At 49.2% G+C, this 285,738-nt stretch overlaps 2 protein-coding genes across 5 annotated transcripts; one reads left to right on the top strand and one right to left on the bottom strand.

Moving 5' to 3' along the window:
• Positions 1 to 51,880: 51,880 nt before the first annotated feature.
• On the top strand, positions 51,881 to 172,832 carry GADL1 (glutamate decarboxylase like 1). 3 transcript variants are annotated; one of them, XM_064169623.1, is made up of 15 exons: positions 51,881 to 52,170; positions 71,287 to 71,456; positions 72,255 to 72,381; positions 76,074 to 76,164; positions 79,234 to 79,340; positions 81,344 to 81,459; positions 94,858 to 94,937; positions 95,054 to 95,108; positions 98,252 to 98,368; positions 112,096 to 112,160; positions 113,657 to 113,738; positions 120,345 to 120,544; positions 122,857 to 122,908; positions 126,448 to 126,537; positions 170,187 to 172,832. In XM_064169623.1, the coding sequence occupies exons 1-15, from the start codon at positions 52,164 to 52,166 to the stop codon at positions 170,358 to 170,360; spliced, it is 1,533 nt and encodes a 510-aa protein (XP_064025693.1). In that variant the 5' UTR covers positions 51,881 to 52,163; the 3' UTR covers positions 170,361 to 172,832. The 3 variants fall into 3 exon arrangements, with proteins under 3 accessions (XP_064025693.1, XP_064025695.1, XP_064025694.1); XM_064169625.1 differs by lacking the exon at positions 170,187 to 172,832 and adding an exon at positions 162,472 to 162,917; XM_064169624.1 differs by lacking the exon at positions 51,881 to 52,170 and adding an exon at positions 52,446 to 52,526.
• A 20,958-nt stretch (positions 172,833 to 193,790) lies between these two features.
• Positions 193,791 to 284,118, bottom strand: TGFBR2 (transforming growth factor beta receptor 2). 2 transcript variants are annotated; one of them, XM_064169753.1, is made up of 7 exons: positions 283,934 to 284,118; positions 242,310 to 242,481; positions 237,407 to 237,597; positions 218,164 to 218,963; positions 214,028 to 214,169; positions 203,405 to 203,532; positions 193,791 to 196,657 (listed from the first exon to the last, which is right to left on the bottom strand). In XM_064169753.1, the coding sequence occupies exons 1-7, from the start codon at positions 284,025 to 284,027 to the stop codon at positions 196,478 to 196,480; spliced, it is 1,707 nt and encodes a 568-aa protein (XP_064025823.1). In that variant the 5' UTR covers positions 284,028 to 284,118; the 3' UTR covers positions 193,791 to 196,477. The 2 variants fall into 2 exon arrangements, with proteins under 2 accessions (XP_064025823.1, XP_064025824.1); XM_064169754.1 differs by lacking the exon at positions 283,934 to 284,118 and adding an exon at positions 282,836 to 282,952.
• Between the last annotated feature and the right edge of the window lie 1,620 nt (positions 284,119 to 285,738).

Genomic DNA, 285,738 nt, shown 5'->3' with positions numbered 1-285,738 from the left:
AAAACTGCTGAAGCTGCTTTACATTTGAGAAGGTTTGTGGAAGTGATGATAACGTTTTGTGGAACGAGCCTGCAATTTATTAGGTGTAAAGGCAGATTGACTTGAAGAGGATACAAGGAAGTGCACTGATTTTTAGGAGAGTGATGTGTCCCCTTATTTTCTGATTCTGTGGGCAGTAGTTTTCCAGCACTGTGCCCTCTCTGGCTTCCCACTTGTCCTTTTTCTCCAACATATTTATGTTTAATTTCTTACCTTAGTCTGGATTTTGTGGACTTTAAAAGACTGTAGCATATGTTAGGAGAAGACATGGCAAAGGAAAAGATTGGAAGGAGAGGGCATTTCAACTAGGCAAAATTGCACAGGAAGCAAGCATGATGAGACAAGGAAATGAAGGTTTACAGCATTTCTTCATAGAATCATAGAACCAACCAGGTTGGAAGAGACCTCCAAGCTCATCCAGCCCAACCTAGCACCCAGCCCTATCCAGTCAACCAGACCATGGCACTAAGTGCCTCATCCAGGCTTTGCTTCAACACCTCCAGGGACAGTGACTCCACCACCTCCCTGGGCAGCCCATTCCAATGCTAATCACTCTCTCTGCCAACAACTTCCTCCTAACATCCAGCCTGAACCTGCCCTGGCACAACTTCACACTGTGTCCCCTTGTTCTGTTGCTGGTTGTCTGGCGGAAGAGGCCACCCCCCACCTGGCTACAGCCTCCCTTCAGGTAGCTGTAGACAGTCATAAGATCACCCCTGAGCCTCCTCTTCTCCAGGCTGCACACCCCCAGCTCCCTCAGCCTCTCCTCATAGGTTTTATGCTCCAGGCCCTTCACCAGCCTTGCTGCCCTTCTCTGGACACCTTCCAGCAACTCAACATCTCTCTTGAATTGAGGGGCCCAGAACTGGACACAGCACTCAAGGTGTGGCCTGAGCAGTGCTGAGTACAGGGGCAGAATAACCTCCCTTGTCCTACTGGCCACACTGTTGCTGATGCAGGCCAGGATGCCATTGGCTCTCTTAGCCACCTGGGCACACTGCTGCCTCATCTTCAGCTACTATCTATCAGTACCCCCAGGTCCCTTTCCTCCTGGCTGCTCTCCAGCCACTCTGTCCCCAGCCTGTAGTGCTACTTGGGGTTGTTGTGGCCAAAGTGCAGAACCCTGCACTTGGCCTTGTTAAATCTCATCCCATTGGCCTCTTCCCACCCATCCAGCCTGGCCAGGTCCCTCTGCAGGGCTCTCCTACCTTCCAACAGATCAACACCTGCCCCCAGCTTAGTGTCATCTGCAGACTTACTGATGCTGGACTCAATCCCCTCGTCCAGGTCATCAATAAAGATATTGAACAGGACTAGGCCCAGCACTGATCCCTGGGGAACACCACTAGTGACAGCTGCCAACTGGATGTGGCACCATTCACCCATTCTCACTCCTTTCTGGCTTAGGCTTCCGACATTCACCCTGCTCCTTCAGTCCTCTTCAGCAGTGTTGTCGATGTCCTTGATGTTTAGCCAACAAGCAAAAGAAATATCTCACCAGTCTTCAGTCCTCTCCATTCCTCATGTGGATGCATGCATACACACTCAGCAGGTGTTGCAGAGTTTGCTGCATGCTTGCCTGTGGGAAACGTGGTCAAGGCCCCACAGCTCAGTGTGATCAAGGCGATGCCACATGGACTCCAGACGAGTCAATGTGAATTATGCCAGAGACATTTATTGATCATTCTGCTCTCAATAAGTACCCTCAGGGCCACAAGGCACACACCTACACATTAGCATAATTAGTCAAGGGCAGCCCACTCCATCAGCATAAACCATGCCTTGTTTTCCTCATTAACGAGGTGTCTGTTATCTATCTCTTCTGAGATAAGGTAGCCAGCAGCTGGTGGGAACCAAGGTCAGCATCCACCTGTTATTATCCTTCTTCACTCTGTTCCCACATCTCTCTTCACTTTGCATTCCCACAAGCATGTGTATGGCTTTGAACTTGTAGCTTCTCTGGCTGGTATGATAATTGTGTAGCCACTGTATTTTCCTTTCCTAACAAGCAGGCTTACACAACCTCTCTGTTTCCCCCAAATCCCACAGTTGCCTGCAGTTGAAAGACACATTTTTTTGACTGCAAGTTGCAATCTCTGCATAGACACTGCATAGAATGCATCAGGATTAATCTTTTCCCACGTTCTAACTGTGCTAGTTTGAGGCAAATTGGAATATTTTAATGAGGGAAATTAGATTTTTGGCTGCAAAAAGAAAACAATGCTGCTGCACTCATAGGCTTGCTGAGATGGATAAAAACAAGAACACAAATATAAGTAAGACACAATGTCTCTGTCTGTCAGAGTGTGTGTTTCTCTTTCTGCTTGGATCTGTGTAACCCAGCTAATCCTTCTCTGTCTAATCCCTCTTGCTGATGCTCCAACCTCACCTTCGCATGTAAGGCTGACTCTGGGATAAGGCAGAGGGGTGGGAAGGAGGTGGAAGGGTGGTTGGGAGCCCCTCCTGGGCAGTCTGGTTTCTGGCAGGGCTGTTGTGTTTCTGTGTTACCTTTACCTTGTCTATCTCTGTCTGTAGCTGTAATTGTTGTAGCTCTCTGCTTGTATCTTGTGCTGAGCTGTGAATATAAAGCTTCATTCCTTAACTCCCAGCTGGCTGAGTCTAATCTGGGTGATTTCATAAGAGTGGGGGGGACAGGGAACACCCAAATCATCACATCTTTATTTTGGTGCCCAGCATGGGGCAAATTAAATTGTATTTATTGCTAACTGAGCCTGGCAGTTAAAATGAAGCTATTTTGCTCACTTTGAGCTCTTGCATGACCAGTTTTTGCACTTTAGCCATTGGTTGACAGTAGAAATTGTTTCCTTGCTATTTGATATGATGTGGGGAAAGATCCAATCAACATTCCTGGACTTTGGGGATTATGTTTTTGGCAGGATCAGCTTTAATATTACTGAAATTGTTGCCAACTCCACTTTCAATAAGTCAAGAAATATTATAACTCCTCTTTCTCCTCCCAAAGCTTTAATGATGTCATCTGACCAATATCCCATCTGGGGTGGAACAATCCTCACTAACAGTGCAGGCTAGAGGAGGAGGTGTTAGAGGGCAGCCCTGTGGAAAGAAACTTGGGGGTGCTGGTGGATGAGAAGCTGGCCATGAGCAGACAGTGTGAGCTTGCAGCACAGAAGGCAAATCACATCCTGGGCTGCATCGAAAGAAGCGTGGCCAGCAGAGCCAGAGAGGGGATTCTGCCACGTTGCTGTGGTAAGACCTCACCTGGAGTGCTATGTGGCCTCACCTGGAGTACTATGACTAGTTCTGGAGCCCTCATTGTAGGAAGGACATGGACCTGATAGAGCAGGTCCAGAAGAGGGTCAGGAAAATGATCAGTGGGTTGGAGCATTGCTGCTGTGAGGCCAGGCTGAGTGAGCTGGGGATATTCAGTCTGGAGAGATGGAGGCTCTGGGGGGACCTAAGAGCAGCCTGCCAGTACCTGAAGGGGGCCTACAGGAAGGATGGAGAGAAGCTGTTTACAAAGGCCTGCAGTGACAGGAGGAGGGGCAATGGACCCAAGCTTGAGAAGAGCAGATTTAGATTGGATGTTAGGAACAAGTTCTCTACTATGAGGGTGGTGGAGCACTGCAACAGATTGCCCGGGGGGGTGGTTGAGGCCCCTTCCCTGGAGACATTCAAGGTGAGGCTTCATGGGGCCCTGGGTGACCTGAGCTAGTAGGTATGTCCCTGTAGGAGACAGGGGGGCAGGACTGGATGACCACTAGAGGTTCCTCCTGTCCTGGACCATTCCACAGTTCTACGATGCTATGGTTGGCATTATTACACCAGGAAGCTTAGAGCTATGCTCATCTCTACAGTGAATATGTGATACTATGCACAAAACACAGACTGCTTTTCTTCTGGAGAAGAGGAGGCTCAGGGCAGAGCTCATTGCTGTCTATAACTACCTGGAGGGAGGCTGTAGCCAGGTGGGGTTGGGCTCTGCTGCCAGGCAAGCAGCAACAGGACAAGGGGACACAGTCTCAAGTTGTGCCAGGGCAGGTCTAGGCTGGATGTTAGGAGGAAGTTGTTGGCAGAGAGAGTGATTGGCATTGGAATGGGCTGCCCAGGGAGGTGGTGGAGTCACTGTCCCTGGAGGTGTTGAAGCCAAGGCTGGCTGGGGCACTTAGTGCCATGGTCTGGTTGATTGGCCAGGGCTGGGTGCTAGGTTGGGCTGGATGAGCTTGGAGCTCTCTTCCAACCTGGTTGATTCTCTGATTATCCTTATATTTCTCCATTTTTTGGAAGAAAAGTAAATGAAAGGCAAAGAACATCCTTTGGAAGGCCTAAGATGCTCCTCTTCTATAGGGAAAAGGACTTAAAGCAGCCAGATAACATAAAAACACAGAGCTGCAAACATTTCAAGAATCTTTTCTGAAATAATGATAATAACAGCACATTGTTTTTACTGCTAACAAACTCTTTAAGTCAAATTTGTTATGCAAAGTTATATATTGTTACCACTGTGCTGAAGAGACTCTTAATTGATTCTCTTACAAGACTGACAGTTGCTAATTCTGCATTCACAGTATATGACTGTTTTCATCAGCAATTATTTCATGGCATATTTTAACTGTGAAAGGACAGGCTAACTGCCTATCTTGCAAAAGATGCTGCTGCTGGACAAGAAGCTCAACAGGAGCCAGCAGTGTGCACTTGCAGCCCAGAAAGCCAAGCAGAGCCTGGGCTGCAGCAGCAGAAGTGTGGCCAGCAGGGCCGGGGAGGGGGTTCTTCCCCTCTGCTGTGCTCTGCTGAGACCCCACCTGGAGTACTGCATCCAGCTCTGGAGCCCCTGGGACAAGAGGGATGTGGAGATGCTGGAGAGTGTCCAGAGCAGGGCCAGGAGGATGCTCAGAGGCTGCAGCAGCTCTGCTGTGAGCACAGACTGAAAGAGTTGGGGCTGTGCAGGCCGGAGCAGAGGAGGCTCCCAGGTGACCTTCTTGTGGCCTTCCAGGATCTGAAGGGGCCTACAGAAAAGCTGGGGAAGGATATCAGGGAGTGCCAGGACTGGGGGGAATGGAGCAAAGCTGGAGATGGGGAGAGTCAGAGTGGAGTTGAGGAGGAAGTTGTTGAGCAGGAGAGTGGTGAGAGGCTGGAATGGGCTGCCCAGGGAGGTGGTTGAGGCCCCATGGCTGGAGGTGTTTGAGGCCAGGCTGGATGAAGCTGTGTGCAGCCTGCTCTAGGGTAGGGTGTCCCTGAGCATGGCAGGGGGGTTGGAACTGGCTGCTCTTTGTGGCCCCTTCCAACCCTGACTGATTCTATGATTCTATGATTCTATGAAAACCCCCACTGTGGAAATACATCATGTTAATTTGTGGAGATCTCTGATTCTTGTCTCCTGCAGTCTGTTAGCCAAGTAAATGTGATTTGGATCTCATGATGTTAATCCTCTGTTACAAAGCTAGTCTGCCCGGTGCTGCAGAGCTACTGTTATCATAGAATCATAGAATGCCAGGGCTTGGGAGGGACCTTGAAAGATCATCTGGTCCAGCCCCCCTGCCAGAGCAGGATCACCTAGACCAGATCACACCAGAACACATCCAGAGGGTTCTTGAATATCTCCAGAGAGGGAGACTCCAGAACCCTCCTGGGCACAACTCCAGGCTGGGCAGCCTGTTCCAGGGCTCTGTCACCCTCACAGGGAAAAAAAATCCTCCTCAGGTTCACATAGAACCTCCTCTGCCTCAGCTTCCACCCACTGCCCCTTGTCCTGTCCCTGGGCATCACCAAGAAGAGGCTGCCTCCATTCTCCTGGCACTCACCCCTTACATATTTATAAACATTAATCTTAGATGGGATTATCTCATCAGGCAACGTTACATTTTTGGCAGCAAGTCAAAGGTTTGGGGCACACTGGCAAATGAAACACAAGGGCAGTTCATGGCACTGCTATCAATTCTCTCTCCAGCAACTTCCAAAAGCAGAGGTCAGAGTAATTATCTTCTTGTCACTTTGGGGGTCTTTGCAGCAAATGAGGTAATCAAACTGTGCTATGGAAGAGCATTATAATGTTTGGGTAAGCTTCAGCACAAAGCAAAACTCCTTTGCAAGGTCCCATGGCTCACAGAGCAAGCTCCTGGCAGAAGATGTAAGCGGTTAGAAGGGACCCAAGGAGATCACTGAGTCCAACCCCCCTGCCAGAGCAGGACCACACAATGGAGCTCAGGGCACACAGGAACACATCCAGACAGGCCTTAAAACTCTCCATAGAAGGAGACCTCACAACCTCCCTGGGCAGACTGTTCCAGTGCTCCGGGACCCTTCCACTAAAGAAGTTCCACCTTGTGTTGAGCTGGAACCTCCTGTGCTGCAGCTTCCATCCATTGCTCCTTGTCCTATCCCAGGGAGCAGTGAGCAGAGCCTGTCCCCCCACTCTTGGCCAGCCCTCAAATATTTATAAACATTTATCAAATCCCTTCTAAGTCTTCTCCAGACTAAAAAGTCCCAGGTCCCTCAGCCTCTCCTCATAAGCCATGCCCTCCAGTCCCCTCATCATCCTCATAGCTCTCCACTGGAGCCTCTCCAGCAGATCCCTGTTCCTCTTCAACTGGGGAGCCCAAAACTGAACACAGTATTCAAGATGAGGTCTCAGCAGGGCAGAGTAGAGGGGAAGGAGAACCTCCCTTGATCTGCTGGACACACTCTGCTAAATGCACCCCAGGATGCCATTGGCCTTCTTGGCCACAAGGGCACATTGCTGTGCCATGGGTAACTTGTTAGCCACCAGGACAACAACGATCTCAGCTTGCACAGAAACTGCCCAACAGTCAGCAAACCTGGCTCCTCTCTCTCACCTTTTTTCAAAGTGGGAAGTATTTTATGTGCTTCCTTGCCAAATCCTTTCAGGTGGGTGTCTGAGGAGACTAAAGCACCAGATATGAGCACCCAGACCTTGCGCAGCTTTAGCGCTTTAAGCAGAAGAGTAACTGAGAGATGTCGTGTGGGTAAAATTTAACTGCTAATGTACACACGAATGTTTGGATGAGGGAAAAGGCAATGTGAGCACCTAATTATTGCAACAAGTATCTTGTAAAATTATGACTATACTGAGCCTATTTCAAGTGACTAATATGCAGATTTCATTTTGGAGACATTAATTTGTGCTGCAAACCCTTAAGCTATATAATTTTCTCTGATTGAAGAGGCAGTACAAAACGTGGCATTGACAGCTGTGGGATGCAGCTTTGCTCTGAATCTGTTCTCTGAATATGCTTAGGTAAAGCACAAAGCAGCCCTTGTTCTAAACAGTTAAATACTCTAATCTCTGGATTTGTCTTGCACCCATGTTTTGTTCCATTGATCTAATCTACAAGTCCTGTGGCTGTAGAATCATAGAACGGTTTAGGTTGGAAGGGACCTCAAAGTTCAGCCAGTTCCAACCCCCTGCCATAGGCAGGGACACCTCCCACTAGAACAGGTCACTCAAGGCCTCATCCAACCTGGCCTAGAACACCTCCAGGGAGGTTGTGGAAGATCACATTGGGTGATTCTGTGTTCCACAACCTCCCTGGGCAACCTGTGCCAGTGTCTCACCACCCTCACTGCAAACAACTTCTTCCTAACATCCAGTTTCAATATCCCCTCTGCCACTTTAAACTCATTCCTCCTCATCCTGTCATTACAAGACCTTGTCAATAGTCCCTCCCCAGCTCTTCTGTAGCTCCCATCAGATACTGGAAGGCCACTCCAAGGTCTCCTCAAAGCCTTCTCTTCTCTAGGCTGCAGAGCCCCAACTCTCTCAGCTTGTCCTCAGAGCAGAGCTGCTGCAGCCCTCTCAGCAACTTGGTGGCCTCCTCTGCACTGGCTCCAACACTTCCATGTCCTGCTTGTGCTGGGGGCTCCAGAACAGCACGCAGTAATCCAGGTGGGTCTGAGAAGAGCCAAGGGGCTCCCTTGCCCTGCTGCCCACACTGCTCTTGCTGCAGCCCAGGACACAGCAGCCAGTTCACAGTGTCACAGTATCACAGTATTATTAGGATTGGAAGAGACCTCACAGATCAAGTCCAACCCTTTACCACAGAGCTCAAGGCCAGACCATGGCACCAAGTGCCACATCCAATCTTGCCTTGAACACCTCCAGGGACGGCGACTCCACCACCTCCCCGGGCAGCCCATTCCAGTGTCCAATGACTCTCTCAGGGAAGAACTTTCTCCTCACCTCCAGCCTAAATCTCCCCTGGCACAGCCTGAGGCTGTGTCCTCTTGTTCTGGTGCTGGCCACCTGAGAGAAGAGAGCAACCTCCTCCTGGCCACAACCACCCCTCAGGTAGTTGCAGACAGCAATAAGGTCTGCCCTGAGCCTCCTCTTCTCCAGGCTAACCAATCCCAGCTCCCAGTTCTGTGATGAAACCAAGCACACTCCAGATTCAGCTGCTGAGGTCTGCGTGGGGGCCTTTTGGCAGGATCGGGCAGGGTGCTTGTCAAAAAGCACCTGGTCTTTTCTGTTTAATATTCAACACCACTATTTTCTCCACAAACTCAATGGTCACCATGGGCCACGTATCTGGGCACCCCACCAGGTGCTGTGAATAATTCACTGACCCTCCTCTCACCCCAGAACAGAGGAAGTACACTTTGTGCATCACGCTGGCCCCAGCAAGTCCTGTATTTCGTACTTGCTGAGACAATGTGTCCCTTCACTCTTGTGAAATCACCCAGACTAGACTCCACCATCTGGAAGTTAGGGAATGAAGCTTTATGTGGGAGAATTTCTCCCGCAGCGGGGCACGAGCTGTAAACATGAGAACTTGTGATGGGAGATGTCCTTGGAGCGCCAGCCGGCCCCAAGGAAGCTAGGCTGTTAGGCTGAGCAACCCACGCACACCTGATAGGGGATGGAATCTGCCAGCCCCTGGGGTGTACACAGCCTCAGGGGGTGACCCTACCAGCCCCCTGAGGTGGAACCATGGGCTGTTTGGATAAGGGAACCTATCTGCACCCTGCACGTGGCTTTGGGCCAATCTGTACTGCCCACTTCTGCCAGCCCCAGGCTGGCTGGGCACTATATAAGACACTGGCTGTAGGTGAGGAGAAAGTTCTTCCCTGAGAGAGTCATTGGACACTGGAATGGGCTGCCCGGGGAGGTGGTGGAGTCGCCGTCCCTAGAGCTGTTCAAGGCAGGACTGGACGTGGCACTTGGTGCCATGGTCTGGCCTTGAGCTCTGTGGTAAAGGGTTGGACTTGATGATCTGTGAGGTCTCTTCCAACCTTGGTGATACTGTGATACTGTAACGAGGCCAATGTAAACATTGTTAAATACTTTATTAATTACACAAAGAAAATTTCCCCAAACTCATTTACAATTGACACAGGAAAATTCTATGATGGGGTTGGTAAAACTGTTTTGCAGAATGTATCTGTACAGTCAGATTAGATGAGTTAGGAATGTCTTGGTTCTAGTTTAAATTTCCCAGAGACTCAAGCAGTTGATAGAACCAAGAACAATTCTGGGCCCCCCAGTTTAGGAGGGACATTGAGATGCTTGAGCGTGTCCAGAGAAGGGCAACGAGGCTGGGGAGAGGCCTTGAGCACAGCCCTACGAGGAGAGGCTGAGGGAGCTGGGATTGGTTAGCCTGGAGAAGAGGAGGCTCAGGGCAGACCTTATTGCTGTCTGCAACTACCTGAGGGGTGGTTGTGGCCAGGAGGAGGTTGCTCTCTTCTCTCAGGTGGCCAGCACCAGAACAAGAGGACACAGCCTCAGGCTGTGCCAGGGGAGATTTAGGCTGGAGGTGAGGAGAAAGTTCTTCCCTGAGAGAGTCATTGGACACTGGAATGGGCTGCCCGGGGAGGTGGTGGAGTCGCCGTCCCTGGAGCTGTTCAAGGCAGGATTGGATGTGGCACTTGGTGCCATGGTCTGGCCTTGAGCTCTGTGGTAAAGGGTTGGACTTGATGATCTGTGAGGTCTCTTCCAACCCTGATGATACTGGGATACTGTGATACTGTGTAATCTATATGATGCCTTTCCTTCTTCTCCCTTTTTTTCCCAAAGAAAAGGAATTAGATGGAGAGAAAGGAAAGGTAAAGCAGGCCCAAATAAATCATCTTACTGGGATTTTGGAAGTTAAAAGAAGAGAAGTTTAACAATAAATTAAAGGTATATGAGGTAGGGAAGTTACAAAGATATAGGGAAGGGAAAAACAAGATACAAAACACATAAATATGCAACCAGATTTGATGGCAATGGGTTTTGTCTGCCTCGTGGGTGATGGCCACGTGGTGAAACAAAGAGCAGCGGGAAATAGGATGATGATGATTGCTGGCAAGCAGGAGGCAGCGAGGAGAGAGAGAATAGGAAGTCCCCCTGCTTTTATGGATCTTAGACAGGAAGTGGGAGTGGGCTAAACCACCACACCTGGTAGTGTTCAGACCCTGAGGAGGGTTCAAGACCAGCTGGGGTCAGGTTCAAGACCACTCCCCCAGGTGGGTTAACCCTGCATGAGGAAAAGGCTTTGGAAAATGTTTATAACTGGAGAGCCTTGCAGCACAAACTGCAGCTTAGAGGTTAGGCATAAACTTGTTCAAACATGAGTAAGGAGAATTAGGTCACTCACTGGTTAAGAGTCTCAGTATTTGTTATCCAAAGGCATAAACAGGACAATATATAGCCCCAGCAGGGTGGTGGACTTCAGGTGGTGATGATGCGAGGTGGCTGCGCTGCTTGTTCAGTCCAGATGGAGCAGGCTGTCTGAGAATGGTTCATGGGCATAAGAGAGGTCTTCCCTGGCTCTCAGGGAGTCAATGGGTGGTCAGCAGCCACCTGGGCACAGCAGGGTGCAGGCTTGCAGGCTGGAGCAGTCTGATGGGGTGCTGTGTGTAGCAAGGAGTCAGCCCTGGGGCTGGCACAGCAGGCTGCAGCGGCAGGCTGGCAAGTCCTGGTGCTGCAACTCATTGCTAGGGCATTGCTGTGTTGTTACCTGCACTGGGGCTCGTCTGAGCTCAAGTGGGCAGCTGCATCCCAGCCCAAGGGCAAACTGTATCACAGTATCCCAGTATCCCAGTATCACCAAGGCTGGAAGAGACCTCACAGATCATCCAGTCCAACCCTTTACCACAGAGCTCAAGGCCAGACCATGGCACCAAGTGCCACGTCCAGTCCTGCCTTGAACAGCTCCAGGGACGGTGACTCCACCACCTCCCCGGGCAGCCCATTCCAGTGTCCAAACTGGTTTCAGTGCAGACAGGGTCAGGGCTGCCAGTGGCAGGCAAGTGCCCAGTTGGGCACGGTGCAGAGTGGTGGCTCCCAGAGGCAGTAAGGCAAACGGGCACGAACGGAACAGCAGCAGCAGCAAACAAGCAGTTTGCCAGGGCTTGAGGCGTTCTGACCAGCGTCTGTGACCAGCAGCAACAGACAGAACCAGCCCTAGAGCCAGGCCTGAGCTGTGTCTCCAGAGAAGGAAGCTGCACAGGCCTAGGATGTGTCCTGCCTTTATCACAAAGCAAAGCAGGCTGCAAAACAAGGCCAAACCTGGGGGCTGTGAGTGACTGAGAGGAGCCAAAGCTTTTGTCTGCATTTCTACTTCTTCCACCCAGGAAGAAGCAGCAGAAAGGGGGGGCCAAGGTGGGTATCTAGGCAGGTGTTTAGGGCATGGGATGGATATGGGCTCTAGACACAATTTGGGCCTTCCACCACAAATAAACAAGCAGGCATTTACAGCATTTACAGCTGTAGATAGAAGCAGACAAGTTAAAGGTAATACAGAAACACAACAGCCCTGCCAGAAACCAGAGTACCCAGGAGAGGCTCCCAACCACTCTTCCACCTTCTTTCCACCCCTCTACCTTATCCCAGAGCCTGCCTTATGTGCAAAGTGAGTTTGGAGGATTGGCAAGGGGGGTTAGAAGCAGAATGATTTGGGTTACACAGCAAAAGGGAGAGAAGCACAAGCACCAACTCCAACAAAGGCTCTCACACTCTGTCTTATCTGTGTTTGTGTTCTTGTTTTTATACATCCCAGCAAGCCTATGAGTGAGGCAGACATCAGCAATGTTTTCTTTTCACAGCCTAAAATCTGATTTGTCTCAGATTTTAGGCTGTGAAAAGAGCTTCAAACCAGCACATAAGGGAAGCTGCATTGACAATGAAACAGCTAGGCCTGGAACACAAACCCTATGAGGAGAGGCTGAGAGAGCTGGGGTTGTTTAGCCTGGAGAAGAGGAGGTTCAGGGCAGAGCTCATTGCTGTCTATAACTGCCTGAAGGGAGGCTGTAGCCAGGTGAGGTTGGCCTCTTCTCCCAGGCAAGCAGCAACAGAACTAGGGGACACAGTGTGAAGTTGTGCCAGGGGAGGTCTAGGCTGGATGTTAGGAGGAAGTTGTTGGCAGAGAGAGTGATTGGCATTGGAATGGGCTGCCCAGGGAGGTGGTGGAGTCTCTGTCCCTGGAGGTGTTGAAGCCAAGTCTGGCTGGGGCACTTAGAGCCATGGTCTGGTTGCTTGGCCAGGGCTGGGTGCTAGGTTGGGCTGGGTGAGCTTGGAGCTCTCTTCCAACCTACTTGATTCTATGATTCTATGATTCAAACAAATTCAGATCAAAAGTCAGCCTTAAACTGTTATTTACCATTTAATATAATAAAATAGTTTTAAATGACAATGTAATCTCCTCCTATGTTGAAAATATCTGTCTGTATTATAGACCCCAATAAATCTTCCAGAGCTGACTGCCAAAACACTCAGATAGCCACTTTCAATAGCATTATCTCCATCTTCATTTAGAACACATTTCTGTTCACTTACAAAGCAGGCTACAGAAGAGAACCGAATTGGGAAAGAAGCATTGGAGCTTTAATTACTGTCTGGACTCAGACTGGAAGAGGAGGCCAGGGAGGTGATTCTCTCCCTCTACTCTGCTCTGCTGAGACCCCACCTGGAGTACTGCATCCAGTTCTGGAGCCCCCATTACAAGAAGGATGTGGAGATGCTGGAGAGTGTCCAGAGCAGGGCCAGGAGGGTGCCCAGAGGCTGCAGCAGCTCTGCTGTGAGCACAGACTGAAAGAGTTGGGGCTGTGCAGGCTGGAGCAGAGGAGGCTCCCAGGTGACCTTCTTGTGGCCTTCCAGGATCTGAAGGGGGCTACAGAAAATCTGGGGAGGGACTTTTTAGACTCTCAGGGAGTGCCAGGACTGGGGGGAATGGAGCAAAGCTGGAGGTGGGGAGAGTCAGAGTGGAGGTGAGGAGGAAGTTGTTGAGCAGGAGAGTGGTGAGAGGCTGGAATGGGTTGCCCAGGGAGGTGGTTGAGGCCCCATGGCTGGAGGTGTTTGAGGCCAGGCTGGCTGAGGCTGTGTGCAGCCTGCTCTAGGGTAGGGTGTCCCTGGGCATGGCAGGGGGGTTGGAACTGGCTGCTCCTTGTGGTACCTTCCAGCCCTGACTGATTCTATGATTCTATGACTCTATGAATCATCTGTCTTTAGGAGAAAAACAACTTCAGAACCCCAAAAGACTCCTGCTTAGATTTTAGCTGCTTTAGCCAGATAAAACAACTGTAGCTTTTACAGTGATATGTCTGGTCAGAGCATCCCAATCTCCAGTATTGTACTTTCAGCTTCTGAAAAGAAGGTCTGTACCACCTCCACAGGGTCACTGAGGCCAACTTTTTGCTTGCTTTGATTATTCAGGAGATCATCTTTGAGGCTTGAAGACATAGGCTGTTTGAGAAAAACCCTGCTCAGAGCAAGGGAAATGCATGAGAGGCTGAACTGCACCGGGGAGGTTTGCTTTGGAGGATGAAAATGGAAGCTGATCAGACAATGGCCTCATAGCTTGTGCTCCTGTGCTGTCACTGCTTCAAGCAAAGATCACCAGGGTACCTTAAACCTCTCCCTGAGGAGTATCTGCCAGTGTCCCTATCAACCCAGTGTGTTCAGTTACCTGTGAACAGCTCATTAGGAGTCACCACTGCCTGCTTCCCGTTGTGGGAGTGCTCCAGCTCAAGTGCCTGCCCAGCTGCTACCCTGCAAAGACTCTGTCCACAAAACGTTTGTGCTCATTTCATGCTTCAGCACAAGACCTACTTGTGATGCATTGACTGTAGCAAAGCACAGAGCCATAATTTCCTGTTACTGAGCTCACTCTGGGTAGCCATCACTGCAGAAATGCACATGGTCTTCTTACTCTTAGTGACAGGCTGAATGCCACAACTCTGCTGGCAGAGGCAGCAAAGCAGACATTTATAATGGCAAGAGGAGCACTCCTTTAATGCCTCTGTTAGCTCCATGCAGTTTGGCCTTTTGGACACAGCTTCTAGAGAATCACAGAATCATCCAGGTTGGAAGAGACCTCCAAGCTCAGCCAGGCCAACCTAGCACCCAGCCCTGGCCAAGCAACCAGACCATGGCACTAAGTGCCCCAGCCAGGCTTGGCTTCAACACCTCCAGGCACAGCGACTCCACCACCTCCCTGGGCAGCCCATTCCAATGCCAATCACTCTCTCTGCCAACAACTTCCTCCTAAAATCCACTCTAGACCTGCCCTGGCACAGCTCCAGGCTGTGTCCCCTTGTTCTTTTGCTGCTTGCCTGCGAGAAGAGCCCAGCCCCACCTGGCTACAGCCTCCCTTCAGGTAGTTACAGACAGCAATGAGCTCTGCCCTGAGCCTCCTCTTCTGCAGGCTGCACACCCCCAGCTCCCTCAGCCTCTCCTCACAGGGCTGTGCTCCAGGCCCCTCACCAGCTTTGTTGCCCTTCTCTTGGCACCTGCCAGCACCTCAACATATCTCTTGAACTGGGGAGCCCAGAACTGGACACAGCACTCGAAGTGTGTAACACAGATCCAGCTGTGACTCTGGACATTCAGAACTGCACTCCTCTCTAGTTGTTTTTGTCTATTTTACAGTCTGTGCTCCCATACCATGGTGACTGTCACTCAAGAACTGCCTCCAGGTGGATCTCCCCAAAGGCCTCAGCATGGTGTCAATGGGAGCAGTGCTTTAGAAAACATCAGCTTGAACAAATACGGGAAAGGACAATAAGCATCAGAATTCTGCTGCTTCTAATCACTGTTCAACACACTCGGGGGGTAGGGGGGAGGAGGAGAGAAGGGGGAAGTACATTTTCTGAATTTTAGTTTATTATTTGTAATTGCTGATCAAGAAAAATCTGGACTGTTTTGTTCTCTAAGGGGCCACCAGATGTCAGCACACATCTAGGCTGGCACAGCTGGAGAAGCAACCTTCTGGTAGTGAAAAATTCCTTCTGCCCTGCAATGAGTTTAATCTGCAGTCACTGGTTAAAATTGTGCTGTTTGACTTTATAAAGGTTTCAAGTACCCAAACTAGCAGTGACAGTTGCATCCCTCAAACTAAAAAGAGCTTAGCAGTTGCTGCAGCAAGAGCAGTGTGGGCAGCAGGGCAAGGGAGGGGATTCTGCCCCTTGGCTCTGCTCTCCTCAGACCCCATCTGCAGTCCTGGGGGCAGCTCTGCAGCCCCCAACACAAGCAGGACATGGAAGTGTTGGAGCCAGTGCAGAGGAGGCCACCAAGATGCTGAGAGGGCTGCAGCAGCTCTGCTGTGAGGACAGGCTGAGAGAGTTGGGGCTCTGCAGCCTGGAGAAGAGAAGGCTTTGAGGAGACCTTGGAGTGGCCTTGCAGTGTCTGAAGGGGGCTACAGGAAGGCTGAGGAGGGACTACTGACAAGGTCTTGTAATGACAGGATGAGGAGGAATGGGTTTGAACTGGCAGAGGGGAGATTCAAAGTAGAAGCTAGGAAGAAGTTGTTTGTAGTGAGGGTGGTGAGAGACTGGCACAGGTTGCCCAGGGAGGCTGTGGAGCACAGAATTACCCAATCTGATCCAGGATCACATTGGGTGTTTCTGTGCTCCACAGCCTCCCTGGAGGTGTTCCAGGCCGGGCTGGATGAGGCCTTGAGCAACCTGTTCTAGTGGGGGGTGTCCCTGCCTATGGCACAAGGGGGTTGGAACTGGCTGAGCTCTCAGGTGCCTTCCAGCCTAACCCATTCTGTGGTTCTATGATTTGCACTTAGCACATTTTGCCTCCCTTGTCCCAGCAGACACCAAGGTGGGCACTGTAGTTTCAGTACAGCAGAGCACTCAGCAGACTGCCAGGCTTAAAGAGAATTTCAATAACCAGCCTCTCCCACCATGGTTCTGTTGACAAGAGCATCATCCTGCATGAGGAGGTGCTCCATCCTTATTGCATTTCAAAACAGCCAAGCAAGTAAAGGAAGGGAGACATGCAGATGGAAGAGAAACCTGGAGTCCAGAAGGATATCAAGTCTGCTATCAAATTCTGCTCACAGAAAATATACCCCAGTTGGGCTTTTTCTTTCACTTAGGATGAGAGGAAATGGTCTTAAGCTGCACCAGGGAAGATTTAGACTGCATATTAGAAGAAACTTCTTCACCGAAAGGGTTCCCAAACACTGGCGTAGACTCTTCAGTAGACTCAAATAAAATTAGCCCCACGTTGGGCGCCAATTAAAAGATGTGATAGTTTGGGCATTAACCCACTTTTGAATTTACCCCAGCTAACTCAGACGGCCTCTGGGAATACAAATGAAGCTATTTATTTTACAGCAACAAATATACAAGCAGCTATTTACAATATATACAGTTATAGACAGAAATATACAAAGGATAAACAATACAGAAGCACAACTTCCCTCCCAGAAACCTGAGTCCCCAGGAGGGGCTCTCAAACCACCCCAACACCTCCCCTTGCCCTCTCAACCTTACCCCAGTTCTCAGAAAGAAGAAAGGTGCAGCCAAGAGGTTAGGGAGTGAGGTTAGTGGGAGCAGGGTTAAGGAGATGTGACCAGGTCTGAAGGCAAAGGCAGAATGAAAAGACAAAATGGAGAATGTTTACTTCTTCTTCCCAGAGTTCTCAGCATGACTGTGAGAGAAGTTGACACAATTGTTTTTCATTTCACTGCCTGTTATCTAGTTCTTTTACCAAAACATTCCAGCTTGCTTCAAACTAGCACAGGGAGGTAGCTGAATCATCATCCCTGGAGGTGGGTAAGAGATTCATAAATGTTAGATTATTGGATTTATTAGGGTTGGAAAAGACCTTTAAGTCATCAGATCCAACTATTAACCCAGCACTGTCAGGTCTGTTGGGAAACGTCCGGTGGAGCGCTATGGGAAGATGACTCTTTGGTCACCACTATGGTTAGATGGTCAAATCCACTTCATTTCTGTGATATAATGACTTATATGCACTTCTAGCAAGAGGCTGCTCCACCAAGATTGGTTACAGTCAGAAGGTCCAGAGTTACTTGTAAGGCATCAATAGGTCAGCATACCATAACATTCTAAGGGTCAGCCTCCATCACCACCCACTCCAGCCCCTTTGGTTATCCAGTCTCTGCCCACTGCAGCTGTGTGTGGGGTGCTCAGCTGTTTACAGCTCGATTTCCTGGGCTAGCTGGGATCCAAGGACGTTCCCAGCATGGGTTGCTCATGTTTATCAATTCTTGTGTGCTGTGCTAACAAGAATTTCTCCAACAGGGGTCCACACCAAACTATGCCCATCAGCACCACATCTACACAACTTCTAGCCACTTCCAGGAATGGTGACTCCACCACTTCCCTCGGTAGCCTGTCCAACTGTTTCGGTGAAAAACATTGCCTGATGTCCATCCTAAACCTCCCCTCCCCAGCATCATTGCCCTTCTCTGGACACCTTCCAGCACCTCAACATCTCTCCTGAATTGAGGAGCTCAGAACTGGACACAGCACTCAAGGTGTGACCTGAACAGTGTTGAGTATGGGGCAGAAGAACCTCCCTTGTCCTGCTGGCCTCACTGCTCCTGAGCCAGCCCAGGATGCCATTGGCTCTGCTGCCCACCTGGGCACTGCTGCCTCATCTTCAGTTCCTCTCTCCCAGCACCCCCAGGTCCCTCTCTGCCTGGCTGCTCTCAGCCACTCTGTCCCCAGCCTGCAGTGCTGCTTGGATCATGAGATGGTGGAGTTCAAGATCTTGAGTGGTAGGAAGAGAGTATCTACAGGATCACAACTTGGCTAACCTCATACTGTGTTTAAAGCAGGTTGCCTAGCAGCAGAGATCTTAGCACGACTTATCCACAATACTTTGCTGTCCCTGTCTCATCTGTTAGTGAAATTCAGATGCATAGAAATTTCAAAGGCAAAGGTGGAAGACGCAAGGTACAGGCCCTCTGGACCCCATACTAGCAAAACAATGCACACCCAGACAGCCTGGCTCTCTTCTTCCTGGAAAATGAAGAGTATTTGGGTTGCACAGACCACTTCATCTCTTTCTAAAGGGAAATAAAGGCCCTGCTCTGCTGTAGGGTTTTTTTTCAGACAGATTGATATAAAATCTGTGTATTTGAGCAGAGTAAATGATAGTGAAAAGTGGGAAGGAGCTGAGGGGGTGTAATGCTTGCTTTAGAAGTAAATTGCACTGTGGCTGCTTTCTGTGTTCCCAACCATGTAAGTACCTGAGAAATCTGCCAGGAAACAGGCAGAATAAATGCGAATGTTGGAGTCTGTTAGAAATACTTTGGCAGCTTGAGACAAAATCAATTATTTGTCTAATCAGCTTGATTTGGCACCCTGGTCTATATGGCTCCTGTTTCTCATTACAGCTCTGTCCCCTGGCCCAAAGAACAGGCTGACTGTAAGCAGTGCTAACGAAGAAAGGACAGTATCTCTTCAGGTGGCCATAGAGCAAGAAGACATTCAGCAGAGAGAGAATGTTGATGTATTCCTATTCTATGGAACACCCCACCTGGAGTACTGCATCCAGTTCTGGAGCCCCCATTACAAGGATGTGGAGGTGCTGGAGGGTGTCCAGAGCAGGGCCAGGAGGATGCTCAGAGGGCTGCAGCAGCTCTGCTGTGAGCACAGACTGAAAGAGTTGGGGCTGTGCAGGCTGCAGAAGAGGAGGCTCCCAGGTGACCTTCTTGTGGCCTTCCAGGATCTGAAGGGGGCTACGAAAAATCTGGGGAGGGACTTTTTAGACTCTCAGGCTTTGAGTCACCTGTTCTAGTGGGAGATGTCCCTGCCTATGGCAGGGGGTTGGATCTGGCTGAGCTTTGAGCTCCATTTCAACCTAAACCATGATCCTACGATTTTTAGCAAGAGGAAAGAAGGCCAGAGAGCTGTATTGCCAAGGTATAATGCATGGCAGAGAGCTGTATTGCCATGGTATAATGCATGGCAGAGAGCTGTATTGCCATGGTATAATGCATGGCAGAGAGCTGTATTGCCATGGTATAATGCATGGCAGAGAGCTGTATTGCCAAGGTATAATGCATGGCAGAGAGCTGTATTGCCATGGTATAATGCATGGCAGAGAGCTGTATTGCCATGGTATAATGCACGGCAGAGAGCTGTATTGCCATGGTATAATGCATGGCAGAGAGCTGTATTGCCAGGGTATAATGCATGGCAGAGAGCTGTATTGCCAAGGTATAGTGCATGGCAGAGAGCTGCGTTGTCAGGATATAATGCATGGCAGAGAGCTGTATTGCCAGGATATAATGCATGGCAGAGAGCTGTATTGCCAGGATATAATGCATGGCAGAGAGCTGTGTTGCCAGGATATAATGCATGGCAGAGAGCTGTGTTGCCAGGATATAATGCATGGCAGAGTGCTGTGTTGCCAAGGTATAATGCATGGCAGAGAGCTGTGTTGCCAGGATATAATGCATGGCAGAGAGCTGTGTTGCCAGGATATAATGCATGGCAGAGAGCTGTATTGCCAAGGTATAATGCATGGCAGAGAGCAGTGTTGCCAGGATATAATGCATGGCAGAGAGCAGTGTTGCCAGGATATAATGCATACCAGAGAGCAGTGTTGCCAAGACATACTGCATGCAATATCCACTTCTTCCTGAACAAATTCTCAGTTTCTGAAACTGCTGCAGGTTTTGGGTGCTGCTGTGACTGAAAAAGAGGGCTTTGTAATGCTAACCTCATGACATGCAGGTTCTAGTCACAGCTTTTACTACAAATGAACTCCAGTGGTGCTGAGCCTCCCCACTGCCCCAGGAGTGGCTTTCAGACTGCTCTGCCCTCTTCTCAAACGGCTACCCAAAGCAGACCCAAGTGCTTGGCAAGGCTCCTAGAAACAGCCACTTTTCCCTTAGCTGCTGTGAAACCCAAGGGAGATAAGTATGGTAGCTGCATTTCCTAAGGCCTCCACTTGCTGTCTAGTAAGATGGATGCCAGCATGTGAAAGGAGCAAGAAGCAGAAGCCTTCTGTGACAGCAGCTGGGGAAATTTCTGGATTCACAGCCAAGTGTCAAAGCCTGCTTTCACCAAGGGCTTCATTCTCCTCTGTGTGTTTTACTCAGCAAGGAGATTGCATCCCTGTGGTGCATACATAAACAATGACAGAGCTGCTGGGGGTTGTTTAAAAGAGCCCAGATCTGATTTCAAAGTTGCAGTACAGATTATTCTGTGCACTGGTGGAAGGAAAAGAAGCCAGAGAGCTGTGGTCAGTGGGATGGAGTACAGCTGGAGACCTGTGACCAGTGGAGTCCCACAGAGGTCAGTCCTGGGACCAGTTCTGTTCAATACATTCATCAGTGACCTGGCTGAGGGCACAGAGTACACTGCCAGCAGGTTTGCTGCTGGCACCAAAGTGGGTGCAGAGGCTGCCACAGCAGAGGCTGTGCTGCCATTCAGCCAGACTGGGACAGGCTGCAGGGGTGGGCAGGGAGACATGGAATGAAATTCAACGAGGGCAAGTGCAGAGTCTGGCACCTGGGAAAGAACAACCCCAGGGAGCAGGATAGGCTGGGGACTGAGCTGTTGGAAGGCAGCAAAGGGGAAAAGGATCTGAGGGTCCCAGTGGATGGGAGGTTGACCATGAGCCAGCAATGTGCTCTGGTGGCCAGGAGGGGCAATGCCATTCTGGGGTGGATTAGAAGGGTTGCAATTAGTAGGTCAAGAGAGGTTCTCCTGATGCTCTGCTCTACCCTGGTGAGGCCACATCTGCAGTCCTGTGTCCAGTTTTGAGGCCCTCCCAGTTTAAGAAGGACCACAGGGAACTGCTTGAGAGAGTCCAGCACAGAGCCACAAAGATGCTGAAGGGAATCTCCTCCTGAAGGAGGAGAGCCTGAGGGAGCTGGGGCTGTGCTGCTGGGAGAAGAGGAGCCTGAGAGGTGACCTCAGCAGTGGTTATCAATATGTGAAGGTGAGTGCCAGGAGGCTGGAGCCAGGCTCTGCTGGGTGATGCCCAGTGCCAGGCCAAGGGGCATTGGGTGGAAGCTGAGGCAGAGGAAGTGTCATGTAAACATGAGGAGGAATTTTTTCCCTGTGAGGGTGACAGAGCCCTGGCACAGGCTGCCCAGGGGGGTTGTGGAGTCTCCCTCTCTGGAGATATTCAAAACCCTCCTGGATGTGTTCCTGTGTGATCTGGTCTAGGAGATCCTGCTCTGTCATGGACGTTGGACTGGACAAGCTTTGGAGGTCCCTTCCAGCCCCTGAGATTCTGTGATTCTGTGGTTCTCTGATCTCTTGAAGGCTGAATGCAGAATGTGTAATGTGGAGAAATGGGAACTGCTGTGCAGCAAACATGAGCTGGTGAATGTGCTGCCAGTGCAAGCTGGAGTTTTCACTACGTTGCTAAAAACCAGGCTCTGGGAGGGGAAGCCCTCAAGAAATCACACTGACAGTGTGTGAGATATCCTGCACCATCAAGGCAAGGTGCTAAAGCAGTGAGCAAGCTGATATTATGCCAGCTGCTTGTGCTGCTTGCCAGTGCCTGCTGGAATGTGTCAGCTGCCCAAATGTGTGTGGCCCCAATGGGAGGAATGGCCTTTGCCTTGCAAATATTTCTCTGGCACTCTTGCTACCCCTCAGCAGTAATGGTTGGCTTTTTACAGAACACTGTCTGAGTCATCAGCAACCTTTAGGTGTTTTATTGATTTAGCATTTCTTCAGAGACACAGGCAAGTTTATGGCCCATGGACAATCTGAGTTTTTGAAAGCTGCTGCTGATGTCAGGGCTCTGTTGCCTGGTTCCAGCTCTGCTGTCTCTGGTGTTCATTAGAACTCTCAGTGCCAGAAGGCAGGAATCTTAGAATGATAGCATCAGTCAGAGTTGGAAGGGACCACAAGGATCATCCAGCTCCAACTGCCCTGCCATGGGCAGGGACACCCTACCCTAGAGCAGTCTGCCCATAGCCTCAGCCAGCCTGGAGGGAGGTTGTGACCAGGAGGAGGTTGCTCTCTTCTCTCAGGTGGCCAGCACCAGGATGAGAGGACACAGCCTCAGGCTGTGCCAGGGGAAATTTAGGCTGGAGGTGAGGAGAAAGTTCTTCCCTGAGAGAGTCATTGGACACTGGAATGGGCTGCCTGGGGAGGTGGTGGAGTCGCCGTCCCTGGAGCTGTTCAAGGCAGGACTGGACGTGGCACTTGGTGCCATGGTCTGGCCTTGAGCTCTGTGGTAAAGGGTTGGACTTGATGATCTGTGAGGTCTCTTCCAACCTTGGTGATACTGGGATACTGTGACACCTCCAGGGATGGGGCCTCCACCACCTCCCTGGGCAAGCCATTGCAGGCTCTCACCACTCTCATGCTGAAGCTGCTTTAAAACCTGTTCCTACTCTGTTAGTGAACCTCCTTTACTTTTGCACCGTTGGTATGGGTGCTGTCTTGCACTGCCTTCACTGTGTATGTCAAACCCTGTGATGAATTGGGGTGTCATGGTGCAGTAAGAGAATCTAAGAGGCTGGGACACTCTGGATTTGTACATCAAAACCACAAGGAGTAAGGAACCAGCTGGGAAAACTTTCAGAATCCATTTTATTTACTACTTAAAAAGCAGTGAGGCAAAATGTAGTCGGTTGTGCCCTCTGGATGTTAATCTCCTGGCAACTGAAATCAGAGTGCAAGGTGATAACAAGCTTTTAACTAATTGTGTGTGGCTCATCTGAACATAAGGCTCGTTGGCAGGATACTGACTCAGAAGGGAGTGAGCAGGCAGGGCTGAGATTTGGTGTGTGATGGAAGTCGATTCACCCCGCGAGGGTGCCAGAAATAGAAGCGCAGACCTGAAGAGCCAAGCTTGTGCTGAGCCACCAGAGGGCTCACCGAAAGCTCCTGAGCATGCAGCAGCCACCACTGATCATTTGATGCCAGCGTCTAAATGTAGCTCTGCCTCTATGTTTCTATTTCGGAAACCCTGTCCCAAGTCTTCAGGGGTGTCCAGATTGTGCTGCAGAGGACGAAGCATGCAGCAGAACTGAGATAGTGCTATTACAGTATCCCAGTATCATCAGGGTTGGAAGAGACCTCACAGACCATCAATTCCAACCCTTTACCATTCACTCTCCTTTGGCAGATGCTGTGCAATACTGGCATCCTTCAGCTGATGTTCCTGCACATCTGAGCACATCAAAAGAAAATGTGATTGGAGGAGGCTGTACTTTCTCCCTCCCCTTCCTCACGCTTTATTTCTCCATGCATCTCCACAGATGCTAATACTGAAGGTGCTGCTGGTTAGCCAGTATCACAGCACAGCCTCTTCTAGAGATGGAGCAAGAAGACACTTGAAAAGTTGCTCCTAGTCCACTGAAATCCTAAGCCACAAATCAGCGTGCCTGGGTTTGGTGACACAGAGAGCAGCTGTTGCTGCTGCATCTGGTTAGCAAGATGTGGTTGGTAACAGCCCCACGCAGAAGCAGATAGGGCAGCTTCATGCTGGAGGCAGCAGCAGTGTCCTGCAGACTGTAAGCAGCTGGCCAGTGCACCTCTGCAAGTCCTGGTGCAAGCTGTAAATCACAAGGCTCCCTCTTGCATAAGCAGACCAACTGTAACCTACATGGCTCGTCTCCAAGGGCCTCTAAATAGCTGGGGCTGGAATAGCTCCTGTGCCACTCCAGGTTTCTGCTGATGCCTGATACAGTTACATGGAAATGCCATGGGGAACCTGAGTGGAGCACAGCCGAGCATGACTTCTGCATGCTTGCTTAAAACCAGGGGAGAACTGGCTCTACAGAAGCAGCACAGTCTAAGGGAAGCCTTCCTTAAGCTGCTCTCTGCAGTGGCCAACTCCTGCAGGCTGTATGCCCTCAATAGCTGGACAGGCTTGGCTGGAACAGGCAAGTGTGGGCTCTACCCAGCCCCTCCGTGTGGCCAGCAAACGTAAGGCATGTGAAAGGCATTACACAGCCTTTAAAGTGTCTCAGAAGTTGTCTGAGGCTTTCTTCTGCAGGCACCCTCCTCTTTCTCTCTAACAAGCCCTGTGTGCTAGTTTGAAGCTAGCTAGAATGTTTTGGTGAGAAGAACTGGATTACAGGCTGTGGAAGGGAAACAGTGGTGATGTCTGCCTCACTCATAGGCTTGCTGAGAGGTATAAGAATAAGAATCAAAACACAGATAAAGGCATAACACACTATTCCTGCTGGGGAGCTCCGAGCTGCATCTCTCTCTTGCCTCTTTGACTAATCCACTTTGCTTCCTACCCCCCTGGCCAAACCTCCATTCTTCCTTGGGACTGGGGTAAGGTTGAGAAGGGTGGGGGGAAGGTGAAGGGGCAGTTGGGAGCTCAGGTTTCTGGGAGGGGAGTTGTGTTTCTGTATTGCCTTTTGCCTTGTCTATTTCTGTCTATAACTGTATCTACTGTAACTCTCTGCTTGTACATTGTGCCAGCTGTAAATATAAGCTTCATTCAATTTCCAGAGCTGGCTGAGTCTAGTCTGGGTGATTTGCAAAGTGTGGGGAGGCAGGGAACACCCAAACCATCACATCCTTCCTGAGGAAACCAACACCTCTACCTGAGTTCTTCAGTTCGAGATGCTTGAGCATGTCCAGAGAAGGGCGACGAGGCTGGGGAGAGGCCTTGAGCACAGCCCTACGAGGAGAGGCTGAGGGAGCTGGGATTGGTTAGCCTGGAGAAGAGGAGGCTCAGGGCAGACCTTATTGCTGTCTGCAACTACCTGAGGGGTGGTTGTGGCCAGGAGGAGGTTGCTCTCTTCTCTCAGGTGGCCAGCACCAGAACGAGAGGACACAGCCTCAGGCTGCACCAGGGGAGATTTAGGCTGGAGGTGAGGAGAAAGTTCTTCCCTGAGAGAGTCATTGGACACTGGAATGGGCTGCCCGGGGAGGTGGTGGAGTCGCCGTCCCTGGAGCTGTTCAAGGCAGGACTGGACGTGGCACTTGGTGCCATGGTCTGGCCTTGAGCTCTGTGCTAAAGGGTTGGACTTGATGATCTGTGAGGTCTCTTCCAAAACTGATGATACTGGCCACCTGAGAGAAGAGAGCAACCTCCTCCTGGCCACAACCACCCCTCAGGTAGTTGCAGACAGCAATAAGGTCTGCCCTGAGCCTCCTCTTCTCCAGGCTAACCAATCCCAGCTCCCTCAGCCTCTCCTCGTAGGGCTGTGCTCAAGGCCTCTCCCCAGCCTCGTAGCCCTTCTCTGGACACGCTCAAGCATCTCAATGTCCCTCCTAAACTGGGGGGCCTAGAACTGAACACAGTACTCAAGGTGTGGTCTAACCAGTGCAGAGTACAGGGGCAGAATGACCTCCCTGCTCCTGCTGACCACACCATTCCTTCTGCTTTCCTTTCAAAGCCACTCACGTTTTCTTGCAGGCATTTCATCACCTCAGCAGTCCTACAAATGCTTTACAGCTTCTGCACTCTACTGGTAAGTGTCCACTCGGTGGTGGTTTGTTCTGGAGCAGTTTGCTTGCTACCTGATGTGTGCTGGCAGGTGAGGTGATCTTCTTCAGAGAGAGGTGTAGGAGCACTGCTATCCTTGCACACAGAGGTTAGCAATGTCCTTACCACTGAAGCAGTGACTCAGTGCTCCTTCATTTCCTGCTCCAGGGTAGGGTGTCCCTGCCCATGGCAGGGGGGTTGGAACTGGACGATCATTGTGGTGCCTTCCAACCCTGACTGATTCTATCATTCTGAGATTCCTGCCTTCTGAGGGTTCAGCTGATTGTGTGCATTCAGAGAGGTCTAGGGAGGACATAACAAAGTCCTGGTGCCTTGGAAGCTGCTGCTTTTAAGACACTGACTCTGTTAGATAGGCATAGACTGGTTATATAAAGAAAATGAATTAGGAGGTACTTTGAGAATACAGCATTGTAGAAGAGACTCCATTTCATTGGAACATCACCCAGGATCTTCAAGGCAGAGCAGAAGGGCAATGTATTTCTTTTTCTCTTATCTTCATATTATTTTCCCTTCCATTGGTTCCTGCTGCAACAGACTGAAAACCTTTGTGCACAGCACAATTCTGCTCTCATCAGATTACTCAGTCTCAAGCAAAACTGAGTTCTAATGGGAACGTGTTGTTGGGTTGGAAGAATATTATTCTGTGCTGCTCCCTGACAACATTATTTTCACTTTCAAACCCTTGACAACAGTGTCCTTTCATGCTGGCTGGTGAAAAGCAGGAGGCCCTGCTGCCATTCAGCCAGACTGGGACAGGCTGCAGGGGTGGGCAGGGAGAAATGGAATGAAATTCAACAAGGGCAAGTGCAGAGTCTGGCACCTGGGAAAGAACAACCCCAGGGAGCAGGATAGGTTGGGGACTGACCTGTTGGAAGGGGAAAAGGATCTGAGGGTCCCAGTGGATGGGAGGTTGAGCATGAGCCAGCAATGTGCTCTGGTGGCCAGGAGGGGCAATGCCATTCTGGGGTGGATTAGAAGGGTTGCAATTAGTACGTCGAGAGAGGTTCTCCTGATGCTCTGCTCTACCCTGGTGAGGCCACATCTGCAGTCCTGTGTCCAGTTTTGAGGCCCTCCCAGTTTAAGAAGGACCACAGGGAACTGCTTGAGAGAGTCCAGCACAGAGCCACAAAGATGCTGAAGGGAATGGAACAGCTCTGTTAGGAGGACAGACTGAGGCAGCTGGGGCTGTGCTGCTGGGAGAAGAGGAGCCTGAGAGGTGACCTCAGCAGTGGTTATCAATATGTGCAGGTGAGTGCCAGGAGGCTGCAGCCAGGCTCTGCTCGGGGATGCCCAGTGCCAGCACAAGGGGCACTGGGTGGAAGCTGAGGCAGAGGAAGTTTCATTGAAACATGAGGAGGAATTAATTTTTTCCCTGTGAGGGTGACAGAGCCCTGGCACAGGCTGCCCAGGGGGGTTGTGGAGTCTCCCTCTCCAGAGATATTCAAAACCTTCCTGGATGTTTTCCTGTGTGATCTGGTCTAGGAGGTCCTGCTGTGGCAGGGGGTTGGACTGGATGAGCTTTGGAGGTCCCTTCCAGCCCCTGACAATCTGTGAGAAACTGGGTCTGACTTTTGGAGGACCTGTGACTCTCCAAGGATGCTGGTTCTGTGCCCAGCAAAGTTCGCAACCATCCTCAAACTAGAACAAGATCTCTCTTGAGCTACATTCACCTGAGGGAGCCCAGCTAAACCCAGGCATGTGATGCTTCTTGGACAGTGTATCTCTGCTTTGTTCCACCTCAGCAGTCAAATGGAATCAAAAGGAAAGTCACCTGGAGCAAGTACAAACAGCCCCCACAGGACAGTGCCTAGCGAGGAGCGAAGAGGCGCAGCGAGAACACATTCTCAGAGAGGTTCCTGCACGCTGAGGGCATTGCTGCAAGCGCACAGGCTTCAGAGCAGCTCACAGCTCCCCTCTCTTTCAAAGCCTTCACTTCAGCAAAGACTCTTCAGCTTGCCCATGCTGTTCTTCAAAAGTGTATTCCTGTTTATCCTAACCCCTTGTGAGGAAACTCAGCTCCATTCAAGAGCCAGGAAAAGGTATGGGGCAACTAATTACACCTCGCTCAAAGCTTTATTTTGAAGGCTTAAGTGCAGTCTTCTGCATGGAGATGAATGTTGTTCCCCAGCAGCTCTAAGTATGCTGTTAAAATTGCCCATATGTCACACTGAAGGGACAGCTCATCTCACAGCCTCTCTGATGTTCCTTCAACTCTTTAATATATACTGCATGTATAAAATGCCTTTTCCCGGAGTACAGAATCATAGAATCAGTCAGGGTTGGAAGGGACCACAAGGAGCAGCCAGTTCCAGCCCCCCTGCCATGCCCAGGGACACCCTACCCTAGAGCAGGTTGCCCACAGCCTCAGCCAGCCAGCCTTAAACGCCTGAACATGAGCCAGCAGTGTGCCCAGGTGGCCAAGAGAGCCAGTGGCATCCTGGCCTGCATCAGGAATGGTGTGGCCAGCAGGAGCAGGGAGGTCATTCTGCCCTTGTACTCTGCACTGCTTAGACCTCACCTTGAGTCCTGTGTTCAGTTCTGGGCCCCCCAGTTTAGGAGGGACATTGAGATGCTTGAGCGTGTCCAGAGAAGGGCAACGAGGCTGGGGAGAGGCCTTGAGCACAGCCCTACGAGGAGAGGCTGAGGGAGCTGGGATTGGTTAGCCTGGAGAAGAGGAGGCTCAGGGCAGACCTTATTGCTGTCTACAACTACCTGAGGGGAGGTTGTGGCCAGGAGGAGGTTGCTCTCTTCTCTCAGGTGGCCAGCACCAGAACAAGAGGACACAGCCTCAGGCTGCACCAGGGGAGATTTAGGCTGGAGGTGAGGAGAAAGTTCTTCCCTGAGAGAGTCATTGGACACTGGAATGGGCTGCCTGGGGAGGTGGTGGAGTCGCCGTCCCTGGAGCTGTTCAAGGCAGGACTGGATGTGGCACTTGGTGCCATGGTCTGGCCTTGAGCTCTGTGGTAAAGGGTTGGACTTGATGATCTGTGAGGTCTCTTCCAACCCTGATGATACTGGGATACTGTGATACCTCCAGCCCTGGGGCCTCAACCACCTCCCTGGGCAACCCATTCCAGCCTCTCACCACTCTCATGCTCAACAACTTCCTCCTCACACCCAGGCTGAACCTACCCACCTCCAGCTTTGCTCCATTCATAGAATCACAGAATCAAGCAGGTTGGAAGAGACCTCCAAGCTCATCCAGTCCAACCTAGCACCCAGCCCTAGCCAGTCACCTAGACCATGGCACTAAGTGCCTCATCCAGTCTGTCACTCCCTGATATCCTGAAAAGTCCTTCCTCAGCTTTTTTGTACAATTGCATCTTGCTTGCTTCCAGAACTGCATCTTGCTTGCTTCCTACCTGCCACCCTGTGATGCTTTGGGTGTTACTCACCCCCCCTCCACTTTGGGAATCACCCAGACTAGACTCAGTGGCTCTGGAAATTTGAATGAAGCTTATATTTACACCTGTGGCAGCGGGGTTGGACTGCCTGATCTCTTTGGGCCTGTGATGGTTTGGGTGTTACCTCTCCCCCCACACACACTTAAGAAAATCACCCAGACTAGACTCAGCCAAGATGGAAGTTAAAAGAAATGAAGCTATATTCACAGCTCAGCACAAGATACAAGCAGAGAGTTACAACAGTTACAGCTATAGACAGCAATAGACAAGTGAAAGGTAATCCAGAAACACAACAGCCCTGCCAGAAACCAGAGTGCCCAGGAGGGACTCCCAACCACTCTGCCACCTTCTCCCACTCCTCTACCTTACCCCAGATGTTGCCTTGTGCCCCAAGGAAGAATGGAGGTCAGCCAGGGGGGTTAGGAAGCAAAGTGGATTAACCAGAGAGACAGAAGGTGAGGTTAGAGAGAAATGTAGCCCAGAGCTCAGGCAGTGCCTGAAGTGCAAATACCTTATCTATGTTCATACTCTTGTTCTTATACCTCTCAGCAAGCCTATGAGTGAAGTAGACATCAGCCTTTTTTCCCTTTCACAGCCTGTGATCTAATCCTTCTCAGCAAAACATTCTAGTTAGGCTCAAACTAGCACACATCCATATTTTCTTCTACAGACAAAACTCACATTGCCTCATAATTCTGACATAAGAAAATGATGTGAATCCTTTTAAAAGCCTTTAACATGATCTAAATCATTTTAAAGTGAGTGGCTGGAGAGCAGCCCTGAGGAGAGGGACTTGGGGCTGCTGCTGGAGGAGAAGCTCAGCAGGAGCCAGCAGTGTGCACTTGCAGCCCAGAAAGCCAAGCAAAGCCTGGGCTGCAGCAGCAGCAGTGTGGCCAGCAGGGCCAGGGAGGTGATTCTCCACCTCTGCTCTGCTCTGCTCTGTCCCAGCCTGGAGCACTGAATCCAGTTTTGAAGCCCCCATTACAAGAGGGATGTGGAGGTGCTGGAGAGTGTCCAGAGAAGGGCCATGAGGATGCTCAGAGGGCTGCAGCATCTCTGCTGTGAGCACAGACTGGAAGAATTGGGACTGTGCAGTCTGGAGAAGAGGATCTTTGACCACATTGGTTGATTCTGTGCTCCACAACCTCCCTGGGCAACCTGTGACAGTGTCTCACCACCCTCACTGGAAATAACTTCTTCCTAACATCTACTTTGAATCTCTCCTCTCCCACTCTAACCCATTCCCCCTTGTCCTGTCATTCCAAGACCTTGTCAGTAGTCCCTCTCCAGCTCTCCTGTAGCCCCCTTCAGATACTGCAAGGCCACTCCAAGGTCCCCTGGAAGCCTTCTCTTCTCCAGGCTGCACAGCCCCAACTCTCTCAGCCTGTGCTCAGAGCAGAGCTGCTGCAGCCCTCTCAGCATCTTGGTGGCCTCCTCTGCACTGGCTCCAACACTTCCATGCCCTGCTCGTGTTGGGGGCTCCAGAACTGCCCCCAGGACTGCAGGTGGGGTCTGAGGAGAGCAGAGCCAAGGGGCAGAATCCCCTCCCTTGCCCTGCTGCCCACACTGCTCTGGCTGTAGCCCAGCACAGGGTTGTGTCTGGGCTGCACTCACACTGCAGGCTCACGCTGAGCTGTTCACCAATCCAATCTAGTTTCTCATTAATCTCTTCCAGTGCTGCATGTTTTTCAGCTGGCTTCCTATTTACTACCTCCAACAAAAAACAGGCAGTGTTGCCATTGCCATGCTTGCTGTGATCCACTGCCCTGAATAATCAACATGATTATTTTTTGTCTTAATTAGAAATCAAAATATTTGCTACCCCTGTGGAAAGCCACATCCTAAATCCCACACAAGGAAGCTGACTAAATGAAAGGCAGCAAACAGAAGATCTAAAGCCTGTCCTGTTACTTTGATCCAGATCTCATTAATTAATTTGTCTTTAACAATAGCTGTAGGGTGTTAAGATGCTGTTTAGAAGAGCAGGAGCCCTGTGAGCTGCATCCTTTTGCCTTGATACCTTCCTGGCAGAGATCCCTTTGAGATGAGAGGAATAAGGAGTTTGGCATTCACTTAAGAGACGTAAGCATCAGCTCAGTCAAACCCACAGCTAAAGAATGAGAGAGCCCTGCAGAGGGACCTGGCCAGGCTGGATGGGTGGGCAGAGGCCAATGGGATGAGATTGAACAAGGCCAAGTGCAGGGTTCTGCACTTTGGCCACAACAACCTCAAGCAGCACTACAGGCTGGGGACTGAGTGGCTGAGAGCAGCCAGAAGGAAAGGGACCTGGGGCTACTGATAGAGAGTAGCTGAAGATGAGCCAGCAGTGTGCCCAGGTGGGCAGCAGAGCCAATGGCATCCTGGGCTGGCTCAGGAGCAGTGTGGGCAGCAGGATAAGGGAGGTTCTTCTGCCCCTGTACTCAGCACTGCTCAGGCCACACTTTGAGTGCTGTGTCCAGTTCTGGGCCCCTCAATTCAAGAGAGATTTTGAGGTGCTGGAACATGTCCAGAGAAGGGCAACAAAGCTGGGGAGGGGCCTGGAGCACAGCCCTGTGAGGAGAGGCTGAGGGAGCTGGGGGTGTGCAGCCTGCAGCAGAGGAGGCTCAGGGCAGAGCTCATTGCTGTCTGCAGCTCCCTGAAGGGAGGCTGTAGCCAGGTGGGGTTGGGCTCTTCTGCCAGGCAACCAGCAACAGAACAAGGGGACACAGTCTGAAGTTGTGCCAGGGCAGGTCTAGGCTGGATGTTAGGAGGAAGTTGTTGTCAGAGAGAGTGATTGACATTGGAATGGGCTGCCCAGGGAGGTGGTGGAGTTGCTGTCCCTGGAGGTGTTGAAGCCAAGCCTGGATGAGGCACTTAGTGCCATGGTCTGGTTGACTGGATAGGGCTGGGTGCTAGGTTAGCCTGGATGATCTTGGAGGTCTCTTCCAACCTGGTTGATTCTTTGATTCTATGATTCTATGAATGCTCTTCTGCTGTGCCAAACTATAAGACACAGGTAGCACATCAGGCTTACTAGCTGCTGACAGGTAGATTGGCAGGCCAGGCAAGGTGCTTGCCTGTATAGCAAACAAGCAATAACATGGTTTTCTTCTCAAATGAAGAAGTGATTTTTGGGGTAACAGAGGATACTCCCCCTCCAAGCCAGGACAAATATCTACCCTAGCAGGACAGGAACGAGAATTAGGCTTGAGGCAACATCTCGAGTGTTGTGTTCAGTTTTGGGCACTGCAATACAGGAGAGATGTGGAGGTGCTGGAGCAGATCCAGAGGAGGGCAACAAAGCTGGGAAAGGCCCGGAGAATAAATCATTATGAGGGAGCTGGGGATGGTTAGTGTGAAACAGAGGAGGCTGAGGGCAGACCTCATTGCTGTCTACAGCTACCTGAAGGGACATTGTGGAGAGGCTGCTGCTGGGCTCTGCTCACAGGTAGCTGGAGACAGAACAAGGGGGAATGGCCTCAAGCTGAGGCTGGGGAGGTTTAGACTGGATAGTAGGAAAAAGTTTTTCATGGAGCCAGGGAGTGGAATGAGCTGCCCAGGGAGGTGGTGCAGTGACCCAGGCCAGCTGTGTTTAAGGATGGTTTGGATGTGGTGCTTAGGGCTGTGGTTTAAGGTGAATCTTGCAGAGTAGGGTTCTAGGTGATGCTGAGGGGCTTTGCCAGCCTGCATGTTTCTGGGATTCTGTGGAATTCCCTACTGAAGGGAAGGGTAGTCACTGCCCACAGCCATTACAGCAGTTCTACTGTTGAGGTGGTTGGGGTGTGGGTAGCCAAGTCTGGTTTTCAGCTGCAGGAGAAGAGCAGACTCTCCTGATCCCCAGCATTGCTCTGTACTGTGTGACAGCTTTCCAAAGTGGCTTTCATTGGAGTTCAGAGATGCTTGCAGCTTATTTCAGTATAAGCTCAGCCACTGTCATTGTCCTGTTTTGAAAAGAGACTGATTTTGATAATGGACTCTTTATTGGAGTTGCTCTTGTCTAACTTTCTCCACAGACTTTGTGCAGCACTCACTGAAAACAACTTCACTGGCATGATTATTTCAGTCAGCACTCACTGATTCATCTTCCTCTGGCTATAATGGGACTTAAGGAGCATTTAATGTTTCCTGCCATGCACTGAGCAGTTATTTGGCCAACAGAATGATAAGCATCTTACTATAGATAGAGACACCAGGCTGATGGGAGGGATTGCAACATGCACATCTCTTATTTGAGGGAGCAAACAATGAATACTGCCCTTTCAAGACCAGAAGTCCTGCATGGGAAAAACGAGGCCACACTGCTTTTTCACATGGCAAAAATATCAGAGGAGATGGAAAACATTGCTACAGCTTTATAGAGCATGCAGCAGCTAAATTGCTGCCCCTTGCTGATCACTCTAAGCCTTTTAATGAGGCTAGGTAAGCAGAAAGGAGGCTGTAATGATGCTGATGACTCAGAGATTCCTGGTTGTGAAAGAAAACAAGCTCAAGATGGGTGTCTAAGCAGTACAGCACAGTGACTCCCCACCTGTACTTTTCACCTGTTCAATGGTTCCTGGATGGCAAGCTAACCAAAACCATGGGCTTCCAGTGTCCCTGGCCAGGGCTAGAATACAAATCAGTATGTTTTAAGAGTGTGAATTTTGTTATGCTCTGACCACCCTTTGGCTTACAGCCTGCATTTTTATCAAGCTGGGATTTGTGTTAGGTCATAGAATCATAGAATCAACCAGGTTGGAAAAGGGCTCCAAGATCATCCAGCCCAACCTAGCACCCAGCCCTATCCAGTCAACCAGACCATGGCACTAAGTGCCCCAGCCAGGCTTGGCTTCAACACCTCCAGGCACAGCAACTCCACCACCTCCCTGGGCAGCCCATTCCAATGCCAATCACTCTCTCTGACAGGAACTTCCTCCTCACATCCAGCCTAGACCTGCCCTGGCACAACTTCAGACTGTGTCCCCTTGTTCTGTTGCTGGTTGCCTGGCAGCAGAGCCCAACCCCACCTGGCTACAGCCTCCCTACAGGTAGTTGTAGACAGCAATGAGCTCTGCCCTGAGCCTCCTCTGCTGCAGGCTGCACACCCCCAGCTCCCTCAGCCTCTCCTCATAGGGTTTGTGTTCCTTTGTGGTCCTTTTTAACAAAAGAATTATGCAGCAGCAGAGCAGCTCAAAGACTATGATCAGCTTACAAAGGCATTGAGGCATTTTCTTTTGCTCTGATGGTTCTTCAAACTGTCCTGATCTGGGGATTGGGAACTTCTTCACTGGAAAGGTCCCAGAGCACTGGCACAGGCTCCCCAGGGAGGTAGTGAAGTCTCCTTCTCTGGAGCCTTTCAAGGCCTGTCTGGATGTGTTCCTGTGTGATCTGTGCTAGATTGTGTGGTCCTGCTGTGGCAGGGGGGCTGGACTGGATGATCTCCTTGGGTCCCTTCCAACCCCTCCATCCTGTGAGTCTGTGGTATTTCTTTTACCCTCCTCATTCTGGTTTTGGTTTGTTGGGGTTTTTTTTTTTTTTGTTTCTTTCTAAAATAATAAAACATTTGAGAGGTAGACTTTGTATGCAGTGATTCCCTCCTGGAAATTCCTGCCACCCCATCCCTTAATCACTGCAGGTTTCACTGGTGCAATCTTTCACAGTATCACAGTATCCCAGTATCACCAAGGTTGGAAGAGACCTCACAGATCATCAAGTCCAACCCTTTACCACAGTGCCCAAGGCTAGACCATGGCACCAAGTGCCACATCCAACCTTGCCTTGAACAGCCCCAGGGATGACGACTCCACCACCTCCCCGGGCAGCCCATTCCAGTGTCCAATGACTCTCTCAGGGAAGAACTTTCTCCTCACCTCCAGCCTAAATTTCCCCTGGCACAGCCTGAGGCTATGTCCTCTTGTTCTGGTGCTGGCCACCTGAGAGAAGAGAGCAACCTCCTCCTGGCCACAACCACCCTTCAGGTAGTTGTAGACAGCAATAAGGTCTCCCCTGAGCCTCCTCTTCTCCAGGCTAACCAATCCCAGCTCCCTCAGCCTCTCCTCGTAGGGCTGTGCTCAAGGCCTCTCCCCAGCCTCGTTGCCCTTCTCTGGACACGCTCAAGCATCTCAATGTCCCTCCTAAACTGGGGGGCCCAGAACTGAACACAGGACTCAAGGTGTGGTCTAAGCAGTGCAGAGTACAGGGGCAGAATGACCTCCCTGCTCCTGCTGGCCACACCATTCCTGATGCAGGCCAGGATGCCACTGGCTCTCTGCAAAACCTGTGGTCACTCATACTGACCAGGGACTGTGCACTCCCCGAGAAGAATTCTGGCCACTGGGTGACAGAGTCAGGTCACTTCCCTTCAGCCAATGAGCTTACACATTTTAATGCAAGGTGAAGTAGACTCAGCTAGAGAGATGGTAGAATCCTGCACCATAAACCAGCCAAACACCCGTGGCAAGTGCAGGGTGGGTTTCTTTGAAGAGGCCAGTGTGTTTTCTGCTACCACTTGCTGAATTTACCACTAGACCAAGGCTGCAAAAGTGGACCAGTAGTTCTGTTAGCTGTGCTTCAGCAGGCAGAAGTGATGCTCTGGCTTTGGATGTGCTAACAGACCACCAGCTGGATCACCCTCCCACTGAAACACCAAGTGATGGCACCCAGCAGTGCCTTTGCAAGTGATGTTGAGTATCTCTGCACAGGACCAGAAGTACTTCAGATGCCTGGGGAACGCCCACGCTTACACTCCCTTGGCAGGCTGCAAGATTCATGTGCCAACTGAAGTGAGAGGCAGTCAACAGGATTAAGTATCTTAGCTTCAGGTCTGACTGATAAATAGAGAGACAAGAGAGCTGTAGGTGACCCCCTCTTTTTGTGCATCTGCTACTCAGCAGCTTTAGCACTTGCAGAGCGTGGACTTCTGCCACTGTAACCTCATGCCAAGAGAAGCACAGTAATCTGTATTGCATAGAATCACAGAATCAACCAGGTTGGAAGAGAGCTCCAAGCTCATCCAGCCCAACCTAGCACCCAGCCCTGGCCAATCCACCAGACCATGGCACTAAGTCCCCATCCAGGCTTGGCTTCAACATCTCCAGGGAAGGCAACTCCACCACCTCCCTGGGCAGCTCATTCCAATGCCAATCACTCTCTCTGCCAACAACTTCCTCCTAACATCCAGCCTTGACCTCCCCTGGCATTCACCAGGCAGGTAATCTGATCATAAAAGGAGATCAGATTAGTTAGGCAGGACCTGCCCTTCCTAAACCCATGATGGCTGGGCCTGAATCTCTTACCCACCCTGTAGGTGCTGAGTGATGCCACTCAAGATGACCTGTTCCATGACCTTGCCTGGCACTGAGGTCAGACTGACAGGTCTGTAATTTCCTGGTTCCTCCTTAGAATCGTAGAATCAATCAGGTTGGAAGAGACCTCCAAGCTTATCCAGTCCAACCTAGCACCCAGCCCTATCCAAACAAGTTCCTATCCAGTCCTGGGCTCCTCAATTCAAGAGAGATGTTGAGGAGGTGGAAGGTGTCCAGAGAAGGGCAACAAAACTGGTGAGAGGCCTGGAACACAGCCCTATGAGGAGAGGCTGAGGGAGCTGGGGGTGTGCAGCCTGCAGCAGAGGAGGCTCAGGGCAGAGCTCATTGCTGTCTGCAGCTACCTGAAGGGAGGCTGTAGCCAGGTGGGGTTGGGCTCTGCTGCCAGGCAAGCAGCAAGAGAACAAGGGGACACAGTCTCAAGCTGTGCCAGGGCAGGTCTAGGCTGGATGTGAGGAGGAAGTTCCTGTCAGAGAGAGTGATTGGCATTGGAATGGGCTGCCCAGGGGGGTGGTGGAGTCGCCGTGGCTGGAGGTGTTGAAGCCAAGCCTGGCTGGGGCACTTAGTGCCATGGTCTGGTTGATTGGCCAGGGCTGGCCTGGATGATCTTGGAGGTCTTTTCTAGCCTGGTTGATCCTATTATTCTATGAGTCTATCCCTCATCTCTTCCATCTACCATCCATTTGCCCTCTTGGTTGTCTAATGCTTGCTGGAGCTTTTCAGCCCCTCTGTGTGCAGCAGATTTAAAGTACAAGCCAATTCGATTGTGAATTATTGACAGGATGAGTTTGGAAAGATCTGCTCAGGTAACACTTCTGATGCTGGAGAAATCTGATAGGATTCTTTCCATCATGGAAGCCTCTTGTCCTGTTTTCCTCTCTTTGTATACTTCATTGTGAGTCTCTCCTGCTTAGCAAGTGATCCGAGAAACTGAGAGCTGGACCCTACAGCGCTCATAGCTCTGGACAGCTGAGAGCTACAGTCAAGTTTAGGCAGCTCAGGCTGACTGAGTTTGTTGGTGTCCATGTCTGGCTCTGTGGACACTATCAGAAATTTCCTCCCTGCAGGCTAGGATGGGGACACTCAGTGAGTGCTTTCTGAAACGTGCCCAAGAGAGCCCAAAGAACAGTGTTCAGGGTGGTTGGATATCATTAATTACAACCCTAAGTGAATTTCCTTAGCTAAGCCCAGGAGCAATCTTTTGCCCTTTTGGCTATTGTAGTTATTAGGACTGTTGTTAGGATATTACTGGGATGACTGTCATCAGGACTAAGAGGCCTTTTCCTTCTAAAAGGAACTGGATGATCCTTGAGGTCCCTTTCAACCTAAACCATTCCATGATTCTATAATGTAAGTTACTTGAATCTTTACTGCACCAGAACAAATGCTCCTGTGCAAACCACAAGAATGAAATCAAAGACAGCTGCCTTCATTAAGGTATAAATGAAAACATTTACTATACTTAAAAGACATCTCCAGTCTGCTTTTGGCTTAGAAAGTGTCTTTTTACAGCCTATCTTGGCACTCACATCTCCTTCATCCTGTTATGAATGCCTTGGGGTGCACAAGTAAGCAATAATTCCAGCTGCTCCTGACAGAAGAAGACAATGCTCCACTGCATTCTTGCTGATGGATACATCTTCCCAGTACCCCCCAAACAGGCTCTGCATCAGCAGCATCTGCAACAACAAGCATTTTTAAAGTGGGTCAGGTATATTGACAGATGGAAGAGGAAGACTGAATGAAGGATGGGGTGCGTGAGCACAGGTAGAAATAGGGACCTGCTTTTAGCTCTGTGTTCTCCTCCTTGCTAATTGATCCCACCAGTAAAGGCTGGGAGGTGATCTGCTGGAGAGCAGCCCTGGGGAGAGGGAGCTGGGGGTCCTGGTTAAAAGTTACCCATGGCACAGCAATGTGCCCTTGTGGCCAAGAAGGCCAATGGGATCCTGGGGTGCATTAAGCAGAGTGTGTCCAGCAGATCAAGGGAGGTTCTCCTGCCTCTCTAATCTGCCCTGCTGAGACCTCATCTTGAGCACTGCCTTCAGTTTTGGGCTCCCCAGTTGAAGAGGGACAGGGATCTGCTGGAGAGGGTCCAGCGGAGGGCTGTGAGGATGATGAGGGGACTGGAGCACTGCCTGATGAGGAGAGGCTGAGGGACCTGGGGCTGTTTAGTCTGGAGAAGAGAAGACTGAGAGGGAATTTAATCAATGTTTGTAAGTATCTGAGGGCTGGCCAGGATGGGGGGGACAGGCTCTGCTCACTGCTCCCTGGGATAGGACAAGCAGCAATGGCTGGAAGCTGCAGCACAGGAGGTTCCAGCTCAACACAAGGGGGAACTTCTTTCCTGTAAGGTTCCCAGAGCACTGGCACAGGCTGCCCAGAGAGGCTGTGGAGTCTCCTTCTCTGGAGCCTTTCCAGGCCTGTCTGGATGTGTTCCTGTGTGATCTGTGTTAGATAGGACTGTCCTGCTGTGGCAGGGGGGTTGGACTGGATGATCTCCTTGGGTCCCTTCCAACCCCTGACATCCTGTGAGCTGTGATCCTGTGGTCCTGCGATTCAGGTCCCTCTGACAGCAGCCACGGAGGGAGCTTTTTTGCATAAAGTGCTTTCCCTGGAGATTCAGTCTCCGTGGCTGAAAAGTCTGATTCTTGTTACAGTTAACAGTAATGAACTCTCTCAACTCGTCTGTGGATAGCCTTTCCCCTGCTCGCTCCGAGGCTAGCTCAGGGCAGGATCCGGGTAGCACATTGGTTATGCTATTGGTGCGCAGCATCACTCTTTACTGCTGGCTCTGGAATTGTCTCTGTGGCAATGACAGTAAATTACTTGAGGTGAAAAATTATCTACATCCAAATGAAAAACTTCAGGAGGAAAAAGATTAAAATCTGCAGACCAAGGATTGCAGCCAGCTGGAGAAAGAGGCAGGTGGAAAACCTGTATTATTCTGAGTCTGCTGTTAATATATCAGGCAGTCAGGAGGGAGGAGACATCATGGAAACATCTGCAGTGCAGTTTGATTCCCTGGGGTGAGGAAGGAGGTGGTGGAAGTAGCAGCACCAGCTGCGGTCAGACCGAGAGACCTCTGCTTGGAGTGGTTAACAGCAGTATTGAGCTCATGTTGTGCCCATGGCTCTGGAGACTGTCTAGATTTCACTGGGTGGGCAGGGCAGGTTTGGAGCATGTGTTTTGGGAGTTGCCCATTAAGTTGGTTAATGCATAAGCTGGAAGGGCCACCTAGATGGAACAGTCCTTTGCAGCAGCAGTCAGCCCTGTGATAAATGCTTAGTGCAGATCAGTCAACAGAAATTCTTCTCTGTGCATAGCCCAGGAGCCACAGAACACTTCCCCTAAAGCAGTTAACAACAGAGCAGTCCATAATGAAGAGGGGAGAACCACTAAAGCACACCACATCACAAGAGAAAGACTGGAGCGTTACAAATGTCTTCAGACTCTAAAGTATCAGAAGAATCATAGAATCACAGAATCAACCAGATTGGAAGAGACCTCCAAGCTCACCCAGCCCAATCTAGCACCCAGCCCTGGCCAGTCAACCAGACCATGGCACTAAGTGCATCATCCAGGCTTTGCTTCAACAACTCCAGGGACAGCAACTCCACCACCTCCCTGGGCAGCCCATTCCAGTGCCAATCACTCTCTCTGCCAACAACTTCCTCCTAACATCCAGCCTAGACCTCCCCTGGCACAACTTGAGACTGTCTCCTCTCATTCTGTTGCTGGTTGCCTGGCAGAAGAGCCCAACCCCACCTGGCTACAGCCTCCCTTCAGGTAGATGTAGACAGCAATGAGGTCAGCCCTGAGCCTCCTCTTCTGCAGGCTGCACACCCCCAGCTCCATCAGCCTCTCCTCATAGCACTGTGCTCCAGGAATCTGTCCCATGAAGAAGGTACTAAAAAATAAACAATTCATCACACTACTGATAGAGGCCAAAACTTTGCAACCCTTCCCTGCCAATCTGTTCAAAGAATTTTTTGGCACCCAACCTGGTGTCCAGCTTCACATCCGACGCCCGAGCAGGCTGCATCACGATGCGTGCAGCTGCTGATCCTCCTCGTTATTCTCACTGACATCTACCTTCCCAGATGGCTAATAAGGCTCTTTGCCAGTATCAGTTACAGATGTAGTGAGGCACAACAGAAGCTGGCTGGACTCAGCCTTTCATACCTTCACTCACCATTACAGAGATCCCTGGAAGTCCTTTTAAAACCTCTTTGCTTGCATTCCTGTTAGACCTGTTGCGTGGTGAAGGAGAAGGGGCTTGTTAGAGACTACCACAGGCATCTGGCTTGCTTGCTCTCCTGTGTTGCCACCATATGCATCTATCCTCTTCACTGTTGCTATTTCCAGGACCAAGGATCAGATAGAAAATCTGGGTTTTCCTCTGCATTTTCATAACTTCAACTTGTCTAGGTGAAACTGCTGTCAAGCTAGGCTAACTTTCACGTAGGTTCCTTATCACAATGGCTCTTAGAATGGCTCTATGTGGTCTCAAGGCCACTAAGGGTCAGATGTTTTAGCCCTTAGACAAAACAGAAGAAAGCAGATGTGTGGATGTTGTAAATGAGAAATCAAGTGGAAGCTTCAGCCTATTCTTTATGCCAAGAGCTTGTACCTAACACCATCTTTGCCAACGGGTGGCAGACAGCAGAGGTGCCTGAGGGCTGGAGCAGAGCCAATGGTACTGCAGGCTTCAAAAAGGGCAAGAAAGAGGTTCCAGGGAACTATAGAGCAGGCAGCCTCACCTCCATCCCTGGAAAAATGTTGGAGTGGATTCTTCTGCAGGGCATCTCAAGGCACTGGAAAGAGAAGAAGGTTATCAGGAGCAGTCAGCATGGATTTACCAAGGGGAGGTCATGCATCACTAACCTGACAGCATCCTGTGATGACATAACTGAACAGGTAGATGCAGGGAGAGCAGCGGATGTAGTCTACCTTGACCTTAGCAAGGCCTTTGACACCATCTCCTATGACATCCTGGTGAGCAAGCTCAGGAAGTGTGGGATGGAAGAGCAGGCAGTGAGGAGGATTAGGAACTGGTTACAAGACAGAGCTCAAAGAGTGGTGATCAATCTCCAGCTGGAGAGCTGTAACCAGTGGAGTCCCCCAGGGATCAGTGCTGGGTCCAGTCCTGTTCAACATCTTCATCAATGACATTGATGAGGGCACAGACAGACAGAGTCTGCTCAGCAAGTTTGCTGATGACACCAAGCTGGAAGGCTTGGCTGATACAGCTGCAGGCTGTGCTGCCATCCAGAGAGACCTGGACAGACAGAGCTGGGCACAGAGGAACCAAATGAGGTTCACAAGGACAAGTGCAGAGTCCTGCACCTGGGGAGGAATAATAAACTGCAGCAGGACAGGCTGGGAGGTGACTGCTGGAGAGCAGCCCTGGGGAGAGGGACCTGGGAGTGCTGGTGGAGAACATCCATGGCACAGCAATGTACTCTGGGGGTCAAGAGGCCAATGGGATTCTGGGGGCCATTGAGCAGAGTGTGTCCAGCAGACAAAGGGAGGTTCTCCTGCCCCTCTACTCTGCCCTGCTGAGACCTCATCTTGAGCACTGCCTTCAGTTTTGGCAACTGGCAACAATCCCCCAGTTGAAGAGGGACAGGGATCTGCTAGAGAGGGTCCAGCAGAGGGCTATGAGGATGATGAGGGGACTGGAGCACTGCCTGATGAGGAGAGGCTGAGGGACCTGGGGCTGCTTAGTCTGGAGAAAAGAAGCCTGAGAGGGGATTTAATCAGTGTTTACAAACATCTGAGGGCTGGGGGTCAGGAGGGGGGGACAGGCTCTGCTCACTGATCCCTGGGATAGGACAAGGAGCACTGGATGGAAGCTGCAGCACAGGAGGTTCCAGCTCAATGCAAGGGGGAACTTCTTTCCTGTAAGGGTCCCAGAGCACTGGCACAGGCTGCCCAGAGAGGTGGTAGAGTCTCCTCCTCTGGAGCCTTTCAACACCTGTCTGGATGTGCTCCTGTGTGACCTGAGCTCGATTGTGTGGTCCTGCTCTGGCAGAGGGGTTGGACTGGATGATCTCTTTGAGTCCCTTCCAACCTCTGACATCCTGTGAGCTGAGATCTTGAGAAACCAGCAATAGCCCAAGACACCTCATTTTGCTGGAGTGGGTCAGTTTCTGTTAGGTGTTACTGGAATTGCATTGAGGTTTCTAAGCTGTAGGGACTGACCTTGGAAGAGAAATCACAGAGCTGCAGGTGCCAGCAGAACTCTCTGTAAGGAGCCCTACTTTACAAGGCACTACACTCACCTGAGCTGCTGATGCAGCACTCCTAAGTACTGGTGGGAACAGGACCTGTTTCAGTGGTTGTGTTACTCTGTGCTGTGCCTGAACTGCTACACTGACACTAAATCCATGCAGACAGACTTTCAGAAATGGGCTGCTTATGTGCAGGACACAGCACAGATAATGTCCATAATCCAATGGAATGTTATCCCTAAATCTGTTAGGTACTGCTGTGGAGGTCTGGGGCATTAATTGGCCAAGGCAGGAGTTAGAATCATTCTTATTTTCCTGAAAACCCTGCCCCCAGACTAGACAGAACTAGCTTAGGTTTATTTACAGGCTCTAATTTGGTCCAGAATTCTCCACAACATAGCATGTCCAGAGAAGGGCCATGAGGGTGAGCAGAGGGCTGGAGCACCTCTGCTATGAGGAGAGACTGAGGGAGCTGGGGCTGTTCAGTCTGGAGAGCAGACGGCTCCAAGGTGACCTTATTGTGGCCTTTCAGTATCTCAAGGGGGCTACAAGAAAGCTGGAGAGGGACTTTTTAAGATATCAGGTAGTGATAGGACTGGGGGGAATGCAAAAAACCTTGAAATGGGGAGATTCAGACTGGATGTTAGGAAGTTTTTCACCATAAGGGTGTCAAGAGTCTGGAATGGGTTGCCCAGGGAATCATAGAATCACAGAATCAGTCAGAGTTGGAAGGGACCGCAAGGAGCAGACAGTTCCAACTCCCCTGCCATGCCCAGGGACACCCTACCCTAGAGCAGGCTGCACACAGCCTCAGCCAGCCTGGCCTTAAACACCTCCAGCCATGGGGCCTCAACCACCTCCCTGGGCAACCCAGTCCAGCCTCTCACCACTCTCATGCTCAACAGCTTCCTCGTCATGTCCAGGCTGAATCTCCCCATCTCCAGATTTGCTCCATTCCCCCCAGTCCTGTCACTCCCTGACAGCCTAAAAAGTCCCTCCCCAGCTTTTCTGTAGGTTCCCTTCAGATGCTGGAAGGCCACAAGAAGGTCACCTGGGAGCCTCCTCTTCTGCAGACTGCACAGCCCCAACTCTTTCAGTCTGTGCTCACAGCAGAGCTGCTGCAGCCTCTGAGCATCCTCCTGGCCCTGCTCTGGACACTCTCCAGCATCTCCACATTCCTCTTGTAATGGAGGCTCCAGAACTGGATGCAGTACTCCAGGTGGGGTCTCAGCAGAGCAGAGCAGAGGGGGAGAATCACCTCCCTGGCCCTGCTGGCCACACTTCTCCTGCTGCAGCCCAGGCTCTGCTTGGCTTTCTGGGCTGCAAGTGCACACTGCTGGCTCCTGTTGAGCTTCTCCTCCACCAGCATCCCCAAGTCCCTCTCCTCAGGGCTGCTCTCCAGCCACTCACTGCCCAGCCTGGGTTTGTGCTTGGGATTGCCCCGACCTAGATGCAGGACACTGCACTTGGGAGGTGGTGGAAGCCTCATCCCTGGAGGTGTTGAAGGTCAGTCTGGATGAGGCTCAGGCCAGCCTTATCCAGTGTAAGGTGTCCCTGTCCATGGCAGGGGGGCTGGAACTAGATGATCCTTGTGGTCCCTTCCAACCCTGACTGATTCCATGGTTCTATATTTGAAGAAATTATTGAATGCCTCTGAGCTGCAGAAGGGTCAAGTGACTTACAAAAGTTGAGGTAGGAGATTGGTTAAGAAGGATTTTATCGTGAGGGCCTTTCTTAGAGCACATGTCTAGCCCAGGAAAATATCTGTGTAACACATAATGGGTCTAACAGTATGCTGACTCCCACATCCTTCTAGGTTGTTCTTCCAAAATCAGCATCAGAGAGAGAATATGACATCAGCTGATTTGCAAACATTGATTAAAGGAGAATGTACAAGACATAGCAGGTCTTTAAGTGGAGTATTAGAGTTCAAACATCTTGGGTAGTCTACTGTTTAATAAGGTGCTTTGCAAGGCTTCTTTTATTAAACATCAGAATGATAACAGTTAGGTCTGGCATTGTAATTATTGATTGAATCAACAGAAGTCAGCACTGAAAGGATGCATGGTCAAGGTTGAGGTGCTGGAAGGTGTCCAGAGAAGGGTGACAAAGCTGGGGAGGGGCCTGGAGCACAGCCCTGTGAGGAGAGGCTGAGGGAGCTGGGGGTGTGTAGCCAAGAGAAGAGGAGGCTCAGGGCAGAGCTCATTGCTGTCTGTAACTACCTGCAGGGAGGCTGTAGCCAGGTGGGGTTGGGCTCTGCTGCCAGGCAAGCAGCAACAGAAGAAGGGGACACAGTCTCAAGTTGTGCCAGGGGAGGTCTAGGCTGGATGTTGTTAGGAAGTTGTTGTCAGAGAGAGTGATTGGCATTGGAATGGGCTGCCCAGGGAGGTGGTGGAGTTGCTGTGCCTGGAGGTGTTGAAGCCAAGCCTGGCTGGGGCACTTAGTGATGGCTGGACAGGGCTGGGTGCTAGGTTGGGCTGGATGAGCTTGGAGGTCTCTTCCAACCTGGTTGATTCTGTGATTGATTCTATGATTCTCAGGGTTGTAAATAGCTCTACTTGGATTAATCTTTTTTTCTTTACCAGAGATGTGATTTGCTGGATTCAAATACACAACATGGCTACCTAACTGGGCTCTGTGGAACCACGAAAGGCTTGCCAGCAATTTGAGTGACATTCTGTTTGAGCAGCAAGAAGGAAATAAAGGCACCAACACGAGGTTGCCCCAGGGCTGAGCTGAATGTTCAGCCTAGGTCAGCACTGGAGCAGTGGGATGTCCTCTCAGTGCCTCTGACTCTTTTAGGCTGCTGTTGTCTCCTGCTCATCCTGCCCCTGGCCCCACCAGCAGAGACAGCACTGAGTTCTGATATTTGATCTGGGGTCCTCGCCCTGTCTCCTAAGGTTGCAGAGGCTTTTGCTATTCGTGAACTGCTCCCTGTGCATTCTTCCACCTGAACTCTTCATAGTATGCATGACCTTTGCATCTCTGAAGATGTGCTGTCTAAAAGCAGACCTCCCTATGTGTGTCTGAAGGGAATGACATCTAACCACCTACTCCAGGAACATACTTTGCTGCTTAAATCCAGTATTCCTTCAGCTGGCTTTGGCTTCTTGGTTTTGTTGATACTCTAACCCTAACCCAGGCCCTCACCTACTGATGTTTTGTTCTTTTGAGCCTTGGTCTTCTGAAAATGTGTTTTGCCAGCCAGCTGATGTACTATTGTTACCTTGAAGGCATCAGATGCTGCAACCTGAGAGCCTAACTACTTCTTCACTTTACTGTATAGAGTGATCAGTCTTCACCTCTGGTTGGCCATCAGTACAGCAACATTATTCCACTAGGTATTGAAAAGGTAATGGATGCCCTTCAACTTCTTAATGCCTTTTCCTCCCTGCACCAGGCTACTGATGCTTGAGTTCCAAAGGTGATGTTAATATCTATAGAGGTAATGATGGCACAACTATTGATGCTCCAGGATCTGATTTTCACAAGTGCAGGGATCCTGCAAGCTTTGTTGACTCCACTGGGAGTTGTGAATGCTAAAATGGAGCCCATGGATTCCCCTGGGTAAATACAAACCAAGACTCTATGAACCACTCAGGGTAGATTTGCCAAAGTGTATGGTAAATTTGAAAGCTTCAAAAACCACCTGGAAAAGGGCTTGGCATTTTTCTACATGACTTCTAGAAGTCAGGACCATTCTCAGAGTGCAAGGGTTTGCACACCACAAGGAAGCAGTTCAAAACCTTTGAGTGTCTTTTGGATTGTTTCCATGTTTGCATTGTTCCCTGGTTTGGATTGTTCCCTGGTTTGCAGAGTACTCCTTTATTCTGGAGTACTGCAACTGGAAAAAACTTTACATGCCAACACCAAAAGGAACTCTCCCCCTGCAACTTTCTTGTCTCTTCTTTGGAAAGAAATGTGGTTACTCTACTGTTTAACTACTTGCTTGTGGACATTGGGTTTCTGCACAGTTTAGAGAAGGTTCCTTACTTGTACAGAAGGTTGTCTTCAGGTAAGAAATTTCAGGGAGGGAGGCAGGCAGATGATGAGAACAGAAAGGTTACTGAGGTGAATATTGCCATATTCTCCCTCTCTACTCTGCCCTGCTGAGACCTCATCTTGAGCACTGCCTTCAGTTTGGGGCTCCTCAGGTTAAGAGGGACAGGGATCTGCTGGAGATGATCCAGCAGAGGGCTATGAGGATGAAGAGGGGAGTGGAGCACTGTCTGATGAGGAGAGGCTGAGGGACCTGGGGCTGCTTAGTCTGGAGAAGAGAAGACTGAGAGGGGATTTAATCAATGTTTGTAAGTATCTGAGGGCTGGGGGTTAAGGACAAGGGGAAAGGCTCTGCTCACTGCTCCCTGCGATAGGACAAGGAGCAATGGATGGAAGCTGCAGCACAGGAGGTTCCAGCTCAACACAAGGGGGAACTTCTTGCCTGGAAGGGTCCCAGAGCACTGGCACAGACTGCCTAGAGAGGCTGTGGAGTCTCCTTCTCTGGAGCCTTTCAAGTCGTGTCTGGATGTGTTCCTGTGTGACCTGAGCTAGATTGTGTGGTCCTGCTCTGGCAGGAGGGTTGGACTGGATGATCTCTTTGGGTCCCTTCCAACCCATGGCATCCTGTGAGCCTGTGAAATCAACTTTGCAAGCAGAAAAGAGAAGATGAAAGTTCACATCCTGGTAAACACAACATTTTAAGAAGAATGTTAGCTCATTAATGTTTAAATGCAGCTCTCAATACTTTATGGGCAACACAATTCAGTTGTGTGGTCCTGGCTGCTGCAGAGGTAGGTATTAGCTGTCAGTGCCAAACCTTTTAGTCCTCACTGCATACCACAGCTCATTATGGGGGATCGTATTGTCAGGTGAGGTAACTTGACTCATTTATGCACAAGTGGACTGAGAAATCCATCAATATTTAAAACCTGTGTATATATTTACTGCTATAATACTGCATGCAGGATTAGCTGACTGCTTTGTCAGCTCAGGGTTTGCAGCTATCACCTAAGTCCAATGGCCACTGCTTTTAATCGATACACGCTTCTGCCTTTTCCTTCAGCTTCTCCTTAGGCTCTTCTGAGCTTCTTGTGACCCAGATGAATGGAAAGCTTGTCAGCTTAGTGCACTGACAAATGAAAATAGGTGACTAATGTTGATTGTCTTCTGTTATTTCATACTCTTCTTGCCAAGGATGTCTCGTGTACAGCCATCGCTTTAAATCCTACACACTCAGAGTAGTTGTGTTTTTCACAGAGACTGACTGCACTCAGATGGCAAAGAATATTCTCCTGAGCAGATGCTCAGCAGTAGCTACCCCTTCTTATATTCCCTCAGTACAACAAGAAATAATGAATTGATACCACAAAGAACTATTATTTCTATGGTCTGACCCCTGTCATTTAATGCCATGCATGTAAGATCAGTGAGGACAGTAATTTGCATTTGGCTGAAATCATAGAATCATAGAATCACAGGTTCAAGTTGGAAGAGACCTCCAAGATCATCCAGCCAAACCCAGAACCCAGCCCTTGCTAATCAACCAGACCATGGCACTAAGTGCCCCAGCCAGGCTTGGCTTCAACACCTCCAGGCACGGCCACTCCACCACCTCCCTGGGCAGCCCATTCCAATGCCAATCACTCTCTCTGACAACAACTTCCTAACAACATCCAGCCTGGACCTCCCCTGGCACAACTTGAGGCTGTGTCCCCTTGTGCTGCTGATGGTTGCCTGCAAGAAGAGATCAACCCCACCTGGCTACAGCCTTCCTTCAGGTAGCTGCAGACAGCAATGAGCTCTGCCCTGAGCCTCCTCTGCTGCAGGCTGCACACCCCCAGCTCCCTCAGCCTCTCCTCACAGGGCTGTGCTCCAGGCCCCTCCCCAGCCTTGCTGCCCTTCTCCAAACACCTTCCAGCACCTCAACATCTCTCTGCAATGGAGGAGCCCAGAACTGGACACAGTACTCAAGGTGTGGCCTGAGCAGTGCTGAGCACAGGGGCAGAAGAACCTCCCTTGTCCTCCTGCCCACACTGCTCCTGAGCCAGCCCAGGATGCCATTGGCTCTGCTGCCCACCTGGGCACATTGTTGCCTGCCTCCTCTTCAGCTCCTCTCTCCCAGCATCCCCAGGTCCCTCTCTGCCTGGCTGCTCTCAGCCACTCTGTCCCCAGCCTGTAGTGCTGCTTGGGGTTGCTGTGGCCAAAGTGTAGAACCCTGCACTTGGCCTTGTTCAGTCTCATCCCATTGGCCTCTGCCCACCCATCCATCTTGTCCTGGCTGGGGCACATACACCCATTATAAATTCCTTGATACCTATGCTACCTTGTTCTAGTGATGCATTGCCACCTTAAGAGAAAAACCTGTGTTCTCCATGTGAATTTGTCTGACTCCAGTTTCCAGCACATCCTCACGTGCTGCCATTCCCCTCTAGACTGAAGAGCCCTTCAGAACTCCGTGGGTATTTTTCTCCGCAGCGGTACTTACACGCTGCAATCAAGTCGATCATTTTGATGTGATAAACAGATTGAGCTCTTTAAGTCTCACTTAGCAGCATTTTTCTTCAGTTCTCAAATCACATTTTCAGCTCTCAATCTGCCCCCTCTCCAAGGTTTCAACATTTTTTTCCTTTTCCCCCCCCAAGCATAGGCAGGAACACAGCCTCATCAGCAACAAATTCAGAGATGAAACTTCTCCCCTAATGCAGATTAATCTCTCCTGGTACCAGAGTCAGAACAAGTGTTTGAGACAAGTTGGTGAATACAACCCATAAATCTTTTTCAGCAAGTGCCATCTCCCTCTCAGCACACAGCACTTGCAATCCTTCCAGCTTGTTACAGGGATTTAGTTACAGTAAATGCATTTTGTCTGACAAGGCACAGTTTGCCATTCAACCCAGAGCACTTCATGTGCTTGCTTGGCCTGTATTACCTTTACCAGGTCTTTCTTTTTCATGTCAGGAAAATGACATCTCTTTTGTGTTGGGAGGGGCTGGGGACAGGCTCTGCTCACTGCTCCCTGGGATAGGACAAGCAGCAATGGAGGGAAGTTGCAGCACAGGAGGTTCCAGCTCAACACAACAGGGAACTCTTTGACTGTAAGGGTGCCAGAGCACTGGCACAGGCTGCCCAGAGAGGCTGTGGAGTCTCCTCCTCTGGAGCCTCTCAAGGCCTGTCTGGATGTGTTGCTGTGTGACCTGAGCTTGATTGTATGATCCTGCTGTGGCAGGGGGGTTGGACTGCATGATCTCATGATCTCTTTGGGCCTGTGATGGTTTGGGTGTTACCTCCCCCCCCACCACTTAAGAAAATCACCCAGACTAGACTCAGCCAAGATGGAAGTTAAAAGAAATGAAGCTATATTCACAGCTCAGCACAAGATACAAGCAGAGAGTTACAACAGTTAACAGCTATAGACAGCAATAGACAAGTGAAAGGTAATCCAGAAACACAACAGCCCTGCCAGAAACCAGAGTGCCCAGGAGGGGCTCCCAACCACCCTTCCACCTTCTCCCACCCCTCTACCTTATCCCAGAGTTTGCCTTATGTTCAAGGTGAGTTTGGACAACTGGCCAGGGGGAATTAGGAAGCAGAGGGATTAGTTACATAGACAAGAGGTTAGAGTGAGAGAAGTGCAGCCCAAAGCCAGAGAGCAACTCCACTTATCTATATTTATGTTCTCGTTCTTATCCATCTCAGCAAGCCTATGAGTGTGCTGGGTTAGGAACTGGCTGGAGGGCTGAGCCCAGAGAGTGGTGGTGAATGGTGCCACATCCAGCTGGCAGCTGTCACTAGTGGTGTCCCTCAGGGATCTGTGCTGGGCCCCATCCTCTTTAACAGCTTCATAGATGATCTGGATGAGAGCATGGAGTCAGTCATCAGCAAGTTTGCAGATGACACCAAGCTGGGGGCAGATGTGGCTGGGTTGGAGGGCAGAAGGGCTCTGCAGCAGGACCTTGACCGCCTGGACAGATGGGCAGAGTCCAAGGGGATGGCATTCAATAGCTCCAAGTGCAGAGTGCTCAAGCATCTCAGTGTCCCTCCTAAACTGGGGGGCCCAGAACTGAACACAGGACTCAAGGTGTGGTCTAAGCAGTGCAGAGTACAGGGGCAGAATGACCTCCCTGCTCCTGCTGACCACACCATTCCTGATGCAGGCCAGGATGCCACTGGCTCTCTTGGCCACCTGGGCACACTGCTGGCTCATGTTCAGGCAGGTATCAATCAGCACCCCCAGATCCCTCTCTGTCTGGCTGCTCTCCAGCCACTCTGACCCCAGCCTGTATCTCTGCATGGGGTTGTTGTGGCCAAAGTGCAGCACCCTGCACTGGGAGCTATTGAATGCCATCCCCTTGGACTCTGCCCATCTGTCCCCAGGGAGCAGTGCCCTTCTGCCCTCCAACCCAGCCACATCTCCCCCCAGCTTGGTGTCATCTGCACACTTGCTGATGACTGACTCCATGCCCTCATCCAGATCATCTATGAAGATGTCAAAGAGGATGGGGCCCAGCACTGATCCCTGAGGGACACCACTAGTGCCAGCTGCCAGCTGGATGTGGCACCATTCACCACCACTCTCTTATCTCTCGCAGGGACAGAGTGTCTTGCAGGGTATCTTCTGAGTTAGGAGAGTTATTTCTGCAAGCTGTAGAAGTCTGCAGCTGAAGCTAGCAAAGGGCTACACCTGCTTCCTCACAGAGGAGGCACGGCAGAAGCCAGTAAGCTCAGGTAACACACGAACATTCCTCCAGCTCCCTAAACCCTTCGGCAAACTTTAACGGGCTTTTGGATGTGAATGGAAAATGCAAGGGGCTAGGCCTTCGGTAGTTAATGTCGAGAGGTTTTCACGGGAATCTGTGACCAGAGCACTAACCCCCTCTGTCGAAAGGGCTTTGTTTGCTGGTTTGGACTCTTTTTAAGGAGGTAGCACCTGCGAGGAAATGAAGGCATGGTACTTAAGGCGGTCAGTGGCGCACGGAACGGGGCTGGTGTCCTGGACTGAGCAGGGGAGCGGCAACTCGTTGGAGGGCCTTTAAAAGAGCCCTTCAGCGTCGGCAGCTCGCTGCTGGTGGGGCACAGCGCGGCTGCCTTCGCCGGCTCCCTGCCCGGCTCTCTGCCCGGCTCCAGCGCGCCAGGGCAGGCGTTCTCAGCCTCTGTCACAAGCAGCAACAGCAAGGCGCCCCTCGCTGCGAAGCGAGGGTAGCTCCTGGGTGTTAAGGATCCCTCCTTATTTAACACAGCCTCGCCGCCGCCGTCCCGTCGCACTTGGGGCAGTCGGTCAAGGAAGCCCTGCGGGCGGCACGGCTCGGCTCGGCTCGGCTCGGCTCCCCGGCGCGCCCGGCCATGACCTGTCCGTCACTCGCCGCCTCCCGCGTCGGAGGAGGCGGCTGGCGGCGAGCCAGCAGCGCCGAGGGTATTAATAAGCAGCCCAGAAGCAGCGGCCTGGGCACCTGCCGGTGTGCGAGGCGCAGGCTGCGGGCTCGGCTCGGGCACGGCGCGGCTTGGCTCAGGAGCAGCCAGGGCCACGCCTGGGAGGTGCCTCCTCTGCTCTCCTCTCCAGCCCGCACCCGGCTTCCACCGCGAGGGCGGCATGGAGGGTAAACGCAGCTGGCGCCAGAGCCGCCTTCTCTCCTCTCCTCTCCCCGCTTCTCTTGCTCCTGCTCTCTCCGCCGCGCTGCGGGCTGTGGCCTCTCGGAGCCGAGCTGCGCCCCCCGGGCCGTGCGGAGGCGCTCGGGCAGCTGGCCGCTGCTGCCGTCTCTGCCCCGCTCGGCGCTCGTTGCTCTTCCTGCCGGCCTGCGTGGGCTGCCGGAGCCTCCCCGCCATGGCTGCCCCTGGGCACAGGAGCGGCACCTCGGGGCAGAGGAGGGAGGCAGGGTCGGTTTGCAGCCGGGGCGCGGCAGTGGTGGCAACGAGGGGTCTGCCGGGTCCGAAACCCCCCCGGCGGCGTGGGGAGGTGAGCGCCGACCGCTGCCCGTTCCACGTCTGTCTGTAGCCTCGTTTCGTTGGAGCGCGGCACTAAGGCAGCCCGAACGGTTTGTGAAGGCACAGACTTGAGCGCAGGTATTGCAGACCCAGTGCAGTGGTTTTCGTTGTTGAAGTGGCTGGCGTTGAGAGAGTCAGGTCCTGTAACGGTGATGTGTGCTTTCTGTAGGAACCAAACCAAAACAGGTAAGGCTTTCACAGTTGCTTTGCTTTGGAACATGATGTCTCCGGATGGGAGAGATGAACCCAGTTTCATGAATACGTTGTTAGGTTGGCTTATTTACCTGCGTTAGTAGGAGACCCTGGCATCTATAGAAGTAAAAAGTACTAATTGAGTAAAAAAGTGGACCCTATGCCTTAGCTGCGAGTGTGGAAGACCTGTGGCCAGTAGACTGCTGGAATTTCTGGACGAGCTTAGGGGATGCTTAGGCTTTAGGTATGTCATGAATGGCAAGGCTGAGAGCTGAGCAGTTCCTGCTGGGTGCTGCGTCAGCAAATAGAAACGTTTGCAGGTGGCTGAGCCCTTTCCCACTTGATCGATATTCGTGATAGGGATTTTGCTACCTACCGCAAAACTGGGAATCTCCCGTGAAAATGGTCGACGTGTTTTGCCATCTAGAAGGCTTCTTTTAGTTTCTCTCTGAGCATGGTTGCGAGACTGAGATGGTTTTGCTCCCAGGTTAAGTTTTAGAGCTTGTCTCTCAGTTGTGCCTGGCGTTCAGGGCTGACCCATGTCCTTAGCGCTCTCTTAGTGGCCAATCTCAAAATGGTTGAAAGAAAAGGCAAGAAGTGAGGTTATTTTAGGATCAGTGATTCCCTTTCACTTGATGTGAATGAGCCTTGTGATGCTAATTAGCTTGTGCAGGTAAGACAGAATGTGTCTGGTGACAGCTATGATCCTCACTCGGGTTCCCGCAGGCTTTTCAGCCTCCCTACCTTATGAGTAACATCTGTAATTGCTGTATATTATATCTGTCATGAGTCCTTTCTCTCCATATCTTTTTTTTCCACTTAGGATTAGTGAGTATTTTTTTGGTGTTTTCTGCTAGGTTCCATCTGGTGAATGAACTTCATGTAAGTGGGGATGGTGAAGGAAGTTTGAGCTGTGTTGTAGCCTTCTCTGTGGGTGTTGGTTGTTAATAAATGTGGGTGATCTGGGAAAAGATTTTGCTCCCATTCCCATAAGCTGTTGGAGGCAACCAGTTGGAGTTTGTTGGGGTTTACAACATCTGTGAGACAAAACAGACCCCACATTATTTCCTCAGGTTTTGCCATCTCGCAGTAAAAACATGATGAAAGACTGAGATACATCATGGCTCAATGGATGTATCAGTCAGAGATAAATGCACAGAACCAGACATAATCAGTCACAGAATGAGGGGACACAGTCTCAAGTTGTGCCAGGGCAAGTCTAGGCTGGATGTTGGTGTTCATGCCAGAGAGAGTGATTGGCATTGGAATGGGCTGCCCAAGAAGGTGGTGGAGTCACCATCCCTGGAGGTGTTGAAGCCAAGCCTGGCTGGGGCACTTAGCGCCATGGTCTGGTTGCTTGGCCAGGGCTGGGTGCTAGGTTGGTCTGGCTGAGCTTGGAGGTCTCTTCCAACCTGGTTGATTCTGTCAAAGAGAGCTCTTTGGTTTGTGAGATGGGTGGACTGACTGGGAGCACTCATACTGGTGACACTGTTGGGTTTTTGTTTTTGTTAAGCACTGCTAATGAATTTGAAAGTGAGCATTGGTGAGGTTCATCTTGCTGCTGCTGGAGCCTGATTTCTCTGAGACATCATCACCACTGTCCACGAGGGCAGCCTTAATGACTGCGCAAGGATGAGTCAAGAGGCTGTGCTTCCACTAGCACAACAGATGGCAAAATCCTGTTAATCACAGGGGGGCAAGTTGTAGTTTCCTACTGCTAGTTGCAGAAATGGGTCCTGACTTTGGATTTTGACTTCATGTGGTGTTAGGGTAGCTTTCCGAGGCTATGTTGATATGGAGAAAGGCTCGAGAACCATGGAGGGAGGGGAAGAAAAAAACAAGGTGTTCCCTTGTGGGGCATAAAGGCTGAGTCTGTTGTGCATGCTCAAGCAAATTACTAGCTGCTCAAATGAGCCAGCAGTATGCCCAGGTGGCCGAGAGAGCAAATGGCATCCTGGCCTGCATCAGGAGCAGTGTGTCCAGTAGGACAAGGGAGGTTATTCTTCCTCTGTACTCAGCACTGGTCAGGCCACACCTTGAGTACTGTGTCCAGTTCTGGGCCCCTCAATTCAAGAAAGATGTTGAGGTGCTGGAACGTGTCCAGAGAAGGGCAACAAAGCTGGTGAGGGGCCTGGAGCACAAATCCTATGAGGAGAGGTTGAGGGAGCTGGGCCTGTTTAGCCTGGAGAAGAGGAGGCTCAGGGGTGATCTTATTACTGTCTACAACTACCTGAAGGGGCATTGTAGCCAGGTGGGGGGTGGCCTCTTCTCCCAGGCAACCAGCAATAGAACAAGGGGACACAGTCTCAAGTTGTGCCAGGGTAGGTATAGGCTGGATGTTAGGAAGAAGTTCTTCACAGAGAGAGTGATTGGCATTGGAATGGGCTGCCCAGGGAGGTGGTGGAGGCACCGTCCCTGGGGGTCTTCAAGAAAAGACTGGATGAGGCACTTAGTGCCATGGTCTGATTGATTGGTTAGGGCTGGGTGCTAGGTTGGACTGGATGAGCTTGGAGCTCTCTTCCAACCTGGTGGAAAAAAAAAAGAGTAGGAGCTGGAAACCACGAGAGGAAGGGAGCTGCTGGCACTTATACCGTATGCTGTTGGCTAGCTTGTGAGTTGCTGGCTGCTCGGTGTGCATCTTGTGTGTTTAGGGTGTTAAGTGGCTTGGGTGGGCCAGGAGACTGGGGAGATGAGTCAGCAAACATGTAAGATGTTACCGTGGTGTTAGCTCAAACAGATGTAATGTGCAGCATCATAAAACATACTGGGAGTTAGGTTCAAGGGATATTAGGGGCGGAAGGGACCCAAAGAGATCATCCAGTCCAACCTCCCTGACAGAGCAGGACCACACAATGTAGCTCAGGTCACACAGGAACACATCCAGACAGGCCTTGAAAGGCTCTGGTGAAGGAGACTGCACAACCTCTCTGGGCAGCCTGTGCCAGTGCTCTGGGACCCTTCCATGCAAGAAGTTCCCCCTTGTGTTGAGCTGGAACCTCTTTTGCTGCAGCTTCCATCCATTGCTCCTTGTCCTACCACAGGGATCAGTGAGCAGAGCCTGCCCCTCCTCCTGACCTCCAGCACTCAAATGTTTATAAGCATTGATTAAATCCCCTCTCAGTCTTTTCCAGACTAAGCAGCCCCAGGTCCCTCAGCCTCTCCTCACCAGGCAGTGCTCCACTCCCCTCATCATACTCAGCCCTCTGCTGAGCACTCTCGACCAGATCCCTGTCTCTTTTAAACTGGGGAGCCCAGTTGAGTTTAAAGCTCTGGTAATGTAACACCTGGGTTAGTATTTTGAGCAGAGGGACAGCATCTCTCCTGTCTGTTAAGATCTGATCTGACAAAAAGATAGTGGGGTCTTTGCTACTATCACTTCATCAGAGGAAGGGAGATAGGTGTGCAAGAAATTGAGTGTGCATCAGGTGAGGCCATTCTGTGTGAGTGTATTAGTTGTGTTTTAATACAGATTTTCTTGGCAGTTAATGAACAGTTAGTGAAGAGGCTTAGTTTGACATTGGAGAAGTTCAATAAATAATTATTCTTTCTTGATTAAGAGATCTTTTAAGCTGTCACTTATACAGCTAAGAATTGTTGCCTTCTAATGCATTGAGGAATTTTATTGCATACTTGATTCAGCTGTTACTACCTAATAAACAGTTTAGTGTTTATGTGGCTTAGTTTTTCTGCCTTAGATTATTTTAAGCTGCTTGCTTATTTAAAGACCATGTATATTTCTGCAAGCATGTGTTATGTGTGCCAGGTGGAAATGATGGATGCATTGAAAGGTGTTTCATACAGTCACAGAATCAGTCTGTATTCTGTGGGACCACGAGAATCAGCCAGTTCCAACCCCCCTGCCATGCCCAGGGACACCCTACCCTAGAGCAGGCTGCACACAGCCTCAGCCAGCCTGGCCTCAAACACCTCCAGCCATGGGGCCTCAACCACCTCCCTGGGCAACCCATTCCAGCCTCTCACCACTCTCATGCTCAACAACTTCTTCCTCACCTCCAGCCTGACTCTCCCCATCTCCAGCTTTGCTCCCTTCCCCCCAGTCCTGGCACTCCCTGAGAGCCTAAAAAGTCCCTCCCCAGCTTTTCTGTAGGCCCCCTTATAGATACTGGAAGGTCACCTGGGAGCCTCCTCTTCCCCATACTGAACAGCCCCAACTCTTTCAGTCTGTTCCTCATAGGAGAGTTTCTCCATCCCTCTGGTCAACCCAGTGGCCTTTCTCTGGACACACTCCAGCATCTCTACATGCCTCTTGTAACGGGGGCTCCAGAACTGGATGCAGTACTCCAGGTGGGGTCTCAGCAGAGCAGAGGGGGAGAATCACCTCCCTGGCCCTGCTGGCCACACTTCTCCTGCTGCAGCCCAGGCTCTGCTTGGCTTTCTGGACTGCAAGTGCACACTGCTGGCTCCTGTTGAGCTTCTCAGCCACCAGCACCCCCAAGTCCCTCTCCTCAGAGCTGCTCTCCAGCCACTCTCTGCCCAGCCTGGAGTTGTGCTTGGCATTGCCCTGACCCAGCTGCAGGACCTTGCACTTGGTCTTATTGAACCTCCTGAGCTTGGCTTGTGCCCACCTCTGCAGCCTGCCAAGGCCCCTCTGGATGGATCCCTTCATCATTACTTTCTTTTCGCAACCAGTGGTCCAACTTCTCTCATTAATGTGTTCCAGTTAGCATCAAACCAGCAGAGAGCAGTTTCTCAAAACCACTTAAGAAATGAAGGCAGGTGTGATGTGGGTGATGGGCCCATAGCTATGCTGAGTCCCTCATCTTTGTGGTTGGTCTTTGCTGATCTCACCAGCAGCATTGTAATGGCCTGTTCCAGGCAGCTTGCTCCATTTTGAAAGTGGATATTTTGCTGTATCTAATATGCTACTAGGTTATGAATGGCTATGTAGGAGCTAGTTCAGAGCAGCGAGTAGGCTGGACAGTTACATCCTGATCTGCTGTGCTTTAGGTTCTCCTTGGAGTCTTGGGTGCAGTTCTGGAGCCCCCATCACAAGCAGGACATGGAAGTGTTGGAGCCAGTGCAGAGAAGGCCACCAGGATGCTGAGAGGGCTGCAGCAGCTCTGCTTTGAGGACAGGCTGAGGGATTTGGGGCTGTGCAGCCTGGAGAAGAGAAGGCTTGGAGGAGACCTTGGAGTGGCCTTCCAATGTCTGAAGGGGGCTACAGGAGGGCTGAGGAGGGACTATTGACAAGGTCTTGTCATGACAGGATGAGGAGGTAATGGGTTTAAAGTGGCAGAGGGGAGATTGAAACTAGATGCTAGGAAGAATTTGTTTGCAGTGAGGGTGGTGAGACACTGGCACAGGTTGCCCAGGGAGGTTGTGGAGCACAGAATCACTCAGTGTGATCTTTGATCACATTGGGTGATTCTGTGCTCCACAACCTCCCTGGAGGTGTTCAAGGCCAGGTTGGATGAGTCCTTGAGCAACCTCTTGTAGTGGGAGATGTCCCTGCCCATGGCAGGGGATTGGAACTGGCTGAGCTTTGAGGTCCCTTCCAACCTCAACCATTCTCTGTTGGTAAATAAGAGCTTACCTCAGAGCCGTGCTGTAGACATAAATCAGCAAGTTGTAAACTGGAAATCTCTGGAGAAGACACAAAATGTGGTAGTGTTTATGATGGTGACAAAAAGTGTGTGTGTGGGGAAAAAGTTCTGACTCTGACTTGATCATAGACATGAACCTCTCTAAACTGCAAATTTGACACTTGCCTAATTTTACATTTTTTTACTTACATTGAATCACAGAAAAGTAACTTCTACTAAATTACTGCCTTCTTAGCTCAGTCTGACTGGAGTTAAAATGTGTATTTATGTTGTGACTTAAATTAGAGCTCTTGCATGAAGGAATATTTCGTTGTGGGCTCTTTTCAGCTGCACAACTTCCGCTTGGTGGACAAAAAATAAACCACAGTTGCATTTACAGCCCAGTGAAATCTCTTACTATTTTATGAGTCACACGTGGATCAGGTCTGTCTGATAATGGAGCAGTTATCCTCAGTGCTGTGCTTGGCCATATCAAGGACAAGAATCACAGAATCAAGCAAGTTGGAAGAGAGCTCCAAGCTCATCCAGCCCAGCCTAGCACCCAGCCCTGGCCAATCAACCAGACCATGGCACTAAGTGCCCCAACCAGGCTTGGCTTCAACACCTCCAGGCACAGCAACTCCACCACCTCCCTGGGCAGCCCATTCCAATGCCAATCACTCTCTCTGACAACAACTTCCTCCTAACACCCAGCCTGAACCTGCCCTGCCACAGCTTGAGACTGTATCCCCTTGTTCTGTTGCTGCTTGCCTGGCAGCAGAGCCCAACCCCACCTGACTACAACCTCCCTTTACGTAGTTGTAGACAGCAATGAGGTCTGCCCTGAGCCTCCTCTGCTGCAGGCTGCACACCCCCAGCTCCCTCAGCCTCTCCTCACAGGGCTGTACTCCAGGCCCCTCCCCAGCCTTGCTGCCCTTCTCTGGACACCTTCCAGCACCTCAACATCTCTCTTGAATTGAGGAGCACAGAGCTGGACACAGCACTCAAGGTGTATAGTGATTAGATGTTGTGCTGAGGGATTTGGTTTAGTCAAGGACTTGTCAGTGTGAAGCTACTCATTGGACTCAAGGAGCTTGGAGGTCTTTTCCAGTCCAAGGAATTCTGTGCTTCTGTGATGTTGCAAACGTTTCCAGTTTCCCACAGGAAAGGGAATGTGTATCCAATGTCCATCACCAGTGTGCAGCTCACAGTGGCTTTTATTTTTCAGTTCTCAGCTACTTCCTACACTGTTGGCAGATGATGAAAGTTAGAACATGTGAGCTGGGAGGATCTCACTGGGGCTCAGGGAGTTGGGGTTTCAGTTTCAGGGTTGACATCTGCTGTTTCTCAGTTTTACATCGAGGTGAATTTAGTTCTCCACAGCCTTTCTTCCTAATTGGAAATGTTAGAGCCTGAATCATCCCTGCAGTTAGCTACTGAGGACACCAAGAGGGTACTCAATATTAACATCAATTCTGGAGGTTTGGCTGCATAAAAATTCCTAACTCTTGTTGTTTAGCTGCTTCTCTCTGTTCATATTTGTGTGGTTTTTGTTTAGCCTATCCTGCCTGCTCCTCTCTTCTCTAGCAAGTGTTTGGCATGTGCTAAAGGGGCACAACATCTCATGAGCAGGACTCTGGAAATATCTGAAAGCAGAGCTTCTCTCTTGCATTCTCTGTCAGATACTCATTGCTAGGGTTACTCTCCAGGTTTTTCTCTCTCTCCCCAACGTTTTCTGTCACAGTGAGAAATTCAGGCATGGGAAGGAGAATCAGACCTGTTTGTTGTACTGCTCAGTGCTAACAGTGTGCTCAGTCTGTTGAGGGGGCCTTTGAGTCTGGACATAAGCACTTTTGTTTTCCTCTGTTCCTGCTCTAGAACAAAGAGCAGGTCTGCAGTTTCAGCTGGGGGGGATTTCTGTGTTGAAGAGTAGAGAGCAGAGCTCTTGAAGACCTTCTGAAGGGAAGCAGCTGCTTGTGTATAGGGGAGGGGGGTACAGCAGTGTCTGGGTAGAGTGGTATAGCAATGTATGGGGAGCGGGTATAGCAGTGTATAGGAGGTATAGCAGTGCATAGGAGGTATAGCTGTGTATGGAGGAGGGGGTATAGCAGTGTATAGGAGGTATAGCAGTGTATAGGAGGTATAGCAGTGTATGGAGGAGGGGGTATAGCATTGTATAGGAGGTACAGGGGCGTATAGGGGAGGGGGTACAGCAGTATATAGGAGGTATAGCAGTGTATGGGGAAGGGATATAGCAGTGTACAGGGGAAGGGTGTATAGCAGTGTATGGGGAGAGGGGTATAGCTGTATATAGGAGGTACAGCAGTGTATGGGGAGAGGGGTATAGCAGTGTATGGGGAGGGGGTATAGCAGGTTATGGGGAGAGGGGTATGGCAGTATATAGGAGGTATAGCAGTGTATAGGGGAAGGGTGTATAGCAGTGTATGGGGAGAGGGGTATAGCAGTGTATAGGGGAAGGGTGTATAGCAGTGTATGGGGAGAGGGGTATAGCAGTGTATAGGTATAGCAGTGTGTGGGGAGAGTGGTATAGCAGTATGTAGTAGGTATAGCAGTGTATAGGGGAAGGGTGTATAGCAGTGTATGGGGAGAGGGGTATAGCAGTGTATAGGTATAGCAGTGTGTGGGGAGAGTGGTATAGCAGTATGTAGTAGGTATAGCAGTGTATAGGGGAAGGATGTATAGCAGTGTATGAGGAGAGGGGTATAGCAGTATGTAGGTACAGCAGTGTGTAGGGGTTATAGCAGTGTATGGGGAGAGGGTACAGCAGTGTATAGGGGCATATAGCTGTGTATGGGGAGAGGGTATAGCAGTGTATAGGGGTTATAGCAGCATATGGGGAGGGGTTATAGCAGTGTATGGGGAAGGGATGTAGCTGTGTATAGGGGCATATAGCAGTGTATGGGGAAGGGGTATAGCTGTGTGTGGGGGGCATTGTGACGGATTATGCAGATTGATAACCTGTATCAATGTTGCTGTCCAGGTGATGATTGTTAATGACTATGGAAACTGATAACATTCAAACTCGCCAGGAAACTTACTCACAGGTTCAAACATGCACAGGCTGGAAATTTATACAGGCAGGGCACAGGCACAACTGGAGCACTTATTTCTTACAGTGGCAAACACAAACATTACACTGGAAGAGGCATTTAAGTGTTTGCTCACAAAGTATAAATCAGCACCCAAAGAATGTGGGAGGGTTGCTATTGGAGCTTCCCAGGCTCTTCCTCAGGCAGCTGTGGGTCTAGAGCATAGTCTCCGACCTGGCTTCTCTGCACGATCTGTGTATCTCCAGTCTTGGCAGGAGACTGTCAGGTGCAGGCAGGATACAATGTGCTGTGTGGTCTCAGCACCATGTCATGCTGACTGTGCAGCTGATCACATGCAGGCATTTGGAGCCTGCTCCTGGTAAGCTCTCCAGGCAAATTCAGGATGCAAAATGAGGCAGTAGCAGCCCTGTGCTACCTGCTTATCCCTTTTATCCAGCCTGAGACTAACGGGGCATTGGCCATGGATTAGCCAATTGGAATAGCACTTTGCCAGGCCTCACCATCTTGGGCAAAGCCAGGGCTTGCGCCCTCCCTTCCCACGGTTGCCTCCGCCAGCACAGAAGGAGGAGCAGGGGAACATGTCTGAGCAAAGCAGGGCATGGATAACCCCACGTTTGCCCTATCAGGCTTACCACCACAGGTTTAGATTACTAAGTCAACTTACATACTGAATTCTAGGCAACCTTCATCTCCTCTACATGGCAACAAGATAGGTTGGACTGGATGACCTTGGAGGTCTCTGCCAACCTGATTGGCTCTATGATGTGATATTCTATGACAAGTCTGTGCAATCAATTCACTGAAAAACAACACTTTCTGCCTTGAGTGGCTTTACTATGGTCATTGACATACAGGAAAGAGGGACTAAAGAAACAGAAGTACCTTTAAAGGTGATGTATGGCAAAGGACTCAAATAGCTGCCTAACGTGGGGCAGGTTTCTGTGTAGCGCTTTGATGCGCAGCATGGCAGCACAGTGGTGGTGCATGGTCTTGACACGGAGGTTGCCCTTGGACGCGGAGGTTCCCTTTCAACACAGAGGTTCACCTTGGACTCAGAGGTTCCCCTTGGACGTGGAGGTTCACCTTTTTTTTCTACTGGACATGCTGAAGGAAAATGCTGAGGATGAGAAATTAAAGATTCGTTTCTGGTTGGTGCTGCCAATTATCACAGTATCCCAGTATCATCAGAGTTGGAAGAGACCTCACAGATCATCAAGTCCAACCCTTTACCACAGAGCTCAAGGCCAGACCATGGCACCAAGTGCCACGTCCAATCCTGCCTTGAACAGCTCCAGGGACGGCGACTCCACCACCTCCCCGGGCAGCCCATTCCAGTGTCCAGTGACTCTCTCAGTGAAGAACTTTCTCCTCACCTCCAGCCTAAATCTCCGCTGGCGCAGCCTGAGGCTGAGAGCAAACCACACAAAATAGGCTGGCTTTGAACAAAGGCTGATTTCTTTTGCCTTGGCTTGAGTAGTTGGTGGCGCTAGGACAGAGTAAGCTGGACAGGATTTGGCTCAGGCATTCAAGCACATGATACTCTTTCATAAACACCCCCTTCAGTTTGTGCCGTGTCTTTGTGAGCGGTAAATCTTCCTGGGTGTTTGTTTCTCACAAGCGTTGCCAGCACGTGGCGAGTACCAGGCTCCAGTGTCTTTGTGGTGTGAGAATTTAGCAGTGGAAGTGTCTGTGTGTTTATGGGAACACAGCTGCAGCTTTTAAACCTCCTGGTAGTGCATATGTGTTGGGAAACGCGTTCGGTGGAGCGCTATGGGAAGATGACTCTTTGGTCACCAATATGGTTAGATGGTCAAATCCACTTCATTTCTGTGATACAGTGACTTATATGCATCCTAGCAAGAGGCGTGCTCAGCTTAAGATTGGTTACAGTCAGAGGGTCCAGAGTTACATGTAAGGTGCGCATAGGTTAACTTATCACAACATTCTAAGGGTCAGCCTTCCAGACCACCCACTCCAGCCCCCTTGGTTATCTAGTCTCTGCCCACTGCAGCTGTGTGTGGGGTGCTCAGTTGTTTACATCTCGATTTCCTGGCCTCGCTGGGAACCAAGGACATTCTCAGCACCAGTTACCCATGTTTATGACTTTATGTCCTCGACTGGTGAGAAATTCTTCCACACATATGTAAAGATACAGACACATCTGGGAAACAAACCAACGTTCATCTCTCTGTACATTATTTCAGCTCAGATTAATGTATGTCTGCAGCAGGAGAAGTGTGGCCAGCAGGACCGGGGAGGTGATTCTCCCCCTCTGCTCTGCTCTGCTGAGACCCCACCTGGAGTACTGCATCCAGTTCTGGAGCTCCCATTACGAGGATGTGGAGGTGCTGGGCTGTGTCCAGAGCAGGGCCAGGAGGATGCTCAGAGGGCTGCAGCAGCTCTGCTGTGAGCACAGACTGAAAGAGTTGGGGCTGTGCAGGCTGGAGCAGAGGAGGCTCCCAGGTGACCTTCTTGTGGCCTGCCAGGATCTGAAGGGGCCTACAAAAAGGCTGGGGAAGGACTTTTGAGGCTGTCACGGAGTGCCAGGACTGGGGGGAATGGAGCAAAGCTGGAGGTGAGGAGGAAGTTGTTGAGCAGGAGAGTGGTGAGAGGCTGGACTGGGTTGCCCAGGGAGGTAGTTGAGGCCCCATGGCTGGAGGTGTTTAAGGCCAGGCTGTGTGCAGCCTGCTCTAGGGTAGGGTGTCCCTGGGCATGGCAGGGAGGGGTGGAACTAGATGATCCTTGTGGTCCCTTCCAACCTGACTGATTCTGTGATTCAGTCACTGGCTTCAGAAACAGCAAAATCCAGACTGTAATTCTGGTATTTCACATTGAATGAAATGTTCAACCACAGAAGCCTGAGGTTTGCCAAACTGCATTTCATTTGTTATGATCAATATTATTTTCCAAGCAGAAAACACAGAATCACAGAATCAGTCAGGGTTGGAAGGGACCACAAGGATCATCTTGTTCCAAACCTCCCAGCCATGGGCAGAGACACCTTCCACTAGATCAAGTTGCCCAGAGCCAGGTCCAGTCTGGCCTTAAAATACAGGGATGGAGCTTCCACCGCCTCTCTGGGCAACCTGTTCCAGTGTCTCACCATCCTTACACTGAGGAACTTCTTCCTGACATCTAATCTAAATCTCTCCTCTGCCTTGGATCCATTCCCCCTTGTCCTGTTGCTGCCTGACACCCTAAAAACTCCACCCTCAGCTTTCTTGCAGGCCCTTTTCAGATATTGGAAGGCCACAATAAGGTCTCCTCAGAGCCTTCTCCTCTCCAATCTGAACAGCCCAGCTCTCCCAGCCTGTCGTCATGGGAGCAAAGCTCCAGCCCTCTGATCATCCTTGTGGCCCTTCTCTGGACACCTGCCAGCACGTCCAGATCTTCTTTGCTGTAAGGGTTCCAGAGCTGGCTGCAGTACTCCAAGTGGGGTCTCAGAAGAGCAGTGTAGAGGGTTGCCTGGTTGCCTTCCATGGGAGCAGGATCAGGTTTTCTCTCGCTGAAGGCTATCTTGAACGAGCAGTAGTTCTTAATCTCTGATTTAAAGTGCTTCCATTTGGTGACGCTTCAGTTCTCTTTCAAGCCTGGAGCCATTTGGCTGCAGTTGCATTGGATGCACTTTCTGGAAGTCTCTTTTTTGGGTGCTTAGCAGTCTGGTTTTGTTTGCTTAAATAGAAAGGCCTGTGGTTACTGCAGCCACATTTCTAGATGGCTTGCATGCCATAGCTTTCTTTAAGAGGTTGATGTGACAAGATCCCTGAGGGTGCTTAAGAGGAGGCTGGAGGAGGCACTTAGTGCCATGGGTTAGTTAATTAGAAGGGATAGAATCATAGAATCAAGCAGGTTGGAAGAGACCTCCAAGATCATCCAGGCCAACCTAGCACCCAGCCCTATCCAGTCAACCAGACCATGGCACTAAGTGCCTCATCCAGGCTTTTCTTGAAGACCACCAGGGACGGTGCCTCCACCACCTCCCTGGGCAGCCCATTCCAATGCCAATCACTCTCTCTGCCAACAACTTCCTCCTAACATCCAGCCTAGACCTGCCCTGGCACAGCTTGAGACTGTGTCCCCTTGTTCTGTTGCTGGTTGCCTGGCAGCAGAGCCCAACCCCACCTGGCTACAGCCTCCCTGCAGGCAGCTGCAGACAGCAATGAGCTCTGCCCTGAGCCTCCTCTTCTCTTGGCTAAACAGCCCCAGCTCCCTCAGCCTCTCCTCATAGGGTTTATGCTCCAGACCCCTCACCAGCCTTGCTGCCCTTCTCCAAACACCTTCCAGCACCTCAACATCTCTCTTGAATAGAGGAGCCCAGAACTGGACATAGCACTCAAGGTGTGGCCTGACCAGTGTTGAGTACAGGATAGGTGATAGGTGGGACTGGATGATCCTAGAGGTCTTTTCCAGCCTGGTTAATTCTGTCACAAGATGCTGTTACTACCAAGTGAGCTTCATATTGGATGTGTTCCTTCTGTGCAGTCAGGCACGTTTAAGGCAGATGTGTTGTGCTAGTTTGAGGCTAATGGGAATATTTCAGTGGGGAAAATTAGATTACAAGCTGTGAAAAGGAAACAGTGGTGATGGCTGCTTCACTCATAGGCTTGCTGAGAGGGCTAAGAACAAGAACACAAATCATACATGAGACAGTGGGAGACAGAGAGACACACACACTGTGTCTTACCTATGTTTTGTGTTCTTCTTATCCCTCTCAGCAAGCCTGTGAGTGCAGTAGACATCAGCATTGTTTCCTTTACACAGCCTAGCATCTAATTTATCCCATTAAAATATTCCCATTAGCCTCAAACTAGCACATAGAATCATAGAATGGTCTAGGTTGGAAGGGACCTCAAGGCTCAGCCAGCTCCAACCCCCTGCCATAGGCAGGGGCATCTCCCACTAGAGCAGGTTGCTTAAGGCCTCATCCAACCTGGCCTTGAACACCTCCAGGGAGGAACATCTTCATAAACCATTTTTATAGTTATTAACAATCTTTGCTGGCATATAAAGCTTAATATTGATTATTAGTTTTGCACAATTAGTAACAATCTCCCATGTCGTATTCTTGGATGCTGTCTACTTTGCCACAAAAACAAACCATCTCTGGCACACTTGGAGATGGTAGCATCTGCAGGTGATGTTGAGGCTGATAGTCCTTTTTTTTAAGTACAGCTAAGCTTCAGTGACTGGTTAAGGCAGCTATTTGTGCATCAAATAGGTAAGTCTCAGTTCAAAACCGTTTTGTCCTGTCTGTGCAAGATGTGATGTCTTCTGATCACAGAATCAGCCAGATTAGAAAGAGGCTCATCCAGTCCAACCTAGCACCCAGCCCTGGCCAATCAACCAGACCATGGCACTAAGTGCCCCAGCCAGACTTTGCTTTACCATCCCCAGGCATGGTGACTCCACCACCTCCCTGGGCAGCCCATTCCAATGCCAATCACTCTCTCTGCCAACAACTTCCTCCTAACACCCAGCCTGAACCTGCCCTGGCACAGCTTGAGACTGTGTCCCCTTGTTCTGTTGCTGCTTGCCTGCAAGAAGAGCCCAACCCCACCTGGCTACAACCTCCCTGCAGGTAGCTGCAGACAGCAATGAGCTCTGCCCTGAGCCTCCTCTTCTGCAGGCTGCACACCCCCAGCTCCCTCAGCCTCTCCTCACAGGGCTGTGCTCCAGGCCTTTCACCAGCCTTGCTGCCCTTCTCTGGACACCTTCCAGCACCTCAACATCTCTCTTGAATTGAGTGACCGAGAACTAGACACAGCACTCAAGGGGTGGCCTGAGCAGTGCTGAGCACAGGGGCAGAAGAACCTCCCTTGTCCTGCTGGCCACACTGTTCCTGATGCAGCCCAGGATGCCATTGGCTCTCTTGGCCACCTGGGCACTGCTGCCTCCTCTTCAGCTCCTCTCTCCCAGCACCCCCAGCTCCCTCTCTGCCTGGCTGCTCTCAGCCACTCTGTCCCCAGCCTGTAGTGCTGCTTGGGGTTGTTGTGGCCAAAGTGTAGGACCCTGCACTAATTCCTTGCTGATACCCAGTGTTTTGTGTCTTGTAAAGCTGACCTCTTAGCTTCTGTGTTCAGAGAGAAACTTTTCCAAAGCTGCAGTTTCTGTGCAGTGCCTCTGCTGTGGTGTGCTGGAGAGCATGATGAGAATTGATGATTTTGACATCTGTGATTTGTTTGCTTGTTTGTTTTCCTCTCTCTTTGCCTGTTGAAGATGTAAAATCGTTTACCTGCTTGTTCTGTACCTGTTCCAAAAGAACATTGATGCCTTTCCTAGAGGATATGTGCCAAGGCTACCCTGTTTAACAAAATTTTGTGTATTGCCCATTTGATTTAAAAACAGAAGTCATTTCAGAAATAGGGGATGGGAGTCACATTTTTGTCATCAGTGTGATATGAAGCCTGAGATTCCATCTCATGTTGGAATCCTATCTTGTTTCTAATATCTGTCTTGATAAGAGAAAGTGACCTGAATAGCTTAAGTCATTGGTAAATAAAACCTCGTGGGACTGACAGGGTTTCTGGGTCACTGGAGCCTGAATCCATGCACCTTCTAGGCAGCATTGTTCTTCTATAGCCTTTTGCTCATGAGAAAGGGCAGTTCTGATAAGCATGATGAATGTGCCAGCCTGCACTGTCTGACAGTCTTCTGGAAATTCAGTTGTATTAGACCTGTGCAAAAGCTACCTTATTCTCTGCTCTGCCACTGGAAACGTGGAGCAGAGTCACAGAGTGTCAGGGGCTGGAAGGGACCTCCAAAGCTCATCCAGTCCAACCTCCTGCCAGAGCAGGATCTCCTAGACCAGATCACACAGGAACACACCCAGGTGGGTTTTGAATATCTCCAGAGAGGGAAACTCCACAACCCCCCTGGGCAGCCTGTTCCAGGCTCTGTCACCCTCACAGGGAAAAAAATTCCTCCTCATGTGTAAATGAAACTTCCTCTGCCTCAGCTTCCACCCAGTGCCCCTTGTGCTGGCACTGGCATCACCCAGCAGAGCCTGGCTCCAGCCTCCTGGCACTCACCTTTACATATTGATAACCACTGCTGAGGTGGTCTCAGCCTTCTTCCAGCAGCACAGCCCCAGCTTGATCAGTCTCTCCTCGTAATAGAACTGTTCCATTCCCTTCAGCATCTTTGTGGCTCTGTGCTGGACTCTCTCAAACAGTTCCATGTCCCTCTTGAACTGGGGGGCCCAGAACTGGACACAGTACTCCAGATGTGGCCTCAGCAGGGTGCAGTAGAGGGGCAGGGAACCTCTCTTGACCTACTATGGAGCAAAGCTGGAGATGGGGAGAGTCAGGCTGGACACGAGGAGGAAGTTGTTGAGCATGAGAGTGGTGAGAGGCTGGAATGGGTTGCCCAGGGAGGTGGTTGAGGCCCCATGGCTGGAGGTGTTTGAGGCCAGGCTGGCTGAGGCTGTGTGCAGCCTGCTCTAGGGTAGGGTGTCCCTGGGCATGGCAGGGGGGTTGGAACTGTCTGCTCCTTGTGGTCCCTTCCAACCCTGACTGATTATGTGATTCTATGACTACCCACAGCCTTTCTAATCCACCCCAGAATGGCATTGCCCCTCCTTGCCAGCAGAGCACATTGCTGGCTCATGGTCACCCTCCCATCCACTAAGAACCCCAAATCCTTTTCCCCTTCACTGCTTTCCAAAGGTCAGTCCCCAACCTATCCTGCTCCCTGGGGTTATTCCTGAAGATAAAATTGTTTTGAGTATAGAACATTTTCTTTCATATATTTTTACCCTTCCACCATCCTTAACTGTGAATTCAGAGAGTTCTTAAGGGCAATGCTGCCTGGCTTCATAGGTCAACTGTTCTGAGGTGAGACAGTGGCCAGATAGTGTCTGTAACCCAGGTAATTTGGATATAGTAGTGTCCAGTTTTCCCAGTGCTCTGCTGTTACAAATATTGGTTCCCTTGGTATCTCCAAATGTCTCACTTTCATCTTTATCCTCACACTGATTCCAGTAGAAGCCCTGATCTTGGCATATGAAATCTATACATGAATTAGATACGTTGCTGCTGCTACTGGCCACTCTCACTGAAGCATCTCAGATGTGCTTCCAAGAGGTAACATAAAGGAGAGAGTAGCAATGTGTGTATGGAGCACAGCAGGGGACTCTGTCTCTTAGATAAAGGTGAGGGATAGGAGAGACATCATCATTGGAGAAGTGAATAAAGATAAACTGCACAGCAAATGACTTAGTGAGTGGTGGCACTTAGACTGAGGGCAAACAGAGGAGGAACACTGAGATGTGATATTGATAGAATCGTGGAATGGTTTAGGTTGGAAGGGACCTCAAAGCTCAGCCAGTTCCACCCCCAGCCATGGGCAGGGACACCTCCCACTAGAACAGGTTGCTCAAGGACTCATCCAACCTGGCCTTGAACACCTCCAGGGAGGGAGCAGCCACAACCTCCATGGGCAGCCTGTGCCAGTGTCTCATCACCCTCACTGCAAAGAACTTCTTACTAACATCCAGTTTGAATCTCCCCTCTGCCAGTTTAAACCCATTCCTCCTTGTCCTGTCTTTATAAGGTCTTGCCAATAGTTCCTCCCCAGTCCTCCTGCAGCCCACTTCAGATAGTGGAAAGCCACTCCAAGGTCTCCTGGAAGCCTTCTCTTCTCCAGTCTGCAGAACCCCAACTCTTGCAGCACTGACCCCTGGGGCACACCACTAGTGACAGCTGCCAACTGGATGTGGCACCATTCACCACCACTCTCTGGGCTCTGCCATCCAGCCAGTTCTTGACCCAGCAGAGAGTGAATCTGTCCAAGCCATGAGCTGCCAGCTGTGCCAGGAGCTTGTTGGGGCAGACAGTGTCAAAGGCTCTGCTGCAGTCCAGGCAGACTCCATCCACAGCCTGCCCCACATGCACCAGGCAGGAACCTGATAGTAAAAGGGGGATTTTGGTGAGACAGACTTGTCCTTCCTAAACCCATGCTGGCTGGGCCTGATCCCTTGGCCATCCTGTAGGTGCTGTGTGATGGCACTCAGGATGACCTGTTCCATGCCCTTGCCTGGAACTGAGGTCAGGCTGACAGGTCTGGAATTTCCTGGTTCCTCCTTACGACCCTTCTTGTGGATGAGATCACATTGGCAGCTTCCAGCCCCTGGGGACCTCTCCAGTGAGCCAGGACTGCTGATGAATGATGGAGAGTGGCTTGGCCAGCTCAGCTGCCAGCTCCCTCAGCACCCTAGGATGGATATCATCTGGATATCCCATGGACTTGTGAGGATCCAAGTGGCTCAGCAGGTCCCTTACTTCTTCCTCCTGGATTACAGGGGGACTATAGTGGTCCCTGACTCCATCTGCCAGCTCAGGAGTCCAGCTGTCCTGGAGACAACCTGTCCCACTATTGAAGATTGAGGCAAAGAAGGTGTTAAGCACCTCTGTCTTTTCCTCATCCTTTGTCACTATATTCTCCTCTCCATCTAATAAGGACTGGAGGTTATCCTTGCGCCTTCTCTTGCCATTAATATACTTATAGAAACATCTTTTACTCTCCTTGATAGCAGTGGCAGCCTAAGTTCTATTTCTGCATCATCTTCTAGGAAAGAATTGTATTTTCCTGCTGGAAGGTGCCTCAGATGCTTTTGTGTGCTACAGAAAGCAGTAGGTAGCACACATCAGGCTGTTATTACCTGTACCAGCCTAAGTTTGAACTAACACATCAGGTTGGGTGTTTGCAAACACCAACAAAGTCTAGGATTTCTCTACATGTGAAAGCTTCATCTGCATTTTTTCCCTTGAGCTAACCAAATCTTCAGCAATGAAGGAGCCTATTATTTTACTTCTTTATTTGTTTCAGTTTATGGGTTGGTTTACCAGGTCCTACTCTAATGATGAGTTATTTGTCTTACAGTTAGTTTTCCAGGTCTTACTCTAATGATGAGTTATTTGTCTTACAGTTGGTACTTGCAAGCAGGAGATACTCCAGAAGAAGAGTGCTGTTCTGGTGGATGGCATCATCTTAAACGGCCCAATAATGGACTCAAAGGCAGGAGAGAAGTTTGTGGAAGAGGCCTGTAAGATTATAATGGAAGAAGTAATCCAGAAAGCTGATGATGTAACAGAAAAGGTAAAGCCACAGAGCATTCTTGAGGACTTGTGAGAGATGATGAGGGGAGAATCAGTCTTTTTCTAAGGCATATTTTATTGCACTGTAGCCTCAAAATTGCTTCTGGTTTGTGCCTGGCTCTGACATAAAAAGGCAGCATTACAAATTAGCAAAGGTCACGTTATGCAATGCTTTCAGTGGCATCATTAGCATGCATATTTACCAGAAAAGAATGGGGTTTTTCATCTCGGACTACAATGCTCACTTTCTTTGGGCTGACAAATGGGTGTAGTGTTTTCCTTGTTTGGGGTGGGGGAAGTTATTTGTTTGCTCCTGAGGGGTGGTGTTACTGGAGAAGGAGGAACAGTAGATGGGGTACCACTGTGAAAAGGAAACCTTATGAAATTGCTCTGGCTTTGGCAGAGCCCCTGCTTAAGCATCTGTATGGGAAAAGAGGAGCTGCAAATGAATTCTGCTTGCATTTGGACAGGTGCGCTGATTGCTCCCACTCCTTGGTGCAGCAGCATCTGAAAATGCTGTGATTGTGAATCTTTAGCTGAAGGTGGAATTTGCCCTGCAGACCTCATGCTCTTCTAAGCCTTCCAACATTCCTCACTCTTCTATGGTCAAGCAGTGCCCAGGACTCACTAAAGCCAAGAACCCATGAGACCCATTTCCTGAAGGTGTTTGCTGATGGCTGCCTGCAGCGGGCAGCTCTGCGAAGCCAGCGCTGGCTGTGGTGCTTCCCTTGTGCCCTTATGACCTCTTCCTCCTGCCAAAGCCGTTCATTCCGGTGTCCTTCTTCATCCTTGTCTCTAGGTGTGTGAGTGGCGAGCCCCTGAGGCACTGAAGCAGATTCTTGACCTGGAAATCAGGGATGATGGAGAGTCTCATCCGAAGCTCCTGCAGCTCTGCCGGGATGTTATACAATACAGTGTCAAAACCAGTAGGAATGCAGTTTCTTGTGGGGTTATTTTGGATGCTAGTTTAGGAAGACAGGATGATGTTTACAGTTCTGTCACCCTTCAGGAGACTCTGGCTGTCTGTTTGTTTTCTGCCTGCCTCTACAAGTGTGCAGACATTTGGCCCAGCTTCTGTTGTTGGACTTGAATGCTGTTCACTGTAGGTTTGACTAACGTGTGTGAGCCCCTGGTACAAGAGGGATATGGATGTGCTGGAAGGTGTCCAGAGAAGGGCCACGAAGATGAGCAGGGGCTGGAGCTGCTCTGCTATGGAGGAGAGACTGAGAGAGTTGGGGCTGTTCAGTCTGGAGAGGAAAAGGCTCCAAGGTGACCTTACTTTGGCCATTCAGTATCTGAAGTGGGCTGCAGGAAAGCTGAGGAGGGACTTTTTAGGATAGTGATAGGACTGGGGCAATGGAACGAAGCTAGGAATGGATAGATTCAGATGGATGTCAGGAAGTTCTTCAGCATGAGGGTGGTGAGAGCCTGGAACAGGTTGCCCGGGGAGGTGCTGGAAGCCTGGTAGTGTTTAAGGCCAGACTGGATGAGGCTCTGGCCAGCCTGATCTAGTGTGAGGTGTCCCTGGGCATGGCAGGGGGGTTGGAACTAGATGATCCTTGTGGTGCCTTCCAACCCTGACTGATTCCATGATAATTCCTGTAATGCCATTGACATTATGTCAGTCTATCATCTTGAAGTCTGATGAAAGTCACCTAGAGAGGTATGGTGCAACAGTCTAGCAAAACAGGCAGGAGAGAGGATCTCGAAGTGAGATTTTCTGCTGAGTGAATCATTGCCTTTGTCATGCATTCCTAGTGATGATTACCCCACAATCACTACTGCTCTTTGTGAGCAATTGTCTTATAGGGCATTAGTTTGCTGTTAAGCAGCAATTCTTGCCCTAGACACTGTGAGAAGAGAGCCTGTTGTGTTTCTGAGACAGTACACCACATGTCTGCATGATTAGTTCTCTACAGCTAACCTTTCTGTGTAGTTCAACTCTGTTTTAGTGAAAAAGGATGAACAGCATCTGTTTGGGATGTAGCCCTGAGGATCAGTGACTCAGGATTTCAGATGTGCCATGGTTTAGGCTTTGATTCCACAAGTGAGAAGGATGCTTGGCATAGTGGCCAAGCTACTGCTGCAGTCACCACTGCTGCAAAGTAAAACTAAAATCATTTTGAAAATCAATGGATGCCTCTTGAAAATCACAGAAAAGCTTCAGGAGTCATCTAGAAAGGGCATCTTCTAACATAGAATCAGACAGGTTGGAAGAGAGCTCCAGGCTCAGCCAGTCCAACCTAGCACCCAGCCCTTACCAATCAACCAGACCATGGCACTAAGTGCCCCAGCCAGGCTTGGCTTCAACACCTCCAGCCACACAGACTCTACCACCTCCCTGGGCAGCCCATTCCAATGCCAATCACTCTCTCTGACAACAACTTCCTCCTGACATCCAGCCTAGACCTGGCACAACTTGAGACTGTGCCCCCTTGTTCTGTTGCTGCTTGCCTGGCAGAAGAGTCCAACCTCAGCTGGCTACAGCCTCCCTTCAGGCAGCTGCAGACAGCAATGAGCTCTGCCCTGAGCCTCCTCTTCTGCAGGCTGCACACCCCCAGCTCCCTCAGCCTCTCCTCACAGGGCTGTGCTCCAGACACCTCCCCAGCCTTGCTACCCTTCTCTGGACACCTTCCAGCACCTCAGCATCTCTCTTGAATTGAGGAGCCCAGAACTGGACATACACAGATAGGCTTGCTGAGCTACTGGAAGGTGTTCTCTTTGCAAAGTGCCTGTAGATTTTAATGTGTTACCCTGTCACCTCAGGAAGGGGGTTTCTGTCTATGTATAAAAAAGATAAATGTATATAAAAATGCATTGTGAAAAAGAGTCTTTGATCTAAGTATTAACATTTACTGAAGCCCTATCCATAATAGAATGGAGACATATAATATACCAGGGTTTGCACATAGCTCTTACTGTGCTGTGTGTTAAAACTTAGGTGGTGATCCTGCAGCTGAACTGACTTGTGTTTTACAGTCAGCGATAGCATAGAGTTATAGCTTAGTGTTTCAAGGCAGGTAAACAAATTCTCTTGTCATTTTAAGTCTGCAGCAAATTTTTCCCCAGCAGTTTAACTGCCCTCCTCTCTCAGATCTGAGCCTGCGGGTGAGCACAGGCACAGCTACCTAGGATCAGCACATTCCTGCATTCTGCAAAGTAGGATTATTTGTGGCTGTGCTGGTCTCATACAATCACAGAATCAAGCACGTTGGAAGAGAGCTCCAAGCTTATCCAGTCCAACCTAGCACCCAGCTCTGGCCAATCAACCAGACCATGACACTGAGTGCCCCAGCCAGGCTTGGCTTCAACACCTCCAGGCACAGTGACTCCACCACCTCCCTGGGCAGCCCATTCCAATGCCAATCACTCTCTCTGACAACAACTTCCTCCTAACATCCAGCCTAGACCCGCCCTGGCACAACTTGAGACTCTGTCCCCTTATTCTGTTGCTGCTTGCCTGGGAGAAGAGTCCAAGCTCAGCTGGCTACAGCCTCCCTTCAGGCAGCTGCAGACAGCAATGAGCTCTGCCCTGAGCCTCCTCTTCTCCAGGCTGCACACCCCCTGCTCCCTCAGCCTCTCCTCCCAGGGCTGTGCTCCAGGCCCCTCCCCAGCCTTGCTGCCCTTCTCTGGACACCTTCCAATACCTCAACATCTCTCTTGAATTGAGGAGCTGAGAGATTTGAGGCTCATTGGAGTATTTTACTGAGAGAAATTAAATCCTTAACTGTGAGAAGAAAGAAAAAAACCAACAGTAGCCTATATCCCTCATTCTTCTGCTGAGAAGTGCTTTCTGCAGTCAAAAGATAGATAAGGCACTCACTGCTCACACACTGCTCAGTGAGCTCTCACTTCTGGCTGTGCCTTCTTTTGGTCTGGTCTGTGTGGCCGTCTCTGCCTTAACTCTAATCTGACCTAACCCTTTTTCCTCCAACCTCCTTGTTGTCTTTGACATCTCACCTCAGATCTCCAGATTTATCATGTGAGGTATATGTGGATTGATCTGGTTATTTCTGCAGGGAGGGAAAGAGAGAGGGGGAAGGGGGCTTGGGTCGGGAGCCCTCCTGGGGACTCTGTTTTCTGGGAGAGGTACTGTGGTTCTGTTTTGCTTTTAACTTGTCTATAACTGTATGTATCTGTGTATATCTGCTTGTAATTGTGCTAAGCTGTAAACGTAGCTTCATTCCTTAGCTTCCAGCTGGCTGAGTCTAGTCTGGGTGATTTTCCCTAAGTGTGGCAGGGATGACTAACACCCAAACCATCACAGTAGCCACTGTGGCCTCTCAAGTCCACTGTTAAAAGCCACTGTATAAACTCAAAAAGAGTTTCATTAGTTGCTTTGGTTTTGTTTGGACTTTGTTTGTAGAACTTGTGAAAAACCCACATTCATGATGTGTGCTGCTTGCATCTCTCAAAGCTTCTTTTGGCACCTGAAGGTGCTGATTAAATTTGCTTTCAAAGGATTGCCTAACCCATAAAGAGTACAGAGAGCCCAGAAAATACTGAATGATGGAGTGAATTGTGGCTTGCAGTGATCACTGCTCACCTGAGAGGGCTTGCAATGCATTTTCTTTTCATGTGTATTTTGTCACTGCCTGCCTTTCATCTGTATTTTCAGGTCATCCCAGATTTTTTAATCAGCTGTATGCTGGAACAGATTATTACTCCTTAGTGGCTCGATTCATTACAGAAGCGCTGAACCCAAGTCTGTAAGTGTACTTCTTTGTCTTCTTGGTGATGAATTAGCATGCTCTTGGCAATAACATGCTTGTGGTTGTGCCTTTCTTTTTGTGATGTCTTTTGGTGTCTTTCATTGTTGTCGTGTGATTGTGTGGGGTGTTTTGGTGTCTTTTGTTGTTGTGTGGGGTGTTTTGGTGTCTTTCATTGTTGTGGGGTGTTTTGGTGTCTTTCATTGTTGTGGTCTGGTTGTGTGGGGTGTTTTGGTGTCTTTCATTGTTGTGTGGTGTGTTTTGGTGTCTTTCATTGTTGTGTGGGGTGTTTTAGTGTCTTTCATTGTTGTTGTGGGGTGTGTTTTGGTGTCTTTCATTGTTGTGGTGTGGTTGTGTGGGGTGTTTTGGTGTCTTTTGTTGTTGTGTGGTGTGTTTTGGTGTCTTTCATTGTTGTGTGGGGTGTTTTAGTGTCTTTCATTGTTGTTGTGTGGTGTGTTTTGGTGTCTTTCATTGTTGTGGTGTGGTTGTGTGGGGTGTTTTGGTGTCTTTTGTTGTTGTGTGGGGTGTTTTGGTGTCTTTCATTGTTGTGGGGTGTTTTGGTGTCTTTCATTGTTGTGGTCTGGTTGTGTGGGGTGTTTTGGTGTCTTTCATTGTTGTGTGGTGTGTTTTGGTGTCTTTCATTGTTGTGTGGGGTGTTTTAGTGTCTTTCATTGTTGTTGTGTGGTGTGTTTTGGTGTCTTTCATTGTTGTGGTGTGGTTGTGTGGGGTGTTTTGGTGTCTTTTGTTGTTGTGTGGGGTGTTTTGGTGTCTTTTGTTGTTGTGTGGGGTGTTTTGGTGTCTTTTGTTGTTGTGTGGTGTGTTTTGGTGTCTTTTGTTGTTGTGTGGGGTGTTTTGGTGTCTTTTGTTGTTGTGTGGGGTGTTTTGGTGTCTTTTGTTGTTGTGTGGTGTGTTTTGGTGTCTTTTGTTGTTGTGTGGTGTGTTTTGGTGTCTTTTGTTGTTGTGGTGTGGTTGTGTGGTGTGTTTTGGTGTCTTTTGTTGTTGTGTGGGGTGTTTTGGTGTCTTTTGTTGTTGTGTGGTGTGTTTTGGTGTCTTTTGTTGTTGTGTGGGGTGTTTTGGTGTCTTTTGTTGTTGTGTGGGGTGTTTTGGTGTCTTCTGTTGTTGTGTGGGGTGTTTTGGTGTCTTCTGTTGTTGTGTGGGGTGTTTTGGTGTCTTTTGTTGTTGTGTGGTGTGTTTTGGTGTCTTGTGGTTGTGTGGTGTATTTTGGTGTCTTGTGGTTGTGTGGTGTGTTTTGGTGTCTTGTGGTTGTGTGGTGTGTTTTGGTGTCTTTCGTTGTTGTGTGGTGTGTTTTGGTGTCTTGTGGTTGTGTGGTGTGTTTTGGTGTCTTTCGTTGTTGTGTGGTGTGTTTTGGTGTCTTGTGGTTGTGTGGTGTGTTTTGGTGTCTTGTGGTTGTGTGGTGTGTTTTGGTGTCTTTTGTTGTTGTGTGGTGTGTTTTGGTGTCTTGTGGTTGTGTGGTGTGTTTTGGTGTCTTGTGGTTGTGTGGTGTGTTTTGGTGTCTTGTGGTTGTGTGGTGTGTTTTGGTGTCTTGTGGTTGTGTGGTGTGTTTTGGTGTCTTTTGTTGTCGTGTGGTGTGTTTTGGTGTCTTCTGTTGTCGTGTGGTGTGTTTTGGTGTCTTTTGTTGTCGTGTGGTGTGTTTTGGTGTCTTCTGTTGTCGTGTGGTGTGTTTTGGTGTCTTCTGTTGTCGTGTGGTGTGTTTTGGTGTCTTCTGTTGTCGTGTGGTGTGTTTTGGTGTCTTCTGTTGTCGTGTGGTGTGTTTTGGTGTCGTTCGTTGTCGTGTGGTGTGTTTTGGTGTCGTTCGTTGTCGTGTGGTGTGTTTTGGTGTCGTTCGTTGTTGTGGTGTGGTTGTGTGGGGCGGTTTGGTGGTGGTGTGTGGTTGCATGGGGTGTTTTGGTGTCTTTCATTGGTGTGTGGTGTGTTTAAGTGTCTTCCACTGTTGTCGTGTGGTTGAGTGGGGTGTTGTGGTGGTGGTGTTGTCTGTTTGCGTGGTGTTTTGGTGTCTTTCACTGTTGTTGTGTGGTTGCGTGGGATGAGACTGAACAAGGCTAAGTGCAGGGTTCTACGCTTTGACCACAATAACCCCAAGCAGCACTACAGGCTGCGGACAGAGTGGCTGAGAGCAGCCAGGCAGAGAGGGACCTGGGGGTGCTTGTAGAAAGTGGCTGAAGATGAGGCAGCAGTGCCCAGGTGGGCAGCAGAGCCAATGGCATCCTGGGCTGGCTCAGGAGCAGTGTGGGCAGCAGGACCAGGGAGGTTCTTCTGCCCCTGTACTCAGCACTGCTCAGGCCACCCCTTGAGTGCTGTGTCCAGTCCTGGGCTCCTCAATTCAAGAGAGATATTGAGGTGCTGGAAGGTGTCCAGAGAAGGGCAATGAAACTGGTAAAGGGCCTGGAACATAGCCCTGAGAGGAGCTGGGGGTGCGCAGCCTGGAGAGGAGGAGGCTCAGGGCAGAGCTCATTGCTGTCTACAACTACCTGAAGGGAGGCTGTAGCCAGGTGGGGTTGGGCTTTTCTGCCAGGCAAGCAGCATCAGAACAAGGGGACACAGTCTCAAGTTGTGCCAGGGCAGGTTCAGGCTGAATGTTAGGAGGAAGTTGTTGGCAGAGAGAGTGATTGGCATTGGAATGGGCTGCCCAGGGAGGTGGTGGAGTCACTATGCCTGGAGGTGTTGAAGCCAAGCCTGGCTGGGGCACTTAGTGCCATGGTCTGGTTGATTGGCCAGGGCTGGGTGCTAGGTTGGGCTGGGTGGGCTTGGAGCTCTTTTCCAACCTGCTTGATTCGGTGATTACAGCTGAAATCTAAGCATGTGATCTACTTTAAAAGCAAACTCTGATGTATGACCTGGAGGGTGGAAGAGTCACTGCCACTGTCAGGAACTAGGCAGTTGTCCTGCTGGGTCAGGTGTGTAACGTTTTGTTGCTTAGAGTTCTGCTGGTCGTGATCACCTTCTGAGAGATTAGAGAAAGGTGCAAGAGACTTACCTAGCTTGAGCAGTGTTCTGTGGTATGAGTTCTGTAGTCTTAACACCAACCATGATGCTTTTATTTTCGTTTAGGTACACGTATGAAGTATCTCCTGTGTTTCTGTTGGTGGAAGAAGCAGTCATCAAGAAAATGATTGAGTTCATAGGCTGGGAAGAAGGCGATGGGATATTTAATCCAGGTAGGACCCGTGCAGATTGCAAGATAAGTCGTTACAAACCAGCTGATAACCAGGAATTGCATGAACTCTATTTGCACAGAACGTGTGAGAGTGCATGCAAAACCCAGTGATACACACACACAACATTTCAGCCAGGTTTGTGGTATGCTCCTAGTGGTAATTCTGTGAATCTAACTGGCAAATGACTGAAACCTCTTCTGCAGTAAGTATCATGAATTGGAAATTACTTGTTCGTACCAGCAGCTTTTCCTGCTGTTATTAACTATACCGACAGCCTCAGTGGGGTGAGTCACATTGGTTAGCAGGCAGGGAGCTGTTTTTTGCCTGCTGGATACCAACAGTGGTGCCTGAATTGGTCAGCAGGCAGGGAGCTGGTTTTTGCCTGCTGGATACCAACAGTGGTGCCTGAATTGGTCAGCAGGCAGGGAGCTGGTTTTTGCCTGCTGGATACCAACAGTGGTGCCTGAATTGGTTAGCAGGCAGGGAGCTGGTTTTTTCCTGCTGGATACCAACAGTGGTGCCTGAATTAGTTAGCAGGCAGGGAGCTGGTTTTTTCCTGCTGGATACCAACAGTGGTGCCTGAATTAGTTAGCAGGCAGGGAGCTGGCTTTTTCCTGCTGGATACCAACAGTGGTGCCTGAATTAGTTAGCAGGCAGGGAGCTGGCTTTTTCCTGCTGGATACCAACAGTGGTGCCTGAATTAGCAGGCAGGGAGATGGCTTTTTCCTGCTGGATACCAACAGTGGTGCCTGAATTAGTTAGCAGGCAGGGAGCTGGCTTTTTCCTGCTGGATACCAACAGTGGTGCCTGAATTAGTTAGCAGGCAGGGAGCTGGCTTTTTCCTGCTGGATACCAACAGTGGTGCCTGAATTAGCAGGCAGGGAGCTGGCTTTTTCCTGCTGGATACCAACAGTGGTGCCTGAATTGGTCAGCAGGCAGGGAGCTGGCTTTTTCCTGCTGGATACCAACAGTGGTGCCTGAATTGGTCAGCAGGCAGGGAGCTGGCTTTTTCCTGCTGGATAACAGCAGTGGTGCCTGGGAGTGCTGATCTCTGTATCCTGCCTATCAGCTGTGGAGGCCAGAGTTTATCCTAGTGTGAGTGTCATGAGCTTAATTCCTCTAAGTTTGAGTATTTTTTTATAATGTTCTGCTAGAGCTGGCCAAGTATTTCTGAGCTTGATAAGCTGTGCTTTTCAAACCTTCTGTAAAGCATCCTCCCAGCCCCGCTGCCTTGAATCATAGAATTGTACAATGGTTTAGGTTGGAAGGGAGCTCAAAGCTCAGCCTTGCCATAGGCAGGGACACCTCCCACTAAAACAGGTCACTCAAGGCCTCATCCAACCTGGCCTTGAACACCTCCAGGGAGGGAGCAGCCACAACCTCCCTGGGCAGCCTGTGCCAGTGCCTCACCACCCTCACTGTAAAGAACTTCTTACTAACATCCAGTTTGAATCTCCCCTCTGCCAGTTCAAACCCATTACCCCTTGTCCTGTCATTACAAGACCTTGTTAATAGTCCCTCCCCAGCCTTCCTGTGGCCCTCTTCAGATACTGGAAAGCTACTCCAAGGTCTTCTCGAATCCTTCTCTTCTCCAGGCTGCAGAGCCTCAACTCCTTTTGCTTCTAACCCACCTTGCTGATCCTCCAAACTCACCTTGCATGTAAGGCATAGTCTGGGATAAGGTAGAGGGGAGAGAAGAAGGTGGAAGGGTGGTTGGGAGCCCCTCCTGGGCACTCTGGTTTCTGGCAGGGCTGCTGTGTTTCTGTGTTACCTTTAACTTGCCTATTTCTGTCTGTAGCTGTATCTGTTGTAACTCTCTGCTTGTATCTTGTGCTGAGCTGTGAGTATAAAGCTTCATTCCTTAACTCCCAGCTGGCTGAGTCTATTCTAGGTGATTTCATTGGGGGGGAGGGGGGTGGTCAGGGAACTCCCAAACCATCACACATACAGGTATGGGAGAGGTGCTGGACTGTGTCTAACCTGATGTTTGCGTCTTTGTGCAGGTGGCTCTGTTTCTAACATGTATGCTATGAACCTGGCAAGATACAAGTTCTGCCCTGAGATAAAGGAGAAAGGGCTCTCAGGTTTGCCACGGCTCGTCCTGTTCGCTTCAGAGGAGGTAAAAACAAAGCAAAGCTTTTTGAACTTCATTGTTCTCAATGTCTGCAAGATCATAATTTTCATGTCTGTTGAGTACTGTGTTCAGCTCTGGGCCCCCCAGTTTAGGAGGGACACTGAGATGCTTGAGCTTGTCCAGAGAAGGGCAACGAGGCTGGGGAGAGGCCTTGAGCACAGCCCTACGAGGAGAGGCTGAGGGAGCTGGGATTGGTTAGCCTGGAGAAGAGGAGGCTCAGGGCAGACCTTATTGCTGTCTACAGCTACCTGAGGGGAGGTTGTGTCCAGGAGGAGGTTGCTCTCTTCTCTCAGGTGGCCAGCACCAGAACAAGAGGACACAGCCTCAAGCTGCGCCAGGGGAAATTTAGGCTGGAGGTGAGGAGAAAGTTCTTCCCTGAGAGAGTCATTGGACACTGGAATGGGCTGCCCGGGGAGGTGGTGGAGTCGCCGTCCCTGGAGCTGTTCAAGGCAGGACTGGACGTGGCACTTGGTGCCATGGTCTGGCCTTGAGCTCTGTGGTAAAGGGTTGGACTTGATGATCTGTGAGGTCTCTTCCAACCTTGGTGATACTGTGATACTGGCACTGTAAATGGGTCATCAGTGTTTGATGTGCTATGCTGGGGCAAGTCGTGCAAGATGCATGTCCTGGCTTGCCCAGGCGTGATCCCATCATCACCATCGCTCGGCTGGATGGGGGAAGCGGAGCGCAGGGAGAAGACAGGACCTGCCCAGACCTGTTCTTCCCAAATGAGGGAGAGCAAGCTCCTGACTTCACTGATATGGTCAGGTTTGGGAGAGTGCTGTTCTGATTGGTGAGGCTCTGTGACCAAGGGGGCTGTTACATTCGGGCAAACAATCAACAGGCTTTAGCCACATGACTGCTTGGCTTTTGCTTTCGCCTGCTCTGCACTGCTGCCTTACGCTCTGCTTTGCCTGCAGCGGCTTGCAGGACACCAACAGAGCTCTCCTCAAGTGTTTTGGTACTCTCTGATACTATTTTGTGAGTAATTATTCATAAGCCTCTCTATAACTGAATTCTGTTATGCCTTCTGACTTGGCAGAGGGGAGCCTCTCGGGTCTCCCTCGGGGATGAGCGATGTGTTGGCCACAAGATTCTCTTTCCTAAAGAGTTAATATTTGCTGTATTGTTGCTGGTTGTCTCTTAAGTGTTCTAGAGTCCATTTCCCTCTATGTGACACTTTCCATAATCATGCAAAGAACCTATTAGTATTAAAAATCATAATCTTGTGATCCTGTGGTGAGATTGGTAAATATCAAAATTAATAAACCATATTAATTTTGGGATAAATCCTACCCCTACCTTTACAATGGCTGATGGTAAATACTCATGCAGAAACCTCCTTGTTTTCAGAAAGCAAACTTTCATGTTTCTGCTCTTGGAAATTGCTGGAACAATTTACATGGAACACACCTGCAGTGGAGTGGATGTAGTTTCTGTCACGGAGGGGATTTCTCTTGTTCCTCCTCTGTTAGGGGGAGGTGAGAGATTAATTTGAGGTGGTATTCAATTTTTATAAAATTATTTATTAAAATTAATATTTACAAATCTGTACCACCCCCAACCACTCTGTAATCAAGTTCTTTGTGCAAGGTTATGAAAACAGCTGGGATATATTTACAGGGATTGGATTATTAAATGGAAATATCAAATTATCAACAACTATAGACAGAGAGAAAGATTCCCTTAGGCTTAATGCCTCTTAACAACTATGCTGTCTGCCCAGCAGGGGCTGAAACTGTGTCTGCTCTTAAGACAGAGGTAACTTATTTTCCAAAGGAATTAAAGCTTGCTTAGATGTGTTGCTCTTAAGTATTAATCATTAATCACCCTCCCGGGATTGTGTCACAGCAGTGCCCAGTATTTGGGTCTTGGTGAAGCTGGAATCTGTCCCAGGTTGCAGGGGAATGATAAGGTGTTCCCAGTCTCTGGGGTAAACAGGATTTCTCTGACCTTCTCTCCTGGTGTGGTCTCTGCCTCAGTGCTGCTGCTGCTTCTGGATGCCGTGTCCAGGGATGATCAGCTGGCAGGGTTTCCAGGTGCAGGAGCAGGATTTGTCCATGCAGTCTCTGGCACAGTTGTCTCACAGCTAGCAGGCTGTGTTTGTAGGTTAGCAGACAGTCTGGAAGGTCTGCTGAGCCTGGATTCTCCAGGCTTACAGGGCAGCTGGCAAGCAGTGTGCCAGGCTGCAGGGAGGCTTGAGCTCCATAGATGAATGCAGGATAGCAAAGCCAGTGTGTGTGGCTGCTCTAGGCTTAGGCAGGGGCTCTCAGCTCCCCATACATGTACCAAGTGCAGGTGTGCAGGTGCTCTGCTGCTCAAAGGCTTTGCAGACAGCTTAACTGTGCCTTGAGATCAATGCAAGAGGGCTGAGCCTCAGTAATGCTTGCAAGTGAGTAAGGGCCTGATGCTGTGTCTAGGCCATGCAAGCAGATCTGGACTGCTATGTGGATCAGAGAGCTGAGCTCGATCCTCTGAACACTCTGAGTTGTCTGAACATGTGGTGCTTCTTTGTACTCCTCTTTATAGACTCTGAGCCAAGATTCGTGGCTCTTTTGGCCATCTAAAGTGACCAATCAGGCTGGCAGTAAGCCAAACCTTACCTTAATAGGCAGGAGCTGTTTGCCTGGACCCTCCCAATAGGGGATTACCTGGGCAGACCCCAGGGGTACACGGGCTGGGGGTGTGTGTGTTACACAACCTGTTTTCTGCCATAGGTCCTGGCAGAAGAACAGCTCCAGGCATGTAGAGGCATAGGGAGGCCTCAGTTTTGGGGCTGCTGCCCCTCCACCACAGTTTCCTCTGGAAGCCTGCAGCACTTGATTTCCCCACAGCAAAAAGTCTGGCAGGAAGCACAGGTAGGGTTTGGATGGCAAAGTCATTTTCTGCAGGTTTAATTTCTACTAAGCTGAGCACCTGTGGACTTGTGAAATGGCTCTCTGCAGCTTCCACTGCTGTATGTCTGAATCCATCTTAGTGGTGGTTGTGCAGAACCAAACCCGCTCTGAAGCATTTCACTAAAGCCAGCTGGGTCTTTAGACAGCTCTTTAAAATGAGTGACACTGTCAGTTATTGAGTAGTGTCTGCTTAAACCACCAGTGGGAAATTGAGTTTCAATCATAGAATCAGCCAGGTTGGAAGAGACCTCCAAGCTCATCCAGTCCAACCTAGCACCCAGCCCTACCAAATCAACCAGACCATGGCACTAAGTGCCCCAGCCAGGCTTGGCTTCAACACCTCCAGGGACGGCAACTCCACCACCTCCCTGGGCAGCCCATTCCAATGCCAATCACTCTCTCTACCAAGAATTTCCTTTTAATATCCAGCCTAGACCTGTCCTGGCACAACTTGAGACTGTGTCCCCTTGCTCTGTTGCTGGTTGCCTGGGAGAAGAGCCCAACCCCACCTGGCTACAGCCTCCCTTCAGGTAGTTGTAGGCAGCAGTGAGGTCACCCCTGAGCCTCCTCTGCTGCAGGCTGCACCCCCCCAGCTCCCTCAGCCTCTCCTCACAGGGTTTGTGCTCCAGGCCCCTCATCAGCTTCGTTGCCCTTCTCTGGACACCTTCCGGCACCTCAACATCTCCCTTCTATCCTTCTATTGAGGGGCCCACAACTGGACACAGCACTCAAGCTGTGGCCTGAGCAGTGCTGAGCACAGGTAGGGCTGTAGTGCTGCTTGGGGTTGTTGTGGCCAAAGTGCAGAACCCTGTCCTTGGCCTTGTTCAGTCTCATCCCATTGGCCTCTGCCCACCCATCCAGCCTGGCCAGGTCCCTCTGCAGGGCTCTCCTACCCTCCAGCAGCTCCACAGCTGCTCCTAGCTTGGTGTCATCTGCAAACTCACTGATGCTGGACTCAATCCCCTGGTCCAGATCATCAATAAAGATATTGAACAGGACTGTGCCCAGCACTGATCCCTGGGGCACACCACTAGTTCCAGCTGGCAACTGGATGTGGCACCATTCACCACCACTCTCTGGGCCCAGGCCTCCAGCCAGTTCTTGACCCATTTCAGAGTGCATCTGTCCAAGCCATGAGCTGCCAGCTTGGCCAGGAGCTTGTTGTGGCAGACAGTGTCAAAGGCTTTGCTGATGTCCAGGTAGACTCCATCCACAGCCTGCCCTGCATGCACCAGGCAGGAACCTGATCAGAAAAGGAGATCAGGAGATCAGACTCACTCTGAAGATAATTTTTTGATGTTTCTTTCCTTTCACTTGTCCTCAAGTTTTAGGAGTTTATAGTTTGATTGGACAGAGGTTTTACTGATTCTGGCTCCACTATATCAGGGCTGCAGTGGAAGTGAGAATCTCATTGTACTAAGAAGTTACTAGAACAATTTTAGCTCTTAAGTTAATGCCCTGCACAGTTTGCAGTGTGAATAGAAGAAAGTTTTCTTTTGAAGAGACTTAAGGGATGAAAACATTGCATAACTTGTCCAAGATGGCAGATGTGATCCAGAATGAATCCAAATGTCCTAAATAAAGAGCTTTATTATTATTATTATTTCTTTTCCCCAGGCAAGTATATCTATTTCCCTCCTGAAGAGTGTGTATTTGAAGTGACAGGCTAATTCATACTTAATTCATTGCATTGCCTCTCTTAGAAAGTTGAAGGGAACAAATGATTGAAGCAGTCTGTTAATGCTTTTGAAGTGAAGCATATCAAATTTTTCTCATGAAGTAACATTCCATTGCTAGATTTAACTAAAATGCAGAGTCTCATACTCCAAAACAAGCATTTGATTTCATGACAAAGGAAATCTTATTTGGCCCCCCGAGTAATTTTACTTTGGTGGCTTTTTGCTTCACCAGAAAGACCAAAACTGTAAAACACAGAAGTGATGAGGAAAAAATAATGTGCTAAATGGTTTCTGAGGCAGAGAGCTTTATCTCTCATATCTGGCTTGATTCACACAACCATGCTCTCTTTAGTGCTTCATAATCACTTCACAGAATCATAGAATCAACCAGCTTGGCCTCTAAGCTCATCCAGGCCAACCTAGTACCCAGCCCTGGCCAATCAACCAGACCATGGCACTAAGTGCCCTAGCCAGGCTTGGCTGCAACACCTCCAGGCACAGCAACTCCACCACCTCCCTGGGCAGCCCATTCTAATGCCAATCACTCTCTCTGCCAACAACTTCCTAACAACATCCAGCCTGAACTTCCCCTGGCACAACTTGAGACTGTGTCCCCTTGTTCTATTGCTGCTTGCCTGGCAGAAGAGCCCAACCCCACCTGGCTACAGCCTCCCTGCAGGTAGTTGTAGACAGCAATGAGGTCTGCCCTGAGCCTCCTCTTCTGCAGGCTGCACACCCCCAGCTCCCTCAGCCTCTCCTTCATCACCTTCTCTGGACACCTTCCAGCACTTCAACATCTCTCTTGAATTGAGTGGCCCAGAACTGGACACAGCACTCAAGGTGTGGCCTGAGCAGTGCTGAGCACAGGGGCAGAAGAACCTCCCTTGTCCTGCTGCCCACACTGCTCCTGAGCCAGCCCAGGATGCCATTGGCTCTGCTGCCCACCTGGGCACACTGCTGCCTCAGCTTCAGCCTACTATCTATCCACTGCCCTAGGTCCCTCTCTGCCTGACTGCTCTCAGCCACTCTGTCCCCAGCCTGTAGTGCTGCTTGGGGTTGTTGTGACCAAAGTGTAGAACCCTGCATTTAGCCTTGCTTTACTTGCTGTAAAACTGCCACTTTCAGTCGATAGACAGCCTGGCTATGGTCTAAGATCTCTAGTGTGTATTTATGGCTGAGAGTGAGGGAGGAGATGTACATATTCATCACACACTTGTTTTAGGTTGACTGGTGCTGTTTCTGAGTTATGATACAATTTGTGAGTTCCTGAGTACCTTCTTTAAAGTTTGTTTTTTTCAGATCTGTCATGTTGTCAATATATGTAATAAATACTGAAGGTTAAGTCCAGAAGTATTTGTCACACAGCTGTAATTCTGTGCCTTTTTACTTTTGAGGACATATTTGAAGAGGCAAAGGATGAAAACAAAATATAAAAAGCCATGAGGCTGTAAGTAACTCAGAGGTGGGGTTGGTCTCTTCTCCCAGGCAACCTGCTGAACCTAGTAGATAAAAACCAGTGATGGAGGCAATTTGTGTTTTAAGTGATTCACTGCTCAGTTGAAAACACCTCTGCACTTCAACTGAACAACAGCCAACCACTCTGCAACTATCACAATCATAGAATCAGAGAGTCAAGCAAGTTGGAAGAGACGTCCAACATCATCCAGTCCAACCTAGCACCCAGCCCTGTCCAGTCAACCAGACTATGGCACTAAGTGCCTCATCCAGGCTTTGCTTCAACACCTCCAGGGACAGTGACTCCACCACCTCCCTGGGCAGCCCATTCCAATGCCAATCACTCTCTTTGCCAACAACTTCCTCCTAACATCCAGCCTAGACCTGCCCTGGCACAACTTGAGACTGTGTCCCCTTGTTCTGTTGCTGGTTGCCTGGCAGCAGAGCCCAACCCCACCTGGCTACAGCCTCCCTTCAGGTAGCTGCAGACAGCAATGAGGTCTGCCCTGAGCCTCCTCTGCTGCAGGCTGCACACCCCCAGCTCCCTCAGCCTCTCCTCATAATATTTTAATACCCTTATGGATGTAATTTGATATAATGTAAGACTAATTCTCCACCTCTGTATGTTGTTTGTCTTGTAATAACCTGCATGAGCCCTAAGGTCTTTGTGGATGTGTCCTGTCATGAAATTTGAGCTTGCCTAAAATTACCTGACAGTATCAGATCCTGTCTTTCATAGAATCAACCAGGTTGGAAGAGACCTCCAAGATCATCCAGTCCAACATATCTCCTTTGCATGCCTCTATTTACAAAGTGGCTGATGGTGTGGGAAACTTCTTTGTCAACAATGAAAAAGAGCCCTTTGAGATGATCCCTCTCACCCAAATAAGCCTGCCAGGCTTTAATGCCTTTCATGGATTCATGGCCACACAGTCAAATGCCATACGTTTTTCATGCTAATGTCCTGCAGTAACTGCATTTGTATGAACTCTCTTGAAGCAAACCAATTTACCACCTGGCTTCACCTCCTGTGTAGGAAGTAGCAATTTTAGATGTGTTCATAGTTGCTGGAGTATGTGATGTTTCAACTCTTTAGTACTGAGAGTACTGCCCTTCAGCCAGACTGGGACAGGCTGCAGGGGTGGGCAGGGAGAAATGGAATGAAATTCAACAAGGGCAAGTGCAGAGTCTGGCACCTGGGGAAGAACAACCCCAGGGAGCAGGATAGGCTGGGGACTGAGCTGTTGGAGAGCAGTGAAGGGGAGAAGGATCTGAGGGTCTTAATGGATGGAAGATTGGCCATGAGCCAGCAATGTGCTCTGGTGGCCAGGAGGGACAATGCCATTCTGGGGTGGATTAGAAGGGCTGTGGTTAGTAGGTCAAGAGATGTGTCCTGCTGAGGCCACATCTGGAGTACTGTGTCCAGTTCTGGGCCCCCGAGTTCAAGAGGGACATAGAACTGCTTGAGAGAGTCCAGCACAGAGCCACAAAGATGCTGAAGGGAATGGAACAGCTCTGTTAGGAGGAGAGCCTGAGGGAGCTGGGGCTGTGCTGTTTGAGGAAGAGGAGCCTGAGAGGTGACCTGAGCAATGGTTATCAATATGTGCAGGTGAGTGCCAGGAGGCTGGAGCCAGGCTCTGCTGGGTGATGCCAGTGACAGCACAAGGGGCACTGGGTGGAAACTGAGGCAGAGGAAGTTTGATTCAAACATGAGGAGGAATTTTTTCCCTGTGAGGATGACTGAGCACTGGCACAGGCTGCCCAGGGGAGTTGTGGAGTCTCCCTCTCTGGAGATATTCAAGAGCTGCCTGGATGTGTTCCTGTGTGATCTGGTCTAGGAGGTCCTGCTCTGGCAGGGGTTGGACTGGAAGAGCTTTGGAGGTCCCTTCCAGCCCCTGACAATCTGTGGTTCTGTGATTCTATGATGATGTGAAAAAGAAGCAGTGTTTAGTTTTTGAGATGAGCAGTGCTAATTCAAGGATTGGATGATTTTGCTTGTGAGAACTGTGCAGTTCTGTGGATTGCTGCATATTCCAGAGTCTGACCTTATGAGAGGATAAGCATTCGGAATGCTGCAGGTTGAGCAGAGTGGTTTTGACATCCAAAAATCTATTCAAAGTAAGACTACTTATATTGAATTTCCAGGTTTATCTTGAGTGTGGATTAAGCCAAGACCAGCATACTGTTGTTCTGGAATTAAGACAAAGTGCCCTAGTGCTGGGATAACAGATTACAGCAGAGCAGGTCCTTAATAGAGCTGACTGTTGGAAACACGGTAAAATATACCCTGGGATGTTTGCTTACCATAAAGCTTTTATCAGTTATGAAATAGACTGGGCTTGAGTATCCTGAGTTGGAAGGCAGAAGGGCTCTGCAGTGGGACCTTGACCGCCTGGACAGATGGGCAGAGTCCAAGGGGATGGAGTTCAATAGCTCCAAGTGCAGGGTGCTGCACTTTGGCCACAACAACCCCATGCAGAGGTACAGGCTGGGGTCGGAGTGGCTGGAGAGCAGCCAGACAGAGAAGGATCTGGGGGTGCTGATTGATACCCACCTGAACATGAGCCAGCAGTGTGCCCAGGTGGCCAAGAGAGCCAGTGGCATCCTGGCTTGCATCAGGAATGGTGTGGCCAGCAGGAGCAGGGAGGTCATTCTGCCCCTGTACTCTGCACTGGTTAGACCTCACCTTGAGTACTGTGTTCAGTTCTGGACCCCCCAGTTTAGAAGGGACATTGAGATGCTTGAGCGTGTCCAGAGAAGGGCAACGAGGCTGGGGAGAGGCCTTGAGCACAGCCCTACGAGGAGAGGCTGAGGGAGCTGGGATTGGTTAGCCTGGAGAAGAGGAGGCTCAGGGGAGACCTTATTGCTGTCTACAACTACCTGAGGGGTGGTTGTAGCCAGGAGGAGGTTGCTTTCTTCTCTCAGGTGGCCAGCACCAGAACAAGAGGACACAGCCTCAGGCTGTGCCAGGGGAGATTTAGGCTGGAGGTGAGGAGAAAGTTCTTCCCTGAGAGAGTCATTGGACACTGGAATGGGCTGCCCGGGGAGGTGGTGGAGTCGCCGTCCCTGGAGCTGTTCAAGGCAGGACTGGACGTGGCACTTGGTGCCATGGTCTGGCCTTGAGCTCTGTGGTAAAGGGTTGGACTTGATGATCTGTGAGGTCTCTTCCAACCCTGATGATACTGGGATACTGTGATACTGTGATCCTTCTTATTAGAGCCATTTTACCACGTTCTGATTGATTCAATACCCATTTCTAACATCCTTTGAGCAGGTGAGGGGCCTCTTTTACCCTCTCTTCATGGCTTCATACACTGATACCCTGTGTTCAGCGCAAAGGTGGCTGTGTGGACTCATTCAAAGATATCCCTCAAATTCTTTGCTGTGAAATAGTGGCTTCATTTTCCGAGAAACGCAGGCAGATCCATGTGGGAATGCAGTGTGGGAAGGAACAAGCAGGCTGAGCATTCCAACCTTGGTTCCCACAGCTGCAGGATACCTTATCTGGGCAAGAAAGACTAGATGAGGCACTTAGTGCCATGGTCTGGTTGATTGGTTAGGGCTGGGTGCTAGGTTGGGCTGGATGAGCTTGGAGGTCTCTTCCAACCTGGTTGATTCTATGATTCTGTGATTCTAAGAAGAGATAGTGGACATCTGGTTAATGAGAAAAACAAGCCATGATGTATATAAAAGACTGAGTTGTGCTTGCCTTGGTTGTGCCAATGTGTAGGTGTGTGCTCTATGCTCAAGACTGTATAAATGGAGTCAGAACAAGCAATAAAGGTCTCTGGTAGGATTCAATTTGAAACATGTGGAGTCCATGTGGCATCGCTCTGATCATATTGGACTGTGTGGCATTGTCCATTGACCTCTGGCAACAGCAACAGATCCAGACTGAAGCCTTTTGCAAAATCCCTGTTTCTGCATGCTCTGAGCCCTGCCTAAGGCCTGCTGGCTTTCAAGGCTGCTAAGAGTCACGTTCATGTGAACAATGTTCACAGCACTGTGATTTTCAGGTCTTTTTTTTCAGAGCTAAGACTTTGAAAGCCTTGAAAGTACCAAATGCAGCACATCTAAAGGCTTTGGTAAGTCCTGGGACTTGAGCTCCTTGAAGTTGTGAGCAGAGCTGCTGGACCAGGCCAAGGGTCAGTTTAGCATAGTGTCCTGTCTGTGGCAGTGGCCAGCAGCAGACAGTTTAGCATAGTGTCCTGTCTGTGGCAGTGGCCAGCAGCAGACAGTTTAGCATAGTGTCCTGTCTGTGGCAGTGGCCAGCAGCAGACAGTTTAGCATAGTGTCCTGTCTGTGGCAGTGGCCAGCAGCAGACAGTTTAGCATAGTGTCCTGTCTGTGGCAGTGGCCAGCAGCAGACATATGGAATAATCAGCAGAATGAAGTGGTATGTGGTATGAATTTGCCCCAGCTAACTCAGACGGCCTCTGGGAATATAAATGAAGCTATTTATTTTACAGCAGCAAATATACAGGCAGCTATTTACAATATATACACTTATATACAGAAATATACAAAGGATAAACAATACAGAAGCACAACTCCCCTCCCAGAAACCTGAGTCCCCAGGAGGGGCTCTCAAACCACCCCAACACCTCCCCTTGCCCTCTCAACCTTACCCCAGTTCTCAGGAAGAAGAGAGGAGCAGCCAAGAGGTTAGGGAGCAAGGTTAGTGGGAGCAGGGTTAATGAGATGCAGCTAGGTCTGAAGGCAAAGGCAGAAATGAAAGACAAAATGGAGAATGTTTTACTTCTTCTTCCCAGAGCTCTCAGTGTGACTGTGAGCAAAGAGAGACAATTGTTTTTCATTTCACTGCCCATTATCTACTTCTTTTACCAAAACATTCTAGCTTGCTTCAAACTAGCACATGGTAGAGGCTCCAGCTGTATCGCAGGATGCAACTGAATGGCAGGCCCAGGTTTTAAGAACTGATGTTTAAAGGCTTTCAGCCCTGTCCTTTGCTTCTTGTCTGTTGACTCTAGTAGCCTTCAGACTCTTCTTCTCATACATTTCATAACTTCCATTTATCAATACCTTTGACTCAGTTCTATTAAAAGCCACGGAAACAATTAACAGCTCTTACCTGATGGCACTTCAGCAACCTCTGCTTCTCATTCTAATGCAGAACTAGCTTAAAAAGAATGGCAGGGAACAGAGAAAGGTGAGAGGCTTTGTACCCCACACTACAAATGGTGCCTTCAGTGTCTGTCATTCTTAGTTACTGTTATGAAGGGGTACTTAGTTTGTGCTAGTTTGAGTGTGCTAGTGTGAGCCTATCTAGAATGTTTTGGTGAGAAGAACTAGATTACAGGCTGTGAAAGGAAAACAATGGTGATGTCTACTTCGCTCATAGGCTTGCTGAGATGTATAAAACCAGGAGTCAAAACATTGATAAGGCACTTTTGCTGGTGAACTCTGAGCTGCATCTCTCTCTGACCTCACCCTCCGTTTCTTTGACTAATCCACTTTGCTTCCTAACTCCCTGGCTGAACCTCCATTCTTCCTTGGGACTGGGGTAAGGTTGAGAGGGGGAGGGGGGAGGTGAAAGGGCAGTTAGGAGCCCCTCCTGGGGACTCAGGTTTCTGGGAGGGCTGTTGTGTTTCTGTATCATCTTTTACCTTGTATATTTCTATATATAACTGTATAGACTGTGACTCTCTGCTTGTATATTGTGCAAACTTGTGAATATAAAGCTTCATTCCTTAACTCCTAGACTGGCTGATTCTAGTCTGTGTGATTTACAGAGTGTGGGAGGGAAGGGAACACCCAAACCATCACCTAATTAATGTGAGATTATTTATTAATGTGAGAGGAGGCTCAGGGCAGACCTCATTGCTGCGTGCAACTACCTGAAGGGAGGCTGTAGCCAGGTGGGGTTGGGCTCTTCTGCCAGGCAACCAGCAACAGAACAAGGGGATGCAGTCTCAAGTTGTGCCAGGGGAGGTCTAGGCTGGATGTGAGGAGGAAGTTGTTGGCGGAGAGAGTGATTGGCATTGGAATGGGCTGCCCAGGGAGGTGATGGAATTGTCATCCCTGGAGGTGTTGAAGCCAAGTCTGGATGAGGCACTTAGTGCCATGGTCTGGTTGATTGGATAGAGCTGGGTGCTAGGTTGGCCTGGATGATCTTGGAGGTCTCTTCCAACCTGGTCGAGTTTATGATTCTATTCTATGATTCTGTAGCTTCCCCAAATTAATGCTGTTTCTTAATTTTGATATTCAGAACTTGCCACCCCCAGCCACTAACTTTAATAATAATGGGTTCTTCACACGGTCATGGCAATGTTATACAGATAATAACCAGATCTAGAAATAACTTGCAAAAATAGATAAACATTACTTGACCTGGAAGAGAAGTTCCTGTGGTCAATACATCAGTTGCCCATGAGATGGACTCAAGGAGGTCCTTTCTGCTTATGGCAGAAGGCAGTGGTGAATTACAAGAGGCTTTTTTACTCACAAAATATTCTCTCCTGACTCATGGGGCTAGCCACAGATTCAGACAGTACCCAAAGGCTTTCAGGGAATTCTGTTACTGTCAGCCTATGAGACTTGATTCTTCCCAGGCTTCAGAGGGCTAGGGAAAGGAGGCAGACAATCTCTGGCCTTATCTTGGTTCCTCTGGATGGTCTGTGTATCTCCAGGACTTCCCATCTTGGCAGGAGGCTTTCAGGAGCAAGCAGGGTGCCTTGAGATGTGCAGTCTCAGCACAATGTCACGCTGGCTGTGCAGGCTGATTGCATGCAGGCGTTTAGAGCCCTGGGAAACTCGAGGCAGGCAGTTTCCAGGCAATTCAGGATGCAGTGAGGCAGTAAGCAACAGCAGCAGGCAACAGCAGGCACGAATACAGTGGCAGAGCACACTGCATTACCTGCTCAATGCTTTTATCAATGTAGCCTGAGACTAATGGACCTTTGGACACAGAACAGCCAATCAGAATGGCAGTTAGCCAAGCTTGACCATATCAGATGAAGACATAGGCTTGCTTTACCCAAATTTGGGGAAATCATAGGCCTTGCACAAGGCAGGCACAAGCTAAGTGTGTGTACCTTGTGTACCACAGGAGCAGAACAAGTCTGGGTGGGCGGGCTGAGTCCTTAGACTCAGTGGCTCCAGGTTCTTTGTCCTCTTTCCTTCGGTTGCTTCTCACCACAACAGAAGGAGGGAGAGCAGAAAAACATGCCTGGGCAAGGCAGGACATATATAAGCCTGGTTTTGGCCTTTCAGGCCTACCATGACAATTACACAATGGTCTTGGTGCTGTGTAGCTTCATCAGTTTGATTTTTGTGTTCGACTATGCTCTTTGCAGTGCACACTCATTTTTTTTCCCATGTCTCTTTGCTTAGTGCCATTACTCCATGAAAAAGGCAGCCTCCTTCCTGGGTATTGGTACAGAGAACGTTTACTTCATCAAAACAGATGCCAGGTAAGCAAGCCAATGTCATGGCTGTGCTCTCTGAGCCTCTTTGACATGCAGTACCGCTGTGCATTGCCAACCTGTTTGAATGTAACTGAACAAAGTTTTAAATCTGTGTCCCTTAGAGGTAAGATGATACCTGAGGAACTGGAGAAACAAGTCCAACGGGCCAGGAAAGAGGTGAGAGGGAGAAAGAGAGCTTGAAGGAGAGAGAAGTGTATGCAGACTGTATGCTTGTGTTTTAGTCTTCCTTTTTTTTTTCCACTCAAAGCAAGCAAAGCTCTTAAAAATAGGGCAGCTCCTGTTACCAAACAGGGCAGCTCCTGTTACCAAACAGGGCAGCTCCTGTTACCAAACAGGGCAGCTCCTGTTACCAAACAGGGCAGCTCCTGTTACCATGCCCTTCTTACAGACCTAATCTGTTTGCTGTAAACTCAGAGACAAAGCCAAGTCTCTTACACTCTTACAAGGGATAAAAATTCCACAGGCTGACATGAAAGTCCTGAGTACATCACTGCTCTGAAGTATTTAGTGCATTTTGTCCAGGATTCCTTCTGTCCTTGATTCTTTCTTAAGTGGGTGTAGTATTTGTTGTACTTAAATGATAGAGGGTGACAGTAGATCCTTAAGTGAACTTGGAGCACTACCTGCTGTAATCACCTTCTGCACTCAGCAAGACCTGTAACCTCTGGCTTAGTCTTCAAAACTGTCACCCAAGGTGCAAGTGTTAAATTGGTGGTTGGAGGCCACACCTCGAGTGTTGTGTTCAGTTTTGAGCATCTCAATGTAAGAGAGATGTGGAGGTGCTGGAGCAGGTCCAGAGGAGGGCAACAAAGCTGGGGAATGGCCTGGAGATTAAATCTTATGAGGAGTGACTGAGAGAGCTGGGGATGGTTAGTGTGAAACAGAAGAGGCTGAGGGCAGACCTCATTGCTGGCTACAGCTACCTGAAGAGACATTGTGGAGAGGCTGCTGCTGGGCTCTGCTCACAGGGAACTAGAGACAGAACAAGGGGGAATGGCCTCAAGCTCAGGCTGGGGAGGTTTGGATTAGATATCAGGAAAGAGTTTTTTGTGGAGAGAGTGGTGAGGGAGTGGAATGAGCTGCCCAGGGAGGTGGTGGAGTCACCCAGCCTGGCTGTGTTTCAGGGTGGTTTGGATGTGGTGCTTAGGGCTATGGTTTAGGGTGAATCTTGTGGAGCAGGGTTCTAGGTTGGACTTGGTGATGCTGAGGAGCTTTGCCAACCTGGATGCCTCTGTGATTCTGTGGGGGGACCTTTGACTCTGTAGCTGTGGGGAAATGGCATAGCTAACAGACTGGGTGCAGAAGAGAGATGTGTGCCTCACTTGCAAGTGTCTTGTACTGGAGCTTCAGGCTGATTTGTAAGCTTGCTTGACTTGTGTGGTAGATTGCACCAGTTATTCTTTGTGAATGCATGGGATAAATCTAAATTCATTCCAAGGCTACTTTTCATTGCTGTAACAGTTCTTACAGACATGTAGAAGTCCTAATAAATCATCATGATACCTTCTAACAATTCTCTGCATCGTGGGGGTAGAAATGTCTCTGTAAACCCTGAATCAAGCTGGTCTCTGTTTTAGAAGTGGTGACACTTTGTTTGCATAGAGCCAGCAGATGTCAGCTGGAGTTACGTGACTCAGGTGTAGAGTTTGATTTTTCAGCTGATATCTGGTCCCAGTGAAGCCTCAATTAGTTACATCAACAGAGAGATTTCCATCATCTGAGAGACTTAATTCACTGCAGATGAATTCTGGGGGTCCCAGGTTGTACAGCTGAATGACTTTGGTAACTGCATTGTTATGCTGTGTGCCTGATGCTGAAGCAAGCATAGAAGTTCCCTCAGCATGTGTTTCCCAGCAAGTGAGACCACACAGTCATTGCTGGGGCTAATACCAGCAGGCTTCATCAGTTCCTTTGTTGTCTCATTCTGTGATCTGCAGTAGGTACAGGCAAGTATATCTGCAGTGGTACGTGGTCTAGCCTGCTATTGCAGTTGCACCCCTGCTATTAACTGAGAGGGGAAGCAATCAGCAAAGCCACTGGAGCAAAGTGGGTGGTTTGTGGTGGTTGTCTGAGGCTGCAGCCTGACAGAAATTTTGCTTATCCCCCCAGTGGTCTCTCTCCTAACACTCAGTTATCTACAAACCTTCCTGTGTTCCAGATGGGTAAAAGCAGAGCAGTGCTTTGCTGTAGATCCATCATGAGGGTCAGGCTGTCCCAGTGGTGGTAGATGCCAGTGCTGCCAGCTGCAGTGTTCCCTAAGAGGAGGCCAAAAAAGGGGCAGTGTAGGGGTGTGATGGTTTGGGTGTTACCTGCTCCTCCACACTTAAAATCATCCAGACTAGACTCAGCTGGCTGGGAGTTAAGGAATGAAGCTTTATACTTGCAGCTTAGCACAAGATGCAAGCAGAGAGTTACAATAATTACAGCTCTGGACAGAAATAGGCAAGTTAAAGGTAGTACAGAAACACAACAGCCCTTCCAGAAACCAGAGTGCCCAGGAGGGGCTCCCAACCACCCTTCCACCTTCTACCCAGCCCTCTACCTTGTCCCAGATTTTGCTTTACATTCAAGGTGAGTTTGGAGACTCAGCCAGGGGGCTTAGGAAGCAGAAGGCTTAGTCAGGCAGGTTACAGAAGTGCCTGCAGCCCAAAAAGCCAGGGAGAGAGACTCTGTTATCTATGTTTGTGTTCTTGTTCTTATACATCTCAGCAAGCCTATGGGTGCAGTAGCCATCAGCATTGTTTCCTTTTCACTTCTCACCCAGATATTCTAGCTAGCTTCAAACCAGCACCAGGGGCAAGGCAGGGGGAAGCCCTAGAGGGAAGAGCTCTTTCCTTGCATGGCCAGCCTGCTAGCTGAGCTACTTGCATCATTTTATTCAGTAAAGATGGCAGTAAAATGCAGGAAACTGAGAAGTGAAGATCAGTGCACCAAGAGAGAGCTGAAACATCATGTGTCTGATACTGACAGAAGTAACAACCTGAAGGCGAAGTTTGCCCTGAGATGATGCTAACTGGGAATGGAAGATGCTTGTGTGCGTGGTGCTGTTAGGTTACAGGCTGGACTTGATGATCTCAGAGGTCTGTTCCAGCCTCAGTGATTCTGTGCCCACTTTTGGTTGTGTCTGTGAGGTTTTTTGTTTGTTTTTCCAAAGCAAGGGTCAGCGTTTTGCATACAGAACCCTCTGCTGGGAAACTGCAGTGTAGGCTGCCGTAGACCTTTCTCACTTTAGCTCTGCAGATACAGTGGAGAAAATGAGCCCTGCGAATGACAGTGTTTTGTTCTGAATGCTCTTGCAGGGGTCAGCACCGTTTCTTGTCTGTGCTACAGCAGGCACAACAGTGCTGGGAGCGTTTGATCCTCTGGATGAAGTCGCCAGCATCTGTGAGCAGCACGGCCTCTGGCTGCACGTCGACGTGAGTTCTCTGCTCCGCGCTTGGGCTTAGCCTGGCTGGCTTTGATGAGTGCTGTCTTGCTTTTGACTCTTGGTGCTTCATGTGGGCCTAAGTTGAGCTTTAATAACTTCTCAGCTTTTTGCCAGAAGTGTTTCTGATGTGTTCCCCGTGGTGAGAAACAGTAAATAATTCATAGAATCAAGCAGGTAGGAAGAGACCTCCAAGATCATCCAGTCCAACCTAGCACCCAGCCCTAGCCAGTCAACCAGACCATGGCACTAAGTGCCTCATCCAGGCTTTTCTTGAACACCTCCAGGGATGGTGACTCCACCACCTCCCTGGGCAGCCCATTCCAATGCCAATCACTCTCTTGGCCAACAACTTCCTCCTGACATCCAGCCTAGACCTGCCCTGGCACAACTTGAGACTGTGTCCCCTTGTTCTATTGCTGGTTACCTGGGAGAAGAGGCCACCCCCCACCTGGCTACAGCCTCCCTTCAGGTAGTTGTAGACAGTAATAAGATCACCCCTGAGCCTCCTCTTCTCCAGGCTAAACACCCCCAGCTCCCTCAACCCCTCCTCATAGGATTTGTGCTCCAGGCCCCTCACCAGCTTTGTTGCCCTTCTCTGGACATGTTCCAGCACCTCAACATCCTTCTTGAATTGAGGGGCCCAGAACTGGACACAGTACTCAAGGTGTGGCCTGACCAGTGCTGAGTACAGGGGAAGAATAACCTCCCTTGTCCTACTGGCCACAGTAGGTGGGTGGTGGCATCCAGTCAAAGCCACTGTGCTGTTTCCCAAGTCCATTTTAAAAACAGCTTCTCCTCCTTTCAACCTCCTAAAAACGTTTGGGGAGTGATTGTATACAAATGAGACTTTGGATTCTGCCAGTGGAGAATGGAAGCTGTAAGATTTTGGTATGTTTCATACAGATTAAAGCAAAGGTGCATTCGTGATGGTTTGGGTGTTCCCCACCACCCCACACCTTGGAAAATCACCCAGGCTAGACTCAACCAGGCTGGAAGTTAAGGAATGAAGCTTTATATTCACAGCTCAGCACAAGATACAAGCAGAGAGTTACAACAGTTACAGCTACAGACAGGGATATACAAGATAAAGGTAATACAGAAACACAACAGCCCTGCCAGAAACCAGAGTGCCCAGGAGGGGCTCCCAACCACCCTTCCACCTTCCCCCCTACCCCTCAACCTTACCCAAGATCTTGCCTTATGTTTAAGGTAGTGTGGAGGGCCAGCCAGGGAGGTTAGGAAGCAGGTGGGTTAATCACAGAGATGGCAGGTTAGGGGAGAGAGAGATGCAGCCCAAAGCCCAGAGAGCAACTGCGTTATCTGTATTTACATTCTTGTTCTTACACATCTCAGCAAGCCTATGAGTGCAGCAGACATCAGCATTTGTTTCCCTTTCACAGCCTGTGACCTTGTTCTTCTCACCAAAACATTCTAGCTAGCTTCACACTAGCACAGCAGTCTTGAAGCAGCCAGTTCTAAATGATTTTGTTTTGTGTTTGCCAGTTTGAGTTTCCTTTGGATTTCTTTGTTTTTCCTCAGCTCTTCAGGGATCTCTCTTATTTCTTCATCATTTTACATCTGCACATTACAACTCCTTCACCTGTTACAATTCACCCACAGTCCTCTCTGGAATACTGCTGTCTTTCTGTCACCTGCAAGCTTGAGCTGTAAAAGTGTTTTTCTGAGACAAGGTTTCTTCCTATTTTCTACAGTTGCATTCTCTTTTTGATTGCAATGCCACAAATCCAGAACAGTTACACTGGAAGCCACGAAGCAGTGAGGGAATCTGGAGCAACAATGAGGGAATCTGGTGTGCCCCAGGGATCACTGCTGGGCCCAGTCCTGTTTAGTATCTTCATTGGTGATCTAGGCAAGGGGATTGAGTCCTCTATCAGTAGATATGCAGATGACACCAAGTTGGGAGCAGGTGTGGAGCTGTTAGAGGGCAGGAGGGCTCTGAAGAGTGACCTGGGCAGGCTGCACAGATGGACACAGTCCAACACCAGAAGTTTTTAACAAGGCCAAGGGCAGGGTTCTACATTTTGGCCACAACAACCCCAGGCAGTGCTACAGGCTGGGGCCAGAATGGCTGAGAGCAGCCAAACAGAGAGGGACCTGGGGGTGCTGGTAGGTAGTAGCTGAACATGAACCAGCCAAGATGGCCAGTGGCATCCTGGGCTCGCTCAGCAGCAGTGTGGGCAGCAGGGCAGGGGAGGTTCTTCTGCCCCTGTGCTCAGCACTGCTCAGGCCACACCTTGAGTGCTGTGTCCAGTTCTGGGCTCCTCAATTCAAGAGAGATGTTGAGGTGCTGGAAGGTGTTGAGAGAAGGGCAACAAGGCTGGGGAGGGGCCTGGAGCACAGCCCTGTGAGGAGAGGCTGAGGGAGCTGGGGGTGTGCAGCCTGCAGAAGAGGAGGCTCAGGGCAGAGCTCATTGCCCTCTACAACTACCTGAAGGGAGGCTGTAGCCAGGTGGGGTTGGGCTCTTCTGCCAGGCAAGCAGCAACAGAACAAGGGGACACAGACTCAAACTGCACCAGGGCAGGTTCAGGCTGGAAGTTAGGAGGAAGTTGTTGTCAGAGAGAGTGATTGGCATTGGAATGGGCTGCCCAGGGAGGTGGTGGAGTCACCGTCCCTGGAGGTGTTGAAGAGGAGGCTGAATGAGGCACTTAGTGCTATGGGTTGGTTAATTAAAAGGGTTAGGTGCTGTGTCCAGCAGATCAAGGGAGGTTCTCAGCTTCCAACACCTGGAATATTGCATCTGTTCCTGGGCACCCCAGTTCAAGAGGGACAGAGATCTACTTGAGAGTCCAGTGGAGAGCTACAGGGATGGCTGAGGAACTGGAGCACTGCCTCATGAGGAAAGGCTGAGAGACCTGAGACTGCTTAGTGTGGAGAGGAGACTGAGTGGGAGCCTAATAAATGTGCATAATAGATGAGGTCTGGGTGTCAAGATGGAAGGGACAGCCTCTGCTCACTTTTGCCTGTGATAGAACAAGGGGCAATGGATGCAAACTGCAGCACACAAAGTTCACCTCAACATGAGGAAGAACTTCTTTCCTGTAGGGGTCACAGGGCACTGGCACAGGCTGCCCAGAGAGGTTGTGGAGCTTCCTTCTCCGGAGGCTTTCAAAACCTGTCTGGATGTGTTCCTGTGCAACCTGTGCTACATTATGTGGTCCTGCTCTGGAGGGGGTGTTGGACTCCATGACCTCCAGAGGTCCCTTCTAATCCCTAACATCCTGTGATTAATAAGTAGTCTCTGTGTGTGCAAGCCAGAAGTTTTCTTACTAACTTGGAGGCAGACACAGCCTTTAGGCTTAGTATTTCAGGTGTCTGCAAAGCCTCCCCCTGGCTGCGTGCAGATGGTCAGAAGTGCAACATGACCATCAGGCACCGACCCCTTCTGTGTCTGTGTAGTCAATGGACACAGAGATGTGTTCAGGACCTCTGCTGCATCTGGAGGAGTTGAGCAGACATGGCTAGAGTCATGTCTAGTGTCTGTAGGAGGGCAAGAAACAGTCTCCTGACATACTCTCTGCAGCTGAATGTATACAGCTCCAGGCTGCACAGTGAGTGGCTGGAGAGCAGCTCTGAGGAGAGGGACTTGGGGGTACTGCTGGAGGAGAAGCTCAACAGGAGCCAGCAGTGTGCACTTGCAGCCCAGAAAGCCAACAAGAGCCTGGGCTGCAGCAGCAGAAGTGTGGCCAGCAGGGCCAGGGAGGGGATTCTCCCCCTCTGCTCTGCTCTGCTGAGACCCCACCTGGAGTACTGCATCCAGTTCTGGAGCCCCCATTACAAGAAGGGTGTGGAGATGCTGGAGTGTGTCCAGAGCAGGGCCAGGAGGATGCTCAGAGGGCTGCAGCAGCTCTGCTGTGAGCACAGCCTGAAAGAGTTGGGGCTGTGCAGTCTGCAGAACAGGAGGCTCTGAGGTGACCTTCTTGTGGCCTTCCAGGATCTGAAGGGGGCCACAAAAAATCTGGGGAGGGACTTTTTAGGCTGTGAGGGAGTGCCAGGACTGGGGGGAATGGAGCAAAGCTGGAGGTGGGGAGAGTCAGGTGGAGGTGAGGAGGAAGTTGTTGAGCATGAGAGTGGTGAGAGGCTGGAATGGGTTGCCCAGGGAGGTGGTTGAGGCCCCATGGCTGGAGGTGTTTAAGGCCAGGCTGGCTGAGGCTGTATGCAGCCTGCTCTAGGGTAGGGTGTCCCTGGGCATGGCAGGGGGATTGGAACTGGCTGATCTTGTGGTCCCTTCCAACCCTGACTGGTTCTATGACTGTATGAGTAACTAAAATGAGGTGGAATGAGCCTGGGCCATATTCCCAACAATATACTTCACGGGAAGTTGATTGTGTGTTGTGGGAATTAACTGCCAGCTTCCAAAGGTGGATCATGTCAGACTGAAGTCTAAAGCTAGTTTTCTGTTTGGGCAGTGGCTCTAGCTGTCAGAAATTGGCTGATTTCCAGTACAAGGAGTTTATGATCTGGAAAACCAGTTCTTCTGTGAAGGTATGATCCATGTTGTGAGCCTCTCGGTGATTCTCAGGAGCTCTCTCAGTATTTTTTCCATCCTTTCTTTCACCCTTTGTGAAGAGTTGAGTGGACAAACTCCTTTCCTGTGTTTAAAATGTCTAGCTGTGTTTGGGAGCAGGGCTGTCCATGTAAGTGACATCATGGGGCTCACAGGTGTATGCAGAGATGCTGTGATAACAGCAACAGACTGCGTTTCATAATGTGACCCTTTTTTCACTCAGCACCACAGCCAGGTGGGGTTGGGCTCTTCTTGCAGGCAAGCAGCAACAGAAGAAGGGGACACAGTCTCAAGCTGTGCTAGGGGAGGTCTAGGCTGGGTGTTAGGAAGAAGCTGTTGGCAGAGAGAGTGATTGGCATTGGAATGGGCTGCCCAGGGAGGTGGTGGAGTCTCTGTGCCTGGAAGTGTTGAAGCAAAGCCTGGCTGGGGCACTTAGTGCCATGGTCTGGTTGATTGGCTAGGGCTGGGTGCTAGGTTGGGCTGTGTGAGCTTGGAGCACTCTTCCAACCTGCTTGATTCTATGAGATATATTTATAGTATGTGAGCAGGTGGAGTGAGAGGGAATTAGAGCTGCTTGAGAGAGTCCAGTGCAGAGCCACACAGATGATGGAGCAGCTCTGTTAGGAGGAGAGGCTGAAGCAGCTGGGGCTGTGCTGCTTGGGGAAGAGGGGACTGAGAAGTGTCCTCATCAGTGTTTATAAATGGGTAAAGGTGAGTGCCAGGAGGCTGGAGCCAGGCTCTGCTGGGTGATGCCCAGGGACAGCACAAGGGGCACTGGGTGGAATCTGAGGCAGAGGAAGTTTCATGTAAACATGAGGAGGAATTTTTCCCTGTGAGGGTGACAGAGCCCTGGCACAGGCTGCCCAGGGGGGTTGTGGAGTCTCTCTCTGTGGAGATATTCAAAACCCACCTGGGTGTGTTCCTGTGTGATCTGGTCTAGGAGATCCTGCTCTGGCAGGGAGGTTGGACTGGACGAGCTTTGGAGGTCCCTTCCAGCCCCTGACATTCTGTGATTCACCTTTCAGCAAGAACCAGAGTAAAGAGTTGGGTTGTGTTTCCTTTGTTTCTCTCAGGCATGCCTCCCTCCAGCTGTAGGGGCAAGTGTTGAGGGTCTCCATTCCTTTGGAAGGTCTGGCTGCTCCTTCCGTGGTTGGTGTGTTACGTAGTCTGAGTTGTAACGAGTGAGTGCTGCCATTTGGGCCTGCTCTAACCTAGCAGGAGGAAAAGATACAGCAGTATTCAACCCAAGATGAAAATACAAGGAAAGTCCTGCCTAATTTAGGACTCCTTTTGTATGATTGGGAATCAGCATTACCTGCTGCAGGGTCTGGAGCTGTTTGTACCTCCTAAGAACGCCAGTGGTGTGGTTTCTGGGTTGGCACTAATGTGTTTCCTTTCAGAGTAGTATCTGATCCCCACACTTGATATGTTTGCCTTTGGGAGCCTCTTTTCATTAAATGGGAAATGATAAAGCTCATGGCTCTCAAAAAGGGCAGAAGAGAATGTCAATATAAAAATCCCTGGGCTTCAGGAAGATAAAGTTCAGTGAAGGCAGGAATAGGAGATAAGGTCTCACATGGAGACAAACCTAGAGAGGAAAAGGGAGTTAAGGAATAAGCCCAAACTGTGTCAGCAGCAAAGCCATTCAATAGTCCAAGTGCAGAGTGTGGTGGAGGGGCAGCAGCCCCAAAACTGAGGCCTCCCTATGCCTCTACATGCCTGGACATGTTCTTCTGCCAGGACCCATGGCAGAAAACAGGTTGTGTAACACACACCCCCAGCCCGTGTACCCCTGGGGTCTGCCCAGGTAACCCCCTATTGGGAGGGTCCAGGCAAACAGCTACTGCCTATTAAGGTAAGGTTTGGCTTACTGCCAGCCTGATTGGTCACTTTAGATGGCCAAAAGAGCCACGAATCTCGGCTCAGGGTCTATAAAGAGGAGTGCAAAGCTGCACCACGTGTTCAGGGAGTTCAGAGTGTCCAGAGGTTCAAGCTCAGCTCTCTGATCCACATAGCACCACCCTGCTACCCTGACCTGCTTGCATGGCCTAGACACAGAGTCAGGCCCTTACTCACTTGCAAGCACTACTGAGGCTCAGCCCTCTTGCATTGATCTCAAGGCACAGTTAAGCTGTCTGCAAACCCTTTGAGCAGCAGAGTGCCTGCACACCTGCACTTGGTACATGTATGGGGAGCTGAGAGCCCCCTGCCTAAGCCTAGAGCAGCCACACACTGGCTGCTATCCTGCATTTATCTATGGAGCTCAAGTCTCCCTGCAGCCTGGCATAGACCCTGCTTGCCAGCTGCCCTGTAAGCCTGGAGAATCCAGGCTCAGCAGACCTGCCAGACTGTCTGCTAACCTACAAACACAGCCTGCTAGCTGTGAGACAACTGTGCCAGAGACTGCATGGACAAATCCTGCTCCTGCACCTGGAAACCCTGCCAGCTGATCATCCCTGGACATGGCATCCAGAAGCAGCAGCAGCACTGAGGCAGAGACCACACCAGGGGAGAAGGTCAGAGAAATCCTGTTTACCCCAGAAACTGGGAACCCTTATCATTCCCTGCAACCTGGGACAGATTCCAGCCTCACCAAGACCCAAATACTGGGCACTGCTGTGACACCATCCTGGGAGGGTGATTAATGATTAATACTTAAGAGCAACAGATCTAAGCAAGCTTTAATTCCTTTGTAATATAAGTTACCTCTGTCTTAAGAGCAGACACAGTTTCAGCCCCTGCTGGGCAGACAGCATAGTTGTTAAGAGGCATTAAGCCTAAGGGAATCTTTCTCTCTGTCTATAGTTGTTGATAATTTGATAATTCCATTTAGTAATCCAATCCCTGTAAATATATCCCAGCTGTTTTCATAACCTTGCACAAAGAACTTGATTACATAGTGGTTGGGGGTGGTACAGATTTGTAAATATTAATTTTAATAAATAATTTAATAAACATTTAATACCACCTCAAATTAATCTCTCACCTCCCCCTAACAGAGGAGGAATAAGAGAAACCCCCTCCACGACAAGAGACTGTAACCAGGCTTGTACTGTGCATACTGTGGCATCCATATGTGCATTCCAGTTGCTTATTGCATTCTACTGTACAACTGCAGTGCCTTTCTTTAGTATTTATTCTGCACCATTAATATGTGCTCAAGCTCCAGCCCTTGGGCCATGTATCATGTTTGTGTAGCTTTAAATACTGTGCATGATTTTTTCTTCTCTGGTGCTCCTTACTTTGACTATTTTGTTTTCCTATGGCTGGACTAGCACAGAAAATCAAGTTTGATCTGTTTTCCTATGCTGATGGAGTTAATCCCTGCAAACACTGTGATTGCCATTGCTCATCCCTAAGCAGCGTGTTGCATGTGCATCAGTTGGTAACAAGCTATGCAAAAGCTACCATAATGCCTAGCACAGAGGTGATAATCGTTGTGTTTGGAGCTATACTGCACTGCTTGGAGCTAGACTAGTTGGAACAGAATGTGGCAGCCTAGTTTGAGCCATCTGTCTTCCTTCTGTAGTCATATGGTTTGATGAGAAGCAGTTGTCTTTACTGTGTGCTTGCAGCACCTCATCAGAGAGAGAAATATGCCAAGGTGTAGGTGTGGTACTGAGTGAAAGCCTGGCAGGGAAATCATACCCAGAGAGCAGATCCAAGTGGTTTGTTGCTGAAAGGGGTGAACATTTTGAGGAAGTTCTATCCTAGGATAGAATTGGTCTGATATTTTCAATCATAACCTGGGTGAAAGAGAGTATGCTGACTAAGCAAAGCCTGGATGGGGCCCTCAGTGCCATGGTCTGGTTGATTGGCCAGGGCTGGGTGCTAGGCTGGACTGGCTGAGCTTGGAGGTCTCTTCCAACCTGCTTAATTCTACGATTCAAATGTAATAATACTAATTACTGCTATTCCTTCCTCCTACTGTACACACAAACTGAAAGGTGGGGGGGAGTAATGATGTCATAATGATTCTGTAAATTGGGTCATTCTTGTAAGAGACAGAGTGAGGAAAAAGGGGCTTTTTGAAGACAAAAGTTTAAAAACCAGACTCCAATAAAGACAGAGCTCCAAGTGTAAGCCATCAGCTGTTGTCAGCTGCACAAACATAGGCAGGGGATTGTTGGCTAGAGAGATCTTCAGAAAAAGGTTTGGGGTTTACAGTAAACCACAAAGGACTGATGGAAAGCACTGATGTTATTTGAACTAGAAGAGGCAATATCACACAGTATCACAGTATCACCAAGGTTGGAAGAGACCTCACAGATCATCAAGTCCAACCCTTTACCACAGTGCCCAAGGCTAGACCATGTGGAATAGTCTACAGATCACAGGATGTCAGGGGTTGGGAGAGACTCAAAATGATCATTGAGTCTGGAGCAGGACCACACAATTTAGCTCAGGTCACACAGGAACACATCCAGACAGGACTTGAAAGGCTCCAGAGAAGGAGACTGCACAACCTCTCTGGGCAGCCTGTGCCAGGGCTCTGGGACCCTTACAGTGAAGAAGTTCCCCCTTGTGCTGAGCTGGAACCTCCTGTGCTGCAGCTTCCATCCATTGTTTCTTGTCTATACCAGAGAGCAGTGAGCAGAGCCTGTCCCCTCTGCTCCTGACCCCCAGCCCTCAGGTGTTTATAAACATTGATTCAATCCCCTCTCAGTCTTCTCCAGACTAAGCAGCCCCAGGTCTCTCAGCCTCTCCTCATCAGGAAGTGCTCCAGTCCCCTCATCATTCTTTCAGCCCTCTGCTGGACCCTCTCCAGCAGATCCATGAGACCACGAGATGAGCACAGAACTGGCTTGATGGCTGCACCCAGAGAGTGGCTGTCAATGGCTCCATGGCCAAGTCCAGGCCAATAGCATGTGGAGTCCCTCAGGGATCAGTCCTGGCACCAGTCTTGTTTGACATCTTTGTGAGTGCCATGGACAGAGGCACTGAGTGCAGCCTCAGCAAATTTGCTGACCACACCAAGCTGTGTGGTGCAGCAGCCAGGCTGGAGGGCAGGATCCATCCAGAAGGACCTGGACAGGCTGCAGAGGTGGGCACAAGCCAAGCTCAGGAGGTTCAACAAGACCAAGTGCAAGGTCCTGCAGCTGGGTCAGGGCAATCCCAAGCACAACTCCAGGCTGGGCAGAGAGTGGCTGGAGAGCAGCCCTGAGGAGAGGGACTTGGGGGTGCTGGTGGAGGAGAAGCTCAACAGGAGGCAGCAGTGTGCACTTGCAGCCCAGAAAGCCAAGCAGAGCCTGGGCTGCATCAGCAGAAGTGTGGCCAGCAGGGCCAGGGAGGTGATTCTCCCCCTCTGCTGTGCTCTGCTGAGACCCCACCTGGAGTACTGCATCCAGTTCTGGAGCCTCCATTACAAGAAGGGTGTGGAGATGCTGGAGTGTGTCCAGAGCAGGGCCAGGAGGATGCTGAGAGGCTGCAGCAGCTCTGCTGTGAGCACAGACTGAAAGAGTTGGGGCTGTGCAGGCTGGAGCAGAGGAGGCTCCCAGGTGACCTTCTTGTGGCCTTCCATTATGTAAAAGAGGCTACAAAAAATCTGGGGAGGGACTTTTTAGGCTATCAGGGTGTGACAGGACTGGGGGGAATGGAGTGAAGCTGGAGATATGGAGAGTCAGGTGGAGGTGAGGAGGAAGTTGTTGAGCAGGAGAGTGGTGAGAGGCTGGAATGGGTTGCCCAGGGAGGTGGTTGAGGCCCCATGGCTGGAGGTGTTTCAGGCCAGGCTGGCTGAGGCTGTGGGCAACCTGCTCTAGGGTAGGGTGTCCCTGGGCATGGCAGAGGAGTTGGAACTGGCTGCTCCTTGTGGTCCCTTCCAACCTGCCTGATTCTATGGTTCTATGATCCCTGCCCTCTTATTCTGTGGAGCCCCAAACTGAAAGCAGTAGTCAAAATGAGGACTCCCCAGGGCAGAGCAGAGTGGGAGGAGAACCACCCTGGATCTGCTGCTTTAAAAGCTGCTGCCAGAAGTAAAGGCAGAGTCTGTTGCTCTGAGCATGGCAGGTGTGACAAGAGCCAGCACCAAACAGTGACAGTTTCAATAAACAGAGCTGTTACCTCTTGAGCACAGACTGAGTGAGTGGTTAAATTGTGCAGCCTCTGTTATTAAAGTTCTTTAAAGCCAGACCAGGCATTCTGAGCCTTCTTAGGTGCCTTTGCTGTTTGATGGTGGGTTTTTTTTTCCTTTTTTTGCCAGCCCTGGGTGCCTAAGAACTTCTGGGTAAAGAAGCATGGAGTGCAAAAATCATTTTTACTACTGCAGTTCAAGGATTTAAAAACACAGGCAGAAAGTAGAATGATAGAATGGTTTAGGCTGGAAGGGACCTCAAAGCTCAGCCAGTTCCAACCCCCTGCCATAGGCAGGGACACCTCCCACTAGAACAGGTTGCTCAAGGCCTCATCCAGCCTGGCCCAGAACACCTCCAGGGAGGTTGTGGAGCACAGAATCACCCAATGTGATCTTTGATCACATTCTGTGATCCTGTGCTCTACAACCTCCCAGGGCAACCTGTGCCAGTGTCTCACCACCCTTGCTGCAAACAACTTCTTCCTAACATCCAGTTTAAATCTCCCCTCTGTCAGTTCAAACCCATTCCCCCTTATCCTGTCATTAGTCAATAGTCCCTCCACAGCCCTCCTGTAGCCCCCTTTCAGACATTGCAAGGCCACTCCAAGGTCTCCCCAAAGCCTTCTCTTCTCCAGGCTGCACAGCCCCAACTCTCTCAGCCTGTGCTCAGAGCAGAGCTGCTGCAGCCCTCTCAGCATCTTGGTGGCCTCCTCTGCACTGGCTCCAACACTTCCATGTCCTGCTTGTGCTGGGGGCTCCAGACCTGCACCCAGGACTGCAGGTGGGGTGTGAGGAGAGCAGAGCCAAGGGGCAGAATCCCCTCCCTTGCCCTGCTGCCCACACTGCTCTTGCTGCAGCCCAGCACAGGGTTGTGTCTGGCTGCACTCACACTGCAGGCTCCTGTGGAGCTTTTCATCAGCCCAGACTCCCAGGTCCTGTTCCTCAGGGCTGCTCTCAGCCATTCCCCACCCAGCCTGGAGCTGTGCTTGGGATTGCACTGACCCAGGTGCAGGACCTTACACTTGGCCTTGTTGAATGCCATGAGGTTGGCCTGGGCACACCTCTGCAGCCTGTCCAGGTCCCTCTGGATGGATTCCTGCTCTCTAGCAAGTGAACTGTGCCACACAGCTTGGTGCCATCTGCAGCCTTGTAGAAGCTAGACTCAGTTCCTCTGTCCATATCACTGACAGAGCTGTTACACAGCACTGGTGCCAGAATTGATTTAGGAGAATTGTCTTCCAGTTACCCAAAATTTGTGTCATAAAAGCTGTTTGTCTGGGTTCCTTCTAGAGTACAGGGAGAGAGACATTGGAGGTCTCTTCCAACCTGCTTGATTCTATGAATAGGTTTTGCCCAAAGACAGACATCTAGAATAGGTGGCACTTGATAAGGAATTTCAGTAGAGAGGTCCTCACTGCAGAGAAAGCCTAAATGACTCCTAGGGCACATGCTGACAGCTTGGTAGATGACCTGAAGGAGATGTGGTAAGTCTTGCTTCACTTTAACATCAGTTGGATTGCTGGTACCAGAAATGCTGCTAGTGAGTGCTCACCATCCCAACTGTGGAAGATCTGGATTTGCAGTTGGTAGGCATTAGAATTCTCCACTGTTTGCCTTGTGAATGTCTCAGAAAGGAAATGGCTGGCAGCAGGAATGTGAGCAAAATGCTCTCACTGGCCTAGGTTTAGGGTGGGGAAAAGAAGCACCTCTGATGCAATATCAGGATTGGGTCTGGTTATGCAAGGACATAACTTGGACATAACAAGGTTCATGCTCTTGCTTGCACAGAAGAGAGTGCAGTTTTTGGCTCTTCTTTTACGCTGCCCCCAAGGCTGCCACCTCTGTTTCAGTAGAATCACAGAATCAAACAGGTTGGAGGAGACCTCCAAGCTCAGCCAGCCCAACCTAGCACCCAGCCCTGGCCAATCAACCAGACCATGGCACTAAATGCCTCATCCAGGCTTGGCTTCAACACCTCCAGGGACAATGACTCCACCACCTCCCTGGGCAGCCCATTCCAATGCCAATCACTTTCTCTGCCAACAACTTCCTCCTAACATCCAGCCCAGACCTCCTCTGGCACAACTTGAGACTGTGTCCCTTGTCCTGTTGCTGCTTACCTGGCAGAAGAGCCCAACCCCACCTGGCTATAGCCTCCCTTTAGGTAGTTGTAGACAGCAATGAGCTCTGCCCTGAGCCTCCTCTTCTGCAGGCTGCACACCCCCAGCTCCCTCAGCCTCTCCTCATAGGGTTTGTGCTCCAGGTCTTTCACCAGTTTCATCACCCTTCTCTGGACACCTTCCAACACCTCAACATCTCTCATGAATTGAGGAGCCCAGAACTGGACACAGCACTCAAGCTGTGGCCTGAGCAGTGCTGAGCACAGGGGCAGAAGAACCTCCCTTGTCCTGCTGGCTGCACTATTGCTGAGCCAGCCCAGGATGCCATTGGCTCTGCTGCCCACCTGGGCACACTGCTGGCTCTTGTTCATCTCCTCTCTCCCAGCACCCCATGTCCCTCTCTGTCTGGCTGCTCTCAGCCACTCAGTCCCCAGCCTGTAGTGCTGCTTGAGGTTGTTGTGGCCAAAGTGCTGAACCCTGCACTTGGCCTTGTTAAATTTCTTCCCATTGGCCTCTGCCCACCCATCCAGCCTGGCCAGGGCCCTCCTGAACTCCAACAGCTCCACACCTGTTCCTAGCTTGGTGTCATCTGCAAACTCACTGATGCTGGACTCAATCCCCTCGTCTAGATCATCAGTAAAGATCTTGAACAGGACTGTGCCCAGCACTGATCCCTGAGGCACACCACCAGTGACAGCTGCCAACTGGATGTGGCACCATTCACCACCACTCTCTGGGCCCAGCCCTTTAGCCAGTTCTTGACCCATATCAGAGTGAATCTGTCCAAGCCAGGAGCTGCCAGCTTGGCCAGGAGCTTGTTGTGGCAGATGGTGTCAAAGGCTTTGCTGCAGTCCAGGTAGACTCCATCCACTGTTACAGGCAAAATTGAGAGCATTGTGTAGTAAACTGAAGTAATAAATGATGAGAAATTCTTAGCTGAAGTACTGTCAAAATGACTTTTATGGAGATGAGACAATAGAATTTGTATAATTTTCCAACAGGCTTCTTGGGGTGGCTCAGCTTTGGTGTCGAGAAAGCATCGCAGGCTTCTCCATGGCATCCACAGGTAAGCCGGTTCATGGGCACGCTCAGCAGGAGCTGAAGTGGAAGCTGTGTGCCTGTTTTGCCTGCAGGAGAGCTGCAGGTTTCCAAATGCATGTTCCTGTTAATTGGAGAGAATTCTGGAGCTATGGGGGGACTGTTCCAGTGAGCTGTGGGAATGCAGGTGCAGAAGAGCTGTGGGAACAGAGCGAGGAAGGATAACAGCGGACAGATCCTGATAACAGCACAGGAATTCTGGCCTTGGTTCCCACCAGCTGCAGGCTGACTTATCTCAGAAGGGGTAGATAGCAGACACCTCGTTAATGAGAATAACAAGGCCTGGTTTATGCTGATGGAGTGGGTTGGCCTTGACTAGTTATGTGCTCTGCTGGCTGAGTGTATTTGTATTTGGGCTGTAACACAATGAACTGTCTCTGCCATATTTCACGTTGAATCATCTGGAGGCCTTTGATCACGCTGGTCTGCAGGCCTTTTGAGCCTGGCACACAAGCAGCACAGTCTGCAGGACCAGGGAACACTCTCACACATGGGTAAGGTACAGTTTCAGTACTTTATTAGAGCTTAAACACTAAAACCACAAGGAGAAAAGTATCCTGGAAGCCACAGTACCTGCGGCTCACATGCTACAGCCACAGGGAGAAACTGCAGTGCTAAATTAGACGTGACAGACAATCCTGAGTGGCTCTATTGATCGAAGGTCAGGCTGCACTCACCCTACCCCACTGGCCAGCATTGCTCCTGAAATGTGCAGAGAGCAGAGCTGGGCAGCTGCTGTCTCAAAAGGCAGGCATCCCCAGCGTGGAGCAGCGCCTGTCACGCTGCTGAGCCTGGTGCCACTCACAGCTCAGCCACCTCCGCGCTCGGTGTCTGTGTTCAGCATTCTGTGACCTGTGGCCAGTACGTCCCAGAAGGCTGAGCCAAGCAGAACCAAGCTCCTCCCTTACTGCACAATCTGTTACAGAACAGCTTCCCTACTGCCCATGCACACTGTTGGCTTTGGTGGTTGTGCAACCCCTTAGCATCATCTTCAGCTCCTGCTGCAGCTGGTTGTCCTCTGCGGAGCCTGTCAAGGTCATTGCTGGCTCCACATGCTGTTTAGCCAACACCACATTCCAGCTCCTGGTTACAGGGATGGTATTGCAGGCTCTGTTTTCCTTAGTTTCATGACTGAAGAGCTTGCAGACCCTGTTCTTGTCTCTGGTAACCTGGCAATGATTTGCCTGTTGCCCTCGAGTCCAATCAGTTGGATACTAATCCTTCCCTCTTACAGGGATGAGTGTAGAAGTAGGAAATCTTGATGTTTTTTTTCCTGCTTGGGTTGTGTCTGGCCATTTTGATTCTCTAGCAGCCATGGACGTGGCACTTGGTGCCATGGTCTAGCCTTGAGCTCTGTGGTAAAGGGTTGGACTTGATGATCTGTGAGGTCTCCTCCAACCCTGATGATACTATGATACTATGATGATGATAGGTGCCCTCTTTCTTCACATGTCAATCTTGCAGGGCTGATTCTGTTGCCTGGAATCCCCATAAAATGCTGCTGGCAGGAATCCAGTGCTGCGCTCTGCTGGTGAAAGACAATTCTGTAAGTCCTGTCTGCTTTTGTCTTTTTTCCCCCTCTTTTTTATGTTTTAAAGCAGTAGGCTGTCATTGCTTCAATATGGAAGTGGAAATAGTTAGAAAACAACTGCAAGCCAGTTTTACTACATAGCAGTGCAAAGGCTGGGTGGGGAATGGCTGAGAGCAGCCCTGAGGAACAGGCCCTGGGGGTCTGGGCTGATGAAAAGCTCCACAGGAGCCTGCAGTGTGAGTGCAGCCCAGACACAACCCTGTGCTGGGTGCAGCCAGAGCAGTGTGGGCACAGGGCAAGGGAGGGGATTCTGCCCCTTGGCTCTGCTCTCCTCAGACCCCACCTGCAGTCCTGGGGGCAGTTCTGGAACCCCCAGCACAAGAAGGAAATGGAAGTGTTGGAGCCAGTCCAGAGGAAGCCACCAAGATGCTGAGAGGGCTGCAGCAGCTCTGCTGTGAGGACAGGCTGAGAGAGTTGGGGCTCTGCAGCCTGGAGAAGAGAAGGCTTCCAGGAGACCTTGGAGTAACCTTCCAGCATCTGAAGGGGACCTACAGGTAGTTTGGGGAGGGACTATTGACAAGGTCTGGTAATGACAGGATGAGGAGGAATGGGTTTGAACTGGCAGAGGGGAGATTTAGAGTAGATGTTAAGAAGAAGTTGTTTGCAATGAGGGTGGTGAGACACTGGCACAGGTTGCCCTGGGAGGTTGTGGAGTGCAGGATCACAGAATGAGATCAAAGATCACATTGGGTGATTCTGTGCTCCACAACCTCCCTGGAGGTGTTCCAGGCCAGGTTGGATGAGGGCTTGAGTGACCTGTTCTAGTGGGAGGTGTCCCTGCCTATGGCAGGGGGTTGGAACTGGCTGAGCTTTGAGGCCCCTTCCAACTAAACCATTCTATCATTCTAAGATGTATTTTCCCCAGAGAAGCAATGCTGGTTGATCCTCTATAAAAGCTCCTTTCAATGGCAGTGGTTCTGTGGTGCTTACAGCGCTCAAGAATTGCTCATCCTGTCTTTTTTATCACTGCTGTACCCTGAGTAACTCTCATCACTTATGCAATAGGATATACTCAAAACCCACTTGCCCAGGTGGCCAAGACAGCCAATGGCATCCTGGTCTGGATCAGGAACAGTTTGGCCAGTAGAATGAGGGAGGTTCTTCTGCCCCTGTGCTCAGCACTGCTCAGGCCACACCTTGAGTGCTGTGTCCAGTTCTGGGCCCCTCCAGTCAAGAGAGATGCTGAGGTGCAGGAAGGTGTTGAGAGAAGGGCAGCAAGGGTGAGGAGGGGCCTGGAGCAGAGCCCTGTGAGGAGAGGCTGAGGGAGCTGAGGGTGTGCAGCCTGCAGAAGAGGAGGCTCAGGGGTGACCTCACTGCTGCCTACAACTACCTGAAGGAAGGCTGTAGCCAGGTGGGGTTGGGCTCTGCTGCCAGGCAACCATCAACAGAACAAGCTGTGCTGGAAGGTCTAAGCTGGATGTCAGGATGAAGTTGTTGGCAGAGAGAGTGATTGGCGTTGGAATGGGCTGCCCAGGGAGGTGGAGTCGTTGTCCCTGGAGGTGTTCAAGAAAAGCCTGGCTAGGACTGGGTGCTCAGTTGGGCTGGCTGAGCTTGGAGGTCTCTTCCAACCTGGCTGATTCTGTGGTTCTCTGATTCACTTGTGTGGCTGCGGCATGTGTTGCAGTGAGTCTGGGAACACAAAACTGCAAGGGCTGATAGTCTCAAATCATGAGTGAGCCAACTTCATGCTGTGTTCTTAAAATGCTCTGTATCAGCCTTATGTTGTACATACTCCCTTCATAGCACAGAGCTGCTCCAGGTTGCCCTTATCCCTATAAAGGTAAAACCAGAACTGCTGCTGATCTCCAGCGCCAAAGTTCCGTCACCCAGTGCGCAGCACGAAATCAGGTAATTAGCTGTCCATTTGAGGTAATGAGCAGGGTTTTCATCTGTCAGTTAAAAATGAAGTCTGAAAGAATGCAGCTGATCTAGTCCCAATTTAGCACAAAACAGAACTGATTGAAGTGGTTGTGGTAGCCATCTAGAGTGAAATCTCTTCCTCATCGTTAGCAGTATTGCAAAGATATCTGCTTCCTCCTTCCTCTCTAGGGCAGCTGCAGGAAATGCTCTCCTCCCTTTGCTGTCTTCTTGGGGGTAGAATCATAGGATCACAGAATGTCAGGGGCTGGAAGGGACCTCAAAAGATCACCTGGTCCAGCCCCTCTCAGAGCAGATCACACTGGAACACATCCAGACAGTCCTTAATCTCCAGAGAGGGAGACTCCACAACCCCCTTGGGCAGCCTGTGCCAGGCTCTGTCACCCTCACAGGGAAAAAATTCTTCCTCAGGTTCCCATGGAACCTCCTGTGCCTCAGCTTCCACCCATGGCCCCTTGTCCTGGCACTGGGCATCACTGAGCAGAGCCCGGCTCCAGCCTCCTGGCACTCACCCTGCACACACTTATAAACACCCATGAGGCCACCCCTTGGTCTCCTCCTCTCCAAGCTAAGAAGCCCCAGCTCCCTCAGCTCTGCTCATGAGGAGGATGTTCATCTTCCTTGGGCTTAGTACAACTGAGAGCTCCTTCTCAGCTCTTGAAGTGAATTACAGGTGTGGCCTTTATCTGCTATACTGCTTTAGAGAATTTTCAAGTATACCATTTAAGAATTGTCCTTATTGCTTCAGATGAGGCAGGTCACAAAAACGTTTGTCTTTGGTGGGGGAAGAAGTTCTCTTAATGAAAGAAGATCTCTTAATGAAACTGAGACTCATTGTTAACTAGCAATGGCAATGGAAAGAAATCAGTATGCTTGCTGCAGGTAAGTGTGTTCAGTGAGCAAAGCATCTGTTATGGAACTGGAGGTCACAGATTTCATAGAATCAGCCTGGTTGGAAGAGACCTCCAAGCTCAGCCAGTCCAACCTAGCACCCAGCCCAGACCAATCAACCAGACCATGGCACTAAGTGCCCCAGCCAGGCTTGGCTTCACCACCTCCAGGCATGGCCACTCCACCACCTCCCTGGGCAGCCCATTCTAATGCCAATCACTCTCTCTGCCAACAACTTCATCCTAACATCCAGCCTATACCTCCCCTGGCACAGCTTGAGACTGTGTCCCCTTGTTCTGTTGCTCCTTGCCTGGCAGAAGAGCCCAACCCCACCTGGCTCCAGCCTCCCTTCAGGTAGTTGTACACAGCAATGAGGTCTCCCCTGAGCCTCCTCTTCTGCAGGCTGCACATGTTTGCAGCTTGCATCAGCTCAGCAGCAGCAATGCAGTTCTTCTCTCCTTCCCTCTGCCTGGAATATTGTGTATTTTCCCCTGGGATCATGATTGTGGGTTTGGAAGCATCTTTCTGCAGGAAGCTTACTCAGGGACCAGAGCACTGTGAGTGCATCTGCTGGAGGTAATGCTAAGGCTCCATTGGCAGAGTTAGAATTTTTCCTCTTTTCACCTTCCTGTTATTCCAGGTTCTGATTGTTCACACTGTTAATTCTGTGTTTAGAACTACCCTCTGAGCAGCTGCTTCCTGGCAACTGAAAATCCAAATAATCTCAGGGAATTCTCCCAAATGTTTGACTATTAATAATAGAAATTAATATGCATATTGAAATTAATATTCATAACTCATAATGGGTCATTCATTCCCCCCACAGTCTGTTGCATGCAGGAGGCTTCCAGTTCAGCTGTCACTTACATGCAAGTGGCAGATCTGAGTCAGCTGCTGTGGCCATGTTTTTAGCCTCCTCTGAATTTCTGCTCTATTACTATTGTGGTTTATTCTTCTTACCTCCCTTTAGTGTTTCTGACAAATCCACAGCCTGTTCTGTCTCCTGCTCTCATCTGCTCTCTTGCAGGCTGTGTTCTCAGAGACCTCTCTTCTCCATAATATTACAGACTATGCCTTCATCATAGAATCATAGAATCGACCAGGTTGGAAGTGTCTTCCAAGCTCATCCAGTCCAACCTAGTACCCATCCCTATCCAGTCAACCAGACCATGGCACTAAGTGCCCCATCCAAGCTTTGCTTCAACATCTCCAGGGACAGTGACTCCACCACCTCCCTGGGCAGCCCATTCCAATGCCAATCACTCTCTCTGACAACAACTTCCTCCTAATATTCAGCCTGAACCTCCCCTGGCACAGCTTGAGACTGTGTCCCCTTATTCTGTTGCTGGTTGCCTGGCAGCAGAGCCCAACCCCACCTGGCTACAGCCTCCCTTCAGGTAGTTGTAGACAGCAATGAGCTCTGCCCTGAGCCTCCTCTGCTGCAGGCTGCACACCCCCAGCTCCCTCAGCCTCTCCTCACAGAGCTGTGCTCCAGGCCCCTCCCCAGCTTTGTTGCCCTTCTCTGGCCATGTTCCAGTATCTCAGCATCTCTCCAGATGTTCCACTCTTCAGTCAGGGGCCAGTTCTATGCCTGTTCTCTTAGTCTGCACCTTTATGCCTGTAGCACTCCCTGTGCTCCCAGCTCTGTGCTTTGCTGACACTTGCTACATCACTCTTTGTTTTCTGGTGCTCATCTCTGCCCAAGCAGCCTATTAGAGGCTGGAGACTGACAGATAAAAATGATGCCATTAACAAACCAGAACTGATGCTAAAGTACCTTCTGTGAGATTTACTTTCTAATATTAAAGCTGCCTGGCCTGTGAAAATAGAGAAAAATTGGGGTTATATCAACTTCCTTGTGGTGTTTCAGCTAAAATGGTCAGGTGGCCCAGGCTAAATTCTCTGTGCCTTTATTTACTGGTAGGTAACAGCTAAATGTTTATTTTGACCTAAAACGTTCCCTATGTGTAACTAACTATTCTTTGGACAAGAAAGAACAGATTAGGCCATTTGTGCATGTGTAGGGCACTCCTCTGGGCTTGTTCTTCCATTTCCACTGCTGGAGCAGTGGATATAGGCAGCTTCTCCTCTCTCTTTCCCACCCATGATATGCCCTTGGGTAACTACTTCTGTGATATTCACTTCTAGAGTTTCTGGAGATGAGATACAGAATTCCACTTAAGTCTGCAATTTTTATGTGACATAATGAATTAAAAAAAACCAACCCCCCAAATCAAAACAAATAATAATAATATAGAACCACAGAATGAACCAGGCTGGAAGAGACCTCCAAGATCATCCAGTCCAACCTAGCACCCAGCCCTAGCCAGCCAACCAGACCATGGCACTAAGTGCCCCAGCCAGGCTTTGCTTCACCACCTCCAGGCACAGCAACTCCACCACCTCCCTGGGCAGCCCATTCCAATGCCAATCACTCTCTCTGACAACAACTTCCTCCTAACACCCAGCCTAGACCTCCCCTGGCACAACTTGAGACTGTGTCCCCTTGTTCTGTTGCTGCTTGCCTGGCAGAAGAGCCCAACCCCACCTGGCTACAGCCTCCCTTCAGGTAGTTGCAGACAGCAATGAGGTCTGCCCTGAGCCTCCTCTGCTGCAGGCTGCACCCCCCCAGCTCCCTCAGCCTCTCCTCACAGGGCTGTGCTCCAGACCCCTCCCCAGCCTTGCTGCCCTTCTCCAAACACCTTCCAGCACCTCAACATCTCTCTTGAATTGAGGTGCCCAGAATTGGACTCAGCACTCAAAGTGTGTCCTGAGCAGTGCTGAGCACAGGGGCAGAAGAACCTCCCTTGTCCTGCTGCCCACACTGCTTCTGAGCCAGCCCAGGATGCCTTTAGTAATAATAAATATTGATAATAATTATTCTTTTTATTACTATTATATATTAACAGTAATTATTATTGATGATAATTGGTTATATTATTATATTATTAAGTATATGAATGTTATTATATAATTAATATGTATTAAGCATTAATAATCAATAGTATTAAATTATTATTTGTCATTGAATACTATTAATATTATTTTATTAAGTTATATTATTTTGTAATCAAAACATGTTTAGTACTGTTAATACGTTGATAATAATAGCATTTCTATCATTAATTATAATCATTAATGATTATTATTTATTTACCATTATTATGTGGTTAATAATTATATATTCTAGATTAGTAGTAGTAAGAATAATCTATTTATACAGGTATATAGTTACATATTTATATGGTAATTAATTGTGATATTATAATAAACTATATAAAATTATAAACAAAAAGGTATGAATAGTCATAAAATGTATTTTAATAACAATTATAACAGTATATATTTTTATATTTCCATAATATAAATATGTAAGATTATTACTGTTGTTGTTATTTAATGCTTACTTCACTGGGTTCAAATGAATTCAAAGTTCTTTAACTACAGCATAAGCTCTGGAAAGTTTCCTGCACATCCAGTTGTGTTTTCTTAGCCAGTTCACAGTATCCCAGTATCATCAGGGTTGGAAGAGACCTCACAGATCATCAAGTCCAACCCTTTACCACAGAGCTCAAGGCCAGACCATGGCACCAAGTGCCACGTCCAGTCCTGCCTTGAACAGCTCCAGGGACGGCGACTCCACCACCTCCCAGGGCAACCCATTCCAGTGTCCAATGACTCTCTCAGTATAGAACTTTCTCCTCACCTCAAGCCTAAGTTGGTACAAAGAGGGAGAAAAAAAGGCTTTGGAAAGCTTCTCAGTAATCCAACTCTCTGCTGTGCTTCCCACAGGGCCTGCTGAAGAAGTGTTACTCTGCCAAGGCTGCATACCTCTTCCAGCAGGACAAGTTCTACGATGTCAGCTACGACACTGGTGACAAGTCTGTGCAGTGCAGCAGGCGTCCAGATGCATTCAAGTTCTGGCTCATGTGGAAAGCACTGGGCACCACAGGCCTTGAGGAGAGAGTTAACAGGGCACTGGCTTTGGCTAGGTACTGCCTCACTGTTTTGAGTATCTCTGGTATGGTTAATTGACTGCAGTGTTTACTCTGATGGTACTCTGTATCGTGGATCAGACCACATCGTTACTCCTCTGCCCCTTCCAGTTTGTGTGTAGAGTAGCAGGAAGGAATAGCAGTATTTAGTATTACTACATTTGAATCATGCAATCATAGAATCAGCCAGGTTGGAAAAGATCTCCAAGCTCATCCAGGCCGACCTAGCACCCAGCCCTGGCCAATCAACCAGACCATGGCACTAAGTGCCCCAGCCAGGCTTGGCTTCAGCACCTCCAGGGACAGCCACTCCACCACCTCCCTGGGCAGCCCATTCCAATGCCAATCACTCTCTCTGACAACAACTTCCTCCTAACATCGAGCCTGGACCTGCCCTGGCACAGCTTGAGACTGTGTCCCCTTCTTCTGTTGCTGCTTGCCTGGCAGAAGAGCCCAACCCCACCTGGCTACAGCCTCCCTTCAGGCAGCTGCAGACAGCAATGAGGTCTGCCCTGAGCCTCCTCTTCTGCAGGCTGCACACCCCCAGCTCCCTCAGCCTCTCCTCACAGGGCTCTGCTCCAGGCCCCTCCCCAGCCTTGCTGCCTTTCTCTGGACACCTTCCAGTACCTCAACATCCCTCTTGAATGGAGGAGCCCAGAACAGATTAGAAATGTATTAAAGGAAGAAGGAACTTCAGAAAAGCTCAGATGAGCTGTGCCCTTTTCCTCTGTCTCTTTCCAATTGCTCGTTGTTTGGCTGGCCAAGTGCTTTTTAATATCTTGTGGTTAAATTCTGCCTTGTTCTGAAGCATTGTGCTGCCTTGTGTCTGTACAGAGTAATTCATCCCAGTATCAGCAGGAGAATTCAACCTTACCAAGGTCACTGGCCAAGGTTGTGTGTTTGAGTATAATGATTAATGCCCCTCCTGGGATCGATATTTCTTTCACCATTAGGATTCAGCTGGTAGCACTCCTGTGCAGTGACTAAGTTGTCTATTTATATATGGTATTTTTTCCTCTCCCCTTTAAGAAGAAATTGAACTCTTAGTCCTTTGATGAAATACATTCTGCACAGTAGCTGTCTCTCTGTCTGGAGTGTGCACGGCCATGGGCACCTTGCAGCTGAGAGGCTGGGTTTACTGGGCACTATGCCAGGCTTCTAACTACTCAGCAGCTGTGACACCCTCTGATTTGTTCCTTGGATGTGGCAGAGAGAGTATTTCACCTTGCTGGACACTGACAGGGATTAATTCTGGGACTAACCCACACACTGTGGAGCTTTAGAGCAAGACTGCTTTTTATTTTTGTACGGCCAGACAAATCTGCAGAGATTTTGAGCTAATTGCAGGCAGGTTTCATAGAGTCATAGAATCAGCTGGGTTGGAAGTGACCTCCAAGCTCATCCAGTCCAACCTAGCACCCAGCCCTGTCCAGTCAACCAGACCATGGCACTAAGTGCCCCAGCCAGGCTTTGCTTCAGTGCCTCCAGGGACAGCCACTCCACCACCTCCCTGGGCAGCCCATTCCAATGCCAATCACTCTCTCTGCCAACAACTTCCTCCTCACATCCAGCCTAGACCTGCCCTGGCACAGCCTGAGACTGTGTTGTTGGAGAAATTCTTGCTAGCAGAGGACACAAAATGATAAACATGAGCAACCTGTGCTGGGAATGTCCTTGAATCCATCTTGGGAGTTTAGATAGCAGGCACAGGTTGGCTTCCCCCCACATGCAGCTGCAGGGGGTGGAGTGCAGCTGCAAGTGGGCAGAGTTTAGCCAGCCCCAGAGGCTGACCCTCAGGTTGTTATGGTATATTGACCTACCCATGCCTCACATGTAACCCTGTACCCTCTGTTTGTAACCAATCTTGGTGGAGCAGCCTCTTGCTAGAATGCATATAAGTCTCTGCATCACGGAAATAAAGCAGAGTATGACCATCTAACCATAGTGGTGACCAAAGAGTCATTGTACCCAGGTGCTCCACCGCTTATGCCAGTACAGTGTCCCCTTCTTCTGTTGCTGGTTGCCTCACATCCATGATGAATCTCCTCACCTCCAGCTTTGCTCCGTTCCTCCCAGTCCTGCCACTCCCTGATAGCCCAAAAAGTCCCTCCCCAGCTTTTTTATGGGCCCACCTCAGATACTGGAAGGCCACAAGAAGGTTACCTGGAAACCTCCTCTTCTGCAGACTGAACAGCCCCAACTCTCAGTCTGTCCTCATAGGAGAGGTGTTCCAGCCCTCTGAGCATCCTTGTATTCTTAGTATGTATTTTCTTGTTCTGTGTTTTAAACCCCTGCCATTTTAATTACAGATATCTAGTGGAGGAAATCAAGAAAAGAGAGGGATTCCAGCTTCTTTTGGAGGTAAGTAAAAGCTGAACTATTATTCACAGATTGCATTGGGTTGGAAGGGACCCTCAAAGATCAGCAGGTGTTGATCTGTTGGAAGGTAGCAGAGCCCTGCAGAGTAACCTAGAGAGGCTGGATAGGTGGGCAGAGGACAATGGGATGAGACTGAACAAGGCCAAGTGCAGGGTTCTACACTTCGGCCACAACAACCCCAAGCAGTGCTACAGGCTGGGGACAGAGAGGCTGAGAGCAGGCAGGAAGAAAGGGACCTGGGGATGCTGGTAGATAATAGCTGAAGATGAAGCAGCAGTGTGCCCAGGTGGGCAGCAGAGCCAATGGCATCCTGGGCTGGCTCAGGAGCAGTGTGGGCAGCAGGACAAGGGAGGTTCTTCTGCCCCTCTGCTCAGCACTGCTCAGGCCACACCTTGAGTACTGTGTGCAGTTCTGGGCTCCTCAATTCAAGAGAGATGTTGAGGTGCTGGAATGTGTCTAGAGAAGGGCAATGAAGCTGGTGAAATGCCTGGAGCACAGCCCTGTGAGGAGAGGCTGAGGGAGCTGGGGGTGTGCAGCCTACAGCAGAGGAGGCTCAGGGCAGAGCTCATTGCTGTCTACAGCTACCTGAAGGGAGGCTGTAGCCAGGTGGGGTTGGGCTCTTCTTGCAGGCAAGCAGCAACAGAAGAAGGGGACACAGTCTCAAGCTGTGCCAGGGGAAGTCTAGGCTGGATATTAAAAGGAAATTCTTGGCAGAGAGAGTGATTGGCATTGGAATGGGCTGCCCAGGGAGGTGGTGGAGTTGCTGTCCCTGGAGGTGTTGAAGCCAAGGCTGGCTGGGGCACTTAGTGCCATGGTCTGGTTGATTGGCCAGGGCTGGGTGCTAGGCTGGACTGGCTGAGCTTGGAGGTCTCTTCCAACATGGCTGATTCTATGTTGCCTACCAAGGGGAGGAAGAGAGCAAAATATGCTGTCCATACAATATAAACCTTTCTCTTTAACTTTGAAAACTGCTGATCTGAAAGTGTGTGCTGAGCAGCTTTTCATGCAGTGAGGAATTTGGGACTGGCAGCACGTGGTTGGGGTACTGAAGTAGCAAGACTGGTTAAAGGTCTCTGTTTTCTGTTGCTGTGGAGTTCAGCATAGAGCCCAGGTCTACTGTAGAGGTGAATCCTGTTGTGAGAGCAGAGGCTGCTGTTTTGTTCCTGCAGGACCAGAACAGCTGAACTAACATGAAGAGTGGAGATAGTGCTGTAGTACAAGCTACAAGAAAGAAGTTGAGCAAGGATTAAGAAAATGTTTTCAGGATTGCAGTGGGTCAAGCAGTGCAAAGTCTAAGACAGTCTGCTGGGAGGCAGCTCAGCTTAGCTGTGTAAGCCTCTGAAAGGAAGTTGGACCTCAGGCAAGAGGTTCAAGAAAATTATCCTCTAATACATGTAGTGAGGAAAGTCCTCTAATGAGAACTGTCCTATGGACTGGAAATGCTGCTTGTGCTTCAGTCAGCTTGAATTCCTCTGTGGTGTAATTGCTTATCCTCTTGGATAAGAGCTGCAGCAGTGAGCCATGTTTGAGGGTAGTTGTTTTTCTAGGATCAGTGGTGTGTTCTGAGGAGGATGAAGTATTTCATATGTGAAAGGCAACTGAGAAGTGCAGAAGGCAATGTAGGCAAAGGCAACAGGCTAATACCTGCCATCTGTGCACTCCTGCCATCTGGCTACAGCTACCTGAAGGGACACTGGAGAGGCTGCTGCTGGGCTCTGCTCACAGGGAACTGGAGACAGACCAAGGGGGATGGCCTCAAGCTGAGGTTGGGGAGGTTTGCGTTAGGTATCAGGAAAAAGTTTTTCAGGGAGAGGTTGGTCAGGGAGTGGAATGAGCTGCCCAGGGAGGTGGTGGAGTCACCCAGCCTGGCTGTGTTTCAGGGAGGTTTGGATGTGGTGCTTAGGGCTGTGGTTTAAGGTGAATCTTGTAGAGTAGGGCTCTAGGTGGGACTTGGTGATGCTGAGGGGCTTTGCCAGCCTGGATGCTTCTGTGATTTTCAGATGGCTTTAAAATAAACCCTGTAAGAGCAAGCTGGTGCTGGTGGTCACAAAGCCACTGCTTTCTCAGGGGCTGTGTTTCCATCTCTGCTCAGTGCATGTTCTTTGGGGGAGGAAATCTGGCGTCAAGAGCTGCTCTTTATTTGTCCAGTCGTAGTATGTGACAGGTTTGCAGCCCTGTTCCTGCTGACAACAATATTCTTCTTGACAGTTAAATTGTGTTTAATGTGTTCTTTGAAGTGAGATGGAAAATGATACAAGCAGCTCCCAGCATCCTTTCTGGAAAGAACACCTCAGCTGGTGGACTCTCCTTCTTCAGGAGACTGCTTGTGGTTGTAACAGCAGCCTCATTCAGAGTGAGCCAAAGAGATGGTGCAACCCAGACACCAAAGCTCCCTTTGAACTTTTCTTTCTTGTTTTTCTTTTCAACCAGTACTAATGAGAATGGTGTTTGGTGGTGGAGACAGATGTGTGAGTGATAATCCATGTTGTAATATTAGTCCTCAGTTAAATCCTGTGACAATAATGATTGGCTGAGTGGCTTTATGGATAGTGCTGGATGGGATTAGAAGGTACACCTATTCCTTGTCCTGTTGCTATCTGTACAGGTGAAAATGAGCAAGAGTTGTAGACAGACCCTGGACTGGTCAGCTGGGAACACTTTCTTAGTTATAAATGAAAGGCAAACCTCATGAGCACAAAATGTCCTACTTTATACCTCATAGTGAACAGCTGTTCTTGTTGGGAGCCTTTGAGTTTGAAGGCAGAAGTTCTTGGAGGGAAGCAGAGATGTGGAGTCTCAGTCTTTGCTCAAAAGGCCTGCTTAGATATTGGACAAGATATATTCAGGATATGTCATGTACTCTACATGGGTCCTATGTTCCTTATGAAGTGAGGAAACTGATACAGGCAGAGATAACTCCAGCAGCATGTAGAACACAGCACTGGCAGGAAAGGTGAGCTTAGAGAAGGACTTTTTAATGAAAAGAATCTAAATTCAGATCCTCTTCCCCAACTCCCCCACACCAAAGAAAAAAAAAAGCTAAACTCTCTGAGCTCTTTAATAACATATTCCTGTCCCATAGAGCCAGGCAGGTTGGAAGAGACCTCCAAGATTATCCATCAAGTCTTTGCTTCAACACCTCCAGGGACAGTGACTCCACCACCTCCCTGGGCAACCCATTCCAATGCAAATCACTCTCTCTGACAACAACTTCCTCCTCACATCCAGCCTAGACCTGCCCTGGCACAACTTGAGACTGTGTCCCCTTGTTCTGGTGCTGCTTGCCTGGCAGAAGAGACCAACCCCACCTGGCTACAGCCTCCCTTCAGGTAGTTGCAGACAGCAATGAGCTCTGCCCTGAGCCTCCTCTTCTGCAGGCTGCACACCCCCAGCTCCCTCAGCCTCTCCTCACAGGGCTGTGCTCCAGGCCCCTCAGCAGCTCCGTTGCCCTTCTCTGGACAGGTTCCAGCATTCCCAGTGTTTGCTACATCTCATAAGGAATCTCTTGTTCTCTTGTTTAGCCAGAGTATGCAAATGTCTGCTTCTGGTACATTCCACCAAGCTTAAGAAAAATGAAGGATGGACCTGAATTTTGGCAGAAGCTACACCAGGTGAGTGTTATGTGAGCAGTTATCAGTAGTGTACTGATTTATCTGTGTGCCAGATAAGAACCTGAAGTAGCCTTTGGCTTTGCTTACCGTTAACCTACCATTATAGAGTGGGGATTTAATCCTTACATAGACCTTGGCAGATTCAAATTTACTCTTTGTTTAGACAATGCCAATTTGTGTTGTTTTTCTTAATGTGAGAGGTGCAGGCACTTATAAGTAGAGAGCTTGCTGCCAAAGCTACTGGCAACTGGCAGAGCTGAGAGAAGAGCAGCAGTGTTGTCTGCATCTCTTGTCTAGATGTGGTATCCATTTCCCATTTTGGGTACTTGGCACTGTCTTTGGAAGTTGTCTTGTATTATCTATGATAAAGCAAGTGATGAAGTGTTTAAGAATACATTTCTGATGTTAGCCTATAAATAACAACAGGAATACAGTGGGGGGAAAACTGTTGGTGAGCATTTTGGTAACTCTGCCATCCTGGTGGAAAATAATGAAAGTCCTGAACAGAAGGCAGTAGTGAAATGTTGAACTTACTGCTAGGGAATCAGCAGTGGAGACTTTAAACTCATAGAAACTGTGGTGTTAGCATTTACTGACTAAGCTGTTCTGTGAGGAGTTGACTTCACCTCCTTGCTCGCTCCTTGCTGTAGCAGCTTTGGTGGTCTGCATTTATTTTGTCAAAGAATTTGCTATTAAAAACTGAAACAAGTGCATGGATGTGTGCCCCATAGGCATGCTTGAGTGTGGTACACGTTCTATACGTACTGTAGAGACAAGTCTCCTCCTTACAGCGTCTGCTCTCCTTTCACAGTATCCCAGTATCATAGCTGATAACTAAGGAAACATGTCTTAAAAATCCCTGGAGCAAATGATTGACTTTATTCAACTGCTTGCTCAGCAGTATTGTTCAGAATAATATTCTGTCTTCTAAGGTTAGTTATGTGAGTTTTAGGACTTGTGAAAGTTGATAAGCAAAAAGCTCTGATCTTAAGTCCTGGAAATTTTGCATTATCCTACAAAAAGCCCTGAAGGTGTTCTGCTGTGCTGGCTCTTCTCCAGCTCTTGTGGCCCACTTTGTCAGGGCTGACTGCATCACAGGGTGATGCCTGATTCTGATACCAGTCTTCTAACAGTCCTGCATGAGCATTGTCTTCTGGAGCTGCTGCTTGCTTTGTTCTGTTGTGGTAGGCTGTTTGCTTTAACATATGGAGCCTTGGGCTTTAGGTGTAGAATTTGCCCTCTTAAGAGTCTCCCAACATAAAGGTGATAGTTATAAGTGGCTTAAAGGATTTGTAGCAGCCAGCAGCTGATCATTTGGCTCATCACCTAAGCAATTTAGGGCAAGGTAAATAGCATGGTGATGGGGAAATAATGAACAGCACAAATGGTACATTCATAGAATCAGAGAATCAGCCAGGTTGGAAGAGACCTCCAAGCTCATCCAGTCCAACCTAGCACCCAGCCTTACCCCTCTGGTTTGATAAACCAGCAAAATCTTTGGAATTATTGGTGTTGTGTTAATGTGCACTGCAATAAAATCCAAACCCAATGTTCCTGTGTGTAAATGAGGCTGAGGGAGCTGGGGGTGTGCAGCCTGCAGAAGAGGAGGCTCAGGGCAGAGCTCATTGCTGTCTGCAGCTAGCTGAAGGGAGGCTGTAGCCAGGTGGGGTTGGTCTTTTCTCTCAGGCAACCAGAAACAGAACAAGGGGACACAGTCCTAAGTTGTGCCAGGGGAGGTCTAGGCTGGATGTTGTTAGGAAGTTGTTGTCAGAGAGAGTGATTGGCATTGGAATGGGCTGCCCAGGGAGGTGGTGGAGTCTCTGTCCTTTGGTAGCTGCTGGAACTGGGAATTCTGTGCGCATCAGCAGCATTACACTTTAGTCTTTTGGGATCACAGCAGGAACTGACTGTTATGAAACAGGTTCAGCAAAGAGTACAACAAATCTTTGAGTGCAGTTCAGTAGTCAAAGACAGTTGAAGCCCTGAAAGTTTTGCAGTATGCTGTGGACATAGGAGATACAAAGGAACCTGCAGTGTAAGGTGTTATTCAGTGTGGGCACAGGGCAAGGGAGGGGATTCTGCCCCTTGGCTCTGCTCTCCTCACACCCCACCTGCAGTCCTGGATGCAGTTCTGGAGCCCCCAACACAAGCAGGACATGGAAGTGTTGGAGCCAGTGCAGAGGAGGCCACCAAGATGCTGAGAGGTCTGCAGCAGCTCTGCTCTGAGGACAGGCTGACAGAGTTGAGGCTGTGCAGCCTGGAGAAGAGAAGGCTTTGAGGAGACCTTGGAGTGGCCTTGCAGTATCTGAAGGGGGCTAGAGGAAGGCTGAGGAGGGACTATTGACAAGGTCTTGTAAGGATGGGACAAGTGGCAATGGGTTTGAACTGGCAGAGGGGAGATTGAAACTGGATGTGAGGAAGAAGTTGTTTGCAGTGAGGGTGGTGAGACACTGGCACAAGTTGCCTAGGGAGGCTGTGGAGTGCAGGATCACAGAATGTGATCAAAGATCTTACTATGTGATTCTGTGCTCCACAACCTTCCTGGAGGTGTCCAAGGTCAGGCTGGATGAGTCCTTGAGTGACCTGTTCTAGTGGGAGGTGTCCCTGCCTATGGCAGGGGGTTGGAACTGGCTGAGCTTTGAGGCCCCTTCCAACCTAAACCATTCTGCAATTCTATGACCTTCCTCAGAAGTGAAGAGAGATTTCTTCTTGTAGAAGACCCATGCAGATGGGCACTCTGGTGCCTGGAGTGCTTGTAAGTGTTGTTGCTTTGCCATGGCAGGCTGGGTCAGTTGTGTGTCACCTGGAGCCTAACCGGCTGCGTGCTGGAGCCGTTGCTGGTGCTCTGCCTGCCCCCTCGTGGTGTTTCTGCTCCTCTTATGGCACGCCAGAGGAGACACTTTCAATGCTGACAGTGAGTATGTCGCAGGGCCACAGTAAGAAAAGCCTCATGGGAAGTTACAAAGCAGATGTGAAAGTCAGGCAGGAAGTCAGAAGCTTAAGCTCAGACCATTCCAATTGGTCTCACCAACCTGAGCTCCTTTTATGATCAGGTTCCTGCCTGGTGCATGTGGTGCAGGCTGTGGATGGAGTCTACCTGGACTGCAGCAAAGCCTTTGACACTGTCTGCCACAACAAGCTCCTAGCCAAGCTGGCAGCTCATGGTTTGGACAGATTCACCCTGTGCTGGGTCAAGAACTGGCTGGATGGCAGAGCCCAGAGAGTGGTGGTGAATGGTGCCACATCCAGTTGGCAGCTGTCACTAGTGGTGTGCCCCAGGGATCAGTGCTGGGCACAGTCCTGTTCAATATCTTTACTGATTATATGGACCAGGAGATTGAGTCCAGCATCAGTAAGTTTGCAGATGACACCAAGCTAGGAGCAGCTGTGGGTCTGTTGCAAGGTAGGAGAGCCCTGCAGAGGGACCTGGCCAGGCTGGATGGGTGGGGAGAGGCCAGTGGGATGAGACTGAACAAGGCCAAGTTTAGGGTTCTACACTTTGGCCACAACAACCCCAAGCAGTGTTCCCAGGTGGCCAAGAGAGCCAGTAGCATCCTGGCCTGTATCAGGAACAGTGTGGCCAGTGGGACAAGGGAGGTTATTCTGCCCCTGTACTCAGCACTGCTCAGGCCACACCTTGAGTGCTGTGTCCAGTTCTGGGCCCCTCAATTGAAGGGAGATGTTGAGGTGCTGGAAGGTGTCCAGAGAAGGGCAACAAAGCTGATGAGGGGCCTGGAACACAAACCCTATGAGGAGAGGCTGAGGGAGCTGGGGGTGTGCAGCCTAGAGAAGAGGAGGCTCAAGGCTGATATCATTGCTGTCTACAGCTACCTGAAGGGAAGTTGTAGCAAGGTGGAGTTTGGTCTCTTCTGCCAGGCAACCACCAGTAGAACAAGGGGACACAGTCTCAAGCTGTGCCAGGGGAGGTCTAGGCTGGATGTGAGGAGGAAGTTGTTGTCAGAGAGAGTGATTGGCATTGGAATGGGCTGCCCAGGGAGGTGGTGGAGTCATCGTGCCTGGAGGTGTTGAAGCCAAGCCTGGCTGGGGCACTTAGTGCCATGGTCTGGTTAATTGGCCAGGGCTGGGTGCTGGGTTGGACTGTATGGGCTTGGAGGTCCCTTCCAGCCTGGTTGATTCTATGGTTCTATGATTCTACTTTGTTCCCCATAGCTACCTATGCACTTCCTTAGATTTTTTTTTTTAAGAGAAGATTATTACAAATTTCTCATTGTATGCTGAAGTATCTCCAGATTATGGAGAATTAGCTGATTGGTATTAAAAATGTCCCTGGAAAACCTCCTGGCAGCACAAAGCATGCTAGGGCACAAGAAAATGTTTTGAGGGATGCACCTGGGACTACTCCCATCCTCTTGCTGACCCCAGCCAGTCAGCCATGCCTTGTGCATTCTCTATTGGTTTGTGGACTGCTCTAACGAAGTGTGGTCTAGGGTGCTAAGATGGAGACACCTAAGTAATCATCTTTAACTGAGCCTTTCACCTTCAGGGGCTGGTCTTTAGAATCATAGAAACAGTCAGGTTTGAAAGGGACCACAAGGATCATCCCTTTCCAACCCCCCTGCCATGCCCAGGGACACCTCACGCTGGATCAGGCTGGCCAGAGCCTCATCCAGCCTGCCCTTAAACACCTCCAGGGATGGGGTTTCATCACCTCTCTGAGAAACCCATTCCAGGCTCTCATCACCCTCATGCTGAAGAACTTCTTCCTAACATCCTGTCTGAATCTATCCATTTCCAGCTTTGCTCCATACCCCCTAGTTCTGTCACTCCCTGAGAGCCTAAAAAGTCCCTCCCCAGCTTTGTTATAGGCCCCTTAAGATCTTGGAAGGCCACATAAGGTCACCTGGGAGCCTTCTGCTCTCCAGACTGAACAGCCCCAGGTCCCTCAGTCGCTCCTCATAGCAGAGCAGCTCCAGCCCTCTGAGCATCCTCATGGCCCTTCTCTGGACTCCTTCCAGCACAACCATATCCCTTTGTTGAAGGATCCTGGAGTGTAGCTGCAAGTAGACTACTGTGTTGAAAACCCTCTTTACTGAGCAGTAAAGTACCACTTTGGACCTCAAAAATTGGTCAGTAGGTTCCTGGTAGGTCTTTTATGCTTTATGAAGCTTTGCCTTGACTGCAGTGATAAAAGCCATATGTTGGAGTATCAAATTTGCACTGGGTCAGTAAAGCTTTCATGCACAGCTGTTAGCTCCAGTTCCTCAATTCCAGCACCTCAGACTTTGTGTGGTGTTTGTGGTTTTCTTTTCTTTTATTTACTTCCTGCATTTTTGTGGGGTTTTGGCCAAACAGAAAAAAAATATTGGCTGCATTAGATGATTCAGGATAAATCTTGTACTTTATAGCTTGGGATGCCAGTTTTGCCCATCTCCTCTCCCCTTCCAGTAAGAGGTAACTTAATTCCTGGCTTTGCCCCCAAGTAAAGGGCAAAATATATCTGTTTGCTCTCTGGAGGTGTATTTGTCAAATAGGCTGTCATACTCACTGGTCTGCTTTTGTATAAATGAGAGCTTTCAAATCAAAGCAGAAACATAAAGGAGGTTGAAGTGCTGTTGCCTTGGCAACCTCTGAATCTTGTGGTCTTTGTGGTATAAATCAAACACTAATCAAGGACCTGATTCAGTATGCAAAATACCTATTGACAGTGGAAAAAGGTTTAAATGGAAAGGGAAAACAAACCCTCTCATTGGTTATACAGGCAATGTTTGCCCTCTGTTTTGGGAGAACAAGTGGAAAAACTCCATAGATTATAACTGAACATGAGCCAGCAGTGTGCCCAGGTGGCCAAGAGAGCCAGTGGCATCCTGGCCTGCATCAGGAATGGTGTGGCCAGCAGGAGCAGGGAGGTCATTCTGCCCCTGTACTCTGCACTGGTTAGACCTCACCTTGAGTGCTGTGTTCAGTTCTGGGCCCCCCAGTTTAGGAGGGACATTGAGATGCTTGAGCGTGTCCAGAGAAGGGCGACGAGGCTGGGGAGAGGCCTTGAGCACAGCCCTACGAGGAGAGGCTGAGGGAGCTGGGATTGGTTAGCCTGGAGAAGAGGAGGCTCAGGGCAGACCTTATTGCTGTCTGCAACTACCTGAGGGGAGGTTGTGGCCAGGAGGAGGTTGCTCTCTTCTCTCAGGTGGCCAGCACCAGAACAAGAGCACACAGCCTCAGGCTGTGCCAGGGGAGATTTAGGCTGGAGGTGAGGAGAAAGTTCTTCCCTGAGAGAGTCATTGGACACTGGAATGGGCTGCCCGGGGAGGTGGTGGAGTCGCCGTCCCTGGAGCTGTTCAAGGCAGGACTGGACGTGGCACTTGGTGCCATGGTCTGGCCTTGAGCTCTGTGCTAAAGGGTTGGACTTGATGATCTGTGAGGTCTCTTCCAACCCTGATGATACTGTGTTTGCCCTTTGGACACAGAACAGCCACTCAAGATGGCAGTTAGCCAAACCATACCATAGTAGGCAGGGTCCACAGGCCTGGCTCCCCCAGACATGGGCAGAGCACAGCCTTGCACCCGGCAGGCCATAAGCTGGGCACGTGGGCTTACACAACAGCGTTACACATCCTGGGCCCTGGGCAGGCTTTGTGGTGCCAGGCCCTTTGTGTCCCTTTGTGTCTGTTTAATAGCTAAAGAGGTATAAGCCTGCTTTGGGCCTGTGGGCCTCCAGGGCAAAGATTGCCAGCATATTGCTGCTCCTGGGATTTGTGTGCCAAATACCCTCATAAAGATGCCAGACATCCTTGTGCAGTGTGCTTCAAGTTTTGTTTACACTTACAAGAACACAATTGAATGATGTCTTAATGTGTGTGTTTGAAGAGTAATGCTGGACACCTGTTTCTGTGAGCTTTGCTTGCAGGAGTGATCCTGTGGCAACAAGTAGCTACTAACTCTGGCATCTGCCTCTGATGAGTTTTTGTGGAGGGACACATCAGATGATGAGAGAATCAGCTGTAAGATTTACACAGAAGTGTGAGAGAGAGGTTGGCCAAACCACTGTGAGTAGCAGAGCTGGAACTGTTTATCAGCCATCTATGAAGATAGTGTGATTATCTAATCTGACCCCATGTGCTTTCCTCTGGCACTGAGGTAATGCAGTCATACATTTGGGAAAAAACAGAAACAAAAAGAATGAGTCCAAGTTTTGGGGGTTTTGTGCCAGCATGGGAGATAGTAGCTGAAGATGAGCCAGCAAGATTCCCATGTGGCCAAGAGAGCCAATGGCATCCTGGGCTGGCTCAGGAGCAGTGTGGGCAGCAGGACCAGGGAGGTTCTTCTGCCCCTATACTCAGCACTGCTCAGGCCACACCTTGAGTGCTGTGTCCAGTTCTGGGCTTCTCAATTCAAGAGAGATGCTGAGGTGCTGGAAGGTGTTTGGAGAAGGGCAGCAAGGCTGGGGAGAGGCCTTGAGCACAGCCCTACGAGGAGAGGCTGAGGGAGCTGGGGTTGTTTAGCCTGGAGAAGAGGAGGCTCAGGGGTGATCTTATTGCTGTCTACAACTACCTGAGGGGTGGTTGTGGCCAGGAGGAGGTTGCTCTCTTCTCTCAGGTGGCCAGCACCAGAACAAGAGGACACAGCCTCAGGCTGCGCCAGGGGAGATTTAGGCTCAAGGTGAGGAGAAAGTTCTTCCCTGAGAGAGTCATTGGACACTGGAATGGGCTGCCCGGGGAGGTGGTGGAGTCGTCGTCCCTGGGGCAGTTCAAGGCAAGGTTGGATGTGGCACTTGGTGCCATGGTCTGGCCTTGGGCACTGTGGTAAAGGGTTGGACTTGATGATCTGTGAGGTCTCTTCCAACCTTGGTGATACTGGGATACTGTGATACTGTGATATTGTAAATAGCTGCCTGTATATTTGCTGCTGTAAAATAAATAGCTTCATTTATATTCCCAGAGGCTGTCTGAGTTAGCTGGGGCAATTCCAAAAGTGGGGGGGAGGGCGGGTAAGAGCCCAAACCATCACACTTTGACAAAAATACAGTGTACACTTGTAGCCTATTTGCAGTCAAAGGTTTTCCAATCTGAGCTATGGCAAATTGCTCTACTCTTGATGCATTTTCTTTGTTTCACCTACTGCATCCAGATTCCTGACTACATAGTACTTGTTTGCCCAAACAGCATATATTTTTCCCTGCTTGAATAGAACTAATTGCTCTTCCTTTCTTTTGCTTCATCTTGGAGTCAGAACATACTGACTAGTATTTTCAGTGTCCTTTCATAGAATCATAGAATAACCAGGTTGGAAGAGACCTCTGAGATCATCCAGTCCAACCTAGCACCAGCCCTGTCCAATCAACCAGACCACGGCACTGAGTCTTTAACACCTCCAGGCACAGCGACTCCACCACCTCCCTGGGCAGCCCATTCCAATGCCAATCACTCTCTCTGCCAACAACTTCCTCCTAACATCCAGCCTAGACCTCCCCTGGCACAGCTTGAGACTGTGCCCCTTGTACTGTTGCTGGTTGCCTGGCAGAAGAGACCAACCTCACCTGGCTACAGCCTCTCTTCAGGTAGTTGTAGACAGCAATGAGCTCTGCCCTGAGCCTCCTCTTCCACCCCCAGCTCCCTCAGCCTCTTCTCACAGGGCTGTGCTCCAGGCCTGCCTGTAAAGGGAACTGCTTTTATTAAGAAAGCAGAATTTGAAGACCCTCAACACACTTCATTATTTCTGGCTGATCCTATTGACGATGTTCTTACAAAGCACCCCTGTGCTTCTGCACATTTGTGTGCTCCCTCATTATGTTGTCTCAGTGCTGTATGTACATTAATAACTGTGGTGGTTTGGGTGTTCCCTGCCCCCTCACACTTTTAGAAATAGCCCACTAGACTCAGCCAGGCTCTGGGAATATAAATGAAGCTATTTATTTACAGCTGGCACAATGTACAAGCAGATAGTTACAGTATATACAGTTATAGACAGAAATATATAGCTGTATATAGAAACATACAAGGTAAAAGGTAATACAGAAGCACAACTCCCCTCCCAGAAACTTGAGTCCCCAGGAGGGGCTCTTAACCACCCCTGCACCTTCCCCCTGCCCCTCTCAACCTTACCCCAGTCCTAAGGAAGAATGGAGGTTCAGCCAAGAGGTTAAGGAGCAAGGTTAGTGGCAGATGAAGTTAGGGAGATGCAGCTCAGCCAGAGCCCAGCCAGAGAGTGCAGACAAAATGGCAAGAGTGTTATCTAATGTTTACATTCTTCTTCAGCAAGACTCTGAGGGAAGGAGGCATCACCACTGTTTTCCTTTCATAGCCTATCATCTAGTTCTTTTCACCAAAACATTCTACCCTGCTTCAAACTAGCACAATAACCAATGATGGGAGGCAAAAAGAGTTTGAGTTCCAAGCTGAACTCTAAACTACAGCTTTCCTCAAAGTGTCATAGATCATTTTTAATAGCCTGTGGATCAAAATGAAACCAATATACATCACAGGAGAACTCAATAACTGAAGCATCCCAGGAATGTCTAAATACTGCAGTCCTGAGGCTACTAGAAACTTCATTCAGTTCTTGTTTTTTTTCCTGAGTAAAAGCTGTCTCCTTCCTCCATCTTTTCATTTTGTAGTAAAATGTAATTGTGTTGTAGTGCACTCACTTATTTTATCTGGCATTTGGGGGGGAACAGTGAACTCCCTTTTTTGCCTTCTGCCTCCTAATTTTATGGGAAATAAGAAAAAAGAGGTATTCAACAGCATTTCACTGTCTCAAGTACACTCAGGTCAGGGCTGTCATAGAATAGAATCATAGAATCAGTCAGAGTTGGAAGGGACCACAAGGATCATCTATTTCCAACCCCCCTGCCATGGGCAGGGACATCCTAGCCTAGATCAGGCTGCACACAGCCTCATCCAGACTGGCCTGAAACATCTCCAGCAATGGGGCCTCAACCACCTCCCTGGGCAGCCCATTCCAGCCTCTCACCACTCTCATGCTCAACAACTTCCTCCTCACATCCACTCTAAATCTCTTCACCTCCAGCACTGCTCCATTCTCCCTAGTCCTGTCACTCCCTGACAGCCTAAAAAGTCCCTCCCCAGATTTTTTGTAGCCCCCTTCAGATGCTGGAAGGCCACAAGAAGGTCACCTGGGAGCCTCCTCTGCTCCAGCCTGCACAGCCCCAACTCTTTCAGTCTCTGCTCACAGCAGAGCTGCTGCAGCCCTCTGAGCATCCTCCTGGCCCTTCTTTGGACACTCTCCAGCATGTCCACATCCCTCTTGTAATAGAGGTTCCAGAACTGGATGCAGTATCCAGGTGGGGTCTCAGCAGAGCAGAGTAGAGGGGGAGAATCACCTCCCTTGACCTGCTGGCCACACTTCTCCTGATGCAGCCTAGCATCTGGTTGGCCCTCTGGGCTGGAAGTGCACATTGCTGGCTCATGTTGACCTTCCTGTCCACCAGCACATGCAAGTCCCCCTCTCCTCAGGGCTGCTCTCCAGCAAGGACAGCTGGCTTGAGTTGTCTCCCAGGTATATCTCATACCTTTAGCATAACACTCAGTACAAAGGAGGAATTTTGCTGAGAGGTGGGGAATTTTCTGCTAGGACTTCTTGCTAGAATACTTTCTCCTGCTGTTGAGGCCTGCCCTTCTGTATGTTGTGAGTGTCTCCTCTCTGTGCTGAGTCTCACAGGACTGTCTCACAGGGGCACTGAGCATGTTCTGTGGGTCTGTGAAGCTGATCTGCACACCAGCTCTGAATTTAACTCTCTTCATATGAGAAGCTCTAGGGCTCTGTGAAGGATCTCTGCTCTCTTGGTGAGTGGAACATAGTAATTTGCCACACTGGGGCTGCATAGGTGGTGTTAGGCAAGTACAGGGAGGATGTATAGTCTTAAAACAGCAGTCACAGAATCACTGAATACATCCATTTGGAAGAGACCTGAAAGATCATCCAGTCCAACAGAGCCACAGAATCATTCAGATTGGAAAAGACCCTTGTGATCATCAAGTCCAACCATTAACCCTACTTTACAGAGGTCACCCTTAAACAATATCCCCAAGCACCACATCTGAATGATCTTTAAACACAGCCCTGCCTCCCTGGGCTGCCCATTCTAATATCTGACTACTCTTTCTGTGGAAAAAAATTGCAATGTCCAGTCTAAACCTGTGCAGTCACAGTTTGAGGCCATTCTCTCTTCTTCTGTTGCCATCCCTGGAGGTGTTGAAACCAAGCCTGGCTGGGGCACTTAGTGCCATGGTCTGGTTGATTGGCTAGGGCTGGGTGCTAGGTTGGACTGGATGAGCTTGGAGATCTCTTCCAACCTGGTTGATTCTATGATTCTATGGACAGGGGATGCAGCTTCTTTCTCTTTTGGCTCTTTTAGGCAGACCAGAGGAGCCAGCTGCAGTAAATCTGGAGATCTGTGGGAAGGCACCAGCTGCCTTTACCTTTTTCCCTTGAAAGTGCACTGTAAGTTGAATTATGTTTGGCAGGCAGGGATGTAGTAGCCTCTGGTTTTGCTGCATGTGACTTAAAAATGAAGGAGTGAACTAATTGACATGTTTGCACCTAGCCATAGGACTGAATCCTGATGGAAAAAGTCTTAAGGAAGTACCTCTGTGTTCTGGGGACTCTTCCCTGGGTAGCCTGATAACTTTTGTGTGTGTCTTCTACACAGCTCTCTATTCTTGACTGGAACATAGCAAAGAATGGGAAAACTACCATTTTTCTTGGCACCTTCTTTCAGTAGTGTGATGGTTTGGGTGTGTGTGTCCCCCCACTTTGGAAATCACCCAGACTAGGCTCAGCTGGCTCTGAAAATTGAATGAAGCTTATATTTACAGCTTAGCACAATATACAAGCAGAGAGTTACAGTATATACAGTTATAGACAGAGATATGCAAGGTAAAAGGTAATACAGAAACACAACAGCCCTGCCAGAAACCTGAGTCCCCAGGAGGGGCTCTCAACCACCCTTCCACTTTCTCCCACCCCTCTCAACCTTACCCCAGTCCCAAGGAAGAATGGAGGTTTGGCCAGGGGGTTAGGAAGCAAAGTGGATTAATCAGAGAGATGGCAGAGAGGCTAAAGAAAGAAATGCAGCTCAGGCAATGCCCCAGGAAGAAGAAGAAGTGCCTTATCTATGTTTGGATTCTTGTTCTTATACCTCTCAGCAAGCCTTTGAGTGAAGTAGACATCAGCACAGTTTCTCTTTCATGGCCTGTGATCTAATCCTTCTCACCAAAACATTCTAGCTAGCTTCAAACTAGCACAAGTAGCTAATTAGCCTTCCTGAACGAGAAGAGATTGATTGAGGAGGTGAACATCTGATCTGTGTGTTGTTTGCCAGTACCTGACTTTCTTCTATTGCATATGGAGATAAAATCACCTCCTTGATGCCTGTGCACTTGTTGATACAAGTGTGGATCATATTAACTGTTTCCTTCTACTGTATTTCTGCCCTTTTGTTTCCCCTGTTGGCTCATGGAGAACAGAATGACACCCCAAATGAACCCCACATCTGGGGACCTGTGGGCAAGAGCAGCTCTGACTATTTTAAAGCATTCATATACATGGCCTAGTTACTAAACTTTGTAGTCTGGCTATTGAACAGAGCTTTCCAAAGCACTGCTGTGGAGTGAAAACAGCCACAGACAAGTCAGGCTCTTGCCAGGAAGGGTTCTTGGTTTCGGATATGTGACCTAGAAGCTTGTGTAGATTTTATTGCTGACTGCTTTTCTTTTCAGAGTCAGTGTTTTCAAGGTAGTCCTCCATGCTCAGCTGTCTGTGGTTTTGGGGTTGTGGGGTTTGGGGTTGTTTGTTTCTTCTCTTTCATGCACAACTTATGTTTGTCTGCATTCAAAAGCTATTGCTAGATTGGGTTGAGCACTTCAGGGCTGTGCAGTGGTTTGTCTTCCTCAGATTTCTCCCTTTGTAAGCATCTCCCTTGCAAATGGCATCAGCTGTTACTTACTGACTTCTAGAAAATAAAAGATGAGGATTAGCATCAAAGCTGATCTTCATCTCTTGAGCTTCACTAGCAGCAACACTTGATCATAGAATCATACCATGTCAGGGGCTGGAAGGGACCTCCAAAGCTCATCCAGTCCAACCCCCCTGCCACAGCAGGATCTCCTAGACCAGATCACACAGGAACACATCCAGGCAAGTTTGGAATATCTGCAGAGAGGGAGACTCCACAACCCCCCTGGGCAGCCTGTTCCAGGGCTCTGTCACCCTCACAGGGAAAAAATCCTCCTCATGTTTCAATGAAACTTCCTCTGCCTCAGCTTCCACCCAGTGCCCCTTGTGCTGTCCCTGGGCATCACCCAGCAGAGCCTGGCTCCAGCCTCCTGGCACTCACCCTGCACATATTGATAACCACTGCTGAGGTCACCTCTCAGGCTCCTCTTCTCCAAGCTAAATGGTTTGCCTTCCTCAGATTTCTCCCTCTGTAAGTATCTCCCTTGCAACTGGCATCAGCTGCTATTTATTGACTTCTAGAAAATAAAAGTTGAGGATTAGCATCAAAGCTGGTCTCCATCTCTTGAGCTTCACTAGCAGCAACACTTGGCTGACACTCTTTACCACACAGAAGACACACTAGTTATTCAGTGCTTTAGTTTTACTGTGTTGCTGTTGTGTGTTTCTAGTTTTTTTGTGCTATTGCTGTCTGAATTGTTCCTCCTATTTTTCATCTAAATGGCTCTCTGAGGCTACTGAGCTAAGTGCATGTAAATCATCAAGAGAATCAGTAATATCAGCAAAGCAAGGAAGGCAGGCTGACCTCCCTCCCCCTAAAAAAAAATAGCCTTTGGCAAAGATGTAAATTGACACAAAAGACTAAGTAAGTTTCTAGCAAATTTTAAATGACTCTTTATTCTGATCATTTCATTCATTATAAAGTAATGAGTGCCTCTGTACTTGTATCACAGTATCACAGTGTCACCAAGGTTGGAAGAGACCTCACAGATCATCAAGTCCAACCCTTTACCACAGAGCTCAAGGCCAGACCATGGCACCAAGTGCCACGTCCAGTCCTGCCTTGAACAGCCCCAGGGACGGCGACTCCACCACCTCCCCGGGCAGCCCGTTCCAGTGTCCAATGACTCTCTCAGGGAAGAACTTTCTCCTCACCTCCAGCCTAAATCTCCCCTGGCACAGCCTGAGGCTGTGTCCTCTCGTTCTGGTGCTGGCCACCTGAGAGAAGAGAGCAACCTCCCCCTGGCCACAACCACCCCTCAGGTAGTTGTAGACAGCAATAAGGTCTGCCCTGAGCCTCCTCTTCTCCAGGCTAACCAATCCCAGCTCCCTCAGCCTCTCCTCGTAGGGCTGTCACAAGCTTTATATTGATTAAGCCTTCTTCCTTCAGTAGGTCTACCTACTTACCTCTTCTGGTGCTTGTCTTCTGAAATGTCCACTGTCATAAATAACAGGCATAAACTGGCATTCGTGCAAGTTAAGGCTTTAATAGAGCTGCAGGAACCAAGCACTGCACAGGCCTGGGTGCGTGGGGAGACTCCGCTCTGCCCTAACGCACCCCTTTTGTTTTCAGTTGTCTCTTTTTATATCCTATTCTATTACAGATTCATTACTAATTCTAAGAACAGGTTGGGTTTTGCTTATCAGTTCTAAGAATGGGAGGTGTCTCTTCCAAGCATGTCTCTTTTTATCCGGTGGTCCCTCTGGTGGTCTTCAGGGATGAAGTAAAGGGTCTTCCTCAAGTGTCCTTCCCGTGAACTCCAAACTAGTCCTCTGTTTGCTCATGCCAAAGGCTGTCTCTTCCACCTGCCTCCCTCCTCCACCAGTCTTTCTAGTTTCTAATTATTTATTGCTGTTCTCTTAAGCCAAGTGTGTGCTTTTGTGATGGTTGTGCAAGGAGGAGTGCAGCTCCATCCAAAGCCCCCTTCCTCCCTGTTTGTGGCCTCTTGGCCTCGAATTGATCGGATCAAACATCTATTTCTCACACACCGTGTGCCTGAAGTACCCAAAGATTCAGTGAGCCTTCTTAAATCTGGGGTACAAGCCATCCAGACCTGTGGATCTAAAAAATAGCCTCAGCAGATCTTTAACACTCTAAAAGCTGCTGAGAGCTCAGAAGGTTCTTTGTCTTTGTGGCAGGAATCCCTCCCTGCAGAACCTCAAAGCTTGTTACTGAACCCTCCTGCTTTGCCTCTGTTTTCAGTGATTAGCTGTGTGCAGAGCTTCACTCGTCCCTAATGTACATACTAAAGTGTTTCTTCTTTCCTTAGTCCTGTCAGTCAAACATTTCTTTTCCTTATGATAGTTCTTTTCCCATGTCACATCTGTATTGATTACTGTTTGATCTGTTTCCCCCTCTCAACTTGTCAGATACTGCCTTGGTATCTTTGCTTTGCCAATAAACGAGAAGGAGCTTTTAGATAGAACTGTCTTCTTCTTTGATTGAAGTATTGCAGCCTTTGGCCATCTGATCCCTACTTAAAGAGCTCACAGAGCTTTCATCTCTCTTTTCCACCTGAAGATTTTTGGAAATTAAGCCTTTTGAAATGCCCTTGGTGACTGAGACCATCCTTTTGCTTTGGCTGCAAGTGGCTATAGTGAGGCTGTCATCAGTTCAGAAGCAAGTGATGATTTATAGACCAATGATTAACTACTCTGTGCTGTTAAATGGCTGGAAATGAAGATGCATCATACTGGGTCCACACCAGTCCTGCTGGTGAGCTGGGAGAATACACTGCTCTACAAAACTGATTATTGCATGAAGTGAAGACTGTCTGGACATGCCAGGTCAGTCAGTGTGTGTGACAACAGGATGAAGAGACTAGGAAAGGCACAGCCAGTGCTGGATAGCCAGTCTGAGCTGCTTCAGTGATACCTCAGTTGGAGCAATAGAATGCAGTTTTCCTCAGAGACTCTGGATGTAGCATCTGTGCTTGTGAAGCAGGTTAGTGTTCACAATCAATGGTAGCTGTGAGGTCGTGTTGACATGGAGGGATCACTTTCCAAGATGCCAAAGTGCTCTCCTGGAAGTAGTTAGGGATGGCTGTTGGGTTGTAGGACCTGTCTGGCATGCCCAACTCTGGGTACCGTGCATGGGAGACCTGTAGTGCTGGTGGCTGTGCCAGGGCTCAGAGCACAGGTCCAGCCAGGTGAAGAGCTACAGGTGTATTTAGGGATTCCATCTGGAGCAGGGCTCTTCCCAGAGGTTTTTAACCCACAGCTGCTAATAAAGGCAGGTGACCACTGAGGGGAACCTAAATGACAGCGATGTGTTGGTTTGGGGATCCTAGTTGCTGGGAGGTTGAGCATGAGCCAGCAGTGTGCTTCTGTGGCCAGGAGGGGCAGTGCCATTCTGGGGTGGATTAGAAAGGCTGTGGTTAGTAGGACAAGGACTGCCTCTCTACTCTGCCCTGCTGAGGCCACATCTGGAGTCCAGTTCTGGGCCCCCCAGTTCAAGAGGGAAATGGAACTGCTTGAAAGAGTCCAGCACAGAGGCGCAAAGATGCTGAGGGAATGGAACAGCTCTGTTAGGAGGAGAGCCTGAGGGAGCTGGGGCTGTGCTGCTGGGAGAAGAGGAGACTGAGAGGTGACCTCAGCAGTGGTTATCAATATGTGCAGGGTGAGTGCCAGGAGGCTGGAGCCAGGCTCTGCTGGGTGATGCCCAGTGCCAGCACAAGGGGCACTGGGTGGAAGCTGAGGCAGAGGAAGTTTCATTTACATATGAGGAAGATATTTTCCCTGTGAGGGTGACAGAGCCCTGGAACAGGCTGCCCAGGGGGATTGTGGAGTCTCCCTCTCTGGAGATATTCAAAACCTGCCTGGATGTGTTCCTGTGTGATCTGGTCTAGGAGATCCTGCTGTGGCAGGGGGCTGGACTGGATGAGCTTTGGAGGTCCCTTCCAGCCCCTGACATTCTGTGATTCTGTGATTCTATGTATTGAAACCACTAATTAGCGCTCAAGTTGTAAATGGCTGTTTGTGAAGTCAGGGGGGGGAAAAAAAGGCCTTTGAGGAGGGGAGGAAATGTCATCCAGTTCTTAAATCAACAAACTTTCCTCAGTAATACTGCCAGCTCTGTTTTGGAAGCGTGAGCTGTTAAAGAATAAACTAGAACAAGCAGAGATTATCTCCCGCTTTGCAGGCAGCTCAAGTGCTGGCTTGCTCTCTTTGATTCCTTCCCCTTTCTTGGTATGGCATTATGTATTGCTTACCAGATTTAGAGTGGAAAGTTAATTTGAGTAAGATATTTCAAGAGATCAGTGTCTAACAAAATATGAAACTGCTTGGAAAGATTTTGCAGTTCTCTGCTTCCTAGGCATTTGTGTGCCTTATGTCATGTCTGAATCCAGCACTGTCTGAGGAGCTAACAGACTGTTCTGATAGCAGTCGAGTGTTGGGGTGTTGTTGTTGAGGCAATGAATTAATGAGGCCGAGTCAGGAAACATGAAAAATGGAATTATTTCATTTTCCTGGAAGCCTGCCCCCAAACTATATACAAGCAGTAGAAATTTGCTTTGTTTAATAGCACATTCAGTTTGATTGAGAGTATCTTACAAAGGATATGATAGATAAATTTGGGTGTGTGGTAAGTCAGGAAATGGGAAAGGTGTTAAGGAGGGATTTGAATCTGGGTTAGGAGTGAATTGTAACGAGGCTGAGGTGGAAACATTGTTAAATAGTTTATTAATATATACAGAGAAAATTTCCCCAAACCTATTTACAGTGAACACAGACAGGTCCTGTGATGTGGTTGGTAAAACTGTTTTGCAGAATGCATCTCTGCAGTCACATTAAATGATGCAGGAAAAGTCTTTAGGAACCGGAGAGCCTGGCAGCACAAACTGCTGCTGAAAGGTTAAGCATAAACCTTTACCAAGGTGAGTAAAGAGAGTTTGGGTACTTGTCGGAGGACAGAGACTGGTGTGGCGAGAGATCGGGGCACTGAGAGTCGACTCTGTGGCTTCTGCGCAGCAGTGCAATTTATTAGGGCGATGCAACGACCTTTATAGCCCCCAAAAGGGGGTGTAGACAACTAAATTAGCTTAAGATTGGTACAAGTGGAAGGTACAGATTGGCTCCAGGTTAAGTGTAAGGCAGAGATAAGTTAGCTTACAGTAAACACCTTAAGGCTCCCACCCAGGGGGGCTGGCCAGAGTCAGCCCCCTGGGCTGTGCCCACCCCAGGGGCCGGCAGATTCCACCCCCTGACAGCTGTGCGTGGGTTGCTCATGGTTCCCAGCTCAGGCCCCTGGGAGCCTCAAGGCTCCAAGGACACTTCTCATCACAGGGTCTGATGTTTACATTTCATGCTTCGCTGCAGGAGAAAGCTTCCCACAGGTACTCACTGGTCACAAGTCTCAATATTTACACTCCAAAAGCATAAACAGGAAAATATACCTAGTGAAAGCCACATGGTGGACTTCAGGTGGTGATGATGCGAGGTGGCTGTGCTGCTTGTTCAGTCCAGATGGAGCAGGCTGTCTGAGAATAGTTCATGGGCACGAGAGAGGTCTTCCCTGGCTCTCAGGGAGTCATTGGGTGGTCAGCAGCCACCTGGGCACAGCAGGGTGCAGGCTTGCGGGCTGGAGCAGTCCGGTTGAGTGCTGTGTATAGCAAGGAGTCGGCCCTCAGGCTGGCATGGCGGGCTGGAGCAGTGGGCCAGCAAGTGCCAGTGTCGAAACTCATTGCTAGGTCATTGCTGGGTCATTACCTATATTCGGTCTTGATCAGGCAGGGTCAGGCTGCTGGTCATAGACAAGTCCCCACTTAGGCGCAATACAAAGTGTGGTGGCTCACAGAGACACATAAAGCAAACAGGTAGCAAACAAAACAGAAGCAGCAGCAAAGAAAGGTAACAGGAGCAGGCAGTGAACAAGCAGGGGGAGGTAGCATCTTGTTTACCTGTGTTCTCCTATTTATCAGATGTGGGCCGAGATTAATGGTCCTTTGGCCACGATATTATCCAATCAGCTTTTGGCAGTCAGCCAAAATACACCAAATTAGGCAGGGTCACAGTATCCCAGTATCATCAGGGTTGGAAGAGACCTCACAGATCAAGTCCAACCCTTTACCACAGAGCTCAAGGCCAGACCATGGCACCAAGTGCCACGTCCAATCCTGCCTTGAACAGCTCCAGGGACGGGGACTCCACCACCTCCCCGGGCAGCCCATTCCAGTGTCCAATAACTCTCTCAGGGAAGAACTTTCTCCTCACCTCCAGCCTAAATCTCCCCTGGCACAGCCTGAGGCTGTGTCCTCTTGTTCTGGCGCTGGCCACCTGAGAGAAGAGAGCAACCTCCTCCTGGCCACAACCTCCCCTCAGGTAGTTGTAGACAGCAATAAGGTCACCCCTGAGCCTCCTCTTCTCCAGGCTAACCAATCCCAGCTCCCTCAGCCTCTCCTCGCAGGGCTGTGCTCAAGGCCTCTCCCCAGCCTCGTTGCCCTTCTCTGGACACGCTCAAGCATCTCAATGTCCCTCCTAAACTGGGGGGCCCAGAACTGAACACAGTACTCAAGGTGTGGTCCACAGGCCTGGCTCCCCCAAACATGGGCAGAGCACAGCCTTGCACCTGGCAGGCCATAAGCTGGGCACGTGGGCTTACACAACAGCTTTACACAACCTGGGCCCTGGGCAGGCCAGGCTTTATGGCGCCAGGCCCTTTGTGTCCCTTTGTGTCCATTTGATAGCTAAACAGGTATAAGCCTGCTTTGGGCTTGTGGGCCCTCCACGACAAAAGGCTAAGCTATAAACACAGCTTTACCCCAATCAGGCTGAGCAGAAGATTAAGGGAAAAACTACTCACGGGTGTGGGATAGGCACTCAGCAAGGATCCCTTGCTGGATTCTTTCTGCAGGAGCAGCCTGTGTCGTTGCCAACAGTACACAATAGCAGAGATCCACGCCACAGAAGTCCAAGACGAGTCACAGAGCTGCCAAACTCAGAACTGCCTTGAGCACTTCTTCCCGAGTGGGATGGTCATGGGACGATGCTGCCCTCACAGTGGCAGGGGAGAGCCAAAAACTGCTAGGGTCCCCAGTCGGGAGGCAGCCAGCAATTAGCTACTGACAGGGTCTGAGAGAGGGTGGTCCAGGTGCTGCCAGCTCTCTCTCTCTCTAAGGACCCGAGGCTTGCTAAGCCTGCCGGCTTGCACAAAAGAGTACAGAGTGGGGAGAGCCATCCAAAGCAGGGACAGGATGAAACCACGAGGGACAGGATGAAACCACGAGGAGCTGTCCAAAGTGAGGCTGGTGCAATCACGGCAGAGCTTGTCCTTCACAGTGGCAGGGGACTCGAGATGGGAACTGTCAAGGCAGGAAGCAGCCCAGAGTGGGAAGCCTTGCTCTATTTCTATCTTTTCTCTAGGCAAAGTGTCCATTTACCATCTACTAGGTGCAAAACCACAGCCAATCACCAGCCCCATTTCAGTGTGGGCATTTACATGGGTCAGTCCACGTGCAGCAAAAGGACCTTTTGCTGCCCCCCTTCAAGCCCACAGGGTGGAGGGGAGTGGAGGGGAACAGGTTTTCACACCTTTCCTCTCCCATTCAAACCATGGAGTGAGAGGAATTTGGGGTATCCAGGACAGGTGTTTTGTTTGTTTGTTTGTTTGTTTTTGGTGGGGTTTTTTGTTTGTTTGTTTGTTTTCTTATTTATCCCTGAGTGATAGTGAATGTGACAGTCTGGATTTTAGATGTGACAGGCTTCCTAAAGACATCTCTTCTGGCAAGTTGCAACAGGTGGATTTTAGTATGGGTAGAGCTAACGTAGTATCTACAGAATTCTGCTTTTGTGCAAGAAAAGTCTGCAATGAAACACAAACAACACCAGGCTGCTGCTAAGTCCTACTGTCAAAGTGTCTTTTCCTGCTCCTTGACCTGGCCTCAGAAGACAGTGGGGGGAAGCAGTATTTTTCCATTTAAAAAGAAGGGTATCCTGTTGTCTGCAGACAAAGGCTTCTTCCAAGTGTCTCCTGAAATGAAGTCTAATGGTATTACTATTTAATAACCAGGCTGGATGGGTGGGCAGAGGCCAGTGGGGTGAGATTGAACAAGGCCAGGTGCAGGGTACTACACTTTGGCCACAACAACCCCAAGCAGCACTACAGGCTGGGGACACAGTGGCTGAGAGCAGCCAGGCAGAGAGGGACCTGGAGGTGCTGGTAGAGAGTAGCTGAGGATGAGCCAGCAGTGTGTCCAATGGCATCCTGGCCTGTATCAGGAGCAGTGTAGGCAGCAGGACAAGGGAGGTTCTTCTGCCCCTAGACTCCGCACTGGTCAGGCCACCACCTTGAGTGCTGTGTCCAGTTCTGGGCTCCTCCATTGCAGAGAGATGCTGAGGTGCTGGAAGGTGTCCAGAGAAGAGCAGCAAGGCTGGGGAGGGGCCTGGAGCACAGCCCTGTGAGGAGAGGCTGAGGGAGCTGGGGGTGTGCAGCCTGCAGCAGAGGAGGCTCAGGGCAGAGCTCATTGCTGTCTGCAGCTACCTGAAGGGAGGCTGTAGCCAGGTGGGGTTTGTCTCTTCTGCCAGGCAACCATCAGCAGCACAAGGGGACACAGTCTCAAGCTGTGCCAGGGGAAGCATTGGCTGTCTTGGCCACCTGGGCAAGTGGGTTTTGAGTATATCCTATTGCATAAGTGATGAGAGTTACTCAGGGTACAGCAGTGATAAAAAAGACAGGATGAGCAATTCTTGAGCACTTTAAGCACCACAGAACTACTGCCATTGAAACAAGCTTTTATAGAGGATCAACCAGCATTGCTTCTCTGGGGAAAATACATCTTAGAATGATAGAATGGTTTAGTTGGAAGGGGCCTCAAAGCTCAGCCAGTTCCAACCCCTGCCATAGGCTGGGACACCTCCCACTAGAACAGGTCACTCAAGGCCTCATCCAACCTGGCCTTGAACACCTCCAGGGAAGTTGTGGAGCACAGAATCACCCAATGTGATCTTTGATCACATTCTGTGATCCTGCACTCCACAGCCTCCCTGGGCAACCTGTGCCAGTGTCTCACCACCCTCACTGCAAACAACTTCTTCCTAACATCTACTTTGAATATCCTCTCTGCCAGTTCAAACCCATTCCTCTTCATCCTGTCATTACAAGACCTTGTCAGTAGTCCCTCTCCAGCCCTCCTGTAGCCCACTTCAGATCTTGGAAGGCCACTCCAAGGTCTCCTCAAAGCCTTCTCTTCTCCAGGCTGCACAGCCCCAACTCTCTCAGCCTGTCCTCACAGCAGAGCTGCTGCAGCCCTCTCAGCATCTTGGTGGCCTCCTCTGCACTGGCTCCAACACTTCCATGTCCTGCTTGTGTTGGGGGCTCCAGGACTGCACCCAGGACTGCAGGAGGGGTCTGAGGAGAGCAGAGCCAAGGGGCAGAATGCCCTCCCTTGCCCTGTGCCCACACTGCTCTTGCTGCAGCCCAGCACAGGGTTGTGTCTGGGCTGCACTCACACTGCAGGCTCCTGTGGAGCTTTTCACCAGCCCAGACCCCCAGGTCCTGTTCCTCAGGGCTGCTCTCAGCCATTCCCCACCCAGCTGGAGCTGTGCTTGGGATTGCAGGACCTGCTGGCCAGGCTGCTCTTGCTGCAGCCAAGCACACGGTGGACTGCCAAAAGACAGTGTCATAATGAAGCGTTTGTGTCTCACCAGGCATGTAGGAGCATCTGGAGATCCCTGCCGTCTGTAAGCTCCTAAGCCCGCCCGAGGTCTGTAATTGGTAAGGGTCCCACCTGCATCCTGCCGCCGCGCAGTGCTACGCGGGCAGTCGCTCCTCCCATCCGCGCAGTGCCGCCGTGCATGCACTAGATGGTGATCAAGACCTGCTCAAGCTGAGCGGTCTCCTCTGCTTCCCAAAGTCACAGCCGACAGTGGGAAAGGAAAGCAGGAGGCTGACTGCTCTTTCTGCCAAGCTTTTAGCCTCTATTCATACAATCAACCAGGTTGGAACTCATGACCCTTTCGTCTGTTCAGCAGAATCCTCTTAGAAGGTGGAAGAATTATTTGGCAGTGCTGCTAAATTAATGTTTCCTGCTGGAACTGTGCTTTTTATAGTAAAAAAATGGATAAATACCTAGGAAGTACTTCTGTGTGATCACAAAATACCTCTGGCTGGATGGCAGAGCCCAGAGAGTGGTGGTGAATGGTGCCACATCCAGTTGGCAGCTGTCACTGGTGGTGTTCCCCAAGGATCAGTGCTGGGCCCAGTCCTGTTCAATATCTTTATTGATGATCTGGACGAGGGCATTGAGTCCAGCATCAGTAAGTTTGCAGATGACACCAAGCTAGGAGCAGGTGTTGATCTGTTGGAAGGTAGAAGAGCCCTGCAGAGGGACCTGGCCAGGCTGGATGGGTGGGCAGAGGCCAATGGGATGAGACTGAACAAGGCCAAGTGCAGGGTTCTGTACTTTGGCCACAACAACCCCAAGCAGTGCTATAGGCTGGGGACTGAGTGGCTGAGAGCAGTCAAGAGGAAAGGGACCTGGAGGTACTGATAGATAGTAAGCTGAAGATGAGGCAGCAGTGTGCCCAGGTGGCCAAGAGAGCCAATGGCATCCTGGCCTGCATCAGGAGCAGTGTGGCCAGTAGGACAAGGGAGGTTATTCTTCCCCTGTGCTCAGCACTGGTCAGGCCACACCTTGAGTGCTGTGTCCAGTTCTGGGCCCCTCAATTCAAGAAAGATGTTGAGGTGCTGGAACATGTCCAGAGAAGGGCAACAAAGCTGGTGAGGGGCCTGGAGCACAAATCCTATGAGGAGAGGCTGAGGGAGCTGGGGGTGTGCAGCCTGGAGAAGAGGAGGCTCAGGGGTGATTTTATTACTGTCTACAACTACCTGAAGGGACATTGTAGCCAGGTGGGGGTGGCCTCTTCTCCCAGGTAACCAGCAATAGAACAAGGGGACACAGTCTCAAGTTGTGCCAGGGTAGGTCTAGGCTGGATGTTAGGAAGAAGTTCTTCACAGAGAGAGTGATTGGCATTGGAATGGGCTGCCCAGGGAGGTGGTGGAGGCACCGTCCCTGGGGGTCTTCAAGAAAAGTCTGGATGAGGCACTTAGTGCCATGGTCTGGTTGACTGGCTAGGGCTGGGTGCTAGGTTGGGATGGATGATCTTGGAGGTCTCTTCCAACCTGGTTGATTCTATGATTCTAAAATATGCCATCTCTTCAGGGTGTGTTTAGTGTTACTTCTCCAATACAGAAATGCAGGTAGACCAGTGCTGATAGTTGCTACAGACTGAAACTTGTTCTCTGAAGGTATGAATTGGTTAATATGAGGTCATACTGGGAAAAAAAAGAAGGGAAGAACTACTCTTAAACTGATTTTTATAAGATTGAAAACAAACCAAGGAGGAACCATCTCTGTTCTGCCCACTCTGTACCTTGGGAATACTACTGGCTTCAGTTGGAAAGATTGCAAGATGTATTTTGGATTCTGTAACTGGAAAAATACATTCCACTGGGGGGGAAAAAATGTTCAGAACTATTTCTTTTACTAAAAAATCAGGGATAGTTTTCAGGAATGGAGGCTGATTGATGCATTTAGAAGCATTAAGGAGATGAGGAAATCTGGTGCTGTGTAGAGCTGTGGTAGGTAGAAAATACTAATGATGCAGTTTTTAGGTATTAGAAGGGGAATTTACAACACATGGGGACTGTATGATGCTATTGTGCAACATACTGGCCTGGACTGTAGCCATTGTAGGGCAACAGCACAGCTCAGGTAGTTCGAAACAGAGGAGGCTGAGGGCAGACCTCATTGCTGGCTAAGTGCTACCTGAAGGGATATGTGGAGAGGCTGCTGCTGGGCTCTGCTCACAGGTAACTGGAGACAGAGCAAGGGGGAATGGCCTCAAGCTGAGGCTGGAGAGGTTTAGATTGGACTTTAGGAAAAAGTTTTTCAGTGAGAGAGTGGTCAGGGAGTGGAATGAGCTGCCCAGGGAGGTGGTGGAGTCACCCAGCCTGGCTGTGTTTAAGGGTGGTGCTTAGGGCTGTGGTTTAGGGTGACTCTTGTGGAGTAGGGTTCTAGGTTGGACTTGGTCATCCTGAGGGGCTTTGCCAGCCTGCATGTTTCTGTGATTCTGTATGAAAGAATCATAGAATAGAATCACAGAATCAACCAGGTTGGAAGAGACCTCCAAGATCATCCAGTCCAACCTAGCACCCAGCCCTAGCTAATCAACTAGACCATGGCACTAAATGCCTCAGCCAGTCTTTTATTGAACACCTCCAGGGACGGTGACTCCACCTCCCTGGGCAGCCCATTCCAATGCCAATCACTCTCTCTGGCAACATGGGAAAGAGCTTGCAATTTTAATCAGCAGAACAAGTGAGGTGACTCTCCCCTTCTACTCTGCTCTCTTGAGATCCCATCTGAAGCACTGAGTCCAATTCTGGTGTCCCGACACAAGAAGGATGTGGAACTGTTGGAGTGGGTCCAGAGAAGGCCACAAAGAAGGAGCCTTAATAGCTGGGAGCACTGGAATTTGGGTTTTTTTAGTGGTGGTTGGTGGTGTTTTTTCCCTGCCTACATCTGTACGAAAGGTAGCAGAAGCCTGTCTCAGGACAGGTGTCCAAGCTATTCTCTCGCATGTGTCTTTCCTCTGGCAGGGCTAACTGCTGATGGGACCAACCCTCTTGCCGCTCCCAGTGTGGGAGGAGGTTCCGTGGAGGATGACTGTGGCAAAAGACACAGTGCTGTGGAGCCACCTTTACATGTGGAAAGGCAGAGGAGATCTAAGGGTGTGTTGAGTAATGGCATGGCTTAAATTAGGCTTGAATTGAGAGTCTTCATTTTGTTGCTTCCTGAGAAGAACACACAGAGTCTGTGTGCTGAGCCCTCATTGCTAAGGATGAATGAAGAGATTCCCCCTTGGGCAGTAATCTCAAGTTAAATATTTGTTACTCTTTGTAACTTCTCCAAGGCAGCATAACCACAGAATATTAGTGGTTATGAGGCTGGGTAACAGCAAATAAATATTTGTTCACAGACAATTGTAGGGTTAAAAAAGGCAAAAGGAAATTCAGTGCAGCTGCAGTGTTGTGCAGTGGTGATCTGTGTAACAGTGAGGGAACACAGAGAAAACTGAGATTCCAGACAACTGACTTGATGATATGATTCATACATTGACTTCTTAACTCAGCTTAACTCAGCACTCAGCCCAGTTATAATGAGAATCATCTGAGGGAAAGAAAATAATAGCAGTTTGAAGCCTGTGGGAGGGCAGTAGCCTGTGGCCATGCTAGATGTGAAGAGTCAATTGTTGTGTAGCACATTGGAGAGATGGAGGTTGTGCCACGTACTACATTCTTTCATTGTGGGGGGGTTGGATGGTTGTTTGGGGTTTTTTGGGGGGAGTTCCTAGTAACTCTGGCTTATGCTTTAAATAGCTCCTGTATAGTCACATGCCTGCAATTCACCTGTGTATACATGAGGAATGAATCTTTGCCTGTGCACAGAGCTAGCCTGGCAGCAGTGCACCAAACAGTGCACCAAAGGGATTTGTATACTCTAAGTTTGTAAAAACTGGCTCTGAATGGGAGAGGGGAATATGCAGAGAGAGCTGAGGTGTGCCCTGCCTGTGGTTAAAGGCTTTGGTTAAAGGTGGCTCTTGAACAGAATGGGCTGCCCAGGGATGTGCTGGAGTTCCTGTCTCTGGAGGTGTTGAAGCAAAGCCTGGATGGGGCACTCAGTGCCATGGTCTGGTTGATTGGCCAGGGCTGGGTGCTAGGTTGGACTGGATGAGCTTGGAGGTCTCTTCCAACCTGCTTGATTTGATGATTCTGTGAATATATAGAGCTGAAACATGGGAACTTAGTTTGTGTTGCTGATGTGTGTGGCATAAAGAAGATGGAGCAACCAAGATTAAATTTTCTGTGATCCTCATGTCCTTACTAAGCCTTTACTAAAGGTGTTCATACCTGTGAGCAGCCTTGGGTGTGCACTGTAAGTGCATAGATTGCTAACCACTGAAGGAGCTGACATCTGCACTGCAATGGAGGCACTCTGCATGGAGCCTTAATGCCCAAGTTTGCCTGTGGTTGCTCCAGGAGGAAAGCCACTTTGGCCCGAATGACTGAGTCTTATGTGCATTCTGTGAGAGCTTTTGCAAGATAAAGTTGCACTAAAAATAGCCTGCCCTACTAATGTACTTGAATGCTAGCTTTGCCATGGGAGTCATGATTGAGGTCTTGCTCATTTCCTTCTTGTGTGCCTCAGTTCCTTCCAGAGGTTGAGATGAAGATGATAGCATTTCCTTTTATCTGTGGAGTACCTTGAAATGTGGGATGGAAAGCAATGGAAAATGCTGGAATAGAAGGAGGTCTTCACTTACATACCTAAGAATAGACTCATTTTTCCTTTTTCTGTTCCCTGGCAGTAGCTACTCACTGGTTTGTGTCTCTGCTCCTTACCTGCCCAGTACAGGAATAGTTGAGGGATGTGGCTTGAGGAGTATCAGGTTTTCAAGGCAAATCATAGAATGGCCTGGGTTGGAAGGGACCTCCGAAGGTCATCTAGTCCAGCCCCCTCTGCAGTAAGCACAGGCATCCTCCACTGGATCAGACAGTCCAGAGCCCTCTCAAGCCTCACTTTGAGTATCTCCAGGGACTGGGCCCCACCACCAACCTGGGCAACCTGTTCCAGTGTTCCACCACCCTCATAGTAAAGAACTTGTTCCTGACATCCAATCTAAATCTGCTCTTCTCCATTTTGAAGCCATTGCTCCTTGTCCTATCATCACAGGCCTTTGCAAACAGCCTCTCCTCATCCTTCTTGTAGGCCTCTTTCAGGTACTGGAAGGTCTCCTCCAGGCTGAACACCCCCAGCTCCCTCAGCCTGTCCTCGTAGCCGAGGTGCTCCAACCACCTGGGGAGCCCAAAACTGAAGGCAGTATTCAAGATGAGGTCTCACCAGGGCAGAGTAGAGGGGAAGAATCCTGCTGGACACACTCTTCTTAATGCAGCTCAGAATCCCTTGGCCTTCTTGGCCACCAGGGCACATTGCTGTGCCATGGATGTTCTCCCCCAGCACTCCCAGGTCCCTCTCCCCAGGGCTGCTCTCCAGCAGTCACCTCCCAGCCTGTACTGCTGCAGTTTGTTATTCCTCCCCAGGTGCAGGACTCTGCACTTGTCCTTGTTGAGCCTCATTTGCTTCCTCTGTGCCCAGCTCTGTCTGTTCAGGTCTCTCTGGATGGCCTCACAGCCTGCAGCTGTCTCAGCCAAGCCTCCCAGTTTGGTGTCATCAGCAAACTTGCTGAGCAGACTCTGTCTGTGCCCTCATCAGTGTCATTGATGAAGATGTTGAACAGCAGTGGCCATAGCACTGATCCCTGGGGGACTCCACTGGTTACAGCTCTCCAGCTGGACCTGGCACCATTGATCACCACTCTTTGAGCTCTACAACAATATAGCCATGGGTTCAAAAAATAAAGAGTCTTTCTGTCCCCAGATATTTAATTTTATTGGAAATAATATCATTTAATTATCAAAGCACAGTAATTATGGCCCATACAACGCTAACGACTATAGGCAGTGTGGCTCAGGAGAACAATCTAATTAGCTGTAATGGGGTGGAATTAACAATACATTGGTTTAGCATCTGCTCAAACTAGGATTTATTGTTCTCTGAATAAATATCGACCTCTTGCTCTCAGGTGAATAAATCCTAAACTTATCTCCACTTAAATGAGTATCTTACTTATGTTAGCACTCTTCTGTTTCTCAGCATAAGCTGCAGTAGAAGGAGAGGGGAGCTGCACCTCCCTGCTGCTGCATCAAATGTGTCTGTAACAGAGGCTCAGGGCAGAGCTCATTGCTGTCTGCAACTGCCTGAAGGGAGGCTGGAGCCAGGTGGGGTTGGGCTCTTCTGCCAGGCAAGCAGCACCAGAACAAGGGGACACAGTCTCAAGTTGTGCCAGGGCAGGTCTAGGCTGGCTGTTAGGAGGAAGTTGTTGTCAGAGAGAGTGATTGGCATTGGAATGGGCTGCCCAGGGGAGGTGGTGGAGTCGCTGCCCCTGGAGGTGTTGAAGCCAAGCCTGGCTGGGGCACTTAGTGCCATGGTCTGGTTGATTGGCCAGGGCTGGGTGCTAGGTTGGAGTGGATGAGCCTGGAGCTCTCTTCCAGCCTGGTTGATTCTATGATTAATTTAGTTTATTAACTTTGACATTCAGGAATCTCGCCACAGGCCATGATTTTTAATAATAGTTTCTTTGCATGGTCCTGGAAAGTATTACAGGGAGGGAAAAGAGGGAATCTAGAACGTGTAAGAAATAACTAGCAATAATATGACAAAGATAAATCTACTCTGGAAAGAGAATCTTGTGGCCAAGATGCTGCTGGCCCATGAGGGAGACCAGAGGGGCTCCTTTCTGCTAAGGCAGAAGGCACAATAGAATGCAGTTACAGAGAGGCTTATGAATATTTACTCACTAAATACTATCTCTGGATTCCTGGGACTGACTTATAGTTTCCAGACAGTATCCAGACACTTGAAGGCAGTTCTGTTGGTCTTAATAGCTGTTGAGGCTTCTAGATATTCCCAGGCTCTAACAGGGTGCAGGGAAAGAGGCAGACGGTCTCTGACCTGATCCTGGTTCCTCTTTTGAACTCCAGACTTGGCCTGGAGGTTTGCAGAGGTGTAGGCAGAATGTGTTTCAGATGTGCAGAGAGCATGCTCTTGGTGGCACTTCTTGCCACATTGTGAGGCCTTCTCCTGGTAAACTTGGGATATGACAAGTTTCCAGGTAGTCAAAGCTTGTACATCAAAGCTAAGCTGGTCTGAAGCACACTGAGGCAGAGCAGAGCACCCCGAGGCAGAGCAGAGTACGTTGGCGGAGGAGAGCACACAGAGTCAAAGCAGTGCACACTGTGGCAGAGCAGAGCACACCGAGGCAGGGCAGAGCACACCGAGGCGAGGCAGGGCAGAGCACACCGAGGCAGGGCAGAGCACACCGAGGCAGGGCAGAGCACACCGTGGCAGAGCAGAGCACACCGAGGCAGGGCAGAGCACACCGTGGCAGAGCAGAGCACACCGTGGCAGAGCAGAGCACACCGAGGCAGGGCAGAGCACACCGTGGCAGAGCAGAGCACACCGTGGCAGAGCAGAGCACACCGAGGCAGGGCAGAGCACACCGAGGCAGGGCAGAGCACACCGTGGCAGAGCAGAGCACACCGAGGCAGAGCAGAGCACACCGAGGCAGGGCAGAGCACACCGTGGCAGAGCAGAGCACACCGAGGCAGGGCAGAGCACACAGTGGCAGAGCAGAGCACACCGTGGCAGAGCAGAGCACACCGTGGCAGGGCAGAGCACACCGAGGCAGGGCAGAGCACACCGTGGCAGAGCAGAGCACACAGTGGCAGAGCAGAGCACACCGAGGCAGGGCAGAGCACACCGAGGCAGGGCAGAGCACACCGAGGCAGGGCAGAGCACACCGAGGCAGGGCAGAGCACACCGAGGCAGGGCAGAGCACACCGTGGCAGAGCAGAGCACACCGAGGCAGGGCAGAGCACACCGAGGCAGGGCAGAGCAGAGCACACCGAGGCAGGGCAGAGCAGAGCACACCGAGGCAGGGCAGAGCACACCGAGGCAGAGCAGAGCACACCGAGGCAGGGCAGAGCACACCGAGGCAGGGCAGAGCACACCGAGGCAGGGCAGAGCACGCGGAGGCAGGGCAGAGCACACAGTGGCAGAGCAGAGTACACCGTGGCAGAGCAGAGCACACCGAGGCAGGGCAGAGCACACCGTGGCAGAGCAGAGCACACCGAGGCAGGGCAGAGCACACAGTGGCAGAGCAGAGTACACTGTGGCAGAGCAGAGCACACCGAGGCAGGGCAGAGCACACCGTGGCAGAGCAGAGCACACCGAGGCAGGGCAGAGCACACCGAGGCAGGGCAGAGCAGAGCACACCGAGGCAGGGCAGAGCAGAGCACACCGAGGCAGGGCAGAGCACACCGAGGCAGGGCAGAGCAGAGCACACCGAGGCAGGGCAGAGCACACCGAGGCAGAGCAGAGCACACCGAGGCAGGGCAGAGCACACCGAGGCAGGGCAGAGCACACCGTGGCAGAGCAGAGCACACCGAGGCAGGGCAGAGCACACCGAGGCAGGGCAGAGCACACCGAGGCAGAGCAGAGCACACAGTGGCAGGGCAGAGCACACCGAGGCAGGGCAGAGCACACCGAGGCAGGGCAGAGCACGCGGAGGCAGGGCAGAGCACACAGTGGCAGAGCAGAGCACACCGTGGCAGAGCAGAGCACACCGAGGCAGGGCAGAGCACACAGTGGCAGAGCAGAGTACACCGTGGCAGAGCAGAGCACACCGAGGCAGGGCAGAGCACACAGTGGCAGGGCAGAGCACACCGTGGCAGAGCAGAGCACACCGTGGCAGAGCAGAGCACACAGTGACAGAGCAGAGCACACCGAGGCAGGGCAGGGCAGAGCACACCGAGGCAGGGCAGAGCAGAGCACACCGAGGCAGGGCAGAGCAGAGCACCGAAGCAGGGCAGAGCAGACCGAGGCAGGGCAGAGCAGAGCAGACCGAGGCAGGGCAGAGCAGAGCACCGAGGCAGGGCAGAGCAGAGCACACCGAGGCAGGGCAGAGCAGAGCACACCGAGGCAGGGCAGAGCAGAGCACACCGAGGCAGGGCAGAGCAGAGCACACCGAGGCAGGGCAGAGCAGAGCACACCGAGGCAGGGCAGAGCAGAGCACCGAAGCAGGGCAGAGCAGACCGAGGCAGGGCAGAGCAGAGCAGACCGAGGCAGGGCAGAGCAGAGCACCGAGGCAGGGCAGAGCACACCGAGGCAGGGCAGAGCAGAGCACACCGAGGCAGGGCAGAGCACACTGTTTGCAGTTTAGCACCATTTATATCCTATGCCCAAGTGTAATGTCTCCTTGGCCACCAATCTGAATGGCACTTTGCCAAACAGGCCATATTGGGTGAGAACAGGCCTTGCTTACTCTTATTTAGCAAGACACTCACAAGTGCATGAACACCTGTGTGTACCTGTTTTTCACTTTGTGAGGGGACATAATGGTCCAAGGTTTTGTTTTGCTCCCACCCTTGCTTCCCGCACCAGCAGAAGGCTGGGGCAAGCCAGGAGATCTCATAGGCCTATTGACCAAATAAAAAAAACAAAGGTAATGCCACAGAAAAAGCTTTCAGCATCTGTAGCCTTCTTAGTTTGTGTAATGTTGTCATGGAATCATAGAATCAACCTCTGAGCTCATCCAGTCCAGCCTAGCACCCAGCCCTATCCAATCAACCAGACCATGGCACTAAGTGCCTCATCCAGGCTTGGCTTCAGCACCTTCAGGGACAGAGACTCCACCACCTCCCTGGGCAGCCCATTCCAATGCCAATCACTCTCTCTGACAACAACTTCCTCCTAACATCCAGCCTAGACCTTCCTCTGTCACAGCTTCACACTGTGTCCCCTTGTTCTGTTGCTGCTTGCCTGGCAGAAGAGCCCAACCCCACCTGGCTACAGCCTCCCTTCAGGTAGTTGCAGAGAGCAGTGAGCTCTGCCCTGAGCCTCCTCTTCTGCAGGCTGCACACCCCCAGCTCCCTCAGCCTCTCCTCACAGGGCTGTGCTCCAGGCCCCTCCCCAGCCTTGCTGCCCTTCTCTGGACACCTTCCAGCACCTCAACATCTCTCTTGAGTTGAGGAGCCCAGAACTGGACACAGCACTCAAGGGGTGGCCTGAGCAGTGCTGAGCACAGGGGCAGAAGAACCTCCTGGTCCTGCTGCCCACACTGCTCCTGAGCCAGCCCAGGATGCCATTGGCTCTGCTGCCCACCTGGGCACACTGCTGCCTCATCTACTCTACTACTAGAGCTCCTCTCTCCCAGCACCCCCAGGTCCCTCTCTGCCTGGCTGCTCTCAGCCACTCAGTCCCCAGCCTGCAGTGCTGCTTGGGGTTATTGTGGCCGAAGTGTAGAACCCTGCACTTGGCCTTGTTCAATCTCATCCCATTGGCCTCTGCCCACCCATCCAGCCTGTCCAGGTCCCTCTCAGTCAGTGTGGCCAGAAATATCTACAAGGCTTCCAAAATTTCCTTTAACTGAGAACAATCTAAAAGCACAGAAAGTGCTGGCGATTGGCAGCCATTCAGCTGCTATCTCGACTTCCATTTCAAATCTGATCGAGTTATAAGGCAGCTCTGCTGCAGATTAGTTCAGCTCTAAGTTCACTGTAGTTCCAATGACAGACTGCTATAGGCAGATGTTGATTAATCTTATAGAGAATCTTTAGCAGAGCTATTCACCAGTCAGAGACTTTGTGCATTTCTTTAGAAGATTATTTGTATTTATTGCATTTTGAGGAACCCTTTCACATAAAGGGATGAAAGGGAAATCTGGCAAACTTTAATGAATTGAGTTTTGTGTGGTGGATTGTAACTGTTCTCCAAGATCAGAAGAGTATTGTTCTTTGTTTTCCAATAAAAATATCTATGCTGGTGTGGAAGCCTGACAAAAATGTGCAAGTTTTTCCACCCTGCTATTCCAGAGTGAATATTCCCTGTCAGACTGGAGAAAGAATAAAGTTCTCAAAGATGTCTGGGGTATAATGTTAGAGGATTTGATCTGTGCCTCTGAACTCTGAGCCATGTCTATAGGGGGGATTTTTTGTTCCTTATATACCTTCAGAGGTTACAAATCTCTGCATAGTGGATGCTGAACTTTGAGGCTGCTGTGCCTTTCTCCCTCTAAGTGCACTCTACTCAACACTGGTTGGGCCACACCTTGAGTACTGTGTCCAGTTCTGGGCCCCTCAATTCAAGACAGATGTTGAGGTGCTGGAAGGTGTTGAGAGAATGGTGATGAAGCTGGTGAAAGGCCTGGGACACAAACCCTATGAGGAGAGGCTGAAGGAGCTGGGGTTGTTTAGCCTGGAGAAGAGGAGGCTCAGGGCAGAGCTCATTGCTGTCTACAACCACCTGAAGGGAGGCTGTAGCCAGGTGGGGTTGGGCTCTTCTCCCAGGCAAGCAGCAACAGACCAAGGGGGACACAGTCTCAAGTTGTGCCAGGGCAGATCTAGGCTGGGTGTTAGGAGGAAGTTGTTGTCCGAGAGAGTGATTGGCATTGGAATGGGCTGCCCAGGGAGGTGGTGGAGTCACCATGCCTGGAGGTGTTCTTGCCAAGCCTGGCTGGGACACTTAGTGCCATGATCTGGTTGATTGGCCAGGGCTGGGTGCTAGGTTGGGCTGGCTGAGCTTGGAGCTCTCTTCCACCCTGGTCGATTCTATGATTCTATTCTATTCTATGATTCTAAATGATGTGTGGATTAATTGCAGTCCAGTTCTGTTTAACTAAGGCATCTATTAATCATATTATGTACAACTTGATTGTTTATTTTACAAATACAGGTACAAATAATTTATCCTCCACTTCCCACCCTTTCAGGCCACACAAAAAGGTATGAATTTTGAAACCCTGGGGAATCTGCTTAGCTCTGTCAGTTTCCTGATTGAGCATGCACTTAGGGTTTGTAACATGGTGTATTTAAGTTGGAGATTAAGCAAAATGAAAATGTGCTCACTGGAATGAAAGAGGATGGGTGGAGCACTGCTGGATAAGGAATTGGCACCCAGAGAGTGGTGATCAAGGGCCCAGTGTCCACCTGGAGACCAGTGCCAAGTGGCTCCCTCAGAGGTCAGTGCTGGCACCAGTGCTGTGTAACAGCTTTGTCAGTGCCATGGACAGAGGAATCAGTGCAGCCTCAGCAAGTGTGCAGATGGCACCAAGCTGTGTGGCACAGTCACATGCTAGAGGGCAGGGATCCGTCCAGAGGGACTTGGACAGGCTGCAGAGCTGTGCCCAGGCCAACCTCATGACATTCAACAAGGCCAAGTGGAAGGTCCTGCACCTGGGTGGGTGCAATCCCAAGCACAACTCCAGGCTGGGTGGGGAAAGGCTGAGAGCAGCCCTGAGGAACAGGACCTGGGGGTCTGGGCTGATGAAAAGCTCCACAGGAGCCTGCAGTGTGAGTGCAGCCCAGACACAACCCTGTGCTGGGCTGCAGCCAGAGCAGTGTGGGCACAGGGCAAGGGAGGGGATTCTGCCCCTTGGCTCTGCTCTCCTCAGACCCCACCTGCAGTCCTGGGGGCAGCTCTGGAGCCCCCAGCACAAGCAGGGCATGGAAGTGTTGGAGCCAGTGCAGAGGAGGCCACCAAGATGCTGAGAGGGCTGCAGCAGCTCTGCTGTGAGCACAGGCTGAGAGAGTTGGGGCTCTGCAGCCTGGAGATGAGAGGTTTTGAGGAGACCTTGGAGTGGCCTTGCAGTGTCTGAAGGGGGCTACAGGAGGGCTGGGGAGGGACTATTGACAAGGTCTTGTAATGACAGGAGAGGAGGTAATGGGTTTGAACTGGCAGAGGGGAGATTCAAACTGGATGTCAGGAAAGGGTTGTTTGCAATGAGGGTGGTGAGACACTGGCACAGGTTGCCCAGGGAGGTTGTAGAGCACAGAATCACCCAATGTGATCTTGGTCTTTGATCAAATTGGGTGATTCTGTGCTCCACAACCTCCCTGGAGGTGTTCCATGCCAGGTTGGATGAGGCCTTGAGCAACCTGTTCTAATGGGAGGTGTCCCTGCCTATGGCAGGGGGTTGGAACTGGATGAGCTTTGAGGCCCCTTCCAACCTAAAGCATTCTGTGAGCCTGAAGAAACGTTTCCCTGGGACAGTGGTTTGTAGGAGAAGTGGCAGGATGCAGTGATCTTTATTTCATGACCACACCAGGCAGGAAAAACAATTCTAATAACTGACAGTCGCTGTTCCTATAGTTCACCAAGTAGAGAGGGGGCAGCAGATCATTTTCTTTGCCAGCCTGGGTGATCAGATTAGACACCAGCCTTACTTCTATGGTAGCAATGTGGGTCGTGGTAGACTCCATCCCCTCATTCCCCACAAGAGATTGTAAGCAGCCTCTAAGAAGGTGATTATGAAGTTTTTAAGGGAGGGGGAGGGGGGGAAGACAAAAGAGATCTCTGGTTTTGTTGAAATACTCTTTCTTTTCTTTAGATCAGGTTAAAGAATATGAACAAGGACACATTACTTTAATCCTTACTGTCATGCAAATGCAGATGGTGCTGACTGGTGCAAGTGCTAAATAAGATCTTAGCAATTTGGACTCATCCCAAGTTTCTGAAGCAAGGTTCCTTATTCCTAACCAGAAGTACATCAAGCTTTTCAGTCTGTCCCCGTGTGATGTGATCTCCCTGTTGTAAGGCGCTCCTCCCTGCCCCAGATGTTCACAGTACATGGTGATTTCCTTCTGTCCCCAGTGAAGCAGAACAGAAGCTCATCCTCGTGCTTTCAGAATGACAGCCTACCCTTTCATCCCAAGTGGGGAAAGGGAGCTTGTTTTTGGCAGGGTTGAAAGACTGGACAGTGTAGTTACTCAAAAGAGAACATACGATGTTGTACAGGGGAGCCTCATGTACATGTAATAAAAGCTTTCAAACAGGTATTTGGTTTTCGTCAATCCAGAAGCAGTCAGGACCCTTGCTACTGTTTAAACACATCAAGGTGCTGGATCCAGAGCATCATGTGATGTCATTGGGAGTTTTTTTAATGCCTACACTTGCCATGTGGTTTGTTAGTAAAACCTCAACAATGCACCACAGAAATGACAGAAAAGTAATAGGAAATGCCCACAAATTGTCTCGAAAAGCCATGTGCGTGGACAGAAGGTGACAGGGGACTGTGTGCCTGGAAAGCTCTGTTCAGTAATGCAGGTCTTGGCTGTAAGTAAAAACATGCATAAACATAGAATCACAGAATCAACCAGGTTGCAAGAGACCTTCAAGCTCATCCAGTCCAACCTAGCACCCACCTCCAGGGACAGTGACTCCACCACCTCCCTGCGCAGCCCATTCCAATGCCAATGACTCTCTCTGCCAACAACTTCATCCTAACATCCAGCCTAGACCTCCCCTGGCACAGCTTGGGACTGTGTCCCTTTGTTCTGTTGCTGGCTGCCTGGCAGAAGAGCCCAACCCCAGTTGGCTGCAGCCTCCCTTCAGGTAGTTGTAGACAGCAATGAGGTCTGCCCTGAGCCTCCTCTTCTGCAGGCTGCACACCCCCAGCTCCCTCAGCCTCATCAACAAGTGCCAGCTCTATTGTGCACACTCCTTGTTCTGCCACCTCCTTTTCAGAGGCTAATACCTCTATCTGAAGGCTATTTCTTTTGTTGTGTGAACATCTGGCTCAAGTCATTCAAAGGAACCAAAATCCAGAGCCAGCACACCGTCCTCTATTGGACTGGTCATTTCCAGTGCTTTGCAAGGGTCATTAATGTGTCTTCTAGCAACAAGCAGTGCGTGAGGAGACTACGTGCAAAATACGATAGCATAGACGTGCTGCAGAGCCCTGAGTTGAGGGTGCATGGAGAATATCTGTGTTGGGACAAAAATACAGCAGTATCTGCTCTGCTTTACTATGTTAGTTGCTCCAAAGAATGTGGAAGTGGTTGCTGCTGTCTTGACCAATGGAGTTATTTCTCCTTTGGTTGCTTGGCGTGGCACGGGGGAGCGCTGCTGCAAGAGCGTTCGCTAATAACTTAGTGGTTTAGGGATGTGGGCCCAGAACAAATTCTAGACAAAAGAAAAACATGTTTGGGTATAACAGAGAGCCTTGGCTACAGGAACACAACTGTGATTGGGTGTGCAAACATTTGGTGTTTTGATCGTCCCGGTTGGGTGACAGCTGACAAATGGTCAGGGCTTGGTTTTAATTATCGCCAAAAGGGAAAAAGCCTCTTGTGTTAGAGCCAGGAGCTGATGCTGCAGCACAAGGCAAGAGAAGAGTTTTAATAGTGGAGGTTATGCTTTCTCAGTGTTGCAGTTGTTGAAAGTGTTACTTCTTCTGAATGTTTGGAGTATTTAGTTCTGTGGTTATAAGCAACCCAGGAAGGTATTTTGTTCGCTTGTATCGCATCCAATGATCGATATTAACCATTAGCTACTGTTCTTAATCCCGACTGCTACCACTGATAGCAGAGTTCTGTTCAGCAGTCACACTGGGAAATGCAGCAGACATGCTGTGGTAGATGTTCTTCACAGAGAGAGTGATTGGCATTGGAATGGGCTGCGCAGGGAGGTGGTGGAGTTGTCACCCCTGGAGGTGTTGAAGCAGAGCCTGGCTGGGGCACTTAGTGCCATGGTCTGGTGGATTGGGCAGGGCTGGGTGCTAGGTTGGACTGGCTGAGCTTGTAGGTCTCTTCCAACCTGGTTGATTCTATGATTCCATGATTCTATGTTTGAGACTAATTTGCACTGCAATTATTTAGTATGTATCTTAGTAGCAGACAGAGCACCTCTGAGGTCACAGGGCCGATTCCAACAGATGTGTGAGGGTGTTATGGTTAGGGTATTATGCAAAGTTAATAATCAATGGGATCATGCCTGGGCAAGCCAGGATGTGCATCTTCCACGACACAGGGCACAGAGACCTCACTGCCTGGAAGGGTTCTATGCCTTCTGCAAATGGGGAAAGAAATTTGTTACCAAAGAGAGAGGGAATGATTTGTCCAAACAGCCTCTAGCAGGGTTAGGCACCAGTTTGATTTGTTGAGTCTATATCCAGCATTCCAACCACTGTGCTATCTTTGCAGCAAGGTGAGAAACAATCTTGTCGAGATGTGGTGGCACGAATAGCTCATATGTAAAGCTTAAATCTGCATCTGAATACCCTTTTGGGGTTTTGTTTACCTTTTTGGTGGCAGTTGCTGTGTGACAGTTGCTTCCTTACGGATGTAAGCGAATCTGCAATGGTCATTTGTGCTAGTTTGAAGCAGGCTAGAATGTTCTGGTGAGAAGAACTAGATTACAGGCTGTGGAAAGAAAACAATGGTGATGTCTGCTTCGCTCACAGCCTTGCTGAGATGTATAGGAACAAGAAATAAAAGCATTAGATAATCACTCAGCACCACTCTCACTTGGGCTGCTGGCCGAGCTGCATCTCTCTAACCTCACCCTCCAGTTCTGGGACTAATCCACTTTGCTTCCTAACCCCTGGCCGAACCTCTGTTGTTCCTTGGGACTGGGGTAAGGTCGAGAGGGGTAGGAGGAAGGTGCAGGGGTGGTTGGGAGCCCCTCCTGGGCACTCAGGTTTCTGGGATGGGAGTTGTGATTCTGTATTACCTTTTGCCTTGTTTGTTTCTATCTATAACTGTATCTACTGTAACTCTCTGCTTGTGTATTGTGCCAGCTGTAAATATAAGCTTCATTCCGTTTCCAGAGCTGGCTGAGTCTAGTCTGGGTGATTTCTGAAGTGTGGGGGGGCAGGGAACACCCAAACCATCCCATCGTTTCTAGCGGGAAGCATAACCTGTCAAACTTTGAATGGCCATTAGCTGCTTTTTAAGTGACAGTCATGAATTTCCAACTGAAAGCTTGCCCCATCTTGGGGAAGCCAAGAGAGATTTTTGTGATGAGAGAGACTCTTCTGTGTAGGTCTTGTCTTCCACTGCAGGGGATAATCGAGGGAAGAACACAGAATGTGGTTTCCAGTTTCACAAAGCGACGAGGATGTGACCTTTCCATGTTACAGTATCACAGTATCACAGTGTCACAGTATCATCAGGGTTGGAAGAGACCTCACAGATCATCAAGTCCAACCCTTTACCACAGAGCTCAAGGCCAGACCATGGCACCAAGTGCCACGTCCAATCCTGCCTTGAAGTGCCCCAGGGACGGCGACTCCACCACCTCCCCGGGCAGCCCATTCCAGTGTCCAATGACTCTCTCAGGGAAGAACTTTCTCCTCACCTCCAGCCTAAATCTCCCCTGGCACAGCCTGAGGCTGTGTCCTCTTGTTCTGGTGCTGGCCACCTGAGAGAAGAGAGCAACCTCCTCCTGGCCACAACCTCCCCTCAGGTAGTTGTAGACAGCAATAAGGTCACCCCTGAGCCTCCTCTTCTCCAGGCTAACCAATCCCAGCTCCCTCAGCCTCTCCTCGTAGGGCTGTGCTCAAGGCCTCTCCCCAGCCTCGTTGCCCTTCTCTGGACACGCTCAAGCATCTCAATGTCCCTCCTAAACTGGGGGGCCCAGAACTGAACACAGCACTCAAGGTGTGGTCTAACCAGTGCAGAGTACAGGGGCAGAATGACCTCCCTGCTCCTGCTGGCCACACCATTCCTGATGCAGGCCAGGATGCCACTGGCTCTCTTGGCCACCTGGGCACACTGCTGGCTCATGTTCAGGCAGGTATCAATCAGCACCCCCAGATCCCTCTCTGTCTGGCTGCTCTCCAGCCACTCCGACCCTAGCCTGTATCTCTGCATGTTGTCAGAGGGGTGACCTTTTTTTGTCTTCCAGCTAGAGATCTTTAGCCAATTTCTTGGGCACTATTTGGTACTATTGGAAAGTTTCAACAGGGCTGTGATTGGGGAAGAAAAGTAGATTGAGTTGCTGCTACGCTCCTGTTCCTCCACGACTCTCTAGCCTGTTTTGTGGCTCCCCAGAAAGGTTATTGATTCACTGCATGTGTGGCTGTCTCTAGTCAGAGCTGAAGGCTGGTAGGAAACTGCCACCTGAAGCAGACACACAGGAAGGAAATGTAGGCAGTTGCATTCTGCTTCCATTGAAGTGCCTGATGATTCTGAAATTAATTTCAGGAGGAGCAAAAGGGGGGGGGGGGGGTCTGGTGAGCAGGAGTTGTTGCTGCCAGCAGCTGGAATAGCTTTTCAGCTTTGTCTTGCAGAAATGTTCAGTGGCCTAGGAACTGTCCACAAGGCTTGGAAAAAATGCTTCTGGTAGCAGCTGCCAGTATTAGCACCACTTTCTACAGGCCTTCTGGCTTTGTGGCATTTGCTGGGCTAGCATGGGTAGAGTCATCCACACTACCCAGAGCAGATCAAGTGAGATTCCCAGCCAAGTCTGGCTGATGGAAGAGGGAGTCCTGTGAATTTTCTCATACTTTGTGTCTTTCCTAGGGCTGAAAATTCTACAGATGTTTCAGTCAGGGAACTGTCAGCACTTTTGATCTCACATATTTGTGGTTATACAAATAATGGATTTTTTTGGTTTGGCCATGGAATTCAACTGGAAGTAATTCTTGGGTTAAGGTGACCAGAAAGGTTATTTCCACCCCCCTCCCCAGCAAAACTAAAATGACTCAGTTTGCTTAGTTTTGGCTTTGCCAGTTGTTGTCCATTTGCTGCAATAAAAATGGGTTAATTTCCAGCAGAATTTAAGTTTTAATTGAAAATGATGTTTTGAAAAAATATATTCTAAGCAGTTTTAATGATTTAGAGAACTTTTAGGCTTTTCTGCCTTATTTCTCTGGCCAATGCCACCATTTCACGTGGCCTATCTGTTAAATTCACAATTATTCTTCTTTTTCCTACTGAAACAAAGTGTTTTTGTACATTCATTGTTTAGCAGAATGTATTTACCCAGCATTGTCACCACTCTACAGTGCCTTAGCATTTCACTACAGCATTTGCAGAGTGTTGGTTTTAGAATATGGCTTTCTAGCCTGTAGTTCATAGAATCATTGAATCAAGCAGGTTGGAAGAGACCTCCAGGCTCATCCAGCCCAACCTAGCACCCAGCCCTGGCCAATCAACCAGACCGTGGCACTGAGTGCCCCAGCCAGGCTTGGCTTCAACACCTCCAGGCACAGTGACTCCACCACCTCCCTGGGCAGCCCATTCCAATGCCAATCACTCTCTCTGACAACAACTTCCTCCTAACATCCAGCCTAGACCTGCCCTGGCACAGCTTCACACTGTATCCCCTTCTTCTGTTGCTGGTTGCCTGGCAGAATAGACCAACCCCACCTTACTACAGCCTCCCTTCAGGCAGCTGTAGGCAGCAGTGAGGTCTGCCCTGAGCTTCCTCTTCTGCAGGCTGCACCCCCCCAGCTCCCTCAGCCTCTCCTCACAGGGCTGTGCTCCAGGCCCCTCCCCAGCTTTGTCTGGAAGTTTGGAAAAGCTATTGCAGTATGTCAGCATCTGGTGTGACTAGACAAATGTGACTGGAGTGTGTGAGAATGACAGCAGTATGGGAAGCATTCAGGTAACAGAAGTACAGTGTCAGCAGCACAGAAAATCATTTGTGATGGGACAGCTTGAAAATAGTGGTTTAGGTCTAAATCAAAATCCCCTGCAGATTAAGGGAGGGTATGGAGAAGGAAATCCATGATGAAGGCTGGACATAGTTTTCTGTTTCCAGCAAGATATTCTGCAGTTGAGCTTTCTCATACTTTCAGAATACCTCTTAGTTCTAATTGTCAGAGCCAACATTTGAGCAGAAAAATAAGAGTCTAATTAAAAACAGTAGGTTCTTTATGCAAGAAAACCAGGGTAGCTCTCCTTTGCTGTAAGACAACTTACTTGTCTATCCATACCCAGCAGAATTAGTGTGGTTGAGGCTGAGGGCTAAGTGCATTTACCTCATATGAACAAAAGAGCTACATTGCTGCCTTCTGTCCCATGTCATCAGAATGCATCAGCTGTTTGGGCCAAGTATAGGGCTGGAGCTATAGAGTGGTAATTGTAGGGTGTGTGTTTTAGAAGTTGATGAATTGTGTGGTTGGGAGAAGTCCCCTGATTTGGTTTTGTTTGTTTGTTTGTGTTTGATTTTTTAGTGAGAATAAACTTTTACCAACTGATGCCTATAGTGTTCAACAGGAGGAAGTTCACAGTGAAAGTGTTCCAAAGCATAATACTGGTGTAAGTTTGCAGATGACACCAAGCTGGGGGCAGATGTGGCTGGGTTGGAGGGCAGAAGGGCTCTGCAGCAGGACCTTGACCGCCTGGACAGATGGGCAGAGTCCAAGGGGATGGTGTTCAACAGCTCCAAGTGCAGGGTGCTGCACTTTGGCCACAGCAACCCCATGCAGAGATACAGGCTGGGGTGGGAGTGGCTGAGAGCAGCCAGACAGAGAGGGATCTGGGGGTGCTGATTGATACCCACCTGAACATGAGCCAGCAGTGTGCCCAGGTGGCCAAGAGAGCCAGTGGCATCCTGGCCTGCATCAGGAATGGTGTGGTCAGCAGGAGCAGGGAGGTCATTCTGCCCCTGTACTCTGCCCTGGTTAGACCACACCTTGAGTGCTGTGTTCAGTTCTGGCCCCCCAGTTTAGGAGGGACATTGAGATGCTTGAGTGTGTCCAGAGAAGGGCAACGAGGCTGGGGAGAGGCCTTGAGCACAGCCCTACGAGGAGAGGCTGAGGGAGCTGGGATTGGTTAGCCTGGAGAAGAGGAGGCTCAGGGCAGACCTTATTGCTGTCTGCAACTACCTGAGGGGAGGTTGTGGCCAGGAGGAGGTTGCTCTCTTCTCTGTATCAGCAGCCCCAGGTCCCTCTCTGCCTGGCTGCTCTCAGCCACTCTGTCCCCAGCCTTGTGGCACTGCTTGGGGTTGTTGGAGCCTTATTAAATCTCATCCCCTTGGCCTCTGCCCACCCATGCAGCCTGTCCAGGTCCCTCTGCAGGGCTCTCCTACCCTCCAACAGCTCCACACCTGCTCCTAGCTTGATGTCATCTGCAAACTTGCTGATGCTGGACTCAATTCCGTGGTCCTCGTCCCCTAATATTGCATCACGTTGACTTGTTTGATAGATTAAATTTCAAACATTCAGGTCTGAGCTTTAATATTTCTTTGAGCAGGTGAGAGGTGTAAAAGTCAGACACTTCAAACAGGCTTTACCAGTCACAAAGTGCAGCTCATGCCCAAATCTGTGATATTTCTGACTCTGACATCAACCCTTTTTTTTGTCTCTATATCCAGGTTGCTCCAGTTGTTAAAGAGAGAATGATGAAGAAAGGCAGCATGATGCTTGGGTACCAACCTCACCAGGGCAAAGTCAACTTCTTCCGGCAGGTGGTGATCAGCCCACATGCCACTCGAGAGGACATGGACTTCCTGCTGGATGAAATTGAGCTGCTTGCTGAGGATTTGTAGCTGTAGCTGCACAAGCACCAGCCACTGCTGGTGTGGAATGTGTGCAAGGAGAATGGCAGCAGGATTCTGGGGCTGTTTTGTGAGAGGTAGTAAAAAGCTTAACCTACCTGTTGGGCACTGTGATTCTGGGTGCTGTGGAGAGCTTTGCAGGTGGAACACTTCTTCACAGGGAAGTGTTTGCTGATGGGGGCCGAGACAGTGCTTGCAGCACCACTGCCATTATGGGAAGTGTTTCCTCAAGAAGGGCACACTTCTAAAGGTGGTGTCTGTGTCCCAGGCAGGGCAGCTGTTTTCAGGTGCCTGTGCACAGTGTGCCTCCAACCAGTCATTTATACATGCAGGCAGTGCCCCTCTACTGCTGCTGCTGCTAGAAGTGGACTTACATGCTAATTAATACTCTGTCTACTCGGTTAATGTTTTAGTTTGCTGTGTGTTTAAGGGTAGAGGCCTGGTCCATAATTACACTGGTAAGCTTGGAATTTGCAGACTTAACAGGAAGAGTTCCTCCAGGCCCCTAACTAGATGGAGTGCCCAAATGTTTTGCTATTAACACAGGCAGAGTGCATTTGGACTTGGTGAGGTAGTGTCGCCATCCTGGGAGGTTTACAGGATCTCCTGCACAAAGTCCCAAGCACCCAATATTGACTTTGCTCTGACTAGACTGAAGAAGATGACCTATTAAGATGGCTTCTAAGCTACAGGATTTTGTGATTCTACGAGGTACAGTCATTGGGCCCCACCAGTGTTTGCCAGTGCTGTCTGGCTGCAATATCATCACCGCTGCAGCAGCGCACTTGGAACTTCTGAATCCTCTCTTAGCAGGAGTTACCTACAGTTTCTGAGTGGCTGTTCACCTCCCTCTCTTGTCAAAGTGATAGGATGTATCCAGTAGCTTTCAGATGTACTTTAAAATTATAACAGAAGGAAAAAATATGCTTAGCTGAAAGACAAAGCATTTTGATGCATGGTGGCTATATATGTATTAATCATGTAGCAAAATTACTTGCCATTGTTTGTGTTTCTCTGCAGATTGATGATGGCTCAGTCTTCATGTTACCAGGCTATAATTTGACACTGACATTAAGGTGATAGTGATCATAGGAGGCCTGCTTGTGATTTTAGGAGTTGAGCAGGGTGAATATTTTTGGTCAATCTTAACTAGCAAAATTAAGTTCTACATTTTGTCTTTATCTGAAGAACTGCCCTGCACTTCTGCTTTTATTCTATTAAAAAAGTGATCTGTTTTGCAAAGGTAGAAATGTTCTTGCAGCAAGCTAATGGGAACAAGCACATCTTTCACCTTGTCATCTGTGTCTACTTCACCTATGTTGGTGTTTGTCCCTTATGCTGTATTGGAGATAGTAGCGACCAAGGCAAACCTTTTGACTGTGTTTTCTGTCCTGCTGTAAGCTGTCTTTAAACACAGCACTTCTTTGTTTCTATTGTATTAGCATCCACCATTGCTACATTCCTACTTCCAGTCATCAGGAGGATGGTGTGGAAAGTGTAAGAAGGTCATGACAACTGAAAAGGTCACTCTGTCAGAGCAGTAGATAGGATCAAGAGTCACCCAGCAGCATTTAACAGTGTCCTGGAAGTGACTGTCCCTGTGCTGTTGCAGAGATCCCCTGGGCTTTATGCCAGAGCTCCTATTGACATTAGTATAAAAATGAGTATCACAATGTGGCCTCTGGATGCTGGCCTGGAATACCTATAGGTCACTTTCTCCTTCATTCTCCTGTTTCTGGCTACACCACCCAGAAAGTCCTACCTAAATTCTGTGTGGTTTGTTTACCCTCCCAGCCACTCCAGGAGGTGTGAAAAGTACACAAGGCTGCTGCATGGCTGGGATGCATTTGCTGTTGCTTCTTGAATTAGAAAGGACTGTTACCTTTTCACCTTCTCTCTTAGACCTTGGAGGGAAAGACAGAACAGTGTTGGGGTGTTCTGATTATGGCTCAGGTTCTTGGCAAGTACTTGAGTTTTGATTGATGAGGAGCCACCACCTCCTGTCAGCTAAGAATTTGGTCTGTGCTGTTTTGTGATGCAATTATTGTCAAAAAAAGGTGTTGCTGTCTGCTCCTCATTGCAGGGCATTTCTGTTTCTGGATACTGTGGCACAGCAGATAGCAGACTGATGCAGCACAGTTCCTCTCTGCAGCAGTAGTGGCCATAGTGCTTTTAAATGACAGCAAAACAGAGCTTCTTAACTGTTTGCAGAAAATAGGTTTCTGATCCAGACATGCACAAAGCTCTGGATTAATCTTCCTGTGTGCTGTATGTTATCTAATCCATATATTGCCAGCTATTTCTGACCCTTTACCTCTCCTGTCCCAGGTGTGCAGTAGGATGATCTCATTTCAAGACTATTGTGATTTCCTTACAGTTGCCTATTTAAGACTGGGATGTACAAAAGGTCTGTTTTGTAGCTGGTGATTTGAATAAAAAGAGAACTAAGTGAGACCCTTAAAACCACAGCTGCTCTTGGCATTTGTCAGTCTGAAACTGTACAGATATATAAGAGACATAGAATCATAGAATCAGTCAGGGTTGGAAGGAACTACAAGGAGCAGCCAGTTCCAACCCCCTGCCATGCCCAGGGACACCCTACCCTAGAGCAGGCTGCACACAGCCTCAGCCAGCCTGGCCTTAAACACCTCCAGCCCTGGGGCCTCAACCACCTCCCTGGGCAGCCCATTCCAGCCTCTCACTACTCTCCTACTCAACAACTTCCTCCTCACCTCCACTCATATATATGTCTGCTCTAGACAGGGAAACAAGAAGCTGCCAGCAGAGCTTTACAATGTGAAACCCAGCTTGACCATGCTCCAGGTTGTGGTTTATGTGTGTGATGTGCCTATGGCACCTTTCATAAACATCTGGGATGAGAATGTGCCACAGTTTATCTTACTCTTGCTTTCAAATGCAGAAGCTAAATTGTGTTTGCAGAAATGTGTTTGCTCCCTCTCTGGAGGTGTTCAAGGCCAGGTTGGATGAGGCTTTGAGCAACCTGTGACAGGGACAGAGGCACTGAGTGCACCCTCAGACAGTTTGCTGCCCACACCAAGCTGTGTGATGCAGCAGCCAGGCTGGAGGGCAGGATCCATCCAGAAGGACCTGGACAGGCTGCAGAGGTGGGCACAAGCCAAGCTCAGGAGGTGCAACATGACCAAGTGCAAGGTCCTGCAGCTGGGTCAAGGCAATGCCAAGCACAACTCCAGGCTGGGCAGTGAGTGGCTGGAGAGCAGCCCTGAGGACAGGGACCTGGGGGTGCTGGTGGAGGAGAAGCTCAACAGGAGCCAGCAGTGAGCACTTGCAGCCCAGAAAGCCAAGCAGAGCCTGGGCTGCAGCAGCAGAAGTGTGGCCAGCAGGGCCAGGGAGGTGATTCTCCCCCTCTGCTGTGCTCTGCTGAGACCCCACCTGGAGTACTGCATCCAGTTCTGGAGCCCTCATTACAAGAGGGCTGTGGAGATGCTGGAGAGTGTCCAGAGCAGGGCCAGGAGGATGCTCAGAGGGCTGCAGCAGCTCTGCTGTGAGCACAGACTGAAAGAGTTGGGGCTGTGCAGGCTGGAGCAGAGGAGGCTCCCAGGTGACCTTCTTGTGGCCTTCCAGGATCTGAAGGGGGCTAAAACAAGGCTGGGGAGGGACTTTTTAGGCACTCAGAGAGTGACAGGACTGGGGGGAAGGGAGCAAAGATGGAGATGAGGAGAGTGAGAGTGGAGGTGAGGAGGAAGCTGTTGAGCATGAGAGTGGTGAGAGGCTGGAATGGGTTGCCCAGAGAGGTGGTTGAGGCCCCAGGGCTGGAGGTGTTTGAGGCCAGGCTGGCTGAGGCTGTGTGCAGCCTGCTCTAGGGCAGGGTGTCCCTGGGCATGGCAGGGGGGTTGGAACTGGCTGCTCCTTGTGGTCCCCTTCCAACCCTGACTGATTCTGTGATTCTGTTCCAATGGGAGGTGTCTCTGATTATGGTGAGGGGTTGGAATTGGCTGAGCCTTGAGATCCCTTCCAACCCAAACCATTCTATGATTCCATGAAATAGCTTTTTTGGCTTTTTTTCCTCTTCTTTAAAATGATTCTGGCTCCATGGAATAGGCCTATCAGCTCCTTCTAGGCACTGCCAAGACCACCTGGCCAGAATGCCACCCCAGTCTCTGAAAGCTGGGAGCCGCAGGTGTAGATCTCTCTGCAATCTGATCCATTTCTTCTGTCTGCTTCTAATTTGTTTATATTTTTTTCAGGTCCAAAAGGAAGAAAACCTTTAGAAAGGATACTGAGGCAGCTTTTCTCTGTAGATAGTGGATGAGTCTTGTGAGAACATTTTGTGCTGGGCCCATGTGCAGAAGTCATTCCTGCAAAATCACTCCCATGGATTCATTGTGCCTGCAGTGAGTGGTCCTTGTCCCAGGATTTCTAATATGATTTTCTGTGGTAGATGAACACCAATCAGTAGAATCTGATTCTGGATGATTTTAGTGTTTCTTACTCCCACTGACTTAGCTGGAAGCCATTCCTGAATTGGACTGTAAGTGTTATCATTGGTATCTTTCATTTCAACACCAGCAGCCTGCCATTCAGAACATCTCACTTGATCTACTCAATCATAGAATCATAGAATCAACCAGGTTGGAAGAGACCTTCAAGATCATCCAGTCCAACCTATCACCCAGCCCTATCCAGTCATCTAGACCTTGCTTACACTGGTGTCAGCAGAGCTGAATCAACCCCAGTGAATGCTATCTTGATCCCACAAAAAGGCTGTCACGTCGAAACGAGCTCATTGACCTGAGCAGCAGGGGAGGGATCTTGTGTTGAGTGTGCTGTGGCATTCCTCACCAAATGCTGGGGATTCTGATGCTGGCCTTCTGGGGTCAGAGCTGTCATCTACCTCCCCCTGCCTTTGATTTCCCATCTGGAAGCAGCAATATTTGGCTCTGCAGGTTTGCCCTTGAAACGTTTCTATCAGAGCCGAACATGTTGAGGTGATTGCAATCCATTACGTTCAGGGCTTCCTTTGGGGCTTCAGGCTGGAAGTGCACCCAAGGGTATATAACCTGAGAAGTTAGACTTGTTTCTTGGATGCATTTCATGAGGGTGAAGGGGGTGGGAATACATCTTTGCACCTAGTGGGACTCTAACCCAGCTCCACCTGCGCTGCGTGTGCCCATTGATCTCGCTGCAGGCAGTGTTACTCTTCAGCCCTGTCACAAGACTGACGATGCCAGGAGACCTGGGCTGCATTCAGAACGTGCTGCTCTGGTCACATTAACTCTCTTCACAGTTACTTTTCTAGGAGCAATTTTTTTCACTTCCATTTCAAAGCACTCTCTGGCTTCAGTCTCTGATGGCTTCTGAGCAGTTCTCCTCTCCCATTTGCGTGGCATGCAACACGCAGAGCCACGGTGTCAGCCTCTTTGCAGTCTCATGCCTGGAGATTTAGATTTATCTTCATTTCTGTGAGGCTGAACTGAAATATATGCTGCTTTGTATCCTTCACTGATGCATTCAAATGTTTGTCAAATATCATTTGACCCTTAGAGGACCAGAAATGTCCTGTAACAAAAGTCTGGTAGAGCTGGTAGTTGCATTACCAGAATCTTAGATAACCTATTTTGACCCTAAGACTTCCTCATACACACCAATCATAGAATCATGGAATCCAGCAGGTTGGAAGAGGCCTCCAAGCTCAGCCAGTCCAACCTAGCACCCAGCCCTGGCCAATCAACCAAACCATGGCACTAAGTGCCCCAGCCAGGCTTGGCTTCAACACCTCCAGGCACAGCAACTCCACCACCTCCCTGGGCAGCCCATTCCAATGCCAATCACTCTCTCTGACAACAACTTCCTCCTAACATCCAGCCTAGACCTGCCCTGCCACAGCTTCACACTGTGTCCCCTTGTTCTGTTGCTGGTTGCCTGGCAGCAGAGCCCAACCCCACCTGGCTACAGCCTCCCTTCAGGTAGTTGTAGACAGCAATGAGCTCTGCCCTGAGCCTCCTCTTCTGCAGGCTGCACACCCCCAGCTCCCTCAGCCTCTCCTCCCAGTGCTGTGCTCCAGGCCTCTCACCAGCTTCATTGCCCTTCTCTGGACACCTTCCAGCACCTCAACATCTCTCTTGAATGGAGGAGCCCAGAATTGGACACAGCACTCAAGGTGTGGCCTGAGCAGTGCTGGAATGAACTGTTGAAAAGCAGAGGACAATGATTCCAAATCACTATATGCTAAGTCTGCTTTCTCCTGTTGTGCCACACCTGAGCTCCATGATGAGCCAAAGGTAAGCCCCCAGTTTTCAACAGCACCAGTCCTGTCCAGTCTCTTTTCCCTGTTGGCTACTTCCATGGGAAAATGAAGCTTGTTCACCCTGGAAATCAGTTGCAGGTAAGGCCCATTTGCACATCTGCCCTTCTTCATGTGGCTTAATTGGTAGCTGCTGATCAGTCATTTGAGCTTAGGAGCACTATGTCTAGTACAGTACCTGCTACATACTGACCCTCTTACATCCTGAAACAATGCAATTGCACACATTCATTATGTCTTAATTACACATTCTAATTGCAGGTTAGATGCAATCAAAGCAGTATAGCCTGGCACACACTCTGCAAACCATGAGAAGCCCTGATGGAGGGGTTTTGTTTCTTCAAATGGAATCTAGTAGCCCACAATTACATGGCTGTGCTTCAGGTCTACAGTTAGATCCTATTAAAATCTCATTCTGCAACTGCAGAACAATCCACCACAAATTAACTCTGAGAGGCAAAACAAAACAAGGAAATCTGCAAAGCAAGAGGTACAATAAAGAGCACGTCAGAGGCTGGGAGGCAAACCCACGGAAGGAAGCAATGGCTGTGTGAGCAATGCAGCACAATGGCTGTGTGAGCAGTGCAGCACAATGGCTGTGTGAGCAATGCAGCACAATGGCTGTGTGAGCAATGCAGCACAATGGCTGTGTGAGCAGTGCAGCACAATGGCTGTGTGAGCAATGCAGCACAATGGCTGTGTGAGCAGTGCAGCACAATGGCTGTGTAGAGCAATGCAGCACAATGGCTGTGTGAGCAATGCAGCACAGTGGCTGTGTGAGCAATGCAGCACAATGGCTGTGTGAGCAATGCAGCACAGTGGCTGTGTGAGCAATGCAGCACAATGGCTGTGTAGAGCAATGCAGCACAATGGCTGTGTGAGCAATGCAGCACAGTGGCTGTGTGAGCAATGCAGCACAATGGCTGTGTAGAGCAATGCAGCACAATGGCTGTGTGAGCAATGCAGCACAGTGGCTGTGTGAGCAATGCAGCACAATGGCTGTGTGAGCAATGCAGCACAATGGCTGTGTGAGCAATGCAGCACAATGGCTGTGTGAGCAATGCAGCACAATGGCTGTGTGAGCAATGCAGCACAGTGCCTGTGTGAGCAGTGCAGCACAGTGGCTGTGTGAGCAACGCAGCACAGTGGCTGTGTGAGCAATGCAGCACAGTGGCTGTGTGAGCAATGCAGCACAATGGCTGTGTGAGCAGTGCAGCACAATGGCTGTGTAGAGCAATGCAGCACAATGGCTGTGTGAGAAACACAGCACAATGGCTGTGTGAGCAGTGCAGCACAATGTGAGCAATGCAGCACAATGGCTGTGTGAGCAGTGCAGCACAATGTGAGCAATGCAGCACAATGGCTGTGTGAACAGTGCAGCACAATGTGAGCAATGCAGCACAATGGCTGTGTGAACAGTGCAGCACAGTGGCTGTGTGAGCAGTGCAGCACAATGGCTGTGTGAGCAATGCAGCACAATGGCTGTGTGAGCAATGCAGCACAATGGCTGTGTGAACAGTGCAGCACAATGGCTGTGTGAACAGTGCAGCACAATGTGAGCAATGCAGCACAATGGCTGTGTGAACAGTGCAGCACAGTGGCTGTGTGAACAATGCAGCACAATGGCTGTGTGAGCAGTGCAGCACAATGGCTGTGTGAGCAGTGCAGCACAATGGCTGTGTGAACAATGCAGCACAATGGCTGTGTGAGCAGTGCAGCACAATGGCTGTGTGAACAATGCAGCACAATGGCTGTGTGAGCAGTGCAGCACAATGGCTGTGTGAGCAGTGCAGCACAATGGCTGTGTGAGCAGTGCAGCAGAATGGCTGTGTGAGCAGTGCAGCACAGTGGCTGTGTGAACAGTGCAGCAGAATGGCTGTGTGAGCAGTGCAGCACAATGGCTGTGTGAACAGTGCAGCACAATGTGAGCAATGCAGCACAGTAGCTGTGTGAGCAGTGCAGCACAATGGCTGTGTGAGCAATGCAGCACAATGGCTGTGTGAGCAGTGCAGCACAATGGCTGTGTGAACAGTGCAGCACAATGGCTGTGTGAGCAGTGCAGCACAATGGCTGTGTGAGCAGTGCAGCACAATGTGAGCAGTGCAGCACAGTGGCTGTGTGAACAGTGCAGCACAATGGCTGTGTGAGCAGTGCAGCACAATGTGAACAGTGCAGCACAATGGCTGTGTGAGCAGTGCAGCACAGTGGCTGTGTGAACAGTGCAGCACAATGGCTGTGTGAGCAACGCAGCACAATGTGAGCAATGCAGCACAGTGGCTGTGTGAGCAGTGCAGCACAATGGCTGTGTGAGCAATGCAGCACAGTGGCTGTGTGAGCAATGCAGCACAATGGCTGTGTGAGCAGTGCAGCACAATGGCTGTGTGAGCAACGCAGCACAATGGCTGTGTGAGCAATGCAGCACAATGGCTGTGTGAGCAGTGCAGCACAATGGCTGTGTGAGCAATGCAGCACAGTGGCTGTGTGAGCAGTGCAGCACAATGGCTGTGTGAGCAATGCAGCACAATGGCTGTGTGAGCAATGCAGCACAATGGCTGTGTGAGCAACGCAGCACAATGGCTGTGGGAGCAATGCAGCACAATGGCTGTGTGAGCAATGCAGCACAGTGGCTGTGTGAGCAGTGCAGCACAATGGCTGTGTGAGCAACGCAGCACAATGGCTGTGTGAGCAGTGCAGCACAATGTGAGCAATGCAGCACAATGGCTGTGTGAGCAGTGCAGCACAATGGCTGTGTGAGCAGTGCAGCAGAATGGCTGTGTGAGCAATGCAGCACAGTGGCTGTGTGAACAGTGCAGCAGAATGGCTGTGTGAGCAGTGCAGCACAATGGCTGTGTGAACAGTGCAGCACAATGTGAGCAATGCAGCACAGTAGCTGTGTGAGCAGTGCAGCACAATGGCTGTGTGAGCAATGCAGCACAATGGCTGTGTGAGCAGTGCAGCACAATGGCTGTGTGAACAGTGCAGCACAATGGCTGTGTGAGCAGTGCAGCACAATGGCTGTGTGAGCAGTGCAGCACAATGTGAGCAGTGCAGCACAGTGGCTGTGTGAACAGTGCAGCACAATGGCTGTGTGAGCAGTGCAGCACAATGTGAACAGTGCAGCACAATGGCTGTGTGAGCAGTGCAGCACAGTGGCTGTGTGAACAGTGCAGCACAATGGCTGTGTGAGCAACGCAGCACAATGTGAGCAATGCAGCACAGTGGCTGTGTGAGCAGTGCAGCACAATGGCTGTGTGAGCAATGCAGCACAGTGGCTGTGTGAGCAGTGCAGCACAATGGCTGTGTGAGCAATGCAGCACAATGGCTGTGTGAGCAATGCAGCACAATGGCTGTGTGAGCAACGCAGCACAGTGGCTGTGTGAGCAATGCAGCACAATGGCTGTGTGAGCAGTGCAGCACAATGGCTGTGTGAGCAGTGCAGCACAATGGCTGTGTGAGCAACGCAGCACAGTGGCTGTGTGAGCAGTGCAGCACAATGGCTGTGTGAGCAATGCAGCACAATGGCTGTGTGAGCAGTGCAGCACAATGGCTGTGTGAGCAATGCAGCACAGTGGCTGTGTGAGCAGTGCAGCACAATGGCTGTGTGAGCAATGCAGCACAGTGGCTGTGTGAGCAGTGCAGCACAATGGCTGTGTGAGCAATGCAGCACAATGGCTGTGTGAGCAATGCAGCACAGTGCCTGTGTGAGCAATGCAGCACAATGGCTGTGTGAGCAATGCAGCACAATGGCTGTGTGAGCAATGCAGCACAATGGCTGTGTGAGCAATGCAGCACAATGGCTGTGTGAGCAACGCAGCACAATGGCTGTGGGAGCAATGCAGCACAGTGGCTGTGTGAGCAATGCAGCACAGTGGCTGTGTGAGCAATGCAGCACAATGGCTGTGTGAGCAACGCAGCACAATGGCTGTGTGAGCAGTGCAGCACAATGTGAGCAGTGCAGCACAATGGCTGTGTGAGCAGTGCAGCACAATGTGAGCAGTGCAGCACAGTGGCTGTGTGAACAGTGCAGCACAATGGCTGTGTGAGCAACGCAGCACAGTGGCTGTGTGAGCAGTGCAGCACTGCTGAGGCTGATGCTGAGAGTGTGCGGTGAGGCTCTGTGCCCGCACTGCAGCAGTGCCGACTGTGGAGTCATAGAGGCTTAGCATGGTTTAGGTTGGAAGGGACCTCAAAGCTCAGCCAGTTCCAACCCCCCACCATAGGCAGAGACACCTCCCACTAGAACAGGGTGCTCAAGGCCTCATCCAGCCTGGCCTTAGAATCACAGAATCAGGGTTGGAAGGGACCACAAAGATCATCCAGTTCCAACCCCCTGCCATGCCCAGGGACACCCTACCCTAGAGCAGGCTGCACACAGCCTCAGCCAGCCTGGCCTGAAACACCTCCAGCCATGGGGCCTCATTCACCTCCCTGGGCAACCCAGTCCAGCCTCTCACCACTCTCATGCTCAGCATCTTCCTCCTCACTTCCAGTCTGACTCTCCCCATCTCCAGCTTTGCTCCATTCCCCCCCAGTACTGTTGCTCCCTGAGCACCTAAAAAAATCCCTCCCCAGTCTCTTTGTAGCCCCCTTCAGATCCTGGAAGGCCACAAGAAGGTCACCTGGGAGCCTTCTCTTCTCCAGCCTGCACAGCCCCAACTCTTTCAGTCTGTCCTTGTAGGAGAGCTGCTGCAGCCCTCTGAGCATCCTCGTGGTTCTTCTCTGGACACACTCCCCCTGCAGTGTTAACCCTATACAGATGGGGAGAGCCAAGTGCCCCCCAGCGAGCTGCACTACTGCCTCTAGCAGTGGCAGCTCCTGAGCATAATCAGCTGCTCCTAGCTTGAGAGCTCTCTTGCAAAGACCTCACCGCAGCGTGCACTGTGAGCGCAGGCTGAGCAGCAAGACACTGTGCTTGGCTGACACCAGCAGACCTCCGTGCCAAGCCCAGAGCTCTGGAAGGACACTGCTTGCCTGAGCATTAAGTCCAGGTCAGGACCAGACTCCATGAGAGAGACCTGGGAAACTGTAAATGCTTCTGCTGGTTACCATACCAACGGCAGCACTGCTCCAAGTGCTGTGGGTACTAATAAGAGATACTAATTTGTGACTGAATATTCTAGAAAGCCTCTTTGTAATTAAAGTCTTTTGCTTTGCTTCGGTTTACTCTGCAATTGCACTTTCATCCTTAGCAGAAAGGAGCCTCTCGAGCCCCCCTAGAGGGCAAGCAGCGTATTGCACCCCAGGAATCTCTTGCCAGAAGCTTGCTGTTTGCTAGCTTTGCTAAATTGCTTGGTACTGCCCTAGGCACTGTGCACATTCTGTACTCTATTGAAGGGGGCCTACAGGAAGGCTGGGCAGAGACTATTGACAAGGTCTTGGACAAGAGAAGGCTTTGAGGAGACCTTATAGTGGCCTTCCAGTATCTGAAGGGGGCTACAGGAGGGCTGGGGAGGGACTATTGACAAGGTCTTGTAATGACAGAATGAGGAGGAATGGGTTTAAACTGGCAGAAGGAAGATTCAAAGTAGATGTTAGGAAAGGGTTGTTTGCAGTGAGGGTGATGAGACACTGGCACAGGTTGAGGGTGATGAGACACTGGCACAGGTTGAGGGTGGTGAAACACTGGCACAGGTTGCCCAGGGAGGTTGTGGCGCACAGAAGCACCCAATGTGATCAGAGATCACATTGGGTGCTTCTGTGCACCACAACCTCCCTGGAGGTGTTCAAGGCCAGGTTGAGTGAGGCCTTGAGTAACCTTTTTTAGTGGGAGGTGTCCCTGCCTATGGCAGGAGGTTGGAACTGGCTGAGCTTTGAGGTCCCTTCAAACCTACACCATTCTGTGATTCCATTTGTACAATTAAGCACAAAAGACATAAGAAAATAATGATAATGATAATGATGGTGATGATGACAATAATAATAACAATTCATATGTCATAACAACTACAACAGTGGGACAGCAAGGTTCTATGAAGAAGAGGATGAGGGAGCATCAAAGTCTTTGCCTTGGTACAGAGCCAGCCAACAGTACCTTATCATAAAATCATAGAATCAATCAGGCTGGAAGTGACCTCCAAGCCCATCCAGTCCAACCTAGCACCCAGCCCCATCCAGTCATCTAGACCATGGCACTAAGTGCCTCCATTACTCCTGGAAGACAAACAAAGTGATTATTTAACAATTCAAAGCACAGTGAAATGGACTCACAAGCATGCACACAGTTATTCATCAGAGCACTTAATGCCCTCAGATTAATCATTTAATTATTGCCAAAGGGCATGACTCAGTTGCTGCCATGGTGGGAGGAGTCATTTGCTGTGTATCATTCACACATTGTAATGGCTAAAACACTGACTGCACATACAGAAAAGGAGGTGGAAAACAAGATGAACATCACCACTTGAGCTTTCTAAGCCTCGTCTCTTGCATTTGTCCATTACATAGATTCCCATCTCTTCTAGGAGCTGATATGATTGATTTTGTGCATTAGGAAGGAGCAGTGCAAGACCAGAGAGCTCCAGCCTGGCCAAGACTCAGCAAGGATTGTCACAATGCTCAGTGGGAAATTTGAAGGCAAATGTTTCTTTGTGATCCAGTGTAGTTCTTCCTAGGGCTTTGAGCTCCTTTGTAGCATTAGCACAGTATCCCAGTATCCCAGTATCATCAGGGTTGGAAGAGACCTCACAGATCATCAAGTCCAACCCTTTACCACAGAGCTCAAGGCCAGACCATGGCACCAAGTGCCACGTCCAGTCCTGCCTTGAACAGCTCCAGGGACGGCGACTCCACCACCTCCCCGGGCAGCCCATTCCAGTGTCCAATGACTCTCTCAGGGAAGAACTTTCTCCTCACCTCCAGCCTAAATCTCCCCTGGCACAGCTTGAGGCTGTGTCCTCTTGTTCTGGTGCTGGCCACCTGAGAGAAGAGAGCAACCTCCTCCTGGCCACAACCTCCCCTCAGGTAGTTGCAGACAGCAATAAGGTCTGCCCTGAGCCTCCTCTTCTCCAGGCTAACCAATCCCAGCTCCCTCAGCCTCTCCTCGTAGGGCTGTGCTCAAGGCCTCTCCCCAGCCTTGTCGCCCTTCTCTGGACACGCTCAAGCATCTCAATGTCCCTTCTAAACTGGGGGGCCCAGAACTGAACACAGCACTCAAGGTGTGGTCTGACCAGTGCAGAGTACAGGGGCAGAATGACCTCCCTGCTCCTGCTGGCCACACCATTCCTGATGCAGGCCAGGATGCCACTGGCTCTCTTGGCCACCTGGGCACACTGCTGGCTCATGTTCAGGTGGGTATCAATCAGCACCCCCAGATCCCTCTCTGTCTGGCTGCTCTCAGCCACTCCACCCCTAGCCTGTATCTCTGCATGGGGTTGTTGTGGCCAAAGTGCAGCACCCTGCACTTGGAGCTATTGAACCCCATCCCATTGGACTCTGCCCATCTGTGCAGGCGGTCAAGGTCCTGCTGCAGAGCCCTTCTGCCCTCCAACCCAGCCACATCTGCCCCCAGCTTGGTGTCATCTGCAAACTTGCTGATGACTGACTCCATGCCCTCATCCAGGTCATCTATGAAGATGTTAAAGAGGATGGGGCCCAGCACAGATCCCTGAGGGACACCACTAGTGACAGCTGCCAGCTGGATGTGGCTCCATTCACCACCACTCTCTGGGTCCGGCCCTCCAGCCAGTTCCTAACATGAAGACATCTAAGGAGAAGAAGAATCTTTCAGCTAGTCTGTGAGCACTCTCTATGTGTGGGTGGGAAAAGAACACTGTATGTACTAAAAACTGGTCTGTAATCCACAGATATAATTGTGATGGTTTGGGTGTTCCCTGCCCCCCCGCACTTAAGAAAATCACCCAGACTAGACTCAGCTGCTGGAAATTGAAGAATGAAGCTTTGTAGAGCTTAGCACAAGATACAAGCAGAGAGGTACAGTATTTACTGCTAGAGACAGAAATAGACAAGTTAAAGGTAGTACAGAAACACAGCAGCCCTCCCAGAAACCAGAGTGCCCAGGAGGGACTCCCAACCACCCTTCCACCTTTTTTCTCACCCCTCTACCCTAGACTTTGCCTTACATTCAAAGTAAGTTTGGAGGATCAGCCAAGGGGGTTAGGAAGCAGAAGGATTAGTTACACAGACAGCAAGGTAGGTTAGAGTGGGAAGTGCAGCCCAAAAGCCAGAGAGCAAACTCTTATCTATGTTTGTGTTCTTGTTTTTATCCATCTCAGCAAGCCTATGAGTGCAGCAGACATCAGCAGTTTCCTTTTCACAGCCTAGAATCTAACTTTTCTCACCAAAATATCCCAGCTAGGCTCAAACCAGCACAATAATAGGTCAAATGGCTGAAGGACAAAGGGATGGTCGTTATGCAAGCCCATGAAGAGCCATGGACTAGGTCTCATCTCCCCAGGCTTCAGCTGTCTGACCATTTGCTGCCTGTGTGTAGGCTCCTCCTGGCTGCTTGTGCATCCCCACTGCCACTGAGAAAGGGTCTGCCTGGCCACAGCAGCCAGTTTTAGGCCAAGCTGCTGATGTGGTGCCGTGGTGAGACTGCTGCATCACTCGCTTGCTCTTAGGACAGGTTTCCTGAGGATGTTTTACATTGCAAAGTGAACTCTCTGCCAAAATGCTTTCCTGTGGAGCTAATAAAACCAAAGTAGACTCTTCTCCAGATCAGGAACAAATTTGGTCTGATTGTGTGTCAGGGATATAATAAACAGTTTATCCTTGGGCAAAAGCTGTGTTTAAGTGTGGCTGAATCCTGTTTGGTTTACTGTGATTAGCCCAAACAATTTATAAATGGATGGAGTAAGTTAATTTAAATTCTTCCTTCCATTTCCTATGGCTTTGTTAAGATTAGGTTCTTAAGGAACCATTCCAGAAATGATTTCAAGGCAAGCTAATTAATGTGAACACTCCAACGTTACAAAGAAATTGCCTTATTTAGTTCCTCTTATTTAATGAGGCTTACGTGGCCATTCCAGCAGCACTCAGCCTAAACAACCTGCTGCTTCATAGGAGATACCCTTAATGCCTTAAACCCCAGGAGCATCTTGTTGTGGCATTCACAGTATCCCAGTATCACCAAGGTTGGAAGAGACCTCACAGATCATCAAGTCCAACCCTTTACCACAGAGCTCAAGGCCAGACCATGGCACCAAGTGCCACGTCCAATCCTGCCTTGAACAGCTCCAGGGACAGCGACTCCACCACCTCCCCGGGCAGCCCATTCCAGTGTCCAATGACTCTCTCAGGGAAGAACTTTCTCCTCACCTCCAGCCTAAATTTCCCCTGGCACAGCCTGAGGCTGTGTCCTCTCGTTCTGGTGCTGGCCACCTGAGAGAAGAGATCAGCCTCCTCCTGGCCACAACCTCCCCTCAGGTAGTTGAAGACAGCAATAAGGTCACCCCTAAAGTCCATGCAACCAATTGCAGTTTAATACAGTGTGTAGCCTTCTGATGAAAGGTCTAGAAACACGTTTGGAATGCAAGAAACAGATTGGTTGGATTGGCTTGCATCAGGCCTTTGCCCTGTCTCTTCTAATACCCACGGTGCCCATGGCATTACACTGGATCTTTACTCTGCCAGCCTTTGGCTTAGTTTTGTCAGACCAAAGATGAAGCACTGGTTGTGTCATCCTAGGCATTCCCAGACCCTGCAAAGGAAAAGGCTCTGTGCAGCCTGCGGGAGGCTGGTGGAGGTGAGATCAGGGTCCTGACCAGTCCACTCAGCAGCTGGCAACGTAGTAGGCTTTACTGGGGCAGTGCAGTGCTTTATATAGTGCTCAGAGAAGGCTTGCACAATCAGCCTGGGGCTGGCACAAGTGGGCAGTGCAGACTGGCTCAGAGTTATGTGTAAGGTGCAGATAGGTTGCCCTGTGTCAAAACAACCTGCGGTGTCCACCCCAGGGGCTGGCCAGCTCAGCCCCCTGCAGGTGTGTGTGGGTTGCTCACTGTTTACAGCTTAGCTTTCTGAGCCAGAAGCGGGCTCAAGGACACCTCCCAGTACAGGTTCTCATGTTTAGCAGCTCATGCCCTGCTAGAGGGAGAATTCTCCCACAGTTTTGGTCCTCCAAAAACCAGTGGTAAAATGACTCTCAAACAAGCTTTGCAGTGATGCACTGAAAGAGCCCACAGTAGCCCTGTGGCGCTTCAATCACAGCCTCTGAAGCAGCAACCCTCAGCGCTTCTGCGCTGGGGACAGCATTTCTTACGCACTGCCAAATGTGCAGCTCCCACCTTAACACCGCTCTGTGTGCCATTGATTTTCTTTCCAACCTGGGTACTCATAGCAGAGCTCGATGTGCGCAGAGATCCTCCCAAGAGTCACATACATCTGTGAGGAAGTCAGTAGATAAAGACCAGCTTTTAAGAGCTAAATATTTGCAGCCGCAGACAGATGTTTATCTCAGGGAAAGTTCACAGGGTCTGCCGGCTGAGAACCAGAAAGGCAGGCTTTGCCTTCGGGCAAAAGCAGGAATTAGAAGCCATCAGTCCCTCCTCTAAAGCGTTTGCTACCCTTAAACGGTGTCCAGCAATGCTGAAGTATGAAGACCCTGCAGTATTGGAGTACTCTTAACAGCAGGAGCTCTGTATCTGCAGCTCTCTCTGTGCTGGCTTTGGGCTTTGTCAAGTCCTGGGGTGGGAGCTGAGGAGCTCTGCTACTGTAGGTACAGCTCTAACAGCTTGTCCTACCTCCACGCAGATTTAACCCATCCCCATTGGCCGAGGTCTGTGCAAACACTGCGGCGCTCAAAGACCCCTGCGGTACCCTGGCCGGCAGCTGCGCTGCGCACGGCAGAGCCCTGCTGCAGCATGCGGGCGTCCAGAGGTGGTAGCGCTGCTTTCGCTCCTGCTCACACAGGGGCATTCATGGGGAGGGGTGTAAAGGCTCTGGGGGGTGGGGTGGGTGTGGATCTGAACTTGACCCCAGGTCCTCCTGACTCCTCCCTGGGGGTGGATCTGAACCTGGCCCCAGGTGTAGTGCTGAGCCCACTCCCACTTGCTGTCCAGCCCCCTATGAAACCAGAGCACCTTCCCGTTTCCCTTGCTCTCTTTTGCCTCCCTGCCTGCCAGCACCGCTGCTGTTTCTGCTGCTCCTGTGTTTACCACAGGGTTATCCTTCCACGTGGTGGGCAAATCCTGGTTCTGCCTCCGTCCACTGCCATCAATCTGGTTGCAGATGTATTTTTGTATCTTGTTTCCCTTCCCTATACCTCTTTGCAACTCCCCTGACTCAAATCACTTTTATTTATTGTTAAAGTGGTGGGTTTTTTTTCTGTTAACTTGCAAGTGGAAGCAAGGCTACTTTATGTATGAGGAGAAAGTTCTTCACTGAGAGAGTCATTGGACACTGGAATGGGCTGCCCGGGGAGGTGGTGGAGTCGCCGTCCCTGGAGCTGTTCAAGGCAGGACTGGACGTGGCACTTGGTGCCATGGTCTGGCCTTGAGCTCTGTGGTAAAGGGTTGGACTTGATGATCTGTGAGGTCTCTTCCAACCCTGATGATACTGGGATGTGGCTGTGGTGTTTTACCCTCTTCCTCTCTACATCTAAGTCCTTTCTTTCCAAAAGGGGGGTGGGGGAGGAGGGGGGAGAGGAAGGCATCCTATTATTGTATTGGTTCTGTTAGCTACATTTTGAGTCTCTGGGAAATGTAAGTGAGAACCAAGACAAGGAGGGGAAAAAAGAGATGAAAGGGAGGGGTTGGTAATGTGAGTTGCTTGTGTGGGCAACAAACCTTGTGGACACTTCACCCTCGGTGTGTCAGGCAGGGACTGTGTTGTCATCCTTGCCTTCAGAAGGCTGAGACAGCCCTGCAGAGGTGCTCACACTGCAGCAGAAAGCTGAGAAGCCTGGCTGTGGACTTGGCCATCATCCCCATGCAAGCTGCTTTGAAACATGCTCAATGTGCATTTCTTTTGGGCTTTGCTTTCTCTGTATTGGTCCTCCCTTAAATAAACACAGCCAATGAGTTCTGTCAATCAGCATATGGAACGGTGGTATGCAGTGGGTTTACTCAGGTGCTGTTTCTGGAGGACAGACCCTGGCAGTCAGGATGGTCCCTGCTGGAGAGAGGAAGAAGCCCAGTGAGAATAGAGGGATGCTTGGGGAAGGGCACAGCTGTGGCCTGAGCTGAAGGGATGGTGAGGTGCCCTTCAGAAGGCCAGAGGGCTGAGCTCGATGCTTCAACCCCAACATCTGGTACAGGTCCCTTACTGAAACACAAATACAGTGAGATACTTTAATGAGAGACAGGCCCGGGCTGGAGGCAGGAGAGAGGACAATCTGTAACCTCTGCTCAGGCACCTGGAGGTGCCTGGGAGGAGGCGAGAGGTGGCAGTGACAGGACAGTGCCTGCCTAACCTTGAAGCCACAGAAGGATGAAAAAGGGAGAGCAAGAGGAATGCCATTCCGTGCCTCCTGTCTCAGGAAAGCCCTGCGGCAGAGGGGAGCAAGAGGGGCAGTGTTTCCAGCGTGCTCCCTTCTGTGGGGAGCCAGCTAACTGGGGAAGGAGTGGCAGGGATGCTTGCTCTGCCTGCCTTCACGCAGCAGCCTGTTTGCCAAACACATTCCAGCAGCTCAGTCAGGCTGACTGGAGCAGGTGCCTGTTGTCTGTACCGGGGGCGTAGCTCCGTCAGTGCGTCTCTGACCAGGCAAATAATTCACAGCAGGTGACTTATGAGCTGCTTTTTGCTTTTGCCTCCTCCAAGTGGTTAGATGGTCTTCAAAGTATTCATTAGCAAGAGTTTAAAATCACCTCCTAGGCTTGGTCCTCGCAGGAGCCTCACAATTTGGCAGTGTTTCAACAACCCACTGACTTTCTGCTCAGCTTTCTGCCCACTAGCAACACCTTTCAGCCAGAGGTCAAAAAGAGGTGAGAGATGCCAAGAAGTCAAGGCATGGTGAGGAAATGTGGTCCAGACAGCTGGGTTGGGTCACCATGGACTCAGGCCAACTGGGTCTTGTAGGTGGTGCTGGGAGATGTAAGGCAGTAGGACACAGGTGCCTGAAAAAAAACAAACCCAAAACCTGAGATCCTGTAGTGAGGTTCATCACTTACACTGCCTGAGGGTGAGATGTTTGGTAACCCCCAGCAAGAGCATTCTGCACACACATGTGGTGGGCAGCCACTCCCAGGAATGTTTGCCTAGCACTAAACAGCAGGAATGCAGCCAAGCTGCACTCAGGAGCAAGCAGCAGACACAACTCCATCTCTGTGGCCACTCCTAAGCTTCTCTTCACTCCAGTCTCTCTAGGCGCCATCTGGATGGTGCAGAGATTTGTGTGTGTGTTTTCCCCAAGGCTGTAGATGAACCAGGACTTCAGTCAGTGCAGGTCTGCAGGGAAACATCATTCTGCATGAGTGAATGCAAAGAAATGGGTCTCTGCATTTCAGCACACTGGGCAAGGAAGCTTCTCCTCAAAAGGTGCTCTTGGCCTTGTGTTTTGCCAGCTTAAAATTGCCTTAAAACTAAAGGAAACAAAAGCTAAACTTGTGCTGGGAAGTCATCAGCAAAGAGTCCATGAGTACAGTAACAGGGTAAAACTGACACAGGCAGCAGAGCATTTCATTAAAAACCTCTCCCTGCACCCAGAGAACAACATCTAAATAAACCCAAACTCAAAGGAACCAAACCCAAAGGCAACCAAGGAGAAAGAGTGAGCTAAGGATGAAGAAACAGATCAACCAACGCCCCCCTGGCAGCAAAGGAAGCACTGCTGGCCCGACAAAGACAGCATAGCAGGTGTGCTATGTGTAGCCCAGCTTATTTCAAGGAGCTTTCAGGGTGACAACAGCTCAGTGTCTATCTTTTTTTCTCCCTTCAGGAGCTGGGTCATGAGTTTTGTTTCTGTCATTCAAGTCTATTCCAGTTGCATCTGGGATATCCTGGAAAGAAGTGAAATCCCCATTTTGCTGCTATGTGATCTGGGAACACAGAAGCAGGCTGCACCAGAAAATGCTGCCTTCCAGTTTAGGTAGACACTCACATGGTTGAGGGAAGTCATCCTCCTCCTGGGATCTGCACTGCTGAGACACCACCTGGAGTACTGCATCCAGTTCTGGAGCCCCTGGGACAAGAGGGCTATAAGGCCAGGCTGGATGGGGCTGTGGCCAGCCTGATCTAGGGTAGGGTGTCCCTGCCCTCACCAGGTGGGTTGGAATTAGATGACCCTTGTGGTCCCTTCCAACTCTGACTGATTCTGTGTGTCTGTGACGTGCTGGAAGGCATCCAGAGAAGGGCCATGAGGATGATCAGAGGGCTGGAGCCGCTCTGCTGTGAGAGACTGAGGGAGCTGGAGCTGTTCAGTCTGGAGAGGAGCAGGCTCTGAGGTAGCCTAATTGTGTCCTTTCAGTATTTGAAAGGGGCCTACGAGAAAGCTGGGAAGGGACTTTTATAGATGTCAGGTAGTGGTAGGACTGGGGTGGGGGAATGGAACAAAGCTGGAAATGGATAGATTCAGGCTGGATGTTAGGAAGAAGTTCTTCAGCATGAGGGTGGTGAGAGCCTGGAATGGGTTGCCCAGGGAGGTGGTGGAAGCCTCATCCCTGGAGGTGTTTAAGGCCAGGCTGGATGAGGCTGTGGCCAGCCTGCTCTAGTGCGAGGTGTCCCTGGGCATGTCAGGGGGGTTGGAACTGGCTGATGCTTGTGGTCCCTTCCAACCCTGACTGAGTCTATGGTTCAGTAACAAACCCAGAATTGCCTTCTGCATTGCACAGCTTGTTGAGCCTACTTTGTCAGTCACAGAATCACAGGATACATCTGGTTGGAAGAGACCTCAAAGATCATCCAGTCCAACTCTCAACCCAGCACTGGAGGACTGACACTACACCACATCCCCAAGTGCCAGCTCCACACCCTGCCTGTACACCCAGCGGGGTGGTGACTCTACCATTGCTCTAAGACACAAACCAAACAAAATGCTGGTTGACATTGAGGGCTTCTTGTAGAAGGCTGTTGAATACCATATTTAGGATAAGAAAGGTGGGCAAAATCCTCAACTGAAGAAACTGTTCAAAGGATATAAGGTTCTTTATTTCAGGGCTATTGTGCACTTCAAGACTGAAAGGTCTGTCGAGGTCCCCTGCTGCCTTTCCTTACTACACTTTGATTTTGCATTGCTCGTTTGCCTCTTCACGCTGAAGGCACTTGAGAGTAAACAGGATGCCAGCACTTGAAGATCTTGGCCAATAGGCAGCCAGTGATAGCAGTGGGGACATGAGGGTGATGCACTGCCAGCAGTGCAGCAGGGAATGCAATGATGCCAGGCTTGCCTAGGGCTCACCAGGGCACTGCTGATAACCGCAGCCGTGTGGGCAGTGAGGCTTTGCATGATCATAGGGATGCCCACAGTGGATTTGTACCCTGAAGGAATGGCAAAAGACTGCAATGTTCACACTTGCTGAGGAGGAGGAGGAGGATAGCTTCTGATCAGAGCAGCAGTGCCCAGAAAGGCTGTGAAATCATCAGTGTTACAGGTACACAAAACCCAACAAGGTCTGGAGCACCCTGGGCTAAGCTGCTGATTTGGAACAGCAGCCTGGACTGGACAACTGAAAGGATGCTGTGAAGAGGTTGCTGCTGAACTCTTCTCAGAGGTAATTAGTGTTAGAACAAGTGGGAATGTCCTCTGATTGTGGATGGCCTCAAGCTGTGACTGGGTGGGTTTAGACTGGATATTAGGAATCTTTTTGCCAGCAAGGCACTGGAATGGGCTGCACAGGGAAGGTGGTTGAGTCACCAACCCCAGATGTGCTTAAAAGTCATTTGGATGTGGTGCTTGGGGATATGATTTAGGGTGAACCTTGTAGAGTAGGGATATGGGTTGGACTTGGTGATCCTGAGGGGCTTTTCCCACCTGAATGTTTCTGTGATTCTGTGACCAGCAAGCAGAGTGTGGACCAGAGGGCCCTGCCAGCCTCAGTGGTTGTCCAGTTCTGTTCATCTCCTGACTGAAGACACCTGGGTGCCTGTTTGACACTGTTTGAACGTTCACTTGACTGTTCAAAAGAAGATACTCAGTAGAGTCAAACATCAGCTCTGATGTTTGGGAGTTTTGGAAGCAGAAGACAATTCCTGAAATAAACACAGCTGCCTGGAGGGTGCCAGATGCTGTGGAGAGTGCCAGATGCCTCCCTCAAACAGTGGTGGGCTGGAGCCTGGGTAAAGGCTTAGACTGAATCTAAGTCACGCTTGACAGAATTGGGGAGTGGGGGTTAGGGAGGGGCAGGAGAGGGCAGTTCTGTGGTGCTTGTGCTCTGCATGTTTTCCATGGGAGTGGTATCAACTTAACTCAATGAAAGAACTTAACTCAATGACAGAACTGAGGTTTAACTAAATCCTTATTTGCAGTGAGGACTGAGCAAGCTAGAAATACTCAGTGTCAACTGTGAACCCTTTTCTTCCTCCCTTTCCCTGAGACTAGTGAAGGTTTCACAGCACAGGAGGCAGCAGGTTTGGGTATCTGCTAGTGCTGTTCATAGAATCATAGAGTCAACCAGGCTGGAAGAGACCTCCAAGATCATCCAGTCCAACCTAGCACCCAGCCCTGGCCAATCAACCAGACCATGGCACTAAGTGCCCCAGCCAGGCTTGGCTTCAACAACTCCAGCCACAGCGACTCCACCACCTCCCTGGGCAGCCCATTCCAATGCCAATCACTCTCTCTGGCAACAACTCCTCCTAACATCCAGCCTAGACCTGCCCTGGCACAGCTTGAGACTGTGTCCCCTTCTTCTGTTGCTGGTTGCCTGGCAGCAGAGCCCAACCCCACCTGACTACAACCTCCCTTTAGGTAGCTGCAGACAGCAATGAGGTCTGCCCTGAGCCTCCTCTTCTGCAGGCTGCACACCCCCAGCTCCCTCAGCCTCTCCTCACAGGGCTCTGCTCCAGGCCCTTCCCCAGCCTTGCTGCCCTTCTCTGGACACCTTCCAGCACCTCAACATCTCTCTTGAATTGGGTGGCCCAGAACTGGACATAGGATGAAGACCATGGGAAGAAATAATGAGGAAAACAGGACCCATTGCAAAGGACATTGCCACACAGAGCATGATGGTCAGGCCTGAATTACTTTAGGGTTCATTTCAGGAAGAGCTGTCTCCCTATTCTGGATGCCCCAGAGATGAAAGACAAACTCGAGTTGATGTTATTTTATTTGCTCCAATAAACATTTGATTTATACAAAACAGACAAAAAAACCCCAAACCCAACCAACCAACCAAAAAACCCCAACAAACCCAAAGACAAACCCCCAAAACTGTTTACAAAGCAAGTTAAGTGCCTGAAATTGCTGGGATACAAGAGTATATATTGTTCACATTCCTATTTCATACATGATGTACAGGTGAAATGTTCCTTAAAAGAATAAAACTTTTCCTTTACATGTAGCAGTAGGAAAACAGGATACAAATGTCAGTATTGTCAGGAACTCCCAGGTGTGATTCCTTGACCTTCAGCGTTGGTGGAGGAAGAGAAACAGGCTGCAACATTCCCTCAGCCAAGGAGGCAGTGGCAAGGAGAAGGTTTCACCACTGCTCTGCAGTCCCACACCTCTGCCCATCACCCTTGGCTTTACAGAAACCACAGACACACATCCCCTATATGAGCTGACATAGAATTCCATTGCATCCAGCTCTGGAGCCCCCATTATGAGAAGGATGTGGAGATGCTGGAGCACGTCCAGAGAAGGGCCAGGAGGATGCTCAGAGGGCTGCAGCAGCTCTGCTGTGAGCACAGACTGAAAGAGTTGGGGCTGTGCAGGCTGGAGCAGAGGAGGCTCCCAGGTGACCTTCTTGTGGCCTTCCAGGATCTGAAGGGGGCTACAAAAAATCTGGGGAGGGACTTTTTAGGCTGTCAGGAAGTGACAGGACTGGGGGGAATGGAGCAAAGCTGGAGGTGGGGAGATTCAGCCTGGACATGAGGAGGAAGTTATTCAGCATGAGAGTGGTGAGAGGCTGGAATGGGATGCCCAGGGAGGTGGTTGAGGCCCCATGGCAGGAGGTGTTTAAGGCCAGGATGAGGCTGTGGGTAGGGTGTCCCTGCCCATATCAGAGGAGCTGGAACTGGCTGCTCCTTGTGGTCCCTTCCAACCCTGACTGATCCTATGCTTCTATGATTCTGTGACTGTTGAGCTTTTACCCCACTCTCTGTAGATATTTCTGAGCAGTTTGGTTAAAATGAAGAAGAAAGAAAAAGAAAAAAGGCAGACACAAACTCCTCTCAAAGAAAACATCTGAATGTGCATGACCTCTGTGGAGCTCGATGGCAGTGCCTTCCAGAGGAACAGGGACAATTAACAGACCAAGGCACTTCACACACTGAGCCAGACACATCTGTACAGGCCTGGTTTATGCTGGCTGATCTGCCACGGGGAAGAAAAAAGTGGACAACTGACTGCAAAGTCTTGGCACTTCCCAAAGACATTGCTATAGTTTCTGTAGGCCCAGTGTGGGAACTCTCTTTAACATCTTGGGGAACTGAAAGACTGCAAGCATCACTTTGAGGGAATGTTTGGGAATCAACAGTCTCTTTTTGAGCTGTGGTTTTCTCGCTGTCAGTTGCTGACTTGCAGAGGGCAGCCCTACACAAGCAGTGCTGAGGGCAGGATATGCCCTCCAGTTCATGCTACAGAGCTTTCCCTGGCCTCCAAGGTCCTTCTGCAGAACCAAAGGCATCAGACGTTGTCTCTTCTCTAAGAGGTGTGGAACGGAGTCAGACTGTGGTGTGTTAAGCAATTAGCTGTACTGTACAAGGAAAAATAACTTTGTTCTTACAACAACACAAAGTAAAAGGAAGGGAAAAGAGCCCTAGTACTGCCTGCACTGAGAATGCACAGCAAACAGAAAACATCTGCTCGGATTACTGCTGATCCTGTCTTGTTTGGTAGGGCTTGGGGGTGGGGATGGGAGGAGGGGCAAATGCATCCTGCTGATACTCTGCAATCTGCCTGCAAGCAGCACGAATTCCAAGCAATAAACATGTCATTTTAATGACCTCTGCATAGAAACTCATGTGGGAGGGACCAAACCTCCTCACATTCCCTTTCTGGGAGACTGTGAGGCCGGTGGGACTGAGGTGAGAGGGAAAAGGCATCCCTGAACCTTCCAAAGCATGCTGCAGATGGCACCGTGCGGGTGCAACTACAAAGCCACACCAGCCTGCCTGCGGTGATGCTGCTCCTGCAACCGTGAGCCGCAGAGCCGCAGCCAGGTGGTTACAGCACAGGCACTGAGACCATCTTCTTATTGCATTGCTCCTGTCTTTTTTGGCAGAATGCTTAGTGCACCACTGCTGGCGTCGTGCCATGCCAGCTTGCTCGGCTTCCTTCCCCGAGGGGCAGGGACCTCTAGTGCACTGCTCATTTCCTGGAAGCACTTCTTTTGTTTCCTTTAAACTCGTTTTTTCAGAGCATGGCTGTTTAGAGATATGTATACACACACACACACTTTATATACATGTGTGTGTGTGTGTGTATACACACACATATATATACTTAAAGTAGCAATTTCATAGTTACACACAGGTATTAATAAAGTGCATAATGTTATTGGCTATTTCAAATCTCATTTCCTGAGGAAGTGCTAACATACATAGCTCCTCCTATGACATGATGCTGGCAGCCAGTGTTAGGGTATGACACCTACTCCCCAGCATTTAACTCCCGTGAATACATCGCCCTGTTCAGAGGCAGAGCACACAGGGAGTAGTGAGAGGCTCAGTCCTCCAGGAAGCAAGTCAAGGCACCGATTAAAGACTTCTTCCTTGGCTAAGGTGAATGAACCCAGGAGCTGCTTCCCTCTGTGTCGGAGCTCGCCGCTGCAGGCTACTTGGCAGTGCTCACAGAGCTGTCCTCGGGGATCTTCTCTTCCGAGCAGCTCCTTCCAGAGAGCTTGTCGTGGTGCCTGAGCTCGCTGAAGCGCTCTGCCACGCACTGCGCGGTGAGCCGCGCCTCGGGGTCGTGGTCCCAGCACTCCATCAGCGTTTCACACACCATCTGGATGCCCTGCAGCAAGCACAGAGAGAGCAGCCGTGAGAGGGCCGGTCGCTGCCAAAGCCCTGCTGTCAGACCTCAACTGCAGCAGCTTATTCACCTGTGTCCCAGAGGTGCTACAGGGGCTGGGCCTGCCATGGGGCCATGCTTCCCTTTCTTTCACTAGAAGAAACCCTAATGGAGTATTTTCAGCACTTCGGTTGGCCACATCATTTCTAGGTGTATGTCCTGATACTTTCACAGAATCACAGCATCAGCCAGGTTGGAAGAGTCCTGTGGGACTCCACTGGTTACAGGCCTCCAACCAGACTCCATCCCATTGACCACAACTCCCTGGCTTCTTTTTGTTTGGACCAGTTCCCAATCCACCTGAGCACCTGATGGCCCAGAGCACACTGCCTGAGCTTAGCTGCGAGGATGCTGGGGCAGGCTGTGTCAAACGCCTCACTGATGTCAAGATAAACCACAGCCACTGCTCCACCATCTCACTCAGAGACTCACAGGCTCACAGGATATTAGGGGTTGGAAGAGACCCAAGGAGATCATCAAGTCCAACCCCCCTGCCAGAGCAGGACAATACTATTTAACACAGATCACAGAAGATCACATCCAGGCAGGCCTTGACAGTCTCCTAACTCTTTAACCTTAATCTCCAAGCTGATGCACATGTTTACAGCAGCAAAAACTGGTTGCATCTCTGTAACACATTGCATCAACGTGAAGCATCTGCCAGGGAATTGTGTGCTTTGCTTTATGGCACTGAAAGTCCATTCAGGAGGATTTCTTTTAAACTTATTAATAAAACTCAAACCAAAACACTGCACTGATTGCATAATTTACCTAATCAGTGCTGTTGACTGATGCCATTGTTAGTAGCAGGGTGTTACTGTCCACATACAAATAACATCAGTTTTCTGCTGGCATTGAAATGACAAGCAATACAGTACATTAAATATTAAACCTTGACTTGAAATCAATATTGCAACAGATCTTATTAAGGAGAGGGGGGGAGGGGGAGAAAAACTGCAATATGTAAATCCACTCCAGAGTTTTATCACAGTGAATAATGAGTTCATTACAAAAAATAGCACTGCAGAGGAAGGCAATGAATATGGAAGAGCCATTATAGTGAAAGTTCAAAGCAGATCCTCGGCTGCTGCAGATTGCCACAGCCCCACAGAAGCCAAAGCCTCACTGCATTATAGACAGTGCAGTGTGAAATGCTGGAGGGATTCAGATGAAGGGAATTAAATCCACCTTCATTAAATGTCCTGAGAATATGTCATCTGGCATGCACTTCCTGCCTTAGACTCTTCACTGAACCCTGGTGGAGCTGGCTGTACCCATCCCAGTGACACAGGTGCAGATGGCAGGTCCTGGGGTGCTCTGGACAGAGGGCAGACTGAGATCTGGGTTTGACACATGTAAAAGTCTCTGAAGTCAAGTGCAGGACACCTAGGTCCAAATCTGTCATCATTTTACTTGCTACCTAAATCCAGACATGACTAAATTCATGGTGTTATCTTATGGCTCTACTCCAGTACCATGAGCTTCAATCCTCCACACACTCAGGTTTGCCATTGTGAAAGTGGCAGCAGGCTTGCCCGAGCACCATGGGGATTCCAAGCCCAGTGCCTCTCTGCCTAGGTGCCCTGTGCCAGCCTTGTGGAGGGTCTGTAGGCCCAAAAATAGGCTGATTCATGCCTTGCCTGGACATGTCTTTCTGCCAGGACCCCTGGTTGTAAACAGGTTGTGTAAGCCCCCACACACCCAGCTCGTGTCTCCCTGGGGTAAATCCTTGTGATCCCCATATTTGGGATAGTCCAGGCAAGAGCTTCTGCCTATTATGGTAAGGTTTGGCTGATTGCCAACCTGATTGGTCACTCCAGTGGCCAAAGGAGCCATGAATCTCGGCCCACAGTCAATAAATAGGGGTGCACAGGTAAACAACGTGCTCAGCTCAGCTCTGACTCACCTGCACGGCTCAGATACGTGCTCTGACCCTCACTTGCAGCGCTCAGCCGCTCAGACCCTCAGGCATAGATTCTACATTGCCTTTACCTGCGGAGCTCAGACTCCCAGCAGCTGCACACATCCTGCATGCCTGCTGCCTATCAGTGCCTGGAAAGCGCCACTGCCGCTGAGATAACCAGGAAGCAGACCCTGGATTGTCTACACACACACACATCGAGTCAGTCATCTGCAAGTTTGCAGATGACACCAAGCTGGGGGCAGATGTGACTGAGTTGGAGGGCAGAAGGGCTCTGCAGCGGGACCTTGACCGCCTGTACAGATGGGCAGAGTCCAATGGGATGGCTTCAATAGCTCCAAGTGCAGGGTGCTGCACTTTGGCCACAACAACCCCATGCAGAGATACAGGCTGGGGTCGGAGTGGCTGGAGAGCAGCCAGACAGAGAGGGATCTGGGGGTGCTGATTGATACCCGCCTGAACATGAGCCAGCAGTGTGCCCAGGTGGCCAAGAGAGCCAGTGGCATCCTGGCCTGCATCAGGAATGGTGTGGTCAGCAGGAGCAGGGAGGTCATTCTGCCCCTGTACTCTGCACTGGTTAGACCACACCTTGAGTATTGTGTTCAGTTCTGGGCTCCCCGGTTTAAAAGGGACGTTGAGATGCTTGAGCGTGTCCAGAGAAGGGCGACGAGGCTGGGGAGAGGCCTTGAGCACAGCCCTACGAGGAGAGGCTGAGGGAGCTGGGATTGGTTAGCCTGGAGAAGAAGAGGCTCAGGGGAGACCTTATTGTTGTCTACAACTACCTGAGGGGTGGTTGTGGCCAGGGGGAGGTTGCTCTCTTCTCTCAGGTGGCCAGCACCAGAACAAGAGGACACAGCCTCAGGCTGCGCTAGGGGAGGTTTAGGCTCGAGGTGAGGAAAGTTCTTCCCTGAGAGAGTCATTGGACACTGGAATGGGCTGCCCGGGGAGGTGGTGGAGTCACCGTCCCTGGAGCTGTTCAAGGCAGGACTGGACGTGGCACTTGGTGCCATGGTCTGGCCTTGAGCTCTGTGGTAAAGGGTTGGACTCGATGATCTGTGAGGTCTCTTCCAACCCTGATGATACTATGATACTATGGCCTGAAGCTGTGACAACTGTGCCAGAGACAGCATGGTATTCTCCTGAGATCCTGCCAGCTGAGAAGTCCTGGGCACAGCATCCAAAGGAGCCAGCAGCACCAAAGGCAGAGATGGCCTCTTCGCCATGAGAACAAAGGTTAGAGAAAACCAGTATTCCCCCAGAGACTGGGAAGATTTATCCTTTCCCCTCAGGCTGGGAAGATTCCAGCCTCCAAGTCCACAGGCGGAGACCTGGAGAACTGGACATTAGGCACAGGCTGTGACGCAGCCCCGGAGGGTGATTATTGATTAATAATTGATAAGAGTTGTGAGTAGAAGCTTTAATAGCTCTGTAAATATCTGTTACCTCTGCCGTAGAGCAGAAAGAGTTCCAGCCCACCCTGCTGGGTGCTGGAGCCAGTGCAGAGGAGGGCAAGGAAGCTGTGAAGGGCCTGGAGAGTAAATCCTGTGAGGAGAGGGTGAAGGAGCTCGGGCTGGTTAGTGTGAAACAGAGGAGGCTGAGGGGAGACCTCATGGCTGTGTACAGCTACCTGAAAGGAGGTTGTAGAGAGGTTGGTGCTAGCCTCTTCTCACAGGTAATTAGTGACAGGATAAGATGAAATGGCCTCAAGCTGCAACTGGGTAGGTTTAGACTGGGTATCAGGATTTTTTTTTCCCTCCAAGAGTGGTCAGGCACTGGAATGAGCTGCCCAGGGAGGTCATGCAGTTGTCAACCCTGGAGGTGTTGAAGGGTCATCTGGATGTGGTGCTTAGAGCTATGGTTTAGGCTGCACCTTGCAGAGTAGGGATATGGGTTGGACTTGGTGATCCTGAGGGGCTTTTGCAACCTGAATGTTTCTGTGTGAGATTCTGTGTCTGAAGCCATTGCCCATGGAGTAGGCTCTGGGCTGCTGCACTGACTACCTTCCTCTGGTCCAGAGCTGGGCTGATGAATTTCTTATTAAACCAGAACTGCTTCTGCTTCCCAAGGTGGCATGTTGGTGCATTTTGTAACCAAACAAACAACAATGAATAGAGGTTCTTGAGATTATTTTTGCTTAGGTAGCCATCTCTGATGGTGCTAGGAGAATGACAAGGGCAAGGGATGGAAACTACATCAGGAGAAGCTGCATCTGTCTACAACTACCTGAAGGGTGGTTGTGGCCAGGAGGAGGTTGCTCTCTTCTCTCAGGTGGCCAGCTCCAGAACAAGAGGACACAGCCTCAGGCTGCGCCAGGGGAAATTTCGGCTCGAGGTGAGGAGAAAGTTCTTCACTGAGAGAGTCATTAGGCACTGGAATGGGCTGCCTGGGGAGGTGGTGGAGTCGTCGTCCCTGGGGCAGTTCAAGGCAAGGTTGGATGTGGCACTTGGTGCCATGGTCTAGCCTTGGGCACTGTGGTAAAGGGTTGGACTTGATGATCTGTGAGGTCTCTTCCAACCTTGGTGATACTGTGATACTGTGATCTCAACATGAGGAAGAACTTGAGTGTAAGGGTCTCAGAGCACTGGCACAGGCTGCCCAGAGAGGTTGTTGAGTCTCCTCCTCTGGAGCCTTTCCAGCCCTGTCTGGATGTGTTCCTGTGTGACCTGAGCTAGGTTGTATGGTTCTGCTCTGGCAGGGAGGTTTGGACTCAATGATCTGTGGAGGTCCCTTCCAACCCCTAACATCCTGTGATCTTCTGAAGCCTGCTGGGCAAATAGCATAGAGACCCCAAAAGGCATTGAGCCGTGGGGAAAACTCCTCTCTCTGTTTATAGTTTGCATGTTTGCTGGTTAATTAACAAATCCCTGTACATATTTTATCTTAGATTGTTTTCATAACCATGTACTGAATATTAATATACAGTGGTTGGGGGTGGCAGAGTTCAGAATATTGAGATTAGTAAATATACAATTTTTATATCAAATTTATCTCGCCCCAATTAATTTCTCTCCTCTGCCAAATAGGCATAGGCACTGAGAATCCCCCCCTGCAACAGCCAGCCTCTAGGACTGGCTGTGCATGAAGCAAGCTCTGAGATGCTTCTCTCCAAGACATAACCAGTGGTATTTCTCATGTCTGCTACCCCACAGTGCACTGCCCCACTGCAGTGCCCACAGGACTAGCCCTGTCCTGAACACAGACAAGTCTCTGTGACACCTAACACTGCCCCAGGCCTGCTGGGTGCCTTTTAAGGGTCTTCAACAGCTTCTATTACAGCACCTGACTCCTACCACATGTAGAACAGAAATGTCTGCTGACCACTTCTGCCTTTACATTAGCATAAGCAGTATCTTTCTTTCACATACAGCCACGGATTGGTAGCAAGATAAGAGTTCCTTTTGCTCTTGAGAAAACTCTCCTCGAGTTTGCTGACCACAGACCTTCCTGTTGCTCTCCTGTCTCCCTATTAGTTCTCTTCACTTGGATATTTTCACAGGTGACACAATATCTTTATTGATGATCTGGACCAGGAGATTGAGGCCAGCATCAGTAAGTTTAAAGATGACACCAAGCTAGGAGCAGCTGTGGAGCTGTTGGAGGATTGGAGAGCCCTGCAGAGGGATCTGGCCAGGCTGCATGGGTGGGCAGAGGCCAGTGGGATAAGACTGAACAAGGCCAAGTGCAGGGTTGTACACTTTGGCCACAACAACCTCAAGCAGCACTACAGGATAGGGACAGAGTGGCTGAGAACAGCCAGGTAGAGAGGGACCTGGGGGTGCTGGGAGAGAGGAGCTAAAGATGAGGCAGCAGTGCCCAGGTGGGCAGCAGAGACAATGGCATCCTGGGCTGGCTCAGGAGCAGTGTGGGCAGCAGGACAAGGGAGGTTCTTCTGCCCCTGTGCTCAGCACTGCTCAGGCCATACCTTGAGTGCTGTGTCCAGGTCTGGGCTCCTCCATTCAAGAGAGATGTTGAGGTGCTGGAAGGTGTCCAGAGCAGGGCAGCAAGGCTGGGGAGGAGCCTGGAGCACAGCCCTGTGAGGAGAGGCTGAGGGAGCTGGGGGTGTGCAGCCTGCAGCAGAGGAGGCTCAGGGCAGAGCTCATTGCTGTCTGCAGCTACCTGAAGGGAGGCTGTAGCCAGGTGGGGTTGGGCTCTTCTGCCAGGCAAGCAGCAGCAGAAGAAGGGGACACAGTCTCAAGCTGTGGCAGGGGAGGTTTAGGCTGGATGTTGTTAGGAAGTTGTTGGCAGAGAGAGTGATTGACATTGGAATGGGCTGCCCAGGGAGGTGGTGGAGTCTGTGCAGCTGGAGGTGTTGAAGCCAAGCCTGGATGGATAATCTTGGAGGTCTCTTCCAACCTGGTTGATTCTATGGTTCTGTGACTGTGCTCTGTATGAGGTAATGAAGTTTGTTGTCTCTGCTGACGTTGCAGCTAAGCTGTTCTCTTTGACCTTTCAGAGCCTGCACACAGTGTTCTTTAAGGCTCTGATTATTCTGTGTCTGTCTGGATGATGATTTGGTCTCAGATTTCAAATACTTTGATTTTGATCACTAAGACTACAGTAATGGGCAGCAGAACTCCCAGGGGCTTCAGGGTGAGCAGAGTGCAGAGCACTGGTGTCTGAGCCACAGGTGGCACCAGTGTCACTGCATGACAATGCACACACCAAGAGAGGTGCAGTCCTTGGGCCGGGCACTGAGTCAAGCCTTGGGCTTGGGGCAGAGAGCTCAGCATGCGGTTCACATCCCAGCTGCTGAGGTGCGGTGCTCTTACCTGGTGGTTAAGCCATGAGCTGGGGATCTCCGGGCGCCCCCTGTCCCTGAGGACGTTGTCCTTCATGCTTTCCACGCAAGGATGTTCCCGCACTTTGGAGCCGAACGGGGGCTCATACTCTTTCACTTCTGCCAAGGGAAAAAGCAAACACAAGGGCATTCAGCTGGCTTGTGCTGGTGCCAAGCGCAAAGGGAGCTGGCTGCTCCCTGGAGAACTCCCAGCTACTGATTAGCTGCTCAGTGCCACTGTTCTGCTTGACCAGCTCCAAACAAAGCAAAGCCAGTTGGCATTTCAAAAACATTTCAGATGTGTATCTCCCACATACTCAATCTTGCTCTTTTCCTTTCCTGGCCAACTACACAAGTTCAGTTAAATCCTTTCACACATAATCATATTAGCAACAGTCAGAGCATCTGAGTGGTTTGTGAGTCTGTCAGTCTGTGCTGAGGTAAAATACAGCAGGTAAGTCAAGTTAAGTTTTGCCTGACTCAGGCTTTCAAGAACTACTTACTTTGACCCCCTTCAGATGTCCTGAAGTTTACCCACACTTACCACATGAAATAGGAGCTGAAATCTATCTAGGTCGTGATAGATGTTAATGTGTCAGACTGCTAGGTGTAAGCAGTTGCTTGAAAAGAATAAATAGAATCACAGAATCAACCAGCTTGGAAAAGACCTCCAAGCTCTCCCAGCCCAACCTAGCACCCAGCCCTGGCCAATCAACCAGACCATGGCACTAAGTGCCTCATCCAGGCTTTGCTTCAACACCTCCAGGGATGGCAACTCCACCATCTCCCTGGGCAGCCCATTCCAATGCCAGTCACTCTCCCTGGCAAAAACTTTCTCCTCACATCCAGCCTAGACCTCCTTCGGCACAACTTGAGCCTGTGTCCCCTTGTTCGGTTGCTGGTTGCCTGGGAGGAGAGGCCACCCCCCACCTGGCTACAACAGTAAGAATAAAGAATAGTAAGGAGCAGTGCTGGAAGCTGCTATGCCACCCTTGTTTGTAACGGAGTCATGTTCCCTTGGACATAGTAACAGCCTGAACTTCTTTAGACCTCTTTCCCCCAGTGGGTCAGTTTCGGCTCATGATGCAGGAGGCACTGCATCCTGAAGGTTTTGCTGTCACTCTAGTTTTTGTTTGCATGTTGCCTATTTCTTTGCTTTGGAGAGAGACAGACATATGGGACCTTTGGAGACAGCTCAAGAAATCTTGGAGAGCAGAACTATTAGAGTAGATGCTGACACGGCGCAGAAAAGACTGTGGTTTCGTTGGGAACAGATAGGGGCTTTACTCACAGGCTTAATGACTTGCTAGTATTAGAGAAAGATTTATGACCTTGGCCTGTTCTGCTGCCTCTTCTTTCTTTCTGGGAATTAATGGAGGACAAGAAAAACTTAAGTGTGTTCTACAAAGCAGTGTTAAGGATGCCTGTGAGTGCCCAGATGATGTGTAAAGAGAGGTGAACGAGACAGGCGGCACAGCCCTACTGTGTGACGTTACAAGCAAAGTTCAGTGCAGTGTCCAGTGCTGCTCACTCCTCTCAAAGGGTAAAAGGAAGCTTTGAGAAGGGTGATAACAGTGATTAAATGCCCAGACAAAAAGGGGAAGAAGCTCTAAAGTGTGGCTTATTTTCCTTGGAGAGAAAGGCAAAAAAACATAGAGTCACAAAATCATAGAACCAACCAGGTTGGAAGAGACCTCCAAGCTCAGTCAGCCCAACCTAGCACCCAGCCCTGGCCAATCAACCAGACCATGGCACTAAGTGCCTCATCCAGGCTTGGCTTCAACACCTCCAGGAATGGCGACTCCACCACCTCCCTGGGCAGCCCATTCCAATGCCAATCACTCTCTCTGCCAACAACTTCCTCCTAACATCCAGCCTAGACCTTCCCTGGAACAACTTCAGGCTGTGTCCCCTTCTTCTGTTGCTGGCACAACTTGAGACAGCATCCCCCTCATTCTGTTGCTGCTTGCCTGGGAGAAGAGCCCAACCCCACCTGGCTACAGCCTCCCTTCAGGTAGCAGCAGACAGCAATGAGGTCTGCCCTGAGCCTCCTCTTCGGCAGACTGCACACCCCCAGCTCCCTCAGCCTCTCCTCACAGGGCTGTGCTCCAGGCTCCTCCCCAGCCTTGCTGCCCTTCTCTGGACACCTTCCAGCACCTCAACATCTCTCTTGAATTGAGGAGCCACTGGGCTTAATCCAAAGGCCACTGAAGTTCATGAAATGGTTCAAGCAGAAAGGAAATCCCTCCCACAGAATCAATAGGTTTGAAATAGTTTCTTCCTGTTTGAGAAATTCTTTCCAAATAGAAAGAAGGTTTGAGGTTTTTTTGGTTGTTTTGTTTGTTGGTTTTTTAATGGTAAAGACAGAGAACTTGAAGTCAGATGTTAACTCTCTAACAGTTCTGCAGCAATGGAGTTGTGCCTTCCCTCAGTTTGGAAAGCAGGCAACATCCTCTTGCTATTCATTATCTTGGTTTACTTTCCCTTAGCAAGCAAAGCCTACTGAATTCTCTCACAGGCATCATCCTTATGCTGTGGCATCTCAGGTGTACTAACAGCTGGGACTGTTCATGGACCATGTCACTGCACACCAGTGTAGATGTAATGTCATTTTAAGGCAGATTAAGGTGTTTGTGGCTAGCTGCTTGTGCATGGTAGCAGGCAGATGCTGGACCTGTTTTTCATGCTTTTTATGTTGCTTTTGATTGTTTTCAGAGCATCTGTGCACCAAAACAGTGACAACAGGTTGACATACTGTAAGTCCCTCAGGTACCACGAAGTACAGCACCTTCAGCATTCAGTAATGGCAGGGTTCCTCCAATGTTAACCTGCAGGATTTAGACTTCATGGCTATGTGCTACCTTGCACTAGTAACTGTTGTACCTCTGGTTCCCTTTGCCACTGGCCTGACCATGACTTTCAGAAAGGCTCAGACTGTATTTTTAGCCCTGAACAGAGATGTCACAGAAAACTTATTTGCTGTTCCTGATGAATGCTTTGGAAAATCTGATCATGAGTTCCTCATGAAAAATATGCCTCACTTGTGACTTTTTTTCTGTTCTAAGGTTTTTGCAGTGATATTCTCTTCCTTTGGGTCAGAAAAGCACAGCCACAAACCCTGCTGACACTCCCTCATGTGCTCTGTCTTGCTTATTTCTGAGAAAACTCAGGCTGGAAGGCTCATAGAACCATGGAATCAGCCAGGTTGGAAGAGACCTCCAAGATCATCCAGCCCAACCTAGCACCCAGCCCTGGCCAATCAACCAGACCATAGCACTAAGTGCCCCAGCCAGGCTTGGCTTCAACACCTCCAGGCACAGCAACTCCACCACCTCCCTGGGCAGCCCATTCCAATGCCAATCACTCTCTCTGACAACAACTTCCTCCTAACATCCAGCCTAGACCTGCCCTGGCACAGCTTGAGACTGTGTCCTCTTGTTCTGTTGCTGCTTTGCCTGGCAGCAGAGCCCAACCCCACCTGGCTACAGCCTCCCTGCAGGTAGCTGCAGACAGCAATGAGCTCTGCCCTGAGCCTCCTCTTCTGCAGGCTGCACCCCCCCAGCTCCCTCAGCCTCTCCTCACAGGGCTGTGCTCCAGGCCCCTCCCCAGCCTTGCTGCCCTTCTCTGGACACCTTCCAGCACCTCAACATCTCTCTTGAATGGAGGAGTCCAGAACGGAACACAGCACTCAAGGTGTGAGGTGGAAGAAGACCATCAAAAATGAATTATGGAGGACAGTCTACAGCAGTGGGCTTCTGCTTGGGAACTTTAGAGTCACTTGAAACACATCTCCATTTAGAGTTTGTGTGAGGGGAGAGCCACAGAAAGGATAAATTGGTAGTGGCACTACTGTGACAGCTCATGCATGTACACTCATCTGTGTGTGTGCTAGCAGATTGTATCTTCATGGCTGAGGAATGTGGGTGGTGGATCTACTTAGCCACTGCACAAAAGCCATTTTGTCACCAAGTTTAAGGAGCTGTCAAATGTTTATTTCACATTTTTCCTAGGTTTCCCTGTTCTGCTCCTTTAGAAAGCAGCTGCTAGCTGGAATGGGTGAGGATGTGTTGGGATGAATGAATTCACTGTGCACTTTCCCTCACACAGACATGTTTTAAGTGGCTTCACATCTGATGATCAAAGACACAGCCAGTCCTCCAAAGGTTGGGGAGTGCATGATCTCTGCAGTTAGTGTACAGTTACAGTCTGCTTAGCCACTGTGTGCTGCATCCTGAAGGGGGAAAGTAGAGGAACACAGAGCACATCAGCACCAACACAGGCCTGTGGTGCAGGGATCTTACCTACTGCTTAGGTGGGCACACTTGCTGCCTTACACACAGCACTGTGATGACACAGAGAGTTTCTAGGACATGAGCTATTGTCATGGGGTGATGCTGCACCGTGTGAGTGTACCAGCTCAGGGTTATGTGCCACCACGAGCCAGAACAGTGCAGGCATGCCCAAACTGGGCTCTGCTCCACAGAGGGAGAGGCTTAAATCAGGTGCCAGCTGCAGACACCTAAGGGCCCAATGCACAGGCACAGACTTGCTAGGCTATCAAAATGATCCCTGCCATCAGGAGCTGTCACCTCTTCAGGATCACATGGTGAAAGCTGAGCACTTCACACGGCACAGGGTGCTCAAATGTTTAGCTACTGGACTGGGGCTCTTGGCTAACTCTTTCCAAGCAAGCATAAAGTTAACAAATCTTTTTATTTACATTAAACACAGCTCTGGTAAAGCAAGGCAGCCATTTCAAACACAGCCCTGCTGCTCTACCCAAGCCAGACACACTCCAGGTAGTAAAATACTCTATGGGCATCATCACTGTTTTCTGAGGGTTTTTCCTTCACCCTCTTTCCCAGCTCTTTGTATGCAGGAATTCCCTTTCCTCTCTTTCTCCCCTGCCACCCTCTATGGCTCCCCACCCATAGCAACTCCAATGCAAACCAGATGGTTTTCTTCACTCTCTAGGAGGCTGTCAGAGTACTCACACTTGCTTCAGTCACCCAAGCTGTGTCACCGACAGCAAGCGGTCGCGATGAAAGCTGTACTGCTGCAACGTGCAGCATCTGGTGCACAGCTGTTGTGCTGAATGGAATACCAAGTTCACTGCAGAGTGGAGCAGTTGAAGTTGTCCCCAAAGTAGTACTGCTGAGTTTCTTAATATGCCTCTTAAATTATACTCTGGTGAAAAAATCAGTCAAACTTGATCTTTACCTCTGTCTGCCTTTCCCTCGTGCCCCATTGCTGCTTCTCCATATTTAGCACAATGAAGTAGCACTGAACAGCATGGCCTTGCTTGAGAGCTCATCTCCACCTGCTTATTTCTTATGGCAGCTTCACAGCACAGGTTTGCTGCTGGGTATTTCTGTTGAAAAGCCTGTTGACTGAAAGGGCCTGGCCCAGCATGGAGAGCTGTTCCACACAGCTCCTGCAGCAGAAGGACCTGCCTCTGCTGCCCCTCACACCCAGTGAACACCTGCACACTGACAAACCAGCCCAAAACTCCCTTTGAAGGAAAGAACTCACTGTACCTTTATAGAGCTGAATGGCAATTAGGCCACTCCACCCCCCGTGCTCCACTCATTAAAGTGCTGCTGCTTCGGCTTTAGACTGCCACTCCTGCCCCTAAGCCCCTACAAGTCTCTCTAGTGACAGCAAACTGCCACTGCATCAAGCCTGCCCTGCAGACATAGTGTCTGTGTCTTTCAGGCTCCCCTGGAAAGGCTGCCTGCAATCAGGGCTTATCTGGGGGAGTCATTTCTCTCAGTGCCTAACAGCTTAGGAAGAAAAGAGGGGCTTGGGTGAGCAGAGACAGCTCCTCAGAAAAGGTGCAGAGATGATGAGGGAGCCTCATGAGTGACAGATGGAGAGAGAAGGCAGAGGGGAGATGTAGTAATGAGTCACTGTAATGTAATTAGCCCGGAGAAGAGGAGGCTCAGGGGTGACCTCACAGCTTTCTGCAACTACAGGAAGGCTGTAGCCAGGTGGGGTTGGGCTCTGCTGCCAGGCAAGCAGCAACAGAAGAAGGGGACACAGTCTCAAGCTGTGCTGGGGGAGATACAGGCTTGCTGTTAGCAGGAAGTTGTTGGCAGAGAGAGTGATTGGCATTGGAATGGGCTGCAGGGAGGTGGTGGAGTCACTGTGCCTGGAGGCATTGCAGCAAAGCCTGGATGGGGCTCTTAGTGCCATGGTTTGATTGCCAGGGCTGGGTGCTAGGTCGGACTGGCTGAGCTTGGAGGTCTCTTCCAAGCTGGATGGTTCTATGATTCTATCTCAGCAGCTGGTTGCAAAGGCAGGCAGACTAGCAGAACCAGGGGCAAATCTCAAAAGGCAGTGGGAGTGGGCATGCAGTGCTGCTGCAGTTCAGTACTAGGGACAAGTTAAAGGGGCTACACCCTCAGAGTTGTGTTGAACTGCTCTGCATGAAGACACTAAGCCCAGATTCCACTTCCCACAGATCTACCCAAGTACTCCTTTGATTTTGTTGGGGTCTTCAGCCCCTGGAAAGACATCAGACAGAGGGAAACAAAATCCAAGAAATGAGTTTCTGGAGGTGAGGATAACTGAGGGATGAAATGAACAAGGCAAACTAGGATGTGGGTGTGAGATAAGATCCACCTCAAAAGCAAAGGTGATGCCGGGCTAGAGAAATCTTTCCTTTTCCTGAAATGACTTTGGCTCTTGTCAAGGTTATAACAGGTCAGTCCCTTTTAGCTGGTGATTTTCCTTCCTTATGAAACTCCCTTTACATCCTCTTTTAGGCAGCTGCCTTCTGAGAACAGCAGCCATAAGGTTCGCTCTTGCTACAATCTCCATTTCACTGTACTCAGCAAATATGAACAGGAAGGGACTTAGGCATCAGCAGAGATAAAAGACTCCACAGTGAGCAGTTCATATTTATATTAATAAGGTGAGTTTCTAAATGCAAGAAACAGAGAGATCTTAAGAGAGAGGGCAAAGATCCTTTTCCTTGGATTTTAATCCTCCTCAGCCACATTTACAAAGTTCTAATGAGAGGCTGAGGGTGTGCCACTGAATTTAAGAACCAGGCATGACCACTGCAGTTAAAAGTGGATGGGTTTGCCTTGGAATATGCTAGACTGAGGTTCAGTTCCTGAAGCCCCAGATGCTTTTCCCCTGAAATGTTTGACTAGAAAAGAAAAAAGTCTCATGCTTTTGTGCTAACACTAAGCCTCTGCACACACACTCACTTCATAGCTTTTTTGGCAGGGCAGAAGCAGGGACAAATCTGTTGCTCACAGTCCAACCCACCCAGCAAGACTAAATGCTGCTTTGACATAGGAGGAGATGGAGGTGGAGTTGTTCCTCCTGCCTGCACATGGACACTGAGATGCAGCCACTATTCCAGTGAGCTCTTTGGGGACCAGGGAATGCTCTCACACATGGGTACAACCCTCTGGGCACACTATCAACACTTGGTTACAGCTCAAATACTAAAACCACAAAGAGAAAGGTATACTGGAAACTACTATGCTTAGAGCTCAAATACTAAAGTCAGAGAGTTAAAGGTCTATGACAAGGAATGCTGATCAACTCTATTGATCAAAGAGCAGCTTATAGTCACCCTACCTGACTGACCAGCAGCACTGCTGACATGCACAGATCACAGAGCTGGCAGGCACTTATCCTCTTAAGGTAGGTGTCCCCAGCAGGAACTGCAGCATCATGGTGGTCAGACTGGTGCTGCTCCAACCCAGCTCCCTGGGCTCTTGCTATAGATGGGTTCAGAATTCTGTGACATATGGCCAGGACATCCCAAAAGGCAGAACCAAGGAGAGCAGAGCTCCTCCTTTGCTTTGGAATCTGTTACATACCATCCTTCCCTACTGCTCACGCACATACTTGCAAGCCCTGCTTCCCCCAGATCTTATCTCCTGGTGATTATGGGCCTGTTGGAACTTCTGATCACACACATACCAACTCTTGCCTCTTACAGCCACACAGCTTGTGTGCAGAGTGGACACCCCTGTGGTATCCCCAAGGACGTTAGTAGAGGAACATGAAGCAGCTATGCACATCTTCCCATGGGAGGTGGCTTCCCCACTATGTTTTACATAATGTATTGCTCTAGCCTGCAAGACTGTCTTATCATAGACTCAGCCAGGCTGGGAGACACCTCCAAGCTCATTCAGTCCAACCTAGCACCCAGTCCTAGCCAATCAACCAGACCATGGCACTAAGTGTCCCAGCCAGGCTTTGCTTCAACACCTCCAGGGATGGTGACTCCACCACCTCCCTGGGCAGCCCATTCCAATGCCAATCACTCTCTCTGACAACAACTTCCTTCTGATATCAAGCCTAATATCAAGTCTTGTCTCTGTGGCAGGCTTTTGAAGAGCAACTGTGCCAAGCCTGATGAAAAGGAACCTTCTGTGGCTTTGGAAGAAGAGTAATAAATCAAACCACAGTAGCATACCTACTACAATATCCACATTAGTGTTGCCTTTTACAGCCCTGCTCCATCTGCTGCCTGTGGGAGCCCTGAACTGTGCAGCAGCCTTTGTGAATCACTGTGAGGCAATATTGGCAGACTGGAGAATTTAAAATGTAACTTAGTTTCACTTCAGTCTCTGAAGTAAGGTGAAAACCTTTGGACATGGCAGTATGAAATGCAAATATCCCAACAGCAACTTTTTCTTATTTCTAGAACATAACAGAGCTGCACAGTGGAGATTCTGGGGGAGCTTTGGGCAAAGCAGAAATAGAGATTTTGTTTCAGTGAAAAAACTTTGGATCATAGAATTAAGAGAATCACAGAATCAACCAGGTTGGAAGAGACCTCCAAGCTCAGCCAGTCCAAACTAGCACCCAGCCCTGGCCAATCAACCAGACCATGGCACTAAGTACCCCAGACAGGTTTTGCTTCAACACCTCCAGGCACAGCCACTCCACCACCTCCCTGGGCAGCCCATTCCAATGCCAATCACTCTCCTTGACAACAACTTCCTCCTAACATCCAGCCTAGACCTCCGCTGGCACAGCTTGAGACTGTGTCCCCTTGTTCTGGTGCTGTTTGCTGGCAGAAGAGCCCAACCCCACCTGGCTACAGCCTCCCTTCAGGTAGCTGCAGACAGCAATGAGCTCTGCCCTGAGCCTCCACTGCTGCAGGCTGCACACCCCCAGCTCCCTCAGCCTCTCCTCACAGGGCTGTGCTCCAGGCCCCTCCCCAGCCTTGCTGCCCTTCTCTCAACACCTTCCAGCACCTCAACATCTCTCTTGAATTGAAGAGCCCAGAACTGGACACAGCACTCAAGGTGTGGCCTGAGCAGGCTGAGCATTGGAGCAGAAGAACCTCCCTTGTCCTGCTGCCCACACTGCTCCTGAGCCAGCCCAGGATGCCATTGGCTCTGCTGCCCACCTGGGCACACTGATGGATCATGTTCAGCTACTCTCTACCAGCACCCTCAGGTCCCTTTCTTTCTGGCTGCTCTCCAGCCATATATGAACAAGTTCTTCCTGAAACTGTTCCCACAGTCAGTTCCAACAGTTTCTGTTACTGTACTTCACACAACAACCATCCCTTGATTGTTCATGCAGAGGCTATATTAAAACAGCACGACAAATGATGACCAGCTGCTGAGGCTGTTGAGAAAGCATTATCATCACCCTTACTGATCATGGTCTGTAAATGTGATGCTTAACTGGCCCTCAGATGGTTTCAGAATTAACATCCCTTGAAAGTAACTGGGAGGCAGTTATCACTTCTTGGTCTTAATATTTGAAACTGTCTTATGTTTCTCACCATTTGCAGTGAGGTCAAGGTCAACCAGACTGAGTCAATCCACGGCTACTCACAGGATCACAGGATGCCAGGGGTTGGAAGGGGGCGCTGGAGATCAAGTCCAACCCCCCTGCCAGAACAGGACCATATAAAGCTAGTGCAGGTTGCTCAGAGATGCATCCAGAAGAGTCTTGAAAGTCTCCAGAGAAGGAGACTCCACACTTTCTCTGGGCAGCCTGTGCCAGTGCTATGTGACCCTTACAGTAAAGAAGTTCTTCCTCATGTTGAGGTGGTGGAACTTCCTGTGCTGTAGTTACATCCATTGCCCCTTGTCCTATCACAGGCACAAGTGAACAGAGGCTGTCCCTTCCTTCTTGACAGCCAGGCCTCATGTATTTATATACATTCATTAGACCCCCCCCCTCCACACTAAACAGCCCCAGGTCTCTCAGTCTTCCATCACGAGGCAGTACTCCAGTCCCTTAATCATTTCTGTGGCCCTCCATTGGACTCTCTCAAGTAGATCCCTGTCCCTCTTGAACTCTCAGAATGGGAGCAATATTCCAAGTGTTATAAGTTATCATACTTGAGGCATTATAAGGAAAAAGAGACATTGCTTATCTTTAAAAGTGGTCTACCTAACAGCAGATTCACCCTGACAGCAATCGAGAGCCAATCTTCTTGTGCCTACAGGTGCTGATCCATCAAGCCTGCTCACACACATGTGCATCTCATACTGCTGGAGCCCTGATAATTTACATCATGCAGGTATTCAAGTGGCAAGAGTTAAGAAGAATCACCCCCTCCCCAGCCAATCCCAAGAGCATGTCTACCCAAACATACTTGTAGAGAAGGGATGGCACCTACCTCCAACAGCATTACAGCGAGATGTCATTTCCCAGAGGACCAAAGCCATGGAGTAAACATCTGTTTGTTTGAAGGACTCCACATTCTCCAGGTTCATCCTGGACTCCAGAACCTCAGGGGCCATGTACCTTGCTGTGCCAACCTACAGGAGAGGAGATTGGGGAGAGCTCAGCTGTAATTCCTGGTCTGGGTTCTGCTGTGATTTAAGCTCAGCTTTCACAGAAATGGTGCCACTTGACACCTAGCCAAAAATGTAGGCCATACTTGGCACAGGGCTTATTTTCTGCTGCCAGGAGAACCTGGCACTGTCCTGGCAATGAACTTATTTGTACCTCCCTTGGTAAAGGAGAATAAAAAAGAAAAAGAAAATAAAGTCTTTTTTAGTTTCTCAAGCAAATAAATTTGACACTCAGAAGCTTTCCCACTCTTTGGCTGCCCAAAGATAAACTCTGCCCTCTGGGCCATAAGCAATTGCTGCTGGCTAACTGTCTTGCAGATAAGCAAGAAACACGTGGTGTGCTTTTGCACTGCAGATTACAGGGCTAGCTCTTGCTTTTCCTGGTAGCCTTAAAAAGAAAGTGGTCAAGGCAGGCACAGATCCTGACTGCAGAAGCACACATCTGAAACCAAACAAACCCTGCTCCCTTTGTTCCAAAACCTCTTCACATTAACTATTCATAGTGAGCAATTTTCAGCAATGATTTTAGAAGCTTTGCTGAGATCCAGATGATGGCCTTGCCTTACAGAAGGTAACGTTTAAATGTCTCTTTTGGTCAGAAGACAGGATTTAAGGAAGAATTTTTGGATCACTCGATTTGAATAGAATAGAATCGACCAGGTTGGAAGAGACCTCCAAGCTCATCCAGTCCAACCTAGCACCCAGCCCTGTCCAGTCAACCAGACCATGGCACTAAGTGCTCCAGCCAGGCTTTTCTTGAACACCTCCGGAGACAGTGACTCCACCACCTCCCTGGGCAGCCCATTCCAATGCCAATCACTCTCTCAGACAACAGCTTCCTCCTAACATTCAGCCTAGACCTGCCCTGCCACAACTCCAGACTGTGTCCCCTTGTTCTCTTGCTGCTTGCCTGGCAGAAGAGCCCAACCCCACCTGGCTACAGCCTCCCTTCAGGTAGTTGTAGACAGCAATGAGGTCTGCCCTGAGCCTCCTCTTCTGCAGGCTGCACACCCCCAGCTCCCTCAGCCTCTCCTCACAGGGTTTGTGTTCCAGGCCCCTCATCAGCTTTGTTTGCCCTTCTCTGGACACCTTCCAGCACCTCAACATCTCTCTTGAATTGAGGAGCCCAGAACTGGACACAGCACTCAAGGTGTGGCCTGAGCAGTGCTGAGCACAGGGGCAGAAGAACCTCCCTCGTCCTACTGGCCACACTGCCCCAGAGCCAGCCCAGGATGCCATTGGCTCTCTTGGCCACCTGGGCAAATTGCTCTCTAATGAGCACTCCAATTTGCTCTCATACTCATCACAGAGTAGGTATAAAAAATGTATCCCCCTTGAAGAACTGCCAATAAAAGTCTTTGGTTGGAGACTGGTTAACCACTGAGACAAAGACAGACAAATGCAGTGGGTACTGCCATTCAGATGAGCTTGTTTGTAGAGTTCACTACAACGACCGCTCCAGAGCGACGCGGTAAGCGAGGCTGGAAAAGATCACTTCAGTTCCCGAGTCTGCTATTGCAGGCAGCCACAGAGTGAAAGCCCAATCCCCGAGGGAGCCTCACAACCTCCATTTCACAAACAAGAGAAAGGCTCCTGGGAGCTCAGCAGAGCACTGCTAACAGAAGAACTGTCCCTGAAAACATTCTAAACCAAAACGTTAGTTCTATGTGAAGTAAAAGTCAGCGTAAAGGGGCAGACTTTGGTGGCACCTCCATATAAAAACAGAAACACACAGATCATTGAATTATTATGAACTCATTAACAACAAATGTTCTGACTGTACAGCAGCTTTCATTAGGAGAGCATTTATTTAGAGAGTTACTTAAAAACAAATGATCTCCAAAGCATTCATAAACACCTCCCTGGCATCTTGGTGCAGCAGCTGTGTATCTTTTGTGTTACTTAGTTGAAAAAGCAACAACAGGACAATTGTATTTATTTGTGATTCTTGGATTTGTTTGCACTTGCACGAAGTGCCATAATCACATGGGGCTTTTTTAGCCTTTTAATGTTAGAATCTATCACTCTAGCTACCCACTTGTAGCCTCTCATGGACAGAAGGCTGACTTTACAGATGCTGGGTTACACTAGCAGCAGGTCTGCTCATACAAAAATGCAATGCTATCAGGCACAAAACCTGTGGCACAGCATCACAGTGTGAAGCATCTCCTAACCAAACATGTGCATGCACTGCAGCAGCACCAACAAGCTCTTAGGCACTCGTAAGTGCACAGAGAGGATCATGTGCATATACAGCTCTCTGACCATAACAAAACCTTCATTGCATGTTTCTCACTCCTGCTCATAACAAAACTTCCATTGCATGTTTCTCACTCATAACAAAACCTTCATTGCATGTTTCTCACTCCTGCTCATAACAAAACCTTCATTGCATGTTTCTCATTCCAGCTCATAACAAAGCCTTCATTGCATGTTTCTCACTCATAACAAAATCTTCATTGCATATTTCTCACTCCTGCTCATAACAAAACCTCCATTGCATGTTTCTCACTCATAACAAAACCTTCATTGCATGTTTCTCACTCCTGCTCATAACAAAGCCTTCATTGCATGTTTCTCACTCATAACAAAACCTTCATTGCATGTTTCTCACTCCTGCTCATAACAAAACTTCCATTGCATGTTTCTCACTCATAACAAAACCTTCATTGCATATTTCTCACTCCTGCTCATAACAAAACCTCCATTGCATGTTTCTCACTCATAACAAAACCTTCATTGCATGTTTCTCACTCCTGCTCATAACAAAACCTCCATTGCACGTTTCTCACTCCTGCTCAAAACAAAACCTTCATTGCACGTTTCTCACTGCTGCTCATAACAAAACCTTCACTGCATGTTTCCCACTCCTGCTCATAACAAAACTTTCATTGCATGTTTCTCACTCCTGCTCATAACAAAGCCTTCATTGCATGCCTCTCACTCCTGGCTCTTAACAAAACCTTCATTGCATGTTTCTCACTGCTGCTCATAACAAAACCTTCATTGCATGTTTCTCACTCCTGCTCATAACAAAACCTTCATTGCATGTTTCTCACTGCTGCTCATAACAAAACCTTCATTGCATGTTTCTCACTGCTACTCATAACAAAACCTTCACTGCATGTTTCTCACTCCTGCTCATAACAAAACCTTCATTGCATGTTTCTCACTGCTGCTCATAACAAAACCTTCATTGCATGTTTCTCACTGCTACTCATAACAAAACCTTCACTGCATGTTTCTCACTCCTGCTCATAACAAAACCTTCATTGCATGTTTCTCACTGCTGCTCATAACAAAACCTTCATTGCATGTTTCTCACTGCTACTCATAACAAAACCTTCACTGCATGTTTCTCACTCCTGCTCATAACAAAACCTTCATTGCATGTTTCCCACTCTCGCTCACAACAAAACCTTCATTGCATGCTTCCCATTCTCACTCACAACAAAACCTTCATTGCATGTTTCCCATTCTCACTCACAACAAAACCTTCATTGCATGCTTCTCACCCCTGTTCTAAGTTGTAAGCCTCTTTGTTTATAAATACTGACACTGTTATTTTTAAGTAAATACAGCAATATAAAATTCTTCCTCTTCTCATCCCAGGAACTGCCACATCAATGAGTAGAATCATAGAATCATAGAATCAACCAGGTTGGAAGAGACCTCCAAGATCATCCAGTCCAACCTATCCCCCAGCCCTATCCAATCAACTAGACCATGGCACTAAGTGCCTCATCCAGTCTTTTCTTGAAGACCCCCAGGGACGGTGCCTCCACCACCTCCCTGGGCAGCCCATTCCAATGCCAATCACTCTCTCTGTGAAGAACTTCTTCCTAATATCCAGCCTATACCTACCCTGGCACAACTTGAGACTGTGTCCCCTTGTTCTATTGCTGGTTACAACACACAGACACCCCACCCCAACCACCCCTTCCAACTTTCAACTTACCTGTCCACTGTTAGCCAAGTCATCCACAGAGAGAGAAGGGTCCAGCCTCAGGGACAACCCAAAGTCACAGAGGCAGCAGGTTAAGTCATTTTTCACCAGGATGTTGGAACTCTTTAGGTCTCTGTGCACGATAGGCGTTTTGGGGCGACCACAGGGGGTGTGATCACTGTGAAGATGGGCAATCCCTCGGGCCAACGACCCACCCAGTTTCCAGAGGTCCTCCCAGCTGATAATGTGCCGCGTGAGGTACTCCTGCAAGTTTCCCCTGGCATGAAAGGCAGTGATCAACCAGTACTGTTTACCAAGATCTGTCTTGCGCTCCTCAGCTGTCAAGAATTGGAGGATGTTCTCATGCTTGAGGTTTACATCTGAAAAAATGTCTTTTTCAGTTTTCCACGAGGCATACTCTTCATAGGGAAAGATCTTGACTGCCACAGTTTCATACTGCTCTGATGTGTTTTGCTTCAGTTTGGCTTTATACACTTCAGCAAACCTTCCTTTGCCGACAACAATGTCCAGCTCAATGGGCAGCAATTCTGTGTTGTGGTTGATGTTGTTGGCACAGGTAGAGCTGATGTCTGAGCGGTCATCATCCAACATAATGGCACAAACATCACTGCAGTCGTTATGTTTCCTAGGCTTAACATTTTTCTCCCATGCCTTGTTGAGCTTCCTCTTCTTATGAGTGCGGTAGGCATAAAAGATAACAATCACAGCAACGGAAATCACCAGCAATGGGACAAGACTTATGATGGTTACTTTGGAGATTTCATCTTTCTCCTCTGGCTTATGGGGGTCATCTGGAAAGAGCAACAGAAGGAGGGCACACATTAAATGATACAAGAGTCTGTCAAAACCTACAATTTCTATCCAGTGTGCAATACATCACTTCTCCCAATGACAGTAAGTAACAGAACTCATCACCACTATCCTACCTCCGCTTACCAGGAGTTCCCTGTCTGCTTATTCATAAGACGCTGTGATCTGAACGAGCAAGAACCTAACACAACTGAATAGTTTTGTTCTTCTCTCAAGCTCTTAATGCACTGTGGATGAAAGTTTACTTTCCTGAAGACAATAGCCAGAGTCTCCTGCCCTTACTCTGTCGATGTATTCTTGCAGACCTGCCCCTTTGATCGGTAAGTACTGCAGTACATTAGCTTGTCTAAGAACTGGATTGATACATAAGTAGACAATGCAGTATGTGAATTCCCACTTGCCCAATTATCATTTCAGATCCAGTATAGTTTGCTCAGAAGTCGTTGGGAAGCCTGTCTGCATACAGCTACTGCAAGCTGACAATCTTCAGGCACAGCCTGCATGCATACCTGAAAACCAAAACTCATTCTCATACTTCCACGTATGTGAAAGAGCACTGCTAGAACAAATTCAAACACCTGCACCTACACAGGTGTTTGAATCCTGCAGGCACAATAGGGCATGCATGGCACATCTGAGAACTGTCACTCACTCATCTGCCACTTGCATGGCTTTATGTAACCAAAAACACCCTCTGTGTATCGTGTGCTGGCTGTGCACTACTGAAAGCAGTAGATGGTTTGCTCCCAACCCCTCAGCTGGTGCACTGCACGCACTGACATATTCTTAGGTGGAACACAGAGGGATAGGGAACAGCAGAACAACATGGACATATTCTAGAATAGGGAAATTTTCTGGGAACAGAACAGGAGATTATTCTAGAGGTAAGAGCTGCCCTGTCACATACAGAAGTGACTCGTTTGGTATTTTTTAGGGAAGAGAAGCAGTTTAAAAGGGAACAGTTTAATTCCGAAGATAATGAGTTCAGAGTTTATTTGAACCCAGTTTGATTGGACACACAGACATAGAATCACAGAATGAACCAGGTTGGAAGAGACCTCCAAGATCATCCAGTCCAACCTAGCACCCAGCCCTATGCAGTCATCTAGACCGTGGCACTAAGTGCCTCATCCAGGCTTTTCTTCAATGCCTCCAGGGATAGCAACTCCACCACCTCCCTGGGCAGCCCATTCCAATGCCAATCACTCTCTCTGCCAACAACTTCCTCCTAACATCCAGCCTAGACCTCCCCTGCCACAACTTGAGACTGTGTCCCCTTCTTCTGGTGCTGGTTGCCTGGCAGAAGGGATCAGCCCCGCCCTGGCTACAGCCTCCCTTCAGGTAGTTGTAGACAGCAATGAGCTCTGCCCTGAGCCTCCCCTGCTGCAGGCTGCACACCCCCAGCTCCCTCAGCCTCTCCTCATAGAGCTTGAGTTCCAGGCCCCTCACCAGCTTTGTTGCCCTTCTCTGGACACCTTCCAGCACCTCAACATCTCTCTTTAATTGAGGGGCCCAGAACTGGACACAGCACTCAAGGTTTGGCCTGATCAGTGCTGTACCTTTGCAGTTATTTCTTCAAGTCTGAGCAAATGTACTGTATTACTTTTGCAAGAGAGAGGGGACTGATGAAAGCAGGCCTGATTGGGCTACAATACTTGGAGCTGCAACCATAGTTAAGCGAGCGTCTTGTGTTAATAGCGCAACATCCTGATGGAGGCTTACAGCAGTACCATGGACTCGGGTCCTGTGTATCAGGCCAAATGAGGCAGTAAGAGAAGTCAAGTTTAATAAAACCCTGGAGGGAAGATGACACTAAAGACATTAGCCACAAGCCTCTGTTTCTCATACTCTGTGCCTCTCAAAATGAAGGTGCTGAAAGCATTGGCAGAGAAGAGTTTACAGCTGGAACAAGTGATACTCCTGAGCCTCCCATTTCACTCGGAATCACTTTCCCATTGGACAGGACAACTGCAGGATATGCTCGCCTTTGTTTGGAAGAAGGCTTGAATGTTGAAACAGGATGTGCCTCCTCGGAAAGTTCACCAACCAGACGTAGAGCAAGATTAATCCTAACCTCTCTTGTTAGGGTTTCAATGAAAAGAAAGTGCCTCTCTAGCACTGACAGCCTTGGCAAGCACACAACAGTGGCAATCAGTAGCAGCACCTATGAAGAATTAATTTCTTCCATTTTATACCAATCTCTTCTTTGACAGCCATGCAAACCACAAATCCTTCTTTTCAAGTCATTTCCCTTAGCAACAAACCAACAAACCAAACAACCAAACCCCAAAAAAATGAAAGCTTTAAAAATTATAAATAAAACCCAGCATTACTTGAAAGTTCATCACAGATTACAGACATCCTTTCTGCTTCTCTACATGTTGAGGAGAGGAAAACACTCTTACTGGAGGAATATACCTAGGAGGTCCAATAGCACTGCTCCCAAACAGATTTACATTGATTGTTCCTGTGCATGTTCCTTGCTCTCAGAAAATCTGCTTTGCAAGAAGCCTGGGAAACAGCTCAGCAGATGAGAACTGACTGAGTTGTGGGATGGCTGTTGTGAACTTTTGGGTGCTATTCTGATGTGTAACAATCACCTAAAATGGTTTTGAGCAACACCTGTATCATGTGGGATACTTTTAAGCAAAGATGAACATGTCCTTTTAGGGCTCTTTGAGCCCTTGCAGTTTTTTTGCCACAGAGCTGCATTATGTGGTGTAGATACTTGAAATACAAACTCCTTTCTAATGTAATCATAGAATCAACCAGGTTGGAAGAGACCTCCAAGCTCATCCAGTCTGACCTAGCACCCAGCCCTATCCAGTCATCTACACCATGGCACTAAGTGCCTCATCCAGTCTTTTCTTGAAGACCTCCAGGCACAGCGACTCCACCACCTCCCTGTGCAGCCCATTCCAATGCCAATCACTCTCTCTGCCAACAACTTCCTCCTAACATCTAACCTGAACCTCACCTGGCACAACTTGAGGCTGTGTCCCCTTGTCCTGTTGCTGCTTGCCTGGCAGAAGAGACCAACCCCACCAGGCTACAACCTCCCTTCAGGTAGTTGTAGATAGCAATGAGGTCCTCCCTCTTCTCCAGGCTGCACACCCCCAGCTCCCTCAGCCTCTCCTCATAGGGTTTGTGTTCCAGGCCCCTCATCAGCATTGTCACCCTTCTCTGGACACCTTCCAGCACCTCAACATCTCTCTTGAATTGAGGAGCCCAGAACTGGACACAGTAGGGATAAAAAGTCCAAGATGTATTAGCTCTTTCAAATTCCTCCTCGTGAGTCCAGGCAGTTGGAGATAGTTGGGGTTATAGAATCATAGAATGGTTTAGGTTAGAAGGGACCTCAAAGATCATCCAGTTCCAACCCTCCACCATAGGCAGGGACACCTCCCATTAGAACAGGTTGCTCAAGGCCTCATCTAACCAGGCCTTGAACACCTCCAGGGAGGAAGCAGCCACAACCTCCCTGGGCAGCTCTGACTGAAAAGAAACTCACTCAAAGCCATCACTCTGTTATGGTTATCAGTCTGAGGGCCTCCTATCCTTCCTGTAATGCCCCAGAGCAAGCTGTACCATTTTGGCCTACAGCTGAGAGGTCCTTAGACTTCACAACCCTTTTGGCTCTTCCTCTTTCTGCAGAGGAGAAAGCTCTGCTCGTGGTGCAGGGGGATTTCTGTGTGGAAGGGAGAAACTGTTGATGCTGCAAATGTCACTTGAAAAAGAACATAAAAAACATTTCAATCAAAGCAGAAGCTGAGCAGTTTGGCCACATCCCCTGAGCCCTCTATCCTTCTGCATGGCAGCTGCAAAGTGACATATCCACTCTGGCACCCTCCCTTGGAGGAAGTAAGAAGGCAAGGGGTGAAAACCAGCTGCACATCCCCATGTTAAGCAGCAGGGATGAAGGGTATGCTCATTTGCAGTTTTTAAGCTACTAGACAAATCCCACTCTTGTCTTGGGAAATGCAAGAGCAAGCACCCAACAGGGAGAACTGTCAGGACTGACAAGGCTGAACCTTGACATTAGGAGGAGACTGAGCTGCCTGCCAGCAGCACTAAAGGGGACAGTAGCAGCAAAGAGTTGGGGGCACTGAGGGCTTGTCTGAGCAAAAGTAACATCTGGAACTGCCTTGGAATTTGATTACTGATTCGAGCAGAGCAAAACCAGCCCTTCCAGCACAAGGTAAGGTTGGGCTACTTCTCTGTTGAATCTGTATGCAAAGGCAGGGCAGAATCAAAATTCAGATCACAGCTGCATGCTTGCATAGTGGCTAGCCAGCATTTCCTGGCCTGACTACAGCAATCCAAGAATAAATCTGTTCATTTGCTTATAAATAAGTACCTATGACTTGGACTCCATAATTTCACAAGTGGGAGTGCAGCCTCCTGAGCAAAGCCTGGCTGCAGAGGCAGACAAGGCAATGGTTAAATGAACACTCTAAGAGCCTTTCAGGTTTTGCAACAGGCTCCAAATAACTTTCTCCACCCAGAACTATTTAGGTGGATCCCTCATTTCTTAAGCTTCAAAAGAGCCTATTAATATAGCACAACAATAGAGAGGCTGAGCTAAAAGAAAGCTTCCTGTATGTGGTTTAGGCTACACACAAGCCATCTGCACAGCCCTTAACACTACCCAAAGCTTTAGGGAATAAGGGTTCAGGTGGCAAAGAAAATGGAAACAGCCCCTGTTGAGTCAGGAAGTTTCACCACTGCTTTGCCTGGAAATTCTTTAGGTTGGATTGGGTGCCTTTGAACTTCAAATGCCATTACACTTTGGCAACAGAAATAAAACAATGGCAATAAAATTAGGGCCCATACTTTAATGCACAGGGCAGCACAAACGCAGCAGCTAGTCTGGACAGAACTACTTCACTGCTGTTTGCTGCTGCTGCTACAAGGTCTAAAGTTTCTGCCTTGACAACTGCTAGTCAAAGTCAGACAGTAGGGCAAGAACATACTTGACAGTGGAAGAACCCAGGCTAAAGTTATTGGCACTGAGGCACTGCAAGTCTCTATAGTGTCTTTAAAACCCACAGAGACACACAGCCACAAAATATGGTCCCAGCCCTGGGCCTGAGATGCAGATATTTTGCAAGCTCCTGAGACACAAAGCAGACTTTTAAGCTAACTGGAGGGTGACTCCCTCTTGCTGCAATTTTGAGGTTTCAAAGTTTGATTTCTATTCCACAGGGGAATGAAAGCTAACTGAAAACTAACACTTTCTGAATGCTTTTGCACAAACAGAATTCGGTTCAAATACTGCAATTTGGCAAGAGATGTGAGCACTGAATCCTCCCCAGTGAGGGGACTGGCCTGGGGTATGTGAGCTTCAAGTTCAAATCCTGCTCTGTTTGATTCAGTGAAGAGCTTTTCATCTCTACTTATTCTGAAACAGGCAAAATGGGAGTTTAAATGTTATGCAAGTACCAGTTTAGGGGCAAGACTCCAAGCAAAAACATATGTAAGAGACTGCCCATTTCTTTAGGACTACTCTCTGGATGAAAACTAATTCAACAAAATGCTTCTTTTTCAGTGAAATGAAGCTTGGAACAATTTGATTTATCCCTGCTGAAGGATCCTCAAGCAACAATGAAATCCTGGAGTTCAGAATCTCATTTATCTTCCTGATTTTATTATTTTTTTTTTTTTTCAGAATTAAAATGCCTTGGAAATCTTCAGTACAACATCTGTAGGTGGGAAATGATGATTTTTCAAAAAGGGACCTGGGGGTGCTGGGAGAGAGGAGCTGAAGCTGAGGCAGCAGTGCCCAGGTGGGCAGCAGAGCCAATGGCATCCTGGGCTGGCTCAGGAGCAGTGTGGGCAGCAGGACAAGGGAGGTTCTTCTGCCCCTGTGCTCAGCACTGCTCAGGACACCCCTTGAGTGCTGTGTCCAGTTCTGGGCTCCTCAATTCAAGAGAGATGTTGAGGTGCTGGAAGGTGTTGAGAGAAGGGCAGCAAAGCTGGGGAGGGGCCTTGAACACAAACCCTATGAGGAGAGGCTGAGGGAGCTGGGGGTGTGCAGCCTGCAGCAGAGGAGGCTCAGGGCAGAGCTCATTGCTGTCTACAGCTACCTGTGGGGTTGGGCTCTTCTGCCAGGCAAGCAGCAAGAGAACAAGGGGACACAGTCTGGAGTTGTGCCAGGGCAGGTCTAGGCTGGATGTTAGGAGGAAGTTGTTGGCAGAGAGTGATTGGCATTGGAATGGGCTGCCCAGGGAGGTGGTGGAGTCACAGTCCCTGGAGGTGTTCAAGAAAAGGCTGGGTGAGGCACTTAGTGCCATGGTCTGGCTGACTGGATAGGGCTGGGTGCTAGGTTGGACTGGATGATCTTGGGGGTCTCTTCCAACCTGGTCTATTCTATTCTACTCTATTCTGTTGTATTCTAACTGCACACAGTTGGAAGAGTTGTGCATGCCGATCTATCCCCTGATGGGAATGGCTGCATCTTAGTCATGGGGGTGGGAAGCAGTAAACTTGATTGCCTCCTGGCTTACTTCAGTGAAAGGCTGGGCAGCAATGACAAAACAGGCATTTCATCTGTTGTAAGCAAAACTTAATTTTCCAACTGATTGCTGAGTATGCTGGTCAGCACCCAGGAGGTTTAAAAAGCTCCTAAGCTGTAAGGCAGAACAAAGAGTTTGTTGCTGGTTTATTCCCTCAGTGCTGGCTAGAAAACCTATCTCCTTGGTTTGCTGGCACAGCACTCGTTTGTTTAAAACCCCCCACCCTTGGATGCATTCCCTTCTTATCTCTCACGTTCTCACAGGTAACATCACTGTGTGTGCATGACATCTCTCACACACTTTGACTTTGCAGCTGGGGTTTCCACTTGGCAATATGAAAGCAGACATAGTCTAACTTGACATGACGTGACCACGTTGCTGTAGTACATGCCCCAGTTACACAGCTCAGCGTCTGCTGCTGCTGGTTGCTGGTGGTTTTCTGGAACAAATCAATCTCTCCAGCTTCAGTGTGTTCCAACAGATGCCACACATTAACCACTATTTTTACTCTCAGCCTGAGTTTCACCTCTTCAACCTTTCCCAAAATATTATGTTGCCAGTGTTAGTTACAGTTTGTTTCTGTCTGTAATTATTAAAGTCTCTTCCATGACAACCTGATAAAAGGGTTGGCCCCATTCCCAAACTGATTAAACTCTCAAGTGATGCAAATTGTAACAAATATGCCAGCCAGATTGGAAGAGCACTGCCTAGCTTGTTTCCACATAAATCTGTGACTGAGCTCTGCATGGTTATTTTCCTAGGAAGTAAACAATATAAATAACACAGTGCAAAACAACATTTTGGCTTCTTTTGCCTCTTTCCATTCTATTTCCGTTCTTTCCCGCTAAGTGAATCAGATGTTCAGTATTAGACAGCCTCTCCTTTGGTTACATACAGCTGCAGGCATTGGGTGGGACCCTGTGGCTGCAAATACCTAAGAGGAAACTGAGAGAACAATGCCAATATACACCCAGGGAGAGGCTCTGCGCAGCGTTGTGAAATACTCCTGACCTCTTTTACGGGGCAGCTGGAAGACAGTTATCTTCCCAACATGTTAGCTGGGTAACAGAAAACCAGATTAATGAAAGCCCCTGTTAAAATCCACTTGGAAGCAGTCCAGCTGCAATCATCTCTTTCTGCTGTTCCTAGAGCTCTGGACAACTCACCACAAGAGTATTTATGGCATGGCAGCTGTTCGTGCATGGATCTTTACTCTGCTCTTAAGTCTCAGATCCTTTTATGTAGTGTCCCAGTTTAGGGCCATGAGCTACTTGGGACTGGAGGACAGAAGTGACTCTTACTCCTTTTGGAGTGTAAGAATGAAGATACTGCACATTGATTGGAAGTTTAAAGGGAAATTCTATTTACTAATGCATATATGCAAAAGGCAATCAAGTAGAATGAATCCATCCACAAGCTAAGCCAAGTCTATTGTACTAAAACCACCTGGAATCCTCCACTCCTTCCACCCTCAGCAGGCCTGAGAGTAGGTCAGAACTGCCCTCCCCAGCTTCAGCCTGAGGGGTCTCAGCAGGCTTCATGACACAGCTCAAAATTCCCTGCCAGCCAGGACCGTCCCCCACGCACAAACCGTGAGATAAGCAGGGATGTGCTCTGCCTGCAGAGAGAAGTGAAGGGAGGAAAGGCAGGGGGGAGAAGAGAAGAGAGAAGAAGCACTATCGACCAGGCACTGCTTTATAAGCTGTGGTACAGAAAGCAGAATAGAATCCCACTATTACAACATCCTGGAATGACCAGGTCTGGCCCCTGGGACAGGGCTTTGGCTCTGTAGTTTTCTTAAGGAATCCAGGACCCCTCAAACTGCCATATGTAGTCAAGCAAAATCACCAATGATTTGACTCTAGTACAGAGAGGAAGAGGAGAGAGAGACAGGAAAAGACAGGGGCAATATGTTAGAGACAAGTGAGAGGGACCAAGTTAAGGAAAGTAAAGCATCATCTGTACCTCCTGTGATCTGGACACAGAACAAGGCCTCATGCCAGCACGCTTATGGTGGTTCAGGTGGCACAACACCAGGTCTCCCAGGTAACAGCCACCAAGAGTGAGCAAGCACAGCACTTGACACACTACAAATGCCTAGGCTGTAATCTGTTTGGGTGAAACGACTCAGCCACAAGTGATTAATCAAACACTTGCATTGCTTGCACTCTTGATTAGCAAACTCAGTACAGTCACCATCAATGTGAAGGCAGCACAACGCTCTCCCCACCTCTGCCACGCTCCCCCAGGTAGCATCATTGCTTTCCTAAGTTCTTGCTGATCCATCACTCCCATCACTGAAGTTTTGATATTTCAAGGGAGCTGTTTGGATGACTCAGATAATCATCATAACTTGCACTGTTAGCGCTAAAGGTTTCTCCCATGTTATGACAGGGTGTGGTGGGAATGGAACGCAAGGAACAAACAGAGTCTACCTGAACAGCCCCACAGACATCTCAGCTGCAAGCTGCATGAAGATCTGCATAGCATGGCAAGATAGGTGAGGATGAAAAATCATCATCATCACATCAGTTATCAGAATAAAACAACTCTAAATCAATTGGAGCTGCACAGCAGCTCTGCAAATCCTATTTGCAAGTGTTGACAGCTCTGCATTTTCGCTTGGATCTGAATTTGGTGCCCAGGATAACAACTACAGACAGAACAACAGCAACTTGAAAGAGCTGTGTTCCTGTCTGCAGGCTCCAGTGCTGGGGTTACCCTTCTGCACCGTGCTGAGTGTGTTTTGTCCTTGGTACGTTTCTGCCACTTGCCTGTAGTTAGTTGCACATCAGAGACTCAGACTGAATCTTTTCCCTTCTTATTCCCCTTTTTTTTCCTAATTTTACTCCAAATTTCTTCATCCTTCTCTCTTTTAAAAATGTTAGTCCAGGTACTTTGTTGTTATGGTAGTTTCAAGAATACATTTAGAGCCTTGTTTAGGTTAAAACTCAAACTAATTCCGTGGTGCTAGAGGTTTTCCTGGTTCATGTTGTTCAAGGTGGGCCTTGTTTACACATGAGGAAAGCAACTGGCACAGGTCATTGCCACTTACATGTTCTGGTAGAAGTCCTTTTGTTTGCAGGATAGTCCAGCCCGTGGATCTGCCAGGGGGACTATGTTTTCTATTCCTTGCCTTTGCCTCAGTGGATCAGGCTGTTGAGTTTGCACAGCTAGTAGCCTGTTACTGATGCATCAGATACATCTGAGTGCTCAAAGCTGCTACAGCAGCCTTTTGGCTCAGAGGTGGAAAGGGAAGGGGGCGACTTGGTATCTAGCACCCAAAGACTGGACTGTTTGCTTCTCAGCTATTCCAACATGACACTTCAAACTGGACCTCCACTGACATACCAGGATAGTTTGTCCATCCAGAGGATTACTTAAAGTACCTCTACAAATTAAAAACCTATTCTGCAGTAGCTGTGCTGATTGATTTTCTTCCCCTGATCCTGTCCCAGCAGATAAGGCCAGACATGCAGAGATGTGGTGCTAAGGGATGTGGTTTAGCACCAGACTTGGTAGTTAGATAATGGTTGGACTTTAATGATCTTAAAGGTCTTCTCCAACCAAAATAATTCTGTGAATGAGCCTACACAACAGGCAGGGAAGAGCTGGACAGCCTAGCAGGTAGGTCATGCACTGAATAACACGCAGCAGTCCGTATCTTTAGCTGCAGTGAGTGCCTGGCCACCTCTCTGCATGGAGAACAGGTCAGACAGGAGGCTAGAAAAAGCACAGTCCTACTGGGTCGCTTTGAATAAACAAGCCTTGACCTCAGCCAAATAGCTTAGGATTGTTGATAAAGAAGAACTTTGTTAGGCATTGGCCACGCTTGCACTGGCCAATGAAGAGAGGCTGGGAGGAGGTCTGGTGAAGGGGAGGCTGAGGAACAAAGCTGCCCAAACACCAAGGGAGGTCTGGAACGCTGCAAAGAGCTACAGACAGACACAGTTCATCGTAACAGGTCAAAATATGAGAAGACAAAGGAAGATGGACATCAGGGAGGATGGTAGTCCACACCTGTATTCGTCTTTTCCATGACTAGCCCTCTATCTGTCAGCTAGCCAACCTCTAGCCAGTCAGGGTCTTTCTCCCCTAGTTTTGACTAACCTTTGCCAGTGGTTTTGCTCCCTGGCTTTACCTTCTGGTACACTGACATTACACATTTGAATAAATAATAATTAAAAGACATTGGCATTGAATTTTGCTGCAAGAAGCATTTTTCCACCAGAGAGTGGTGCCTGCCAGTCACACAGCTGCTTGTCAGTTACCCACAATTTTGTCTGGCAAAAAACAAAGATACTAAAATATAAGCACAGAGTAGTCAGATCAGCAATGCCTACCTGTGCCCTCTAAATTATTTCTTCTAGAACTACAGAACATTGCTTGGAGTGTTTCTGCTCACAGGATTTTCCACCAGCTGCCTGTGGCCTGAAGTGCCAGGGATCTGAATCAGACTGTGCTGGTTTGAGGCTAGTTGGAATATTTTAATGAGAGAAATTAGATCATTGACTGTGAAAAGAGAAAAATAGTGATGTTGATATGTTCTGGTGAGAGACATAAAGAGTCAAATGTAAACAATTTTGGAGCGGGCTGCCCAGGGAGGTGGTGGAGTCACCATCCCCGGAGGTGTTGAAGAAAAGAGTGGATGTGGTGCTTGAGGCTGTGGTCTGGTGATGAAGGATGCTGAGATGAATGTTGGACTGGCTGATCCTGGTGTTCCTTTCCAACCATAGTGATTCATAGTGACCAGATGTTGTGCTGAGGGATTTGGTTTAGCCAAGGAGCTGTCAGTGTGAAACTAACGATTGGACTCGAGGAGCTTGAAGGACTTTTCCAATCTAAGAAATTCCGTGATTCTGTGAAAGTCTCTCACTTCTTTTTCAGTCTGTGTGCCTGGATGCATCTTGCCTTCACTCCTCTGCATGACACCCATGTAACCCAATGGAATCGTTTCCCTCTAACCCCTTTGTCATCTCTGGCATCTCACCTCTACTTATCTACCAATTAATCACCTCAGCTTTCAGGGGAGGGTTTATTTTGGTTATTTCTGAGACAATGAGGGGTGGGAAGAAGGAAGGGGAGTTGATTTGGAACCCTTCTGAGCAGTCTTGCTTCTCAGGGGGGGTTTTGAATTCCTGTATTACTTGTAGCTTGTATATAATTGCAAATCCCTGTAGATATTGTGTATTTATGCTTGTAAATATGTGCTGGTGTCTCAGTTCTAATTTAGATTTCCAGAGACTCAAATAAATTGGATAGAACCAATAACTATTTTATAGAGTGTCCTTCCCTCTTCCCCCTTCTTTCCCAAAAGAAAGGGATTAGATATAGAGAGGAAAAGGTCAGCACACCCAAATAAATAAATCTCACTCTGATTTCGAAGTTAAAAAGTTTAACAATAACTTAAAGAGGTATCTGAGGTAGGGAAGTTACAAAGGTACAGGGAAGGGAAAACAGAAAAATGTGTAAATACAACCAGATTTTGATGGTGATGGGTGGCCTTGTGGGTGGTGGCCACATGGTAAGACACAGAGAAGCAGGAACAGGATGGTGATGCTGGTAAGCAGGGAGGCAGGGAGTGCAGAGAGAAAGAACAGGAAGTCCCCTGCTTTTATGGACCTTTAGACAAGAAGGGGGAGTTAGCTAACCATCACCTGGTGGTGTTCAGACCCACCCCTGGGTAGGGGTCAAGACCACCTAGGGTCAGGTTCAAGGTCACTGCCCCTGGAGGGTTAACCCTGTACAGCTGTGATGTAAATATGTAGCTTCATTTTAACTTCCAGCTGTCTGAGCTATTCACAGTATCACAGTATCCCAGTATCATCAGGGTTGGAAGAGACCTCACAGATCATCAAGTCCAACCCTTTACCACAGAGCTCAAGGCCAGACCATGGCACCAAGTGCCACGTCCAGTCCTGCCTTGAACAGCTCCAGGGACGGCGACTCCACCACCTCCCCGGGCAGCCCATTCCAGTGTCCAATGACTCTCTCAGTGAAGAACTTTCTCCTCACCTCAAGCCTAAATCTCCCCTGGTGCAGCCTGAGGGGAAGAAACTCTGGAACCACCACCCAGACTCAGAATCCCCCTGATGCAGCTGAACTAGAGACATGTTTGTGCACATATCTGAATGTGTCTTGCTTATTTTGCAGATTGGCAATTTAAACAGAAGTCAGTGCAAGAAACAGGCATTTGCTTTGAATGTAACTGGGTGAGTCACAGCACCTCCAACTACCCAAAGCCTTTAGATAGTGTCTAAAAATAGAACCAGATTTAGTGTTCACAGTCAAGACCGATACAAGCCAACACTGCTACAAACCAGTTCTTCTACAAGCCATAACAGCTCACCTGTGAATCACTGGAACATAGTGACTAACCTCTGGTGGAAATTAGAACTTGTTGCCTTACTCACAATTTTCTTTCTTACATCAGAAAGACCAAGGACGAAATAAATCTGGCCTGGCTTAAGTGTGCCCCCAGAAGGAAGAAGAGCCAGAAGATTTATCATTTATAGCAAAAGCTTGAAAGGAAAGAATGAACGGGTTAAAAGTGATGACCTTTTTTATCCTTTCAGTTTCTGCTAGTAAGTGAGCACAATCACTTTGTTGATCAGGCTTTTTGAGACTTGCTTTTGTCTACTCTCTACAAACCACAGGATGCACAAAAAAAATGCACAAATGCAAGAAACATAAAGACAAGAAAAAGGCAAGAACAATGTACGGAACAGATCTGGATGACAGTCATTCCAAAGGCAAAATTATTACAGGCTATTATCTTGTTGTCTGGAGCAGTCGTGGACCAGCTGGCTGTGATGTTCTGCTCAAAGCTAAACACAGACAGGAAACCGCATGTCTGATACTGTAAAAATCGTTTGTCTTCCTGCCACAGCTAACCAGGCAGGCAACCCAAAGAGTCTGTTTTCATTTAAAAGAAACACTCATCCACAACAATAAAAGGGGAATGGTAAAGCCTCGATTCTGCCTCCTTCCAGCTGGAGTTAATAGTTGTGTTTGTGAATGTGCCACAAGTGCTACAAACTGCAGTTTTGCATTACTCCAGCTTTTAACTGTAGGTATGTACTTACCTACACTTTTCACCACTGTTTTCATAAGTCACCTAGGCTGCTTACAGCATATGCTAGTTTGAAGCAGGCTAGAATGTTCTGGTGAGAAGAACTAGATTACAGGCTGTAAAAAGAAAACAATGGTGATGTCTGCTTCGCTCACAGCCTTGCTGAGATGTATAGGAACAAGAAATGAAAACATTAGATAACCACTCGGCACCACTCTTGCTGGGGCTGCTGGCTGAGCTGTACCTCTCTAACCTCACCCTCCAGTTTAGGCTAATCCACTTTGCTTCCTAAACTCTTGGCCGAACCTCTATTCTTCCTTGGGACTGGGGTAAGGTTGAGAGGGGTAGGGGGAAGGTGCAGGGGTGGTTGAGAGCCCCTCCTGGGCACTCAGGTTTCTGGGAGGGCTGCTGTGTTTCTGTATTACCTTTTACCTTGTATATCTCTGTCTATAACTGTATCTACTGTAACTCTCTGCTTGTATATTGTGCCAGCTGTAAATATAAGCTTCATTCAATTTCCAGAGCTGGCTGAGTCTAGTCTGGGTGGTATCTAAAGTGTGTGGGGGGTGAGGAACACCCAAACCATCACAGTGACTTACAAGGAAAAGCTCCACTCTGAAGAGTGAATGGAATCAGGATAAAAAGACTGCTCTTACAGCTTTTAGGCTGCTCTGGAGCTGTGAGGACTGCAGAGCTGAACGGAGGCACTTGGTCTGGAATTTATAGCACAGTTTTCATAAACACACACAGAAGATACACATTTGTCAGAGCAATTGTATCCAGCTACCTGGCTTCAGAAGAAACAGTTATTAGGTGACTCACTTATAACAAATTAGCCAAAATCCACAAGGGTGTGGTTCACTTTGTATAAAAACTCCATGGACAGTAAGAAGAACCAGAGGGCTGGAAGATCTGTCATATGAAGGAAGGCTGAGAGAGCTAGGGTTGCTCAGCCCTGAGCAGAGAAGGCTTAGGCAGACCTCATACATGTAGATAGTAGGCTGAAGATGAGCCAGCAGTGTGTCCAGGTGGCCAAGAGAGCCAATGGCATCCTGGCCTGCATCAGGAACAGTGTAGCCAGTAGGACAAGGGAGGTTCTTCTGCCCCTGTACTCAGCAATGGCCAGGCCACACCTTGAGTACTGTGTCCAGTTCTGGGCTCCTCAATCCAAGAGAGATGTTGAGGTGCTGGAAGGTGTTCAGAGAAGGGTGACAAAGCTGGTGAGGGGCCTGGAACACAAACCCTATGAGGAGAGGCTGAGGGAGCTGGGGGTGTGCAGCCTGCAGAAGAGAAGGCTCAGGGCAGAGCTCATTGCTGTCTGCAACTACCTGAAGGGAGGCTGTAGCCAGGTGAGGGGTGGACTCTTCTGCCAGGCAACCAGCACCAGAAGAAGGGGACACAGTCTCAAGTTGTGCCAGGGTAGGTCTAGGCTGGATGTGAGGAGGGAGTTGTTGTCAGAGAGAGTGACTGGCATTGGAATGGGCTGCCCAGGGAGGTGGTGGAGGCACCGTCCCTGGAGGTGTTCAAGAAAAGCCTGGCTGGGGCACTTAGTGCCATGGTCTGGTTGACTGGATTGGGCTGGGTGCTAGGTTGGACTGGATGATCTTGGAGGTCTCTTCCAACCTGGTTGATTCTATGATTCTATGAAAACTCAGGGCTGAGATAAAGACATAAGTTATGAATTGAATATAATGTAAGATATCGTAATCAGAATGCATAATCACCTAGCTAATAATACAATTAATCTTGATAAATAATCTTGATTAAGATTAATAATGTAATTAATCTGGATGATTATCTTAGCCTATTTGCAGAAGTGCAGTTAAATGCAGGAAAAAATCTAAAAGAAAGAAAAGCAGTGAGCTACCCCAATCCCACCCATCCTACATCATCCCTGCAGAAAAATCAACACCTAAAAATGCAGAACACAGAACGTGCAACTGGAACAGGAAGCCTCCCATGTTACAGCCTGAACTTCAAGGCCCATTACACCTAGCATCAGCCAGCACTTTCATTTTTGCAGCTGGCATGACTGCAGCACAGTATGAGTAACAGTAGCAGACTCAACTCAATCCATGACAAAGGCCCAGCTTGCCAGGGTGCTGAGCCACCTCATTTACATTATATTCTTACCCTGAAAGGCTGGACTGGATGATCCTTGAGGTCCCTTCCAACCTGGTGTGCTATGATCTATGAATCCAGGAATCATAGAATCAACCAGGTTGGAAGAGACCTACAAGATCATCCAGCCCAACCTAGCACCCAGCCCTGGCCAATCAACCAGACCACGGCACTAAGTGCCCCAGCCAGGCTTGGCTTCAACACCTCCAGGCACGGCAACTCCACCACCTCCCTGGGCAGCCCATTCCAATGCCAATCACTCTCCTTGACAACAACTTCCTCGTAACATCCAGCCTAGACCTCCCCTGGCACAACTTGAGGCTGTGTCCCCTTCTTCTGCTGCTGGTTGCCTGGCAGCAGAGCCCAACCCCACCTGACTATAACCTCCCTTCAGGTAGCTGCAGGCAGCAATGAGGTCTGCCCTGAGCCTCCTCTGCTGCAGGCTGCACACCCCCAGCTCCCTCAGCCTCTCCTCCCAGGGCTGTGCTCCAGGCCCCTCCCCAGCCTTGCTGCCCTTCTCTCAACACCTTCCAGCAGCTCAACACCTCTCTTGAATGGAGAAGCCCAGAACTGGACACAGCACTCAAGGTGTGGTCTGAGCAGTGCTGAGCACAGGGGCAGAAGAACCTCCCTTGTCCTGCTGGCCACACTGTCCCTGATGCAACCCAGGATGCCATTGGCTCTCCTGTCCACCTGCGCACACTGCTGCCTCATCTTCAGCCACTCTCTCCCAGCACCCCCAGGTCCCTCTCTGCCTGGCTGCTCTCAGCCACTCAGTCCCCAGCCTGTAGCACTGCTTTGGGTTGTCGTGACCAAAATCCTTTCATTGGTAACATGTTCACATGTAAAACCAAGACAATCTGTTAGAATTAGGTCCTGAGTCAACCATCACTACCAGTATTTCCTCCAACTGCTTTAAAGACTACCCAAGGGGGCTTTATGACCACCCAAAGTTGATTATGCAATCAGGGATCAGCAGTCAGACTGGTTTCAAATCAGCCTTGGGAAAAGGATGTGAAAAAAGCATCAGATATGGATAGTTCAGGCAAAGGGAGGCAAAGACTTTCTAGTTTGCTTTTGGCTTTTTTGGTGTTTATACAACCTAAACTAGTTAGCACTCTTGCAGGGCTGGGAAGCCACTCCCACATTTATTGCCTCAGTGCAGTGATGCACTGTGTTTCCCAGTAGTGGTAACAGTGTTCCAACTCTTTGATATCTCAGATAACAAGAACTAGGAGGTGATTAAGGATAGCTTCTGTGTGCCACGCTCACTTTGAAATGTGTGCACACAAAGTTCCCCAAGGGATGCCTCACACTTGCCTGTTACAGACCCAACCTTATAGGAGAGTCATTGTGGGATGCAGCAGATAGGAGACAGCAAGGTGAGGTGTGTACAGTGTATATGCACACATGCACACCTGTGTGTGCAGCATGAAGTCCACCAGCACTGAACACACCTGGACTGACTGCATTTACAGGATATATAAGCATTTAAGAAGTGCAAGAGGGACAAGTTATGCACTTGTGATTTGGTCAATACTCAGGCTTCGACACTTTACCTGAACTCACACAGACATCCTCGTGCTGTACCATGACGTAGCACGTCCACCAGTGAATGAACTTCATGCTCACCACAGCACAAGTACAGGCCATCAGTTACAGCTGAGAAGCTCAGTTTAAATTCACATCCTACCAAACCATTCAGGTGTATTTGCTGGCCAGGAGAGCCAAGGCATCCTGGCCTGCATCAGGAGCAGTGTGGCCAGCAGGACAAGGGAGGTTCTTCTGCCCCTGTGCTCAGCACTGCTCAGGCCACACCTTGAGTGCTGTGTCCAGTTCTGGGCTCCTCAACTCAAGACAGATGTTGAGGTGCTGGAAGGTGTCCAGAGAAGGGCAGCAAGGCTGGGGAGGGGCCTGGAGCACAGCCCTGTGAGGAGAGGCTGAGGGAGCTGGGGGCGTGCAGCGTGCAGAAGAGGAGGCTCAGGGCAGAGCTCATTGTTATCCACAACTACCTGAAGGGAGGTTGTAGCCAGGTGGGGTTGGGCTCTTCTGCCAGGCAAGCAGCAACAGAACAAGGGGACACAGTCTCAAGCTGTGACAGGGCAGGTCTAGGCTGGATGTTAGGAGGAAGTTGTTGTCAGAGAGAGTGATTGGCATTGGAATGGGCTGCCCAGGGAGGTGGTGGAGTTGCCGTGCCTGGAGGTGTTGAAGCCAAGCCTGGCTGGGGCACTTAGTGCCATGGTCTGGTTGATTGGCCAGGGCTGGGTGCTAGGTTGGGCTGGATGAGCTTGAAGGTCTCTTCCAACCTGGTTGATTCTATGATTCCATGAAGATGCCACACTAGGGCCTTTCAAAAAAGGCAAAGCCTTAAATATGGTCTCTTGTTCATCCTTTACAATGTAATTAGTATGAGCTGCATTTTAGTGTGTCAACTAACAGCTCTAAACATCTTCCTTTCACTTTTCATCACCTTTTAAGTTCAATGTCTTGAGCTGAGTGTCAGTCTCACTTCAAAAGGAGGACAGTTTGACAGAAAGAAATACCCTCTGAACCGACACATGCACACACACATGTACACAGGCAGAAAGAGAGTCTGAGACTTTGCAAGACTGGGAAGAGACCAAAACACCTCCTGTAATTTTTCCCCCACAAAAAATGATTCTAAACCTCATTGATATGACACAATATTATTTGTAGGGCTAATTATTCAACCTACCTGCTGGAAAAATGAGCATATCGTTGCATTCATCACCTGTACAGGAACACATGAACATCAGTCCTCCATCTTCTTTCTTTTCCCTCATCAAACACTGCTCTGAGCTGGAGTCATCCAATATGTGACCATACAGTGTTTTCTGAGGATCGTGGCATATTGTTTCTAATGTCACATTTTCATCATTCTGTCTCCTAAAAGTTAAAAGAAGAAAATTTAAATCAATGAAGTAGTACTTCAAAAAGAGAACAGACAAACCAATGCCTGCCCAAAGTCTGCCTCTTTTGTCTACTTGAATGGGGTTTAGAGTATCCTATGTTCCTCTGCAGCTTTCCTGAATGGGGTAAATCTGGCTGTGTCTGGCATCCTCACACTGGGACATCTGTACCATGGCATAGCTATTCCTGTAGCATATTCCCACTGAGGTCCAACCAGCACCTTTGAAAATCTCACCCTGAATTATTCAAGCTAATGCTCAACTAACTGCTGTGAACTTCAGAACATACTTTTGGGTTTTGTGGTCACTGTGCAGACAGTAAAAAAATCTGTGGGGAGTCATGATAAAAACGGAATTGTTTTCTCAAAATCTGAGGAATTTCTAGTGACTTGGTTTGTTTTGCTCCCGAATCCTACATTCAGCACAATTTCTGCACCAGTTTATCCATACAATAATAATAATAAAAAAAAACAACTAGAGCTGCAGTGTGTTGTGGTAGGCCTAAATAGGCCAAAATAGGCTTGTACATGCCCTGGCTTGCCCAGACATATTTTTCTGCTCTCCTTCCTTCTGCTGATAGGAGAAGCAACAGTGGGAAAGAGGACAAAGAACCTGGAGCCACTGAGTCTAAGGAATCTGGCTTGCCCAGACTTGTTTTGCTCCTGTTTGCATCCTGTAGTAAACAAGGTACATACACTTGGTTTGTGCCTGCCTCATGCAAGGCCTATGTTCTTCCCAAATTTGTGTAGGAGAAGCCTATGGCTTCACCTCATATGTTCAAGCTTGGCTAACTGCCATTCTGATTGGCTACTCTGTGTCCAAAGGCCCATTAGGTCTCAGGCTACATTAATAAACGTTTAAGATGAGCAGGTAGAGACAATGTGTTTGCTGCATGCTTGCTTGCTTGCTGCTGCTGTTACTGCCATTGTTGCCTTTGTTTATCATTCTCTCTGCTTCTGGCAGTGTCATTGACTCACTGCATCCTGCCATGCCCTACAGCATCAAGCTTTGCTAAGCTATAAGTTAGCTCTGCTGAATAACAAGCCCTGTGCTTTGGGTTAGTTTGCCTGGAAACGACACTGCTTCAAGTTTACCAGGAACAGGCATAAACACCTTCATGCAATAGGCCTGCATAGCCAGTGTGACATCTGTGCCAAGACAGCACATTGCAAGACTACACCAGCCAAGACAAGAAGCCCTGGAAGGGACACGCAGATCATCCATGAGGGGCCAGGACTAGGTCAGGGATTGTCTGCCTCTTTCCCCAGCAGCCTGTAACACCTGGGAAGAATTACAAGCCTCAGCAGGTGACAAGAATCATAGAATCATAGAATCAGTCAGGGTTGGAAGGGACCACAAGGATCAAACAGTTCCAACCCCCCTGCCATGGGCAGGGACACCCTACCCTAGATCAGGCTGGCCAGAGCCCCATCCAGCCTAGTCTTAAACACCTCCAGAGACACCAACAGAACCCCATGAAAGTGGGTGCTGACTGAAGCTGTAGCTAGCCCCATGAGTCAGGAGCTAATTTTTGTGAGCAAATATTCATAGACTCTCTCTAAGAAATTCTCTAAATAAATTTTGTTGTGCCTTCTGCCTTAGTAGCAGGAAGGAGCCTCTCAAGTCCCCTGGTGGGCAAGAGGTATAATTGAAACTAAGATCCTCTTTCCAGTTCTCTGTTTAATGTTTGCATTTTCTAGTTATTTCTTACAGTGTTCAAGTTTCACCTGTTCCCTGTGTGTATAAACATCCAAACCCTGCATTTTGAACATTGTAAATAAGTTTTCTGGTGAGATTTAATGTTAGTAAACAATTTTTGTAGTTATAAACAATCTTCACCTGGATATAAAAATTGATATTGATTATTAATTGTGCATAACTCTATAACACGGTGCTACAAGCAAAATATTTACAGATGATAATCTGTATCATAGTTCTGTGTTTTGCCCTGGTACACAGATTTTATTTGTCATCAGAGAATCACAGAATCAAGCAAGTTGGGAGAGATGAGTCAAAAACAAAGAGCCCTTCAAATACAGGTCTCAGCTGATTTGTGTTTTGGATAAATTTGCATGAAAAGTTCAGAGTGTATCTTCAATTGCACTACAGCCATTCTGTAGAGCAGTAATAGACACTGACCACTTGCTAAAGGAGCACAGGAAAACTGCTACAGCACACTGGACTGATCCTGCATTTCAAGTGTCTACTTCCAATTTTGCTGAGGAGTCTCTTCAAGTCAATGCACACAACCAATCCCTCAATAAATGAATGAATCAATTACTTATTTCTGTAAGTGGTTCTCATTATATTCTCCAATCAGCAGCAATGTTGGAAATACTCAGTTCTGTTCCTTTTCCCACTAACAAACTCATTACTTCCTATTTCTGGAAGTGCAAAACAGTTTTTAGACTAGATTGCAAGTTTAGAGTCAGAAAATTCTCATCCATCAGTCACTACATACACAGAACATTTATTTTTTTACCATTAAGAAAAAGTATTTCTACCTATATATGCTAAATAATCCTCCTGTGATAGATTTGCATAATGTAGTTCACTTTGAAACGTGGGAGAGAAGAGACTTTCATCAGTAAGTACTACCACAATCCTCTCTGGGTGTCAAATCTGTTGCTGCTGAGTGCAGCGGGTGGATGCATCTTAGTGGTTGGAGTAAAAACACAGCTCTTTTTGCAATAACTAGATAACAGAAGAATAAATAATCTACTTAAATAATAAATTCAATAGTAAATTGTGGGAATGCAGAGTGAAGAAGGATAATAACAGGTGGATGCTGACCTTGGTTCCCACCAGCTGCTGGCTACCTTATCTCAGAAGAGATAGATAACAGACACCTCGTTAAAGAGGAAAACAAGGCATGGTTTATGCTGATGGAGTGGGCTGTCCTTGCTAATGTGTAGGTGTGTGCCTTGTGGCCCTGAGGGTATTTACTGAGAGCCAAATGATCAATAAAGGTCTCTGGCATAATTCACACTGAATTGTCTGGAGTCCCTGTGGCTTTGCCTTTGATCACACAGATCTGTGGGGCCTTGACCACGTTTCCCGCAGCAAGCTAAATCAGGGGTGTTGCAACACCTGAGCTAACCAGGTGTTTTGCAACAAGAAATAGAAGAAAAACCCAGAAACATCTTACATCAGAATTGTTAACCTCAACTGGAGTAAAAACACAGCTCTTTTTCAGTAACTAGGTAATAAATAGAAGAATAAATAATTAATTTAAATTATAAATTCAATAGTAAATAGAAGAAAAAGAACAACTCTGAAACATCTTACATCAGAATTGTTAACCTCGACTGGAGTAAAAATACAGCTCTTATTCAATAACTAGGTAATAAATAGAAGAATAAATGATCTATTTAAATAATAAATTCAATAGTAAATAGAAGAAAAAAAACAACTCTGAAACATCTTACATCAGAACTGTTAACCTCAACTGCAGTAAAAACACAGTTCTTGTTCAATAACTAGGTAATAAATAGAAGAATAAATAATCTATTTAAAAAATAAATTCAATAATTAATTGTGGGAATGCAGAGTGAAGAAGGTTAATAACAAGTGGATGCTGACCTTGGTTCCCACCAGCTGCTGGCTACCTTATGTCAGAAGGGATAGATAACAGACACCTCGTTAATGAGGAAAACAAGGCATGGTTTATGCTGATGGAGTGGGCTGTCCTTGCTAATGTGTAGGTGTGTGCCTTGTGGCCCTGAGGGTATTTACTGAGAGCCAAATGATCAATAAATGTCTCTGGCATAATTCACACTGAATCGTCTGGAGTCCATGTGGCATTGCCTTTGATCACACAGATCTGTGGGGCCTTGACCACGTTTCCTGCAGCAAGCTAAATCAGGGGTGTTGCAACACCTGAGCTAACCAGGTGTTTTGCAACAAGAAATAGAAGAAAAACCCAGAAACATCTTACATCAGAATTGTTAACCTCAACTGGAGTAAAAACACAGCTCTTTTTCAGTAACTAGGTAATAAATAGAAGAATAAATAATTCATTTAAATTATAAATTCAATAGTAAATAGAAGAAAAAGAAAAACCCAGAAACATCTTACATCAGAATTGTTAACCTCAACTGCAGTAAAAACACAGCTCTTATTCAATAACCAGATAATAAATAGAAGAATAAATGATCTATTTAAATAATAAATTCAATAGTAAATAGAAGGAAAAAAAACAACTCTGAAACATCTTACATCAGAACTGTTAACCTCAACTGCAGTAAAAACACAGCTCTTATTCAATAACTAGGTAATAAATAGAAGAATAAATAATCTATTTAAATTATAAATTCAATAATAAATAGAAGAAAAAGAAGAACTCTGAAACATCTTACATCAGAACTGTTAACCTCAACTGCAGTAAAAACTCAGCTCTTATTCAATAACTAGGTAATAAATAGATGAATAAATAATCTATTTAGATAATAAATTCAGTAGTAAATAGAAGAGGGAAAAAAAACAACCCAGAAACATCTTGCATCAGAATTGTTAACTTCAAGTATCTTTCAGTATATTGAACACAGATGTGAGTTACAAGCAGGAAAGCAATGCCTTGGGTAGGCAGGTAGCTGGGACATTCTGAATATCAGAGCAATGAAGGGAAGGATTAAATAATGATGAATGAGTTTGTGTTCCCCTTCCCACTCCTCTGAGGAAATAACTTACCAGATAGCCACGCAGACTTCACTGTGCTTCTCACAGATAGAAGTGATGTTGCAGTTGCTCCTGCACTGATGTTGATTTGAGCATGTTGTTACTTTGATGTCACAAAACTTGCATAGCTTTGGCATTTGAAATCCACTTTCTTTATTTCTGTCTATAGGGGACATAATTTCAGCTAAAAGGAAAAAAAAAAAGGAAACTCAGTAACTGTAAATTGTCAAATTCTATTACTGCTCATTATGAAGATAAAGTTCTTATCAGCAGCAAATATTCCCTCCTTAAACTAGAAAAGCTTTGCTATTTCACAGGGACCAACTTTCTTTACAACAGGGCAAGTGTCAAGACTAAGCTAATCAAAATGAATTAAAAAAGTTAAACCAACTTCTACTGACTTCAGAGTGAAAGTTGCTTTATAACTTGCAGAATCAAACCTATTACGAGTCCAGTTTACACTGAAATAACTACTCTGCACTCAGCCCTCCGCACTATTATTGTCCCCCCTGTACAATATATCGCATCGTGGTCGGTGTGCCAAAGAACCTGTTGGATGCCACGGATGCCAGAGGTGTCGCATGGTAGGTGGCTGACATCATTATGACATGGATCATGGTGAATTGTCCAAGTGTGTCTTTATAAACCTGAGGCATAACCTGGGTGCTGTCCCTAATCTGATTATTGTTCGTACAGGAAAACACAGCTGGAACCGACTTCCAATTTGAAGCAGATAGTCTGCCAGAGGCTGTGGGTGAAACTCATGCTAGCGGTGCAATAAAACATCTGTGCAGCTCACACAGTGTTACTGGGGCCTTCCTGGGCTACCTCAAGGGGACTGTAACTTACAGAATCACAGAATAGACCAGGTTGGAAGAGAGCTCCAAGCTCAGCCAGTCCAACCTAGCACCCAGCCCTGGACAATCAACCAGACCATGGCACTAAGTGCCCCAGCCAGGCTTGGCTTCAGCACCTTCAGAGATGGTGCCATCACCACCTCCCTGGGCAGCCCTGTCTTGTGGAAGTCTACTTTGATCCAACAGCTATGTTTCTGCACTCAAGCATTGAATAATTACTTGCTTACTTGTTCTGAGTCTTAGTACTTATCATCTGCTTCAGTGTAGTAGCAGTGTGGGAGAAGGTTTTTAGTTTTTATTCCAGTGTCTGAATTGAAGGTAATACATTTTTAGTTTAAAATCTATTTTGATGAGACTGTGACTATAAGGAAGAGAAAATGCCAATACACTCCTTTTTCCCTAAAGCTCAAATGAATATGCAACCATCTGAAGTAGAGCAGACTACCTGCAATGGTTTCAGTCTCACTCATTTGGTATACTTAGAAAATCAGATTGAAGCGCTTTAAAGGAGACACTTCCTATAGTACAGCCCTTCTCTTGCAGCCAGCTGTGTGTTAAAGGCATGTTCCTGGTGCTCTGTGGTCAAATGTTGCTAGTCAATCAATAACAGGCAACCTGGGATTTATGATTTCCCCCTCACTTCTCCATTAGTTGGGAAATAGTTTTTTTTCCTTCTAGAACATCACTACTTACTACCATTAGAATATTTTATTGCAGGGATTAAATATACAAGCTTTTTCCAGGAGGAAATAAAAAGGCCTCTTACTAATATTTTCAATGGATTTCTGAGCCATTGGGAGAGAGTAAGAACAAAGTTTTCCCTCTTCAGCCAAATCACACATCTTTCTTATCACTAGTGTGCTCTGGTACTGACCTAAGGTCTCTGATCTTGCTGGCACTGCAATCAGTGGCACAGCTCTCAATTATTTTAATCTTACAGAACAAGATTATACAGAGAGGGGAGGGTTATGATGATCTCACTGAGAGCACTTACTGGGGAGAATGCTGGCACTATGTTATGGGCTAGCTGAGTTTTAAACTCCATGCAAAAATTTCTTGTTCTTAATTACTCCTGTTGCAGCTACTCCCAGAAGCCACACAAAGAACAAAGCATCATTGAAGCAGGTGTGACAAGTACTCAGTCCTGAATCTGGTATTCTGTAAAATAAGTGTTAACACAAGCATCACTATGGCCAACTGCTCCTCTCCTCTGGATGGTACCTCTTATTTGCCACATGCTGATGAAAAACTAATAGCTTCAATGACTTATCTAGGTCCTTGTAGTGACCAAACCAATCTGATAATGAAGGACAGTCCCTCTACCCAGTAAGAGACAGTTCATGGTCCTAAAGAACTGGATGAACAATGCAGGTGAATACCAAGTGGGAGATGAAGTGACTCACCTAAGTCACACAGGAAACCTGCAGCAGGGTGCCAAGCAGCTCACAGCTGAACACGGAAGAAAGATAATTGCTCCCATACTGCATCTACACTGCCTTCATCTCTGAGCTCACACAGCTCCATGTTTCACTGGGCAGCTGTGTTGCAATGGCTGTCTCTGCCATAGGCCAAACTCATTCCTCTCCAATGCCTTCAAGCACTGAAGCCAAAAGACACATGAAGCTGGGTCCTTAGGTAAACTGGCCAAAGCACATTATGTTCCTTGAGAGACAGGGCTTGCTCCCATGCTGTCTCTGGTCATGCCAGGTTCTGCTAAGACTCACTCACTGGAACAAACAGATGAAGCATGTTTGAATCTCTTCCAAGGAGGGCCCTCCAATCTAAGCAACTTGAAAGAGAAGAGGAAACAGAGAGAGAAGGAAAGAGAAAGAAAAGGAAAGAGAAAAGGAAAGGGAAAAAGAGAAAGAGAAAAAAAGAAGAAAGACATAGAAAGACAGAAAAAGAGAAAAAGAAAGAGAAAGAGAGAGGAAAGTAAAAACCAAGCCCTAAAAAATCTGCAAAGCAGCAATCCACTGCAAGGTCACAAATGTTAAGTTTCTAGGGTTACTTCCATGCTTCCACACTTGATTTAAAGTGAGACTGCAGTTTAGCTTCCCTAATACTGTGACACTGGTGTAGGTACTGGTGTGTTTTTCACTAATGTAGCTCGAACTTGCCCACTAATAACCTATCTAGTTTCAAACTACAGCCAAGTTGGACTTTTCCCTATCAGGCTGATGGTGAAATCAACCTCTGCAAAGGGTCTCAAATGAAATCTGGTGTCAGATATGAACCGTAATTAAACTCTCTTCCATTTTCCAGCCTGCTACTAGACTCTGCAGACTTAGAAATCCAGGAAACTGATGTCCTTCCAAGTCACATGAACTCAGACCTATCTCTAATCAACAAAATCCTGCTGGGAGAAAGGCAAGTTGGTAAAGTTCTTCCCTATTGAAGTGTATTCACTCATTCCCTGGAGGGGAACACAAGCAACAAGTTCATGACCAGCAGGATTGCTCCTCTTCCTCTAGTAAGTTGAATGGACAAGTCTAAGAAATGCTTGCTTATGCTGGTGTACATTTCATACTCCACAAGCCAGCCCCTATTGAGACAAATAAAGCCACTTGAACACTGTGGATAGAATCATAGAATCATAGAATCAACCAGGTTGGAAGAGACCTCCAAGATCATCCAGTCCAACCCATCCCCCAGCCCTATCCAGTCAACCAGACCATGGCACTAAGTGCCTCATCCAGGCTTTTCTTGAACACCTCCAGGGACAACGACTCCACCACCTCCCTGGGCAGCCCATTCCAATGCCAATCACTCTCTCTGGCAGGAACTTCCTCCTAACATCCAGCCTATTACTTCCCCCAGCACAACTTGAGACTGTCCCCCCTTGTTCTATTGGTGGTTGCCTGGCAGAAGAGGCCACCCCCTTTGGAGGAAAAAGAAAGAACAAGTGAACAGAAAAATCACAGATCTGTACATAGGAAGGACATTATCCCAAAATGTGCACTTACCTTACAAAATGCCCTTCTTGACATCTACTGTCTAATGTTAGTTTTGTTATTTTGGCTTCTACAGGAAGCCTAATTTTAGTTTTACTTGCTTCCTTGTCCATGGACTCCAAATAAAAGACTGGTTTCTTGGCTACAAAGCTTTCAACCAACCAGTTTAGTATAAACGAGTCACTGTAGTCAGAACGCATGGAACATTCAAGCCCTCATGTGGGCTGCCTATTACAGAAGAGACTCTAAACCAGCCACATAAGGAACACAAACTCAATGTATTCTGGCAGACCCAGGCTTACAGAACAACCTTTTTACTCTATGGCTGCCAACTCTGAGCGTAACGATTTGAAACGCGGTGTCGCTCTGCGATACATACACCCACACTTACTACACCAGCATCAACTATGAGCTCACACAGGCCACCCTGCCATGGATAATGCTTTGGACTGCTGTCCTCTATCTCAACTAGCCAAGATCATCATGTGCACATGACTTCTGTGACTGTTTTCATTAACAACAATGGTGATCAAGAGGGCTGAGAACACTCTCTGTAAAGCCAACATGAACTATCTTCTATGTAGAACTAAAATACATCAAAGGAAAACAGTTCCCATAAATGTTTAGCTCACTAAACTTCCTCATGGTAGGACTCATGAAAACCACATTCCTATAGATGCTTTGGCACAATCACTCCCCAGTTCAAGAGGGACATAGAACTGCTTGAGAGAGTCCAGCACAGAGCCACAGAGATGATGGAGGGAATGGAATACCTCTGTTAGGAGGAGAGCCTGAGGCAGCTGGGGCTGTGCTGCTGGGAGAAGAGGAGACTGAGAGGTGACCTCAGCAATGGTTATCAATATGTGCAGGTGAGTGCCAGGAGGCTGGAGCCAGGCTCTGCTGGGTGATGCCCAGGGACAGCACAAGGGGCAGTGGGTGGAAGCTGAGGCAGAGGAAGTCTCATTGAAACATGAGGAGGAATTTTTTCCCTGTGAGGGTGACAGAGCCCTGGCACAGGCTGCCCAGGGGGGTTGTGGAGTCTCCCTCTCTGGAGATATTCCAAACCTGCCTGCATGTGTTCCTGTGTGATCTGTCTAGGAGATCCTGCTGTGGCAGGGGATTGGACTGGATGAGCTTTGGAGGTCACTTCCAGCCCCTGACATTCTATGATTCCATGATCACTCCACCTCGATCACATATAGTCAGATCACTGATGGCACCCTGGTCTGCCTCTAGCAGCTTACTCCTTTCCCCTCAGAAGGTGTTTCATCTCTTAAAAGTCTCCTTTGGATCTTCAGCCTTCTGGCTTGGCACAAGAGCTGCTTCAGCCAGTACTTAAAGCTAAGTATGCCTTTAACTGTACCAACTGCAGTTCTGTTTGCAAAGTGAACGTCGCATTCATGCCTGATTAGACCTCACTGGGGTTCTGCAAAACCACTTCCTTGTCATGAGCACACTTCTTCATGAAGTACTTGAAGGAGATGATGCATGCCATGGCTTCTCCCTGTCGTGTAACAGCTCTTATCCATCATGAAGAAATCCACAACTCACACCTCCCAAAAGGCAAGAATACAGCTGCTGGTACAAGGCGACATACATGCAGCCCTGCAGCCCTCCTGTCACAAAGAGCCACAACGAGCTGGGTGAAAAGAAGGCTATGGCCAGACCCACAGGCTTTCAAATGGATTGTGCAGGCTACAATGCACTCCTTGGCTGTGACTGAGAAGTCTGCTATAAAGAAGAGGGCAGACTAGCTAAGCTCTTCTGACAAGCTAGGTCCAGCCAGCAGTTCGGCCACCCCTAGCTGAAGGAAGGCCAAAGCAGCAGAACTGGTTCGCAGCGAGAAGCTGCACTGAAGTATGTGAAACTATTACTCACCTCCAGGCAGGCAAGGAGTGGGGGAAGGTATGTGCAGAAGTAGATGGCAAAAGGAAAAGGAGCAGGAGGTAGAAAATTTCATTTAACTGGCCCCTGCCTGAGTTTTAACAGCAAATGGAACTGGCAAAACTTGCTTTAGGGATTGCTGCAGGCACTGACAGAGGAACAGAATCAAATCTGGCAGGAGCTGGGGGGGAGGGAGAAAACCAGAGAATGTAAGGGAGGGACCAGCATACTAAGCTGGAGATTTTGACAATAATTATTCTATTTAAAGCACTGAAGTGACACTATTTTTATCCACTGCTTTCAAAATGAGCTTGCATTGGCAGTTTCCATCAGATGCCAGACTCTTCTGAGTGGTACAGCACATGGCAGAGAACTGCCTCAAACATGCCTAAGAGCGCAGCTTGCTGCCACGGCTCCTGACTGAGAGTGCAGGAGTGAAAAGCCTTCAGCTCCTCACCCACAGCAGAATGCCTCCTGAAAATGGAATAAAACTAACAGTATGGTGATGCTTTGAATAATGAGATGGATTTTTACCTGTGGATTTTTAACTTGCTGCTCTGCTCTGTACTTTCTAGCCACTGCTAGCACTCCGTGGTAGGTGAAACAAAAGAATGCTCTGGCCAGGCAAAAAGGCTGAAAAAGAAATCTAAACAATGGCTTCCCACAGGGCACTTCTCTTGGCTTTTAACTCACAGCCTCCCCAGCACTGCCAGCAAACAGCACACACCACTGGAGATCTGTATGTGATACAGCACACCAAGGTCAATTTATTCAACTGTGACTACAGGGTCCAGTTTTTTACTGCATAATGCATTAAGTTTGGAATTTACTGGAAGCTGTCTCCGGTGGTTAACTCCTTCTGTGACTTCAGATACACAGCGAAGGTCAAGTACAGCAATGCTCATCTGGTTGAAAAGATCAGGAAAAACAGCTTTCCTGCTTTGTTAGAGTAAGCATCACTCATGCTGCAGAAGTGCATAGCAAATTCTGACCTGTGCATTAAAAAGCTTATCTTACAGCTTTACCTCCTTTCCTCTTCTTGCCTGCCCAGTGAAAGCTGCCATTACCTCACCTGAAACAGCTGAAATAGTAGCTCTGGACAAATGTTACTTTTCCAACTTACAAGAAGTAGTCATGCAAGCATTACACAATTTCTGTGATACAGAATCACAGAATGGTTTAGGTTGGAAGGGACCTCAAAGGTCCATAGGCAGGGACACCTCCCACTAGAACAGGTCGCTCAGGGCTTCATCCAACCTGGCCTTGAGCACCTCCAGGGAGGTTGTGGAGCACAAAATCACCCAATGTGATCAAAGATCACATTGGGTGATTCTGTGCTCCACAACCTCCCTGGGCAACCTGTGCCAGTGTCTCACCACCCTCACTGCAAACAACTTCTTCCTAACACCCAGGTTCAATCTCCCCTCTGCCAGTTCAAACCCATTCCTCCTCATCCTGCCCTTACAAGACCTTGCCAATAGTCCCTCCCCAGCCCTCCTGTAGGCTCCCTTCAGACACTGGAAGGAAGCAATTTTTTTTTCTACAACAGAAGCCTCTCTGTTGAAAAACTCCCAACATTTAAAACACACACAATTAGGAACAGCTCTGACTCAGAAGAACACAAGTTTCCCTCTGCTCTCATCAGAGCAAAATCATGCAGATGAATCATCTAAGTAGGTTGAATGGAGTTTCTGAACCCATCGTATCTCTCCCTTCAGTGAGTTAAGAAAGGCTGTTTACAGGAACATGATTCTCTCCACTCCTGCCTCCTCAGCACTCACACCAACACAACGTTCAAAACACAACAGAGTTCTTCATTCTTCATAACCACACCGGGGAAGGTGAATAATGTGTCCTAAAAGATGCATGCATTTCCTTCAAACCCTTAGCTTGTATCTGTTCCCTTGATATCTTGCTACAAAAGAAAGGATCAATCATAGAGTCACAGAATTGCCAGGGCTGGAAGGGACCTCAAGGATAATCCAGTTCCAACCCCCCTGCCATGGCCAGGGACACCCTCACACTAGATAAGGTTGCTCAGAGCCACATCCAGCCTGGCCTTAAACACGCCAGGGGAGATTTAGGCTGGAGGTGAGGAGAAAGTTCTTCACTGAGAGAGTCATTGGACACTGGAATGGGCTGCCCGGGGAGGTGGTGGAGTCGCCGTCCCTGGAGCTGTTCAAGGCAGGACTGGACGTGGCACTTGGTGCCATGGTCTGGCCTTGAGCTCTGTGCTAAAGGGTTGGACTTGATAATCTGTGAGGTCTCTTCCAACCCTGATGATACTGTGTGATACGGTGTGTGTGATACCTCCAGGGATGAGGCTTCCACCATCTCCCTGGGCAACCTGTCCCAGTGTCTTACCATCCTCATATTAAAGAACTTCTTCCTAACATCCACTCTGAATCTACCCACTTACAGTTTTGCTCCATTTCCCCCACTCCTATCACTACCTGTCACCCTAAAACATCCCTCCCCAGCTTTCCTGTAGGCCCCTGTCAGAAAATGGAAGGCCACAATAAAGTCTCCTCAGAGCCTTCTCATCTCCAGATTGAATAACCTCAACACTCTCAGTCTGTCTCCATAGCAGAGCTGCTGCAGCCCTCTGATCATCCTCCTGGCCCTGCTCTGGACACCTTCCAGCATGTCCATATACTTCTTGTAATGGGGCTCCAGAACTGGATGCAGTACTCCAGGTGGGGTCTCACCAGTGGAGCAGAGGGGGAGAATCATCTCCCTGGCCCTGCTGGCTACACTCCTCCTGCTGCAGCCCAGGCTCTGGTTGCCCTCCGGGCTGCAAGTGCACACTGCTGACATCCAGCAGCAACCCCAAGTCCATTTCCTCAGGGCTGCTCTCAAGCCAGTCACTGCCTAGCAGGATTGCCCTGACCCAGATTGTACTTGGTCTTGTTGAACCTCATGAGGCTGTCTTCTGCCCACCTCTCCAGTTTGTCCAGGTCCCTCTGGATGGATCCCTGCCCTCCAACCTGTCAGCTGCACCACACAGCTTGGTGGTGTCAGCAAACTTGCTGAGGCTGCACTCAATGCCACTCTCCATGGCACTGACAAAGATGTTGAACAAGACTGGTCTCAGAACTGATCCTTGAGGACTCCACTTGTCACTGGCCTCCACTGGGACATGGACTCAGTGACAGCCACTCTCTGGGTGCACCCATCAAGCCACTTCTTCATCCACTGAGCTGTCCATCCACCAAACCCATGTTTTACCAGCTTGGAGACCAGGATGTGGTGCGGGACACTGTCAGAGGCCTCACTCAGGTCCAGGTAAATGATCATAGAATCATAGAATCAACCAGGTTGGAAGAGACCTCCAAGATCATCCAGTCCAACCTATCACCCAGCCCTAACCAATCAACCAGACCATGGCACTAAGTGCCTCATCCAGTCTTTTCTTGAAGACCCCCAGGGATGGTGCCTCCACCACCTCCCTGGGCAGCCCATTCCAATGATGTCACTTGCTTGTCCTTCATCTATTGATGTTGTGACCTTTTCATAGACAGCCACCAGGTTTGTAAGGCATGATTTGCCCTTGGTGAAGCTGTGCTGGTTGTATCCAATCACCTCTTTGTTACTCTTCTGTTTCAGCAGTGCCTCCAGAGGATCTGCTCCATGATATTGCTGGACACAGAGGTGAGACTGTTCACTTTAAAGAGTCATTCAATCTTATTTTCAAGGGCCTACTTATTAAACTCCCAGTTTCCATCAGGGAAGTTCAGGATTGCACCTAGTACAGGCAGAACAGTACTGCAGGATGTTTTCTAAGGATGTTATCCCCAAGCTATTTCTGTTAGCCATGAAGTGTTCCACAGAGACACATCCTGGCTCTTCAGTTTATCTGGAAGGCTACCAAATGTGCTCAGTGCTAGATGAAAATGGAAAAATCCATGAGATCATAACAAAATGAATCATCTTCTCAAATAATCAATGCTGCTAACCTAAAGGTATTCCTTCAGCAAGTGTTGTCTCCTAAGTGTCTGTCTTGTGCTCTGCTTAATGTAAAGACAGCTACTGCCAGTTTGTTGTGCTAGGTTTTTAATGCACATCCTCACATGGCAGAAAGACAGAGAAGCCTTGAGGTGTCCAGAGAAGGGTGACAAGGCTGGGGAGAGGCCTTGAGCACAGCCCTACGAGGAGAGGCTGAGGGAGCTGGGATTGGTTAGCCTGGAGAAGAGGAGGCTAAGGGGAGACCTTATTGCTGTCTGCAACTACCTGAGGGGAGGTTGTGGCCAGGAGGAGGTTGCTCTCTTCTCTCAGGTGGCCAGCACCAGAACGAGAGGACACAGCCTCAGGCTGTGCCAGGGGAGATTTAGGCTGGAGGTGAGGAGAAAGTTCTTCCCTGAGAGAGTCATTGGACACTGGAATGGGCTGCCCGGGGAGGTGGTGGAGTCGCCGTCCCTGGAGCTGTTCAAGGCAGGACTGGACGTGGCACTTGGTGCCATGGTCTGGCCTTGAGCTCTGTGGTAAAGGGTTGGACTTGATGATCTGTGAGGTCTCTTCCAACCCTGATGATACTGGGATACTGTGATACTGGGATACTGTGATACTGTGATACTGTGATCAAGTCCAACCCTTTACCACAGAGCAGAACACATTAGGATCTGTGGTAAGGGCAGAGAGGCTAACTTCACGAGATTTTCCTTCTATGCTGTGTTGCCAAATCCTGTCACTCTCCCAACAGGCAAATGCAGCTGTGGTACCTGTGATGGACAGAGTAGGTGAACACAGGTACAGTCCCAACTGCTTCCTTACAGAGACAACTGTTGTGTTGCTGTGCTAGTTTGAAGCCAGCTAGAATGTTTTGGTGAGAAGAACTAGATTACAGGCTGTGAGAAGAAAACAGTGGTGATGTCTGCTTCACTCATAGGCTTGCTGAGATGTATAGGAACAAGAATGTAAATATAGATAACGGAGACGCTCTCTGGGCTTTGTGGGCTGCATTTCTCTCTCTAACCTAACCTGCCACCTTTGTGACTAATCCACCTGCTCCCCAACCCCCCATGCTGACCCTCTAATCTTCCTTGGGCACAAGGAAACATCTGGGATAAAGTAGAGAGGGGTGGGAGAAGGTGGAAGGGTGGTTGGGAGCCCCTCCTGGGCACTCAGGTTTCTGGGAGGGCTGTTGTGTTTCTGTATCACCTTTTACCTTGTCTATTTCTGTCTATAACTGTATGTACTGTAAACACCTGCTTGCATATTGTGCTAAGCATCATTCAATTTCCAGAGCCCTCGACTCTACTCTGGGTGATTTACTAATCGTGAGGGGGTGGGGAACACCCAAACCATCACATCTTTGTTTTGGCACTCCAGCGTGGGAGCTGTGACACGAGAAGGGGCAGCCACATGGCATGAGCCCTGGCCTCAGCTCCTACAGGCCACTGCACAACCAAAGCCACATGGAAATCAAACCCAATAACATATTTGCCTGGCCAAACACAAACAACACTGCTACTTGTATATGGCCTTGTCACAATTAACTTTCTGAACAGCTTCAGGTAACTAAGTGCCAGCCCAGCATACACACAGCACCACAAGAGTTTACCTGATTAAAGGAGTGGAAGTTTTATAGTCTTACATGTGGATCTTCAAATCCTTTTAAAGCTGACTTAGTTCAGCATAGGTTATACTAGGAACAAGCCTAGACAGTGTCAGAACTGAGAACTACTGCATGCAGAGTTGTTGTGGTTTACTCAGTTACCTTTAAACCAATTGTAAGCTCAAGAGGTGTGAATTCTGTATGTGGAAGAAGTTTTCATGCTACTCAACTATCTACCTGCAGCATTTTCAACAGGAATGAAGAAGGCCAGACAGATGGCAGAAAGCCAGCTCCTGCAAAGTATCTGTGGAAGTCAACCCTGTGCTGGGCTGCAGCAAGAGCAGTGTGGGCAGCAGGGCAAGGGAGGGGATTCTGCCCCTTGGCTCTGCTCTCCTCACACCCCACCTGCAGTCCTGGGGGCAGTTCTGGAGCCCCCAGCACAAGCAGGACATGGAAGTGTTGGAGCCAGTGCAGAGGAGGCCACCAAAATGCTGAGCAGGCTGCAGCAGCTCTGCTCTGAGGCCAGACTGAGAGAGTTGGGGCTGTGCAGCATGCAGAAGAGAAGGCTTCCAGGAGACCTTGGAGTGACCTTCCAGCATCTGAAGGGGGCTACAGAAGGCTGGGAAGGGACTACTGACAAGGTCTTGTAATGACAGGACAAGGGGTAATGGGTTTGAACTGGCAGAGGGGAGATTCAAACTAGATGTTAGGAAAGGGTTGTTTGCAGTGAGGGTGGTGAGACACTGGCACAGGTTGCCCAGGGAGGTTGCGGCTGCTGCCTCCCTGGAGGTGTTAAAGGTGATGTTGGATGAGGACTTGAGTGACCTGTTCTAGTGGGAGGTGTCCCTGCCTATGGCAGGGGGTTGGGACTGGATGAGCTTTGAGGTCCCTGTTGGAGCCAGTCCAGAGGACAACACAAAATTGCTCAGAGGGCTGCAGCAGCTCTGCTATGAAGACAGGATACAAGAGTTGGGGCTCTGCAGCCTGGAGAAGAGAAGGCTTCGAGGACACCTTGGAGTGGCCTTCCAGTATCTGAAGGGGGCTACAGGAAGGGTGGGGAGGGACACTGACAAGGTCTTGTGAGGATAGGATAAGGGACAATGGGTTTAAACTGGCAGAGGGGAGATTGAAAGTGTATGTTAGGAAGAATTTCTCTGCAGTGAAGGTGGTGAGACACTGGCACAGGTTGCGGAGCACAGATCAAAGACCACATTGGGTGATTCTGTGCTCCACAACCTCCCTGGAAGTGTTCAGGATCAGGCTGGATGAGTCCTTGAGCAACGTGTTCTAGTGGGAGATGTCCCTGCCCATGGCAGGGGTTGGGACTGGCTGAGCTTTGAGGTCCCTTCCAACCTAAACCATTAAAAAGAAAAGGCCAAATGGTAATAATTTAAAGTCTGACCTGGACACTGACAAGAAGCAGCAACTTAGGTGGCAAAAAGCCAAACCTTTCCCCTGAACCTCCAGCTAACTCTTGCCCAAGTTGACTCTTGCTACAGTTACAAACTCTTGCTGTAGCTGAAGTGTTGCTAAAGCTATGTCCACTAAAGTCTGAAGTATTCAAAAGAGCAGACTAAGATAAATAAAACCCAGAGGAAGCTCTGTAAATAATACCTAAAACCAGCTGCTGTGCCTTAGTAGGAGTTAATGCAGACAAGCAGATGTTTACTAGTGCTGTTCTTCACTCAGGAGACTGCCAGGCACTTGCAAACCCCCTCTGGTCTCAAGAAGATCCTCCAGAAAATGTCATGAAATATGTTTGTTTGAGGGGGAGATTTTTGCTTGCTTTTTAAAGTAGTGAAAACGAAGCACAGAAGCATAACACCGTGGTGGGTGACACAAAGCAGGCCACTGAAAGCTACCTCTGACTCCCCCAGGCTGTGTTTGATACAGCTAGGCTGCATGGTATCACAGGATCACAGGATCACCAAGGTTGGAAGAGACCTCACAGCTTGAGGCTGTGTCCTCTTGTTCTGGTGCTGGCCACCTGAGAGAAGAGAGCAACCTCCTCCTGGCCACAACCACCCCTCAGGTAGTTGTAGACAGCAATAAGGTCTGCCCTGAGCCTCCTCTTCTCCAGGCTAACCAATCCCAGCTCCCTCAGCCTCTCCTCGTAGGGCTGTGCTCAAGGCCTCTCCCCAGCCTCGTTGCCCTTCTCTGGACACGCTCAAGCATCTCAATGTCCCTCCTAAACTGGGGGGCCCAGAACTGAACACAGGACTCAAGGTGTGGTCTAACCAGTGCAGAGTACAGGGGCAGAATGACCTCCCTGCTCCTGCTGGCCACACCATTCCTGATGCAGGCCAGGATGCCATTGGCTCTCTTGGCCACCTGGGCACACTGTTGCCTCATCTTCAGCTTACTATCTATCAGTACCCCCAGGTCCCTTTCCTCCTGGCTGCTTTCCAGCCACTCTGTTACCAGCCTGTAGCTTGGGGTTGTTGTGGCCAAAGTGCAGAACCCTGCACTTGGCCTTGTTCAATCTCATACCCTTGGCCTCTGCCCACCCATCCAGCCTGGCCAGGTCCCTCTGCAGGGCTCTCCTACCTTCCAACAGATCAACACCTGCTCCTAGCTTGGTGTCATCTGCAAACTTACTGATGCTGGACTCAATCCCCTCGTCCAGGTCATCAATAAAGATATTGAACAGGACTGTGCCCAGCACTGATCCTTGGGGAACACCACCAGTGACAGCTGCCAACTGGATGTGGCACCATTCACCACCACTCTCTGAGCTCTGCCATCCAGCCAGTTCTTGACCCAGCACAGAGTGAATCTGTCCAAACCACGAGCAGCCAGCTTGGCCAGGAGCTTCTTGTGGCAGACAGTGTCAAAGGCTTTGCTGAAGTTCAGGTAGACTACGTCCGTGTTTAATGCTGTTTCTTTCTGATGCAAGCAAACATGCATTTTGAGAACAATATCTGCCTCCTGCAGAAGTCCTCAGGCTATTTTAAGAAAGAGAACTAATTTGTTTCTGAAACAGTGTGAACATAAAAGATCCTCCCTTTTCCTCTTTGCTCTAAATGAGGCCCTACAGAAAACATCTGCACTTTCAGTATTCAAAACCCAGCAGTCCTGCTCTCCTGCTCTGGTTATTTGCTCACATCACTTGGATTTTCTCCTCTCTCACAGAGAAGTCAGACTGCACCTTACCACAACTCTCTTCCACTTCAAAAGGTCACTCTGACCCAGAACAGCTCTCCAGTCTAGACAAGAACCTGACTAAACAAAGCCAAGAAAGACTGTGGTCTGAGGAGCGGGCACCCACAGCTAGGCTAACGCAAAGCTGTGCATGTCAACTGCAGCAGCACTGCTGGGAGCAGGGCTTATTTCTGCTTCAGCTGTCTCTGGGGCAAGGTCAGGCTGCCTACTGTGTCAGGGATGTGGGAGACCTGCTGGCTGCAGCTCTCTCAAACGCCCCTTATCCTGAGACAGGAGAGGAGCCAGTCCCTTCACAAGAGGAAACAAGAGCCCTGCAGATATTCTTTCCTGCTAAGCATCATCATTGAAAGAGTAGATGGGACTGGCCCAGGACTCATCTGCATGGTTTCTGACACTTTGGGGAGCACTCCAAGGATTGATGTTTCTTCCTCAAGATATTTGCAGAATGTGATGGTTTAGGTGTTCCCTGCCCAGCACCCCCCCCCCCCCCCCCCCCCCCCACTTAGCAAATCACCCAGACTAGACTCAGCCAGCTCTGGAAATCGAATGAAGCTTATATTTACAGCTTAGCACAATGTACAAACAGATAGTTACAGCATATACAGTTTTAGACAGACATAGACAAGGTAAAAGGTAATACAGAAACACAACAGCCCTCCCAGAAACCTGAGTCCCCAGGAGGGGCTCTCAACCACCCCTGCACCTTCCCCCTACCCCTCTCAACCTTACCCCAGTCCCAAGGAAGAATGGAGGTTCAGCCAGGGGGGTTAGGAGGCAAAGTGGATTAGAAAAGAAATGGAAGGTGAGGTTAGAGAGTGAGATCCAGCTTGGAGCTTGCCAGCAGCAGAGGAGAACACTCCTTTATCTATGTTTTGCTTTCATTCTTATACATCTCAGCAAGCCTATGAGGGAAGTAGACATCACCACTGTTTCCCTTTCACAGCCTGTGATGTAGTTCTTCTTACCCAAACATTCCAGCTAGCTTCAAACTAGCACACAGAAGCACCTCAGGATGAGCCCCATAGCTTTTCAAATCCACTAGCAAAGTAGATGGGAGGTTATTTTGATGCTGAAGTGCAGAAAAAGTACTTTGGGTGTCTGAGGTCAGTTCACCAAACTGTTTGGCAGACAAGTGAGCAGACAGGTGTTACTCTCTGTGAGTGTTTCCTCAGCAGTACAGAGCCAGCAGATGCCTCCTCTTCATGGGATGCTGAGTCAGAGAAGCCTTGTTTTCAGAACCCACTGTTTTCCAAGAAAAAGGACCATGTAAAAGGGATAGTAGTACTGTGAAGCACAAGTATCTTGTCTGAAGTGAAACATCTGATTTTGCTGCAAATCTGTACTGTGAACACAAAACCAAAATTCAGCCAGGACCTGCACCTGGGTCACAACAACGCCAAGCAACACTACAGGCTTGGGGCAGGGTGGCTGGAGAGCTGCTGCAGAAAGGGATCTGGGGGCTGCAATAGACAGGAGGTGAATGTGAGCCAGCAGAGTGCCCAGGTGGCCAATGGCATCCTGGCTGGGATTAGAAATGCTGTGGCCAGCAGGAGCATGGAGTTGATTGTCCCCTTGGGCTTGGCTTTGGTGAGGCCACACCTTGAGTGTTGCGTTCAGTTTTGAGCACTGCAATACAAAAGAGATGTGCAGGTGCTGGAGTGGGGCCAGAGGAGGGCAACAATGCTGGAGAAGAGCCTGGAGAATAAATCTGATGAGGAGCAGCTAAGGGAGCTGAGGATGGGTAGTCTGAAACAGAGGAGGCTGAGGGGAGGCCTCACTGCTGGCTACAGCTACCTGAAGGGACATTGTGGAGAGGCTGCTGCTGGGCTCTGCTCACAGGTAACTGGAGACAGAACAAGGGGGAATGGCCTCGAGCTGAGGCTGGGGAGGCTTGGACTGGACATTAGGGAAAAGCTTTTCATAGAGTGTTCAGAGAGTGGAATGAGCTGCCCAGGGAGGTGGTGGAGTCACCCAGCCTGGCTGTGTTTCAGGGTGGTTTGGATGTGGAGCTTAGGGCTATGGTTTAAGGTGAATCTTGCAGAGTAGGGTTCTAGGTTGGCCTTGGTGATGCTGAGGAGCTTTGCCAGCCTGCATGGTGCTGTGATCCCAGTTCTGCTTTGTCCTACGAGCAAAGTCTTATGGATATTTGTCTGGGCTTACAGAGATCTTCCCTAGACTAAAACACTGCTCAGATTTCACCTTCTGGTCTCAAACTTTTGCTGAACTGCAGTTCCCATCCCGGATACAAAAGGCCTGATTCTGACTACTCCTCCTTTTCTACAAAGTGGAAGCAAGATCCTGTAGAGCAAGGACTGCTTTACTCAAATGGAGAGAAATGTAAACAAGGGATCTGAAATCTTTTTTGAAAGGCAAATCAAAAGCAGTTGCAAAATGTAACACAGTGCTTTGAATGGGCTGCATCTGGTTAAATATTGGTTTAAAGTGCCGCAGCTGCAAGTAGAAAATACTTCATAATTAAGGAGCACAGGGCACACAAATAGTGTAAGACATAAACAGATTTAGGTATAATGCCATGGTGTCAAGCACAGAAATTGCAGGTTTGATGTTCAGTGCTTTATTTTTATCTAGGTAGAGAAACTCAAGCTAAAGCTCCTCAATCTTTTTCCATGCACAACTCCATACTGTGCCTCTCTATTGGCCTTTCACAAGTGCACCTTTTGTGTCAACTTATGAACATATCCAAGTCATGAGTTGGAAGTGCTTTGGGCCTCTGTCCAGGACCTAGAATCATAGAATCAGTCAGGGTTGGAAGGGACCACAAGGAGCAGCCAGTTCCAACCCCCCTGCCATGGCCCAGGGACATCCTACCTTAAGATCAGGCTGGAAAGAGTCTCAGCCAGCCTGGCCTTAAACACCTCCAGCCATGGGCCTCAATCACCTCCCTGGGCAACCCATTCCAGCCTCTCACCACTCTCACACTCAACAACTTCCTCCTCACCGCCAGCCTGAATCTACCCACCTCCAGCTTTGCTCCATTCCCCCCAGTCCTGTCACTGCCTGATAATCCTGAAAAGTCCCTCCCCAGCTTTTTTATAGCCCCCTTCAGATCCTGGAAGGCCACAAGAAGGTCACCTGGGAGCCTCCTCTTCTCCAGCCTGCACAGCCCCAACTCTTTCAGTCTGTGCTCACAGCAGAGCTGCTGCAGCCCTTTGAGCATCCTCCTGGCCCTTCTCTGGACACTCTCCAGCACATCCACATCCTTCTTGTAATGGGGGCTCCAGAACTGGATGCAGTACTCCAGGAGGGGTCTCAGCAGAGTGGAGTAGAGGGGGAGAATCTCCCTCGACCTGCTGGCCACACCTGTATGTTCAGTGAGCATGATCTCAGCAAGCTACACAGTCAGGATTGGAAATGACTGAGCAAACTGGCTTCAGCCACAGCTCTTATATCTATCTTAAGGAAAGATGTGTCCTGCATGGGGAAAGTCTCTCTACTGTACAGCAGTGACCTATATGTGTGTACATCAGTTGCTGAACCAAAGCATTTTATAACACACCAGTAAGCATGGGGAGAAGCTGTGTGCACAAAGACTCACAGCTGCCCATTCAAAATAAGCAATTAAAGGGATTCATCAGACCCCTGTGCTTTCAAACCTGCAATTCTTACACAGTGATATGCTTCAGAGGGATTTATAACTATTTATTTTTCCCAATAAAAGGAGGGTATTAGATTTTTTTTAAAGTGCATTTCAAGTGCTCTCTCCCTCCCATCCCTTAACAAGGAAATGTTACAAAGGAACATGAAACAAAACCATGCTTGTGTTTAGTCACAGTATCAATCTCAATGTAAAAAGACAATTTACTAATGTAAGAGGCATAAAAGATCTCACTTTGTTTGGCTTTTGGAAGAGCTCTGAACCAGAGGAATATTTGAGAGAAGTTAAGGCACATCTGCTGACCAAATGATGCTCCTAACCAGGCAGTAGTTTACAATGTATGGTAAAACAGAATTCTATGTCATTTCTTTCTCTAGACCTCAACATAACTCATTCTTCCTTTGAGAGCCTGTTTCCAAATAGGTCTCATTTGACAAGTCCACATCCTTAACAAACACAGAGTCAAACATGCATATGCAGAAGTTCTGTTCTGAGCTCCTTTTCGCTGGGAGAAGCCATTTTCCTCCCGGGAAAAAAGTGTTCCTGCACCATTCTGTCCCCGTGGTGGAAGGCCAATAGGCCTATTAGATGTCCTGGCTTGCCCCACCCTTCTGCTGCTGGGGGAAGCAAGGGTGGGAGGAAAACAAAGGCTTGGGCCATTAGATCCCTCCCAGAGTGATAAACAGGGACCCAGGTACTTGTTGGTGTCTTTCCCAAAGAAGGGTGAGCAAGCCCTGGGTTTATCTAATATGGTCAGTGTGGCAAATGCCATCTTATTGGTGAATCTCTGTGGCCAAAGGAGCCTTTGCACTCAGGCAAGGAATACAAATTGAGCTAAGTTGCAAGCAGTTGTGCTGCACTGCCTCATGGAGCTGCCTCTGCCTCACTGCTCTTGGACAGTGTGTTCTGCTCTGCCTCATGCTTCAGACCAGCTTAGCCCTGATGTTTTGGGCTTGAACTACCTGGAAACTTAAGTGCCTCAAGTCTCCCAGGAGAAGGCATTTAAATGCCTCACGACATGGCAAGAAGTGCCACCATCACTGTGCTCTATGCACATCCACAGGAGATCCTGCCTGCACCTCTGCAAACCTCCGTGCCAATAGGAACCGGGATCAGGATCTTCTGCCTCTTTCCCAGCACCCTGGGAAGATCTAGAAGCCTCTCAAGGGCTGAGCAGTTCCAACACTGCCACAAAGGAGCCAGGGATTATCCTGAAATGTCTATGCCCCCACAGTGAGTAGCACAGACTTGGCCTAGGGTTCCAGGCTACTTACTTGTAAGTGAGGCAAAGCCATTTTGTGGCTAAACTTTCCCAATGTTCTGGTTCTCCCAAATGAATTAATTGCTCATAAGCATCCTTGGGAAGATTTTCCCAATCGAATTAGAACCCAAGTTTAATTTGCATACAGTTGTGGGTAGAGCTTTCTGAAAATAAAATCAACTGCATATCTTATAATTCCTGCCTCATTAATTGCCCCAACTAAACAGTCCCCACTTAGCAAGTTTTGAATGACAGATTCAGGAAACCAGTATAAAAAATAAATTACTCTCTCTCATAATCCATCAGCACAGCTAAAACAGTAAATCAGAGGAAAGTTAGACTCAAATGGAATCCCTTGGGAGCAGAATGGATGGGTTTGGAGATAACCACTCATCATTCTCCAATTCAATAGGTCGGGTGGTTATATTTGTCAAGTTACATGCAAAGAAGCAGAATAACAGCATGCAATGACCTGGAGATATATGCTCCCTTGATGGACTCATCTAAGTGCCACAAATGTTAAGGGGTATTACATACTGATCATTAAGAAAAGGACACATACACAAAAATGCCTCCTTTGTGCTAGTTTAAGGCTAACTGGAATATTTTAGTGAGGAAAAATTACATTATGGGCTGTCAAAATGAAACATTGCTGATGTCTGCTTCACTCATAGGCTTGCTGAGATGTAGAAAAACAAGAACACAAATGTAGATAAGACAGAGTGTTTGTGTGTCTCTGTTGGAGGAGCCTCTGCTTTCTTCCTGGGCTGCTTCTGTGCAAGGAATCCTTCTGCTTCTAACCCCCCTTGCCGATCCTCCAAACTCACCTTGCACATAAGGCAAACTCTGGGATAAGGTAGGGGGGTGGAAAGAAGGTGGAAGGGTGGTTGGGAGCCCCTCCTGGGCACTCTGGTTTCTGGCAGGGCTGTTGTGTTTCTGTATTACCTTTAACTTGTCTATTTCTGTCAGTAGCTGTAACTATTGTAACTCTCAGCTTGTATAAGCTGTGAATATAAAGCTTCATTCCTTAACTCCCAGCTGACTGAGCCTAGTCTGGGTGATTTTATAAGAGTGGGGGTGTGGGGAACTCCCAAACCATCACACCCTTCTAATGATATTTAACCTCGGGAAAACTTTCTTTGGCCTATTTCTGTGGCAGAAATCCTGCTGCTGTGGCATGCTATTAGAGAGTTACCATGTTTCTTGATAACCAGAGCAACACCTCCTTTATCTGCCAAAGGTAAATTTGCTAACCTATCTCCCAGGCACAGGGTGTTCCTTTTGATGTATTTGTAAATTACTTTCTCCAGCCACTTCTGAGACTATGAATCACTAACTGGCAACACCATCCCGCAGAAACATGGGGAAGAGCAATCAGCTCCTTCATTTCTATTTGAGGGTGAATTTTTACTGGGTTTAAAAGGAAATCAAAGCCACTGGTGGAACCTGTCCATTCATAGAATCATAGAATCAACCAGGTTGGAAGAGACTTCCAAGATCATCCAGTCCAACCTAGCACCCAGCCCTAACCAATCAACCAGATCATGGCACTAAGTGCCTCATCCAGGCTTTTCTTGAAGACCCCCAGGTGCCTCCACCACCTCCCTGGGCAGCCCATTCCAATGCCAATCACTCTCTCTGTGAAGAACTTCTTCCTAATATCCAGCCTATACCTACCCTGGCACAACTTGAGACTGTGTCCCCTTGTTCTATTGCTGGTTGCCTGGCAGAAGAGTCCATCCCCCACCTGGCTACAATGCCCCTTCAGGTAGTTGTAGACAGTAATAAGATCACCCCTGAGCCTCCTCTTCAGGCTAAACAGGCCCAGCAAACAGCTGTTTCACCTCTGAACACAGTGCTCACCACATCACTGAAAGGACTTTGCCATTATTCTTAAATCATGTGTAAATAATTGATGCACAACAGTACCAAACTGAGTATTTTAAGAACAGTTTCTGCTGCATGTGTGGATGGTTCAGCAAATAAGCCCTGTTATAAACATGAGCCTTGGACACACACACAAAATAAATCTGCATGAACAGCAGTTCTTACACCATACAACCACACATGAGTCACTGCTTGCAGCAGCCAGCTCCTGGCAGGGCTGGCATTCCAGCATCAGGGTAGGACATTCCTACACTAGGCACAGCTCAGTGGGAAGGAACTTGCCAGTCTAAAATGTTTAGTCTGCCTGCCTGCAGCTGTGCAAGAGACTGCAGGCTCTTACGCTTTGTTTATGATGAGGCAGATCAAAACCCTAAATGTCAAACACACACAGCTGAATTTTTGGATTCTCCCCTCTCAGCTGCTCTAGATAATGGTCATCATTTCAGTCAAGTCACTATTTCACTCTGCAGGCTGACAAGGGAGGTTATTCTGCCCCTGTACTCAGCACTGCTCAGGCCACACCTTGAGCACTGTGTCCAGTTCTGGGCCCCTCAATTAAAGAGAGATGTTGAGGTGCTGGAAGGTGTTGAGAGAAGGGCAACAAAGCTGGTGAGAGGCCTGGAACACAAACCCTGTGAGGAGAGGCTGAGGGAGCTGGGGTTGTTTAGCCTGGAAAAGAGGAGGCTCAGGGCAGACCTCATTGCTGTCTACAACTACCTGAAGGGAGGCTGTAGCCAGGTGGGGTTGGGCTCTTCTGCCAGGCGAGCAGCAATAGAACAAGGGGACACAATCTCAAGCTGTGCCAGGGTAGGTCTAGGTTGGATGTTAGGAGGAAGTTGTTGGCAGAGAGAGTGATTGGCATTGGAATGGGCTGCCCAGGGAGGTGGTGGAGTCACTCTCTCCAGAGGTGTTCAAGAAAAGCCTGGCTGGGGCACTTAGCGCTTTGGTCTGGTTGATTGGGCAGGGCTGGGTGCTAGATTAGACTGGATGAGCTTGGAGGTCTCTTCCAGCCTGGTTGATTCTATGATTCTCAAGAGCAGAATCTTTCACCAGCACTGCCAGACAACATACGCATTTACAGAGTTGGGAAGGAACATCACAAATAAGAGACTAATTTCAGTGTCTACAAAACAATTACTTCTACTGAAGAAAAGTGCTTGAGGGATAAAGCTGGGAAGAGATAAGATAGAAAACCAAGATAGGAGTATGAAGTGGCATCTCAGAAGCAAACCTTTCACTGACTCTTACTTTTTATCTGAGTATCTCAATTTTCATCCAATTACTTTTCACACTTCTTTTATTCTGCTACGAGAAGTAAAATATGATGACACTTAATAAACATTTAAATGGTTGCTGCCAGTTCATTTCTGGCAACAGCATAACATTCCTCATCCTGCTACCACAGGATAGAAGATGTTTACTGTCATAAGATATGCAGCAGATGCTAATCTGTGATTTCTGAGTGCTGCTATGTTAAATTATACCAGCTGATATTTAACAGTTTCAAGTCATTGAATGTTTCAGGGTATTGAATCACAGAATCACAGAATGAAGGCGGTTGGAAGAGACCTCCAAGATCATCCAACCTAGCACCCAGCCCTAGCCAGTCATCTAGACCGGCTAAGTGCCCCATCCAGGCTTTGCTTCAACACCTCCAGGCACAGCAACTCCACCACCTCTCTGGGCAGCCCTTTCCAATGCCAATCACTCTCTCTGACAACAACTTCCTTCTAACATCCAGCCTAGATCTCTCCTGGCACAACTTGAGACTGTGTCCCCTTGTTCTGGTGCTGGTTGCCTGGCAGAAGAGCCCAACCCCACCTGGCTACAGCCTCCCTTCAGATAGTTGTGGACAGCAATGAGGTCTGCCCTGAGCCTCCTCTTCTGCAGGCTGCACACCCCCAGCTCCCTCAGCCTCTCCTCACAGGTCTGTGCTCCAGGCCCCTCCCCAGCCTTGCTGCCCTTCTCTGGACACCTTCCAGCACCTCAACATCTCTCTTGAACTGCGGGGCCCAGAAGTGGACACAGCACTCAAGGTGTGGCCTGACCAGTGCTGAGTACAGGGGAAGAATAACCTCACTTGTCCTACAGGCCCCATTGTTCCTGATACAGGTTATTGGTTATAGAACATTGGCTATAGTACATCCTCCTCCTTCATTTGGAAGGCACTTACTCAACTGAAAAATTGGTAATAGTCTGCAGGATATTTAAGGGCTTGTAGGGAATGATCACGAGGATGCTCAGAGGGCTGCAGCACCTCTCCTACGAGGACAGACTGAAAGAGTTGGGACTGTGCAGTCTGCAGAAGAGGAGGCTCCCAGGTGACCTTCTTGTGGCCTTCCAGGGTCTGAAGGGGGCCTACAGAAAAGCTGGGGAGGGACTTTTTAGGCTCTCAGGGAGTGAAAGGACTGGGGGGAATGGAGCAAAGCTGGAGATGGGTAGGTTCAGGCTGGTGGTGAGGAGGAAGTTGTTGAGTGTGAGAGTGGTGAGAGGCTGGAATGGGTTGCCCAGGGAGGTGGTTGAGGCCCCATGGCTGGAGGTATTTAAGGCCAGGCTGGATGAGGCTGTGGGCAGCCTGCTCTAGGATAGGGTGTCCCTGGGCATGGCAGGGAGGTTGGAACTGGCTGATCTTGTGCTCCCTTCCAACCCTGGCTGATTCTGTGATTCTATGAATGCCTTGACCATTGCAATGAAATGCCAAGTGGCTTAATAATCACGTAATGAAAACACCATTACAGCAACTGTGGCTGAAGTGGCTGTGCACAACACGGCCATGAGCTGAACTACTCAATGTGCTTTTAAATATCAGGGACCAGCTGCATGCTTTGCTGTGGTTTCTGGTTGTAACTGTTCAGAGACATGGGCAGTTCATTCTCTGAAGCTGTGCCATTACCATTTTTCACTAATACTGCACTCAAATTGCTCTCACAAAATGTGGCAGTTCCAAACTTTCCAAAGGCAGCAATAACTTCAGCTATACCAGAGGAAAGTGGTTCACACCAACAGAGACATTTCTGTAATGCCTCAGATGTAAGAATTTGTAACTCATGCATATTCATTGTACAATCACAGAATGCTTTAGGTTGGAAGGGACCTCAAACCTCAGCCAGTTCCAACACCCTGCCATAGGCAGAGACACTTCCCACTAGAACAGGTCACTCAAGGCCTCATCCAACCTGGCCTTGAACACCTCCAGGGAGGTTGTGGAGCACAGAATCACCCAGTGTGATCCAAGATCGCATTGGGTGATTCTGTGCTCCATAACCTCCCTGGGCAACCTCTGCCAGTGTCTCACCACCCTCACTGCAAACAACCCTTTCCTAACATCTAGTTTCAATCTCCCCTCTGTCACTTTAAACCCATTATCCCTTGTCCTGTCATTACAAGACCTTCTCAGTAGTCCCTCCCCAGCCTTTCTGCAGGCCCCCTTCAGATACTGGAAGGCCACTCCAAGGTCTTCTCGAAGTCTTCTCTTCTCCAGGCTGCAGAGCCTCAACTCTTGTAGCCTACCCTCATAGCAGAGCTGCTGCAGCCCTCTGAGCATCTTCATGGCCTCCTGTGGACTCACTCCAACAGTTCCACATCCTTCCTTTGAAATATCCTTGCACAGAGTTAGTTTGCAGAGTATCTTAACTGTTTGCTACTTCTGGAGATGCTAGTCCTAATTCTGAGAGCAAAGAGTGATACCATCCTGGTGGCAATAACCTGCTGCATCACAGATTTGTAGGTTAGAGGACCTGTAAGCCAGCAGCAGCTGGGATTGTATTTCCAGTCTGGCCTTCTGCATATGAAATCATTCTGCTCAGTTGGTTTGGAAAGGCTCTACCTTCTGTGGGATGATGTTTGAGATGCAAAACCCTGTCTTGATGTAGAGATTCACACTGGGAAATCCATCACATTCCTTGGCAGGGCTGTAATTGTTATCCTGTTTGTTAGAAATGCATGCCTTGTTTTTGGAGTGATTTAGTTTGCCTACAGGTTCCATTTGTTGGAATAGATGCTTGCACACCTGTTATAATCTCACACCCTGTGGAGTATAAAGCATCAAGTTAACAAAGCTCAACACCTTTTTCTCCATTGACTAACTGTGGTGAACTTCCACAGCGAGCTCTGCTACCCACAGCTTTGTATTCTGACAAAGCAGATTTAGGTAGGTTGCACTATCTTACAGTTTGGCTTGATGTGTAGTAGCTTATTAAGGCATGGCAGAATGCCCTCCTATCTCACCAAATCTATACCCAGATAGGGCATAGCACCTGGAGATACTCTTCCTAATTCGTTTATTGCTCTTCCTATGCTCAAAACCACAGCAGCCCAACATTTCCAGAAGGCAGGCAACCACTAACATTAAACTCTTATCTGAAAATGCTAATAAGGCAGAATGGTTCCCTAAACAAACAGTACCACATCCTCCCTAACCCACTGCAGGCCTAAGGCCAATGGAGTGGAAATCACTCCTCTAGTCAAAGCTTCTACACCTTCATTCCAAAAGCACAAAGTGGAAATGTAAAACAAAATCCACCTTTTAAAAGGAATAGTGATGGCTGTATGGGTAGCCTAAGCACTCCTGCCAAGCAGCAGCTTGAGAAGGCAGGTGTTAGTTTTCTGTTTCTAGGTATGTGGTTATGATGGTGGTAACTATGCCTCGTCATTACCTTTCAAGGGTGAGATACTTCAAACAATTAGTGGCTTGCTGCCAGCATTTGCTACCCACCTCCACCCAGCAGAAGGCTGATGTGTTTCTGACTTCAGTTCACTAGTTGGTAAGCGCCTGCCAATCCTACCACCAGGCCCCAGAGTAGAAAAGCCAAGTTAGGGGAAGTACCAGTTAGCAGAAGATGAATAACACATGTAGATAACTGAGGGAAGAGTTAGGCTTAAACAGTCCAACTGAAGCAAGCTACCCCAAGCAGTGCTACAGGCTGGGGACAGAGTGGCTGAGAGCAGCTAGGCAGAGAGAGACCTGGAGGTACTGGTAGAGAGCAGCTGAAGATGAGGCAGCAGTGTACCCACGTGGGCAGGAGAACCAATGGCATCCTGGGCTGGCTCAGGAACAGTGTGGCCAGCAGGACAAGAGAGGTTCTTCTGCCCCTGTGCTCAGCACTGCTCAGGGTGGCAGCACACCTGGAGTGCTGTGTCCAGTTCTGAGCCACTCAATGCAAGAGAGATGTGGAGGTGCTGGAAGGTGTCCAGAGAAGGGCAATGCAGGTGGTGAAAGGCCTGGAACACAAACCCTATGAGGAGAGGCTGAGGGAGCTGGGGGTGTGCAGCCTGGAGAAGAGGAGATCTTGGAGGTCTCTTCCAACCTGGTTGATTCTATGATTCTAAGTGCCCCTGTGCCTGTCAGCTCCTAGCACACAACCTCTTAACCTGGGTAAAACAGGGAAGAAGAGTGCTGACTGTCTCTTATCAAACCTGGCAGGGTAGTTACGGCTGATGAGAATTCCTGGATGTCCTGAGAACTATATTCCAGAGTTTCTGTTGAGAAATAAGAGCAGTTGTGCCTCTCTTTGAACCTCAATTTCCCAAAAACAATAGACCAGCGAAGAAACAATCTCTGTTCATTTCCCCTAAGTCCTGTAATTTCCCTATAGAAACCACAATTAACACACCAATGCATTATTTATCTATTTATTTTGCCACATGCTAAGCAGAACTACTTGAAACTGTAGAAATTCTAACAAGTGTAGTGAAGTTTAATCACGACATGGAAAACACAATGGATGGAACCGTGGGAAGCTGAAGATCTGGCTTTGCTCTCCAGAGACTGAGAAACAGAGCCCAAGCTTCTCACTTCCTGTGCTCACTGCTTCAACCATGCGTCAAGATGCAAAAGCTGCTTTCAGTTAAAAGCCACCAAGTCTTGCTTCCTCCTCCCATGTGAAAGAATGAGCCTCTAACCCCCACCAACATGTAAAGGAGGTGCTGGAAGGCATCCAGAGAAGGGTGGCGAAGCTGGTGAAAGGCCTGGAACACAAAGCCTATGAGGAGAGGCTGAGGGAGCTGGGGGTGTGCAGCCTGGAGAAGAGGGAGGACCTCATTGCTGTCTACAACTACCTGAAGGGAGGCTGTAGCCAGGTAGGGTTGGTCTTTTCTCCCAGGCAACCAGCAACAGAACAAGGGGACACAGCCTCAAGTTGTGCCAGGGCAAGTATAGGTTGGATGTTAGGAGGAAGTTCCTGTCAGAGAGAGTGATTGGCATTGGAATGGGCTGCCCAGGGAGGTGGTGGAGTCACTGTCTTCGGAGGTGTTCAAGAAAAGCCTGGCTGGGGCACTTAGTGCCATGGTCTAGATGACTACATAGGGCTGGGTGCTAGGTTGGACTGGATGAGCTTGGAAGTCTCTTCCAACCTGCTTGATTCTATGATTCATGCTTAAGACAGATACTTTGAAATCTTTCATTTTAGGGCCAACTGCCCAGTTTTTCAGTAACTCAGGTATATCCCAAAGCATGTTCTGAATGCCCATTCTGAAATCTATGTTTCTAGATATTGGTGATTTAATCTGAATAAATGTTTATCTTCCTTTATACACATTAAGGGTAGGGGACATGTACATATGGAAAGAGTCCACATCCCTGAAGGTGTTCAAGAAAAGCCTGGATGGGGCACTCAGTGCCATGGTCTGGTTGACTGGATAGGGCTGGGCGATAGGTTGGACTGGATGATCTTGGAGGTATCTTCCAAGCTGGTTGATTCTCTGATTCAGTGATTAATATCCATGGTACCATGTGGCCTTAAGGGAAAGAGTGAAGCCCTCATCCAGGCAGAAACTCCAAGGCAGAAGTGGAAAATGTGAGAAGTAAGGAGTGCGTGAGAAAGAAAACCAGAGATTAAGAAAGAGGTTTTGGTTGTATTCTCTATTCCAGAACACCAACCTGAATGTCTCCCTTTCAGAGGGAAAGAGAGAGCAGATATGGCTTTAGTTACAGATACAGCCAGTGTGGTACTGCTGCTCACATGCAAACTTGGGCTACCCTGGCTTTGTAAGCCTGCTGGCCTGGCACTGTACATACCAGACGAGAATGCTACAAATGCAATAACAAATGCAATAAAGGGATCAGCTTCCCAGATTTTTCACTTGAGGCATTCCCTTGTGGTAAAGTTGGGTGAGGAAATGAAAGAACAGACTGAGGGGAAGAGGAGAAGCACAATAGCCCAGAAGCATGTATTGCTGACCTAGTTACTTTGTGAATGCTTCAGTAAAGAGGCTTATGAAGTCATGACTATTACATGGGCCTCTCTGATCTTTTCATGAGGATGAGAAATGGTTGTTTTCAGTTTAAAATGGAAGAAAAGATTCTGCAAGTAAAGTCTGTCTTTGTTGTACTGTGAGCTCCCTGGAGAGAGTATCAGTCACTCTGCAGGGGCTGGAATAATGAAGGACTCTATCAGAGAACAGCCTTTCTTCTCCTCTGACATGCTTCAGGGGACCACCCACACTCACATCAATCCTTTCTCTGTAGTGCTGCCTCCAGGGCCCTGCCCAGTCTCAACCAGCAAGCATCCCTTCTCTCAGCACCCATCACTGATGAAGTTTAGACAATCTCAGGCAGAGAAGTGCTGTGACCATGGGCCTCCCACTTTCCAGGCCTAGGCAGGAAAAGGAGGCAATGCGACCACAAAAATCAGACACGGGAACTGTGAGGAGGTAGAAGATAGGCAGTGGGGCAGCTGGCCAACTGCCACACTACAGTCACTGCAGAATCATGCATCTCCCTGCGTGCAGATTACACACAAGAAGGGTAACTGCTGCACACCTGCACGCAGAGTCAGCCAAAAGAAAGAAAAGATCAACCACCACCTGCACACAGCAGCTCCTCTCTTGAAATCTCCATGGCTTCCTGAGCACAGACTGACAAACTCGTGCCCTTCCACACCTCAGTAGGTTCTCCCCATTAGTGAAACACAAACGATTTACTTCTTCATTCCTGCCCTGGCTTTAGGAGTTTCTCCAGAAGAATGGAACACACTGGAGTCACTACCCAGTTAGTGTACAGGAAAGCTTATGATAGCTATGGAGCTGAGGGGAGAGTATCTTGAGAGCAGGAAGAGACCAACTGCCATGTGAACTAAAGCAGCAGCTCAACGCTGGTCAGAAGCTGAACTTCTTGCATGTGATTTCATTGTCTTTCCATCTTACCACCATAGATAATGGAAAAGGCACATCCTTAATCATATGTATTTTTACAGTACAGCCCATTTTAAGGTAAAAGGTAGAAAGAAAAGCAGTTTATGTAATGTTGTACGCTGTAAAGTTTCAGGTCACTGCTAAAGCAAGCTATGATAGTTTATTTTACTTCAGCTCACTGTAAACCAACTAATTAACGTGGAATAGCATTTCTCTATTAGCCTGATGTGATGCTTTGGGAGTTACCCATGCACAAACACTTAAGAAAGTCACCCAGACTAGACTCAGTGGCTGGAAATTAAAGAATGAAGCTATATTTACAGCTTAGCACAATATACGAGCAGATATTTACAATACATATACAAGTTAAAAAGGTAATGCAGAAACACAACACCAAAAACTGGAAAGGGAAAAGTCTAGCTGTACCTACCACATTTCCAGAAGCATGCACTTCAATGGATGTTGAAGTGCACTCTTCAGTGCACAAGGTATGCCGAGTCCTGATGTAACTATGACTTCACATTTAACCCTATGAGGAGAGGCTGAGGGAGCTGGGGGTGTGCAGCCTGCAGAAGAGAAGGCTCAGGGCAGAGCTCATTGCTGTCTACAACTACCTGAAGGGAGGCTGCAGCCAGGTGGGCTTGGGCTCTTCTGCCAGGCAAACGGCAATAGAACAAGGGGACACAGTCTCAAGTTGTGGCAGGGGAGGTCTAGGCTGGATGATAGGAGGAAGTTGTTGGCAGAGAGACTGATTGGTACTGGAATGGGCTGCCCAGGGAGGTGGTGGAGTTGCCTTCCCTGGAGGTGTTGAAGCAAAGCCTGGATGAGGCACTTACTGTCATGGTCTGGTTGATTGGATAGGGCTGGGTGCTAGGTTGGCCTGGATGATCTTGGAGGTCTCTTCCAACCTGCTTGATTCTATGATTTGCTCCAACCACAAAGCTCCCAGAGCACATGGAAGTCGGTCATAACAGCTAAGTAACACTAAAAACAGAGGGGCTGTCAAAATGGTAAGCAATTTCAGCTCCCTTTGGGCACTAAGACCTTTCTTAAACTGCTGCTGTAACTGCTATCATACCCACTGATGTTCTGCAGCTTTACACAGGAAGTTGTCGGTATTATCTGAGCTACTAATTAGACCTCAAGAATCAAATTTGATCATCATCTCAAGGCATACAAGAATCCTCAGCAGTTACTTCTCTTTCCTTCCCTGAAAATATCCCAAAATGATAATGCAGTAGTAACCAGCAGTGATCTGTTTCAAAGCTTACTTTCTTGTACAGCAAAGTTAAGAATATGCTTCCATTGGTTTGAGAGATGAAATCTACAAAGTGACATGATGCTCCAGAAGCCCCAGGCACCACCTAACCATGCCAAAAGGTGAGTTCAGTTCTGGGCCCCCCAGTTTAGGAGGGACACTGAGATGCTTGAGCGTGTCCAGAGAAGGGCGACGAGGCTGGGGAGAGGCCTTGAGCACAGCCCTACGAGGAGAGGCTGAGGGAGCTGGGATTGGTTAGCCTGGAGAAGAGGAGGCTCAGGGGAGACCTTATTGCTGTCTACAACTACCTGAGGGGTGGTTGTGGCCAGGAGGAGGTTGCTCTCTTCTCTCAGGTGGCCAGCACCAGAACAAGAGGACACAGCCTCAAGCTACACCAGGGGAAATTTAGGCTGGAGGTGAGGAGAAAGTTCTTCCCTGAGAGAGTCATTGGACACTGGAATGGGCTGCCCGGGGAGGTGGTGGAGTCGCCGTCCCTGGAGCTGTTCAAGGCAGGACTGGACGTGGCACTTGGTGTCATGGTCTGGCCTTGAGCTCTGTGGTAAAGGGTCGGACTTGATGATCTATGAGGTCTCTTCCAACCTCAGTGATACTGTGATACACACATGATACACCTACTCCCATTCTGAGTTGTAGAATCCACAGCAGGATTACAGCTGGAGGGAAGTGGCTCATACGATTGTCACGTCTGAAATATTCACGCCCTGCAGTGTTACAGATTAACTCTTGGATACTCTAACAGAACTCCCTTTCCTTTCTAAGTCAGTAAAATTTATGTCACATCACTTAAAACCATTCTGGGGGAAACATTCAACAAAATTAATAATCACGCCCACGTTCTGAGGAGTTTGCCCTTTCACCCTTGTCTCTTGTTCTGCACTTTGCTTCTTATCAACTACACCAGAAGTAGCAGCTTATCAGTGATGAGGGAACTTCAGTTTTCACACAGCTTGTGAAATGTACAGAAATGCTTCAGAAGGGGAGGCCTGGTCTCTGTGAGAAACCCTCTCTTACACATTTCATAGAGCCATGGAATCAGTCAGGGTTGGAAGGGACCACAAGGAGCAGCCAGTTCCAACCTCCCTGCCCTACTCTAGATTAGGCTGGCCAGAGCCCCATCCAGCCTGGCCTTAAGCACCTCCAGCCACGGGACCTCAACCACCTCCCTGGGCAACCCATTCCAGCCTCTCACCACTCTCATGCTCTACAACTTCCTCCTCACTTCCAGTCTGAACCTGCTCCTCTCCAGCTTTGCTCCATTCCCCCCAGTCCTGTCACTCTCTGAGTGCCTAAAAAGTCCCTCCCCAGCTTTTCCATAGGCCCCCTTCAGATCCTGGCAGGCCACAAGAAGGTCACCTGGGAGCCTCCTCTGCTCCAGACTCCACAGCCCCAACTCTTTCAGTCTGTGCTCACAGCAGAGCTGCTGCAGCCCTTTGAGCATCCTCCTGGCCCTTCTCTGGACACTCTCCAGCATCTCCACAGCCCTCTTGGCCCAGGGGCTCCAGAACTGGATGCAGTACTCCAGGTGGGGTCTCAGCAGAGCAGAGTAGAAGGGGAGAATCACCTTCCTGGCCCTGCTGGCCACACTTCTGCTGCAGTCCAGTCTCTGCTTGGCTTTCTGGGCTGCAAGTGCTCACTGCTCATCCAGCAGCACCCCCAAGTCCCTCTCCTCAGGGCTGCTCTCCAGCCACTCACTGCCCAGCCTGCATTTGTGTTTGGGATTTCCTCAACCCAGATGCAGGACCTTGCACTTGGTCTTGTTGAACCTCCTGAGCTTGGCTTGTGCCCACCTCTCCAGCCTGTCCAGGTCCCTCTGGATGGATCCTTTCCCTCCAGCCTGGCTGCTGCACCACACAGGTTGGTGTCATAAGCAAACTTGCTGAGGCTGCACTCTCTTCCTTCAGGACTACCCATCCCTATCAGTTAATCTTTATCCTACCAAATTCTCCTCTAACATTTCTTCCTGGGCAAAAAATGATACACGTATCCTTGATGATGCATTAACAGAAGTTTGGAAGCATCTTCTTTCCCTCAACTGCTTAAAATCTGTCCTTCCTCATGTTTTGAGGACTTCAAAACACAACACAGTCAAATTGCTCTTTTTCTCCCGAAAGAGAACTGGATCACTCTAGCTCCTGTAAGACTGATATCACAGAAGTCCCCTCGAGGGAATTACAGCCTCATAACATACAGTTGCCTATTATTTATTCTGTGGCCAGATTCTCAGCTGGTATAAATCAGGGCAGGTTCCTTGCCTTCAACAGAGTAAAGATGATTTATGCCAGCTGACAATCTGGCCCTGCATGCATTCCACTTGCACAATGCTAGTTTTTAGAGAGGGCTGTTAAAGTGCCCCGGGCATGTACAAACCACACTTGGGTCTTTACTTGGAAAATGTTGCTCCAAGGAGTAAGACACTGAAACCTTCCTGCTGCTCTCTGAGTAGTCTCTTGCTTTTCTAACAGAAGGAAGTCTCTAAGCCCTGATAGAGCCACCATAACCTTGGGAATGCAAGATGGATTTTCTAAAGCCTTCTGCACAACCTGGGTTTTTTTCCTTTGCTAGGATTCTTTCAACTGAGTTTAAATGCTGAATTCAATGAAGCCCACAGGTACACCACTGCACTGTTTTGGAGAAACTGATCAACTGCAGCAAAGGCATAGGCTGTCTTTCAAAACTTGTGTTACTGGTCAGAAGCCACAAATAATGAGGTGTGACTTTCAAATCACTGCCTGAGCACATGGCTTCAGCTGTTAGCCAAGTCTTTACCTTAAACCTCAGCTATCTCCTTACAGAGCAGGGCAACAGCTCTTTTGAGTACCCTCAAAGTCCTTGGATACCAATAAAAGGTATATAGGAAATAGAAGATATCTTTCTAATACTTCTAGGTCCAGATTGCTGTTTTGAAGGCATAAAGTTAACCCTGAATGTCACTGTAGTGATGTGTCTGCCATGGTGCAAACTAGAAGATGCTTCAAGTGTGAGGAAGCAGAGGACTCCAGCTTGGCCTGAAATCTACTCATTGCAGGCAAATCACAGAATGCACTTGGTTGGAAGGGACCCTTGAAGGTCATCTTGTCCAAACACCCTGCAGTGAGCAGAGACATCTTTAACTAGATGAGGTTGCTCAAGGCCTCATCAAGTTTCATCTTGAATATCTATCTCTGGGGACGGGGCCTCCACCACCTCTCCAAGCAACCCACTCCAATATCTCACCACCCTCACTGTGAAGAGCCTCCTCCTAACGTCCAACCCAAATCTACCCTGCTCTAGTTTTAAAACCATTGCTCCCTGCTTCAGCACTATAAACCCTTTGCAAACAGGCCCTCCCCAGATTTCCTGTAGGTCCCCTTCAGACACTGAAATGCCTCTAAGGTCTCCTTGGAGCCCTCTCCAGGGTGAACAATCCCAACTCTCTCAGCATATCTTCATGGGAGACGGGCCCCACCCCTCTGATTATATTCATGGCCCTTCTCTGGACCTACTCCAGAGGGTCCACATCCTTCCTGTGCTAAGGACTCCAGAGCTGTATTCCAAGTGAGGTCTCACTCCAAGAAGTGTACAGTGACAACATCATGTCATGCCACATCATGTCATACTGCATTGTAGCATATCATACCAAACGTGCCAAGACACTACTCTAGGTGAGCAGAGAACTGAAATCAGACTATCAGGACTGTTAGTAACAAAAACTCTGTTTCCTGTGCATGACAGATTTCTGAATCCAGCTTGTTATTATGATATGAAACAAAGACTATAAAACATCATTCAGAGCACTGTCATTCCCACCCAATGAGGAGCTGGGATTGGTTAGCCTGGAGAAGAGGAGGCTCAGGGGTGACCTTATTGCTGTCTACAACTACCTGAGGGGAGGTTGTGGCCAGGGGGAGGTTGCTCTCTTCTCTCAGGTGGCCAGCACCAGAACAAGAGGACACAGCCTCAGGCTGTGCCAGGGGAGATTTAGGCTGGAGGTGAGGAGAAAGTTCTTCCCTGAGAGAGTCATTGGACACTGGAATGGGCTGCCCGGGGAGGTGGTGGAGTCGCCGTCCCTGGAGCTGTTCAAGGCAGGACTGGACGTGGCACTTGGTGCCATGGTCTGGCCTTGAGCTCTGTGCTAAAGGGTTGGACTTGATGATCTGTGAGGTCTCTTCCAACCCTGATGATACTGTGATACTGTGAGAATGAGTACATGGCTACAGATGAACCTAAAAAACAGCACCAGGAAAATGTTTTTCCTGCCCCATAAAAGGAAGCATTTAATACATTTTAATATTCACAACCAGAGTGAAACCAAAGTCATTTGAAGTGGTTGCTGTGGGGGTGTTTGTGCATGCATGCACAACAAGAGCATGATAGCCCTCCAGTATCCTGGGGAGAATGGATAGGGGGAGCTCCAGATTCAACTGTGAATTCTGTGAGTCAGACCAGGCACTCGATCTTTCCCCATCTTCCTTCCATCCTTGACCCAGTGATTACTCTCATTATTGATAATTTCTCTTTGTCTGTCTTTCCATCTCAGAAATTCCACTGTGAACTAGGGGGGAAAAAAAAGTTTCTTGATGAAAGCTTAATGGAAACTGGTACATTTCCACAAATTGTTTCAGTTTTGACACATCAGCATTCTCCCATGAAAAACAGTGTCAAAACCTCTCATTCTGATCTAATTCTAACCAGACTAACTCAGGGATAAATGCCAGTAGGAAGTTCTTACTAAAGATATTTGAGCAAAGGAAAACTACGTCTTCCCCAAACAATCTTCCCAGAGGTGCAATGGCTTTAAAACCTATATTAAAAACAAGGACAGTTATTTCCAGCTGGAACAACCACAACGTCATGCAGAGCAAGAGAAAGAACCAGGAAATGGCATGTTAAAAGAAAATGCACTAACACGGACAAACAGGCAACTTGTATTCCTCCTGCCACTGCTAGCACTATTGTTCCTTCGAATCTGAAACAGTTGCTAAACTTCCCACCAACGCAAAGCAACAGACATCAGTCCCTGAGTCAGGAATGGCTATGGACTGCAGGGCAGAGTCCTTCACTTCACACATGCTCCAGTGTAAATGCTGCTGAAATCCCTGGAAGTTAAGGAACACAAACAAGTGATGGCACGCTGTCACCAGCAGCCACAGAATTAACCAGCTCCTGGTCAAACGTGGTCGTTCTGACTGCTCCTTTGGAGGAGCTTTTCAGCACTGGCTGGTGTTTAAAATTGTTTGCCCTCTTTACTTATTTTACCTTAAATATCTGTACACTAAATCTGTGGGTTTTTTTCAGGCAGTAGGCTATAAATGGGTGTACTCAGTCAATGCTACAATGAAGAAATAGTGTGAAAAATAAGCTGGGTCACCAAATTAGCTGGGTCACCAAGAAGCCAGTCTTGTAAGTATTTAGCACCAAGTCATTGCTTCCAGTGGCATACAGATTAGCAGCACTTGTTTGAACTGCAGTGCCCTACCCTAGTGTGCATACCCATTCTTTGCTGTAAAAGCAATCCATGCCCTCTAGTAAGAAGTTCCTCCACTGTTTATTAACACAACTCTTACCACTTCCACCTGCAGGTGAAGTTAAACTTCAAAAGGACTTAATTTTTGACTCATCAGTCAAAATCAAGACATACTCTTTCTCATTTGTTTTGGTCTATTTTAACCTTCCAGAATTAGAGTTCATAAAAAAGCACAAGTATTTTGTCATGACCTTTTATTTTAGACTCAACTGTAAGAGTTTAAAACCTAGTTCCCATTATCCTACAGGAAAAAACCCAAACCCAACCCAATAAGCTCTCTAGATCAAACAACATTTAAGGCTAAAGACCTATGAAGTAAAACAAAATCTCAGTAGTAAATCTCATACTAGGATTGACTCAGCTTTCTTTTCTACAGCGTGACTGGCTCTCCACTACTCCATGCTGGAAACCCCTTTTACTCTCCAACATCTGTACAGAACTGGTTGATATCTTAGCCCATTTTACTGAGTTTGCATAGCTGAGATTTGCCTATCTGGCAATTTCCTCTGAGTCAAAACCTTCCTATCTAGCAAGGGTGACAATCTCCCTGCCACCTCAGGACATCCCAACGCTCCTCAGTCCACGAGGGGCCAGAGGGGCTGTGGGAATCGTGAACATAGCAGGATTGTAACAACTCACCTCCCTCCTGCTGACCCCCAGACCATGGGCCCACAAAGGTGGCTTGAAGCCCTGATGTTTCACTGTGTTACCAGCACTCATCTGAGCGCTGCTTGTCAGCATCAAGACTGTACAGATCACGTTCAAATCAAAATCTGTCATTGCACTACTGGTAATAATTCACACCTAGCTGATTGAGGTGCACCTTGTTATGGAAAATGCAAGAGAGTAACAAATTGGGCTGAACCAGTCGGGTTTGCTCATTATGCTACACCATAAACGAGGCACTGCTCTTCTGAGGGCAGAGGAGTGACAGTGATACAGTGAATGCTAACAAAATATAGCAGAGACATACATTACTGAGAAAACCAACCAACCAACCCACCCCAAACCAACAAAAATCCCATGTCACAAATGCAGAACCATCATCTTCAAAAATACCCTGCAGAGGAGATACAGGCATGGGAAACTCCAGCTGGTGCTACAGAGATACTACACTCTTTTTTTCTCTCCCCAGAAAAGCAAATACTTTCTAAAAGCCTAGCCCTAAAAAAAAAACCCAAGCAAACAAACAAACAAACAAAACCAGTAAACCTTGAAGAATTTTCCTTCAGGTAAAAGCCTGACACTGTCTTTCTCTTACATTCAGAATTAGCTTTGTCACAATGACAACTTCTATCAGCCACCATTATAGAACAACACATCTTTGAAGCAGTAACAGTTCATCCCAAGAAGAAGTATTTCATTGTGAAGCAATGCTGTTTGGATAGATGTAGGCCACACAACAGTGCATGCTTAGAAATAATAAGTGAAAAAATATAAATATGAAAAAAAATCTGAACTATTCCACTGTCTTTTTAAAAAAAATACTTTTAAACTGTTTCAGGAAACTTCTATGTAGCTCTGGTGCTAGTGGAATTATATGCATTAGCAGCAGCTTAAGATATGGTTCATCACTTTTTATTAGAAACCATTCTTATGTGGAAACAGAGAATCAGTCAGGGTTGGAAGGGAGTACAAGGATCAGCCAGTTCCAACCCCCCTGCCATGCCCAGGGACACCCTACCCTAGAGCAGGCTGCATACAGCCTCAGCCAGCCTGGCCTCAAACACTTCCAGCCATGGGGCTTCAACCATTTCCCTGGGCAACCCATTCCAGCCTCTCACCACTCTCCTGCTCAACAACTTCCTCCTCACACCAGCCTGAACCTACCCATCTCCAGCTTTGCTCCATTCCCCCTAGTCCTGTCACTCCCTGAAAGCCTGAAAATTTCTTCCCCAGCTTTTTTGTAGGCCCCCTCCAGATACTGAAGTGGAATTCATCACCTAAATAGTACAGAAGCATGTTAATGCCAAGGAGCTCCAAACAGTGTTTAAATAAAAGTGATTTTCAATGTCTCAGACATAAAGGGCTTGGAATTCAGGGATACCCCACGAATAGAACACAGAATATCTCTATCCTACCTTAAGGACACTCCATGAATGTAAGAAAATGCAGTAATATCCTATTTTAAGGATACCCCATGAGTAGAAGAAAATGCAGTAATATCTCTACCCTACTTTAAGGATACCCCATGAGTAGAAGAAAATGCAGTAATATCTCTACCCTACTTCCCTCCTAAAATAAATAGAAAATTGCCAGTTTTAAGGGGGGGCAGGAACACATTTTAGATTCAATCACCTTACAAACCTCTGCCATCATGTTACGAAGGTGTTTGTTCTCATACTTTCCTATTGCAAATACCTGAAACTCTAAATTTGATTCTGTTACTATAAAATCAACTGACTACAGGACATCTTCTAAAAAATGACAGAATAATGCAAGTAGAGTTTGGCTGAATAGCTCCTGATGTTCACAAATGGAAAGTTATTACACAGATTGCTCCAAGGAACAGCCTTCTGGGTTGGCTACCTCAAAGATTCATATTCACTTGGACACAGATTCATATTCACTTGGATACAGCAGTGCCAATTTCTTATGTGGGCAACTGCTGGTTTGTGCTGCCATTTTTTGTTTAAATGCTCCAATATACCATTCACAATCATCTAAAAAAGTCACAGCCCTATAGGAAAAAAGAGTCAATCATTTCTGTGTAGTACTGAACATAAGAGCATCTTTTTCAAAGTAGGTAGTTCCTCTTGGACCTGTCCATGATTTTGGCCAGTATCTTTACAGGGATGTCCCATTTCTGTCCAAGGAAAATGTTAAAATTAAGTCTTTAGGTGGAGTTTTATTAACCTCTTCAACAACGAGAGCAAGCTGATTAGTAGGTATATCACAGTATCACCAAGGTTGGAAGAGACCTCATAGATCATCAAGTCCAACCCTTTACCACAGAGCTCAAGGTATATGCTTGTTGAGTTCTCCTGTGAATGACCTTTCTCCTGCTTCATCCCCCCTGAACTGCTGAGCTGATGCTTTTTACTGCTTCATCTTCCACAAAACATTTGTCAGCTCTAGTTCTTATTTTGATATATCATATCATATCATAGAATCAACCAGGTTGGAAGAGACCTCCAAGATCATCCAGTCCAACCTATCACCCAGCCCTATCCAATCAACTAGACCATGGCACTAAGTGCCTCATCCAGTCTTTACTTGAAGACCCCCAGGGACGGTGCCTCCACCACCTCCCTGGGCAGCCCATTCCAATGGGAAATCAATGCCAAGTTAACAACCAATATCTATCCAAACCTCACACTTTCTGCCTTCAAAGACCCGTTGCTTTCTGTACAACTCTTCCTGCTATGTGTGCAACAGAATCCTACAGTGATTATTAAAAGAAGCCCTGCAGCTATAGGATGGATTATCTGACAACAGGTTTACTCAGTTTTAGTGCAGTAGGATGTGGATGAAGATCACTATGAAAAATGCTGAATTGCAAGCAAGCTATATATATTTTTTTCCTCACTGGCCCTATGACAAGCATGAAAAACTCTTCTGCTATGCCCACTTGAGAAATGGGCTCAGGGGAGACCTTATTGCTGTCTACAACTACCTGAGGGGTGGTTGTGGCCAGGGGGAGGTTGCTCTCTTCTCTCAGGTGGCCAGCACCAGAACAAGAGGACACAGCCTCAAGCTACGCCAGGGGAAACTTAGGCTTGAGGTGAGGAGAAAGTTCTTCACTGAGAGAGTTATTGGACACTGGAATGGGCTGCCCAGGGAGGTGGTGGAGTTGCCATCCCTGGAGCTGTTCAAGGCAGGATTGGACGTGGCACTTGGTGCCATGGTCTGGCCTTGAGCTCTGTGGTAAGGGGTTGGACTTGATGATCTGTGAGGTCTCTTCCAACCTTGGTGATACTGGGATACTGTGATACTGTGAAATCTATCTGTGGTTTGAGAATCTCTCCTGGGTAAGTGACAAAAACACCAACAAAGCCATAAAAATAAATAACACAAGATTAACAAGAAAGGAACTCTGTCATTTAAAGATTTTATGACTGGAATCTGCAACAAAGTTGGGCCTGGGATCAACATAACCATCACAAGAGAGTACGACCTCTATTAACCAGAAACAGCACACAACAAAATTAAGCTCAATAGAAACCCATGTACCTCAAAATTAAAACAATAAAAAACTTGAAGGCTAAGCAGGGTTTTATCTGCCCTAGCCTGCCAGAAGTAACTGTGCAGGTATGTGAAACCTGTTGGGTCCAAAGGGGTTAGTACCAAAAGATGAAGTTGTTCATAGTGTACGTAGCTGTTGGCAGTAGCTATACAAAAACTTCACGGTTCGGCAACAGTGTTGAGATTATTGTTGACTGTGAATGGATCACAAGGCTGACTCAGAAGGCACAAGCAAACTTTGGAGAGGCTCAGGTGTCCACACATCTTACCTGAAAAGTAAATCTAGGTACATGATGCCACAAGACGCCTCAGAAACCTACTTGATTCTTCAAGAATGTTCTGGATGTACTTTTGCTGCAATCTGCTGTTCTCCTTTTAGGTTCACCAGCTGTGCTGCAACACGATTTAGGGTCTAACCTTAAAGATGCCAGCTCACGTATGTGGGTTTGTACTGGTACAACGGAGAGCAAAAGTTTCCCAGCGCAGGGACCTTGTTTTTACAGCAGCGTTTTAAGCTTCTAGTAAATTCCAAATTCTCCTACAAAGAATACTGGAGGTCACAGCCTCAAAAACCTACCTAAGGATATCTCGGTTGGAATGAAGGATGTAAACTGTCATCAACAGTGTACCGAACAACAGGAGCACCAAGTGCTAATAAGGCAGGCACTGCTCCTCGGTCCGACTGCCCCCGCTCACGGCTGAGCTCCGCCGAGAGCAAGAAGCAGCACAACTTTCTGGGAAGTCAACTGTCGACCCACAGGCACCGGCTCCGGCACTTTTCAGCTCGTCTCCCCGGGTGCGCAGATCGCTGGCCCCCGGCCCAGCAGGAATGGCAAAAGCCATGCGGGGCTGGGTTCTGCCCGCAGGAGCAGGCACCGACGGGGGCGGGCGGCACGGGCCGCGGCCGCTGCTGGCCCCGGGCCTGGCGCCCCCGGGCCTAGTGCCCCCGGGCACGCCGTGCGGCCCGGCCCCAGGTGCGGGAGCCGCCGCAGCTGCTGCAGGCTCGGGCAGCCCTCACCCCGGGCCAGCAGTCAGCAGCCAAGCAGCCCTCTCGGGGCTTCTCCGGCCAGCCCGGACCCTGCTGCATTTCCTTCCTAAATCTACTCTTTTCTCCCCTCTCTTCCCTCCATTTTTCGCCGCGAAGCCCCAGGAGTCCCTGTCCTTTCTTGCCGCTTACTCTCCAGCAGGACTATAAACAAACGCACTTAACCTCTCCCGAAATGTTTCCAGCCCCAAAACTTTCCTAGCAACCGCGTCCCCCTCCCCTGCGGCGGTCGCCTGCCCTCCTGCCCCGCTGCTGCCCGCGGCGCTCCTGCCTCCGGCCCCAGCAACTGTCAAGCGGGATCGCCGAGCCGCCGCACACTTACCCCGAAGCAGAGCGGGGACCGAACTGCCCATGAGGACCCAGAAGGAAAGGCGCAGAAGCAGCCGCCCCAGGCTCCTCGGCAGCTGGAGAGTCATCGCGGAGCCCGATCGGCATAGACGGCGAGCCGCGGGCGGGGCGCGGGGGGCGGCCGGGCCGGGCCCGGCGGGCAGGGGGGAGGCCCCGGCGGCGGCGGGGCTGGAGGGCGGCGAGGGGAGCGGGCGGCGCGGCTCGGCTCGGCTCTGCTGCTCGGGGCCGCGGGTGACTCACTGAGAACTTCACTTGGGCGCTGCAGGGGAAACAGGAAATCTTAAACTTCGCAAACAGCTGGGCAGGACTTTCGCACTCTTACAGTAGTTCCTTCTCCCCTTCCTACAGTCATGCCCCCTCCCCTGCGCCAGCCCTGCTGCTTTCCTTCTTCCCTTCCTTCTTTCCTTCCTTCCTTCTTTCTCTTTATTTTTCCCTCTTTCTTCCAGCCATGAAACCTCACCCAGTTTGGTGTCAATCATCTGCCAGAGGCCAGCCCCCCTCAGGTCTGGCTCTCCCACCACCGGAGCGCCGGGGCCAGCCCCGGCTGCTGCGCGGACCTCTGCGCCGGCCTCCTGCCGGAGGAGGGGAGCAGCCTCGGCCGGGACCTGGAGTGGCAGCCTGCCTTGCGGGGAGGGAAGGCGAGCTTCGAGCGGCTCCTTCTCCTCATTAAGTTGACGAGGGCCCAGCTCGTCGTTTGGAGTGCGGTCGCTTCCCAGAGCTCCTCGCAGCATTCGCACCCCTGACCTTAGCGATGCTGCTGTAGCCTATTGCCACTGCAGAACTGTTACTGGCAAAGCGAGCGTAAGCCCCGGGGGAGCTAAAGCAGGGACAGGGGAGGCTGAGAGCAAAGCAGGGGCAGGAAACGTTCACACAGCCCAGCTGGGCGCTCCACTTGCGGGCTTTGAGGCTGAGTGGGACAACTCATCACCTGCCTCCTTGTCTGTGTTTTGCTCCCGAGTGGGCTGCCTGTGGACCAGTTGGTCCCCAGTGCTGCACAGGTGACACAGATGAGGTTCGTATCCCTCTCCAAAGCAGGCTTAGCTATACCAGAGCCTTTGCCACCTTCTGTTTTTCCTTCACTCATTTTTTGTCCCGGAGGTCTTCCTTTCCACATTAAATGGATGGGCGTTGAGCAAAAGGTAAACCAATGCACATGGGCATAAGCTGAAGGCGACTCTTCAAGTTGTGGTCATTTGTTGTGTCTTAGTTCCAGCACTAGCTGCAGGTACAGCTCTGGGTGTTTCAGAAAAGGGGCTAAGCCCTCCGGGGGGCCGTGGTCTGAATGTTGATGATCTTCGTGGGTGCCATGGACAGAGGCACTGAGTGCACCCTCAGCAAGTTTGCTGATGACACCAACCTGTGTGATGCAAAAGACAGGCTGGAAGGAAGGGATCCATCCAGAGGGACCTGGACAGGCTGCAGAGGTGGGCACAAGCCAACCTCATGAGCTTCAACAAGACCAAGTGCAAGGTCCTGCATCTGAGTCAGGGCAATCCTAAGCACAACTCCAGGCTGGGCAGTGAGTGGCTGGAGAGCAGCCCTGAGGAGAGCAACTTAGGGGTACTGGTGAGAAGCTCAACAGGAGCCAGCAGTGTGCACTTGCAGCCCAGAAAGCCAAGCAGAGCCTGGGCTGCAGCAGCAGAAGTGTGGCCAGCAGGGCCAGGGAGGGGATTCTCTCCCTCTGCTCTGCTGAGACCCCACCTGGAGTACTGCATTCAGTTCTGGAGCCCCTGGGACAAGAGGGCTGTAGAGATGCTGGAGAGTGTCCAGAGAAGGGCC

The sequence above is a fragment of the Pogoniulus pusillus genome, chromosome 32 (genome assembly GCF_015220805.1).
Source record: "Pogoniulus pusillus isolate bPogPus1 chromosome 32, bPogPus1.pri, whole genome shotgun sequence".
In the NCBI taxonomy this organism is placed as follows: Eukaryota; Metazoa; Chordata; class Aves; order Piciformes; family Lybiidae; genus Pogoniulus; species Pogoniulus pusillus.
The sequence above is the reverse complement of the archived record's forward strand: the minus strand, read 5'-3'. Positions and strand labels throughout refer to the sequence as shown.

What these genes read in the sequence shown, in the direction of transcription:
- GADL1 (XM_064169623.1), top strand. An exon ending in CGATGGGATATTTAATCCAG is followed by an intron (nt 79,341 to 81,343) that starts GTAGGACCCGTG and finishes GTCTTTGTGCAG; the next exon opens with GTGGCTCTGTTTCTAACATG. An exon ending in GATTCCAGCTTCTTTTGGAG is followed by an intron (nt 122,909 to 126,447) that starts GTAAGTAAAAGC and finishes TCTCTTGTTTAG; the next exon opens with CCAGAGTATGCAAATGTCTG.
- TGFBR2 (XM_064169753.1), bottom strand. Translation starts at nt 284,027, where the DNA reads ATGACTCTCCAGCTGCCGAGGAGCCTGGGGCGGCTGCTTCTGCGCCTT. An exon ending in ACTTGGCTAACAGTGGACAG is followed by an intron (nt 214,170 to 218,163) that starts GTAAGTTGAAAG and finishes CCTCTCCTGTAG; the next exon opens with GTTGGCACAGCAAGGTACAT. An exon ending in TCGCTGTAATGCTGTTGGAG is followed by an intron (nt 203,533 to 214,027) that starts GTAGGTGCCATC and finishes TTCCCTTGGCAG; the next exon opens with AAGTGAAAGAGTATGAGCCC.